The following is a 288,358-nucleotide window of genomic DNA, read 5'->3' on the forward strand; positions in this document are numbered from 1 at the left end:
AAAAGAAGAGGTCAGGAAATAAAAGGAGCAGTCCAGGACGACACAGTTTCTATACCTTTAGTCTGACAAAGCTTGAAATTCAGGTCTGGGGGCTTGTTTTGCAAACGACAACCCTCCACAGTCTCCACGTGACTGAGGTGGGGTGGGGTGTGGGGGGCTGCTGTGCCTGGCTGATGATTTCATGTGACATAATAATTCGTATCCCCAAACCTGCTGTGTGCGATTGTGCTTTAAAGTCAGTCTGCTTAGTCCTCGTGTAATTACGGATTACAATGGCAAACATAATGACTGCTCTCCCTTCGCTCTTTCATTACCCAAACACCGCTGGACCCTCGCTCTGCAGGAGGAGGCAGAGGAAACATTTGCTCTGGTGTTATGGGCTGTAATGATTTTCTGTTTCTGGTTTGTTTGTAAAGGGGAGAAATGAGAGAAATGACCGCTCGTAATTGTCATGTAGGTAAAGAAGATTCAGACGATGGGAGAAGACGAAACCCCTTCCCCCACCACAGGGATCCAACCGTAGCTGAGCAGCAGTGAGAGGTAGAAACACAAGTACCAAGAGTTTCAAAGGATGAAACTCTTCACTCCTGGTTTATTACCTAATGTAAGCATGATTTAAGTAGCATGGTTTCAGTTTGTGGCTTTGTCCCGCTGTTCAAATATCCACTCCAACCAAATCAGCCGTACACAAAGGTGGAGATGACAGATCCCCAAAAACCTGTGGAGCGGGTGAAGCCTCTTTTGTCAGTCGCTGCTTAGAAGTGACAGGCTGTTGTCTGAAATCCAGCGGCAATTGTTTCCCCAAAGAATCGAGAAGCTGCAAACATGCCGTGCAAAGAAAGAAAAGCTTGACGGGAGTAAATGAAGCAACAGAAAGGGCGACAGGTTCAGCAGGCGGTCAATTGTCAGGTTATTGTATAAAAAAATGAAAACGTAAGATAATAAAATTAAGACGTACAGGGAACAACACACAGTCACAGGAAGGGAATCATATTCAGCGGCCTCGTCTCAGCCCAAACAGAAATGTTGCATTTTCAAAATCAAGAGCTTTCGTTGATTCAGGTTCCAGATTGATGGGTGAGGCAGCTTTCTCTTATAAGACTAAATATCAGATTGTATTCAGTTTGGTTTGGGTGCAGAGCTCTGGCATGAGCTGACATTTAATTATGCCACGTTGTATAAGCCATAATTCATGGAAATTACCGGTGTCAGACCTCATTAAGAAATCAGTAATGAAAAGTAGCATGACCCAGAATGAACTGCGAGAACAAACACTGGTAGTTAATATCTCTGGTAATGGACTCGTTTCCATACACGATGCATTTCACCTCGGCACACGTAAAAAATACAGTTTATTGTTCTGTAAAGTTGGTGTTGGTATAGCAGCCTGTTTACAACCCTCCAAAGTGTCTCAGAGTTGAACCTTTGACTCTGGCAGTCTAAGGCACTCTGCCTGTGTCGGTGCCACGCCGGCTCCTCCTCCTCCTCCTCCTGCTCCTCCTCCCCCTCCTCTCAGCATCCGACCGGACGCCACCGCCTTGGATTGCTTTGTTCGTTAAGCAGAGAAACGAGGGGACGCCTCCCTCGCTGAGAGTAGAGTTCTGGTCCGTGTCGTGCTGGTTCTGCTCGTTTAATCGTGGACCAGAATTTCCATCGGCTCAGCTATAAGGTTCTGTTCGCTTAAAGATGATCTTATTTACAAAAATGATCCCACATATTCATATTTATTATAATATATCTATGTCTATAATCGTCTGATAGAGTATTCAAGACAGACCCAGGCCCACACAGTCTCTGTTAAGGCAAAGTTCTGTTGATCATCTCCGCTGTCGCACTTTGTTCCATTCGCTCACGTCAAAAACAGGCAAACCGTCTTCTGCACATTCTGCTTCACAAAATAGACTCCACTGGGAAGATATATAAAAAAAAAATCCAACTTCCTGTCGAGTTGGTTTATATTTGCATGTTTGTCCCCAAGTTACGTTCAGGGAGGAGTTTTTAAAAAAAAGTCTGTACCCCCCCCACCCCCCCGCCACACACATTCTTCTTGCTCTTCCATTTTTTTTTTTTCTTTAAAAAAGTGGATGATTTACCAGTTATTAAGGTGGTGGGTGTAAAATATTTCTCAAAATAATTTAGAGTACAGTATCATAAATAAACTTGGTCCAGATCATCCTGCCTCCCCCCCCCGCCAGCCCCGTGGTTTTGACTCTGGTTCATGGGAGAACAGGAGTAAAGGGGGTGGGGAGATAAAGAAGCACAGGAGGATGGGGGGGGCGATGGTGGGGTCATCCAGATGTTGGTGGTGTAGCTCAGATGAGTGTGGCCACTGTCTTCTGCCCGGAGCCGTGATGTTATCTGCTCAGCGTGGACGTGCCCGTGCGCAGCGTGCTGGGCAGCTTGTCCGACCCGGGGATCTTCCAGGGCCCGGGAGAGACCGTGACCTTCCTCCCTGCTACGCTGCCGCCGCCGCCGCCGCTGCTGGTGGTCTTGATGGGCAGGCTGGGCCGGCTCTCTCCCAGGCTGTGGTCCCTGGGCCTGGGCTTGCACTGCTCCGACTCCACCTGCTGCTGCCACCCGACGCCGTAACGCTCCACGTCCTCTCGGCTGGTCCCGTTGGTGTGTGGGAGCTTGGAGCAGCTGGGAGAGTGGGTGGACTCTCTGGTTTCCCCCGTCTGTCTCTCCTTGGACCTCCCTTTGGTGCTCCTGGAAGCTTTGAGCTCCCCACTCTGCCCCTCTCTGCCCCCTTCCCCCTCAGTAGTGGGCTGCACCCTGTGCACCTTGTGGGAGGACCTGCCACCCTCTTTCTTCGCTCTGCCGCTGCCGCCGGTTGAAGCCGCTCTCCTCCCCTGGCCGATCGGATCTGGGTTTAGCAGCTCGGCCTTCTGGGGGCTCTTTGATCGCTCCGGCCGGCCGTCCCGTGCCCCCGCGTCTCGAGGGACGTCCAGAGGCAGCAGGTGAGGTGGGTCGGGGGCCGGGGCCAGATGAGATGAAGGCGATGACATGGAAAGGCTGTCGATGGGAGGGGCTACTTCCGACAGGCTTGGGGAGGCTGAAGGCCGAGCATCCCATGGGGCAGCATTGTCTGGAACACACACACACACAGTCAATAATACCCAAGCAACGCAAACACACACGCATGCACAAGTCAAAGTTAAAAGCTTGCATGCATGCCACTGCAAAACCAAAACCAAACACTAAATCAAAACAAAAATAATCACCACAGCAATCCTTCCTATTCTACAAGCTAAAAGCATTAAAGCAAATATCAGCGCAGCACGACAACCCACTTCAGAGCGTGTTACAGGGCGACTCTACTTTTAGACAACATCAATCTGCCTCCCGCTGCTCTCCTTAAAGCCTCGGCCAATCTCAAACCTTGGCGGAAAATCGAAAACAGGTTTAATGAAATGGACGATGTGCCCAATAGGGTGGTGCTTTAGTGAGAATGAAAAACCCTCAGGGGCCAAGTGGCCCTCTCTCTCTCTCTCTCTCTCTGAGGCCTGAAGAGGAGTGTATCCAGCTGCAGTGAATCTACAGCTCGCCCCTCCAGTCTCACGGACTGTTAGCTTCCGCTTCTGCACTGATGAGTCCCGGCCATCAGTCACTTTCAGGGCTGGGCAGGGGGCAGAGGCCAGGGCTAACTGCACCGGCGCCGTGAGGCCTAATTATAAAGAGGGAGCAGATGAGATAGAGGACAGAGAGGGACAAACCCGGGAAATTCTGTCCTGCAAGGGGAGGGACATCAGATCCATTGGGGTCCCGTGTGTGTCCCATGCTGGACTTCAGAAAACATTACCAAGAGACACGAGAGGTTTTGGCCATAAGAGCAGATGCTGGTGTCGATGTTTTGTAAATCAAAACACGTGATTTCAGCAGTGGAAATAATACCCGGAAGCCCCTGGACATACTCCCGTTGTTGTGAATCTCTTGCTTTGTTCTTCATATGTGAAAAGAAAAACGCCAGAGAGAGTCTGAACCCAATTGAGCAGCGGCGACACAACGGAGCCCGACCGAATGTATCACCGTGTGCGGCTGTGATTAATTATTTGATGTCACTCTATAGTTTGCTGTCGTGTCAATTTGATGTTGAGTAGAAGGACTTTGATAAATACGGTGCCCTTCAGGTTCAGATCTCACATGAGACAGACACACAAAACCCCACACAATGCAACACAAAGACAAGCAACGCAATCACAGCCATGCACGTGCACACAGCCGCATGCCTTTATGCAAACACTGTTCTTTGTTTTCGCTTTTAGCCGTTTCCTGAAAAGCGCAGCGCGATGAACGTGAAGCAAAAATAACTCGCTCCCTTGAACATTATTATGCTAATGCTTTAAACGGCCTAATTAATCTCCATAGATGATTTGCTTAACCTTCCAGTATGCAAATAAAGTGCCTGTAAACTACGAGTGATGAAATGCTGAATCAAGCCCACGCGGAACGGAGCGTGTGGGTTAAAGAACGCTGCCTGTACTTGGAGAGCTGCCGAAACAGCACGGAAGATTTGTGATGATGGAGCACTGTGTCTCCTGGATGACCACAGTGAGACTCCCCGTGTGCACATCAGGCCTCCTCAAGGCAAATGGTACAAAAACACTTCACGCAGAGAAAATTAAATCTCGGGGCCGGAAGGAGTTTTACAAAAAAAGAAGCAGACGCAGGGAGACGACATCACCAAAGTGCGTTTCCTGTGTTTAAAGACTCCGAAGCCAAATCGCTCATGAACATGTGTCACTTTTGGGCTTTAGTGGCGTCGTGCTCCTGCCTAAAATGGCTTTCCCTCGAGTGGGAGGTTGCAACAGGAGTGAGTGACGCATTAAGAGTTTTATTACCCGCAGTGTCACACAAATAAACGTCCCCTTCCGGGCTCAATTCGAGCTACGCGGAAATTTCGCGGGGGTAAATAATCGGCCGGGATATTTTACGTTCGTCTCCTCCGGCTGACTCAGGGTGAACGCTCGATTTGCTCTATCTGTGGGGCTGCAGGTAGCTGCTGATTTATCTGCCAGTCAAGACGAGGGAGTTTTACAACATCCTGCAGCTTGGAGAGAAATCTGAGAGCGGAAAGGCAAAAGACTCTTCAACCGTCTGAGGCGTTGCAAGGTCATAAAACAAGCAGTTTGGATATGAAAGTGCATCTTGAACAGTTGTTTACACCAACACAGCAAAACACACACACACACACACAAACACAAACCACAGCACAGAACATCCAGGTTAAAGGGAAGAGAGAAACGTCGGGATGGTCACAAACCGTGTCTTTAGAGTGGCCCATTAGGAAGAAATAGGGGGAGCCATGCTTGTCACTTTTCATGCACATGGAGAGACTGGAAGATACCATTCCTATAGAAGGGGAAGTAACAACCTAGACCAATCAATTAGTGATAGATCACTGAAATGGACAGAAGATAAACGAGTGTTAGTCCAGATAGAAAAGACATAGAATTAGACACAGAATACAATGAGTGTATAAAAGAGAAGTTATATCAGGTACATGCTAGAATAATGATATTATAGAGTGATATTAGAAAGACAGTGATTCATCTTAAGAGTTAAAAGACATGATCGTCAGGACAAAGAAAGTTGCGGAAAGTTTCTGGTACTAACCGTACTCTGGGACCTGCCCTGTCCCCCTCTTCAGGAGAAGACGGACACGCCGACCTCCGGACTTGATCAGCTCGATGGCTCGGGCGTGGGTCATGTCCCGGGTGCTCTCGCCATTGATCTCAATGATTTGATCCCCGACCTGGATGTAAAGTAGGCAGGTGACAGTTTTTTAGACCTTTTTAGTTCTTCTAACTTTGTGGAAACTGTTTGATGGAGCTGTTTTTACAGTTTGTGGGAGGAACAGGAGCGTTTCTAGGGATTTTGCAGTCCCCATGCACAAGGGAACCCCACCCCAAGAAACATATTATATATGATGGACGTTCCAGTCTTCAAATCAAATTTCTAAAATAACATTTTGGGACCTCATTAGGGGCATAGCTCAATATAGAATTTTAAGGGGTTCGTAGGGTTTATGGTAGAATTCAGGTAACGTCAAAACAAGTAAAGTGTTTGGTTTGTCCACTCTGGGCTCCTGTAGAAACCTCCCACTCATGATGTAGATATAAATGGCTCATTCTATGGTAACAAAAACAGAGTGACTCTTAATTTCAGGGGATTATAATCTAATAAAAACATCGTAATTAATATTATTTCACTTCTGCTGATGAATCCTCTTAAATCCAAACCACCACTGGTCCTTTAAACTGTCGCCCGGCTTATTTGAGCAAGGTGTGACTGACAGAAACACCCAATTAATAACATTACATCTATATTAGCTGCCATCTTGTCGCACGAGCCTCTTGGGGACGTACACAGGGCCACCAGTGAGATGAGCAAATTAATGAAGCTGTTTAAGGAACCGAGGACCGAGCCAATTACGAGCGAGCAGGTCTGAAGACGAGCGCGGCACGTACCAAATAGAAAATTAACAAGCTTCTTTTATTGCGGACGACAGTGATTTATAAAGATCAATATGGATCCATAATTCATTTGCTTTCCCGTGAGCCTCTGCGAGCATTAATAAGCATTACCCGTCAGGAGCTGGCGTCACTTGTAATTAACTTCACAGCCGTAATTCCGACATGTCATTTGAATGGAATTATGGCGAATCCCTTTCTGTGGAGCTGCTAAGAAATGTATTAAGACGCCCTGATGAATTCTAATAAGCTGAACAGTTAGCTGCAAACGTAAACATCAACTGGAGATTTTCTCTTTTTCCTGAGGACGCTACCGGACGTACAGGAGGACGGGTCAAGTGTCATCCCTCCCTCCAAACACTCTCAAGACGGGGGGGGGGGGGGACAAAACGTTCCGGCCCAATTACGCTTACAAATGAAGAAGTCCTGTGGTAATGTTCGGGCTATTTGAAAGTCATGAGCGGACTCGAGTTGAGACAGGGGGGGTTATTAGGTGTCGTTACAGTGGTCTGGAGTCTGGACAGAGGTGGGAGGGAAGACGGCTCCCTCATTAATCCTCACCTCGTAACAGCCGAGGAGAGCGAGCCTCCGTTTTCATCTTTAATAAAGTTGGATGGACGACGTGTGAATGCGGAGCTGAGAGGAGGTAATTAGATCTACTCAACGATGATGTGCAACAACCAATCACTTCATACAATCTTCTTAAAACGATCCAGTCTGGCACTTGGAGCTTGTTAGAAACTGTAAGTGCTCCTCTGCTGTGATTAGTGTACGGCACCTCGGGACAAATTACATTTCTTTTGAAGATGTGACAAAGAACCTGTTGAGCCGGTTGAGGAGAAACGATTTGGCCTGAACTCAAAATGTCAGAGCGACGGCGGGGAGTCGAGGCACAAGTGGGTTTTTGGCTTTCTGCACCTGAAAACGTGTCACACTGTGCTCAGATCCAAAGTGACAGGTGCTTTCTAACCAGCGTCTCACATGTACTTAAGTTAAATACAGACTGACCCCCCCCCCCCCCCCCCCCCACACACACACAGAGGGATGTCGGAGGAGAGATCAAAGTGTTCACTGCACCTTGTTCTCTGGAATCTGCTCCAGACTCAGTGGAGTTTCTGTATCTGAGCAGCAGTTCATCGAAAGCAGCTACGTACATTTACTCTGGTACAACCTTGTACTTACAAACAATCAAGATTTCTAGGGAAAATAGAGTTCAAGTACTACAGTAAATGAAGTACTTTTAATTTATCACCTCCGCCAAAGAAATTAGAAATTTTTGTTTGCGTTTATCAGTCAGCAGGATTTCGCAAAAGCTACAGGAGGAATTGTTGGTCCTTGGTGGAGTTGTGCGCTTTATCTATTTGAAAGATTTATCTGTGAAATTTTTATTTTTCAAAAGATCATACGAGTGCATATATATGTTATATGTTTTACTCTTACTGCTTTTATTTTGAGTAGGATTTAGGACTTTTTTTTACTGTTTCTTTCTTTCCTGACTTGAAGTGAAGTTGAAGATAGATTCCCACCTCCTCCTCCTCCTCCTCTTCCTCCTCTTCTTCCTCCTGCTTCTGGGCTCATTGTCCTCCATCGACTACACCACTGAGGAGGTGAACTAATATCTCCCCTGGGGGCATTTCCCACGCATTATCTTGTACAGGTTCATTACAGATAAGGACTGTTTAGCAGACTTAAGCTATCGGAGCCGCAGACGTAAAGATCGTGAAACATACAAGTAAGAGAAGAGGAAGCAGAAGGCCCGACAGCGATGTGTTGTTGAATTAAACCGACATCGACAAGTAGAGAAAAGCTACTGTGGAATTATGTTGCTGGCAGCAAAGCACAAGGAGGAAATGAGGGGGATGTAAAAGTGGAGTCTTGTGCTTTGTTTGATTTTCTTTTGCATTTTTAGTAGGTCCTGAGAAAATGTGAAAACATGTGTCTGTTCTTTCACAAAACACAGTTGGAACTTCATCTGGAGAGAGAGAATTGCGCAGATCTGCAAACATCAAAGTAGAATTGAAGTCGTCCCACTTAAACACGTTATCTTTCGTTATCTTTCTGAATATTATCTGTTACTAAACGCACTGAGTTTTAGGAACTTCTGGGAGGAGACAAACTTCTGAAAAACCCCAAAAGGACAAACCCTCTCTGAGCTATTGTGGCAGATTATTTCTTAAGCGGCAGTGAGAAGTTGCTCTCGCAGCTTTGATAACATCAGACAATTACAGGGAGCGTCTGCCATGTAATCCACAAAGATAGAAAGCAGCTTAACCTCTAAAAATGGGGGTGATAGAGGCTTTCTTTAAAATAAATCACGTCATCAAAACTCACCCTCATCCTCCCGTTGCGGATGGCCGGACCGTCCTCCGCCAGTCGTAGGACAAACAGGTCCATCTTGTACTCCCGTCCCCCACGGATGCTGAAACCGAAGCCCTTCACACTTTTGTCCAGCTCCACCGTGAAGAAGTCGAAGTCCTGTGTGAGCTGAGACATGATGAGACAGGATGAGACTCAACAGAACAGAACATAGTCACAGGACTTAGCTGAGAAACATGTTCATACAGTGTGTAAAGTTTTATATTTCACTGCTTGGTTCCTATCCCTGACTTCCAATTGGCTGAGAGACAACTTATAAAAAAAAATATGTGATTGAAGTACGGGAGTATAGTTTGAGCTAAAAAAACTATACAGACATTTGTATATGATTAATCAGAAGGAAGCTGGCAGTCAAAACTTTGAATACATTGAAATAGCAGCAAAAACGATGAGGACATGAATAAAATCAGCCTAAAATAAAAAATAATAATGTTTATAGGAGCACTTGAATTAGCTATGACAATTTATGGCAGATTTTGGAATGCAGCAACTTCATTAGAGGCAGTACATTGAAAAGCCTTGAACTGGGAACAAAGAATAACATTTTAATGCTGTATAAATTATGAGCAGAGCAGAGGCGGACTGATCTCAGCAGATTGTTCACTTTGGCAGATGTCAGTTTAGCTCAGAATCTATTGGCATAAAGGTGGAAATACCACATTGCAGAAAGTACATACAGAAAACAAGTTTGAAACACTATACTGATTACACTGTTTGTCCAGCAGAGAGCGCTGACAAATGTATTTTTAAAAACCCTGAGCAAAGTGAGGCTGAACCAAAATGGTCAAACTAAAACTATGAGCTGAGAACTGATAAAACGCTCCATAGACATTTACCACAACACACTATTGACCAGTGCTCCTTTAAGTATCAATTAATTGGTCTCAGAAATCCAGTCTTCGTTCCTGCTTGTGGAAAAAACTCAGTTACTCTGCTACCCCACTGGAGAACCCGTATACCAGCAGAATGATGGAAAACATCCTCACCTGAACTGGTGGCATTCTGTAATCAGGCATGTACTGCCTGGTGTCTGCGGCGAGCTGTCTGTAGTCCAGCAGCGGCGGGTGTCTGTAGTCCAACGTGGGCGGCTGCCGGTAGTCGGCCACAGGGGGGTGCCGGTAGTCCACCGGCGGCTGTCGGTAATCCGTGAACGGCGGCTGTCGGATGTCCGGTTTGACGTCCTGCCTCGCCTTCACTTCTGACCTGTAACTATCAGAGGATCAGAGGAACGTCTATGAGGATTCCTACACCTGTAATAGTTAACTCTCGTGGTGCTGGGTCACCAGGACAGAGTCGGCTTGTTTTAACAGTCAGATTGAAAACCAACTAGACCTATATTATAAAAACAGACGAAATGACAGCTCTTCAAAACTAAAGCCAAGTCATCTTGATCTCCCCCTGGTGGCTGGCTGTAGTATAGATCATCCACCCTGCCTTCTCCATGTCGGTGGATGGGACATGGACCAAAGTAATAAGTTGTATGTCAAAAGATGGTTTCTGTCTTTTCCAGTCGTCATGATTGACAGCTGAGATAGACTTGTGATTGGTCGAGGGCATGTATCTGCAGGTTATGATACCGTGACCGAATGAAGTCAAAAGCACAACATGGCCTCTTCATGTGTGGGATACAGCAGTCTCTGATTTGCTGCTGATACTGAGCCCAGAGAGACTCCTTCATTGTCTGAGGCAGAGGAAAAAGACAGTGACACTGTGGATTCTGGACACCTGCACTTCTTTGTAAAATATTCAACGGATCTCAATAAAAGAAGCAATTTTGGTAAATAATTTAGCGCCTTGAGAGATAAGTGATGTTATACAACAAACTGGTGGAAGTCAGCGAGAGAGGGAGAATGGAAAAGACATTATAAGTTCCAGAAAGAGGGGAAAGAACCGCAGCAAGAGATTGAAAAGAAGGAAAAAGTGATGAAAGGTGAGAGAGAATGGAGGCAGAGGAAGGAAAGTGACTCCCTCTACTGTGTTCTGCCCCAGAGACAGATAGAGGGCGAGTCTATAAAAAAGCTTCCCTGTGTCAGCAAATCAAAACATGACACTTTAACGCAGCACCGGGATGAGACGGGCTTCTGTGTAACTGTTTGAGGTGTCGCGCTCTGTAACCCGGCCTCCTTGTGAAGCTGCGTCTCACCTGCTCTCGTGGACGTAGGTCGGAGGCGGAGGGGCAGGCAGCTGGGTCACAGGGCTCTGATGGGGCACCGGGTTGGGTTGGCCCACGGAGAGGTTGAGTTCCGTGGCTGCCGGGCTGGGCTCGGAGGCCACGATGCCGGGCTGCGTCTTAGGGCTGTTCTGCTGCGCCATGGGGCTCTGCTTCTCTGAGCTGTGGGCCGAGGGGGGGTTGCTGATCTCTGGGATGAGAATAATGAAAAGAAAAATCATCCTTTTTTCAACCATTTAAAAAAGGTAAAACCTGCGTTATTGGATTTGTTTGCAACCTGGAGAAACAACCAATTAAAATCAAACAAAATACTTACATATGATAAGAACTACCTAATTAAATGTTTACACGGTTTGAGGAAATGTCCCAATTCTGAGAGAGAGAGATTTGTCACCTTTGCAAGACATCAAAGATTCCTTTGAACATTCCTTTGAACAAACAACTCCACTCCACTCCTTTGATCTATGACCACTGTCATATATCAAAGGAGTGGCCACTTTATAGATCAAAGGACCAATGTCATAGATCAAAGGAGTGGAATTGTTTGTTTACGGCCCAGCATCAGAGGATTCATAGTCTGTGGATGTCCGCAATACAGAACCTTATGTTTTAATGGCGTGTAATCAAACTTTGACGCCACGCCACAGTCACATCGTGTGACGAAGAATCGATCTTTGAGTTAGTTTGTATCTCCGTCTTGTTGTGATGACACTCATCTCAATTTGAAGTCGATCTGATGTTAGCCCTGGTACAAGTACCTCAAAGTAAAAATGTTGAATATGGCCAAAATGGCCACTAAATGCAAAATAGCAGGCTTCCTGTCGCGTTTTTCTAATTGCACCTAAGACTTTTTTGTTTGTCTGGTTGTGATACACCTGTGTATCACTTTTTGTGAAGATCGATCAATGTGAACGCGTTCCGGGGGTCTCGGGGGGCACCGTAGAGCCATTTTGCCATTTCACCGATTTCGAATTTTCTGCAAATTTTGGTAAGAATTTGAGCATGTTAAAGCCCTCAAAAAGCCAATTAATTTGGCTGAAAAAATAAATAAATAATACAATTCAATCAATAGCGCCTCACTGTCTGTCAGTGCTCGGGCCCTAATGACACAAACCATCCCTAAGAAAACTTTGTAATTGTGTCCATGTCCCATCAACAAACATGGAGAGGGCAGGATTTATGACCTATACAGCAACCAGCCAGCAGGTAGCGTTTGAGACGGTTTGGCTTCACTTCTGGGAATCTGCCATGTCGTCTATCTTTGTACGAGTCGTGTTGGTGCAACCACCGACCGAGAAATAGTGTGAAACCTGCAACAGGATGTAAATTGAGCTGCTCACAATACAAACAGTGTTGACCTCCCAATAAAAAGCTTTCTTCAATAGTGCCACTAGTCTCCATTGGGTTCCTTTAATGTAGCTCTAAAGACTGAGGTCATAAATGTCACGTAAATATTAAGTTGGCTTTTAATCTTATTTTCCAAAATATGGCAGTGAAAACGAATCATAAAGAACAACTTTAAATCGTTGAATTAGAGATATGAAGAGAAGTTTGAGACCTAAAGAAAACAATGTAAGTGAATATAAGTGACAGTTAATCTTAAAAGAATCCGATTTTGCAAACGTTCTATAACAACTTTGATTTAACCGAGCCAGTTCAAATACTGTGATAAATCCCTGTCAATGCAAAGACCTGCAGTTTCAGACTCTGTGTGTGTGTTTGTGTGTGTGTGTGTGTGCACGTGCTCTCTCACCTTCCTGTGGTATGATCCTCAGGGTGACGCTGAGGCCTGCATCCTTGATGAGCTTGACGATGTCAGCGTGTGGCATGCTGACGATGGACTGGCTGTTCACAGCCAGGATCCTGTCTCCCACCTTCAGCTTCCCGCAGCGGTCGGCCGGGCTTCCCTCGATGATGCGGCCGATTTTGTGGGGCACAGCTGTCGGAGGGGAATCGAACACAACACGGTGCAGGTGAGGACGCGCTCTCTGCAGCAGATTGGCGGATTACACTTGTGTGTGCTCACACAGCGCTCGCTCCCTGACTGACTGAGTGTGTCTCTGTCTCTCTGGTTTTACGATTCACCCCAGGCTTATGTAAGGCATCCAGGTTTTTTCTCTTCCATGTGTGTGGGCGATGCACTGATGCTCGGCAGAGGCAGAGATGTGTGTGACTGACGTGTCGTGGGCGGGTGTGCATAATTCAGGAGATAAAAAGAGAGGTGCTTCACTATTTAATGAGTCGTGACCTCCTCTTATACTGAGGTTTATCTTGACACTAAATAAAGATTACTTGTCATCTTAGATGTGTCTGAGAGGGTTCACGTGAGGTTTAGCCCCCCGAGGTTAAACAGTGTAGAGATGATGACTGATGACGCACGAGAATCTGCTTTCCTCCATCAAACCGCACTGAAACAATCACAGGACTCACTGTTAGCGGCGGGCGCCTCGGGCCTGTTCAGCGAGCTGATGATGACGAAGCCGAAGCCCTCGCTCTCCTTCCTGTTGATGATGACGTCACTGGGTTGAGCGCTGGGAGTCGACGTCCCGTCCGAAGAGGCCGCGTTGCCCATGCAGGCGTTGGGCGGTGGGTTTGTGCCGGTGCTGTTAGCGTACGTGAAGTCGCTGCGAGGGGAGCTGTGCTGCGTGGAGACCGAGCCGGGGCTGCGGCCGTTCTCCGGACAGGGCTCACCTGGGGGGGGGGGGGAGGCGGAATAAGTAACGTGGTCGGATATTATCACTCTTATAACTGTGCAGAAGAGAATGTACAAATATCATTGGTGTATCAAAAGTAAAAGGACTTTTAAGGCAGAAAGAACGACCCTGTGACACGTGTAGGGTTGCAAAGGGGCGGAAACTTTCCATGGGAAGTTTAGCTCGGGAATTTAAAAAAAAAAAAAAAAAAACGTAAATTAAACGCTGAGCAATAAAAACATCATTCAAAACTCTATTTTAAAGATGTATGGAATGCAGCACAGGCTGCATGTTGAATTTCAACCCCCCACTGTTCATTCTTCCATTACATGCACAGATAATTCCCAGCATCCTTCACACTACAGCACTATTGAGGCCTGCTGTAGTGTGCAGGACTAGTCAGGTAAGTTTCGATGATATTACTGGGGAAAATATATTAGCATGCTGATTGAGGATTGTTCATCTGTTCATCTAGCCTATTTCCATTCATTTATCCATCAATTATAAAATATGTTTACACAGGGCCGGCCCTAGCACATTTGGCGCTCTAGGCAAGCTTCACTCCTGGCGCCCCCCCCCCCCAAAAAAAAAAAATAAAAAAACGTTTTTTCATGAAAACGGAATTGCAACTCTCAGACGGTATTTTGCCCTGTAAGACTGCATTTATTTCAAATAAACGCAACAACGATCGCAGCAATGAACAATTTTTAATTAAAGAACAAAATTACCGAGATAATGTTGAACAATATAGAATCCAAACAAACAATAATAATAACAAACAATACAATAATATATGTAAATGTAAGAGTGTTAAATAATCAAAATATAATGTTAAAAATAAACAAATAAATTGTATAATATAAAAAGTGCAAATGAACGTTGTCTAAAGAACTATATACATTTCACTCCCTTCACTTCAAGTGTTACAGTGCAGTCCTTCTGGCTTTCCTTGCTGCGAAGTCATCAATTACATCATTGTATTGAATCTGACCACCAACTTCATGGTTAATGCTGATGACAGCCAGACCACTGAAGGGTTCTTGACACGTTTCTCTTCTTCTTCCTTTCTTTTCTTCTTAAATTGCGCCCCGGATGGCTTTTGCCTCTTCATTTTTTCTTTCCCTGAGCGACGCAACGCTGTGGAGGTGCATTGACGAGCAGACCGTCCCGATCGATGCTCGTAACAATATCAACGTCAAGGGCGGCGGGCGCGCGGCCGCTTGCCACCGCTCATCGTCAAGGCCGGCGGGCGCGCGGGCCCGCGGTACGTGCGCCGAAGCGTCCACGTAACTGCCTCTTGTCCAGTCGTGCGTTCGACCGGTATATATTGGTTGGAGATATAAAAGGGGGCGCAAAAAACTCAGCTCATTTTTTTTTTTTTTTTTTGCTGGGCGCAGTTTTGGCGCCCCCTTCTGAGGGGCGCCCTAGGCAACTGCCTTTGTCGCCTGTAGGAAAGACCGGCCCTGTGTTTACAGACGATTCCAATTGTTTGGCTAACTATTTATATCTCTGGCATTGCATTAGTGTTTTTTTACAAACTTTTCTCTCATCTTATTCTACAGAGCAATGCCACGTGCACTCATGAGTGGAGACATTTCACCCAAGCCAATGTAGAAGGAAAGGCTGTGTACATTTGCAAAAACTGTGCAAAGACCTATGTTAAGAATGACACAAAGATGCAGAAGCATATAGTCAAGTGCCCAAAGTTTCCTCAGGGCTCAAATCAGCCTATGACAAAATGTTTATATTTATGTCTGTATATGACAAGGTAAAAGCAGTTAGTATAAATGACCCACAACATTTCCAGTTTATTCCCGTTAATTCCCGTATATTCCTGTTTATTCCCGTTAATTCCCGTATATTCCCGTTAATTCCCATGGAAAGTTTCCAACTTTGAATATTCCCGGAATTTTGCAACCCTAGACACGTGTATTATTACTTTCAGGGTAACAAAAAAATACTGAACCTATTTCCATGAAAGTTGGCGGAAGAAGAAGCCATTCAATTTTGGAGCAGATCCAGTTTTATGTTCAATCTGAAACTACAGATGTCAAATGAATGTAGTTGAGTAAAAAGCTCAATATTTCCCGTCTGATATGTTGTGAAGTAGAACAATCAAGTAAAGAACCTGTTAGTTGTGCTTTAGTTGAGTAAATGTACTTGGTTGTTTTCCACGTCTCCTAAAAGATCTCACAAACACATTTTCAGAAATCAAATCCCGTCTGTCAGTCACAATGTTTTTCTCTTCTACAGATGAAGGTAATTTAAGATTCCTCCTCTCTGTCTCTCTTGATGTTGTTTCTCCACAAACATTTTTTTTTCTTCAATAGAATCCAAAGCTAATTTTAAATGTGCAAAGAAAACAATTCATTTGACAGGCGAGAGCTGTTTTTCTTCTCCGATCTTTAAAAAATTGGACGAGCTGGAGCTGAGTCTCATCGAGAAGAATCGAGAAGCAAACACACGAAACACCGGAGAGCGCAACAGAAAAAGTAACACATCAGTCGCCATGCAGTAAAGAAACCACATCATTAAAATCCATCACTGTGACAATCCAGGGTGCGAGCAGCTTCTAGATCAAACCTGATGTTGCGGTTTTGAAGGCTCATCGAGTAGCACAGCTGCGATTTGCTGTAGATAACAGTTGGAAATTCAAAATGCAACCGGAATGAAGATTCAGGGAGATTTGTCGCTTTAAACAGCCTCGTACATTCGCGTAGTTTTGCTTCACGCCGCTGACTGACACAAATAGTAATTTTACGATGGGAGAAAATAGTCCAAAGTGGGGAGTTGGGTGCAGGAGGAAGTGTGAGCTCGGAGCAGAGAGTGGAGTCTGACGTCTCGCTAAGTGCCAGTGGGAGCCAGACAATTAGGACGGAAGTAAGGGCCACAGAAGAGGCCGGGCATGAGTCAGACAGTAGCCTTTGGTGAGCAGAAATCGACGGAGAAGGCGAAAGAGAGTGGGAAGAAGTGGATTGGTGAGAACAGTGTGTGTGTGTGTGTGTGTGTGTGAGAGGTAATAATGAGGACGGAGGAGGCCGGAGTTCACAGGAGGACGTGTTGTCCCAGTGTGCAGACCCAAAGGTGAAGGAGCTTGTAGAAGAAACAGTGCGATCTCGAGAGTTTTCAGTGCAATTAATGTGAAATTAGAACTTCAGTTTTCTCACTGATTAAATCCTGCCTTATTAATCATAACAGGACGAGAACTGCGGAGATGTGAGCGGCCTGTGATATCAAGTCACCTCATATCTTAAAGCTGATGAGTGCAGAGTTAACCGTGTCCCTCCGAAGATGTTTACAGTGCCCGAGCTGTCACTACGTCTCAAATTAAAATCTTCATCCATCGTCTATTTTAAGGATGAGACTCTATGTTTCTCGTAAATAAAAACCGGCAGTGTGAGGATTTACAGCAGAGCCCACGTTCATCATGCTGCAGGAACATGTCACCGTGCAGCAGTGTGGGTTGAGCTCCATGAAGAATTAAACTGAGGCTTTTGGCAACACACATTGTTTGTTTTGCTCTTTTCATTGTATTTGTGGACAAACGAAAAAATATGTCCCACCAGTGTTAACACCAGAAGAGAGACGTCCCATGCTGCGACATCCAGCCACTAAAGTCATCACAGATTTATTTTAAATCAGAGTTTTATTTAGGTTGTCATGTTGGAACTCACTGTTCCTTGGGAAGTCGGGTGAGAGGAGGCTCTCGAGCGCAAGCGAGGGAAATCTAAATTTAGAGCTGGTCGCTCGCTGCAGACACCTCTAGGTCTGGGCTGCAGGGGCTTTGCAGGGAAGTCCCTTCACTGAGCAATGTCCGTCCACCACTTAAAAGGTTTGTGGGAGAATCACCTGGTGTGTGGACATTTCTTGTCTTCTGGGTTCATCACTGAGGATGTGTCCCAGTCGCACTACCTGGTGTTTCAAGACACTAATCATCATAAAAAATTAAAAGTATTGATCTCTCCATTACTAACAGCCCATTGGTCAATGGGTAATCCAGGTGGTCAAGCAGTTACTATGCATAATATGCAATTGCAGCCTGACTTGAACCTGTAATACTTGGTCATATCAGCATGTCTTCCCTTGCTCTTGTTTCCCGTCTCTATGATTTGCAAATGCTGAAAAACAATTTTTCTGCTGAAAACACATATTTAAAACTGAAAGTCTTCAGGAAGGTTTGATATACGACCTCAACAACCTTTGAAAGAGTCGATTTGACAGGCAAAGCCATAAAACTGTGAATATTTACAATCATATTCTCTCCAGTAGCAGCTTTGAAACTATATTTATTACTTGACCATAAATTACTCTTAATGGTCAATCAAATCATAGATTAATTTATAAGATTTGATGATAATAACGCTCTTCCATCCCTGATCTCTCACCTGGCGCCTGCACTCTCCTCCTGATGACCAGGCTGACCTGACCGTTCCGTGCCGCCCCGTGCATCAGGTCAATCACGTATCGGTGAGGTTTCCCCACCACCGGGATCCCGTCCACGAACAGGAGCTCGTCACCGGGCCGCAAGCGTCCGTCTAGATCCGCCGGACTCTTCTCGATTATCGCCCCGATCAAGATCTATTCGAAAAAAGGGAAACTGTTATAAAAAGGAAGTGGAGATCCGACAGGTTTAGATGCTGGACTTGTTTAAGTGTCACATGCAGTGGGTGTTAACTTATAAGTGAGTTATAAGTGATAAATAATCAGCTGAACAACACTGTTGAAATATTGTTTTGTTACTTTGACAGACAGACGAGGACACTAAAGCAGCCAGAGCCACCACTCTCTCGGGGGTCGGGTGGGGTGGGGGGGAGGGTCAGAGGTCAGGTGGTTAGGTGAGCACAGTGTGTGTATAATTGGTTAGAGAGGAGGAAATGACAGGGTTCCACGCCCATCGCCATACGAGCCTTCTCACGCGTCTCCGGACTCACAGGCTGCCCGGCCTCATCTCCCCCAAGCACCCGGAACCCGAACCCAGATTTCTGCCTGCGCAGGTGGACCTCGATGTCCTGGTACTCCGCTCCTGAAGAAACACAATCACAGACGACAAAAAATTCTGTTAGTTTACAACAGTAAAAGTTTGTTCATGCAGGGATCAAACTTTTACCTGTCAAGTCCACAGGAAACACAGTCCTCGGTTGGCCGGGTTCTACACAGGAAAAGAAAAATGCACCAATAAACAATAACAGATGCACAAATATTGCTCACACACAGGCAGCACGCTTTCGGAGAGCACAACAGAAAATGCACAAACTTCCACAAAGACTAGAACAAGGCAGAAAAGGCCGTGTCTCAGCACAACTGTCACCGCAGAACTTCAGCATCATCCATAAACGTCAGGAAGTGCTTACGGCGCGTAATATACCGCTTCTTTATTTACAGCGTGAGGTGGGATGCAAGCACTAATCTGCAATCAGGGGCCTCACACAACAACGTGATCTGCAAAGTAGCAAAAGGAAGTCAACCGAAGACAAGTGGCTGCGAATGAAAAATTGATTCCAATTCCGACTGTTTTAATCACAGCGAGCGCTCTGCTGGGACCCAGCAGGGATGATGGGAGAAGATGATATCATGACTACAGACGAGAGCGGTGACGCAGCTGTTACCACAGAAACCACATTCAGTGCTGCAGAGATCCAGCGGGTAAATACAGGATGTTACCCAGCAAATATTTAAAAGTACTTACTTACAGAAAACATCGTAATCGTAGTAAAAAAACACATCAAGGTAATTTTTCGGATGGATTTGTTTTAAAGGAGCAGAAAATGAAGTTTTGACCTCAGATCAAGGTCCAGCTTTCAGTCGGAACAGGAGCAGATCTCTCCAGAAACAGTTTCACTCTGAATTGACATAATCGGAGTAAGTTTGCGTAACATGGAGGCGTCAGGGGTTTATGTCATATACCAGCCAGCCACCAGGGGGCGATCAAGATTTTTTGGGGCGGCTCAGTTAGGGGCGGCTCTCACGTCGTCCATCCTCATATAGTCAATGTTATAGACCAGTAGATAAAAGACTAAAAGATTGTGCTGAGTTTGAGTTATAACCTCAGTGTTTCAAAAATCTTAACAGCCACCCACCTAAACACACACACACACACACACAAACACACACCCACATAAAAACAACCCACTAACATTTCCGCAGCGTTGTGGGAAGAGTAATGATGCGTCCTGATGATAATGTCCTCCCAAGGAAAAAGTACTTTCTTAACAAATGGATGGGGAGGTAACATCGCTGGCACCGAAATAAAACGCTCAGCTGGCGAGCGCAGGGTTTATTCCTCCGGTGTTTATGGTGCGAGGTGCCAGGATGTCACCGCCTCAACGTAAAGATCCGACCGGTCAATAAAGAGGCCGTTAGTGAATATGCTGCTTTGTTTGTGTGCGTTTAATGAACAAGGATCAAAGGAGATAACAGGAGGATAAGTAGCTGCAAAGCTTCTGATGATTATTTTAAGTGTTTGTGCTGAAAATTCGGCGTCAGATCTCTGATAGAAAGAAGGTCAATCATTTCAACAAGCTTTTTAACGTGTGGCTCTCGATGAAGTTTCTTGTGCACCTTGTGAAACCCAAATTGTGATTTGTGAATATGGGCTGTACAAAGACATTTTGATATTTGAACTTTCGCGAATATTCTTCTTCTGTGTGTGTTTGTCGAACAAAGAGAAAAAGTGATGAATCTTCACGGCACCGCCTCCAGGTGACGAGTCGTTACCCACAGTGCTACCTCACCCGCGGTATCAGCTCTGGTACTTACGCCTACTCTCAAAGATAGACCTGGACTTCTCATAAAGGTCATAGGGGTCGGGTTTAGCCAGGGCCTCGGAGGCCGAGTCTGGGACCGAGGCCCTGTGAAGATGGTGTGTCGGGAAGGGGGCGCTGTGGGGGATAACAGGGGCCGACAGGCTGGTCTGAGCTGGGCTGCCCTGGACCTGCTGCGACTCCCACTGCTCCAGCACCTGTAAAGCACAGCGGCATGAGGGGTCAGTACTTCCCAGACCAGATGTTTCGGTTAGCTTGATTAGCATGAAAACAAAGGGAGGGTTTGCTCTAATGATATTTGACCGTTTGCTAAACCCGTAGCCACGGTTGCTATGTCTGTCAAGTTCTCTGTTCTCCAACAGCACGTCGTTAAGGGAACTGTTGACAAGGGTTCTAATGATTTACCACTTGAATTTCATAGTGACTTTTGAAACAATAGGTTCTGGTTTGAGACAATGCTGCTTATTTATAAAATCTTTAGAAACAGAAGCTTCTCACCAGCTAATGATCAGTGTAGGAGCCATTGTTTTTCGTACTTTAGAATAAAGCTAGTTAGCCTTCTTTGGGATTTAAGGATAAGCGGAAATCGATGTGTTTGACTAATGTGAAACCATCTTGCTAATGTTGTTAGAAGATAAAACTTTCCCAAATCCATTAGAAGAACAAAGCTGCTGTTTTTACTCTCTTAATTCTAGCTTGATAACTAATTACGAGGGTCCTGCCTTTGAAACAAAGCTGACGTTTAGCTAATGTTGTTTGGAATGTATAAGTCCCAAATTAAATAAAGAGCAGGGCAGAGCTGTTTTTCCTCTAATCACTTTAATTCTAACTTGTAACTCGAAAGACAATGACGTCCATTTGGTCATTTGCTACTGTCTTGTGTTTTGCCTTTGAATCACTGTTAAATTAACTTTTGCAGCTTATGTTAAAGCAGGTAAATTGTTATATCCAGACTTTACTCTCTTGCCTTTTTTGTTTTTTTGTTCAGATAAGATGCTTAAGAAGAAACAACACCACTTACTGAACTCTTAGAAACTGAGAATTGTCTGTTTTTCGGCCGTGTAGAGAAACCCTAAACTTGACAGGGCCTGTCATGCCTGGTTATTGTTACTGAGCAATAACTGGACAATCACTGTCTGGGACGGAGTTTAGTGAACGGTCAAGTCTAGCTGGACAGACAGGAAGCCAGACAGTGAGTGAGGTTAGTGTTCGAAACAAGCTGAACAAATAAAAGCCTTTATTTCAACATATTATCACGAGGACATGAAGAAGAACACATAGAAGGATGTTGGAGGGGAGTTTTAGATATATGCAAAAAAGGTCTGGCTAGCACATAGGTTACTCCATCTTGATGGGGTGATATATTAAGTATTTTGGCAAATTTTGCTTCCAAAACACAACATGTATGTGTGTGCTGTCAAGTTTTTGTGGTGACAGCGTCAGTGTTGACACCAGTCAGAGTGTCAGCCTTGATGTGTCAGATAAGCCGCGGCGCTCGAGTCACGGCGCCACGAGATGACACAGGGACACGTCAGGAAGTGTGAGAGATGGATCCGGAGGGAGCGATGAGCTGTTTGAAACCGAGTCGGGAGACCGGCTGCATATGGCACACTTTAATATCCAGAATTATGGGGGCATCTGGTTCAAGATGTACTGAGAATAAATATCAGCTCCATAAAAGCTCCGAGCCAGAATCAAAAGTGTTCCCATTCGTTCTGGTTTGAGTCGAGCCATTGATGTGAAGCACGTCTGCACGGGGGCCGGGCTGCAGAGACTGGAGACCTTGTTACGGCTGAGATGAGACGACTGCATCCTCGTCTCTCTTCCACTCTGTCTCTCTCATAATGTCTATTTGTTTTAAGACTTTTAAAGCAAGCACACACTAGAGCTGCTTCCACACATGCACTGAACTCTGGAGGAGGTGAATTCGTGAACATAAATGTCCGAGCGAGAGCCTCCGGATTATCTGAGGACTTTCTCCACCTGTATATAAAAGTATAAAGTCCACATTAAGTACGTCGAGTCCGATGTGGGAACACAGAAGGTACTGAATCTGACAGACAAACTCGATGAGCTCATTTGCAAATGAAGCTCTCAGTGGCTCAGGGCTGCGCTCGGCTGCAGGTCGATATGACAATTACATAAATTCCCTGTTCTTCCCTTATTAGCCGAGTTTCCTCCATATTTCCTTCTCATAGCTGTGGAAGTCGTCCTGTAACAAATGATATCCAATTAAACTGAGGCTGAACTCTGTGTGTGTGTGTGTGTGTGTGTGTGTGTGTGTGTGTGTGTGTGTGTGTGGGGGGGGGGTGTACAGCAGCTAGCAGAGAGGGGCAGGACAGCAACAAATTACCACTAGGGGGTAAAAAGAAGAGTGAGGCTCTGCATACTGGCTGCTGCACTGTGATGTTCAAAGCTTTTCCCTCAGAGCTCAGAATCACAATTATTCTGAGGGAGATGCAGGAGATTGATAAAATAGAGAGGGAGCAGAGATGATGAACAAAGGGCGGATTCCAAGGGACGGGGTGACTTTAAAGCTGCACAATGGAGGTTTGTGTCTGGGCGTTGGTGGTGATCCAGGACGGGGACATCATGATCCGGGGTCAGTGGCTGGTCAGAGCAGCGCTGGCAGGACGTCCAGGCATGAAATGGATTACACACATAGTTGCACAAAGAGAAACAAAGAAAGACGAGCAGAACCAATCATGTGTGGGCATGTGAGGGTGAGAAATGTAAAAGACAGAGGGAACCTGATCTAAGAGGATGTTCGGTGGTTAGAGTTGTTGCTGAGCCTCAGGAGAGCACGATGCTACAGGAATGTGTTTGTAGCAGCACAGGAAGCAGCAAGAGGGGTTTTCACTTTAATGTGATAAAAGGAAATAAAGGTGAAAGGAAAGATAAACGACCGGGAAGGAAGTGTAAGGTATAAAAAAGCTTTCAGAAATCAGGAAGATGTTGTGAAATGAAGGTTAAAAAAGTGACGCAAATGCATCTGGGCCGCGCCAAAGCACTCACATTACAGACGGACAGCAGCACTACAGCTGTGGCGTAATTGAAACATGGATGTGCGGAAAACCCTGAAGGCACCGAGTCGGGCCATGAATCAAGTCTGACGAGCGGGATCAAGAGTCTGGTGGTGTTATGAGTGCGCTACTTGACCTTTTTGCCATTTCACAGCAATAAAGGAGGGACAGCCATCAAGGGCTAGCTGCTATAAAAGCCACGGACATGGAGTGAATCATCAGTAGAGTTAGTACGACGATGGAGGGACAGAAAAGTCATTTCTGGAGAGCAGAAGAGTCGAGGTGATTATAGCACGTATGCAGCCGCTGCAACTAAAATCTATATCGATGCTTCAAAAGCTGGGGACGGTCCAGATTTTGGAAGCTGATGCATGTTACCTGCTTAGGGGTCTTCCAGGGTGAATAGTGACCTGTAATGTCGAGAGAACAAAAATATGATTTAGACCGAAAAAGGAAAAAGTGGCAGAGGCAGATCAGGAAATGTGAGGTTTAATGTGAGCCATGGAACCTTTTTTTTTTTTCGAGGGATTTTTGCAGATAAAAGAATGAAGAAGAGGAAAAAAGCCCATTATTGAATTACAGAGGAAGCTAATAAAAATAAGAAAGTGACATGAAACCAGCGAGAATGGTTGAAATGATAAAGAAAAAGAAGTGCTCACTCAAACAGGATAAAAAGCGGAAGATGGTGAATAAATAAATATGAGGCACAAACTTATTGTGAGGGGAGAGAGGGATTAATTTAAGTCCTCGGAAAAAAAGCTTCTCTAATGTGAAGTATCTTCATATTGAAAAGTGATAACAAATAAACTTATGGTCTTCGAAGCAGCAACAGATTTATCATTCAACAGTGATGAGGATTTTCATAAACCAAAATATAACGATTCCAAGTTTAAAATGCGTTGCAGCTCTTAGTGGGATTTACATCTGATTTTCATTTAAGGTGCTTCAGGATGACTGTGACACATTGAAGTTGTTTCAGTTTGTATAACAAAGCAGCAAAGCAAAGGTCACAAGTTTCCCCATTCATTTATCATCGGACTGTAAACAGGGACGTCACTTCTGCTGTTTACAAGCACAACATTCAGATCTCCATCCTGGACAGAAGCAGCTGACACCAGTTCATTCACAAACCACATGCACATACACACACACACACACTCACAGTAATGAAACATGATCCAGCACTATTTCTGTAGTAAAATTTACAGGAGTGTGTAAAAAAACCCACAAGCATGCTCCATCTTCTTGATTCAATTTCTCCCCTTCTTGATTTCCACGTGCTGCCTTCCTCTCCCCTCTGGGAACAAGCATCTGCATATTGACGGATCAAATCATGGGGTGACTACTTGACTTATGAGCCAGCCTTCCCAGTCTGGGCCTGGCCGGGTTCCAGTCCCACTGCTATAACATACGTCTCGCTGATTCACGAGTCAAACGGTGACAATGCGGAAATTAACACATAAAAAACACACAGTGAAATCTGGCAGCGTTTTTCAGACTGTTAGCGACTCGCGGCCAGAATAAGCCAATTAAAATTTTAAAGATCAAAACAATCGCGACAGCTTATGTAAAAAAAAAAGCCTCAATGCCAATTTCCCTTTTAGTTCACAGGGGAGATATTTTATCAGCTTCAAAACAAGAAAGAAGGAAGTACAATAAGTGGAAGAAGCACAGAAAGGACCTTTTCTTTTATTCCCAAAGACGCCGCTTGAGTGAAAAGCTAAAACACCAACAGTGACAACAGCCCTCGTGCTGAAACCTGAGCTGAGCCGTGTAGACAGAAGGGAGTGGCGCCACCAGGCATCGCTGACCACAGGGATCCTCGGGGTAGAGTCACTGTTAACTCAGGCGGACCAAGCATTTAGTCGGAAGCGGGTGTCACCGTGCCCCACGGCTGCAAGTGGAGGAGGGGCGAGCGACAGAGAGAAAGACTGAGAGGAGGAGACAGAGAGAGAGAGTGAAGGAGCTGTCCGTGGTGCTGAAGGCCCAGAGCCTGAATGCTCATACATGAACCCGGTGGAGTCCAACTCACACTTCATCACATTACGCTAACTGGTTACGTTTTCTCTCCTTAATTTTAAGAGAATGATCTTTGAATTTAGCTGCTTTCAGACATGGACTGAAAGCAGGAAACCCAGAATATACCCTGCTCGTACTTAAGATCCCCTGCACTCCAGCTCCAGCTCTTCTCCTCACTTGAAATGTCTGCTCTCTGATTTTTTTGGTGCAAGTCTGACTAATTTCCCCAAACCAGTAAAATGTCAGTTGCTACCACCACCGCCCCTTGCAACATTTCCTTTGCAAATATTACAAGTAGCCTTGGAAGTTGTTTGGAGTAGGAAGTGCGAAATACCTCCGACTCTTTGGCTCACTCCTCTATGTGTTTGTTGTGAGTCAAGTCCACCGGTATTCGGCACGAAAATAGAATTGAAGTGAATATATCAGCCCCATTGTCAGATACCCGAGTGTGAAATCAAGTGCCACCCTCAAACTGAGAGACATACTGGTTCCCTGCCATGATGTCACAGTTAGTCTTCTTTGTGATACATGCAGGACCAGTAGAACACCAACAATGAGAGCAGATTATCCCAGTTCAAATATCACTTAAAATATCTTCACAGTGATTCACCCTCCGCCCCCCCCCCCAGGCACAGCTTCAGGTAGTGATGAATGAGATTGGCTGCAGTCGAGCCTCGTTTTTCAATTTGAGTTCAGAAAAAGTCCAATTAAAGAGTTGTGAGTCGGGAGTGTTTCTGCTCCGAGGGTGCAGAGTCCTCCAGGTTCTCTGTGGCGATGATGGTGCTGTTGTGATCAGACTCCAGCGACACTCTCTACAATGCTGCTTGCCTAAAGATGCGCACATAGCCCACTTATGTCTCAGGTAATCAGCTTTTGCTTTCACTTCTGAAGGTTATATCACAAAACAGCATAGAAAACATGGTCTTGTCCTCAACAGGAAACATCTACTACAACGTTTATTGGACAACAGGTCAAAGTCAAATGAGGACAATGGTGATTTAGACTCAGTGAAAAGGAAGATAAAGAAGACAGCGCATCAATTTGGTAAAGTGTACAGCTGCCTACAGTGTCCGTGCAGCACCGACATGCTTTATTTACATTATTTGTACATCTTGTAGTGGGAACCTGTGTGATTAGATATGAATCCTCTGAAAAACTCAACATATCTGGCATATTCACTTATACTTAAACCTTAAATGCCATAAAATAAGTATTGTTTACCGTGTGTACAGACAAAAGTACATGAATAAATAAATGCTTGTATGATTCAGCTGCATTAACGTGCACAGACAAGAGTCACTGAGAAAAGTCTGTATTTTAGATTTTCTCAAATGCGTATTTGATCCACTTCAAACTAGGCAGGTGGGCTGCTCATGACTTGACCGTGAAGATTTTTTTATTAGCTGAGTGGTTCTTACAAATCTTAGTAGTTCTAAAAAATGTCATCATCAAATTTCTAAAAGCCAACCGTGACAAAAGATCTGCTCGGCGAGAAGAAAAGAAAAGAAAGCAAATACTGACACGTAAAACTAATGCACACACACACACACATACACGTTTAAAACCGTTTGACACACATCATGCTGCATTTGTTCACAGAGACAAAAAAACACAAATCTATTTAATTTCACAATGAGAGGCTACCTCTGGCCCTTCAATTATTCAAATGAGGCTACGACAACACTAGAATTTGTGGCAGCACACATGAATTTTTCAGACCTTTATGAATATGCATCTGCACCTCACGGGGAAGACTGGCAGCTCCACACAGAATCCACAGCAGAAAACTGTGCAATTCAATTAAAAACGCCTGCTCCACGTTCGCCAGATGTTTAAATAATAAAAAAAGAAGCAGCCTCATTGTAGCTGTTTACAAAACAATTGTTTGCACAGTTTAATATGCATGATATTAAAGCTGAAAACTGAACAATTTGTTTAATCACGCAAATGCAATCACGGCGTAATCACTCCAGACCATTAAAACCCAAATAGGAGCGCTTGATTTGTTTAAGAGGCAACCAAGGTTAGTAATTCTCCTCCTCACACACACGGGGAGGAGATGGGCCCCCAACTTCAGCTCCTGTGATTTCATTTTGACGGCAACGAGACAGAAAAACAAACATTCTTTTTTTCTTAACCGCTCCGAGTGCTGCAAAGATCTGATCTCAGCGTCTGGCCGTTAATGCACGGGACCCCGGATGTCTCCCTGGGGCCGCCCGGGTGGGATATCGATCCCTGGCAGGGAGCTCCTCCACGGCTTGGAGCATCTGGGGACAGAAGTGTGAACATGGCTGACAGTCTGCGTCCACAGGCAGAACGCCAAAGTCATCACTCTTTTGCTTTCCCCTGCATTTTTCTTTCTCTCTTTTGCTTCCAACTATACTATCTCACACACACACACACACACACACACACACACACACACACACACACACACACACACACACACACACACACACACACACACACACACACACACACACACACACACACACACACACACACACACACACACACACACACACACACACACACACACAATGAATCACTGTCTAGTTGCACAGCGATTCCCTGAGAGGCTAAAGGAGGCTCAGTGAGTCAAACTCTTCTTCTTCTTGTCTTTTCTCAACAAAGCTGACCTTCACCTGAGGGCCGCATGTTTTCCAAAGCAGCCTCTGGTCATCTCAGTGCATGAGACCCGTCTCAGGTGAGAAGCCAGAGCCGAGCAGCTGATTCATAATGCGCACGTGACCCATGATAGTACAAGAGAGGGGAGTTTATGTAAGTGTGCGGAGGCTGGTGCACAGAACGCCACCTCAGGGTATGTGCGAATAAGACGAGGCAAGTGTGCCTGGCCGTGGTGTAGGTGTGCGTACAACCTGTGTGAATCAAACCATGTGGCCCGGAGATTCTGTGTGAGTGTGTGGGCGGGCGGCAGCGGCGTGTTAGTGGAAGCTAAATGGGCGAGAGAGCAAGTGAACGAGCGGAAAGTCTCCGGCGCTAATTACGGCGCCGCGTCTCTGCTGGTGTGCTCGGCAACGACACAGACTGTTAATGGTCAGATAGATGCTAATGAGGCACGCACGCACGCACGCACACACACACACACGTACCCACAATAATTACAGATAATGAGAAGCAGGGTCCCCCATTTGCTTGGCTAAAATGACCAGGGAGTCAAAGTCAAATTTAAGGGACGCTTAATAGTATAACTTTGTTACGAGCATGGGGTTGTCAAGGAGACACAACTGAATTGACTGGATGGTTTGATCCTAAATGGCTCCAATTTCGGAGACGGTCAACTTGGCTCTAATGACGTGCGTTTGATGCCGAGCGCTTTACGGAGTCGTGACACAAGCCGAAGAAAAAATGTGTTGAAAAAAGAAAAAGATCTACATCATTACATTAACATCTAAAACTAATTATGTGTAGGACAGTGCAGCCATTTGACCTCGGCTAATAGATTTAGCTCAAGATTAAAAGCGGCCCCTCAAAGAAATAATATCTCGACAGACACAGGCTACTTAGAGTAACCCAGTTAGCTCGGAAAAGACTGGATGATCAAATTATCGTACATTATGAATTATTGATCGTACAGAGGGCACAATTATCGTATCAAATACAATCATCATTGCACATCTGGCAACACTGGTTTAACGGTAACTTTTCTGAGGATTAGCTAGGGTCGGGACAGTGTTGCCTACGAACAACTTTCTTTTGGGTTTAGGCTGCCGATGCATTAGGGACATCTGGTGGCAAATTGTTGTACATACAAGCTTTAAATGCTGCTGGCAACAGAAACAGTAACTTTGACACGGACTGTAAATTACTGACTAAAGATTAAACTACTTAAAAGTAAATGACCCTCACTACCAACCTGATAATGGATGAACTTAACCAAAGTGTAATCGGTTCAGAATATCAGGTTATGTGTCATCATCACAACCATCTTTATTGTGAGAAAATACATTCACTAGCCAGCAGGAGGTGGAACTTTCCAGTTTTAAGAATCCGTCTTCCTGTTTCACTTTGCTGAAGACTATTAAATATCACATTCTGCTAACAGCCTGTAACGGGGCCGGCTAAATGAAAGGCTCCATCTTCTTTTACAACCACCTGTGAAGCCTCTGCTCTCTTTGCACTGAGCAGATCTCCAGATTCCTCTGTGTGGTGCAGAATGGAAAACGCATCGAGGAGCGGCTTCTATCTGACTGCGTGTCTGGTTAATGATGATTATAACAAACCTACAGCAAACTGATGAGAGACGGGTATCGACATTATTCTGGCGATGACGTATTGATGGAAAGAAGCTACGTGCACCCTCTGCTGCAGTAGGGCCTGCTTTCCGTGTCCATGACAACACAGAACCAAGCATGACGGTGGCTTTCTCTGTGTTTAGTTGTCACTCTATACACTTGATTAAATACCACTCTTGAATTTACTTTTGATGTGTTCAACAGTAGTTAGTTAGTCGCCATAGCAACAAATATGTAAAATATCCACGATATGTCGTCGGTCCCGCCTCCTTGAGTGTGTCGTAGCTTCGTCGGAAGGATAAAGGGAAATTATTTTTTAAAAGTGTCAGTCACAGAGAAGTGTGCACACTCACATTCCTCTGACTCCTCTCACTCACTCAGTCCTTCAGAACAGAGCGATGAGCTCGTCCCTGAACTGGCAAATAGTTTTCCTGAGCTCGACAGTGGTTTGACGGATACCAGTCGGTTTCCTCTCGTCCTCTGATGCGGGAGAAGGTTGAACATCGGTCCAGCCGCATGGTGACAGTTCTATAATGATAGCTACTCTGACACATCTCAGACTTTAATCCATAAAGTAAGTTTCCTCGTCCACATACCATGAAAAGAAATTGATTGGAACAGTTTCTACGGTGGATTCGCTGATGGATAATATTGATTTCAAAACACTAATGAAGTTTCACTCTCACATCAGATTTAATTGGAAAAAAACTATAATGAAACTGGATGAACTTTTATCAAAAGGAAAGTGCAGTCGATACTACGCAGTCTAGCGTCATTTAGGCAAATGTTATACCTGCTGCCCACTAGAGGATTATTGGGGCGGTTGCAGGTCGGTAGTGTGAAGAGTTCACAGACCGTTTAATGTAACCGCCTGAATCTTCATGGTGAATATCAAACATGTTGTTTTCTGTCATTACGTTTTTCAGAACAAAACATTACACAAACAAGTCCGCCTCCATGTTTGTTGTGTATCCTGCAGTAATGTTTGATGAGGTGAGTTTCTGTGAGTTCCCAAGTCTCTGGAGTCCTTGAGTGTTTGTACGTTCTCACGATTAAAAGATTAAAACTCTGTCACATCTGTCGCTGTGTCTGTCGTTTCCCACGTTTATGATTCAGTTAAGATGGTAAAATCCTCCAGTTTGCAGCAGACATAAGGTATAAACCTCCTGAGCTCCATATTTCAATGGGATTATTAGTTATCATTAATTATTCAGTCAGTTATTTCACAGAGTAATAGAAAGCTGAGTGTGAGGGGAATTTATGTCGCAATCATGTATCTTATATATTTTTTAATATGATAGATGTTTTGAGGAGATGTATCTTGTACGCTACATCACTTTTTAATTCGATTTTTTACAGATACCCCAGAAGATATTAGTTTCTCCATATACGAAGAAAGTAATTATGTAGAATTACAGCCTGAGGGGAAGTGAAGCCTCCTTCTTGTCCGTGTACGATTTGAGGAGCGTGGAAAACATTTGCCGGTGAGGAGGTTTGAGGGAGGACGTGCGACTCGCGCTGCTGAGAGGAGACGGCGGAGATTTAAACTAAATGAAAGTCATAAACAAGGTGGAGTTGACATCTTGGACGAGAGGCTCTCACTTCCTGTGTTAGTTGCTGCTTCTGTCTGTTGTGTTGTATTGTGTTCGAGTACAAGGAGAACCGACTCTTCCTCTCAATCACCACGTGCTCCTCCGCGGCTTGTGGGCGATAAATATCTACAGAATGTCTGAACACTGTCGACTCTCATCAGCACCAGAGCAGAAACAGGGTTTTCAAGGTTCAAAGTTGAAAAAAAACAGTCGATTCAATGTCTAGAAAAATATTGACAATTGGGTTTGATTTCTTGCAAAATGCTTTTATACTAATTATTTTGGCTTTATGATTAGGGATGGGTATCGTTTGGTTTTTATCCGATACCGGTTCCTAACCGATACTTTTAAAACGATACCGGTGCCTAAACGGTGCCTGAACCGATACTTTTTTCAAAAAAGTGCACAAAACGATGCTTGACTAAGAAAGGCTTTTTTAATTGCCAAATATATTAACTGTTTAAAGCAGATTATACATATAAATAAATACAAAACCCTTTATAACTTAAAACTATGAATAACATACGAACTGTTAACAAAAGTTTACACTATACTTAAATAAATAAAAATAAATACAAAACACACACACTCTGACTCGTGACTCTGACTTCAATGCCTGAGCCAAATGAAGACTGAGGGTCGCTTTTCCATCACTCGGAGACCCCCGTTTCTCCGCGGCTGAGGCTGCCGCAGGGGGGCTTCGGCCCCCCGCCTTCGTCCCCCTAAACTGCGGACGCTTTTGTGAAACCTGTCTCGGCGTGGTCTTCGTTCCTCCCGCCCCGAGCCTTTCCAAGCCGACCCGGAGCCGGTCCCGGAGCACCGCCACGGAGGAAATGCGCCCGGCGGGGGGGAGGGGGGGCCGGCTAGAGCCGGGGAGAGGGCTCACGAGGAGATACTCCCCCCCCACCTGCACGGAAGCCCGGACACACGCGGGAGCCCGGGGACAAGAGTCTGTCCCCGGGCTCCCGCGCCCGGCGGCCCCGCGGGGGCCCGCCGCTTCCCGTGAAGGAAGGAGCGGAAGTGTGAGGAGGCGGGAGGAGCGGAGACCTCATTCTTCGATTGGCTCAGGCACCGAAATGAGGCACCGAAATCTCCGTTGCATTTCGGTCCGGGTAGGTACCGGTTGTATTGGAACCGGTTCCATATTGGAACCGGTTCTCGGTACCCAACCCTATTTATGATACATCTGAAGTGAAGCACTTTAAATCGCTTTAATGTTGAAATTGTAGGGGACAGGCGATAATACAGAATTCACCAAAGACGGTTTGCAATAAAGGGGTTTTCACACTTACACACCCGGTAAGGAGCTGTGGGGTTACCAAGGTAACAAGTTCACTGGGGTTGGTTAAAAGCGGATGTTTTGGTGGCGCCCGGAAGTCTCTGTGGTTGAATTGTTTGTAACAAAACTAGAAGATCTCCGGATTACATTATGACCTTGACTCCTACAAATTGATACTTAAAGATAAACTTGCATTAATAGCTCTTAATATCTCTAACCTGTTGTGAGCATTGATTGATGACACAACAAACAGCCCCCCCTCGTCAACCAGAGGTGAACCTCAACACAACCAACATCACAAGACTTTTAGAAAAAATAACAAAACCATTGGCTTTTTCCACATATATAAATAGATCTGTGGTTTCCTGCTCGGCCCCTCGTCTCATTATTTAAGAGAAAAGAAGAAAACAAAGATTACAAAGGCTTGATTGTGACAGTTTCTCTCCCAGGAGGCTCACGCGTCTCTGATCTTAATGAGCTTAAAGTCTGACACTGGTTAAATCCCCTAAAATACTCTCGAGAGATCCACGGCGTCGGAGTAACGAGCAGGATATGCTGGCACGCTTTTCTCAGCCTTGCTCATTTCTACATATGTTTGCAGCCGTGCCACTGTACGAGCTGCCTTTTCTTTTTCCACCTCTGGCACCCACAGCTTGTCACGTCACAGGAAAATCAACACAAACAGATCCAGGTTTGGAATAATGAGATGAAATACAGCACGTAAATAAGGTTGCTATTTCCTCCGATGGCCAACGGGTGGATTTTTTTCGAAGGGAGCGATTGTTTTCGACCTTCTAAAGCTCCGTGGCGAGTGAAGACCCCGGACAGATGGCGGGAGGCTCCCAGCAGATTGTGTGTTTTATGTGTTGTGTGTGGGGGGTGTGTTGACAGATTGGTTATGGCACACAACTTCTGACCTTTCCCATGTGTGCACGTATGGCTGACGATGTCACAGACGTCCTGGCCACAAAAATATTTATTTTCTCTCGTAGTGGAGCAGGGGAAAAAAATCTACATTTTTTATAAATATGTTCACCCTGTGTGTTCTCTTCTCTTCGGGTCTGTTGGCTCGCTGCTTCATGGATGGAGACACGGGCAGACTAATAAAGAAATAAATGGCAATAAATCCACTCAGAGGACGCCGCTGACCTTTGTGAGCGAGTCTCAGCGGTGTCGCTGGCACCAGGCGGCTTGCATCATGACTGGTATGTGACATTACACGACACAAAGAGGCAAAATGCAGAAGTACAAATTGGTTCCACAAAGAGAAGCACAAGTAGCACCGGTTTCCCAAATCATCCCATGAGTTCACATAGAGAACGACCGAATTAATCGCGGACAGGTCAACTCAACAACAACTGATCCAGAGAAAGACATTAGCTGCGTCTCAATTCAGAGGCTGCACCCTTCCAAGGTCTGGTCTACAGAGGATTCATGTTATTGCAGCTGAAGATAGACACGACACGAAAGTATTAAAGTGCCTTTGTGTTTTGATATTCGTACGATTAGCTGTTTGGTCTCTAAAACGCAAAGGAACCACCTGTTGGAGCCTTTGTTTCTGGGGGACGCATTTGTCTGCCGCACTAGTCGGAGCCTTCGAAACAGGACAGTCTAGTCAGGCCGCTGTGATGTGATCTGTCTTCAGATGCAGCCTCTGAATAAAGACACAGCTCTTATCTGTGCGGCTGACGGAGGCACGCTGATGCTGATTCAAGATTTAATTAAAATCTTAAACGTTTTTCTCTTCAGTGAGTCATCGCCGGCAGATGCACATCCTCCATTCAAAACAGGAGACCACCTTAAGTTTGCAGGCAGATCACAGGAGGCTTACGCACAAACTTATGTTTCGTCAAATCAGTCGTACAAGAGACACTGAACCTCTTTCTTTCAATGTCAAAGTCATCACTTGTCAACTGTGAAAAGGTTTCTGCTTGTTTTAGAGAGCGAATGTAGATACATATACACATAATCTGCCCCAACACACACAAACACACAAACACTCAGAAAACAGTCGTCTACCTGTGGATTCTGCAAATAACAACCCTGTGAGTGACTCATGACAGAGTGCAGCGCATAATTATGATTGTCAGAGGGCCACAGTCTGAAAAACACAGGGATGAAAGCACTTTTGTGCCATTTGCAGTCTGTGCCCGTATTTGGTGTAAAAACTCTGGTGTTTCTGACATGCCCTCATTTCTGGGCTTTCATTCGTAGTGGAAATAAAATGTGAGGTAAAATCCTCCCCCATGCATGAAACTGTCATGATAAAAACATGAAAAAGTGGCTTTGAAAATAGCTCAGTGCTGTAAAAGCATGTTGTCCACCGCGGCTCAGTGAGCGGAGCAGAGCTGGATCTATTCAACTGAGGTGAAGGATGGGGGTTTTTCTCCCTGAGCAGAGGAAAGAGGAGTAGGAAGGACACTTGAGAGGAGCTGTGCATTAGTCAGCCATTGTGGAGCTCTGCAGAACTATAATAGGTTTCTGTGGTCTTTGAGCCGGGTCACACACACACACTCACATACTTAGTAATAATAGCAAAGGATGACATAGGTGAAAAGGCAGAGAGAGCCGCAGCTAGAAAGACAAATAGGAAAAAGATGGGGAGAGAATCAAGCGCTCCTGCTGAGCCAACACTCCTCCACGCCATGTCGACCTGCGGCCGCCGTCTCTTACCTGTTCCCCCTCTCTGCACCACCAGGCTGGTCTCGGTTCCGACGGCACACTCCTTGAGCAGCTCCACCACCTGCGTGTGTGTGAAGCCCTGAACCGGCTGCTTGTTAATCTCCACGATCAGATCTGCCTCGCACAGGCCCGGGCAGCCCTGAGGCTCCAGCAGCTGCTTGACGCGCTGGCCCGTGGCGCTGTCGGCGATAGTGAAGCCAAAGCCGTCCGCCCCCTTCACCATGGTCAGGGTCAGCAGCTCCCCCTGGGTCGCCCCCGACGACGCCATGGAGACGCTGTCGGGAGGCGTGGTGCCAGTGGTGGGAGGGAGGGAGCCGTCCAAGTGGGTGTCGCCAGGATGAGGAGGGAGGAGATGCTGGGCGTTGACCTGGTCCTGACTGGGGTCCGTGACGAAGCGAGCCGTGCGGGAGAGGTAATCCAGGTAGTTGTCGTAGCCCGTCCGGCCGTTCACCATGATGGGCCGCTGCTCCATGATGCCCAGCGGGGAGATGATGGTGGTGGTGGTGGTGGTGTTGTTGTTGGTGTTGGCAGCTTCCTCCGGGTCGTAGGGCAGAGGATAACCACGACACAAGACCAGCGTCACGCTTTGGCCGATCGGCACCGACTGGAAGAGCTTGACCACGTCGGCATGGGTGGTGCCCAGGACGCACACGTCGTTGATGTAGACGATGACATCGCCTGCAGAACAAAGAGAGAAACATGGTGGTCAGGTGTCAATCGTGGAAGGTTTGACAAACTGAAACGATATATTAACAGCCACTAATTACTGAAAGAAATACTGAATCTATTTCCATGAACTTCAGTGGAGGTCTGAGCTATGAACCAAAGAGGACACCATTACATTTTGGGTGAATCTGGATCAAGACCAGGTTCCCAAAAAATCTAATCTGTTAACTCAACTGAATTTTCAATGAATTTCCTGGAGACGTTTCTGATAATTTGCATTCACAAGGCAAAACATTTGTTTTGTGAAGTTGCAGCGACCTTGACCTTTGACCTTCAACCACCAAAATCGAATCAGCTCATCCTTTAGTCAAACTTCAACCAAATCCAGTGTCTGGAGCTGAGATCCGGACTTTTCCACATCTCAATCAGCGTCGTCTCCCTCAGAGACATCGACCACGACCACAGATAAAAACGCCTTATCTGCCTTTCAAATGTGAAAGATGACGAGAGGCTTAAATGTTTGTCTTTCCCGGCACACAGTGTTTCTTTTATTTGCTTACTCCAACACAGTGCACTGTAGATAAAACCTCGCTGACAATTAAATGTTCCCACACAAAGAGGCTCCGCATCCAGATGACTAAATATAGTGTTTTGTGCCGGCACCATGCAGGTTATTAAAACACCCAGCGAGTGGGAACACGAGGCGAGATCCACATTAAAGTCTCACAAACATCATTTACCTGCCTTGATAATGAAAACAATTATTTTCTAATTGCAGGGATAATTGTCGTGCTCTTTATAGAGAGCGGCGGCTGGAGGAGACTGGGAGCGCACTATTGCCGAGGACAACAAAGATCCTTCAGGATTAATAAGCAAAGCGCGTGCTGCAGTGATTGGCTCTCACCTCGCTAACCACCAGCCCCGTCCTGTTCAATTCTCTTAAAACGTGAGTGGGAGACTATTACAGCACTAATGACTGGGTCAGTAAAGGTAATTCACATCGATTCCCTGGATTGACTGTTGAGCGGACGCCGAGCTACCGACCCGGCTGAGCGACGGCAGTAAACCCAAGCTAAGATATCACCGAAATGATCCCTCTCTCTCACTGTAAACTGTGATGCAGACAAACGCCGGCGCTGACAGAGCGAGCTCACATCTCGAGGCAACGTGACGTGACAGAACTTTTAATTAATCCGGGCCGACATTTGCCTTGAGCGCCGATGTCGGAATCAATAGTCGAGCAGCACACTGGCAGAAAACAAACGATGGAGCTGTGACCTCACTGCGCCCGGGCCACGACCATATCTCATTCTTTATGAGCAGGCAGGGAGGACAGAGAAGGAGGCATCGAGCTTTTTGTTTTCACAGAGACAGAAAGCTCTAAGCTCACAGGCGTCCGTGCATGATCGTACCTGACGGATCAGTTCATCATCATCCGCAGCAGCCGTGCTTAAAGTTTTATCAGCCAAGATTTACAGCACTTTCACGCTTATATTGTTTGGTCCCGACCTTCGGACTTTAGAGTTTAGTCGGCACCGAAATAACGGACCAGCGAAAACCAAAAAGAGGTGGTTTCTGTTTATTTGCAGTGTTGAAACATTCATTCTGATAATTGATGCAGATAGTAAAACAACAACGATATAAGAGTGGCAACGAAATTAACGAAGTGAATCAGTCTATTTGTCTTCTTCCCTCAAACAAAGAGAATACTACCCAGAGAAGAGGGAAATGACGACAGGATGTGTTGATACCAAATCATCGAATGTAAACAAAGACACAAACGTTGGTTCAGACCTCAGGTGAGAAAACGCCTCGAAAAAAGAATTCCGACCAGCTCGCATTGTTCAGTTTTCAGTTCTGACTCTTTGATATTTCTCAGAAAAAGCAAAGACAGAAACAAACACCCTGCTGTTCTCCATGTCTGGTTTTAATCCAAACTCCATTGTTTCAAATATTACTGTAGATTTCTTAGAGCTGGGAGAACTTCAAGCAAAGCAATCTCATGTTTGATTCTTCTGAAGAGGAAGAATTCATTTAGCATTTTGCAGAAAAAGGCAGGAAAACTAAATATTAAAGCAAGATAAATTCCCCAGAAAGTAGTAAAAAGAGATCCATCTTGTTACTCCTTGATACTTCTTGACACTTTGTATAATCTGCAATCAGCATGGCTACAGAAGCACTGTGGCTTATGTGAGAGCAGTAAAGATGAGCCTTGATCAGGTCACGAACACCAACTGGTGGATAAAGGTGGAGAGAAATTAACACATCAGAGAGAGCGGAGTGAAAACTTCTCGCTCACGGCCGCCATGCATCCACTCTCCATCTATTAGAACAGCTCCCGCTGGTCCCTTTGTGTATTCTAAATCACACTGACCTTAACGCCACGCTCGCTGGGACCAAGGCCCCAGCAGTTAATTCATCTCTCATTGTCCCATCCTTGCATATTCCTTATGACTCATTCATCTCCAGCTAATGGTGTGTTCAAGAGTCTGCGGACGTAAAGGTCTCGGCGGACCCTGCTGAGGAGACGGGGACACGACAGCAGGGGGCGGGCATTTGTTAAGGACTGATATTTAGGATGTGTAGTAAACTATCTAGTGAAAATCCCGTTGTGTTATTTCTGAAGGCAACGAGTCATTATCTAACAGCATTCACTTGTGTTGTTACAGGTTATTCTATAAATTGCTCATGATAAGAACATACAGAGAAACACACGTTTGTCTACTTCTGTCTGACATCAAGAACCAAACTAATTTACACTTTGGTCTTTTTAACTTTTCAGAATTATATATTGACAAGAAAACCTTTATAACACGTGAGAAAAGGCATCAAATTACTACTTTAAATAGAAAAAGTCAAAGAGAGACAGGAGAGATATGCAGTAAAGAGTCTAAACAGGATCTGCTGTTCAAAGTGTAAACACACAGAAGTTTTAACCAACGCTAAGCTCAAACCATTAACTTCACACATTCTCTTAGTTTCTCTCTCGTCTTATCTGAACCGAACACACACTTTGGTGTCTGAATACAGAACAGCAGAGTGCTGCAGCAGTTCCACTCGTTTCAAACACACTAACCCACTTGATTTTTCATTAACAGCCTCTAGCTTCCAAATTAAACCTCTTCACGTCAAGCTCACAGACCTCAGACATATCACAGATAACCAACCCCTGCACTTCCTATCTGTGGAGAAACATTTGTCCTGCAGTCAATAAATTCTTTGAAAATATTCTGAACGCCTGGACTGTGCTAGAGCTGCAAAATGGAATACATCAGAAACTTCTCTGATGGCGGAGACAGCCCAGAGGTCGTCACACGGGAGAAGGCGACGCAAATTATCTATCTGGAGTCTGGGAAATTTCACACCTTCGCCGGACCAGGTTTCCCTGAGTGTGGGCTTGTGTGATCGTGAAAGTAGGACCCACAGTCTGGGGAGGAGGAGGAGGGAAGGAGGAGGAGGAGGAGGGAGGGAGGGTGAGGCAGAGATGGAGAGGAAGTCGCGGTGAGGAGACAGGAGGTGAGGGATTTCTGAGTTTAGTCTGGGGAGAGTACACAGGGAAATAAGAGAGAGAGGGAGGATGGGATGAGACCCAGAATGTTTTATATGCGGTTTTGTTTATTAGTCTTCACAATCTATTTTAGACTCTCACACAATTATACAACTTCCAGGGGATCATGGGTAATATCCACCAGTTTCAGTTCAGTGAGTCAAAACATTGACAAACTTTGTTTTTCCTCTTTCCATGAAAACCTTACGGACCCAGAGCCCGACAGAATGAATCACCACATGTGGCTGCAGAGGGCGCTGTTGCTCAGTAAAAGTTACATAGTGTCGCTTTAAATTATGTCTGAAAAGGTATTTCTCAGATGCCACAGGGACTTTGACCTTTGACTCTTTGATCACCAAACACTTATCAGTCAATCCTCGAGTCCAAGTAGACGTTAGAGGAAAATTTGAAGAAATTCCCTCGAGGTGTTTGAGAGATATAATGTTCACAAGAACTGGACGTATGTACTAATGGACCTGAAAACGTAATTCCTCCATCTACGACCATCATCCATACGGAGGGATTAATAATTTACAGCATATTTATGACGCAATATTCTAAGAGAAGAGTGTTAACACAACTTCAAGGTCATAGCACGATTCAAGCTTATTTTGGAGGAGAGTTCTATCTTCACTAATGTGTGATAAATGACCAATAAACCCTGTGTGCCTGCTCCAGAGTTTACAGATAGAAACATAATCACATGCTGATAACAGCGAAAAAAACCTGCTCTCTGCTATTCCCCTAACACATGCTGGTGTGTTCCAGTGTGTGTGTGTGTGTGTGTGTGTGTGTGTGTGTGCACATGTGCCGCAGTCCAACCCCATGTGGTCTCAACCAGCAGTGCCCATAAAGTCCCTTTCATGATTAATGGGAGAACAAAAACTCTGCAGTTGGTGCACACGCACAAACACAAATATATGTAGGTATAGTGCAAGCTTGGCAAGATACACGCACACATGCACATGTAATGGGGTGTTATTATATTCCAGCTAACTTTAAGAAACCCTGCAGATGGTATCGTCTCAGGGGGATGTACCAATTGCCGACAATGAGGAGGGGGGGATATGTATTTCTAGTGCTTTCTTATTTTCATTTTATAGCAAATGATTAGGCTAAATCAGTACTTACAAAAGGAGTAATGTTTTATGTACCTTTTATTTTCATGTGTATATGTTGTATATAAGTATTCTGGTCTGTGAACCCCCCTGTCGCGCTGTGGTACGTGCCGCTCAGGAACCTGTCTCTCTGTCTGCATCTGGAGCTGAAAGAGACAGGTACGGTTATGGAGTGTTCCACTTCTAAGTGTCATTGTTACGTTTAATGCATGCTACTGTGACAGCTTTCTTAAAGAGCAATATAAGATGGCTGTAACGTGTTAAGTGCAGAGTTTGAAGAGTTATTTCAGAAGTTAGGTCTGCGGAGTTTTCCCTTTGAAGTGCGCCGATTCGCGCCGCTGCAACCCGCGGCATTATGGGAAACGTAGTCTTCTAGTGGGATTTGTACAGAACGAATGTGAAGTGCCTTGTTTCTTTTTAAATGTTGTTTGTGAACCCACATGAAGGCATTGTGTATACTCTGTAATGGGTTAGACATGTAAGGCAGGGAATATTTATGTTTATTTTGTCCTTTTGGTTATATAATTATTTCATGCATCCTTCACAGCAGTTTAAGGAGATGTGAACTGATGCAGTCCCTGTTACATGTTTCATCATTACAGGTATGATTGTCAAATTAATCACTATACGATCATTGCAATTGACTGGTTTTGTTTATAATGTATATATGTTTTGTTACTCTCTGTCTGCATCTGGAGCTGAAAGAGACAGCAGTTTAAGGAGATGTGAACTGATGCAGTCCCTGTTACATGTTTCATCATTACAGCTGAAAGACCAAGTAAAAAGATATCCAAAGAGAGCTGTGGTGTCGAGGTGATTTTGTGGTGTGTCGCAGAGTCGCTACATATTTGGTGCCGTGACCCGGATCAAGAGATCAGCTGCTGCAGATCGCCGGGAAGCTTCTCTACATTTTCTCGACATCACAGGTGCACAGAACCTGGAAAAACGGACCCTGCACAGTATGTCCTTTTCGAACAGTGATGACCCTGAAGGGGCTGCAGGTGTATCTCCTTCACGATATGTCAGTGTGCCACAGTCAGATGATCTAATGTCAAATAATGGTATTGACTCTGTGAATGTAACTCCCGTTCGCAATGAGGGTAATACATTGAGTACACAGAGGGGGTTCTCCGGGATGGGACGGGGAGCTCAGTTGGCTAATTTGATAGAATCGAGTGTCAGGGCCCCCCCTGTTGGTCTACCACTAAATCAGTTTGAAGGTGTTGCAGACTTGATCAAACAGCTAAGCAGTGAGATAGGGAGTCAGATCTCAGCTAAGTTGTCACAAGCAGGCCAGGCTAGTGCTAATGAAAATGTAAACACTCCCCCAAACACAGCCCAAAACCTTGATTGGTCAAAGATGAACCTAATCCTCAAATCTGACATTAAAGAGCCACCTCACTTCAGAGGTGACGGCTCAGATCGATGCACTGTTAGTGAGTGGCAAGAAATTATGCAAACATACCTGGCAAGGAAGGGCTGTAGTTTGTCAGAGCAAGGCAATGAAGTTATGGACAGGTTGATGGGGCGAGCAAGAGATGTCGTCAAGATTTGCATCCGTAACAACCGGTTCGTAAGCATTAGCAGAGATCCTGATGTTATCTTCACTATTCTCAGAGAGCACTTTGGAGATGCAATCTCGTCAACTACTCCGCTACAGGACTTCTACGAAACTATACCAAAGCGTTCAGAGAGTGGTTTAGATTACTGGATCAGACTCAATAAGGCTATTGATCTTGCTGATGAGTGCCTACGAAGACAGGGAAAGAAAGTGGAGGATCCAGGTCATGAAGTAACCATGATGTTTGTTAAACATTGCCCTGATCCCAGCCTGTACACAGCCCTCAGAAGTAGACCTCTTGAGAAATGGACTGTTGGAGAGGTTCAGGAACTGGTTGACAGCCACCACAGAGACAGGCAATCAGCCAGGGCATGTCAAACACGAAACACAGTCAAAGTTAACGAGGATGTGACCCCCAATGCTTGGTGCATGGCACAGCAGCCAGTTAGTGCTAATCAGTCTACTAACCTTGAGCCAGCCTCTTTGAGTAAAATGATCTCCCTTATGGAAAAGATTCTTGCTAAGCAAGAGCAGAGTCAAAGCCAAGCCTGGGGTAGAGCACAGGTGGGTGAGGCCACCACAAACTTAAGCTCATGTAGAGTCTGTAGAGCCCCAGATCATTCAACCAAGGCCCATTGCTTTAGAGAAGGCCTATGCTTTAAGTGTTATAAAACAGGACACAGAGGATTTGAATGCTCAGAAAAGAGGCAAGCGAACAAAACAAATGTAGCCATGCCCCATGTGCCAGACCCAGCTTTAAACTAAAGGGCCTACGCCAAAAAGGGGGTGGCGTGGGCACAGAATATGACACAACCTCAAAGAACCCTGCAGATTTTGATACTGAAAATGAAACCTATTCAAAGCAGCAAGTGATCCACAGAAAAAGAACCACACCACTAGTGGTGAAACCAGATGGCCTGACACAGGGGATTGGTTACCGGAAAATAGATGACGAAGACGATCTTTTCTATGCCACAGCACTAGTTGAAGGGAAAGTGGAACTCTCAGCTCTTGTAGATAGCGGGTCCACAACCTGCACACTGAGTGAGTCTGCTGAACGCAGCCTCCGGGGTGGCAACATTATCGATGGAGAATCAAGTCATCCAACAGAAAAAATTCTGATAGGTTGTGGGGGTAATGAGGCCAAACCTAAATGTACTTATGAGTTGAACATAGATCTACTTGGTTGCAAAATGGCTGTCTCCTTCCTAGTTGTTCCAGGACAAATAGATGATATGATAGTAGGATCAAATGTGATGAGACACGTAATGAGACAGACAAAGAATAGTGACTGGTTTTGGGATAGTGTTTCACGGCCAGCCAGAGAAGATTCTCGAGAACCCCTACTTGACCTGCTGTCAAATGTTGATCGCTGGCATGGCGAAAGGATACCAAAAAGGGTGGGAGCTGTTGTGCTGAAGCAGTGTGTGACCTTGGAGCCGCGACATGAACATTTACTTTGGGGAAAGCTAAAGGAGAAAGTGCCAGTGTCTGTTGGAAGCACTGTAATGGTCGAACCTAGTGACTCTCGGTCTGCGCCAAGAAACGTGTTAGTAGCACGCACTGTCTTTTCTTTGCGGGGGGATAAGTGGATTCCCATGAAGGTGATTAACCCCCTTGATCGTCCCATAGTCCTCCGCCGTAACACCAAGCTCGCTCAGTTACACCCGTGTCTAGCCCTTGAAGAATTACAACTCGACGGTGTTAGTGAAGGGTCTCCTGGCAAGGCAAAGGCAGTTTTGCAGAATGTTACCCAGGTAGAGTCACCAGACCCCGAGTCCTCTGAGAGAGTAAAAACAGATTACATGTCAAAACTGCAGGAACTAGGTTTAACAGAGATAGATGTAAAGTCTTGTGAAGTGTCTGACTTCTGGAAATCAAAACTCGTTAATCTGGTTTCTCAGTATGAAGGAATCTTCTCCCGTGACAAACTTGATTGTGGAGAGGCCAAGCAAGTTGTCCATAGGATTCGACTGAAGGATGAGCTGCCCTTCCGATTGCCATGTAGGCGGATCCCACCATCTGACTACCAGAAACTGAAGGAGACCTTGGATGCAATGGAGGAGAAGGGCATTATTCGGAAATCCTACAGTGAATGGGCCTCTCCACTTGTGATTGTTTGGAAACCATCAGGAGAACTCCGAATATGTACTGATTTCAGATGGTTAAACCAGAGAACAGAGAAGGACGCGTACCCATTGCCACACCAGGGTGATGCTCTTGCAGCACTGGGTGGGAACTGCTTCTTCAGTACTATGGATTTGACGTCAGGATTCTACAACATCCCAATACATGAAGATGACCGCAAATATACGGCATGCTCAACCCCTGCCGGGTTGTTTGAATACAACCGAATGGCTCAGGGGCTATGTAACAGCCCAGCGACATTTGCCAGAATGATGACATCAATCTTTGGAGATCAGAATTATCTCTCCCTTCTCTGTTACTTGGACGACCTCCTTGTGTTTGGAAAAAGTGAACAGGAGGCACTGGATCGTCTGGAGATGGTATTCTCTCGCCTCAGGGAACATAACCTGAAGTTGGCACAGAAAAAGTGCTATTTCCTTAGAGAGTCAGTCAAGTTTTTAGGTCACATTGTAACTGCAGAGGGCATTGCAACTGACCCATCCAAAGTTTCCGCCATTAACCAGGTGACAGCGGCAGATTTGATGGCAAATGACGGTGAAACCCCCTCACCAACCAAGATAAGATCCTTTCTTGGCATGGCTAACTATTACTCGCACTTCATAGAAGGCCTGTCAGGAATGGCGAAACCATTGTTTGCACTGACTGCAGGACAGAAAAAGAAGAGGAAAGATGGAAAGCCATGGGTCAGCAAGCCAAGACGTTTAAAGCCAGAGGATTGGACTACTGACTGTGAGCTGGCAGTTGAGAAAATCAAGAATGCGGTTACTCAGACTGCTATTCTATCCCATCCAGATTTCAAGAAACCATTTGTCCTTTATATCGACGCTTCGATGGATGGGTTGGGGGCGGTGCTTAGTCAGGTGCCTGACGGTGAAAAGAGACCAAGACCCGTAGCCTTTGCAAATAAGACATTGTCTAAGTCACAGTCCCGCTACCCGGCTCATAGGTTAGAGTTTTTTGCTCTCAAGTGGGCTGTATGTGATAAATATGCACATTGGCTAAAGGGAAACCAATTCACGGTCCTGACTGATAACAACCCCCTGACGTATATCATGACTAAGCCTAAATTAGACGCCTGTGAGCAACGATGGGTGTCAAAACTTGCACCCTTTGATTTTGACTTGAAGTACATACCTGGTACACAGAACATACCTGCTGACCTTTTAAGCCGACGTCCATTTGCCAAAGTCTTGGATGCTAGTGAAGCCCTAGAGAATGGCGCTCAGTGTGTAACCTCGGAGCGAATACAGGAGGCATTTCGGTTGTCAGTCAATGTCCAGACCAGTGACAGTTACCTGGGCCAAAACCAAGTAGGAGGACAGATTGGAATGTCCAGAGAGGGAGTTAAAGCAACCCTGGAATCCTGTTCAGAATGGGAAAGTGGCCGGCTAATACGCAACATCAACTTTGCCCAGTGTCCTGGCAGTCTGCTGAAGGGGGGCGTACCTGCTCTTCCAGCCTTCTCTGCGGATGACATTAAAAGGAGTCAAAAGGAGGACTGTGTTATAGCTCGTGTTAGATTCTTCATTGAGAGGAAGAGGAGACCCTCACGTCGGGAGAAATGCCATGAGCCTGCACAAGTTCTGAGGATGCTAAAACATTGGGAAAAACTTGAGATGACCAATGACATTCTCTACCGGAGATCCAAGGACAGAACTGGTAGGAAAAGGTATCAGCTAGTGCTTCCCAGCTCACTCAAGGCTGTCGCTCTCAAGGGCACTCATGATGATGCAGGCCATCAGGGCCAGAGTAGAACACTTCATCTGATGCGCCAAAGATTTTTCTGGTCAGGAATGGATGGTGAAGTTAAGAAATATGTTTCTCACTGCAAACGTTGTGTAGTTAGCAAGACTCTTGAGCCAGAGGCCAGGGCACCATTAGAATCAATTAAGACTAGTGCACCGCTCGAGCTGGTTTGCATAGATTTCTGGTCAGCTGAAGGGAAGAACGGAGAAAGTGTTGATGTGCTAGTTGTGACAGATCACTTCACGAAGCTAGCCCTTGCATTTCCTTGTCCGAACCAGACCGCCAAGGTAGTGGCACGGAAGTTATGGAATCAGTTCTTCTGTACTTATGGGTTTCCTCTCCGGATCCATTCAGACAAGGGGGCTAATTTTGAGAGTCATTTGATCAAGGAACTGTTACAGGTGTCTGGAGTCAAAAAGTCCCACACCACCCCATATCACCCCATGGGCAATGGGCAGACAGAAAGATTCAATCGTACACTCGGTAACATGATCCGCTCCCTTCCAGCAAGAGACAAAGAGCGGTGGCCACAGATGATACAGACGCTAACATTCTCGTACAACTGTACCACACATGAAACAACGGGTTTCGCACCTTTCTATCTTATGTTTGGTAGGGTACCCAGGCTGCCTGTGGACATCGTGTTTGGCAATACATTGAGGGATGAGGATGTGGTGGCTCATGACACCTACGTTGACTCTTTGCAGAGGGACCTTAGTGAAGCGGTAAAGATTGCCCAGAGAAACACGACAGAAGCACAGAAAAGGCAGGCAAGGCAATATGATAAGAGGGTCAAGGGTGTTCCGCTCACAGTTGGTGATAACGTTCTGCTGGCAAACAGGAAAGACAGAGGAAAAGGTAAATTGGCCGATCTGTGGGACTCAACAGTGCATGTGATTACATGGAAGGATCCATCTGTGCACATTTACAGAGTTGAGGATCCTACCACTAAGAAGAGTAAGGTTGTTCATCGGAACTTCATTCTGCCAGTCAACTTCCTGCCGGTGGTGGAACCAGAGGACATGTCCACGATCTTCTCCACAGTCTCAGAGGAGGTGGCTCGTGATGTTGAAAGTCTCGGCAATGAGCCTTTATTTGATATAGAAAGTGAGTCCGGTGACAGTAGGACAGCTGTCTGGATAATGCATGGCCAATGTCCCAAAACAGTCAGTATTGGGGAGGCCCAAGGAACTCTCGAAGAGCAACCGGCAATTGGGCTTGGTATGGAGCAGCACCAGACTACACCAGTTGGAGAGGAGGATGTGGCCTCTTTACATGAGGGCAGCTCCAGCAGGAATAGCAGTCGAAGCATTACAAGCGAGAGTGATGTCTCTGGGAACGACAGAAGTGACTCTGGTACTGAGGGTGGGGTGAGGGAACAGGAGACACTGCATGATCCTGGGAGCAGTAGGAGTGATTATTCCATGTCAGTGACAACTCGAAGTGGGATTAGTAGTGTGACTAGTCCTGTCGGCTGCTCCAGGTGTAACACTCCAGAATATGACCGAATTCTGCCAAAAGAGAACTTGCTTTGGAGGAATCAAAGACTGGAACCATCAGAGACTGTCCTCAGTGGGGATGCAACGACAACCAGAACAGGAAGAGTAGTAAAACCTGTTAGAAGACTACTGGAATCAATGAGCATGATCATAAGAGAACCTGGAAGTGTAGATTCTTTGTCTGTCTTGTTCGAAGTTCTCTCGACCTTTGTAGATGCGTAAACCACTGAGAGGGTCATTCAGTTCAGCTTTAAGGGCCAGTGTTGTATATAGAAAAATCGGAATGTAGGGTTGAGATGTATCTTATCGGAGGGGGTTCTTGGTTATATGTATAAGGGCATATTTCTACCTGGTAAAGTTGTTTGCTGTCCTATTGGACGACTACGGTCAAGGTTACCCCCATAAGGAAGGAGTTCTCATATAGTCTTAAAGTTTGCTGTAATTGAGGAGGGGTGAATGTAATGGGGTGTTATTATATTCCAGCTAACTTTAAGAAACCCTGCAGATGGTATCGTCTCAGGGGGATGTACCAATTGCCGACAATGAGGAGGGGGGGATATGTATTTCTAGTGCTTTCTTATTTTCATTTTATAGCAAATGATTAGGCTAAATCAGTACTTACAAAAGGAGTAATGTTTTATGTACCTTTTATTTTCATGTGTATATGTTGTATATAAGTATTCTGGTCTGTGAACCCCCCTGTCGCGCTGTGGTACGTGCCGCTCAGGAACCTGTCTCTCTGTCTGCATCTGGAGCTGAAAGAGACAGGTACGGTTATGGAGTGTTCCACTTCTAAGTGTCATTGTTACGTTTAATGCATGCTACTGTGACAGCTTTCTTAAAGAGCAATATAAGATGGCTGTAACGTGTTAAGTGCAGAGTTTGAAGAGTTATTTCAGAAGTTAGGTCTGCGGAGTTTTCCCTTTGAAGTGCGCCGATTCGCGCCGCTGCAACCCGCGGCATTATGGGAAACGTAGTCTTCTAGTGGGATTTGTACAGAACGAATGTGAAGTGCCTTGTTTCTTTTTAAATGTTGTTTGTGAACCCACATGAAGGCATTGTGTATACTCTGTAATGGGTTAGACATGTAAGGCAGGGAATATTTATGTTTATTTTGTCCTTTTGGTTATATAATTATTTCATGCATCCTTCACAGCAGTTTAAGGAGATGTGAACTGATGCAGTCCCTGTTACATGTTTCATCATTACAGGTATGATTGTCAAATTAATCACTATACGATCATTGCAATTGACTGGTTTTGTTTATAATGTATATATGTTTTGTTACTCTCTGTCTGCATCTGGAGCTGAAAGAGACAGCAGTTTAAGGAGATGTGAACTGATGCAGTCCCTGTTACATGTTTCATCATTACAGCTGAAAGACCAAGTAAAAAGATATCCAAAGAGAGCTGTGGTGTCGAGGTGATTTTGTGGTGTGTCGCAGAGTCGCTACACACATACACACATACACATGAACCACATTTGCATTACTGGTATAATTTGTGTGTTTGAATGGGGGACTGCACTTGTAGATATTTCATCTTGAGTAGGAAGCTGCATTCATCTCTGTGTGAGCTGCACTGGTTTGATGAATTGTCGGCTCTTGTGCATTAAAGAAGGTAAATGTGTAAAATGGGAAGTTTGCACACGTGCACTTAACCTCACTTCTGTGGATGTGCACTAATGTACGGACCAGATGCTGCAGGAGTCGAACTTTCAAGGAGAAATCAGCGTATGAATTTTTAATGCCGACATTTACTGCGATAAAACTATGTTTCTGAACTTTCCAGCTGCAGGACGACAGAGGACGTCGCACCTTGATTTGTGAATATGGGCGTTACAAATAAATGATCTTATCTTAAAGTTGTTTTTCGGTTCATGAGCGTACATGCTTTGTGTTTCTGTGTCTCTCACCTGTGGCCATTTTCCCGTCTGCTGCAGCCGGCCCGTCGGGGATGACGCTCTTGACCTGGAGGAATTCATCAGGCTCGTCGCCTCCGATGATCGTGAAGCCGAAGCCCATGTTGCTCTTTAGGAGCGGCGTGGACAAGAAGCTGCCTTTCAGCTGAGTCGGGTCCCGCGTGAACAGCGGCTTCTCTATTAAGGAGACAAGAGAGAAACCCAATAACCACATGGAAACATCAATACTTTACAGGCTTTAAGGCACAGGATGACAGGGCCTCAAGTTTGGTGCAGGGCAGTGGTCACAGGGTGGAGGCATGGGGAAAGCTTATCCAGTAGGTGAAGCCGCAGGAAAACTGGCAGGGTATGATCTTAGCTGCAAAACAAATAACTTTGGACAGAGGTGAGGCTGCGGTGCTGGAAGCTGCATGTGGGCTTCAGCAGATTTGGCTCCCGTGCAGAGTCGAAATTAAAAAAAAGAAGAAAGAAAAATCCCTCCTGGCAAAACCCCAAACAATCGTCTGTTCCTCTGCTCCCATGCTGGGGGTGTGAAGGGGTGCAGAGAGTATCAGAGGGGCAGGTCTTCAGTCCCGTCCAGAGGAAACCACAAGAAGCAACATTGGGCACATGACATGCTGTCAATCAGGGATCGGTTCCAAGAGAAGATGCGTGGGAGGGTTAGGGAGGAACTGGGAGATTACTGGAGGAAGGGAGAGCTTGGGGGGCGGGGGGGACCTTTGGAGGAGAAGCGTCTTGTGCAGAATGAGAGGATCTCAGCCAACAAGCTTAGTCACACTTAAACAAGTCTCCCATCGTTTCACCTCAGAAAAGAGTCGCGGCTAGTGTTCTAGTTAACATCCTTTGTTTGCCGTCGCCGGTCCAGACATCGACTGAGTGATTACACTCTTCTGCCTGCCTCTGCCAGCCGATAAGACATGTCATGGTTCACACAAATCCTTCAGCAGCCTTCGGGGGAAAGCTTGCTTACAAGCTAGCATGCTTACAGTAAGTCAAAGGAGTGCAAGCAGCCATGAGGGCGACAGTCAGCCTCCGTTGCCTCTCTCTTGGCCTACTTACTGATGAAGTGCCACAGGGAGTAGGGGCTACAGACAGGCTGCTCTAGCACCACAGCGCAGGCGGAGGTGTGAAGTGGCTGATGCTGCTGCTGCTGCCGTTGGTGGGGGCACATATTCATCCGCCGAGTCAGAAGGCGCCGGAGTGGTGAGACGTCGGTGGATGAGGAGGTAGCGTATACGGCGGCCCGGCGGCACAGAGCTGGCGAGCGGGAGAGGTCGCCCAGGCTGTGGCAGCGCTCGGGCACCGGGCCGACCTGCGTGAGGGCGGATCTGGGGAGGGTGGCACAGGGTTTGGCATCCTCCACTGGCATCGAGAGAAAAGAAGAGGAGGAGGGAGGAGGGAGGGTGAAGGTGGGGAGAGGGAGGAGAGAGAGCCTCAATGTAACGTACACAGAGTGTAACCACGGAGACAGGCTCTCGACTCTGGACTACTACGTTACTACGGAAACAAACCTCCTCTTCACCAGTCCAGACAGAGTTTTTTCTAGCAGTGCATCCTACTGCTGGTGCAGAGTGAGCACTGGAATCAGGCAGCAACAAACCAGTGATTAAACAAAACAGTGAATCACATTGAATCCCACATGTTCAGTCGGGGAAGAGTTTGATTCACACACAGACGTCTCCTCTGACTCTTCACTCAGATCTGTTTCTGTCAATCAACATAACAATAGTTTCTCTGTAAAGACGGGAAAGTGAATTTGGAAGAAGTCGAAAGTGAAAGTGAGTTATTGAAACAACATTCAGAATTTGTTTTCAATCCATTTTGTAGCCTAACTGATTTATTTCTGGGCAATATGTTATTAAATAATGAATTTAATCAAACGTTAACCTTCACCACAGAGGTCGTATTTTCTCCTTTGTCTGGTCTTTGATTTGTTTGTGAGCAGGATTGTGCAAACGCAGAGTTATAGAGCCTTTATATAAGACCGTATAAGATCTATATCTAAGATCTAGGATTGTTTGGCCTTGCAGAGGCACGCACTCTTCTAAGGGCCATTCCAGTTCTTTATCTATTCTGTATAAGTGTTGCTTAAATCTACATTTGAAGATATAAAACCTTCAGATACAGATACAAGTAGCTTGAGAACCGAACATACACGATACAGACAGATAATGGGTATGACTACACACAGAGAAACTCCGCTCAGACACCAGGGGGGGGGGGCTCTCACCTCTGTAGATGGAGGGGAGGGGCAGTGAGGACAGACCCTGGCTTTGCATCTGCTGCTGCTGCTGGAGTCTCCTCTTGGCCTCCAGGACTGGGTTCTCGAACTGGGTCCTTCTGTTTATATGACTTCAATGACACAACAACAACAACAACAACAGAGGAGATGTTAGATTTCACAGGATCGCGCCGCACTGCACCTCTCGACAGAGATCAGATCTGAAAACACGGGCACTTCAGCCGCTGCCGCTGTGATGACTAATTAAACGGAAGGTCCCCAGATTATGTAACAGAGCTGCAGAAAGACTTTGCTGAGTAAAAAAAAGGAAAAGAGAAAAGAACAAACGACTGATCCAGAGCTTTTCTTCCGTCTTCTGAGCAGAGTTGTGCGAGTCAGTGACTGTGAGGAAACCTGCACATGAAACAGTGATTTCCTTCTGCGTCCCACGACATTCTTTATTTAGTTTGTGAGAGGGGAGATCGTCAACCACTACAAATACTGTAATTTGGCTGCGTGACATAATTAGTCATCATTAAATACTTCCCCCCCACTCTTTAAGACTGCACACACACACACACACACACACACACACACACACACACACAGACACACACCATACCTTTTTAATGAACAACCCCCAGTATCACAAAAAGAATAAAAAAAACAGCTTGAGTATATTTTGACCTATATTTACATCATTTCAGATCTGGATGTTTACGTGACCAAAATGCAACGCAACAAGAGCGTCTTCTGTGTGTGTGTGTGTGTGTATGTGTGTGTTTGTAGTTCATATAGTCATGTGTCTTTCTGGAGGGTTTTTGTCTCAAAATAGTTCCTTGTCCCCGCGCCCCAGAGTTCAGAGCATCCAGCCACAGAAATGACACTTGAGAACACGAGGGGAGTCACGGTTCAATAGAGACGTTGTGACCACGCGTGCAGAATGTTTAAAAAAGAGGCGCTGATGAGCTAATTTGCACTGTGAGTATTTCTGACACAGAAATGTTGGACTACCAGCCCCCCCCCCCCCCTCCCCTCGGCCTGCAAACACACAGTGAGCTGTCAGCAGGTAGACAGAGCGAGCAAACGCTTCCTGGCAGCAGCAGCAGCGCTTGGCTCTTCCTTATAAATATGATTAACACAGCACCAGCGGGCAACATTGAGAAATCAAAAGCAAGCCATTACATATTAAAGATGCACCCGACTCACTCGACATAGTAGCTGCCGTAAATGGGGTCATCGATTTTCTCCCAGCCGTACGGAAGCTCTGCAAGAAAAAGAAACAACAGCAGTGAGACAGCGATAATGAAGGACTTGTTTATTCAGAGCACCTACAGCAGCGTATCGATCCCGCATGAACGTTGAATTAGTTTACAGCATCGCTTCCCTGTCTGTAATTACCGGGGTTTCCATGGAGCACTAACACGCTAACTGGAAGGCTTGTCTCGTTTTCCTTTCCGAGCGCGCCTCATGTTCCCTCTCGTGAATAAATCTTCAATCTCATCTTTTCATGAAAATTTGATGGCGACAGGACACGAGATAAAAAAACACAACGATGTGTTTTCTCAGCAGCGCGTCACTTTGATTGATTTAAAGAGGCTACTGGCTCTTTAAAGCTCCCCCCCACCCCCACCCCCTTCCAAGAAACAAAGTTGAAAAATAATCCCAAATATTGAAAGATCTGGTGGTTGAATTTAAAGCGGTGAAATATTTATGCGCCGCATCTTCTCCTGCGCTGTAAATATTGTGTTTTGATGCAGGAACTTTGCATAGATTAACAGAGCAGGAACTGGAGCGAGCACGAACCCTCGGGGCATCGAACCTTCACAGTGTCGTTCCGTCGACTCAAAACGCTACGAGCTAAAGCGCTAACACAACTACAAGTAACATATGACAGTCAATGAGTGGCAAATGACAGACGGATCAAAGCATCAATATTCGAACTCTGATTTCCATGATCTAATGTGCACAAACACATGAAGCAGGAAGAATCTGTGTGTAGAAAAAAGTAAAATAATAACTGCTGTAATCAAGGTACTTTCTGAGTTCTATTAATACAACAAATACAAATACTTTTACTGTATACATGAGCATCTAAACTTTGACTAAACTGCCATAGGTTCAAAGTACAGTTGTGTAAAGTGATTAAATCGCTGTAAACCCTCAACACAACATCACACAACTCCTCCACTCATCAGACGGTTTGTGGTTTGATTCCCGGCTCCTTCAGTGAAATGATCAAGAGGCAACAAACTGCCACAGATCTGTATTCTCTCTACAGGGCATCGACTAATGAGAGGGTCTGTAGAAATAAACATAGATGTATAAATATTTATCATGAACATTAAAATATGTCTGTTTTCTTTTAACAACTTTATCTGCAACAACCTTCCAACCTTCCAACAGAAGTGCCCAAGTGTTACACCTCCTACATATATAAAGCATCTACACTGCATTCAAAATGAACTAACCAAGTCAATTATATAAAAATGTATTTGTCTGAACACCAGCATGCTAACATGTTCTCTTGGGTTCTATGCTCAGAACCCTGAGCTCAGCTTGTTAGCTTGCTATGAGCAGGCACATTAATTATACAGGACAAAATGAAAATGTCATCGCAGGAAAAGTCACTGAAGAATTTTATAATTCGTCCTGAGAGGAGCAGAAATGTCCAAATCCATCCGGGGCCAGATCCACATCGCTCAGATTAAGAGCTTTAACTTGGTATTTTCAAAGTGGCTTCAAACTTTTTAATATTTCTGCACGGATGCATGAAGTCATATTATTTCTGCCCTCCCAGCCTCTTCCTGCACGTGCACTGTGCTTCAGGACGAGCTTGTGTTCCAGATGATCAAAGCCGATCCGCCGTCAAACCTATCGACACTCGTCAGTCACACTGGACGGCATTTTTCAAAAGTCCCTGTTTCCTCTATTTCCACCTTCCTCTGTCCACAGCTCCCTGACTCTGCAGCGATTCAGAACTCGTCTGTAAGGAGTTCTCATTTGCTTTTCAGAACATTACAATTAGCATTTAAAGCACTTTTCCCCACATGCAGGGTTTAGCCTAATAACATGATCATTCAAAAACCAAGTTGGGTACACAGTGTGAGAGGCTCTCGTTAAAACTGCATCCGAGGTGAGTGCAGCTCGGTGCTCGGGGGACAGTGTGTTCCAGTGCAGCTCAGCGTGGAATCACACCAGCTTTGATTAGCGACGAGGAAAAGGGAATCAGAGAGAGATAAGAGATAAGAGCAGAGGAAACGCTTCCTAATCAGACAAGGAAGCGAGCAGAGGGAGCGATCCAGCACCTCCCGAAAAATCCCCAAGTCTGTTCGAGGCACGGCTGCAGCTCGAGAGAGAGACGAGGAACGAGGAGCTGCACGCCACAGACACTGCTCTGTGTGGTCACTGCATATATTCAATAACACTCCTTGGCCTAGTTAGCTCTGTGCACGCTCCCATCCCTCGCAGTCACGGAGCAGACGTATCAAAACAATGCTGGTGCACGTGCCATATGCTGCTCTGAACCCCTGCCCCCATCCCCTCAAAACAAATGATTAAACTTTCAGTGGGATGAACACAAACACACACAGAGATATCTACTACTACAACACACACAGGGTTGTGAGTGATATAACAGAGCGCTGCGAGCAGGCTGACAGCCCACGGGAATACCTCCTGTGAACACTGCACTGTTCCTTAGCCCCATCTCCACTCATTAAATATGAAAGAGAGTGTTTCATGTTCTCACCTTTACACACACACACACACACACACACACACACACACACACACACACACACACACACACACACACACACACACACACACACACACACACACACACACACACACACACACACACACACACACACACACACAACGTTACTTCACACACACACACACACGCCATCGTTTTGCATATGCCAAAACACGTAGACATACACATGTGTAGAGATCAAAGGGCTGTCATGAATCTTAGCCAAAGCCTTTTCTATTTAAGTGTCCACAAGAAGAAGCCAGAAATGTCTCTGCTCCGAAAAGAGGAACTCAAACAAATCAAGCCGCAAACAACACCCACAGCAGAATTCTGGTTTATTTATAAGAAAGAAAACAGTGTTATTTACGATACAGCTCCGCTACGGTCGGACCAGGGAAGACAGAAGAGACACACGTTGGGAAGAGGGCAACACATAAACCAGATTCTTTAAACAGCTTCAGTTGGAAATAAAACCCAGTAAAAAAAAATGTGGTGATTTTCTCGTCTTTTCCTCTGGAGCAACGATGCCATTTGATTTTTTCTACGTGCTACTTTCTTTGTGAGAAAAGCTATTAACTAAACATTTTCACTCTAATATACAATCAGGAAAATGTGACTCTTAAAAAGACCAAAACATCCAACGATATTCGGAACTTAGTTGTAGTCGATCGAAATTATCTCTCGATGCTTTTTGTGTCTCATGTTAATTAACGTGACCTATCGTTGGATAACCTTCCTAACAGAGAGGCCGCTATTCTGCAGAATTTTGTGTTTTAAGGAGTTCCTGTGGTGTCATGGCTGCAAAAAAACATACAATGAAATGTTTCTTTCACTGAGCAGCCGGCTGATAAATGCTGAACCTGGGAGGATTGTCTCTTTGCTCGCTCTCTGTTGTTTGGCTCCACTGAGCGTCGTTTATAACCTCTCTGTCAGCAGCCTGGAAATGGAGTCCTAGCTCCATGGGACACAGTGTGTGTGTGTGTGTGTGTGCACCACACTGTAAAAAGCCGACACTGCTTATCACTGCCCTGCCGCATGAGTCCAGGAGGAAAATGTCAAGCTGGTGTGAAATGTCCGGGCAGGAGTTCTTATGATGGAGCCTGGAAGCGAGTGGAACAATGTTTGGCATCTCTCGTCCTGCAGTCACAGGTGGAGGACCACTTACTACCAGCAGGAGGCATCCTGACATCTTCCACATATTCTCTCACCCCCATACCTCTCCATAACGTTTCTCTTTCTGGTTCACCTTACTTCCCCTGACTTCTTCCATCTCTGCTCCCTCCATCCTAAGTATCCTCCCGATCTCATGTTCTCCTTTCCGCGTCTCACACAAGCCTCTTTTTGAAGTGAAGTTTCATGCTCACAAGCTTCTGCATCTTTTATTCTGCTCTTTCTAATTTGGTCCGGGTGGCAAACCACACAGCCCTGAGACACCGCAGGGATTTACACATGTCCTGTTTCTTTTTACTCTATTCTTCCTTTTCCTTTGAGGAGAACACCAGCTGAACTGAATCATTTCAAGTGCCTCCAGCCTTCCAGAAATTAAAAAAGTCCTTTTTCCACGGGGTGCTGCTCTGTGCCGGGGTCAAAGTGATTCATGGAAACTTCGACTTGTGAGTACCGACTTTCAGGAATAAGCAGCACAATCCGATGAACAAGTTTGGCTTCTGAACAAATAGTTCTGTTTGCTATTGTCTTGAGCAACGGTTAAGAATCGCCGACGACAATCCAAACTCAAGCCTAAGCTGAAAAGTGGAAATGTCAACAGAGACGAAGAAACTACAACAAAACTACTTATCTGAGTTCATGAAATGTCACACACACACAGACACAAACACACAGACACACAGGTACCAGTACATACATTTAACACAATTTTGATAAGCCATGAGATAAAATGGCCTTAAGTCTAAATCACTGCAACAGACAACATTTAATTTGCTAAACTCTGGATCTGAAAAGCACACACAGAATGTTTGTTTACAGCAGCAACACAAACTGAAATTGTTATAAGACAGCAGTTAGAGTTCGAGGGAGTTTTTCATTATGTTTTGAGCAACCTTGACTTTTAGTTTTGTATCAGGATGGTGTAGTGAATCAGATAAAGCCAGATTTCTCTCATTGTGTAGTGAAAAGCTCCACAACTGGGAGAAGGAAAGCTGGTCATTAATCACCCTGGATTCTGCAATCGATTACTTCCTGTGAAAACTCCACTAAACAATGAAAACCAACTATATACAGAGGCAACTGGGAATTCAGAGCATCTCCACCAAGGCCCAACAGATCCCTTATGAAACCACATTCAAATGTATACAACCAACCAACCCACCAATCCTTGGTGGAGGTAATAACAGTGTTAGTATACTGAGTGGTTAGTGACCATTAATAGTATTAAAACATAGTTTGACTTCATAAAAAAAGACCAGTAACTAAAAAAAAAGGACCTTTTGTCATTTTTGACTGAAATTCAAACAACCTTCATAAGAAGCTGGAAAATAACCAAACAAAATAACAAATCATTTGGAAAATGAGGCCTGGGTTTATATTCCGTGGTCATAATTTATTATATTTAATTCTTTAACTGTTGAGCTGTTATCATGAAACAAGCAGACGTCACTTTGTGAAATAAGGTATTAGATATGGTCATTATGAAGTTGTGTAGCAGGGACAGAACCCGGTGAAAATTAATTCACGCAGACCTCCCATGAATTCAAGTCCCTCCGTGTTTGCATAAAAATAAAGTGATTTATCTGAATTCATCCAGACTTCCAGCTCCTCCGTGAAAATCAGCAGGAACCTCCGCTAACCTCGTCTGAATCTTCCATCTTAAAATCTTTTTATTCTCGGCAGCTCCATTATTTTTTTTCCAGAAACCAACTATATAAACACAGTTAAATCTATTGATTGTGACTGAGGCATTAATATTCTGACGAAGTCCAATTCCTCAACCACTATAAACCAGAATTCACAAACTCCGCGCTCTCTCGAATCAACGGGGGAAAACATCTCATCATGTTTTTCTGACTGATAATCACCGTCTTGTCCGACACAATCAAAAGCACATTAAAGTAAAGATGTGAGGACTGGGACCCTGAGCGCTCTGAGTGGAGCCCGCTGGCCTCGACACACGCACACGCACACGCACACACACACACACACACACACACACACACACAGAGTGTTTCTACGGCCTTGTGGAGTTTGTTGAGGGGTAAACATGACTTGGAAGAGAAAATCTCAATAAGAGCAATTTACCCGCATCGTTCTCTTAAATGAGCAGAGGCTGCGTCGTGTGTGAAAGTCACTGGGCTGCTGCAACATGTTGTGACTCAAACAAGGATGCTTGAGGCAAAATAAAAAGAGAGGGGGAATTCACATAGCTGTTAATTTGCCGAAAGTATAGTCGATCGATAAAGAGGAGAATTTGAGAATTTGCCGACGATGACTTGACTCTGGGCTCCTGAGCAGGATCAGAGAAACGTTAAGTGCACGTCGCACTCAGAGAGACGGGTCGAATAAAATCTATCCCACACAACTGGGATTTGAATTTTGAGGGTGTTAGTTGAATTTAGATCAGACGGATATGGTGTCAATAGAAAACGATACAAAAGCATCACCGTGTTCCATTGCGTGGGTGTGTGGGGGGGTGTGGGTGTGTGTGTGTATTAAAATAACTCAACAATGCATGGACCGATTTTCACCAAACATGGTGGGATTGAAACTCAGTAGCATATCTATAGATTATTAACTTTTGGAACTAATCGGTCAATTTCTGAGTTTGAAACCAAGGATTTAAGACTTGAACCTGACCCAAAATACATAACAACGGCGCTCGTAATACATTTGACATGAAGATTGTGTGAATCGTGTTACTGTACCTGCTGTTAATAACTAGAATATTTAAGATCCCAGAGGACAAACTGCAAGAAGCAGTCTAGACCTACCTGTCGGATCTGGGTCAGGCTCGGTTAGGTTTCTCTCAAGCTCTGACGAGCTCGGACAGGAAGCGGCGGTCAAAGTCTCACTCCAACGCACAAGTTCCGCCACACTAATAGCTGCCGATAAATCATGCAGCCGAATCTGTTTAGACGATGATGAAATCTCAAAAGTTGGGGCAGGTTCTGACGCAGATGGATGAGCTGAGATTGACTGCTACATTCTTACATCACAGGCCCGACACACATTAATCAAGGGGAACATTTTCCCTCCGCTGGGGAAAGATTCTTGATTTAAGTCTTTTAGAAGATGATTAACAAGCCAATACATCTCCACCGTGACAGGGAAAGTCAATGTGACACCCCTGGCTTTCACAACAAATCACTTCATTGTGTCACTCGCCGGCCGAGGCCGAGTTTGACTCGTCTGGTGAATTAGGCTCTGTTTCACCGATGCTGCTGGTTTTTCGTTGTTTTCCTGTTTAATGCTGCCGTGCCGTGTGGAGAATTCCATGTCCTTAGATTCCCCCCCGTCCCACTGGTCTGTGTCTCAGAACGAGCAGACAATAGTTAAGCAGCTGAATACAAATGCAAAATCAAACGGCTTCGCAAGCTCGGAGGAAGATCCGGGGACAGAGACACAGAGACGTACCAAACCGTGACCTGGCACTTATTCTCTCCTCTTTCGCGTAGAAGCTCGGCTTTATTGGGCTAACAATTACAGACACACACACACACACACACACACACACACACACACACACACACACACACACACACACACACACACACACACACACACACACACACACACACACACACACACACACACACACACACACACACACACACACACACACACACACAAATTCTGCTCTTGCTGTAACATGTTAATGAAAAGTATGTAAATGAGCTTGTTTTGTAACAGGTTTTTTTGATGCAATGAATTTGTAATTAACGTTAATTAGATTCAACACATTTTTAACTCAATTAGAATCTAAACTGATGAAAATCTGATTTGCTTACTGGACCAGAGGTGTAAAAAAAAGAAAAATCTTCAATCTCAACATGATAAGCAGAATTATAGACGGTATATGATGATGGATGATCCTGCTGATACATTGGCTCGACCAATCATGACCTTTCACCATGTTTAATAGCATCAAACTACTAATTTGTAAACTCAACACTTGAACATTCATCAGTGTGATAAAAAGTTAAATCAAAGAAACCCTCTTTGAGAAAAGTTCATTAAAAATACACTTTGTAGATGCCAAGTCGTCAATATACAACTAACAACCATAAAACTGTAGCTTTCCTTTTTAAATACAGTCTCATTAATTTCAATAACACAGCCAGACACAGACGTTTGTAGCTCAAACAGGAGTAAATAATGAATCTGCTCAGGGACTATTTTTAGCTGTGTACTGATAAACATTTGGAGCTCTGGTGAGTATTCATAGCAGCAGGATGATGTGCAGGGGATTCATTCAAAAATAAAATACAGCCCCATGTTCATCATAGAACAGTAACAAATCACCAGGAGTTAAGTTATGGTCTTTTAAATGGTTTCTGGAGAACAACAACCAGGAATATTCATGAATATAATCTATTCGTGGGGTTTGCCGATGAAAAGGAAATTATAGAACATCATCAAACTCGTTCTTTAACTTTATCCCAGACGCAGAGACAGAAATATAAATACCAAAATATTGATATTGAGTTCAACTTATAGTATACGAGTTCACTTGGGTGCAGTTAAAAAAACATTGAGGCTGATATAGACGCAAAGTGACAGCTAATACACCAGGTACCGGCCACACACACACAAACATGTGCATCTGCCTCACACCGTCTTTTGAATCCTCCTTCCAATCTCCTGGCCGCAGGCGTGCTCTGCTGGGGATGTTCTCAAAATACACCCATCAATCACGTCGCAGACAGCTACAACCCCCCCCCCCCCCCCCCCCACCTCTGCGAGAGTCTCGAAGTGAAGGAGGGCGTTGCGTCTCCCAGCGTGTAATAACTCACCTGTAGGACTGCGAGCACACGGAGTGCGCGTTCAAATTCAAAAATTTCAAAAAACTTCCCAGCATCACACAGACGTGACAGAGTCTGTGGTGCCACTGAAGCGGCTAAAAGGAAAACAGAGTGAACGCCGACGTGACATTTCTCTTTCTCTCTTTCTTTTCAATTTATTTTTTCAGGCGCCCCGAGGGCTGAAAAATAAAAAGTATTTTCCCTCACAAGAGAGTTGTGAGGTTTGTCTGATAATAACTCAAAGGACACGTATTCTGTTCATATTCAGGTTAAAAACATTAGCGTGTGTTATTACTTGATGAGGTTCAGATGTGCTAATGTTCAGAAAACACATCGCTGTTTTCAGACTGTCCGATAAAAATATATTAAAAGAATATGAGATGATTACAATCCTTCAAACCGGAGCATCACTCTCAAAGTTTTCCATGCTGTGTCATGTGTGCTGCTCTGAATAGAAAAACACTGGTGTCTGATGAAACCTGCTGAAATTGTGGCGAACAACAACTCGCTGTTTTGTCGGGATTTAATTTGCTAGTCAGGGGTGGGGGGGGTTCTTGCTACCTGCGCTGGCAGAGCTGAGGTGAATAACAGGCTCAATAAGCACAGACTCAGGTGAGATGACAGCGGGGGGGGGGGGGGGGGGGGGGGCCCTCAGCTTCTCTTTCTCCCAGCCAACAAACATTTGGCAGGACGGGAAAAAACAAAACAACTTTAAGAGGCTGAGAGAGTTTGAAACAACAGCGAGTTTCTGTAAAGAGCCTGTTTCGCTCTTTTTCGTCTGCCAAAACAAAAAGAGGAGACAGGAAGACAGGAGTGAGGGAGGGGGGGGGGGGGGTGCACAAAGATGGATATGGAGGTAGAGAGAGGAGGTGAGAAACACGAGTTATGTAACGACAAGGCTTCTGTGATGTCTTCACGGGAGCAGGAAGGAGCAGGAACGAGAACGTTAAAGCAAACATACACTTCTCTGACAGCACCCGGTTTTCACCTTCATGATCACAACCGACTGTGAACGTAAGAAAGATTTCACCTTCAGCTGCGGTGTAAACATTTTCTCAAGTATACGGCTCATTTTTATAATATTCTGTAAGTTGGCTCAGCTGTTTTCTCATTTTTACTCCACTATATTTTACATCAGAGCAGGAGTCACTGAAACTAGTCTGCAGCTTGTGGCCGGTGCAGACAACATTTTGGATTTCAGATTCTCCCACATCTTGTTTTTACCTCCAGTTCTAAAGAAGTTAGATAATCTGTATGAAGTGTTGTCTTGTTCAGATCCTCTCTGATCATCTGAGGATTTGAGACCTGTTGAACTACCACAGTAACAAGCATCAGACCTACGTTATAATAAATCTGAGCTATTTAAAAGTATTCCAGTGTTATTTTAATTGTGTTGACGTTGTGGTGTATGACACTGGATCCAAACACTTCCTCTACATCTGTTCCTCTCTGTGTGTGCTTCCCACTTAGTGCTGTCCTCCTCTTCCTCCTCCTCTCAGCCTGTTGTTCCGTCACAGCTCACAGACCCCACCCTGCGATCCTGTTAGCGCTTATCAGAGCATGGTGCAGGTCCAAAAATGAACACAAACACACACTCTCTCACATACACACACACAAAAAACGCACACCTTTTCAACCAATCAATACCGAATTTACGGAGGCAGCTTTTCTCTCCCTAACTGAGCTCAGCTCCCAGGGGCGTCTGGTGCCAACCGGCACCGTTTAAAGTGAACAACACTCCTCTTCTCTGGCGGCTCACACAAACCCCTTCATTCTGAGACCAGCTCAAAGCTTCTGAGAGCTACAAAGACCAGAAAAGACCAAGCCGCTCTGATATCGACTGTTTCCCCCCCGATATTTAAGACCTGGCATTGAGAAAGAAGGTCCTGAGAAACTCAACTAATCAAAGAAGCTAGAAGACAGTGTAATAACCATAGACCGTATGTAAAGATGGACGACGTGACAGCTCCTCTGGTGTGAAGCCAAAGTGCCTTGATCGCTCCCTGGTGGCTGGCTGCAGTATAGGTCATAAAGCCCGTCTCCTCCGTGTTAGTGGATGGTCCAAATTAAAAAGTCAAAGTACACATTCAAAAACTGACGTCAAAATCGGGCCAACTAAATATTGTTCTTCCCCCTCACAAAGCTGCAGCCCCCCCCGTTGCACCATGGTCCCCTCAGACTGAACCAACTAAGTGGATGAGTCGCCCAACGAGATCGATAACAGTCCCACTAACCACCACCAGCACCTCTCCTCTGATGGAGCATCCTCCAGCAGATAAATGGGATTGAACGAGCTGGAGATAAAAGTGCAATCTCATTTGGAACAATTCCTCACAAGTGTCTCCTTCTTTGTCTCCGTGTCATCTCATCGTCTGCGAGCTCTTTCTTCCTTTGATGCACAGACTGAAGGGGGAAAGGGGACGATCAGCGGCGGCACGGGGGGGGGGGAAGTCTTGTGAGACACAATACAAGATCAGGAGGGTAATTCTGTTTGAATGATAAAATGAGCAAAGTGTTAACATGACGAGGGCCCGTTTTTATTAATGCCACCAGTGCAGAACAGTGCAGCTGCTTTCAGACCCGATACCACCTCTGTCACTCTAATGAAATAGTTCAATCCATCCAGCAGCTTTACCGCTTCTCCTCTAGATCTAAGAATAGCTGATATGGGGCAAGAGGCAGGCTACATCCTGGACAGAACGCTCATGTATCGCAGGAATAAATACAAACAAGTATTCATGCTCAGATTCAAACCTACAGGCCGTTTAGAGTCTCCAGCTAACCTAGAGTCAGTTCTTTGGACTGTGGAGGGAAGCAGGAGTACCAAGAAAAAGAAAAGGTGTTTTATCAAATTGAAATTCATTAATAATGCTCTTGGGTCTCTCTCTCATTCACTAGTTGAGACATTTTAATCAAAAGCACAAATGTCAACCTCAAGGAGACGCTGAAGGATAAATCAGAGCATCAGCAGAGTTGTGAGGATTCATCGTCTGGGAACCAGAAATGTCTGAACAGAATTTAATGACAAAACATCGGATAGTTGACGAGATATTTCAGCCTGAACCAAATTGGTGAAGTGACTTTGTTTTATATAGATTTTCCAGCTCACATTTTATAAACCCCACAAGACGATGAAAGAACAAATAGAGAATAAAAGATAATAGAAACAATATGTGTAAAGGCCCTAATGTCCCACGAGGCATGTGTGATGTGAAAACAGAGTTTGACCCAGCACTGCACGGTCTCTCTGTCTGAGTACTTGATGTATTTTAAGAGTAACTCAATCCTTGTTGTGACCCAGGAATACACACGCAACCAGAAGGGCACCCAGAGAGCACCCCCCCATCCCCCTCCCCACCAAGGCTTATGGCCACGTTATCACCATATTGTATATACACGTAATGACTACAAGTTACATCGTACACACAAGTTTTTCGAAACTGCTTTTATCAAATGCAGTAAAATCCATTCTCCGACAGGAATATTTGACTCTATAAATGTTTGATTCACAAATTTCAGATCATAATCTACATCGAAACCAAATTTCACCCGTTCACAGATATCAACACACCTCCTGATTCTGTGGATATGTGGAAAGACGCCTTATCTCACAATGTTAAAGAAATTGAAGTTCCTCTAGTTCTACGAGTTCTTCCTTCGCCCAAGAAAATCTTTGGCTTAATCTTGCGAACAGACTAAAATACAAATAATGAAAATATAATATAAAGCATCCGCCCACCGTGAGCACAAACCACGCACGCAGACTTAAAAAGTAATTTCTCATCTGTTGTCAGTGTCCATCTCTACCTCCGGTTCTCCTCCTCGTCTCCACCACCTCCCCGTCTGTAACTCAGACCATAAATCCTCGTCTCGCTTTGACACGTAAAGAAAAGACGAATGGGGAAGTTAGGAGGAGGGGGGGGGGGGTGAGGCCCGAAAAGATCGATGCGTATATGTACAGCGGCTGCATTAACATTCATCCCTGTTCTTTCTCTTATGTGTGTGTTTGTGAATGTGTGTGCGTTTGTGTGTGTGTGTGTGTGTGTGTGTGTGTGTGTGTGTGTGTGGGCGGGTGAAGGACACTCTCTCTCAGTTGAGAATAAAGAAGTCTTTGTGACTTCCAGTGCCTCTGAACCTGTGCTTTTAAAACACATATCATGAGACTTCCTACTCACAGCGACCGCCGTCGGTTAACACGACCACATAACTCCTCATAAACAGAAACGCTACACTGGCACTAAACGTTCCTCCGATGAGCCGAGGACGAAACCGTCTCGCCGTCTCCTTCGCGCTAGACCAACAGGCGAGCCTCGAAATCTAGTAGAATAAAAGCTGTGGGAGGCTCGAGGAATCAAAAGGAGTGAACGCGAGGAGCAGCGAGGTGCTAGAAGATAGAGACGCGGTACTCACCGTCCTCTTTGCATTCCTCGGGAGGCTTTGCCTTCTTGGCGAGCCTCGGGTCCAGCCACGATGTTGTCTTGGTGTTGTGGCTGTGGAGAGACGACAGAGCCGGAGTGAGAGGGAGTGCGATAGATGGCAAGGGAGAGGAGACTTGGCAGAAAGAGAGAAGGAGGTTGGTGGATTCTTAATTCAGCTGGAGGATGATTTCAGAGAGGAAAGATGAGACTCCCTCGTGTGCCTGCCTCTTAAAAAAAAAGGTGTGGAGATAGAAAAAAAAAAGGGAAAGCTTTGGGTTTACAAAACGGCAATCAATACTTTTAATTTGCTTACTTTCGCTCATTAGCAGGCAGAGGCGGAGGAGGGGAGGGGAAGGGACGGAGAGGGCGAGAGGAGGGGTGGGGTGATGGAGGGGAACAGCTGTGGGTTTGGCAGATTCATCCAGAGCCTCTCTGACACAGAGCTGGATCTAGATCAGATATGAGGAAGTGCCAGAGAAACTCGATGCATCTCTGCAGCTCGTCTGAAGCTCTGGAGCCACAATGGCTTCCCTTCCTCCCTCCACAGAGGAGTGGGAGGGCAGGGGAGCTGTGCAAAATGCTTGCAGTAATAAAAAAAGAAAATAGGTCAGATGAGGAAGAGGATGCAGTGAAGAGGTCTTTGCTTTGTTGAAGAAAAGTTTTTCTGCAACTTGGCTTCAAACACAGCGGATCCGGGGATGCACCGCCGGCCTTAAACACATCAACACACTACAGCTAGGAAAAAAAACATAAAACATACAGATGTCGAAGGGGCACTCATTTATTTTATTGCCACTAGGGGGCAGAAAAACTGAATGGACAACAATCATATTACAAATAAAATGTTACCGACCTACAATAATTTAACACCAAATAACAATGTCAGTGCTAAATACAGGGAAACACTCCAACCCCAAACTCGTCATTAATCGTCTTCCCACCAGGGGGAGCCACACTGCCGGCTGATGTGCTCGGGATGGGATCACGCATGCAGTTAAACACGAAGCATCCCTCTGCTTTCCAACGTACCCCACGTGTCGCTAGGTTCCCCTTTATACACGGAATTGCGAGTTGGAGTTTGACGTCACAGCTAACTTATTGTAGGCTAACGTTACGTGCTGCTGGAGCCATGTAGAGAGTCTGTTGCCACCAGACTTAAGACCATGACTATGGTCAACTATGCCTCTGCAGGGATGTTTATGCTACCTGAAGAAGGGCAACTACTTGAGAACAGAGAGCAGGACATGATATCTGCGTTGTGATTGGATCTGGTAGGTACCGGTCATGTGGGATTTGCAGACACAAAACAACGTTATCCTCCTACCAGAGTCGTGGTTTGGATTAATTTAGCTTCAATATTTGGTACAATTTACAGGGGGGATTCAGGGGAAACACCAAAATCACTAGGATTCCTCCTCTGGGGACCACAAATGTTTGGGAAATGATTTAATGGCAGTCCACAGCTGAGATATTTCAGTCTGGATTCGATTGGTGGCCGATCCAACTCTGTCTCCCCTTGAGCTAAAAACAGAGGACTGAAAAAAGACTGGGAGAGTAGACGTAGATAAAAGTGAGAGATTAGGGCCCATGCCAAAAACTGAGCCAAATAAAGTGCAGTTCAAGGTAAGGTCGAACCTCTTCGGATCTGCTTTCCAACAACCTCTCTGGTCCTGTTCTGTCCTTTTTCTCATCCTCCCTTCATCTCAATCATTCCCATCTCTACCCTTCTTCCCTCTATCGCCATATTTACAGTATCTAAATCCACTTCTCCCTCTTTCTTGTCCCCCCGTCTCACCTTCTCTTATTTCCGTCTCGACTATTTTTAATCACTATCCCTTTTCTTTCTCTCCCACCTCCCACTCTCTTCCTTCTATCCCTCTCCTTAGTCGCCTCACTTCAAGGGGCCGCAGGTAAACAAATTCATCTCGTGTGGAGGCCAATCAAAGACGAGCCTCCTCTTGGCAACGGCGTTCACTTTGGCACGGCATCACTTAGGCTCAGGAAAAAGAGGAATCTCGAAGCTGCAAATTCAGCTAACTGCATTAGCTGCGTATGGCGCTTGATGGATGGGGGGGGAGCGTGAAGGTTCAGCGTTTGAGGGGAGGAGACATATGGTGATTCATCTGCGTCGGGGTGGGGGTGGGGGGGGGGTACAAAGTCTGCCTAGACGTGAAGAGGCAACATGTGTTTGGCGGCATGACAACACCAATCCTCGTCTGCTGCTGCCTAATGACGGCTCTAATCTGGTCACTCAGGTGTTCAGAGAAAGCACAGAAGAACGTTGCAGATAAAATATGACTTCCCACATGTGAAGCAAATACCTTTAACCTTTAACATAACTTTAACCATGGGCTGGGTGATTCAGCAAAAAAGTAATTTCAAGATTAAAATGTTCAAATAAGTCGATATCGATAATTATCACCATAGAAGTCACATTATTGAATCTTGTAAGGTAGAAGTTTTATAAAAATCAATGACGTTATAAATCTGTGTTTGCACAACACATAACAAACATATCGATATACATAACCTTTGTTATATTGCTATTGATAAAATTACATTGTTTTATTACCCAACCCCGTCTTAACCAAACCTTAAGTTATAATGTTGTAAATGTTTTGTTTGTCTGAGGGAGGAGACGATGCATCGTATGACAACTTTCCACTTACTCTATGAAGTAGACTTCTCCTTTCTCTGTGTACGCCATCTCCCAGTTGTCCGGCAGGGGCCCGAGCTCGTCGTTCTCCTCTAGTTTGGGCACCGTGATCTTTGGCGACTGGCCGTCGTCTTTGGGCGGCTCGGTGGAGGCCTCCGCTGGGCTGTTCTGTGGGGCGATGTCCCCTGAGGCGTCTGTGCTCTTGTCCTCATGCTCGCTGGACTCTGAGGTGACAAACAGGACAGGATGAGTCATCATCACTCAGGGAGGAGAGGGGGGGTGAGGGCCGTCAATAGCTGGGGAGGTGAAGCGAGGAAGGATTGACGCAGGACGGTGGGAGAAGAGATTGATTGAAAGTCGGGTTTAGGGAGGAGGCAGGAGGAAAATAAAGGAAAGAGTTTTTGGAATCAGGTGAGGAGAGGTGACGGGAAGAAAGGGAATGATTGAGGGTAACAAGACAGACGGATGAATAAAGAAGAGGAGACAACAGAGATTGAGAGAGAAGCCGGATGCCCTAGTTTGAGTTGCGGCGCAGTGCGAACGCGTTAAAGGGTGAGAAGAATTGGGTGAATGGAAGAAAGAGAAAGAAACGGCAAGTGTGCGCACATCCCAGTGGAGAGAGAGAGTCGGTGGATGGAAAAGAGAGGGGACAAATAAGAGTTGGGGATTGAGAGATAATCTATGAGAGGGAAAGAGTGAGGCAGCAGCTATCTGCTTAGATCACAGAGCCCGCTGTGCTCTATTGATTCCCCTTCAACTCTCCTGGTCAGCGCACACACCGTCCGTCCGTCCCCCCCCCCCGAGCTCAGAGATGCTCTCCAACACCAAACAAGGTTTCCTGAGCTGCCCGGAGCCTGAAGTTATCAAGCATCTGGGGCCGCCGATAGGTATCAGTTCAAAACGTTCAGTCAGGGTCGTCCGCCTCACTTCAGATGACGATCATAAATGTACACGGGGAGGCTCCAGGAGACTTTACAGAACTTTTAACCCTTCATAAAACACTGCACTGCTGTTAAATCCTTAAACGTGCTTGCTAGTTCTTCCTAAATCAATTTTAGTGACTTAAATGGTACAATCTTCGCCTTTAGGTCTGTAAACGCTTCAGAATAAGGAACCAGAGGATGTCTGTTTGGGTTCCTGGAAAGAAGGTTAAGTTAATAAAATGGATTTTCATATGCTCACTAAAAGGTGAAACCTTTAGACGACTTTACCTCTCTAAAAACCCAAAGAGGTCGATTAACATTTAACTTACAATGTTACATGACAGTTTATTCTTTGAGATATAAAGAACCTCTTTTCAGGTCTGAACCCAAACATTTGTTTCATCAAATGCAAAAGTCAAACAATTTCCTAAAACCTAACTTCATAAACTGTATTTTATGCATTTTTGTCATTGCTTGCATTTTATGGCGTCTTTTTCAATCTGATTTCCTCTGATTGAATTAGTATTTTTATAACTCTCGTCCAATAAAACATTCTGTAAACACTAAGAAAGATGCTAAATGATCATTACAATTATATTTTCACCTAAAGCAGTTTCATTTAAAATGTTAGCTTTATGGCATTCCCTCTTTAAAAGATATAAAAAGCTCTTTCATGACTCTTAACACATAAATCACTTTGTAAAACAAGACCAACAATGTTGTCACATGTAGATAATGTTGTTACTGTTAGATTGTTATGTAAACCTAACATTTTGTTTCAGATCTAGACATTTAACATATATATATATTGTAAATTCTTATTTTCACTAATTCAGTCAATTTTTTGCATCTACTTCAGGAATCTGTCTTTTATTTATTTTGTCTTGTGCTGGAATAGAAATCTCGGATATTAAGTTTGAAACTTTAAAACTTCTTTGTAATTATTATTCAGATCCTACCTTGTTTGAGCTCCTTGCGATATGAAAACCAAAACCTCATCTCAAAACGCCACAGTTCCGTTAAAAGAAGAGCGAGGCTGTTTAAAGCAGAAGTGACTGCGGGCACTGATTGGGATCAGCAACTGAACGCTTTGGATTTTCCTGGTGTTGTGACTGTTGCCGTGCTGCGAGAGACTCCACTGTCCTCGGGCCGTAAAACCAGCTTAGAAAGTCACAGGACCGAAGCATGGTTTTGGATTTGGAATCACAGAAATCAAACTCATAATGCCTCTTTTATTATTCTGCTTTCATGTGATCATGGGATGCATTCAAAGGGGTTTCTGTGCGCGTGGGGGGGGGGCTTGTGTATGTGTGTTCAGACATATGTGGACTCAGGAGCTGCATGTTGCTGTTGAACAAACATATATAAAGAAACGTCTTCGTACGCGGTTATACGAGTCGTGTTTAATGTCAGCTCTGCTAATTTCTCAGAATGAACACAGAGGGGAACGCTGGTTTGGAAAAATAAACACAAAAAGGTCTTGGCTGATTGTTAAAGTGGCTGCAGGCTGCTGTTGTGTGTGTGTGCGCCCTCTGGTTATCTGGGTTTAATAATGAAACCCAGGGACTGACCAGGGAGCGACTGCACTGAAGCTTTTAATCATAAACAGTTTGGATCGCAGAGGTAATCACCGACTCTGAGAGTGAATTATAATTTACACTTTACATATCAGCCCATTAAACTGCACATAAAGACATCCTTGTAACCCATTTAAAGTGATTACCTGCCATAAAATTATTTTTCACAGAAATTTGTGTGAAATCAATGTTACTCTCTTTGTTGCTAGGCGACGGATCCAGCCGAGAATGGTGCTGTGAGTTTGGTTATGGCACACGACGCCTGACCCTGACCTCAAACCTAGACGTCCTGACAGCGAGACCTGAGCCTCTGCGTCTGTGGAGGTCGATGTCGGGAGCTGACCTGGGGTGACAGCGATGCCGTTGCCGTTGACAACTGGCCTCTCCTCCTCTTCCTCCTCGGGGGGCTCGATGCTGGCCTTCTCCATGTTGCTGACCGACTTGTTCCGCTTCCTCTTGCCCTCGGAGCTAGGTCTGGCGCCCGGCAGCAGCTGGTCCGTTACATTGAGCAGCAGAGCGCTGGGCTCGGCCGGGGGCTTCGGGGTGCCGTAAAAGTTATCTGGAACAGAGCGAGGGAGACATTTAAAACCAAAGTTATTTTTATGTACTGAATACACATCTTATATTTAATGCTGTGCTCGTGTCAGGGCTGTGGGGGTGGGTGGGGGGGAGATGTCTGTCTGCTGGTCTCTCTCTGAAATTACTGCAAGGATTTTCATGAGACATGCAGATGTTCGTGGTCTCCAGAGGGTTGAACTAAATGACTCAATCCTCTCACGTTTCCTTTAAAGGCCCAGTGAGGTGGAGATTTTTGGCTCCGAGTGAAACATTGACTCAATTAAGGTCACCATAGGATGAACTGAGATCCTTTAGTACATCTTCTTCTACAAACAAATCACATTCTCATTAGCATAAACTGAACTTAGCATTAAGACATCAAACTAAGATGGTGAACAATCATTTGACCATATTAGCATCCAGATGTTAGCATTTAAATCAAAGCAGCACTACAGGCCATAGACTGTATCTAGATGGACGACACGACTGCTCCCCAAAAGTGAAGCCAACTCATCTCAACTGCCCCCTGGTGGCTGACAGCAGGAAAGGTCATAAACCCAAGTTACATGCACATAATAAAAATAAAGAAAAAGAGCAGAGAAGCCGACAGAGCGGGAACAGTCTGGATGAGAGAGGTGAGAGCGGTGGGTCGAAATGAAACCACTGCAGCCTCTGCAGGGAGAACAACATGTTCTGTGCTCCATGTCAGACAGTTGATCCGTGAACACACAGGCTGTGGTCTCCACTTCACATCATGTCTTACAACACTGACAAGTTGGGTGATGCAATAAAAAGTGACACAAACAAGCACGCGCCTCGTCCTCCTGCACTAATTCCATCATGTTCGGGGGATATTTGCTGTTGCCAGACTCGTCCGTCCTCTCATCTGCACTTCAGTCAATGCACTGGATGCGTATTTTTCTGCTCTGATTGGTCTGAACAATCGCTGAATCTCCCTCTAAGATTCGAGTTGTTGGTCAGAGCCAACAAATCTGCAGTTTTTTCCCACTTGGCTTGGAATCAGCAGCCTCTTCCACGGTCTTCTGTGTAGATTTTCATCGTCTCTCAGTTCGTCTTCTGGCAGCGGCCGAGTCCCTCCGACAGACTCCATTAGTCACGGTCACTCCTTTCTTTAAGGGTCACTAAAATCTTTTAGGGAACAAACACAGACTGAAGATAAAGATGGACGACATGACGCCTCCTATAGAGGAAGCCAAAGCATATGTCTAGCTTAAGAAAATGGCATTAACCCCGCCTCCTCCATGAGAGTGGATGGGACATCTAAAGCTAAACCACAGACTGAAAGGAAATATATGGACGTCATCTCGGCTCTCCAAAGTGAAGCCAAAGTGTCTTAATAGCCCCCTGGTGGCTGGCTGCAGTATGGGTCACAAACCCTGCCTCCCCCATGTTAGTGGATGGGACATGGGCCAAACCATAGACTGCCTTTAAAGGTGGAGGACAAGACAGCTCCTGAGAGGCAAGTTACAGCATCTCAAGCACCCCCTGGTGGCTGGCTGCAGTATAAGTTGCCTCCTCCATGTAAGTTGATGGATTAAGGACTAAACAAAAGAAAATCTACAAGAACATTAATAGGTTTTTGTCATGGGTTCTGTCCTTTTATGTAGTTCTCACCACAATTGTTAACGTCCATATACTCAATGTTCTAGTAAGTTTGGTTTTAATTAGTTTTGTGATGCTCTAAAAAACAGGGTGAAACTTCGTACCAGCATTCGTCTTGGCTTCATTTCGGGCTTTTGTGTCTTATAGTCTGTAATGTCGCCAGTGAAATGTGTAATGGAATTAAGTGGGAGTTTGTGATGGGCTGAACCAATCCTTTGAAACGTTACATACTCTGCTTTGATTTTAGGAGGAAAGACAAGGCCTGTAAAGAAAAGAGCGAGTGAAGTAACTGCAGAAGACATTGTCGTCAAAGCCGAACACAAGACTGTGATTCTTGCAGTGCAGGGCTGAGGTGTCGAATCACGTCGGCCCGAAGTCTGAGAGATGTTCTTCTTTAGAAACAGAAAATAGATCTGACTCAACTTGCCTCTGAGCTTTTCTTAAATCCGAGCCCTGAAAGACAGCTGAGGTTCTTTGTGGTCGACACAAAGATTGGCCACGGCACAGGACGGGTTTCCAGGAGGAGGACAACAGCCACAGAGGTCTGGAGGGTCATGTAAGGTTTGCTATTAGATGAGCGTTAAAGCTCCACTCAAGGGGCCGTGACTGAACGATCAGACATTAGAAGATGACGCGTGTGACTGTCCTCAGAGATGATTTCAACCCACTGGGTTTGAGCATTAGAGGGAAACTGCCGCATTAACTGCAGGGGAACAAGAAGAGTTGCCAAGAAGATTTAAAAAAAACATTAGCTGGTGTCTCCCTCTGCGTTGGAAAGACCTCCTGAAACATCGTGTTCACGATCTGGAAAACATGAAGGCTGCAATGAAAAATAGAGGAGAGTAGCTGTAAAAAGATTACGGGGACTGTCGGGATTAGAGCCCCCCCCCCCCCCCCCCCCCCCGACCGCAGACACAAATCCTGGAGCCTTAACGAACCGGAGATTTGCCTCCGAGAAGGAAATTATGCTCCACGAGTGAACTTAAATAACCTGCAGCTTCACAGAAACCTGCACTTTTGAAGTGGCGGCATCGCTGTCGCATCAGAGAGCTGCGCTGATTTCCAGTCTGGAGTCTCGTACACGTGAGGATAAAACTCGTCGTGACAAAGAAAAGACAAGAAATGAAAGTCTCCCGGGACATTGGAGGTGAAGTGGAGGGCAGTACTTCCAGAGTTCATGTGAGAGTGATCCTCATCTTTCTGCAAAATAACACTCTGAGTGAGAGGAGAAAGATGTTCAAGGAAAAAACATCCAATCAACCTTCAAACTGTTTCTGGCACCGCGAGCAGCAGCCACAGATGTTGTCCTTAAGGATTTCGGTGCCACGTGAGCTGAACAACTATCTTGAGTTTCTAATTTACTCTGAGAGTTCAAACAACACGGCCACAAATCACTTTTTCTTAAAAGGTAGTGCAAAAACGTATTGAAACGCAGACTCAGGATCAGCCGGATGTCAGAACATCATTGTCGTTATCAAGGAGACTTGTTGCAGGAAGTGAACCTGAGCTCTTCCTACATTATTCTATGTATTAACTAGGGTTGGGTACCGAGAACCGGTTCCAATACAACCGGTACCTACCCGGACCAAAACGCAACGGAGATTTCGGTGCCTCATTTCGGTGCCTGAGCCAATGGAAAACTGAGGTCTCCGCTCGTCCCGCCTCCTCACACTTCCGCTCCTTCCTTCACGGGAAGCGGCGGCTCCCGCCGGGCCCTGCGGCTGCCGGTGGACAGACTCTTGTCCCCGCGCTGCCCGCACCCCGCGTGCGTCAGGGCTCCCGTGCAGGTGTGGGGGGGGGAAGGATCTCCTCGTGAGACCTCTCCCCGGCGCTGGCTGGCCCCCGCCGGGCGCATTTCCTCCGTGGCGGTGCGCCGCGACCGGGCTCCAGGACCGGGCTCCGGGACCGGGCTCCGGGACCGGGAGGAACGAAGACCACGCCGAGAAATGTTTCATAAAAGTGACCGCATGTTAGGGGGACGAAGGCGGGCCGAAGCCTGCCTGCGACAGCCCCAGCCGCGGAGACACGGGGGGGGGTCTGAGTGTGTGTGTTTTGTATTTATTTTTATTTATTTAAGTATAGTGTAAACTTTTGTTAACAGTTTGTATGTTATTCATAGTTTTGAGTTAAAAAGGGTTTTGTATTTATTTATATTATAATCTACTTTAAACAGTTAATATATTTGGCAATAAAAAAAGCCTTTCTTAGTCAAGCATCGTTTTGTGCACTTTTTTGAAAAAATTATCGGTTCAGGCACCGTTTAAGCACCGGTATCGTTTTAAAAGTATCGGTTAGGAACCGGTATCGGATAAAAACCAAACGATACCCATCCCTAGTAATAACATGTCAAACCTCTAACAGCGGGCTCGTCTTTTTCCTCCACATCTAATTGGCCATTCAATTATCAAAGTATATAAACCACTCAATGATGGCCGAGCGACAGCGCAGAAGATGTCCCCCCCCTCGGGCTGTTGAGAGCGGCTACCATCGGCGAGAGGATCTAACACTGCTCCTGGCAACCGAATGTTAAATCGGCCATCTGCAATTTAGTTCCCTCCTTCCTGCGGTGCTGGCGGGCCGACAGAGACCTGGAGTCAGGTGGGAGAGAGGGAAGTTAGTGGCTCCAGTGTGTGTTATCTGTATAATGGCAGGGGGTCTCCTGAGAGCTGGAGGTGGCCGGGCGAACCGAGAGCTGCAGCTTCCTTTTTTTTTTGGAGTGCTTTAAAATCCGAGCCGCGGGTCTGTCTGACCACGGGAGAGAGAGGATAGCGAGTGTCTGTCTGTTTGTTTTGATTAGACGACTGAAGAGCCACTGCAGCTCAGACTCAAGGACTGAGCCGAGAGAGCGCACATGAAGATACTGAGTGTGTGTGTGTGTGTGTGTGTGTGTGTGTGTGTGTGTGTGTGTGTGTGTGTGTGTGTGCAGGCTTCTTTTCATTCAGAATTTACAGATTCCTTTCAGTCCTTCATGACTGATGATGCTCTTGTCTGCGCAAAGCTGAAAGATGGATGGTATGCGTGTGTGTGTGTGTGTGTGTGTGTGTGTGTGTGTGTGTGTGTGTGTGTGTGTGATGAGCTCTGTCTCAGCACTGATTCACACCACTGTCACACACACACACACACAGAGGAAAATGCCTGGAGTGCCACACTGATGCATAAATTCCACAAGCAAACGCTTTGAAATATCAAAAACGAAAAATTGTGTGAGGACATTGGAGTTCACATGCGAAGAACCCAGCGGGAGATTGTCGGAGTCCGACGTGTTCACGACAGCTGGAAAACCCCCGGAACATTCAAACAAGAAGTGGCGTTTTGGTAGAGAACGTAAGAGGCAGGACATGATGTCTTTCAAAGTTTGTGAGCGTCTTTGTAAGTTCTGGAAAATGTCCGGCGCGACCGACTGACATTTGCCGGAAAAATCTTAGGAAAATGTCCAAAGTTCCGTGGACGTCTGAGAGGAGCTAAAAGAGGAAATGACCACAATCTCTCACACATACGTCGTTAAGCGTGACTTCACTTAATCCTTACCTTCATACGTTCCGCTCTCTAGCAGGGCTCCGCTTTTCTCCAGTTCCATAAACCGGTCAATGGTCACAAAATTATAATCCACCCCCGGGACCTCTCCTTCCTTGGGCTGCCTGGTTGTGCCTGCAGGAGATAAGAGAATAGGAGTTAGAGCAGCTGCTGCAGCCGTGGAAGCCTCCTCATCGCCGTCTGAGACCAAGTCTTCTTGTTTCAGAAGTGATCGGAAAAACATCTACGCAAGGTTGATCCTGCTTGACTCATTAAATGCCCTCATTATTCCTTCTGTCCTTTCCCGTCTATCACATCTGAGAGCAAATATCAGAGTAGCGTAGCTTTCCCGGGAGAAGAGAGGAGGGTGTTTCCATTTCAGGGGCTAAGTGATGCAATTTGGACGCCAACAGGAGAAATCAAGTCCATTTGCATGGAGCTGACGGCCCGATGAGGGCTCCCCGACATCTGACTGCAGCACAAGAGTGAAATGAAAATATTCTCAACTTTAAGAGCAGCATTAAACATCAAGTTCTCCGCCCGCCGCCCTCGTCTGTCCTCCAGTTGGTAGAACAATAAGAGTTTATAGCGTAACACTGAGGTACAGATGACTTCCTAAATACTTCCTCGCCGCTAATTAGACTGTTTCAAAGTGATCCCGGCTGTGACACCACGCAGGCACTGCACCCCCGAGGTTTCCACGTCTGAGCGAGGGGCTGTTCACAGTAAATAGAGGAGCCCCGTGGAACCCACTTGTTAGACCCTCACCGCAGCGTTTAAAGGATCCATCTGTGCGTTTTAAGGTCAGCAGGAGAGCGACTGTGCCGCTGATCCTCCCTGGGAGGCGGCGTGGTGGGATTGGTCTGTTTTAAAGACATCAATCACTGAATGAAGCTGGAAAAATGCCCGTAAAAGTTTCATTACACAATCTGCAAAGAGGCACCGAGTGTAATTTAAGTGTCTCTGCTTGTTTCAGACAGAAACAGTTTTCTTTTTCACGCCCAGAGTCCACGATGTTGGACGTCTGTATCTTGTTTTCTCTTAATTGCCTTAAACCAAATTGCCTTTAGGGTGGATTAAGTTGTAAACATGGCTCTGCATGTTTCACCCACACATCAGCTTCCTCTGCAGAGAAGTCACCTGAAAAATCTGATTTTACCTCTGTCAAACACAACGGTTTGTTTTTGTTTGTTTGTTTGCAGGATTACACAAAAAACTATCAATGGATTACCATGAAACTTGGTGGAAGGATGTGTTATGCGTATTTGTTAAAATTTTGGAGCAGATCTGGATCTTTAAGACTGTGATATTTACAACATTTTCATTGATTTCACAGAGAACAATTCATGGAACTTGATGAAAAACATCTGGCACATTAAGGGGACTGAAGTTTATGAGTGTTCGAAATAAAAATCCACATTTAGTGAAGTTACAAGTGGTTTCATAAAGGGACTTATTGGGCCTTGGGCAAATAAATGAGCAAGTGGCTTTCTAGTTATAATAGCAATTCATCAAGATGCAAGTGCATCTTTCTCCTTGAGCGAATAGAAGATGATGTTCTGATCGGTTTATTGCATGCGAGGCCCAAATACGGTTTCCTTAAATTCAATCAAGCTACATGAAAACACACACATACACACACTCATAGATATCTGTCAAATTCAGGACAGGCTCAACTCTGGGATCGTCCAGATGTGCAGGTGGTAGACGTGGAAGAAGAATATGTCAAATAAACTAGTTAAATCCTCGTAGACCCCAAACTCTACTCTAAACTTTTCTTATATATATCAGTCTTCTATTGGGGCTGCAGAAGGATGAACTGAATTCGGCATCGGTTAGACAGCGCTGCTCTCACCGTCCCAGCAAATGTTTTATCTGAGGTGTTTTTATTTCAATCATCCCCGTAGTTCGACGTCTATATAAAGTTGAAATCACATCACTGGGCCAGAAGGAGTTCATGTTCATTTGAAAAGTTTTTCTTCGCTGCAGAAAACACTTGTTATGGACTTTTTTGGGGATAAACAGCAAATCGTCTTGAATCAGAACTCACTCTAAAGTTTGGGTTTCGAAAGTACTGCAGTTCTTGTTTTAAAAAAAATGTCCTGTTGATTTAAGGCTCAAGCTCCTGACTATGAACTGCAATGCTCTTAGTTTCCATTCGACTGTGATTCTCCATCCTTCCTTTCCCTTATCTTATTCTACTCTAGCTATCAATAAGATATAACGAGTAATAATGTTTTTAAAATCCTATATATATATATAAATGTAACTGGAGTTAAGTGTTTTCGGGTGAACGGCAAAAAAATCCCAAACCTCTTCCAAGTTTATGGTTTCAACTTCCTGCAGACGCCATCAGACAATGTAATGAATAGAAAATGAATCCAAATGAGGGCATTAAGCCGCTTGCCAAGCTCATCCAATGTTGTCTCGTTAATGCGCCGATTAATTGGTCCTTGAGTGGAGAAGCTAAACCCACAAAAGGCCCGATGATCGGCACTTGTGCTCTTTTTGGTTGTTGTTTACAGAACATTTAAACAGGAAACAAATTGTCTTGCTGTGGAAATCAAGTTGTCCAACAATCGCCATCGTATGGAACGAAGTGGAGCTATGTTCGCACAAACCTCAGAACGCAGATTTACTGTTGGCGACCTTCAGAGCTGCAGCACCCAAACTAGCAACCTGCTGTCAGACTCATTTGTACCAGTTTATAAGAGCAAATGAGCAGCATGGAACATTGGGAGGAATACAAAAAAATAAAACTGCACGAGTGGATGTGTCAGTGTGTGTGTGTGTTTGCGTCGCACCTCCACTGGAGAGCTTCTTGATTGTGTGTGTCTGCACAGGGGCTTATGTACCCATCAGATTAGCCTCCCTCACATGCAGAGCTACTGACAGAGCAGCACACACACACACATTTCAAAGAGGACTTTTGATGTTGCAGGACTATATTTAGCATCATCTTCTGGTGGGGACTTCTCTCGGGTGACAATATCGAAAGCAACCACAATGCCGATTCTCCATTTTCCATCCTCTGTATGTGGGTCACGATCCTGTAGAGATTTTCAAAGTGTAGCAACCTTTCCGAGGCACCAGTCTAATGATGTTAGGAGGTTTCAAGTGGGGGTATAATCATCTATATTTACAATTCCTTGATCACTGAGGGTTGGGACACTCATTAAGGTTAAATACTGCAGCCATCATTGTGCCAGTCTTACTGGAGCCGGGATTCTCAAATCCCCTCAGGTGTGTTTCTGGATTTGGGCCCAGTCAGGAGTGTGGGAAGCTCCTCACTAAAAATAGCCACTGTTGTTCTTTGTGAACAGACGTCGTGTCTAAGCCCCTGCTTTAGTCGTGAGACAAAAAGAGAGAGAGAGAGAGACGGATCGCACAAGATGAACTCGATAATATTCATTAAAAAGCTGGATTTGTATGCAAGGAAGTTATGGTGAAGACATGATGCCGTTGCACGCTGGAGACAAAGGAAGTCACATTTTATTCGACATTCGAGCATTAACTGAAACGTAGGGGGAAAGTTCATAATCAAACTTCTGAATATGCAGTCTAGAGGCCCAGTAGACTGTCCTGCAGGGGGCGCTCACTGTCATGTTGACCTGTCAGTAGAGTGAGGAAGTAATGTTAGGCTGTTTTGCTACAAAACTGGAGGACGCTAGCAGGCAAAGCCGTCCTGAGCAGACAATCATGACACAGAAGCCTCTGGGAGGTGGAGAGGGTTGGGTGCCATTAAAGATATAAATCCGACCCCCCAAAAACAGTGAAAACAATAAAGTAAAAGTCCATCATCACTAAGGTAAATCAAAAGTCCTGACAAAAGATGCGGTTGAATAACCAATCAGAGCAAATAAAACGTGTGACAAACTGACTCTACAGATCCCCCCCACACCAGCGGACGCCACCTTGGCCTTCAGCGGCGCAGCCTCCTCTTTCAGTCGTTGCATCAAACTCGCCCTTCTCCAGATAAATGGCAGTGATCGTCCCCGGCTTGTTTCAAAACGGATGAAAATCTGTCCGAACGAGGTGCAATAAACACGGAGCTGTGGTGCTATAAACAGATGAAATCAGACACCGGACAATGAATCAGTTCCTGCACTCGAGGCGTCTGCGGCAGAACCGTCGTGCACCGTCGAACAGAAGAATAAATCCACCTTTACACTTTACTGCAGCTGCTCAGAGTCTCCGAAGACGACGGAGGCAAACAAACAGATCGTGGCAGCGAATAGTGAACAGATGTAGTAACAGGACATTTGTCACCTACTAGGAGCTTTGTGGGAATCAGAGGTTTGGTGTCTGGGATGTGAGATGAGGAACGAGACGGGAAATGGAAAAGAGGGAAAGTTGGAAGTGAGCACAGGATGCATGACAACTAGGCATCACATCTTCTATCCACTAGTTCCACAAACCTCTGTCTATCTGTGTAATTTATTATGTAAATAACAGCCGGTCAGTAAATCATTCAAACTTAACTGTCGAATAGTTTTTGTAGATAAACCTCGTAGGATGAGCACAATATTGGATGTGATACCTTTTCTCCGCTCCACAGCTCTGCACACACAATACAAAGTGACAGCAGGTTGTAGAACTGTTTGAAGATGATGACAAGGAACACTTCTGATCTCCAGCTCCAGAAGCATCACCACAGGCCGGGAGAAGAGCCCATTACAAACAGGTACGTTTAGAACAGGCACTGTAATGGATGAGAGAGCCCGAGCTGCAGCGTGGGCCCAGGCTCTCGTGGCGTGCAGCCTGCTCTCCAGTACGTCCTCGAGCCGCAAATCCCGCGATGCAACTTCACAACCACAGGCCACGAGTACAACTCTCACTTGTGCAGCCGAGCACCACTTGCATCCGCCCCGGTCCCAGCTAACACCTGCAGTGGTTTCATACTCGGGAGTACGTACGGTGCTCCCGCGGATCACATTAACATACGGTCGCTCGAAGCTACGAATGCTAATAGAAGACTCTGTATTAACGCGTGACCTCTGTGTTTGGCTTCAAATTTGCACGATGCACAGTGAATACTACGAGTGTTAATGGAACCTGAGATAACTGCAGGCGGAGAGAGAGATTCCACTGTGCATTCATGACAGAGCCGGAGCGTGTGTGCAGAGCCGGAGGAAACGATTATAGCATGAGCATCCGAGCTAATCAGCTAACACACAGTTACCTCACAGCGTGGAAGAGAAGAAAAAGTATCAGAAAACAAAACCACTTTCACTATTTGTTCGATGTTGAATATGAGTAATTTCCTTTCATTTAAAAAACATCAAGGACAGGATGGTGTGCGTAGACCAGATAGCTGGGGTAAGAAATGGGACAGGAAGTGCCTTGCGTCCCTCAGGTCATTGTGACCTCTCCTGAGGTTTGGTGAGACACAACACTGTCGCTTTCGAGGAGCTCAGAGCAGCTGAATTCGGTCCAAACACGTTCGATTTAAATCAAGTTCTAAAAGATAACACAAGATAAGTTTCCATACGTTTGACTGACGGGTGAATTAATGAGCTTGTTAGAAATGAGAGGGAATCTTGACAAGTCCAATGACACAGAGGAATCTTGACTTGTAAACAACATGTTGGCAACAGGTGAGTGTTCCTCTTCCTGTACTTACATCTGGTGTGTACACTTAAATTAATTAAACAGCCAGAGCATCCCATATATTTTACTGTTATTGCTGTAGCTTTGGGTGGACATAAACATTAGGCAGCTTGTTGGCATCACTGAACGAATGTGTCCATCTTCCTGCCTCTTGTTTAACACACAAACACACACACAAACACACACACACACACACACACACACTAAGATACAGGCCTTGTTATCCATTAATTGAGTGCATGTCTTTTTGTTTTTTTCTCTTATGAGGAGAGTATGTATTCTCAGGTATCATCCACAGTGAGGTGACACACTGCAGGACACAGTCTGTTCATTTGTCTCCTGCATCATCTGGGCTGGAGCCTCTTCTCTTTTCATCTTCCCTCGTTTTCTTTCATGTGGGACTCCAGACAAATGTCACACTCGCAGAGTAACAGCAATTTCATCTGGCTATTGAGTCGCGGTCCCTCCTGCACAAGCTCTGCTGTGCCGTGGGGTTTGGAAATAACAAAACGAGTCTGGGTGGATTTCTGTTTGTCTTTTGAGGAAAGGGACGAAGACAAAATTTGCCTTAAACATATGTTTGATACCCCGTTCAGACGTGGTATTAACATCTGCCCAAGACGATCTACTTACACAAACCACAACTGGAAGTGGTCCAGATATGAAGGACCGCCTACTCAGCTGTCGACCACTTACCCTCTACGGTCTCATGTACTGATTTGTTTGTAGCCACAATAAACACTGACCCCTGTGTAATGATTGATACTTTTCTTAAATAAGTAAAATCATAGCAGAACTGCAGGTCTCTCAGGACAGATGTTAATACCAACAGGGTCTCAGAGCATCAGACCTGGTCATGCACTGTGTTTAAAAGAATATATATTAATACTAATAAGGGTGAACACGGGTCTAAGGTTGGAAACAACTGTAGCCTCCAGCGTCCCTGTTATAATGGCCCAGTGTTGTGAACAAAGGTCCAGGTCAGACGTGTCCCACAGGTCCTGTCTTTTCACCCTAAACCCTCTGTTATGACTGGCCAAGACAGTGTCAGCACGGCCTATTGTAACCACCCTAATCTCGCCATTAGCCAATTAGGAAGTGACGGGCAGCCGTAATGCCCCTGCATTAGCGGGATGGATTAGTTTTCCATTCAGCGCCGGCCTGCCGCCTGTGGGCAAACGGACTGATGGGAGGACAACGAGCGGCTGCAGCTCGTCACCCAAAGCTGCTTTCGCTGCACTTTGCCTCCACAGACAGGCAGCGAGTGTGGGGATGCGCTTATTCACAGTTTTCAGTGATGATCAGGAGCAGCGTCTTAATCAGCGTTGATTACATATCATTTAAACGGTAATAAAGTCTATTGAGCAGGAGAGGAGGAGGGGAGAGAGGAGCCTGCTGTTTTCACTGCACTTACGATGAAACGTTAATTTCAGCGCTTTGCAATTTAATCATATTGACTGGGAATGATTTGCTTCGGCAGCAAAGAACAGATACAAAACCTCAGTGTTAGTTTTTGACCAAAGATCCGTATTTTCTTTGTGCCTACTTTGGAATTGATGAGATTTCAGGTTCATCTGAGTTCAGGCGACTCGTGATTATTGACAGCCAGTAATGGGGCATGGATTGGAGAAAGCCAGGCACTGAACCACACGCTCCCTGCCTGTTGCTCCTCAGCCGTCCTCTCCTGAATTCCATTAATAGCTCTGCCCTCCAGGAGGTGCTGGGTGAAACGCCTGTAACACAGCCAGAGATATTGATGACTGCATCCTCCCCCTTAAACGGGAGACGAGAGGAGGGGAGAACGAGCGGAGGGTGCTGATAAAGAGATAGAGAGGTGGGAAAAAGGAGTGGATGCATGGGGATAACTATCATGGAGGCCGGTATTTTTGAAGGATTTAATCTCCTGGTCTGATCAAAAAAACACATGGGTAGAAGCACACAGGCTGCAGATCGAATACTAATATCCTTTTACACCACAATTGGAGTATGTGCAGGTTTTTTAAAATCTGTGTAAACCAGCTTAAAGAAAGCAATTGAATTCCTTCACATAGGAAGAGTTTGCCTTTCTGTTCGGACGAGTTCGATCTGCACGACTTGTTGTCTCGTTATCAGGAGTCTTGCAGATACTCGACGATGAATTGGCGACAGAGGATCACACAGACCACCGTCTTTCATTAGGAGAAACCCCCGAACGCTATGTCTGGTTTCCAAACCTTCCCTCCGTCCTGCACTCTGATTGGCGATATTTGTCACCCACTCATCTAGATATTTAGCCTGTTAGAAATCTAGTCGGAAAAAGGCGACGTGTCAGCGAGCTTCACGAATCGCTTTCATCACGATCAAACGCTGACAAACATTTCAAGCTTTCTTGTGCTCTTGGAAGCCCTCTAGTGGCCAGAGAAGCCTCGTGCAGCTGCTGAACTTGCTTATAGCTAAAGTCCGCTCTGGTGGAAGACGTCTGGTATTGGGTTGAACCAAATGTCACGTTTACATCACTGCTAATTGGAGCTGTGGCCGATATAAAAAAGAAACCACCCACAACTACCACAGAGTCAATCGACCTGGGAGTCAATCGTCCTCTTCCACACCGAAGACAAAACCCAGATATTATCAGAGGGCTTTTTACGACCAGTGTGAAAGGGTTTTAAGTGTAGTGTACTCTGGTGGGGATCTATCGGCATTTTAAAGCTACAATCTCCACCACCACATCCACAGTGCCCTTTAAATAATTAAATTTAATGGATGTTAAAGAGACAAACAAGCAAAGATAAAGTGGAGATTACAAGAGAACCACTGCTTAGATTTAAGAAATCATTTTTACTCGTGTTCCCTGCGAGAATGGTGTCTCTGGAGTTTTGTTCACTGCAAAACATCTTTGCATATTTTCCTTTGCAACCGTTTCATGCTGCTTGTCAACTCGTAGTATAGCCAACACTTGCTGAGCGTTTGCAAAGCAGAAATTAATTAAATCCATAAAGTAAATTGCAGTTTGCTTCCATAGTGTCACAAACATTCAATTAGCTAAATGAAACACAAACAATAAATACAGACGGTCTAAATAATATCTCAAAAGCAGAGGAAATTAAAGTGAATGCTTATAGTGAAAGAATTGATGTATCGTGTTTAAAATTGTATGAATGTGATATGAATCCAGTCACATTCTCTGTGAACTTGTGAAGAGTTAGCACGAACAAGAGGGAAACGAATCAGCGTTGATTATTGAAATCGATACATTAAGCAGAAAAACACAATATTGACGAATTCAAGCTTCTGGGCTTTCGGGGATTTGCTGCTTTAAAATGTCGTGTAACAGTAAATCCCACATCACAAAGAAATTAGTTCATCTGCAGCTTAATGAAACTGTGACGGATATTTTCATCATTTTTCAACTGAGCAAATATCAGCACATTATTCTGAGTGTAATGAAAATAATCAGGAGGCAGGAGGATAGAAAACATCTCATCCTCCTGTTATTGGTCAGTAATGACACCTTCATCTTCATCTGCTGATGCTGAGTGAATATCAAGCCCCACGGCTCGGTGCACGTGCTCCTCTGAAGCCTGTGCACGGCAGGAAACCACTTAAAGCGCTGATAAAATGACAGTGACAGATCAGCAAAGAGCCCTCCGTATTGATTAAGAGCAGGATCAAACACACTCGGGAACCAGACGTGGTTATGAATCCTAGAAGTTTGGCAGCGTCCAGTTCGGGATGTTACTCAAATCAAGTATTTCTAGGCCGATCCAAAACACACAGCCAAGATAAACATACGTGTAAAAAAAAACGACCTACCCCTACACTGGGATGTCATCATGATATCTGTTATCATTGAGAATCAGAGCGAGCTCCTCTCTCCCGTGGGAAGATGTGAATGGCTCCTTTCATCACATCTCAAGCCTCCCCTCTATTTCTGCTGAAAGAGATCGCCTTTGGCTTTGCTCTGCATCTCGACTTCCACTGGAATCAAAGCCGTTATGTTTGCAGAAGAAGAAGAAGAAGAAAAAGTAGCAGCGGGAGAAGGTTGAGATGAAGCAACCAAAAGAAAAAAGAAAAAGGAGGAGACTCCTGACAGGCAGCAGCAGAGCGAGCGTTTACGCCGAGCAACTTTAATCTAGAGAGGAAATTTCATAGAAAACGCACGATGGCCGTTTCATTTTCTCCGCAGCTCCTCCACTTTTCCTCCTGAATCCACAGAGAAACTTCTCACGGACACGCAGACTCGACGCGGGCAGGTGGGACGAGAGCCGAGGAAGAAGAGGAAAGAGAACGAGAGGGCAGAGACATGGAGAGATTAAGGGAAAGCTGATGTCATCCGTTTGAATGTGTGTCCCTGGTGGGTGTTTTCCAGGATGTGTGTGCGTGTGTGTGTAGTGATCAGGGATGTGAACGTGATGCTGTGTCAGCCTAATCTCCCCCCCCCCCCCAGCCAGGGCCACACTGGCTCCAGCACATTACCGGCCAGTGACACAATCTGTTTGTCAGGACGCCCGGCGCTCATTCAGTTGTAACGCCCCTTCACGACCGCTCAGCCCGAGGGCTCAGACCGCCCCGCCCCGCCAGAACAACAACCCCACACGTATCCCATCAACCCCTCTGTTTCAGCCCTGCTCTCCCGCCACCTCGCCACCCCTCCCCAGGTCATCGGCCACAGACGTCAGGAGATGCAATTTTCCGTGTTTCTAGAAACCTCTCACCACCGAGCGAGGGGATTTGAACCGACAGCCCGGTGGGTCAGAGAGGCTGGAATAATCATCACACTCTGCACGGTGATAATCATCTCATAGCGAGACCTCTTAGCCCTTTAATACCACGAGCTAAGCTATCTCATACTCCCGTCACCTCTGCCCCTTCCCTGTTATTGGACCTCCAGCGCTCAGTGTGTGAGAGATGTGTGTGAAAGTGCTCAGCAGGTCTTTTCCTCTACTGCGTTTTCTATGGTGACCCCATTATACATATACACACTTTCCCACTTTGAGCCACAGGCTGTTTGTGCTCTGTTTTCCTTTATTTACAAGCTTATATGCTATAGTCGCTCGGCTGTATATAAAGATGGACGACGCTCTCAACTTCCTCCCACTATCCAGAAATGAAGCTGAAACATCCTGCATTAAAACTAAAATCTGAGCTGTAGCGAGTCCAGCTCATTACAGATATGTCAAAAATCAACATATACGTTTGCTTAATAGTAAAAATGTAATAATGACTACTGGTTGGTGATGGTATACTGTAGTATTAATGTGATAATAATGCAGTACTCATAGTTTTCATCCCGATATTCAGAAATTAAGCCACGTCCCATCCACTAACATGGAGGAGGTGCAATGTGTGACCTATACTGCAGCCAGCCACCAGGGGGTGTTCAGATGTATTCCTGTCACTCATCTTTACACAGAGTCTATGTTCACCACATGTCTCGTCTTGGATCATGTGTTTTCAGAGTGAATCATTTTAGCATCATATTTAACGTCGGTGCTGCTGTCACAGTTTCATTCTGCTGCGAGAAGCTCATCTGTCATTGTAATAAAATAAACGATTATGATCTCAGTCCCTCGCTTCTTCCCTGAAAGTGTTTGTGTTGATACGTTGCAGCTGAAAAAAGAAAACGTCTGCTGCTGTTTTGATATCATTGTCATCGTTTCATTCGAGTCAATCAGGAGTTTTCATGCTTTAACTAAAACCCACTCAATCGTCGTCTGAAGGATTTTATTTTGAAGTATCCGAGCTGATGCAAAGCAATGAATAATAAAAGGTGGCTTTTTTTTTTTTTTTTAAATGACCTCAAATTATTCATGAATTCTTTCTTTTAGTTGCTCAAGGCAGAGAGAGAAAAGGAAAACGTGTTCCTGGAAGGTTCCAGAGTAACAAGCTAAACTTGGAGTAAATAATGGTTTACATGAAATGTTCCCATAAATAATAATGAAGGTAGTGTTCAGACGGCAGGTGGAGGTTTAAGGTGGTGGTGAGTTCAGCAAACAAAGACGAGGGTTATAAAAGACGTGTCGACAAGAATTACTCTGATACAGAGTTCTCTGTGTTTCTCTGAATTTAAATACGTCCATTACATATGGGGGAGTAGTTTTTTATATCCTCAAACAAATTCAGCCTGTGATCGACTCGCTGAAGGACTCATGTGTTTGTACAACAGCAGACTGTTCATTAAAATCTGATTTAATGATCTGAAACGACCGAGTTTGGCTGATGTGACACGTCATTGTTTTCTGGCTCTTGTGTTTTATTTTGCTCTGAGTGGGAAAAAATCTCCGCTGCCTGTAAAATCTGAGTTTTCTAGTCCTAATGAGGACTTGAATTTTGATGTGAAAGATATTTACAAGTTGTGAACTGACATGAGATGGAAGCAGCATAAAGGTAAAAGCTTCTCCTCCTCAATTTGGAATCAAATGTATACTTCTCACTGTCTCTGGCTCGGATGTTTGAGCTGCTTCTGAAGCTGAAATTGTTCTGGATTTCCACCAAAAACTACAGTTTTCAATTTGACTGCAATCTGTGCTCCGGATTTCAGTCTCATCTGTTCTGTAAATCCTGTTGGAAACAAATAGAACATGACTTCTTCTGCAGCAACAGTTCATCCATCCCTTAGGACAGGTGGCAAAAGCATCTCAGGACCAACGTTTAGAGACAAACAACCGTTTACACTCACTTTCACATATTCAGTCAAGTTAGGCTCCATCAACAATATGTTTACGCTTGGAAGTGGAGTTTGACTGAAACTATTTCTGTCCACACAAGCGTGTCGGCTCCGTATCGGTTTTAATCCCCGTCCATACTTAGAAACCTGCAAATACACCAATGCAAACTCCACACAAATAGACTCCAGCCAAACTGGGATTTGAGCCGTAAACCATCTTGCTGTGAGATCCCAGCGCTAAGCAAGAGTACAGTGTCCCTTAAATAGATTTCAAGCTCTTCCTCTCTTTCCGTTTCTCTCTCAACGTCTCTTTCTTTGACTCTCTCTTAGATTTAAGTGTCCGTTGATTCGGGATCAAATTACTCTGATTGCTCCGATCGCTCCGCCCACCTGCCATCCGCCTGCGGTGGCTTGACCAATGGACGCCTCTTTCCGTGCGACGGATCAAATTCCACCTCCACAAATAATCCCTCGCCAGAATGCTGCTGCCAGCGTCACATAAACTTTAATTGGATCCTTTTAATAGTGCTCACTATGGCCACTTTCAGCCATGTAATTAGGTTTCTCTTCCTATAGGGTTCAATGGTGGAGAGAGAAGGGGGGAGGGGGGGAGAGAGCGAGAGAGACAGAGAGAGAATGTGAGAAAGAAGGGGAGAAAAGGCCACACTCCTCGTTTTACACTAGACTTAATCCAATTTGACCCACAGAGAAATCATCTCGTGCCATATATACTTTTCCAAGGGGGTTTTTATGGGCCACTATAAAAACCATACAGTAGTGTTGAATATCCAGCCTCATTGATTTTTTGGCTGCAAGCAAAGTCGCCCTCCTCTGCTCTCGGGTTTTTCTCCGTTTTGTCCGAACCTTGAAACTGCATCACTCCACATGGAGGAGGAAGAGAAAACTCAAATCCCTAAATGACGCCACTAGAAAAAGAAAAAATACTGAATGCAAATGATGGGATTTCTGGAATGATTAATTTCTGCCACTGGTGAGGCGATTAGAGGGAGTCAATCAAATGAATAATATATGTATAAGCGCTCCATCAGAAGGCAGTGGCACAGTCACGGGGATGAATGGATGACGGCAGAACAGTAAGCAGCTTAATGACAATAAATACAAAGAGACACACCCCCCCTGAGGGATGGAGAGGGGGAGAGAGAGAGACAGAGAGACCATGAACATAGAGTAGAGTTCTGACACTTCATAACTCTGCAGTGAAAAAATAACTATTTGTTAACACCTGAAAATTGAGTCTTTGCCGCATTCCTCATGATGACAGATCATCTTGTTGTTACAAAACACGGCCAGCAGGGGCGCCCCAACAGCTCACCTGTGTGAATAAGAGTCTCATGCACGGAGGGTCGATCTCCTGCAACAGCCGCAGATTTGGTTCCAGCCCTTCACCACAATCTCGACCACTTTAATGTTTGAAATATCTCCAATAAAAAAAAAAGGCTTGGACAGCCCAAAAATATCTGAAAAATATATATAAATCAGCCAGACGGTTTCAGAAGTTTTTTACCCCCTAATATTGGTATCAGGCCCTTAAACATCCATCTGTGTCAGGCTCTAATTTAAGGTGATGGTAATTAACGTGAAAGCCCTCTAGTGTCAAACTCTGCACATACATCATTCTGCACAGTGAAGGTCAAACACTCCTGTGAAGTAACTCAGAGGAGGACTGATAATCACCAGCCATGTCACACACATCAGAAACACTTCAAAGCAGCAGCTGCTGCAGCAGAAACAACCGAGGGAGAGTGAGTCGTGTGTGGCGGCTCGTTGAAAACACACCGCCGGTTCGAGTCTGGATCCTCAGTCACCTGTGTATCAACCGTCACCTCAGGGAACAGACGGGAAGCAAAGGAAACCAGGAACAGCAGGAGAGCAGATGAGAAACAGGAAAAGAGCTGAAAGGAGAAGTTGTTTCCCATGATGCACTTTCCTCAATGACACAAAGCGTTTTACATTCACCCCTATGCCACAACACTGGAATGCATTATAAGGATATAATCTTTACAATAAACCAAACGGAAGCATAAAGCCACCAACAGGACCATCTGGCTGCGGCTTAATTAAATACACTTAATCACATTCAAACATATGCAGAGCTTTCATATGCCACGGCCGTTCAGCGGCGGGGGTGGGGGGGTTAGGGTGGGTGGCGGTTTAGCCAGAAATAAAATCCATTTTGATTAAGAACGAAAGGACAACTTCTGAGTGACGCAAAACATCATTACGCTGACGACGGCGGAGAGTCGTGAAACAAAGGTGCTCAAAGTGATTCATTCCTCACTTGTGTGTTATAACCTTTGTTCCCTGCTGGAAACCCCCCCGCATTAATCTGCCTCCTCGTCTCGGGGCTAATGACGAGTGAATGGAGAGAGTGGGCTGCGGAACAGGTGACAAACACGTATGAGTGGCAGGTAAGTGGGAAAAATACAAGGGCTGTCCAGTTTATGAAGGTTACACTTCAAAGCGTGTGTGTGTGAGAGAGGTAATTGGTCTGCAGTCATGTGTCATAGATTCAATTATGGAAAAATTTAGATTTTTGCCCATTTTCAAGATTGGATTTTCCAAAAATGTACAAAAACTTCAAGAAAACCAAGATTTAGAATTATTGAGAGTGAAGTGACGGGGGAAAAAATAGAAATTTTGTCAATTTCTGATTAACACAAAAAGTGCACAAAATCTTGTGGAGAAATAGAATTGTACAATAAAATGTCTGGATTTCTGTATCAAACTAACTCTCATTAAATATTATGTCAGGGGGAATATGAAGTATGTGTGTGCATTCGAGCGCATTTGTGTGAACTTATGTATGAAAACTAGGCTTCTGTGTGTGTGTGTGTGTGTGTGTGTGTGTGTGTGTGTGTGTATGTGCGTGTGTGCTGGTAGATAACCACGCAGAACGCAGCTTACTGTTCACCTATCTAACCCGCCCCTGAGAGGAGCTGATGGAAGCCCCTTATCACGGACCCTCAGAGCCTGCATCCATCGACTCAAACTGCCTGAAGAGACGTGAGAAACACATTTAATATGCAGGAAAAGGAGAAAGCTGGTATGTTTTTTCCCCCCCCCTGGAGATGTGGAAGGCATCCTCGTGTGTTAATGAGTGTACCTGCGCAGACCTTATTGTCCCGGATGGGTGGAAATGAAAGGGGTTACGGAGCGACTTGAGGGATTAGAGAGGGATGATACTCGAAAGCCGAGGGGGGGAGCGGGAACTGGAAAGATGGATGAATGAAATTAAGTCAAGTTCTCATGGAAGAAATGATGAAACTGAGAGAAAAAAGGGGGACAAGTGTCAGTCGTGGGAAAGTGTCTTTATGAAAGGGAGGGAGGACACAGAGACGTGATTATGACATAAAGAAGGGTCGGTCAGGCGCTTTTTTTATCATCTATTAACCCATCAGAGAGGGGATGGAGGAAGTTAGGCTTCGACCTGATGTCAAAACAGGGAGAGGAGTCCATGATGCAAATGGGAAGAGACGCTGTTTGTGGCATTTCAAAAATGAAAAAGGAGGAGGAAAAGAAGAGCCAAGAAAATAGAAACGACATAAAAAGTTTTTTGATCTTTGAGAATTTGGCTGCAAAAAAGTATAATTTTCCTGTCGTCATCCACAGTGGTCGAATGACAGTGGAGTGAGAATAAATCAGAGTTCTGTCACACCCGTTTTGTTACATCACACCAGTCTTCCTCATTGAGAAGCCAGTAGTGATGAAGAGGTTTTGGGCCGGGGGGGGCGTGAAAATACCACATCCTGCCCACCTGCACTGATTATCCACAGAGTGTAAACCGAGGAGGAGTCTGACACGAGGCATGATGGGTGGTTGTACGTTTGACTGACGGATGGGAATGACCTTAGAAAAAAAGAAAAAACCCTGATGGATGGGTGGGAAAAATAGCTGAGCACTCGTCCCCAGAGGAAACACAGACTGACAGGCTCAGGGAGACGAGTTAAACTGAACGCTCGGAGGTGAGCTACAACACCAGCTACTCTATAATGGAACTGTAGCTCAAAGCTTCTTCTCAGGCGCAGTGTTGTCGAGCTCTTAGGTTTTTTTCTGAAGTATTTGTAATATTTAAAAAAAGTCTGCAGCCTCATAAATGAATGAAAATGTCAGTGTTAATAATTTATCAGCAAAAACACAATGGAACCCAAATCATGTTCCTCTTTGTCTGAGTTTTTTTTAATTATCTGGCATCGTCTCTAGATTTCAAACTGATCGATTTCCAAAACATACTGAACATTCTCTTGTTTTTCAAGCACTAGATGATCAATGAGTCGATGGAAAACCTCAGCAACTCGTATATTTTAGTGCTTTGGAGACAAAAACTAAAACACTCCCTGCGCTCTTAATATGAAGCGGCAGTAGAAAATGTTGGGTTTGTTTTGGCAGGAAGTTAATATGGCTCTGATGTGGCTGCAGCACAGTAAATGGTGAAGCTGATGTCAATGAGATACAATAACAAACAGTATAAATGCATCGTTTCCTCCAAATCCCACATGAAACTGAATTCTGGTGTGGTAACGGTGGACTTTATGCAGTAAAGCCCCTTTCCCACTGGTCCAAAAACCCATGAACACCCAGTAGCATCTGGCTTGTGTCTGCGATGGGAATGAACACAACCAGAATTCTCCTTACGATGCGTGATAAACTGTCCAGCATCGGCGCATTAGCGCTCATAAACATTTACACTCTTATTGTTTTGTTACAACAAAACTAATTGTAGTTTTGTTGTAACAAAACAATAAGAGTGTAAATGTTTATGAACCCACGTTTAAAAAAACTGTTTATACTCGCAAAAAACAATGAAAACCACTATTTACGGAGTAAATGATTGAGAACATGTAAAGTTAACACATTGACTGGCTATTGCAGAAAAGATTTTGGTATCTAAAGTTTATTTGAATTATATTTCTTTGCATATTCTATAACTGTAAAAAACGTGAAAATACCGAACCTGTAGTTTAAGTGAAAGAATTGTTCGTAATTGGTCTTTTTGAGTTAATAAGTATTCAACAATATGTGAGGGCAATTAAAAATTAAAAATTTACAATAATAATTTGAATTATTAGAGACAGAGGGTGCACTCGCTTTGAAATCAAATGGGGGATCTCGTGCACGCTTTGGAAATGTGAAGTGTGCATGTAATTAAAGTGAGTGCACGGTTCTTTAGCCGCATGAGTTCAAGAAAACGAGCAGCTGAGCAAATTAAAAGGGAGACGCAGAATGCTTGATGAACACTCAGATTAATGGAAAGGTGCATGAAGTCTGGTCGTGCTCACGCTGTTAGCATCTCGTGCCCTTAATGCTTCCACGTCTTCGGCCTTGATGTGTGTTGTTTGGTCTTTTCTCTTTTATTTTCTTCCTGTGGCGACTCCTCGTCTCTGGGCCGCACTGATTGCAAAAAGGCCAGATTAACAGTGGAGGCTAATTAGGACAAATTCTGGGATGTTCGTGGGGGAGAGGAAACGAGTGAGCGCCAGAGAGAGAGAGAGCGGGAGAGAGAGAGAGAGAGAAAGAGAGAGAGAGAGAGCGGGAGAGAGAGAGAGAGAGAGAGAGAGAGAGAGAGAGAGAGAGAGAGAGAGAGAGAGAGAGAGAGAGCGGGAGAGAGAGCGAGAGAGAGTCGGCAATCAATTTGAATTCAAGTGGAATAATTGGTGATCGAACCTTCCACCACTGCACAGTGAATCTGAAACTTTGGCCCCAGGTCCTTGCAGCACAGAGATGAAAGAACCTGCTGCGGAATGTGTAACAGTTACTTTCAGGTTTTTGAGCAGCTATTACACTAATAATGAATCAGTCCACCGTGACGTCACTCATTGAGTTTGTATTGAATAAGGCCTGAAACATACATCTACATATAAAATACTCACTGATATCTCAAGTATTTGATTTGGATCCACAAAACTGTTGTGTTCAGGGCATTCGGGAAGCACTTCGGGGAAAGATTGTGGTTTTGGTCAAATCTTCAAGCATGTGACAGGATGAGTTTATATTTTTGACATAAAAAAAACAGAAAAACAACAGAAAACACTTCTATCTTTAATCTTATCGATCCATCTGAGCCAAACATGACCACATGTGAACCTCCGGTCTCAAACCACCGGCCGTATGACTTGTGTGCGTAAACATCTTCATCACATGAACAGTAAACATGATAAAAGAGTTTGTTTTGTTAACCTCTTCCTCACTGTCGATCATCGTCAGTATCAGACATTGCTGTTGATTAATTTCCTGATGATCAACAAAACCCATCAATCAATTTAATGTCTCAGCACCAGTTTTGGGTTTTCATGTCATTACATTAACATATTTATGCCCCCCCCCCCCCTCATTATTTTCCATTAATCTACATCAGACTAAAGGCTTTGTAATAGACGGGAGAAGCTGCACACAAACACAGCCAAGGAGAGATGCACAAATAACCTTGGAGAGAGAGGGAGAGAGAGGGGGAGAGAGGGGGAGAGAGGGGGAGGAGAACCGGTTTAGCGTCGCTTCCCCTCTTTTTGATCTCTTAATTAGCAGAAGATGTGAAGAAGAAGCAGAAGAATTGAGTTTGGAAAATGGGACACGGTGGGCAAGCGAGCGAAGCCACGTGGCGACAAAAATAGAGAGAGGGAGGACGACAAATCCGCTGCAAACGTATCGCACGTCTCACTCCGACCCCATTTCATCACAACATCTACACCCTCCTGCAACCATGAGGAAGCTCCTTCCAGCACCGGAATCAACCCGACGACAGGAGCGTTTCCTGGGCTACACCACGCTGGTCTTCTGCTCCTCCTCTGTTTTAATGTGTCGGAGCGGGCCTGTTATATTTAATGACATGATAATTTAGCGTGTGTGTGTAGATGTGTGTATTCCTTCATGAGCACGACACACTTCTGACATGCTGCTCGACTCTGCGAGCTAAGATAGACACGTGCGACGCTCCAGCTTTGGACAAATATGTTGAAGTGAGCGTGCACGTGTTTCTGTGCACGAGCCGGCAAGGAACAAACAACGCCTTTGGGAAACGTCTTGGCAGTCGGCTCGGCCGCCAAACCAGAGAACAACTGTTAGGGTTAGGGTTAGGGTTAGGGTTACACTTGAACAAACTTAATTTCTCACATTTGGGAGCTCTGAGAAAGAGAAAATGTCTAACATCAAAATGTTCTGCTTTTGAAAAATCAATATATTGTATTTTAGTTTATTTTAAGACAAAAACAAACTGTATTATGGTGCCACACTGAAAAAATCCTCTGGGACCTTGAATATCTCTATAAGATTTCATTGCAATCCATCCAGTACCTGTTTTGACTTTCAATTTAGTAATTTGAGGATAAAAACATGAATTCAAAAGTATAAATTCCCCTTGATACTGCACATGAGCTGACACACAGAGGTACACAGGGTTGTACAAAGGTTTAGCATTACTCCTGATGCACTGAGGGTGGACAGGTGAAGAGATGAAGATGGAGACTTTGTTCTTTGCTCACGACACCGCTGCGCTGCATTAAAGGAGAAACAGGAATCACGGGGGGGGGGGGCTCCTGTTCCTATGGTTGACAAGGCCATTGTTAATTTGTCTGCCTCTCTTTGATGAGGATCTCCTTTCAAAGAAAAGAGAGCAAATTATGCCAAAGCACTCCAAGGAGCTAAGGGGCCGGCATGTCATTTTGCAGAGTGCCTCTGTTCTGAGGAGTATTTCCCCCCCACAACCCGGCGTCACCTTTTGAAACGCGGGTGAAGAGTTCGGCTCAAAGTCACCGAGGGCTGGGAACAACCTCTGGGCAGAATATCTGGACGACTGATTGGGGGGGGGGGGGGGGGTTGTGATCCGTCACAAACGACGGAACATTTCAAAACGTCTCAACCATCTCGGACGCTCCTCTGAGTTGCGATGATGGGGCGCCGTCCCCCATTCAGCCCACATGGGTCAAACTTTACAGACAGTGGGGGGGCAAAGAGGGATCTGTGACATTAGATACTAAAAGAGAGAAATGGACCCTGGAGGCCAATTGACCCGTATGAGCCAATTAGCTTCTGACGGTGGGCTGCAGGGGACGATGAGTTCTGGGGTTATTTTCTAAGGCCTGGTGTTTAACCTAATTACAGTCCTCTGGCTTGTGAGTGGTCATTACCTCCGCGGGGGTGAACGTCTGAGGTAAGTCTGAGGGCAGATGGATGATCGTTATCTGTTATTTGGCTGCATCAGTCAGTGGGGGGGTGATTTCACACGGTTACAGATGTGGCATAAAGTCCCGACACTGGTATGAAGGACGTTTTAAACCAAAGTGGCATAACGGTCATAAAATCGGTCTTGATGAGTCGTCAAATTTAGTTTTCAGGTTTTAAATCTGCGGCTACTCTTCAGACCAAGAATTACGTTGTATTGGATCTGAGAAATAAAATAATAACTGTCGCTTATAAAAAGAATAGTAGAACAATATATTCTGGCTTCTTTTTTGCCCTTTTGGGTGATGTGAATTAATTTATTTCACAAGATGGAGACAAAGCAAGCCGCAGTTTTTTAGCCTTGGCTGTGTTTGTGCTTGGGCTTGATTAACACTGTGTAAATGAGTTAATGCCCAAATGCATTTTCTTTATTTCCATTCATATAAAAAAGAGCCCACAACCATAGGTCAGGGAGAAACTAGCAACAACAGCCACAGGCGCAGTGATTTATTCTTGTTATCTCAGCCCTTCTCAGTTAATCACATTATTCATGTCATCTCTGTCGTAGAGATCTGCCGATCAGGGTGGTACAGGAGGAAAACAAGGCAAGGATTAATGTCTGAAAAACGGCTAATACAGGTATATACATTATTATTTCCTTGTGGCTCCTGTATAAATCTGGTGTTCTAAGTATGTGTAAACTGAATCAACATATCTTTCAAGGCCATGAAATCCCCGGCTTGTTCTAAAGCTACAAGAAAGTCAAGATGACTTCACGTGTTTCCTGTTCGGGTTCATTTTTCATCATCTGCCTCATTCAGAGCAGCATCTGGCTTCGCTTTCACCACGGAATAAAAGACACGTATTTCTGAGATGAAAAAAGTGTCGAGACCAGACTCACAAAGGTGACGTTCCCCCATGGACAGAGACGGAGAGGCACACACGTTATCTTTGCATCCTGCTCAGTGACGCTGTATATTTGCCTCTATCTGGACTTGCAGAGGCTGAAAGGAGCCGGAGATAATGTCCTAGATTTCTCTATGAGCCTGAATTATGCCGAGGAGAGCGACATCAACAAAGCACAAGTGCTGCTCAGCCTGGTTTCACTCGGGCTGCCTCTTCTCCACCACGCTCCTCTTCCTTTCTTTCTTTCACTTTGGTTTGAATAAGCTCAGGGAGAGCTAATGCAAGCCTCAAAGCCGACTGACTACACAAGGGCACAGTTTCTTCTTTGACTCCCCACCAAATGAGCAACTCGGGCTTTGTGAAAGCTGCGAAAAGCAGCGGTGTTGACTGTATTTGCCGTATTTTGGCCTTTGTCTTGCACACCAAGAGGTGAGTCTACTGTCGGCTGTGGAAGTGAAACATCTCGATAGCCTGGGGACCGGTCCTTGAGGGGATGCAAAGGAAGACAGAGAAGTCCCTTTAACTACGCTCATGCCCACACACATACGCACACACACACACACACACACACTCACTGAACAGCATCTCTCTGTCAACAAGAGAGGGTAGAGTAATAGAGCATGAAGAAGAGAGAGATGGAGAACAAGCAACGCTTTGATGTGGAGTGACGGACGGAGCCAAGGCAAGTCTCCACCGGCGTTTAAACATCGCCTTCGAATAGACAGGAAAAGGAAAGGAAAGAAAAACAGGATGAAGGAACCGAGATGAAGAAAATAAATATTTGGGAGGCAATTACGAAAACAGAGGAAGACTTGGAGACACATGCACAGCGGATGAGAAACAGAGGAGATAAGAGGGGACTCATCGGTCGCTTCAAGTATTTCTTGTGTCTCGCTTTCAACCTTTTCACGGCAGAGAGGGATGCAGCACCGGGGAGCCGGTAGCCAGACATTTCATATTTTGGAATCCAACGAGGGATGTGAAAAGATTGAAAGGGAACCATAAGAAATACTTAAAGCAACACATTTTTGCCCCCATGATCCTTTTATTTCTTCGCATCCGCGTCTGAAGCCGTTTTTTTAACATTAACTCCGGAAAATCTCTGCACAATGGGGGGGCAGACTTGAGTTTCTCACATGAAGACCGCAGCATGAATCCTGTTATCCACCTGGTATCTTTCCTCAAGCTGTGGTCAGACACAAACTCAGACATTTTCTGGAGCTGACTTTTTTCTAGCAGAAGGAGACTATCTGGGTCAGATGCATTCACAACAACAGGATCATTTCTGGAACATTCTCACCACTTCGTCAAACTCCAGAAAATTTGGATCTGAAAGCAGCTTGAGTCTTCCTCTGTTTTTTTATTTTCCCGCATTGCTTAATCCTGAAAAGCTTCAGCATTGGGAGCAAGAAGTTAAAGTTTTCTGAATCTAGGATGTGACGAGAAAGGGAAAGAGAGATGAGTAGTAGGATCATAAAACCACGGCAACGTTGAGACAGGTGACGCAAGTACCAGATCAAACGTTGGGCAGCAATTGAGAAAATCTTAGCTTAGCATTTTAATCATTCATTGAAGCAACTGTAAACACAGCACGAGGCTTAAATACCTTCATATGCATATTTCATGGATTACATCCATCCTTCAATCAGGATCATTTGGCAGCTTGAGGCTCGTGACTCACCATCAGAGAAAGCACACAGTCATGTTGAATTAATGAGGAGCCCCGATGGAAGTGACGGAGCGGCAGGGGTTAAAGGGGGGGCTTAGGGTTTCCTGCTGAGGCTTGTCGACACAGTGTTCTCACTGGCTGCCGGGAGCGCTGGATCCTCATCTGCTTTGACAGCGCTCGTATAGAAGCCATTACACAAACATTTCCTATGGGGCTGACCACACAGCGAGTAGATCAATCTGAGCCTCACACAATCCCTGCAGAAGATGTGTCTGGGAGAAGAAGGGGGGGGGGGAATAGCACACAGATAATCTCGGAAATCTGAACGACACTGAAATACAAAATGAGAGAGTGTGGCAACATTTTAAAAGGACAGCAAGTTTTTCCTTTTCATTTCACCAATAGTGCTGCTGCTGTGTAATGAGAGGAGCCTTGGGGTTCAGGTCACAATAAGGTCACTAGTGGTTTAAAAGAGTGGCAACGGTGTGTTACCTCTTACTGGTTTCTTAAAGGGATGCAAATGGAAACTGAAAATACTTCTGATAGCACAATGGGTTTAGCTTATAATCCAATTTATAGACAGTTTGAAATGCAGTTTGAGCCTGAAATGCAGCCAGCATTTTGTGTTGCCGAGAACATTCTCAGTAAGAAAACATATTTCCCACTTAAGAACACATTGTGAGTCATCTCACAGCGGTAAGGATTAACTGTAACGTCTGAAATGTGAGTGGACGACCCCACGGTCTGATGAGATTGTGATCCACATGGGTTCAAAGCCAAAGCAGCCATTGATTTCATTCGGGGAATCTGCCCCCCCCCCCGCTGGACCTGACAGGACTCGATGGTGATTATTGGATTTTGTAAACTTCTGACCTTCTGCTGGAGGGAAGCAGACGCTCTGAAATATCATCAGCTTTGTGCACCTGCTTGTGTCTATGTTCCTTCATTGTTCACTGACACAATATTAACTTTGCTTACGTTAGGAATTTGTAGGAACTATATTCTGCTCATGTTCAGGTTCATGATTTGGGCTCTGGGCTTTTTAACTTTGGAGAAATTGTAAGAAACTGAACAAGCATCTCACTTCTCCTTTGAGACTTTAAAACAAAGTTTAAACTTTTGGAGAGATTTGGAAATTGAAGGTTACTCTGTACAAATGGTCAAACTTTGAGTGAAAATCTCCTTGGCAATGATAAATCTCATCTTGATCTGACGACCCCCCCCCCCCCCCCCCCACGACCTACCGCAGCGGTGTATTTTAAGCTCCATGAGTTATAGACATGACTCGAGGCTAGAACAGAGTACAAGCTTTGTCTGAGGCTCACATTCCCTCATGCATGTTGATCATCCATCAGGTTTGAGTTCAGGCCCAGTTTACAGTGGAAAAACACGGGGGGAAAGATTGGCAGCTTCTACAGTGCGGTTCTGGAGGTGAGCGCGGGAGGTGAGGCGCAGGATCAGAGGGCGAGAATGAAAAGGCGAACGAAAGAAAATGTAATAAGCCTCAGACCCCAGGAAAGAAAAGGCAGCACAGGGGGCAGGGGGCAGCTTGTGAGAGTGCTGCACAGTTGAATAGACCCTGACAGGTCTAAATGAATGTTAGCCTTGGCCGGGTCTCAGAGCTGAAGGTTTACATCTCATCACTTGAATTATTCACCTGCTGGACTCCTGATCCACCCCTCAGATATAACCAGACTCTGCCGCTGCCACTGTAACAGCCTCATCTTTGTCAGGACTTGGGTTGTTGCAGAGAAAGAGTAAAAAAAATATGACTTTTCTCTGACGAAGACCAAACAGGATTTATATTCGACGAGATGAGGGAAAGTAAATCTGTCTGTCGAGCTTCGTCCATGAACAAATAATTACGAGGAAAACAATCTGCAACGTTTGACATTAGGTATAAATTCTCGGAGGAGGTGACTGGGATTTATTAAGAATCCTGATTTATGAGATAAATCCAGCAGCCTTCATCACCACTGCAGAACAGAGCTCCGATGATTGATGACGAGCTTGATCAAAGGGTTCAGTTCATTATTAAACTGTTATTACAAATTTGATATCTTGACATTTTAGTTAGAATACCATGCAAATCATTTTTTTTAAAGACCCTAAAAGAACTCTTCACTTTCTTCGATTTTTAGCCCGATATTACTCCTTGTAGTGCATTTAAGATAAAGTATAAAATCCTTTATCAATATATATCTCTACCAAAGTTGGACACAAAGACAGCTCCCCAAAGGTGAAGCCACAATGTCTTGATCGCCACCTGGTGGCTGGCTGCAGTATTGATGGTGTTTGCAGATGGAATATGGATCAAATTAAAGCCCAAGTTCACGTCAAATACATTGTTTCTGTCACTTTAGGTTGTTTGTGTCACACTGATACAAGTTTTTTCCAGTAAGTTTGGTTTTAATGCTATAAAAACGAGGTGTAACTTCATGATTGTATCTGGACGTCTGCAGTGCAAGATGGCAGCGTTGGTGTTAAGGGTAAATTGGGAGAAAGTGGCACCGTCTATCGTTACATACACACTGTATGGTCACTGCAGTCAATCATTAAAAACCAAGCAAAGACAGGATGCCTGTATAAGTCAATAGTCAGTGGACGACCCGCTCTACCTCCAGAGCCACAGCCGCCCCCAATTGAAGCTGCAGATTCAGATCCGACCCGTTGCTCCACGTCTCTCTCTCCTTCACGCTTAAACTCCAACCCATCAATAAAAGCTTCACGCCCAAAAATATATCCTATTACAAAAGACAGTATTTACTGGTTGTGTTTAAATAACTCAATAGTTTCCTGAGCGCCCACTCACATAAAACTCTTTAAAAACCCTGGACTATTTCAGAGAGAACAAAGGATGAAATGTGTTAAAAGATAAAAACGTTCTTTTCATGAAGTCTCCACACACTGTTTTCCTTTCTGCACTTTCCCATCCGTCAGCTCCCGGGGTTAAAATGGATGAAAGCCAAAAGTTCTTGTTTGGCTAATATCACAATTACTCTTTTGTCAGCCATTTTTCTTCCCCCCGCCTCCTCCACGCAAGCCAATGCTAAAAGCTGCATGAGCTGAGGCAATTAGATTGTTTGTATCGGTTCAGTCATTCCCAGCAGCGCTGATCAAACAGGCCGTGGTTTTATAAGCGTGTTGCGTGACAGTCTGATGAACAAGGCTTTAGATAAAACAGAACTCTTCAGAGAGACGGGGCAGAGTGACAGACGAGGCCGGGGCTCGTTTGATTAAAGGACGAGTTGAGGAAAAAAGTTGCTGCGGCCACATTTATCATAATTATCAAGCAAAAACCAAACAGAAGTGATGTCCATTGCACTTATTTATCCTAATAAGGATTGATTATTGGAAGTAAGTTCACGTAACCTTTCACATCATAAATTGACATCCCGACGGAAACCGACAAACAACAAAACGGCATCAAAAAGCTGAAAAATGTATTTTTTTTCTCTGACATGGCAGAGATGGAGATGAAAAACACACTGATGTGTTATTTAGCAGCCAGCAAACTGGAGGTTCTGCTCTCAAGGATAAAAAAATATTGGACAGACTGACAAAAGCAAAACAGAAATGCTTTGACGTGAAACCTGAAAGGAAAATAAGGGGCGACAGGAAGAGGCTGCAAAACACGAAATCAGAAATCGAGGCTGGGAGACGGTAAAAGCAGCACCGGATACTAGTGATCAACCACAATCAATCATCTAGCCTCGTGGGGAGAGAGAGTAGAGACAAACCTGAAACATTACCATTCTGCTACTTCATCATTTTGACAAATTCTGCTTCATTGTTGTAAATTACATCAAGTGTGTTGTTGTGCTCTTTTTGCCAATTGGTCTTATTTCAAATCGAATTCATTCCCACAAGTCAGACGGTTTAAGATGAGAGAGCAGAGACAATTACGCACTTATTACTATTATTATTTAGATTGTTTGATAAAACAGAAAAAGTACCAAATTGCATTTCAGCTACAGATTCGGTTTTGTTTTCCCAAAGCTGCTGATTATCAACCGGCCAATTACTTTCTACATAATAGGGTTTCGCTAAGAGAAAAATATTTTATTATTTCTCACAGAAAACTTTCTTTATTATACGTGACAAGGTCAAATCATAATCTTGATCAATAACCGAAAGTGCAGCCAATGAATTTTCTTAACGATCTATCGACTCATCGTTTCAGCTCTTTTCTTTGTCCAGAAGCTCTTCAACCAATCCTACTTCTGTTGGCTCACACCTCCCAGTTTTCAGTGCCATCATCCACACCTCTCTACACCGGTCAATCTCTCATTTACACTTTACTCATCTTTCTTTTACGATGCGACCTCCCCTCCACCGTCGTGTTCTACCGATCGGTTCATACAGAAAGTTTACCGGGGCCTGTTCTACTGCTGTCATCGGCAAAGCCGAGAAGAAGAAGACAGCGAGTCTGAGAGCGTTAGCGAGCAGTGAACTCAGTTGTCAAGAGACATAACCGAAACCACTGCCAAGGCTGCATTCAGCGCAGACGAGGTTCGACATGCATTTTTCAGGGAGGCGCAAACTACTTGACATTTGGATGGACCTCGCTTCCTCGCTGCTGCTTTTTCTGTTTCTCGTTTCATCCGACGTGGGCAGGGGAGGATTGGAGGGCGAGGACGGCCCAGTGATCCCATCCCGGCTGGAATCAGAGCGTAGCCGAGGAGATGGAGGCTCCGGCAGCAATGTCACTGAAGGTTTGGCAACGTTTCTCATGAACAAAGCTAATTTGAGGTCAAACATCAAAAGCCCACAACATGTTATTTAGTATTTTAACGCAGGAGTTCAGGCTCCAGTTCCTCTCAGTCCTACTACCTGCTATCAGAAATCTGACTGACTATCTTTAAATGGATTCGGATGGGGCAGGCAGCCAGGTGTAATATAACCTGCCTCTCTATTTTTCATGCTCATTCCGATTCCTCTTTCTCGCTCACTCGCCTTCTCATCTCTCTTTCATACTTTCTCTCCCCTTTTTCCCTCATTCTCACCTCTCTCGCCTCGGCTGATGGGAGATATTCAGATACTGGGTCTTGCAGTTCTTGTAAGAACCTCACAGGCCTTTTTCATCACAATGGATTTTGTTCGGCAAAGCACTGATTTCGAAATGGAAAAAATAAGAAAAACCAGCCGCATCAAATGTGATTCAACCAGCAGATGAACAACACGGTGGTCATTACACAGGCAGAGATCACCGGGGCAGGTGGAGACATAAACATAGTGTCTGCGATGAGATTCTGAAACTTTGAATCATGTAAGACAACCTTTGAAAGAGGAAATTAATTTCTTTCTCTTAAGCTCATAAGCCTGTCTTTTATTAGAGGGTTTTAACCTTTTAAATATAAAAATTTCAAATAAACAGCACGGTCCAAGATAGTTTGAAACACTAGTTGGCGTTATGAGCCATAAATTAATTAATTTGGCAATAAATGTGATATCAAAACCAGCATTAATGTATTAACATATAATTTAGTTTACAGCTCAAAAAAAGCATTTTATTTGTCTGTCATTTTTATTTAATTTAAGAATTTATCAGGTCAGATCCTCTGCTGAAAAACCTGTAACGAAGCAAAGATGTCCCTAAAAGCATATTTCATCTATCCGCTGTAATATCTTCCTACTGGACAGATTATTTTCAAACCTCCTTTTTGTCCCTGGTTCACCTCGAGCCGGGGGGCGTCTGAAAGTCATTACCCATCCCTCTCCCGTTATCTCCCGACTGTTGAGCATCTAATAAAGGCTTAAAATGTTTCTGAGACCAGAACTCTAATCTCTACTGGAGAAAAAATGTCTTGATTTCACAACCTCGAGAGGAATTCTATGCCGAGCTTTGTCTTCCACACGGCCAATTGATCTGGCGCAGTTGGCTGGCGTTAATCTTCTACCTTTTATCTGGGCCAATCAGTGAGCCATGTTCATTTATAGTGTGTCTAGACACCGCTTCACACAGTGCTCCTTAGCTCCCTGGGCTCGCACATAAACAAGGAGGTCCTCTGTCTTTCCGGAACCTTTCCAGCCAGCCCCCAGGTAAACTGTCCAGAGGCAACAAAGAGAGCATGAATATCTGAGGATGAAGAAGAGGAGCCGTACACGACGAAGACGCCAACGAAGACGCCAACTCCCAACAAGGCCCGAGGTCAGTACACCTGACTTCTGAAGCTGTGTTTATACAACACTTCCTGCCTCCTGCTGCTCGGCCCAGGCCCCCCCCCCTCGTATGAATGTCCCTGACATTCTCCTTTTATTGTGAACACGTCTTACCCGGAAGAAATCTCCTGCTGCGTTGTTCATATTTTAAAAGACAAACGAAACAGGAAATCTCTGCACCCAGATTTCTGCAAATTAACTAAAGCTTTACTAACTAGTCTTTTCAGTAAATCTGTATCCAGGTTTTTAATACTAATAAAAGGAATTATTTGAGATCAATTAGTGAGTCTGGGTGATGTGGGACCTCATGCATGCTTTAGAAATGTGGAGAGTGCATGTTATTCACAAAATTAAGAAAATGAGGGGATGAGAAAAATAAAAAGGGTGCTTGATGTTTGAAAACGGCCCAACAGGGAAAGTACATTTCCTTATTTGTATCGCAGACTATTTACAGCCCCGATAAAAGTCTTTACCTCTATAACTGCTGCTCTCGTAGATGCAAATTACAGCGTTTTTCCTGAAGGTGAAAGATCCATAAATAACTAAATATAGAAAAAGGATGAACTTCTAACCGTGGGTCCCCTGTAACCAATACTCAAAATGTTAAGTTGATATTTCTGGCCCCTCGCCGTCTCCTTTTAGCTCCTGAAAGCACCTTCCTCCGCCTTCATCCGCCTTGTCAATGGACGTCCAGCGTTTTATTTCCCCTCTGTGGCCAACTAACCTGCCTCCTCACTCACTTCATTTGCCATCTAGTTCCTCCCTTGTTGCTTTTCCAGCTTGATTCAGCTTTTCTGGCACGTCTCGTTCGGCCTTTTCTCTTCGGTCTGATGCGCACAAACACAAACCCACACACACACACACACACACACACAGACACACACACTCGCGCACCCCTCTCAGCAGAGGAAGCACTTAGAGAGTGGCGAGGAGACTGGGATCCGATCGCTGTGACTGACGCTCTTGTTAAGTTAAGGGGAAACAAGCACGTGTGGGACACAGCTACAGAGGTTTCACAACATTCTGGGCCAAATTACACTGAAGTTACAAATTCACTGTTTCAGACAATTAAAAATAAGCTGTTCTGCAATCGCACAAGTACACAGAATAAAACACACACACATGATTATATTATATAATCATTATATTGTTCTCATGAAGACACAAGTAGAGTTTCTGGAAATTCTCTTGAAAACATTCAAACACACAAAAGCAGGACAGAGACACTGAGCTACACAAATAGAGACACAGTCCTTTGTACAAGTGCAGCCTCAAAGCTAACTTTTACATCTGGAGCAGCAGCTTATTGGCGATGGCGTCCTCGTGTCCGCTCTGTCCCTGAACACAGACAGTGTTGGTTAACGCACTGCAGCGGACGTTGTGGGCACCGACCTGGGCCTTAGGCAAAATGACGCTGCCTGGATTTCTACCGGTAGCTGCGATAAAATGCATCCGTTTAGCAGGTGCTGAGGGTTAGAAACCACTTAAGTGCGTCTGTCTCCGTAGAACGGGACACATGTTCATGTTGTACTTTGTTCAGACAGTCCCTGACGGCTGAGGAGCTCCTTTCGTTTGAATCTCGGGGTGAACGGCGAGGAGGTGAAAAGCAGATTCTACCAAAATCCTACAACAGTGTTAAGGACGGACGTATTTATAGTCCTCGGCGTGTTGTCCCTTTACGTCGCCGCTCCAACCTTGACGGTCATTGAGCAAAGTCTGGATGCCTCTGAGCGGAATATCTAATGACTCGAGGAAGCAAAACAACGGTGAAGCTCAATCTGCCATCACCATTATTACATGCTCCAGCAGCCCACACCGCCGCTGCTGCCGCTCGACTCGCTCCTCAAGTGGATCCAGATCACAAGAGAGACGTGAACTGAGCAGCGACAAGGATTCAACTCCAAAATCTCTTTTTTAGCTTCAGAGCTGCAGCTGCACACAAGAATAAAAACCTAAAGTGTGACCTCTGCTAATTAATGAGGGTTTGAAGATGCTCACTGTTTTCTCTCCTCTTCCAAACACAAAAAGCTCTATGAGGTAAACTAGGTGCACACGTTGACCTATTACGTCTAATTAGTTTACAGTAGGTCACGTTTTTTACTTTTTCAAGGAAAAATGGGGTAAAATGAGCTTTCATTGGTAGTTGTGTTTGTTAAATTAGTTTATAACTTGTCATTTAAATACATTTTGTACAATGAGACTAAAGGATTTTTGCATTTTCCAGCAGGTGAGGATGAGCAGACGTGTTTGTCTTTTGGTTTCCTCAGTTTTTCTGAAAAACACCACGAGACTCTGACACAGCACAGTTCATCACAGTAGCTGCAATGGGACAGTTGTGTTTTCTCCTTCAGCTTGAATATCTGTAAAAAAGCATTTAGAATTAAATATGTATAGCCAATGCATTTTATCCATGCAGGCAGGATGGAATGGTGAAATAACTGATCATACTAGCCTTGGTATTTGCTGGTCATTAGTGTAAAAATGTATTCAACATGTCCCATCAACTCACACGGAGGAGACATGGTTAAATACCATCACTGCAGCCAGCCACCAGGGGGCAATCAGGGCGTTTTGGCTTTGCTTTTTGAGGAGCTGTCATGTCGTCCGTTTTTAAATGCAGTCTGCGGTTGTGCAAACAGCTCGAGGAGAAGCAGCTCAAACAGAATTTCCAATGACGCTTGTATATGTGGAGGAGGGAAGATCTGCAGCGATAACTTGCCGGCTCTCGTTTGCTCTCCTGTGGTCAGTGTTTCCAAACTGGTTTGTTTAGCAGCGCACACGTGCCAAGGCTCATATAGGAAGAAGATAAAAGGGTTCTCTCATGAATATTGGAGTAGGTGGTGCAGGCACAAGAGCTCTGGATGTTTGGTGGACTGACACATCACCGCTGGCACAGATGCTGCGGCTTGGCAGCAGAAGAGGCCACATATCACCGGTCCAACATGCTCTCCCTGGCACCAACACGCATTAGAGATGCAGCTCAGGCTTGACCAACACATGCAACGCAAACTCGCCAGGGCTCGCTCTGTATGACCGAGGTCGCTCTGTATGAGCGAGGCGTCGTGCAGCTGGGAGCTCGTCTCTCTCCCGCGGGCCCTGGGGAGCGGGAGTGGATGGAGGAGTTATGAGGATGGGGGCAGCACTATGGAAGTGGAGCTTCCCTGAAACAAGGACAGCAAACGTGAGCGGAGCCGCTAATGCCGAGATGAAGACATCCTCCTCCTGAAGTCAGTGAAGAGCAGCTGAGAACTGATTATTTCGGCCTTGCTGCCTATTCTCGAGCAGAGATTTGCTTCTCAAAGGCTTTAGGTCAGAAATCATAGTTTCTGGCCAAAATTATATCTTCTAAATGTGATTGTTGAAATATTTGGGACTTTCTAATGAGGATCCACTTTATAAACAACTCTACGACAATTCTGACCTCTAAAAATAAGCAAATTACTCTCAAAGAAGTAGGAAAAAAGGAAAATGCAATTTTTCTTCAAGAGATAATGAAATGATGGATTGTATAAAAGAGTTTAAAGATCAATATGAGAATAAGATCCACAAAATTTTCTTTTTAATTACAAGTTGAAAGATGTTGATACAAAGGGACACGCCATAAAAACAAATACTGGAAAATAATAAATTATATTATGTATAATAATCATTGATGAAGATGAGAAGACAGTGCCGTAGTCTGGGATTCATGACCATGCGTGATGCAGCGCGACATCTGTGCCAGTAATCATATCAAACTGTGGGGCACTGCGTTTCATCTGGATTCTATTACATAATGACGGAGCCGTTATGCAATCTCCGTTACTGTGGAGATAGCCTGGTTTTTTAATTGGAGACTGAATTAAGGACCATCCCGAGCATAAATAGGTTAGACTCTGCAAACGAAAGCAGGCAAGGAGATTGAATAATCTTTAATCGAACGAGGGGGGGGGGGGATTCTTCTGTATGTATTATGGTGATTTCGTAATACGTTGCCTGTGGGGGAGTTTTGGCTGAGTTTTAGTCCTGAGGCACTCTAGGACTGAGGAATTCAGGAACCCTGCCACAAAATGGATATCGTGACAAACTCTTGTTTTAATCTCACAGATAAAATTACAAAGAATCCCTCAAAGTTGAAATTGTTCAGATATTATACGTCCTCCCCAGCGAGAGAGTCACCTTTTCTTGTTTTCTCCCAGATCTGTGCTACTGTGTTCACATTAATACGTCGGTTTGAATGTAGGAAACCAGTTTCCTGTGAAAAGACGGGATTCCACTGCTTTGATGAAATCCAGCAGAGGCTGACGAGAGCAGTGGAAATCACACTCAAGTTTATTTTACAAGATTCCCAGTGTCAAGAAAACAGAGAATTTATTGTTTCTGATGGCGACAACGGCTGCAAGGTCAACGCGGGAGGGAAAAGAAATGGAAATGGCGGACGGCGTTAATATGTTCTGAACAAAAACACTAGCCCTGCTTCCTAGATGTATAGATAATATAAAGATGGATTAACATTTACAATAACAGGTTTCAGACAGTATCTAAAATGTTTTATGATGATCTAGGATGTTGGAGTTTGCAAAACCCTGGTTGGTTTTATATCAGAGTGATCGAATTGCAACAGGTTCCTGTAAAAGATCTGAGGATCACCTGGATCATTTATGTAAGAAAATAACCTGTTCAGCCTAAGTAAACCAGTTATAGATAATGATAAAGATACTGGAGTATTCAGCCATATGTCGGCATTCACCTTTTATTTATGTTTGACCGTGAGACAACGTCTAAGCCTGCAGCGATTGTGTCTAAAACAACATGTGTGTGTGTCTGTGTGTGTGTGTGTGTGTGAGAGACAAATCAATCAAACTGTGTGAGTGTGTGTGGGCTCATCAAAGAACAGCAGCGGGTGAAATCAAGTCGAAAGGCGTGCAGCATGTATTCATCATTAGCTCGTCATCCAGAAAACCACACAGACACACACAGACACACACACACACACCGCCTGCCCTCCCATCCTCCCACCACCACCACCTCTCCTGCTCTCACTGTCATCACTGAAACTGAGATAAAATCCTCACGGACCCGATAGAGTCGCCTTCAGACAGTGAGCGAGCTACGTCACTATGGCAATGCCCTTAATTCCTCAGTGTGTGGCTGTAGAAGCGTGTGTAAGAATATATAACTGTGTAAAGTTTGTCTTTGTCCACACAGAATCAGGTTCTCATGTCTTAACAATAGAAATGATTTTTTTCAGTGAACCAGGGCGTGAATTGGTCAGATTAACATTAAATTCAAATTTGGAGTCAGATAATTTCTCACTTTCCAAAAGAAACAAAGTTTAATTGTTTTGAGAGTTGGGAAATAAAGGGTTGAAACTTCCATTCATCCACTTGCCCCAGACTTTTCTCTGCAGTTATGTAACCAACACATCTCATGTATAACAATTACATCCGAGTCGCCGAGTTTAGCCACTTTTTATCTCGCCTCGCGGATCTTTGAAAAACACAGAAGGTCGTTTAAAATTCACTTTTCTGACGACATTCCCAGAAACAATGAGGATGAAATAATGTTCTGTCTTATGTAGAGATGTTCTGACATCATTTGTCTTTCCTGATACAGATTCAAATATATGTGGACTAGTTTTCTGGGAAAAGAAAACCGCAGTTTTAACCAAGACGTGGTACCGGATCAGTTCATAGATTCGATCTATCAACTCCAGTTTTGTGCAATAAAAGCTCTCTATCCGTGTCTCTTTTATAGATTTGTTTTGCAAAAGTAAAACTTTTTGGATGAATATATGATAAATAGTAATGTGCCAGCAGCGATTTTGACAAAGTTACCTGATATTAAATATTTTGAATCTCACATTCATGCGATTCAAATCCACCAAGGATGATAAAATAAAAGAGATGTGATTTTTCTGTTTCCAAACTTCGCGCAGTAGAATTTCTTTTTCATCTAGATGACAAAGTGGAGTCTTTTGAAAATACCTGGCAAAGCTACGGTCTGTGATTTGAATGCAACAGTAACAGATGAGAGGCCGAGGTTACGCTGCCTCCAGCTTCACCCCCGAACGGCCGTTGAAAGCATTTAAACAAGCTTCCATCAGCAGCTCCGGAGGGAAATGTCTCAGTCCATTATTTATGTGTATTACAAGTTCGTACTCTGTATGAAAAGTGTGTCCCGTCTTGTTTAGTTAACAATGCAGCTGCTGCCTTGAACCTATGATCCCATTAAACAAACCCACCAGCATCTCTGACATTTAACGTATCAATCATGTACGCACATGTTAACAGCATTAATATTGATGGCAACTGCAGACATTATGCAAATGTTCTGCGTGCGTTGGAGGGATATTTACAATTTCAACGTGCATTCCTCAGCAGTGAAAACGCTGCTTGTTGTCTAATTAATTTACCTCAGGAGCGTTTGCAAAGTGCAGTGAAAGGTTGCAGAGAGCTTGATCTAAAAGCTCCCTGACACAAAGCAGACTGAGGGACAACTTCACACAGCGCGCCGGCTTTTATCAGTCTAAACACAGGCGGGTGGGAGGGGAGCAAATTTTATGTTGGAGAGCCGTTCAGAGATCAAAACAAAGTTGTTGAAAAATTGGTCTGTTCGGGTGGCAGACGCATTGAATTCATTAGCAGAACCATTAAACCATTAAATTAAGAACGAAACAAGGGGCGGCTTCTCTGTGCCGTCACGTCTCAGCAGAGACAGCTCTTCTTGTGTGAAGACACTTTTCCTGCATACGGCAGCAAGCTGCTAATTTTGTCTTGAGTGCGTTTGCTTCTGCTTTTTTGATTGAGGCAACATCTTTACCTCTGCACCTGAGTCCCTGCAGCGGAGCGAGCAATTACCTTCTCCGAGGCCGGGGAGACGTTACGTGACATTTCGGCTGATTAGACCAACGATTAGGTCGTGACGGCTAATTTTAGATATTAGGATGAGACAGTGTTTGTTTTGGGGAAGACATACGGGTGAACTCCTCCTCTCAGGGCAAGTTGTGATCTAAAGAATATCTGGACTCTTAATGGGTTGTGTAATTCCTAAATGGATGAGACGCGCTCTGCAACTGGTTGGAGGCTTCAACCAATTTGTGAACTGCATTGTGGTTCAGCTGGTTCACTTTGCAGCCTCTGATGCAAGTAAAGATCCTACCTGAAATCCGAGTAGAGATTAATTATTGATTACTGCGGCAGGTAATCACTCTGGGGACACTAAAGTTAGCGAGGTCCCAAGAGGGAGGCTGTGATTGGTTGATCAAACCAGAACCAAGCGCCAAACACGCCCACTGTCGTGAATTAAAGCAACACTTAAAAAACTTTCCCCACGTACGAGGATAATGAAAAAGAGACAAATCTCACTGCAGATTGTCAGAACTATTAATGAGCTATGATGGTTTTATTCTTATATCATACATCAGAGTCATGAAACAGCAAAGATAAGCTTTCTTCATCATCTGGTTTAAAGTTCATCAAACCCAGTGGTCAAATTTGGTTTTACCATGAAGGAATTTAGCAGTGAGGATTGTACCTTTAAGTAATTCAATGGAAACATGTGGTGTTGTTTCTGTGATCCATTCATTACTGAGTGTGTAACCTCCAAGGGCGAGAGCTCCTGTTGAGGTTTTGCAGTTTTGCAGCCGCGGAATGAAAATGAATGGAAGAACAAAAGAAGCCTGCTCGGTGTCGCTGCGTCTCTCCTGCCTTCTGTTCCTCGGAATCGAACGTAATCACGCTCTGCCACCTGTGCTCGGTGCAAGTCACCCTTTTCCCGCACGTTTCTAAATAACAAGTGACCAATGGCGGGCTCCGTGTGCACGCTGCTAAACGGCAGCCAAATAAGATGTCTTGTTCCATCTGGGAGTTTATCAATAGCGGGTCTGATAGAGAAAAACGTGTGATTCCTCCGCACCAGGTGGCCCAGGAAGGTAATGTGCGTTTTAATAATGTTTGGGCTGATGCTGATTGCAGAGGTGGAATGAGTTTATGGTTTGAAAAAAGGAAAAGAGCTCCGCAGACCAGCACTGACATCACGTCTGTCTCCATGGCGATGTGGAGGAAACGTAGGCTGCTGGTGTCTGGGAGCGGGCCGTGCGAGGAGAGCCAGAGAGACGGAGATAGAGAGAGACAGACCGAGAGAAAGAGAGTGTCGGAAATCCTCTAGGAGAGGCATGAAGGAACATAGTGTCAGGAAGCTACCAGCTCGGAATACTAATATCTGTGGCTGGAGACGGACAGGCGGGCACGTGCACGCACGCACGCACACACACACACGCACGCACACACACACACACACACACACAGCAGTCGGCAGCGTGCTGGCTGCCGCGGTGTCGCTCTCAGTTTTGTCAACAGTCAGTCGGTAGCTAGTGGAAAAAATAGCCTTTGAGCAGAAATGTCACCAGAGCCACCGGTGACATTAAAGCCTATTGGACTGAAGGTTTGGACTGTTCAATCCACAGAGAGGAGAGAGAGGGGGGGGGGGGGGGGGGAAATAGATGAATATGAAAACCTCTTCTCAGAGTTTCAGATGTCTCAGGATCCCTATCAATGTTGAGCGGTATGTAAACATGAACTCAAAGAAGATTGTTTTGTCAGACGTGTTCACGACAACTGGAAAATGTTCAGGCGAGGGGTTTTGCAACGTGTTGAGCAGCAGGAGGCCGGACACGATGTATAAATTCCGCTGTGGAAATCATCGTGGAAACCTGTGGATTCGCACAAATCACCACACGAGGCCGGTCCGAGTTGTGATTGATGACTTATCTGTGATTTCCAGCTCTATTATCAGCCACTAACACAGATGTGATCTGTTTCAGATTTGTCTACACTCGCAAAAAATGTCAATACACTTGCAAATATAATTACACATTTAAAGATTTTGTTACACGTTTGCAAATTGCTCCCTCACGAGTTTAGCTTCGCGCTCATGAATACTGTTCTGTGCACTCGTATCATATGCATGGATTTACGAGTGCAAATTTGGAGACTATACAGACGCCATATTTGGTTCTTAACAAATCCTGCCCCCGGCGTCAGAGTAATTAACGAGACACTTGTCTTTGCATTGAAAAGGTTTAAAACACGTCTTTGTGTAAATGAGCACAATTCAGCCAGTACTTTGCATTTTCTGTGATTTCTATTATAAATTCTCTTTGATTCATCTTCGCAGAGAGAGAAATTAAATCGGCCTCATTTAGTTTCCGAGGGCCATTGGGAGACAATGACCCTGACCCCTGCAAACAGGCTCCTCTGAAGGATGTGTGGGGAGTTGAATGGGAACTGCAGCTGTGGCAGATGGAAGAAAGAAGATGTGGAAACGGTCGAAAACATTAGATCTGACTCTGATCAGATTTTACTATTTCCCTGAGAGTAAGTGTACAATGTTAACTCGGCATAATATTCTCTGAAAACGTCGACACAAGTTTGAATAAAACTCGTGTTTATGAACGTCAACAACTCAAGGTCGGTTTACCGCTGATTTATCCTGCATCTGATTTGTCTGTGCATTTCATCTAAACCTGGAATGTAACAGAAAAATCACTTCAATGTGATGAAGGGTGTCAAGAGATAGAAAAATGTACTAAGTTAAAAACAACGACAAACAAGCGACACAAAGACGTCGCTGCATCACCGACATGTTGTCACGTCAGACTCCCAGCAGCCCCGTGACTGCACATCCGAGTTCACCAGGGATGCGTCCATGTAATTAAATATGAACACAATAACCGGGCATCGGGTTATAATCTGATCTGAAAGCAGCTCAGCCAGAACGCATGAAAACACGTGACGCATGTTTAGATTAACTGCGTAGCATGTACTGTCGCATAGTCAGGAGAGTGATATCTGAACGTGTACAGCTTGTATTTAAGGGTCCTATTGGGCCTTGGCAGAGATATGAACTTTACCATTCTACTTAGATATTGTTGTTTTCCTCCTGGAGTCTTTAACTTCTTGATTGCAGTAGTAGCCGTTTTGTTTTTGTCTCAGCGGTGACGAGGAGCTCGCCACATTGACGTCAATGCGACTCCTTTGTGGAACACACTAAGCTTCTGTTGAGCTACGTGTGTTTGTGCGGATGATGGGAGACTCACACAGTTGATTTGTCCCACACGAAAACAACAACAGAGACATTTTGAAAAGCTCACGGAGGTAAACGCTTCTCAGAGCCGCTCTACACTCAGAGATTTCCCTGCAGGATTAAGGTCTGGGCTCCGACTCGGCCGTTCCAGGATACAGATCTTCCTTTTGTCTGTCATTTCTGCTGGATTTGGCCGAGTGTCATGGCAGCTGTTAATAAACAAGGATTTAATGACAGAGATTAGTTCGGCAATACAGTGAGACTCAAAGAGATTTATCTTTGGATCCAGGATTCAACCTGAGTGTGTCCTCAGCAGAGCCCTGACACATGCTGTAGGAGAGGAGAGGAGGAGGAGGAGAGGAAGAGTAGGAAGAGGAGGAATAGGAGAGGAGAGAAGTGTATGAGGAGGAGGAGGATAAGACAGAGAAGGAGGGGAGGGGACAAGGAGAGGAAGAGGAGGAGAGGCAGCGGATAGGAGAGAATGAGGAGGAAGAGATGAAGGAGGAGGTGGAAGAAGGACGAGAGTATGAGGCGAGCGGGAGCAGAGGAGGAGTGGATGGGGTGAAGAGTGGGGAGGATGAGGAAGAAGGAGAGGAGGAGGTGGAAAAGAAATGAGGGAAAGGACAGGAAGAGGAGAGGAAGAGGGGAGGAAAGTTAAGGATGAGGAAGAACAGAGGAGAGGAGAGGAAAGGAGGTAGAAATCATTGAAGCCTTTTTCATACGAATCCACTTTTTCATATGGAAAAGAAAGAAGGAGAAGAGAGACAAAGGAATGAAGGAGCGCAGTCTTATTAGCCGACACTCGGATCAAACCGAGGAGGCAAAGCAAACAGAAACCCGTGGCCTGCTCCGTGTCATGTTCTGTTTGACTGCAGCACATTCTCCCTGCTTCCAACGCCTTCTCGTTTTTCTTCTTCTACCTGCACTCGCTCGTCTTTTCCACTCGAGAACATCAGCCGTCCTCTAACGGCATCTGAAGTGTGCGCGGCGTTGTGTTTTCCATTTCTCGGAGGGAACGTTGCATCCAGCAGATGGAGGCTGTGTTGTACCTGTTTACCGCACCAAACGCTTTGGTTGGTTCATCAAAGTGTCCTCTGCAGGCCGTCTCCTCCTCGTCTTGTTCACTCGGAGAAGCAGCGAGGTATTGATTCTGCTGCTTTGTTAGCCCCCCCCTTTACAGAAACCACTCCTCCTGCACTCGGAGGAGCTTCGCGCGTTGGTTTTTCTGTTCTTATACATGTGGCTGCATAAATAGTAAATGCCGTGCGTGTGTTTGGAAACATATTTTTGCTGTATTTTTTTGGCGCATGTGTGTGCATCTCCTATCAGCGCGGCTCCTTCCCAGGCACAATGCTTGTCCACCTAATCCAGTCCCAGCGCTCTAATTGGCCGACTGCAGACATTTTCTCTGCTCTGGGGAGCGTGGAGATTAAGTTGAGTGTGTGTGCGCTCTGAGCTGCCCGGCACCAAAATGAGTCACGCTGTGGTTACGTCTCTCGGAGGGATATACAGCGCACGCCCCCACACACACAGAAATCAGACCAGTGAGGTTTTTGCCGTATTATAACATAAACAAGTTCGGGTGAAGATTCTGTGCTTCATCTTTTTTAAAAATCTGTCTGAGGTCAACTCTCCAATCCACCTTTGCAAATCCGTGTGTCTGAGCAGTGGGAGGTCAAACCCGACTCCTGCCGAGAGGTGTCCTGCCCTCGTGTAAGCATCAATAATAAATTAAAGCTGCAGCTAAAAGCCCTGTTACACTCTCCATGATACTTATGGTTAGCGACAGGCTAACTACACACACCAATTCCCACATGCATTACTCTGCTGCAGGCCCCTAATGCAGCATTGATGATGTGTATTAACCAGTGAGCGCCGGTAAAGACGGGCGACACATTTCTTAATGGTACAAAACCATTTTACAGACTTAGAGGAACAGATAAATAACAGAATGAAGGTTTACTGTCCTCACAAGCAGCTGGACCTCCTCAGAGGCTGCAGGCGTGGGCACTCCTGCAGGAACACTGCACTCTTAAGACTCATTTGGGGGAAAGAGAGCGAGTCGTCCTCTAACCAGAACATCTGTGGTTTAATCCCAGTCTTCCCCATTCTGCATGCCGAGGCTTTCTTGGGCAAGATGCTGAGCCCCAAACTGCCCTTGCCCATGAGTCTTTGTCTGTTGCTCTGGCTCTATTGCACATGGGATCGAACTACCGGCCTCTTTTGCGTATATTGTTGGGTTCGATTGCAGTTTTTGCCGATTGTTCGGTTTCTGTTATTCCATAACAATACATATTAGTCAGAATATGAAAAAGCACCTGCTGGTATCCTGATAATGAATTTGTGGCAAACCCCCGACTTTAACCTGCAGCTATGCATAAGTGGCCTCTCTGTATGAGGGAGGTGTCGCACCATCGAGAGCCCACTCCTCTCAAGCAGACCCCGGGGAGAAGGAGTGGATGGAGGAGATGTGAGGAGGGGGTCACACTCTTCAGCTTCACTTCCTCCGAAACCAAGACGACTTTCAAGGTTTCTGAAGCACCCCGAGGTGAGAGGCAAAGCCAAAAGGCTGGCGAGAAAAAACAGCCAGAAGACGGCGACTGATCATTTAAGGCTTCTTGTTCAAAGAAAACCTCTCCACCATGGAAAAGAAACCCCAGAGCGCAAAAAACAGTGAAAATCTTTATTTCATTCACAAAGCACCATTTCTTTATTAGGAGACTGTGCATTGTGGGGTGGGGTGGGGGGGGCGGTGAGTGTAGCTACACTTATCAGCTCCAGTTTGAGACGGAAAGGATCTATTTACAAGAGGGAGGATCTACCAGGAGAGACACGAGCCATAATCCCATTAATCAGCATAATTGGCCCATAATTGGCTCTCATCAAGTCCCCACAGATGCCATCACTCAAACCTCAACGTTATTACCAGACTTTCTCTACCAGTGGCCCACGCTTCCTGCTGAGATGTTGATGCAGGTTTGGTCTGATCCGATATCTACACACATCAAATTACAGACTCTGTGTCGTGGCCGCTGCAGCAGACGTGTTGGTCCACGTAAAACCGGGGGTTGGGATTCTCCAGCAGTTTATCTTAATGTGGTTGGAATCCAATTATATTCTAGCAATTTCAAAAATAACAAAATCCATCAAATCCCTCCTCTAATCTGTGAAGATTTTCCAGATTTGTTAATCGACTTAAGTTAAACTAACTAAGGTTCAACTCTGAAGTGCTGTTAACAGACGAGGCAGAGGTCTGATTGTTTCTCTGCTTCTCTCAGGTTGTTAAGTACAAACTGAGAGAAGCAGCTTAATACTATGAAGGAGTCACGCTCATCAGGAACTGGTGGAGACCAAAGAAAGCTAAGCTAAACTAAGATTCAAAATGTATACGTTTTCTTTTGACTCAAAGGGATAAAAGAGTTTTTATTTGGACAACCAGACAACGAAACATGACCGTGAATAAAGAAGGACAACATGACAATTCATAAACTACACCTTCTCCATGTTAGTGGATAGGACATGGACCAACCGGTAAAAGATCAAAGTTCCTATCGCATTTATGCATGTTCAATAATTCATGTTTCTGTTTTTCTTTCCAATTTTTTTAATTAGTTATTTGGTCCTGTTAAAAACATCCTGATTGACAGCTGAGATCGACTCTTGATTGGTTAAGTGCGTGTTTCAGTGGGACCTCGATTCTGCGGCTCCAAAACCATCATGACCACTGCGCATTCTCTGGATAAACATACTGTCACCACTTCATCACACGATATCCGTCACCGCCAAGAAATAAACATCACCTGAATGTTCTCAGAAAAAATTAAAAAAGACCGAAGATACACAGGGCGGTTTCACCAGGTTTGTTTGTCTCTCTAAGCGAATTTGTGTATTTTGCCAAAGTGCAACCGAATCCAAAACAGAACAGTATGCCAGAATCAAACGCTGGCTCTCGACGGCTCACTCTCTTCACTCCGAGTGTCTCTGCCTCTCGTGCACATTCCACGTGCACGTCTGCGGTTGAGTGTGCTGTACGTTTGTCTGGGGAGGTTTGCTGCTCGTGTCAAACAAAGGGAAACAGGTACTCGCTTTTTGTTGATCGGTACAACAATCTAACCTTTAGCAGCTGAAGCATCGTCCTGTGCAGCGGAGCACGCCGCAAATCAAAGCAAACACGGCCGAGGAGAGAGGAGAAGAAAGGAAGAGGGAGGGAGGTGGAGGAGATCTGGGCTGAATAAACTGCAATGCACTTTTTTTCCCTCTCTGTTAAACTGATAGGTGGGAGCAGAACACTTGAAAAGAGCCTGAAGTTCTCTGTGGTTTGAGTTGTAGCCGAGGAACAAAAAATGACGGTGCAGAAATACCTCTGGTGTGAGCAGGAATCCAACGAACGCCGGCGTGCACTTTGTGGAACTGGGTGATAAGGTGAACAATTTTCTTCTTTTAATACTGTACAGTGGACAGATTGCGGGTCGTGGCAGGATCACGGCAGAGAAAGATGAGATGACGGAGAATTAATTTGCAGTGAGAGAAGCTTTTCGGCTTTTTGCTGCTCGTTTTTGGTTTGGGAGTTTAATTCACCGCTGGCCCGGTGTCGTTTCAACTGTGAAGTAACCACGAGGTATTTGAGGTCTTGAACATCATATATCGCTGAATGAGAACCGTGACTCATGACCCAAGCATTTTGACTCTCTGCTACACGCAGGACTGAAGTGTAACTAAACCCTGTGGAACAGTCGAGTGCTGCTTATTCACTGCACATATCTCTGCAGAGGATTTAAATATGATGTACACTTGAGAACTGGTATTATTACACCACTAATCTGAGATTATTCAAGCGATGTCAGATGGAACTATCGAAACAAAACAATCCTGAGTCCTCATCATCTCGGCTACACGTTGTTTCCAAGTGGATGGAAGCAATCCTCCCTCTCTATGAAACCACAATCACAGATATTATTTGAAATATTACCTGGGGAAATTGGTGAAATGTCAAAAACAATACCTATCTCCTGGATGGTCCCCATGATCGGATTTCCTGACCTCCACCGCATGCTTCCACCAGGTTGTGTGAAAATCTATCCAGCAGTTTTTGAGTGATCCATGAAAATAAGCACAATACAGCCTTTAATAAATAATGAGCAAATAATTAACAACTTTAAAACACCAATGTGAGTGTTTCCAGCTCTTTCTGTCTCTTTATTCATTTGCAGTCTTTAAGGTGATTCGTGGCCTAAGGGAACAATCAAAAATCCTCTTTTCAAAAACTCTTTTTCTCACAGCTCAGAAGTGATAATATACAGTCCATCTGTTCTCCAACACACAACCTCTCAAATCCCCCGAGCAATGTTTCACCCTGATGAATGAATGAATGAAAACACGATCACCTCGGAGCACATTTTTGCAGAAACCCTAATCTCCTTCTTTCAGAACAAAAGTCACATTTAGCAGCCGTGTCGTGGTTTTGATCGACCTGCTGCTCCCGGATCAGCACGTTTAACCATGTGGGAGAACGACTGTATGATGTTGTAATCTGATTTGAAGATGAGATCAAGCTTTAATCAGCCCTGTAGGGCATCGAGGCCACTACAGCGGCAAAAACATGATAGCAGACGCTAAAATGTTAAAAAGGAGCTGAATATAATATCAAAAAAGTGATGTTTGTCATCATGGTCTTGACCAGAACTTGACCATGTGACCACGTACTTGTCCGGGGTGTTTGCTGCATTGCACCATGAACATTGGAATATAAGAAGGTAGCATCTCACATAGAAGACCAGTTCCATTGAATTTTTCACACAGTTTCTTATGAAACACCCTGAAAAAGTTGTCCACCGTTTCACTGGAGACCTTCAACATCAATAAGGTGCAGCCAGTAGCAGCACGTCTGAGTCGCCGCATCATTTCGCCATCGGAGATAAGTTTAAACACGGTCTGGTCTAAAATCATTACCTTCTAAATTGAATACTTGCGGAGTCAAGCTTATTTGCGCTGATTGCGGCAAATAATGATGCAGACAATCGGACCTTCTGATAGCTTTTTCCTCATTTAGCAGGTCACAGCTGGAGAGAGCGGCTTCCGCACGTTCAATTCCCCGTCCCACTGATGTGGGGAAGATGGAATATTTCATTAGGAGCTTGGATAAACAGAATCAGAGCCCTGATATGTCTGTGCGAGCACGCCGACTAAGCAGAGTAAGCAGTTGTCCTGCTATTATCTAAAGCCACAGAGAGCGGCGGCGGTGGTGGCGGCAACACAGATTGGATCTCTTCAGACCTCCCAGACTAAATTATTGGTTGTATATTACAGAGGCACGATGGGCAAAATTGCTCCAGCTCTGAGCACAATCCATCGACAACCCTCTGAGCAGGGCTCACGGCCGGCCCAGGTGACTGAACACCTCGCTGCTGGGACCAGTGCAACCGGCTCATCTGACCAGACATGATGGAAAAACCCCGGAGGAGGGGAGGACAAGAGAGCAAATATCATCTTATCTTCAGAATAGAACAGAAATGATAAACAGGAGAGTAAATCCTTGTGAAGAACAAGCCACGAGTCATAATCTTTATCTCAAACACTCAAGACTTGATTTGTGAGCATCTAAATTAGCTCTGAAGAAGCCTGTGATGTCTGTTACCTTGAACGCTGCTTTGTCTTGTTTGCTCACATCCAAGAGGAGCCAATTACTCATGCAGCCCCGGTAATTAACACGAGGGACGGTGAAGACTACAGGATTGTGACAGCGAGAGAGCGACTCTAATGAGACGGACCTGGGATTCTCTCCTCTCCTCGTCACCGGCATCGCCGGCTGCTCCGGCCCCGGCGATGGATACCGCTAATCGCTACAACTGAAAACTGTGTCATTTGAAAGCCCTTGGGGGAGGCAGGTGGGAGGGAGTGATGGAAGTACCAGATTTTTATGAAGGGATTTTCCACCAAGGAGGATGTTTACAAAGACGTGGTTTAAAGAGGAGGAGAAAAACATTTCAGAACAATCCAGATTATGCAAATATACTGCATCAGAGAGTACACATATACGTATACCATGTTTTAAGGGATATTAGTTCACTCCAGACAAAACTGCAGTTTTCTTCATTGTGCCGTACTGCAACTAGCAAGTATCATTGTTAGAGCTGCTGTTTGCAAGACTGCAGTTTGAAGGTCTGGCGCTTGTGTTGCAAAATACAACACTCACAATAGGCCATGCACCAATGACATCACTTTTCACATCCTGCACCACTATTGGATCGGTACCTCGGGTTTTGGCTGATTTTCAGCGTCCAGGTATCTGAATCAGTATCGGGAAAGAAGAAATGCTATCAGAACATCTCGAGTAAAAACCTTTTTCTAAACTGGATCCAGAGTTTTAAGTGGTTTCCAAGTTTCGCAGGTTCCATTTACCTTCCCAGAGAAAAGGGCCGGCGCACTCGTCTCTGTGCTGAACTACAGTTTATCTAGTGCACTTCTCTTCGCTGCCAATTGGAAACCAAGCACGTAGAGAAACAGTTTGAAAAAAGCACGGTCGGAACTTTTGGACTTTTAGTGCTGGCATTGATAACACAACACTATAGGGACACTGAGACGAATGAGATTTCTCTTCCTGCTGCAGGTCTTCTTTTTAACATGTGCTGTGAGAGTGGGTGGAGGTGTGGCGGCAATTTGTTGAGTAAAGAGCAAAGTTAATGCTGGTCTGTCTGTACCTGCAGATGCATTCAACACAACACGTCCACATACACATGAGAAAATGAGCAAAGTGAAGAAGGAGCCGTTCCCCAGTTGAGCATTAAGTGTCAACACTTGGAGAATAAAAACTGTGTTTCCAAGCACTTCAAGTCATCTTGTCGCGTCCTGTCCTTGGACGTGCAGGGAAGTGCGTGTGCTCACACAAGAGTGTCATGCAAGGACTGTAAAGAATGTCAGGTGTACGCTGGAAAACAGAAGAAGAAATTCAAAATATCAAGCTTGGAAACGAGAATTTCTAATGAGCTGCTTTCGAACATTATCCAAGAGGACTCAACTATAATTACTGCGGTGACGAGAAAGTTTAATTGTCCGACATATGCACCGGTTGTGTTGACATATTATTCCTTCCAAATATGAGATGAGAGTGTGAGAATTTGCAGCTGAAGTGTGAGGATTAACTTCTAGTTGCATTTCACAGTAAAACCCACTAAATAACACCTTTTATTTAAATCAATTCCACGCTGATCAGTTTGCGGTTTGGACAGAACACAAGCTGCCGACTGACAGATGGCGTCCCACCTCTGTGTTCTGCCTGAGCGGAGTTATGTCTCCCCGGTGACAGCCGCGTGTGAACGAGACACTTGCACTGCTCCTTTTGTGGACACAATTAAGCCAAGGTCCATTTCCTACATTCTAAGCCAACACGTCTGATCTCCAGTTTCTGACATTAAAGAAGGTGTCACTTTCCATCACCAACACCTCACAGATGTATTCCTGGATCTACCTGCAGCCTAGCACATGTCATGGGAGCACAAAGGCTCGGTGGAAATGAGCTCCATTAAGTTCCCACCCCTGAGCCCTCACTGCCTCAGTTCTTATTGAAAACCATAAATAAATTGAAGAATTAATTATGTGGCGTGCAGGGAGGCGGCTCAACGATGGTTCAGGAGTCGCAAATGCTTTTAAAAAAGAGAAATTTGGAAATAAAATATTACACGAATTAAGGTTTGTGTCGTGTGAAATTCTAAATTTTGCAGAACTCTCCCGGGAAGGATGAAGGTCTCTCAAAGACGACAAGGGAAGCGCCCGCGACATGAGGTGACCGCAGGCGGGCCACCTGATGGATATGTCTATCCCGCAGAGGGTGGAGTGTAGCAGGGTAGAGGACAGTCTGGTGGTGTGTGTCTGTCTGAGATGCTGTCCAATTAGTTAGAAAATTCCACACCTCTTCTCCGTCACGTCAGACGTTCACATCTGCCGCCAAGCATCTAGTGTTGTGTCACACTTACGACCTGGCACATCCACATCTGTGTCCCGCCTTGTCAGTCACCTCCAGCCCCCCCGCCCACACACACACACGCACACACACCTCCATGACTCCAGACGACATTTAATCGGTACTCATTTACTTACTCTAACCTTAACCATGGTTACTACTCACCTTAACCTAACCGGAACCTAAACTGAGCTTTAAACCTAACCTTACTTTATCCTACAACTAACCCTGACATTAAACTAACCTCTATGATGCTCTTACACTTATGGAGGACGAGTTCCCTTTATGTGTAGTGTTGAGGACAGTGAGGGATCGAAAGAGGAGGAGGAGGCGGAGGGGAAGAAAAAGAAAGCGGGCTGAGAGTTTAAGAGGAGTCGAGCCTTTGACGCAGACGGGGAGTGGAAACAGTTTCCATGGAAACCCCACCCTGCCTCCAATGAGTCAATGAGTAAGTGAGAGGAGGGGGGGGGGGGGGGCGAGAACAGAGAATAAATGGAGGGATGAGAGAGAGAAGGAGCTTTTTGATTGGAGGTAATTGTCTGATCCGTCTAACCTTTTGTCAGACAGAGAAATATAAGCAGGCAAATTAATCCACCGGCAAAACAAACAGCAGGTGACAAGGAAAAAAGCTTCACCTCAAGTCCCCTTGGATCTGAAAGAGCCTCAGTCCACTTCTGACTCGTCTGCATGAGGGCTCCAGCTCAGAGCTCCACAGTGAGGCCCCCTATCTATACCTTTTTCTGCAGGGTCTGCATGTAAGAGCGCAGATGTCCGAGTCAGATGCTCCAGACAATTTCAGGGACTTGTCCACCAAGCGATGGACAAAAAACTGGAAGAATTCAAATATCCCCGGGAGGAAAAGAGGAGCTATATACATAGAAGACACTGACGAAGACGTCAACTTGAAGACGAGGAGATTTGAGAGCTTTTAGCGATAAGGGGAGGAGCTGGGATCGATGCAGCTGCCTCTCTTTTCCGCACGATTTCCGACCTCATGTCTGAAAACTGCTTAAATAAAGATTCCAGGTGAATAACATCATGCAGAATTCTTACCAGACTCCTTATGTTGCATGTTGGCCTTTTCCGATGAGCACCAAATTGAACTAATTGAAATGCATACTCAGTCAGACATCTTGTTAGTACCAACACACGCTTATTCACAATAAAGAAAAAGAGAAGAGGAAGTTGGTTCCGGGGAGATACAACTGATAACAAAGGGAGGAAGCATCAGAAAAGGGAAAGAGCAGCAGGGGAGAAAGAGGGAGACGCACAGAAATTCATATTTCCTGCTTTGCTCCAAGACTCTGGGACGATCAAACCAACAACTGTGGATAGACAGATGGACGTGCAGTCGCTCTCTCATTAGTAAAACACCATCAGCATTGCACACAGTTGCCCGAGCCATTAACACAAACTCGATGCCCCTGTGGGCATCGGAATACCCATTAACTCACAGGCTCAACCACCACTTCCTGCTATTAGGGCATATGTTGTTTGTGCACGCATGTAAAGGCTAGAGCACACAAACACACGCAGACATGCAGTGAGTGCGAGGGGCAGACACGCAGGTTTACAGAGCCGCACGACAGAGCCGCACTTTGGAAAACAGACGTGGGGAACATGCAATCACACCCTTCGTAAACTTTACGTCTCCACTAGTGGATGTTGACGTGGATGTTGTGTTTAAAGGTTCTTCCTCTATTATCAAAGTCTTCTTTCTCTACATGGTAGCCAAGCTTTTAGCAGAAGGGACGACAAAAAACCATGGCAGAGTTTTCGCCCATTCGCCACAGGCTGCATGAGAGCATCGTGGATAATGTTGCAAAGCAAAGAGGAGCTCTGTTTATGGCAACATCTTGGATTTACAGGCTTCAGGTGCAGTGTCAGGTTTATTGTCCTTGTGTTTATCGTCATTGCCAGTTTACTCTATAGTGAGCAGTAAACTTAATGCATCACAACATTTCACCTTACTGTATACATCCAATCCAATGGTATACTGGACTTTATTATAGGCTCTAATATAATGTGCTGTCTTTTGCAAGCACTACTTTATATTTCAATATTAATGGAGAGAATCCAGGTTTAATCTCAATTGTGAATCATTGTCATTTTGCATTTAGACACAAGTAGTGTAGCTGTTAAATGTGATGGATGCTATGTGGTTCATTAATTTAGAAACCTACAAACTGCTAAAAATGAAACACCAATCATGAAGTTCATTATAAATAACTCTAAATAAATAGAAAACACGACAATACAACCAAACAGAGTCTGACTTAAGATATAGGTGCACGTCTTTTCTGCATTGTAAATTATGTAAAATCTAAGTTTGCAAACAAGAATTGAATTGAAGGAAAGAAGAAGAAGGAGAGTAAAGCAGCCGAGCAAATATCGACAAACAAATATAATGAGCCCATGAAAGACTCTGTGGCTTTTGGGAAATTAGTCATATAAACCTGATGACCTTCATATTTCTTATTTATTTGCCCGCGACGGAGGCTCTGCACATATTTATATTTGATTTAGAATTAGGAGGAAAAACCTGAGGCGCTCTCTTTTTAATCTTTCGGTTGATGTGCCCGGCCTTCAAGTTATTTACTCTAACTGACTGAGTTTAAAACACACACTTGCGAAGTCTAACACTCAGATATTAGTTTATATATTTAAAAAGTGTTTTTAAATAGTTTTATGCTCAGCTCTGGGGTCTCCAAAATGAAAAGCACACACACAAACACACACGACCGAAACTGTGCAAAAGTCAGATTAAAGAAAGCCACATAATTAATTACCATGTTTTCCAGTTCAGAAGTCTCTAAATAATTCAGCCATTCTGGATCAAGTGTAGCCCACTTAGGCTTCGTGACTAGTCTACACACACTCACTCCTTTCTGCTTCTCCGTCTCCCGCATCAAATCTATGTGGATTACGATAGGCCTGATTTCACATGGGCTCGGGCTATTAACGCCCTGACCTTGGATTTCAACCAGGCAATTTGTCTAAGAGCCGGCAGAGCCCGAGCTGCCCCGGCCGACTCCGTCCAACCTCTGTGATTGGTATGAGTGGCAGTGGCTCTCCGACTGTCTGCTCCGTCAGCCTCCATCCCCCCCCCCAGAAGAATGGCTCCTCTATACCACTCAGGGGTTATGTTTAAATTGCTGTGATGATCTACTTCAGATCTATCACTTACAATTCTCCTTTCTCTCCCTAGTCCCCTCGTTTCTTATCACTTATCATAAATCTTACCAGGCACTGATGTATCTCTGTTTCTCAACTGTAGATAAGACTTTCTTATTGTCTGGCTTCATCTTCTTGAATCTGCACTTTACCAACGCTTTGAACCAAAGGCGGAAGTTGCACCTGGCATTAACATGTGATCTGTATCTGGGTCCATTATCCTGGTGATGACTGATGACCTTTCTTTGAATAGTGTGAATACTTCATCCTTTTTCTTTGAATTGAATGTCATCGAGGCATATAATGGTTGTGAAGTGTCTTATCAATCAATGTATTATACTGTACAGATTAAAACCAGGACCATCTCCAGAAATGGTCTTGCGTTTTCGATCCCATCAAAAGGTGCAATCCATGAGCAGAATGACTTAGAGACCTGGTGAGGAATTCAGACATCCAGAGGGAGCTTGAAGAATAGAACCGCTGCTCCTTCATGTCAAAACCAGAAAGTTGACGTGGTCGGAGCCTCTAATGAACCGACCCATGGGGAAGACCCAGAACTTACTGGAGGGATTACAGGGGCTATCTGGCCTGGGAATTCTTAGGGATCCCTCTGGAGGAGCTGGGAATTTGAGCTGGGGAGAAGGAGATCATGTTCAGATACCTCTGTGACCTGAGCTTCAACAAGCAAGGCTGAGGTTTTGGACGTGTTTTTGCAGAGTATGAAAGTTATTTTTGACTGTTGCGTGACTGTAATGTCTCCTTGAATGTTGGAGAGGTAGGAAGCAAGACGGGAAAGTCCAGAAACACCTTTCATTACTTATTTCACTTTGACTTTAGTATTTTAACATAATGGACCCAAAAGCATAAAAATCAGTAATAAATGAATGCTGCACACAAGTTGTTGCCACCTCAAGGTTTTCTGTTTGTCCACGGAGAAATATTCAGTTCAGCCATCTCTGATGTGGGGTCATTGTAAAGTACTGACTCCAGGCTGTCTGGCCCGGAAACTACATTAAAACCCTGGTTCCTCAGGTCAGAACACAGGCAGAATGTCTGAGTTCATAAAATGAATCCTGGACACGATTCCTGTGAAGACAAAACAGCTGCCACTAGTGTATTCTTCAGCTTATCTATTTGTCTGTGTGCCCCCCCCCCCCCCCCCCATACGACAGGACACCTCGAATCTATTCTCTCTTATCCGTCCATCAAACCTTCAGCCTGTTTGTCGTTGTACTAACGGATGCTTTATGTCACTTACATTTTTTCAATTGACCTTTTGGTTGAATGGGATCTAGATTTCTTATTTCCAAGAGAGTCGTGGCCGAAATGCCAACAGACGCAGAGGAGGATCCAAAGAGTCTGAGACCACTCGAAGGGGAAATTGGTCTCAGGCTCCTCGGCCCCACTGTGCCGATAATAACAAAAAACACAGATGCTATACACTCGAGGAAAAAAGCACTTTCACAAATGCACATGTATCCCATCCATCCATCCATCCATCCATCCATCAATCCATTATCTATACAGCTTATCCTTTGAGGGTTGCAGGGGATGTGCTGGGTGAGAGGAGAGGACACAACGTATCCCAGGGTCAACGTAAAAGGACAGACAACCAATCAAACCTATGGGCCATTAACCTAAAACAAATCTGCATGTCACGGAAACAGGCCAAGCTGGGATTCAAACCTTCTGCATACCTGAAAGCTCCAGGTGAAGGGTTTGTTTTGCCATATTGCCTTCCAACCATCCATCCATCCATCCAGATATAAAACATCCAGCTCTCTCCCTCTCAGCAGCACTGAGGCCCATTGTTGAGGCTCCATTCATGCACCGGTTAACCTCCCCTTAGCTCTCTTTCTGCAACAGTTTATCTGCCAGTCCATTTAGTTATGTAGTTAGCATGTGTCCTATCATCAGGCCTCATTCCTCAATCCATTTCCCTTTTTTGCGTCTCTCTCCGCATTTGTTCTCACTCTTTTACTGTTGACCTCTTTCTCCCGATCCACCGGCTCTGTGAGTGGTTGTTAGAGGAAAATTGCCACAACACGGTGCTAAGCTAACAAAAACACAAAGAGACAACCATTCACATTGCAACCTTTTTGAATAATGGGATATATATTCAGCAAAAACATGCGAAACAGGAGTCAAAAAGGAATATGGGTTAAACATCTTCAAGTCGGAGCCCACTCAGGCGCTTTGGGCTGAACAGGACTGAATAATACACACACAAACAAACCAGAGAGGAGTTTGAATAGCTGCCCTCAACATAAAAACACCAGTTATCGATATCTTAAATCCCTCCAAATCATATCTGTGATTGTGTCGCTCTCGGCTGCTCGGGGTTGTGTGCTCTTGTGAAGCAGCTAATGGAGCAAATCACAGGCTGAGCGGAGGAGTCAACACTTGATTCTGAAGAGTAAAACTTCCAGACGAGCCCCGATTCCACCGAAACCAACATTCAAGCAGATAATCGATAGACAGACGCCGACTGATAGTTGAGGGATTCAGAGCTGACGGCAAAAGGTCACAGCAGCGGGGGGGGGGGAGCAAGAACCTCATCACAAGCTCTTACTCGGATAGAAACCTAACATGTCTGGAGTATGTTGTCCCCAATGACAGCAATTCATCAAACTGTGTGTGCTTTTATAAACTGGTCTTGACTATACAAAGCATTTTGGAAGTCATTTATTTTGCCGGAGCTCCAGAAACCCAACCAGTGCCGGTCGGCTTGTGTGGTAATAACATACAAATATGATGGTATGTTTTCTTGACCTTGGAAACAGGTGATGACAAAACATTTTCAACTCAAGGTTCACTTATTCAGGAGCTTTCAGCTGCATCAAGCTATTTTCATTAGCAGATTTGCACAGCTGATGATTTAGCAAGTGGGTCTTTTAGAGGGAAAGACTGCTGGATTGAACAAAACAATTAAGTTGCATTATGGGAAATACAGGATCCAGTATATCTGTTCAGGTTTAACCCGTAATCAATCGTGATATCCTGGCATCTGCTGCTGTTTTTAATTTCCCCTTTCTTTCTTTAATCTGTTGATCCCATGTGGCACAGTGTCATGGGAGTGACATAAATCAAGACTTAATCAAATTACAACAAACAAACTGGCACTGAGTGAACCTGGAGCTTATGGGCACCCTGGAGATCTCAGGTCTCATTTCAGTTGCCCACTTCTTCCAGCGAGACAGAGACAAACACCAGAAGCGTCTCACTCAAGGAGACGAGTGGAGGCAGCAAGGGTGCAAAGTGAAGGAAGGGTAAGAGGAGGGTAACTCACAGGGGACGGTGCGGAGGTAGAGGTTGTCCCGGATGATCTGCTGCAGCTCGTGGTCCACGGAGCCTTTCTGGAAGCGCAGGTTGAGGTAGCGGCGCAGGTCCTTGTCTATCACGCCCCCTGGAGGAACGAAAGGGGCAGTAATCAGTAATCAGAGTCAGACCTCTTCCACCGAATCAATCACTCTGACATGTTCGGCTGTACATTTTCATCCCAGCAGAGGTAAAGAAATAAAAAGGGGGGAAACAACTCTAATCATTCTCAAGGAAGCATCGCTTGCCTCTTGAGTGTTTTTCTGTGCAACTTCCAGAAGTTCAAGGAGCGAGCACAGGAAGCTCCAGACTCTGCAGCGACAAATGACCCAGAAATCCATGCACACCACGGTAAACAATTTGAATTTGCTAAATCCCTTCAAACAAACAGAGCCAACACTAATGAACACACTCTGCCCCCTCTCTCAGATCCAGCATCTGTCAAGTGCAGCCACGGATTGGTGGAGGTGTTAAGTGGAGCCGTGGCCAAACACGTGTGGAGAAATGTCTACACATAAATCACCCGGCGAACTCCCCCCCTGGGGGCTGTTTTTCCTTCCATTCTCCTCTCCCTCACCCTCACCTGAGTCACCCGCATCCCCCTTTTCCCTCCCACTTGTGTGAATTGACTCCCCCCCACCCCCCGGCCACCCCCCTTTTTGAAACCAGCACATCTCGCTGGCTCAGCAGGAAAGAAGAGATGGAGAAGCGACAGAGAAATGGAGGTATGGGGGATAAGAGAGATGGAAAGGCAAGGGCAAATCCCATGGGGGAGTGGAAAGGGGACAACGAGCTAAAATAAGCATCTGCTCCACGCCCCCCTCCCCTTCACCCAACAAACACTCCATCTTTCTACTCTGCTATACACACCAACATAATCACATTTCAAATGGGGGCAGGAAAGGACGGATGAGAGGAGAAGGTGGAAGGGTTGGGGGGGGGGGGGGGCTCGGGCTGACGTTACTTATGGGATTCCTCATGATGCCGCTTTAACCAACACACTTCACGAGTGGAAGCAGAGAGACGCACGGACGAGGGGGGGGTGCACAGGCTGAGCAGACATTCGTCTAACCTTCAACATCCTTTTTTACAGCAGCAACTTGGCACGGCGCCACAAAGCATTTAGCTGTGGCCCCTTCCTCTTTCTCCCCTCCTCTTCATCCCGAAGGCAATGACATCCGAGCGTGACACGTCGGGAGAGCAGCACACACACATCAGCCACACACATGAAGACACACACATGAAGACACACACATGAAGACACGGATGCACCCAGACAGAGACAGGAGGTAGGTGACATTGACGAGCGACGGCCGATAACCCAGTTTGGAAGTTTACAGTCATATCTGGGGTTGAGATATTTTATTCATTCATCACGTTGTACCTTCTCAGTCGAAACCCTGTCGCACACACACACACACAGTGACATGCCACTAATCCGTCAGAGCTGAACTAATTCATTGAGCGGTGCATTATAATCATGCAAAAACCTGAATCACTGGCTCCGTCTGCGTCTCTGTCAGAAGACGTGGAGCGGCACGACCAGCCGTCTGCATTTGCATGAGAAAAAGAAGCCAAGCCAATGCATACTGAAAAGGTGAGCAGACTGACAATTGCACACACACACACACAAACACACACAGTGACACACTAAATGGCACCTCTTGCGCGGACAGCGGTTGTGCAGCCGGTGCCAGAGTCTCCCTTCTCCACAGGTTTTTGTGATGCAAATATTCTCCCAGCTGGAGGAAATCTCTGCTCCGGATTGTTCCCACCGGGATCCCCCAAGTACAGTCCTGCTCCCAACTCGGTCAGCCCAGAATCTAGCCCCTCAGCCAGGGCAGCCTGGGAGCCGAATCCCCTCTTCTCTGCACTCCACCATGGAGAGATGAATCAGGAGAGCGCGGCAGGATGAGTGGCACCGAGGCAAAGAGAGTGTGTGTGTGTGTGTGTGTGAGAGAGAGAGAGAGAGGGAGAGAGGGAGATGGAGAGAGCGGGAATGGGAAGGGGAAGGGAAGATGTGTGTGATGCTGCGAGTGAGAGAGAGAGAGCGTTGAAGAGCAGCTCAGCCGGTGGGGACCGATCGCACTGAGATCCCTTTTCCTCCCGGAGCCACTCCAGATTCTCAGGTCCTACAACGCCCCCCATCTGCAGCACAGGGCACTGCATCTGGCTCACATGATGCCACAGCCGCCGTACACATGGCCTGGCTCTGACCTTCTTCTCCCATCGACGACCACACAATGAAACTGAAGACTAGAGAAAGACAGCTTCTCTCTCTAGTCCTACTAATTAGGCTGTAGTTTGATTACTCTGGTTTCTTACTCTTCTGTCATGAAATTCTCCCAATTATCTCCTTTTCTCCTCCTTGTGATAACAGATATCTTCTCTATATTAATGTTCTTTTGAAAAGCAGGATAACAGCCTAAATTAAATGGCGGCTACACCTAAACGGAATTCAACTGCTTCAGGTTTTATGAGCGTGATCTCAGCCACACTCCTCAACAGGGACCAATATTTGGCAGTGGGTCCAGAAATAGATTTTGTGTGCATATGCAAAGAAGGTCAAACTCTAGCTACAGCTCCAACGGTCTGGTGATGGTGTACGAGGGAGGTGCTCGCTTTCTGTCGGTGTTTCTCTGGAGGTGGTTTCTCATCAGCTCCTCCTGCGCCGACAGAGCTGCCATCATGACAGGAGTGATACGTGACGCCGCCGTCGGGGAAAGGTGAATGACAGAGGCAGCGTGGAGAAGGAGAAGATAGAGACAGAGAAGAAGAGAGGAGAGCTTTGGATTGACAGCATGACAGGAAAATCCACTCAGCGGTGCCTGAGCCAATCAGCCGAACACGACTACCGTCCCGATGGCACCAACGCCTCCCGCGTTTATTCACACTATTCACTTAATAATTCTACTTCGACCTTGAGGAGATTTAACGTTGATGTCACTGTAAACACAAGACGTGAGAAAGAATCACGACACAAGATGAAAGCAGGTGAGGTAACAGTTTCCTAAGCAGATGGGTGAATGGAAATTGTTTTTGCCTCTGCCGCAGAAGAGAATCCACCATTTAAGCTCAGCAGGTGCCACGTAACTCCCGTGAGACGCTGGGAGAGAGAGGGAGAGATGGGGGGGGGGGGGGGGAACAGCCTGTGGAGGGTTCAAAAAAACAAGAGAGCAGCTGGTTCTCCGGAGAAAGAGGAGCTACAGCGGCGACTGCCTCAAACCCTGGCACCAACCGGAGAGGCTCACAGAGGAGGGAAGACGACCACTTACACACATCGAGTTCTCAACTCGACTCTCAACCTGTGGTCTGTGTTCTGCAAATTCAATTCTTTACACATATTTAAACTATGTTTGCATTCGTAATTAACCGTTCATGGTTTACCTTATCTCACCATAGCATTGTATACCATGTCATAGCTTATCTCTTTACCATGGTATACCGTAGCACAGCATCTTCCACCATAGCGTAACCTAGCATATGTCCATACCATTGTATACCATAGCATAGCATTCCAATACCATAGCATAGCATAGAACACTATACCACAATACCAAAAGATAGCATAGCATATCATATCTATCCCACTATTATTTCCTATAGTTTTAAAGACTGTTGTTTGTGCCTGAGTGAAGGTTGTGGTTTAAAACTCTTCTTTATTGACGGAGAACAACAAACACTTGGTAATCAGCAACCACACACTGTGCCTTTCACAATCTAAAAGCATTGTATCTTTGTTTTGAACTTTTGTTAAATTGCTGTTGATCAAAATCATTATGCAATAATAGAATGGATACTGCTGTAAATTCCTGGTACAGAACCTGAATCCAAAGCAGAGAATGATTATGTTACTGCAGCTACAGAGTTCGTACAGTAAACAAATATTTTGACACGGTTCAGCGACAGGTACCAAGCGCCCCGGGTCATCATACATGCGGAACTCATGCACATGTAACACACTCGCAGTATGAAACCAAAACCTCAGCAGTTTCATTACAGCCAAGTCTTCAAAGTCTCTCCTGCTGGAGCCTGAAAACCTTCCACTCCATCAAGAGGAATCCAGCATGGAGGATGTGCTGACAGTCAGTCAGAGCTGGGAGCGCCGTCATCAGAGCCGCGCTGACAATATTTATCACGCCGCGCTCCCAGCGCGCCCGGCACATATGTAGCATTATAGCACTATGTGTGCGTGTGTGTGCATTAAAGTCGGAGGGAGCACCAGCAGACAGCTGTTTGGATAATCAGACTAATTAAAAGTTCAGGATGAGCTTCAAACCTCGCCAGCTCGTGCAGACACACGCTGCGCGCTGTTGATTAGTCTTCAATGAACATACATGCCAAGTCTGTGGTGAAATGCGCTGGAAACCATAAACACCAACTGGCTTTCAGATGGAGTCTCACACATCACACATCACACACACACACACACACACACACACACACACACACACACACACACACACACACACACACACACACACACACACACACACACACAAAGAAACACAAATATTTTGCTCCTGCAACATGAGTCGGTGTAAGTGGCAACAGCATGTGTTCACATTTCTTTTGCTCATCATCACAGCATAATTTTGTCTTCAACACTGGGGTTCATGCAAGAACAATATAAACCAAAATTGGGATTATGTTTGGGAGTGAAAGCTAGAGCGAATAATTTTTTGTTTGCTTTTGCTCAACTTAGAGTTTTACATGTATTCCTTTTTAGATTTGTATTAATTAATTTAAAATGTTAGTAACTTAAATCCATTCCATTTAGCTGCAGCTATTGTTTTCCATGTATTTCAGAGAATCAAATAACTTTCTTAAGTTCACTATGAAGGAGTGAAAAAGCATCTGTTCACCTGCATGGAAAAACACGTGTTGCCTTATAAAATGTGAAGTAAAGCTTCAACCTTTTGTTCATGTTTGCTGATGTGAAAACTTAAATTTGACAGCCTACGCAAATAAAGGGAACAATAATTACATTTTCATAGCGAAACAGACTAATCTGATTTGTGTACAGCCCTAAAAGACGTCCCACTCATTTCCTGATATTAAAGGACACCATCCTGAGATGCACACACCCACAATGTCTCCAACTCTCCAGAACCCACAGGTGATTACGTGGCATACCTTCCTTTCTGCAGCTTTATGCTGACCATCCCCGGCTACCCACTCGGCGCACCAGCTGCCGGTTCATGTGTGAGCATGTGTATGATCGTGTTTCTGATGTGCAGCATTTGTCTTCTGGCAGGTGGGAGGCCGGGTCCATTCTAGCCGGGGATTGCGACACTGATAGTGCTGCTGGAGAAGGAAATGAAATATCTCCTTCATGTGCCACAGTGCCGTCCAGATTTTGGCTAAGCAGGGGATTGATGGGGAACAGCCTGCGAGAGCTCCGATCACCGTAACTGCTGTATAATCAGGATCTGTGTATACCTATTAACTGCTTTTTGGAAGTAGAGTTTTGGGGGGAATTTTAGCGATTAGCCTTGGTATCCACAGGAAATCATGTCTTCCATACCGAGCCTACACCCTGACATGGAAAGATGCTGCTGGACCAGAAAGTTGGCCGAACTTCATTTGAACCTGTTCTTACCCTCAAAGCAGGTGGTCTACCTCCGCTGAGTAAACTACTTTGCATGAATTTACACTACTGGGAAAGCAACGGCTGCGATTTCCATGCAGGCCCGGAACTGGGCTAACTGATGATTCACCTACTGTACCGTTTACTGTATGAGTAAATACACACCGCAAGATTCTGCGTGTAGTAGACGATGTTGATGTATGTGTGTCTGAATGCGCCGTGTAGTGTAAAGCACTAAAATTGCTCTCTTACAACATTATTTCTTTCAAATCATTGACTCAAGTGATTCAGACTTTATGGGTCCCTCCTGGAGAGCTGGTCTGCAGAGCTTCAAATCTGTTTTAGATTATCATCCCCAGGAAAGTCTGGAAATTATAGTAATAGAAGAAAGAACATATCAATCAGCTCAGCTGCGTATTCATCCGCACGCAGCGTGATGTGTGCCAAAGGTTGGGTCAGGATTACTGTAAGAGCCGGAGTCCAACGTCAAATGGTGGCTTGACCCGTCATTAGCTTCCACTGCAGATATCAAGCTGTGTCATTATACACTAACCGAACAGTCAGGTAGGTAGAAACCCTCTATCCAAGCAACTCAGCTACACTTGAGCACTTAAATCTTCGAGTCCAAGCAGAGCTAAATCTGGCTGCCCTCACTAGCTTGACTGGCAGTTTTACCTAAAAGCCACTGGCTGTTGCTGAGAACTCCAGCACTCGGTTAAGTCTCCTATTATCACCCCTGAGAACGGCTCCTTTCACCCTCCTGAAGAGAAGCTGTGCCTGAACAGAAAGGGGAGCACACAGGGCAAGTTTTGGAAACGAGGACGTGAACCAGAGGTCGCACTTGAACATGAATCCTGTCGGCCCTCGTACCTCACACTTGACTCCGGCTTGTTTTATACAATTTATCAAATCACCGGCCGACCCTGCTTTGACGGAGAGACTCTCTCTGCTCATCTGGCTGCTTATTCTTCCATCTGAATCTCCTCAACGGGCACCAATTACCTGCCTCTCTGATGCCGACCTATCCAATGAGGATTAGCCTTTGCCTAGTCAAACGTGCCTATTCCACCTTAGCAACATAATTTGAATGTATAAGAGCTGTATGAGCCTCGGAAGCTGCCATGCTTCTTTCCTGATGATGCCAGCTCCAGCCTAACTTAAGAACATATTGGAAAAACAAATTTAAATTCTTCTAAGGCCTCACTTAATGTAGTCAGTTCCGACATTGGTATTTCTGCTGGAGAATCATAAATGTTTCATATCTCAAGACTCTGTACAAGCTCATTTAAAAGGTCAATCAACTATAAAAAAAAATGTGTTCATAAAACTTTGCTACATTAACACACAAAATATATTCATTCAAAAATATTTCTTCATGTAAAAAGATGAATGAATAAAACATTTCTTGACACTCAATTTATCATTTCAACTATGTGCATTTTTTGGTTTTTGAGGCACCAAGAGGTTTCATCAACATGTTTTGCATCGCACATCACAAACCATAGTGACGTCATCACAATAAGATGAGGTGGACGACAGAGGCCGTGGCTTCCTGCTGCTAAAATAATGAAAAGTCAAACTATTCTATTTGTTATATAAGATCGATTTGAACGGGATCATGCAAACAATAATCTCCCGCGGGCAGTTAGCAGCAGGTCTATTTTCAATATGGCCATGCAGGCACAGAAAGACACCAAGGACACAAAGTCCTTATATTACTTATTTCTGGTTCACTGGAAGTTGTCTTTGGAGGATGCATGTGCCGCCGGTGCCCTTGTGGCAAAGTGGCAGAGCAGAAACAACAAATAAGAAGCGTCCACTCAGCCTTAGCTCACTTTACTGAGGACAATCTTTACATCATGTCAAGTCCAAATCTATTCATGTGAGCTAAGTTCCTTGGAGGTTTTATGGTCAAGAACTTGTCCGACTCTTTCGACTACGGTTATCAAATTAGCGGAAGAACACATGTACACGGTAGTTCCCAGAAGTGTTGCATATTTCTTTGTTTTCGGGAAGCCATCCTCCAAACCAGCAAATGGAAATTATAACACTTGAATACAAACAAGGCAATTAACACATTAAGCTTCTAATTCACGATTATTATGTTTACAGCTCCTTTTTAATGTTCCTTGGAAACGTGAATCCTCTACGGTGCTTAATCATTAGCAAACTGTTGTCTCCCAGTTCTGCTCTCCGTCACTTAAAGCTGCCTCAGGCCACCTGCCCAAGCTTTTAACCAGCTTCCCCTCTGCAGCAGCCTAAACATCGCTGCTGTGTGGCCAACCAATAATGCATCAAATGGAATTAAACTTCAGAGCCAGCCCCTGTTTGAACACGGCCGTGTAAAGTCTTATCCCTCTCCCTCCTCTCAGTCATCGCTGCTTATCTCTTTGTCGAGTCATTCTTCCGCCAACCTCTTTTCAGGCTATTTTCCCTCCCTTCTCCCCTTCCTCCTTGTTTCTATATTTGTAGAGGAAACATAATAATCCTGAAATGGGGCTGTTTATTTATTAATTTGAGGCGTCGTCGGCTGCAAAAGGGCAACTGGAAAGGGCTTTGTTTGCCCGATAAAGCCGCTGGAAATGAGTTTAAAATGACTGATGACACAGAAAGTCTCGCCGTTGCACACCATGCATTGCAGCTCGTCCCGGCACAAAGGGGGCGGGCAAACGCTGGGATGCGGATGTGAGAATTAAAGGTCTCATCACATCATAAATCTGCAGTAAACTAAATAAGTAAAGAGTGAAGTAGAACCGTGCAAATCATTTGAATCATGCTCAACTTTTGTGAACTTATTCCATCTCGACAATAAAGCTCTCGTATCTCATCGTCTTTCCAGGTTGGTGTCATCTACATGTACGACACCTATTTACATCCTGAGATACTTATTTTGTTTTCACTTTTGAATACGTGGCTTGTTAGAAGCCTTATCAACACGTCCACTCGCTCGCTGTGATATTTTCCTGATGTTTTCTCACACGGGTTCACTCTGGCAGCGAAAGTTCCAGAACATGTCCGAGCAGCCCAGACGGACATTGGCACTCACACACAGCCCCTCCGGAAACATTTCTGGAAAACGTCCACACCTCACTGCCCGTCTGACAGCAGCGTCAAAGTAAATAAAGACGAAGGGATTTCACATGAAGATGCAGACGGCCAAGAACGTGCCCTTCCAGGGACGAATCAACAGCGAGGCGGGGGGGGGGGGGGGGGACACTGAAAACCAAGCGAGCTCACCAAAGCTGCTCACAAACGTTGGCTTTCAGATCCAGGAGGGTGTGAAATAGCCTCACCTTGGTCGGCTGGTGGTGGAGGGGGGAGTGCACCCAGTGGAACTGTGCCAGCCAGTCAGTCAGGAGGAAAACTCCCCTCGCTTTACATGACGAGGGTCCATCTCCTGTCAAACTGTCGCCTCAACGACACGGATGGTTTGGCCGCGACAGTTTTCACAGTTTGAAGACAAAGAAGAAATCGTCCCCACTGAGAGACTGACGCTTTCAGGCAGTGGACGAAGCAGTAAAAAGGCCAAGCTCGGCGCTTTACAATGTGGTTGCCTTGACAACAACATTACTTCTGTCATAGTTAAGACACTGCTCCGAAGAACCAGAGCAAGTCCATCTCACACAGTGATGTAATTATATTTTATCTGCTCCTGTTTTTTTTTCTGTTTTCTGGTTATGAAAACCCCAGACAGAGAAAGATTTCCAGATTGAAAATAACAAACGCCCTTAAATGTACCACCCCCCCCCTCCCAAGTCACAGGCAGTAACTCATTATATTTATAACAATAAGAGCATCTGAAAGAAAATGTGGATCCCTATGCTGAACATCTGGAGTCAAAGGTGTGATCAGGGCTACCAGGAGGAGAAATAATAAAACCGAAATGAAAACAAAGCAGACAAAAGAGGAGACGTCGTGATCGGCCGGAGGTTTTCTCCTCCTGTGGGGGAACGAAAGAGATGGAGGGAAAGAGGCTCACAAGAATACATTTGAGTCCGGCTTTTGTTTTAAGGCAGGACCCACATCCAGTAAACAGAGATAACCCACGATGAAATTATTTATCCCGAGTTTCATTCCGTAAGAACATTTTTGAATCCCCAGGGATATCCCCCAAAAATGGCTGATGCGTACATCAACAGTGACGAAAACAGTTTATTATCTCTTTTGGCTTATTTGACTCACATTAAATCTGTTGCATACACACAGTGCTGTTCAACCTCTATCTGTGGACATGTTGTCAGTGTTTGTATCTACTCCACCTCCTCCATGTTAGCAGATGGGTCGGGCCCTCGACACTGGCTCCAAATAAGGTCAAAAGAACAAGGTGTAGGAAGAGAGGAGGAAGTTAAAAGTTCTAGTCCATCTTTTTCTACAGTTTATTGTTGACTCAGGTGGAGAGGACGAAATAATATTGTGTTTATCTTGAATCTTTGAAAATTACTTTGGTGAGTTCAGGGTTATCCTCATCGCCAAAACTACGGCGAGATGACCCAAGTTGTAATTGACTGGAATTACCTTAATACTGATGTAAGTTTCAAGTAATTAAAATCATGGCTCTGGGACTTCAAAAGTTGCACTCTCCTCAAAATTGATATGAAAAGAATAAATCGTTTCTGCCCTTGAGACAAAAAACTGATGGAGACAAATCTCACACAAGTGATTGTTGTTCACTTTCAACCCTCGCAGACTTTCATTTCTCCAGAAGAAGTGAAAACACATGGCTTTGTTTACGGTGTGGTGCACATCAGCGTCTCAGTGAAGCTTCGCCGGTGATGTGAGGAGTGTGTGGTTGAGCGAGGGCCGACTCAGGGCAACTCTAACACAGCTGTATGTAGTTTATTGATATTAATAGGTCACAAGCTAATAGCCAAAAAAACTTTCTGGGCACCACAGGGTTTACTCTGACGCATTGTTACTGATACAGCACAGTTTTCATTACACCTTGCTGGAGCCGGTTTAATTGAACTGACCCAATCAGAGCCCCGGAGCGCTCTGGTCTGCTGAACTCGGCAAACGTCGGTAATAGAAGCTGATGGAAGAAAGATTAAAAAACGCTGCTGCTGATTCACGCTTTGCATATCCCCACATTCCCCGCGATGTTTATTTGCGCTGTCAGAGATGAATTATGGGAAACGATAAGGCGGCCATGTAAAGCGGCTCATGTAGCTTTCTGTGAGCAAACACAACGGAGATGATGTTCTGTTCTATGTAAATGTTTTCTTAGCAAGTGTAATGGGGTAAAGTGGCGTATGTGCAAAGTGAGCCGCTGAATATTCCTTTTCAATTATGTTTTAATGAACTGTGACAATGTGAGACTCAGGGGGGAAAGGGTAATGAAATATTTGCCTGAAATTTAATGTCAGAGAGATGCTGGCTTCCTGGTATCACCCACAGAGAGTACCACAAACACACAAGTCTGTCTCTACTCACAAACGGACACAGTACCCCTGAATCTATCCCGAGCTAAAGCTGTTTGCATTTTACAAGAACAGGAAAAAAAGCCGGAACCTTCAGACGAGAAGCGGTGTCTGGGAAGAGCAGCAGGAGGCAGAACATGACGTATGGATTCTGCACTGGAAAGCATATGTACTTGTTTCACCACATTGAAATCTCTCGAATCTTGCCTCTCATTTCAAGGACATTTTAACAGTGGTTCCAGAAGTTCCATAAAATGTTTGGAGCGTTCTCACATATAGCCCCAGAAAAATATCCAGAGTTCTGGAGGCAGATTCAGTAATGACACAAACGTACTCATTACCGAGCCACTGACAATCACAACTAAATGCCTCACTCCAACCTAAACTTTATTTTAACTCAAGCAGCTCGTCGGGAAACCTCAAACAACCTCTTCAAAAACGTGACGACCACCCAAAATGTAATAAATTTCCCAAAGCATCCTCAATCTGTAAAGTCTTTATTCAAAATGGTCGCCACAAAGATACAGGCACAACGGCACAGATACATACTCAGGTTTAAAGTAATTTACTGGAACTTATTTTCCTCACACACACGATTACATCTGAGATATATGGAAACCCAGCCCAGTGTGACCAACAGAGCGACTGGTGCTTCAACAACTGCCTCCTCATCACAACCTGCGCTGTCACAATAGCCGCCACACACAGCCAATCACGGCACATTTCAAAGGCCTCTTCGCCCAATTGCATTTGGCAGCCCCACTCCAGATCACAGCTTCCTGAGCAAAGTGGGGGAAACTGTATCTGAGTCAACGTCCCCCAGCCGCACGCCTTTTATAGAGAAGCCAATGCGTTGAGAGAAAACTGGGATGCACCAGAGAGTTTCACAGACAAGCATACAAACATAAACAGCACACAAACACACACACACAAACACACACACAAACAGCCAACGCACAAGCCTGCAGCCTCTGGATGAGAACGTCTTCAGTGCAGCACCGACTGGAAGCTGCAGTGAGTGTAGATCATCTGAGGTAATCAAACTCCAAGAGGGACCCTTGTCAGGTCAGATCTCAACAGGATTTCAACATGAATCTGTCTACAGCTCTCCACGGTTGTACAGGGACCACTCAACTAGCATCATGTTGGAGTGCGCGGAGGAAGTTCTGGGAGGGAGACGCGTTCCGAAGCCCCGGACGCCTACAGTGAATTATTAAGCATCTGGTGTCTGAAACATCGTCTTTACTAAAAAGGTCATGATGCAAATCAAATGTTCCGCATTTACAAAGCAGTGCATTCTGCATTTTGGTCTCAACCATAGTTTGGATATGGATGGGACATGGACCAAACACAAAAAAGTCATGAATTATAGTTTCTCAAAATTGATGTCTGTCATTTTCAGGTAGTTTATATCACACAGAGTTTGGTTATATTAGTTATTTGATTATTGACAGCTGAGACTGACACACGATTTGGTCGAGTGCATGGATCACTGTCAAAACTACAAAATGGCTCCACCTGTATTCAAGATAGTTTGGCTTTAGCAGCCTGAAGAGCTTTAAGCGGCAATGTTTATAAATGTTTAGATTGAAATGGAAAACATATAAACATTCATAGTGTATTGACATCTTTCAGCCCCTTGTTTTGTTTTTACACCACACAAGTGTCACTGCTTTGAGACACAGCTGTAAAACCCCCGCCCGGCACAGAACGGGGATAAAGTTTGCAGCTACTTGTTGAACTCGGAGTATCACTTAGCAGCTAAAGAGCCAGGCGTTTCTCTCAGGAGTCGCCTGAGGTCGGACCAAAGCTCCAACGGTAATGAATATAGCACTTACATTTGTGAGGTGGCCAGAAGCACGACTCCAAATGAATGCTAATGTGGCCTCGTGTCTGCCAAGTATGTAAAAAGCTTTTGGTAACACGTTCGCTTAGACAAATTTATGACATGATAATATATCAATCTTGTACTTAATTCTGGTACAACTGCTCCCAAAGTATTAATACGATTTATAGGTGCTCTCATTTGGATTGAATTAATTTTTATGAGCTATGGACTAATATTTGTTTTCATAATTTCTTGTAGCATTGTAAATCTTAAAAGTTGATTTAACTTTACCAACAGTCTAAAAGTTAGAAGATATTTGATTTACTATAATAGACAATGAGGGAAACCAGCAAACTTCCATTTGAAAACCCAGAACCGCTATTTTGGTATTTTTTCTTTAAAAATTAAAACTGTAGTTTATTAACAGTAAATCACAAAGAACTTCATGTCTGAACATATTAAAACTGCAAAATGTTTTACACTAAATGCATCTAAAGGGCAATTTCTTTCATTCAAATAAAACATAAAAAATGAAATGCTCATGAATTCTTACTTTTGTATTCCTGCTAACTAGATGACATCTGAAGAGGAGTTCCCTCGGAGTCTGATCAGACTCAGTGAATACTGTTCACTTGCTCCCGCACACTCCCCCTGTGAGCAAAGCTCCGACCGGCCCATTCAGGTCAGCCTTCTCAGCAGCTCAGCCACAACAGTGCAACCGGTCAACCGTCCCAAATTCTCCCTTGTCACCCCCCCTGGAAACATCCCCATCACCGGCTGCCCGTGGCTGTCTGCACTGGGCTCAGAGCCCCGGCGCTGGCACACATGAAAGGCTGCTGAAAAGGCTGCAGCCCATAACACGCAGCCAGAGTCCAGCAGCAGACTCGCTGCTCCCAGAATCTTCTCTCTCGGGGTATTTACAGAGTCTTTCTTCAACTTTTCCCCAACAAACAATCACATAATCTTTTGTTTTCTCAAAGAAAGAAATATGGCATTTGTTTTAATTCAATTTTACTACAAAAGTCAGATTTGCTAAATGTAAAATGTCATTTGAGGATCCAAGTGATAAATAGATGTGACCACAACACTTTAGAAAGCTTTTAAACTCTGAGGGCAAACGATTACCCGTAAGACTCTCAAATAGAGCAAGAGTGACTAAAGAAAATCAACATTTAAGCAGACCTCGGGTTTGCACGGTCTATTTTCCCAATAATGAGAGCGCAAAGCAGCTCATTGATTTCTTTGCTGTGGGTGAGAAGAGGTTAATTACGATCTCGACAGCGGTCAGCAACAGGCATTCTCATCCTGAGGTCAAGACAAAGCACTGAACCCAACTTTGTCTTTGAGTTACGCAACAAAAGGCGAGAGAGAAGTTTTTTCCCCCCAAAAAAACCTGAGGCCAATTTTAGCCCCACTGAAGGTTTATCACTGGAAATTGATATCACTTTGAAACACTACAGCAGAAAAACCGATGAAAAGAGAAACACTGTGTTTTCCCACCATTGATCTATTCTGGCCATTTGCCGTGAAGGGCTCCCTGAAGAGCTTGATTTCTCCTCTAGCAGGAGAGAACGGCGCTCTTGACTCATACTCGAGGAGCAGAGTCGAGGGGACCTCCTTGTTGTTCAAGACTCGAGTCTGATTTGGAGAGCCAGATGTTAATCCATGTTCTCAATTTCCTTTGATGCTCGGGTGATATTACCTAGTGGATCTCAGAGGAAGAACCCACAACAAGAGAGGCCTGGTGGACACTTGTTCTGCTTATTCTCTCTTAAAGTTTACTAAAAATATGTTGTTTTCTGACATAACTTAAATGTAGACAGCTTGGACATGAAGTCATATTTCAGACAATAAATCAAAATCTTAAATAAGGCAATAAAAACGAACTATAGCAACAAATCTAGAGGCTGGCAACGATACAAGAGCCAGAGGATTTTAGTGGTCATTAGCGGCCACAGCTTGAGACTTCTGTTGGCATGCCGCTCAGAATTTAAGTAACTCCCTGCCTCTCAATTTGGGTTTTATCTTACTTGAATCAGTTTTCATTGAACTCAGCGTGAGCAAAGCCAACAATTAAAAAGGTCCTCAAATCCCATTTCATCAAAAAACTGAGAGTGCAGCAGTGCCTTTGTAAGTTGGGGCTTAAAGGTTTGCCTGTGCATTTATCTTAATAAGTCTCCTACATCTGAGGATTTGCAGCTTGTCTCTGTTTCGTATAATTGGAAATTGAAAATCAGTTTGAATATCGACTGTTGGTCAAACGCATTAGACCATTTAAAGATTGTCCTCTCAGAATCGCAAAAACCGTGGGGTCCCTCATTGTCTCTACACAGGTGTAATGAGAAAACACACTTGCATGTTTCAGGCTCACTTTGTTTCTGTTCTTTTCTAGGAACCACGAGGGGAAATGCTGTCAGGTCCCATCACTGTTACTCGCTGGTTCGTATAGTTCGAGTGGCTGAAGGCTGCGGAGGACTCAAACTTCCACGGACGGCTCCATCGACTGGTTCACCGACATCTCCCTCAGCACAAACCATGTTATCCCCTCCCCGTGCAGTCTCGGGCTGGGACACGAATGCATGCACAGGACACCCCATGCTGGCTTTGGACGTGGTCCCAGCCCGACTCGTCCCAGGGCCGGGTGGCAAACACAGAGCATGACATGCGATTGAGTCTCCAACTTAGAGCCCTCTACAGACGTGACTTCTTCCACCATCAGTGTCAAGCCCCCCCCTGTGCTATTACTTCCAGTGTCTGGGCCTGTGAGCTGCCAGGACTTGATCTCTGACCCCGGAGAATTCGTCTCCTCTTACAGAAATCGCTTCAGATGGGCCGCTGCGTTAATTCCAACTGCAGATAAAGTGCAACCTTAAGCTGCCAGAAAGCAAATTGAGAGATCAAAAAAACTGACACATTGAAATCGCTCCCGAATCTTACTAAACCGCAGCTCTCCTCCCGCAGCCCTCACCCCGCCTCACCCCCACGCCTCCCGGTCATAACGAGAGTAGAGTCGTGTTGGCAGAGAGCTCTGGAGAGGGAGCGGTTCATCAGCAAATGGCTCCCGAAAACCCAATCTCATTTATATGCAGATGAAATAAATATTGATGTGCCGCCATGCTCTCGTTGTATTTTGCCTAATTGATGCCAGCGTTCTTGTATCACTCGTGCTAGGTACGACTATTGGCAAGAGGCTCGCTCGGCGATACGACTTGTCGCAGACAAAACCGAGCTGAAGCGAGTGCTTTGAGTGAGCAGACAGGCGGCACTACACAGTCCCCAGAAACAAAGCAAACAAATGAAGTGGAGTGAAATGCAGACGAGAGAGGGAGAGACTGCCTGATATGATTCACTGATGTGTGGGTGTGTGCAGAATACAGATATATTAAGAGATTTAAATATCCCAAAGCCCTGGCATCACGAAAGAATGGAGCAAATAAAGATTACACTTCTTTTTAGGTCTGCTACTGATGGGCTTTTAACTACCACGATTCTGTTGTTGGCTCCAGTCCCGAAAGGATAAATGGTAGGGACGGACGGAGGGACTGATGGACACACAGGTGGGTTAATGGAAGGCTGGACAGACAGGTGGAGGGATGGACAGATAGATGGATGGCAGGATGCATAGATGGACACACAGGTGGAGGGATGCATGGGTGGATGGATGGACAGGCGGATGGATAGGTGGAGGGATGGATGTATAGATGGACAGACAGGTGGAGGAATAGATAGACGCATGGGTTGATAGGTGCATGGACAGACAGGTGGGGGATGGATGGATGGATGAAATGGAGGGAAAAGCTCTCAAATCTCTACAACATGTGGAGATTTGACTCCTCATCTCTGCAGATCGTTTTGATCACAGTCTTTCTCCATTTGAAAAACTCATTTAATCTTCCACCGCCCCACGTCTGCTCGTACATGTGAGTCGCTGACAGGCGTGTGATCAAATCTCTATCGATCTGCAGGTGACGGTCATTAGCTCAAAGACCTGGAGGAGCGTTAACAGGCACACACACAACAATTAAGGCGAAAGCGTTAATCACTTTGAATCTGGCTGGCTGCTGTCTCCGTGCTAATGGAGTAAATACAAGTGGAGGGTGATAAATGGGCCGAACATGGCTGTATGTTTCCGTTTCAACTTGCATTAGGAGGATTTATATCACGCTCGAGTGCCACAGACAGGAGTTACAGGAGAAAAGAGCAAATGAGGAAAGAGAGAGAGTCGTTGGGTTTGGTCGTCTGAGCTGGAACAGAACTGTTGTGTTGGTGCCACAGAACAAACCTGTTTCCCGACGTGAAAACGCTGTAAACAAAACTGTTACAGTGAAAGTCACTGGTGTAATAGAAAACGAGCCACGCGGGCTGAATGCCTGTCTGCTGTAATAAGCTGTTCGCCATCATACTACAGCCTTTAACTATTTATAAAGGCTGTTTTTGAATGTTTTGAAAGCTACAGTTTTTACAGAAGTTAGAAGCTGGATTTCTTTCTCTCTTTTTTAAGATATTTACAGGCATTCAAGCCTTTATTGATACGACATAGAGCTGGGCCGGAAACCAGACCTGCGGCCAGCACAGAGGACAGGGCAACATTTTTTGGCCTGAAACTGTCCATAACTGGCATAACGAGAAACCTCCGACAGGGACCGCCATCATTTCACCGTGTGCTTCTGCCTCGGTTGTGCAGAAAAAAGCTCCTTCTTGGTATGCTGTGCCATAATCAGCGATTGAATTAGCCTTGAGCGTGTTTTGTGGGGTCACGGTGACCTAGCTTGACCTTTGACCTCCATATTCTTATCGGTTCATCTGTGAGTCTAAATGAACATTTGTGCCAAATTTTATAATTATCCCTCAAGGTGCTAGTGAGATATTGCATGGGAGTCGGACAGACGGTCGGGCGGATAACTTGAAAACACAATGCCTCTGGTCACGGCTGTCAATGGTGCAGAAGAATAAAAAACTGCATATTTTGTGACTCAATTTTGTGTAATTTTTTATCATCAATTATTGAGCTGTGGGTCATAACACCACAGCCCAAAATTTGCAGATTTGCAGCGATTCTTGTATTTTGATTTAACGAATCATAATCCGCCTAAATAAAAGAGCATGAAGTGAGTTGCACTTGGATCGGTGCCCTGAACATTTAATCAGATCACTCGTCGTCAGTGCGTCCATCACTTCTCATATCAATGTGCACGTCCAGCAGAGAGTGTGCTGCGATGTTGTGAATCCAAAGTGCTCCAGTGCTGCGCTTCAGCAGTGAGCTGTGCAGAGGGAGAGAGCCCGAAGCCCCAGTCCTATTTTCAGCTTCAGTGGGCAGAGGAGAGGAGCGAGCCAGGCCAAGCCAGGGCAGACAGGATCAACCCTAGCCCTGTTTAACCCCTCACACTCCACTTCACTCACACACACACACACACGCACACACATACACACATAATGGCTCATTTGAAACCAGCAGTGCTCAAACAGAAGTTGAAGCACATTATGGTGACAGAGGTGACGTGGCATAAATAACCAACAGTTGTTTTCCTGTCAAGCGCTTCATGTGGTGCACTGGAGCCCATGGACGCTCGGTCAGGTGCATTGTGGGCACTTTGCTGTCTGAAAGCAGCGAAACAGCGATCATGCGACTGACAGAAAGTGATTTGCAGAAGGACGAGAGGTAGGCGCGATCCCCTTTCAACCCAAATGACCAAAAGTCGGTGCTGCTAACAAATTCATGGGATCCGAACTTCCCCTGGTAAAAATGTATGAACTGTCAATTACCAACAAAAGCCTGGTGTGAGGTTAATAGTGCCACATTTCCCCGTTATTTTAAAGGTCCATTATCAAGATGTTGATGGAGCAAGATAGGCAGGTGTCCCACATGCATATACTGTGGTTGTGAGACAGAGACTTGCAGTAGTATATTTAAAAAAACAACAAATTCATGAGATGATTGCAGGTAACAAGTTGGGGTAGTGTTAACACGACTTTATTACACTATAGGAACATTTCCACAGAAAAGGTTTCTGGTTCGTCTCTGGTTCGACTCCATGGAGAAACAACAAAAAGACGAACCTGGATTGATCTGTCCAAAAATCCAAGAGGATTCTCCCTACCCTGTCTAGTGCCCCTGAGCAAGGCACCTTACTCCCCCAACATCTGCTCCCCGGGCGCCATACATGGCTGCCCACTGCTCTGTGTGTCCTGCACCAGATGGGTTAAAAGCAGAGGTTAAATTTCCCTCCTTGCATGAGTGTGCTTGTGCATGTCTGTGCATGTGTTTGGGACAAATAAATGAATCTTAATGATACAGGAGTTTACAGAATTCCTGAGGGTGAAATCAGATACTATCTGACACATAGAGGTCTCCTGGGACGCCACTGAACATCCTCATCATTTCTAATAACTAATTAAATCAATTAACGAGTCGTCACAGATGCAGGTGTGAGGTCAGATCCAAACTGCTGCCTTATCTGTGAGTAAAAACAAATCCCATTAAACAACATTAAAAAGAAGTTAAGAAAATAAAACGAGTGTAAAACTGAATCAGGTATTTATTTTGAATGCAGTGGCTGTGAAGTCATATGAAAACCTTGTGAATGAGTGGACTCTTCCTGCTGCATCATTAACTACCGGCCTGTTGTTCCTCATCGACACGCTGACGTCTGGACGCTCTGACCGACGGGGATTTGGCTCCTGATTGATTGTCAATTGAAATGTCATCTCATTTCACCTCATTACAAGGAACCGATCACATTACATTAATGTCATAGCCGCTGACACACGCCTGCAACTAGGGATGCACCGATCCGCTTTTTTCACCTCCGATACCGATATCTGAGGTTTAGTATCGGCCGATACCGATCCGATACCGATACTAATTAAACAGTCGGATTCCCCTGGTCCGCACCAGTTCTAAGTCACGCGGGCGAGTTCACCAACTTTGCAGCTCCGCCGGTTCCGTTCAAACTGAGCAGGGCGGGAGATCCGGACCGGGACCCGTCCGGCACCGGGCCGGCGGAGGGACTGGGAGCCGGGAGCGGGAGCCGGACCGGGAGCCGGACCGGGAGCTGGACCGGGAGCCGGACCCGGACTGGGGTTCACAGCCGCCCGGGGGAAGCTAGCGGCGGCGGCGTGTGGAGTGGGCAAAGTTCCAGGTCTCGGTCCGGCTCCCGGTCCGGGTCCCGGTACCGGGGCAGCAGCACCAGCAGCCGGCAGCCCGGCTCCGGGGAGCACCGCGGCCCCGGTGGAGGCGGCTCGGCTCGCACCAGGAACCGGGGGAGAGGCGCCGGGCACTGTCGGCTCCGCACGGCGTGTTGCTTGCGTATGACGTCACTCACAGCGCACAGCATAGAATTACACTGAATAGATCAGCCGATATGGATCGGCCCATTGTCACCGATACCCGATCTAGAAATTTCTTCAATATCGGTACCGATACCGATACAAATATCGGATCGGTGCATCCCTACCTGCAACGCGGCGGCGGCTGGAATTAAAGGGTCCAACCCCCCCTCCGGCCGGCTGCAGTGTCAACAGCTGAAACTGAGGAGGGAGGAAAACGCCGGCTGCCATTTGTAGAGCGGTGGCGATATCTCACTGGCTGCAAAGTGACTAATGGAGAAATGACTTGAACAAGAATCAACAATAAAGCTGAATATATCAATTTGTCCTTTAAACAAGTGGTTTTCATTTATTTAGATACTTTACCTTTTGATATCTTTACGCTTCTGAGACAAGACATTCTGCTGCTGCTCTGTGCAGTTTGTAAACAGCAGGTCACTAAAGCAATATAAGCAGTAGAAACCAACATTAACAGTTTGTATTGATATATAAATACATATATAAATAGCTATTTACAGCTGACAGCGCTTGATATTAAAGAGTAAGAAATATATCATGATAACTAATATTTTTGTGGGATTTGATGTTTGTTTTTCGTTGGGTTATATATGTTGAGAATTGTATCCATCCATCATATCGATATCTTTATGGCAGTAGTGATGTAGTGATCGTATTTCGCAGCAGAGATATCGAGGTCCTGCCTCTACATGCTCTCAGCTGTCAATCTCGTTTCACCCCATTTTTATAGCATTGTGGCAGGACAAGGAAAGGCAGAGACGCAGGTACTGCTTACTGTTGTTTAATCAGTAGTCAGGAAGAACAGGCACATGTTCCCCATACGGGAAGTATATATAGCTACAGACTTTACATTTCCCATCGACCCACTGGGTGAGAGGACACACCCATGAGTGCACGCCACACAGCCCCCCCCCGAACACCCAGAGGGAAAAATACAAAATGGGACAAAAGTCAGTACCTCTCAGGGGGTTTAACGAGGCGACCATAACGGCTACGCCGATCCCCGTCCGCAAACGCAGGGGTGAAACAAGCAGAAGGGACATCATTTACAACAGACACAGGATCAGGAGGCACAACTGGAGAAAACAACACAGGGGTCTTAGAAGGGGGGCGACCACGACGGGGAACCCGGGCCGGTAGCACCTCTTCGCCGGCCAACAGATGAGCTGGCTTAAGTCTGTCTAACGAAACACGCTCCCTGCGCCCGCCCATGTCCAGAATGAAACTTTTAGAACCCGCCTCTAACACCCTAAACGGGCCGTCATACGGGGGCTGGAGGGGAAACCGGTGAGCATCGTGACGCACGAAAACAAACCGAGCGGTCGCGAGATCCGTTGGCACGAAAGACCGAGGAGAAAAATGATGCACGGGCACCGGTGCACAAGCGGACTGTGACGCAGGACGCGGAAAGGGGGCCGAGCTGTGAGGCAGAAACTCCCCTGGGATGCGGAGCGGCTGACCGAGCACCAACTCTGCAGGCGAGGCATCCAGGTCAGCCTTAGGAGCCGAGCGCAACCCGAGCATCACCCACGGCAACCGATCCAACCAGTTTGCATCTGAGAGCGCAGCCCGCAATGACGCCTTAAGCGACCGGTGAAAACGTTCACACAAACCGTTAGCCTGGGGGTGGTAGGCAGTGGTACGGTGAACCTGTGTGCCCAAAGACTTTGCTAGCGCCGACCAGAGCTCCGAAATGAACTGCGGGCCTCTGTCAGAGGTGATATCAGACGGTGCACCAAAACGTGAGACCCAAGCTGAAAGAAAAGCGCGTGCCACGTCCGCAGATGTCGTGGAAGACAGAGGAACCGCCTCTGGCCACCTAGTGGTCCGATCTACCATGGTAAGGAGATGTGTAAAACCCTGGGAAGGGGGAAGAGGCCCCACAAGGTCGATATGCACATGATCAAAACGCCTGGCTGGAATCAAAAATGGCTCGAGGGGCGCCCTAGTGTGCTGGTGAACTTTAGCTCGCTGACACGCCACACATGTGGCCGCCCACTCCTTGACCTCTTTGCAAAGGCCAGGCCACACAAACTTCGAAGACACCAACTTCACCGACGCCCGGACACCCGGATGAGAAAGAGAGTGCACCATATCAAAGACCCGACGGCGCCAAGCAACCGGCACCACCGGGCGGGGGCGGCCCGTGGAGACGTCGCAAAGGAGGGCAGGCCCACCATTTTGCACAACTGCCTCCTCCAGCTTCAGACCGGTACTCGCAGCTCTCAGTGCAACGATACCCGGGTCCCCAGGTTGATCGGCAGCCAGAGCGGAAAAATCAACCCCAAGATGCACAGGGCACACCAACACCCGCGACAGGCAGTCTGCAACCGGGTTCGCTTTACCCGCCACATGTTGGATGTCCGTTGTGAATTCGGAGATCGCCGCTAGATGGCGCTGCTGGCGAGCAGACCATGGCTCTGTCACCTTTGCCATAGCAAACGTCAATGGTTTGTGGTCAACAAAGGCTGTGAAAGGGCGGCCTTCCAGCAGGAAACGGAAATGACGCGTAGCCAGGTACAACGCTAACAGTTCCCGGTCAAACACACTGTATTTTCGCTCACTGTCTCGCAAACCGCGGCTAAAAAATGCAAGGGGCTGCCACGCACCCGCAACCCGCTGTTCAACAACTGCACCAACAGCCACATCTGAAGCATCGGTCGTGAGGGCGATGGGCGCCCGAGACGCGGGGTGCGCCAGAAGCGCCGCGTTAGCCAGGGCAGCCTTAGCCCCCTCAAAAGCCTGGATCCTCACAGGGGTCCAATCAACCTGGTCCTTGGCTTTCTTAAGCTTCAAAGCACCATACAATGGTTGCAGGAGTTGGGCCGCACGCGGCAAGAAACGATTGTAAAAGTTTACCATGCCCAAAAACTCCTGTAGCGACCTGACCGAGACCGGACGGGGAAAATCCGCAACTGCACGCACCTTCGAGGGCAAAGGAACCGCACCCTGCGACGAAATGCGATGGCCCAAAAAGTCTATGACAGACAGCCCAAACTGGCACTTGGCTGTGTTGACAATGAGACCATGCCCATCAAGGCGCTGGAAAACCTGCCTAAGGTGCGACAAATGTTCATCAGCCGACGAGCTGGCCACCAAGATGTCGTCCAAATAGACGAAAACAAACGCGAGGTCACGTAGCACCGAGTCCATCAATCGCTGAAACGTCTGCGCTGCGCCTTTAAGGCCGAACGGCATCCGCAGGAACTCGAAAAGCCCAAACGGCGTAATGACAGCAGTCTTGGGCACGTCCTCTGCCCGCACAGGCACCTGATGATAACCTCGCACCAAATCGATTTTAGAAAAAATTGTCATGCCCGCCAGACGAATCGAAAAATCCTGAACATGCGGAATTGGGTAACGGTCATGGGCCGTAATGTTATTTAAACGGCGGAAGTCGCCGCACGGCCGCCAAGAACCATCCGCCTTGGGCACCATGTGGAGCGGTGAAGCCCACGGGCTGTTGGACCGCCTAACGATCCCCAAACGCTCCATGGTAGCAAACTCCTCCTTCGCAGTGGCTAACTTCACGGTGTCGAGGCGACGCGAACGTGCGAAAACGGGCGTACCCGCAGTGGGAATGAAATGTTCCACGCCGTGTTTAGTAACCGCGGCAGAAAATGCGGGCGTTGTCAGCGAAGGAAATTCCGCCAGTAAGCGCTGGAAGACATCCTTTGACGCCGCAAAATTAGCGTGTGTTAACGGCCCGGGTCCCCCTGACTGACACGGAAAAGACGCAAAAGACACAGCATCAATGAGCCTGCGATTAGTTACATCCACTAATAACCCATTAGTGCACAGAAAATCTGCTCCGATAATAGGAACCGTAATGGAGGCTACAACAAAATCACACAGAAATTTGCGTCCATTGAAACACACAGTCACAGACTTGGTACCAAACGTCTCTATAGCCGAGCCGTTAGCCGCTGTCAGACGCGGACCACTGCCACGGGCCGAGAGGTCCGTAGCTGCAGGAGGGAGAAGGCTCTTCTGCGAGCCGGAGTCCACCAAGAACTGATTACCTGATATGGAGTCATGAACGAACAGCAGCTCCTCTTGATCACCAGCGCCCACGGCTGCTACCGAGCGCCGGCTCTTCCGTTTCCCGGTGCCTGGAACGCGCACGGAGGAACGCAGCGGCGCGCCTTGCTGCCGAAGCGCTGATGGAAGAAACACAGCTGGCCGCGCTGTGTGCGGGTGGAGACTGCAGCCGTCACTGCCGGAACCTCGTTCTCCAACGTCGACTGCGAGGACTCCACGGCCACACTCTGCACGGAGACGTTCCTCGAAGTCAGCAGGATCCGGTCCGCCTCCTCAGCTAATCCACGGAAGTCGCCGGCCGCCAAACAGGAAGAGTTGGCGAGGGCTGCGCGCACCTGCAGCGGGAGCTGGCGCAGGAAGATGTGCGGGAACAGGAAACCCTCATCCTCGGAGCCCAGCAACGACAGCATCTCGTCCATCAGGTCCACTGCCGAACCATCACCCAAACCGGGAAGCGACAGTAGCTTGTCCGCTCTCTCCGCGGCTGACAAGCTGTAGCGCCGGAGGAGAAGCTGCTTGATGGCGGTGTACTTTCCCCACAGCAGCGGGGCTCGCAGGAGCTGCATCACGCGCCGGGTGGATTGCTGGTCCAAAGCCGCGACCACCAAAAAATACCTGGAGTCGTCTGCCGTTACTCCTCGCAGATGGAAGAGAGCCTCGATGTGCTGAAACCACGGCGCGGGGTCGTTCTGCCAAAACTCCGGGAGCTTAACGTGCTCCGCGGAGCTGTTCGATCCTGGAAGCTGCTGCGCCATGGTCGTCGTGGAGACACGGTCCACGGGAGCCGGGGAAGAAAAAACGTCTTCCCCCGATGAGGAAGGGACACTATCCTCCTTCACCTCGAACATGTTCAAAAAAACGGGGTCACCAATGTGGCAGGACAAGGAAAGGCAGAGACGCAGGTACTGCTTACTGTTGTTTAATCAGTAGTCAGGAAGAACAGGCACATGTTCCCCATACGGGAAGTATATATAGCTACAGACTTTACATTTCCCATCGACCCACTGGGTGAGAGGACACACCCATGAGTGCACGCCACAGCATCAATTATCTAATTAAAACCAAACTTACTGGAGATATGAACACTTGAACATACATCATTGTTATAAGTGACAGTTTAACTACATGTCCCACCCACTAACATGGAGGCTTTGATTTTTTGTCCAGCTTAATATAAAGCCTATTAGTCTTGACGTGATGTAACTACTGCACCACTGCGCCACTTGTCTGGGTAATATATATTTTTAAATAATGCCAAAAAGATTTCATCCGATCAAACGTGTCCAAATACTGTATTTATTATTTATTTTACTCCTCACTCTAAAAGGATCAGAACACTTACACCTCACTTACTATGTGTAGATATTTAATTACAACTCTTCTCCGCGTTCTCGAACCGTGTCCGCCTGTGATGCACGTGCACAGTTTGACAAGCAAAGCTCCGCCTTGTTCTGTGGAGCTAAAAAACCCTTTTCCTCCCTCTTAGCATTGAATTACCGAGCGGCTTCACACACTTTAACTAAGGTCAGGGAATAATAAAGGCCTTTTTGTACATGTACATATGAAATGCCGTCCTTCACTGCACATCCATATTTTATGAGATTCTGCTTTTAACCCAAACCCAATTGTACCATCGAAGCTCATAGTGCCAGGTATCAAAAGGCTCTGAAATACTTTTCTCCTCTTAACGTTCTATTGATTTCTCTGCAAGAGAGATTTGTCTTTTCTGTTTTTTGCCTATATCTCGAGGGAAAGAAAAAGAGAAAGAGCAGCACACCAGAGTAAGTATTAAGGCTTCATTTTCAAGGGCACATGAGCAGGGTGCAGATGTTTGCTGGGTCATTCGAGGGGGGTGCCATGATTTCTTATGCAACCCCGTGCTCGTAAAATCTACATGCACAGGCCGGAGGAGCTTTTTATTTTCTGTAAAATGCAAAAGTATGTTGGGAAGCCGGACCCACTTTCTTTACGCAGGGATTGATTGTGGCCGTTACCGTTGTTTCCTTTTATAGAAACCAATCGCCTCCGAACACAAGATGTTAGCGCCTGCAGGATTAAACATTTATGCGAAGGCTGAGTAAGACCCGAGCCACGTCTCCCGACTTTTTGCTCCGGCCACCGAACTGCGGCTCCTCCGCCTCGTGTTTCACGTCCCACTTCTTTCCAGTTTTTAGGTGAATGCTATTTTTGCAAGCAGGTGTGTGTTAGAGAAGGCTGTGTAAGCATGAGAGGAAAGTGTGTGTGTGCATGTGTGAGTGTGTGCATGTGTCTACATCAAGTCTGAGGCTCTCTGTAATAGGGAGAGGGGGGGGTGCACAGCTGACTGCAGCTCGAGTCTGCCATCTATAGGGACTGAGGAGCTCAGAAACACACAGATCACTGGGAGATAAAACAGAGCTTGAATGGGTTTTCTTCCACTTTCATTCACCTGAGTAAGACGAGAGTGTCTCATGACTAAAAACCTTAAACGACCTGAAAACTCCAACAAACTGGATTTTATCAACGATCCTCCATAGACTTTTTATCGACAGATGTCAATATGCCGTCATGTGGACAGGCAGGTGACTCCCACCAAGGAAAATCAAATCCTGCTAACTGACAGCAGGTCAGGCTAAATGTCATCGAGCCTAAATGTGAGTATATTTATCTTCTGTTGTCATGGAGACTTGTCAAGACTGTAACTCCATCTTATATGTTGTGTATATTGATTGACAGGCGGTAACGAGGCATCTTGTGCTGCAGTAATTGTAACAAACTATGCTAATAAAGCTCAAACCACACTGGTTTTCATGAGGTTGACTGAGGTCGAAACAAACCGGAATCATCTTGATCGCCCCCTAGTGGCTAACTGCCATATAGTTTGTAAACCCGGCCTCCACCATGTTAACAGATGGGACATGGACCAAACTAACCAAGTATCCTGTTCCGTCAGATCCATTTTTCTCTTGTCGTTTCAGGTGGTTCTTGTCGAACTGTTAGTTCAACTCTTAATTAAGTTTATTAAGTTATATGATGCTGTAAAGACAAGGTGAAACATCCCAAACAAAACAAATCATCGATGAGAAAATAATCCAATTCAGAGAATATACCATATAGCATTTTGGGAGCGCAGCCAATGACTGAAGATCATTTTTATTCACTAAGGTCAGAAATTAATGTCAGGTGAAAACCGAGTGTGTCTCGGATTTTTTTATTTCAGAGTAGTTCAGACATAAAACATTCAACAGAGAACGTCTTCACATCCTTAAACGCACCGAATCAATGGAAATGACTTGGCTGGCAATACATAACCACTGCAGGCGGAGGTGTTCAACAGACACTCATGAAATGAAATGCAATTTTTTCGTGCAAATTGATGCGTTTTCACGATGGAGGAATAAACAGGTTTTTTTTCGACAAAGGCAAACTTGAAAGTCCAGAAGTCACACGTCTCACAGCAGGAGGTCGCTGGGGAGGAAAACAAACCCGTGATTTTTAACTGGAAAAACTCAAAGCTTGTTTAGTCTTTTTTTCTTCTCCCCCCCTAGAATCCATGAGCAAGCAAATCACAACTGTGACTCGATTTTAGATGAGTACATTTGTGCGAGTGCATTGCCTGGGAAGGCCATTTCATTTAGCCAGCCTGTGTCTATTTCTCATTAGTTGCGGATTACCTCTCGAGTCCGTTATAATAAGGCCAGCGCTGAAGACAGTAATCACAGTCTGTCGAATGCAGCGGGGGGAACAATGGCTCATACACCATAAACACAGCAATTTTCCCCCCAACTCATGCCGCAACACAATTTGACGCCGCCGCCGACACTGGAAATAGCAAATGACGGCTGGATTGTACGACTCAACAAAAGGCTGAACACGTCCATTAGTCTTGCTAAGACAGAAGTTGAGGACAGTGTACAGGGGGAAGTTGAGAGAGTGCGGTGGTATCCACTCACACACAGACTTCTACCTTTTAGAAGAGAGCTACTCTTAGATATCTTTAATTATGCAGCGGCTCTGAAAGCGGCGTCTTTACAGAGTAAAACAGAGTGGACGTGATAACGCAAAGCTCCTGTCTCCATCCCCAAAAAACACTTTGATGTTGTTTCTCTCCCACCCAACTCGGTTTCATAATGATGTCTGTGAGAAGAAGTGAGTTTCTAATAGTGAAATAATCACTTCAGATAAAAATAAGACTCAATCTTCTCGCTGGCCTCTTGTTGACTTTCCCTCTGCAGCTTTATAATCACTTTCCATGCTTATTTTGGCCGCTACATCACAGACTTGCACATGCATGAGTGATCCAACCCAGAAAGTACTGAGGCAACTCCCCGCTTGTAGATCTCTGCAACACATCTACCTTCAAAGTCAGTGGGCTGGGTGGTAAATCTAATATAAAAACCTCTCTATTGGAGAAAGACAGATTCCTATAAAACAGTCAGTTATTTCCCAGGCTCTATACATCTCAATCTGACTCCTGCGTCCCAGAAACAGGCTTCATTTCTTTTTGTGTCAAACTTGTCAGGTTCCATTACCTGAAGCAAGAGATTTTTTGCTCCTCGTGCAACATCTGTATTCTAATTGCTCATAAACAGTCAGCGCGGTGCTCCCGGGCTCGCTTTGCAGCGGTGACGGCGCAATTAGTTCACAAATGAGCAGCTTATATTCGTAGCCTTGCAACATATTATTCATCACCCAGCGGTAGCGGGGGAAAAGCTGCGAGACACTAGCTCGGCTCTCGTCACCTTCCACCAGATACTCTCCTTAATCCCTGAACTCAGAGGAAATCATACCCTCATCATCAATGCCATATTTCACACATGTGCACGTACGGCTCGGGACATATGTGTGTTTAACCAAGTGGAAAACATGAAACGTTAACTACACTCTTTAATAAAAAAAGCACACCCTGATGAATATGACAGTAGAGATCTTTATACACACACACAGACACACACACAATACTCATACTGGCACATGTACAGAAACAAGTATAAAGCGGTACACCAGCAGCCAGGATGGTACCAGAGCAGATTTCTCTGCCAAGGCACAACAGTCCCAAGAAATTCAATCAAGCAGCCTCAAATTGCACAAACTAAAATATGCCCTCCATTAATTACTGCCCATGAAAATCTGTGAAAAAGTCAACAATGTATAACAATGTATAAAATAAATATTCATGGTTCCTCTGGACAGGTCGCGAATCACAAAATCGATTCAGACTCTTCTGTTGTGAATGTTTTTGAACTGTGGGAGGAAGCTGGAGAAACAAACACGGGGAGAACATGCAAACTCCACAGAAAAAGACCGCGAAAACTGGGATTTCAACCTCCAACCTTCATGCTAAGCACTGTACCAGCGTGCATGATGCAGCTACTCACATACACACCAATACTTTGTATGTTTTACGACATAAACCCGTGGGCTGAGACGCTTTGGCTTTGCTCCATCACACGGCAGCAGTTTCCGGTCACCATCGGTAGTGAAGCACCGCGGGGCTTCACTCGCACACCGGCCCAGCGTCTACAACACGGAGCCTCAGAGGACCCATGATCCTCCACCTGAGGGAGCGGCAGCAGCCTGGATCTTCTCCGCCGACCCGGGAGGGGCCACGGCTGCGTTGTTTATCGGTCCTCAGGCAGGCAGGAGTGTGTGCACTCAAGACAAACGACACTTGACACCGTCCTTGACAGCGTTTCATATCTGGATTGTCGTTAGGCTCAAAGTGAGCTCCGCGTTTTTCCTCTATGAAAACAAAGCAGCTTTATTTTCAGTAAGATGGATGCTCGAGGGAATCACAGCCCGCGGATATAAAATAAACATCATCACAATAATAATATATTCACCTGATTATTATGACACATTGATGTGCCTCTTCTTCAGTCTCAGGCAGTTTTCCATATTGTCACAGTTTTCAATTTCGGCATCGCAGCCCTAATGACATCTATTTTTCATTTAGATTTGCCGGGACAGAGAAGTCAGATGTTGCAGAGCGAGAATAATTATCTGTTTGGATAAAGGAAGCGCCGCTCGCCGCACCACACCGGAGGAACGGAGGTGAATCAATTACACGATGCCGCTTCAATTTAAACCGTTCAAACACGCGTCTCTGTTTGCTTATGTTGATGAAACACCGTCAGAAACTCAGGTGGTGTCTTCGTTTTACCTTGATCCTCTTAGTAACAGAGTTAAGGTGAAAATGATGTAGAGAGTTTTTGTTGTTGTGATTGAAACTAGAGAATATAAATGGCCTTGTAGACATTTATTTCTCAGAGTTTATGACCGTGAGCAGCAACATTCACCTTTGCACTGCTATGATTTCTACAAGTACAGTTGGCGGGTGCACAGAATCACGTACTTTTCGAATTAAATGTTTTTTAAATTCTGACATAAATATATATTTGTGTTCACTATGACTACAAACATTTTATTGTTTTCTTCTTATTTTTTGCTCAATCGCAGAGACTCGTGAGGCATCAATATTAGATTATTTCTTCACATTTTTATCCTTCTAGTTCTACGATCATGATCATTGTAAAATTAAACTAACATTGACACTGTACTGTTGCATCCTCACAACCAGACAAATGCAGCAGCAGCTCCTCCAGATGCAAAACCAACAAGTTTAATTTCCTGTCTGCTCTGAGAAACAACTGTTCGATGAATGTATGGTACATCACCGAGACGGCAAACTATTCTTAGTGCGGCACTGGGCGTCTTGCCCTGTTTCTGCAGGGTTTTCATTGTGGGATGAGCATTGCAGAGTGTCTGGCACGTTAAGTACAAACAAAAGCTCAGCAAATCACATGTATTCACACACACACACAATTGTTTTCCCTCCATCTCCAACTCACACAAATTCTCCATCAGGATCTGCTGTAATTGTAGGGCTCTTTGCCACAGCAGCTGAACCTTTGACTCTTATTAAAGGGTCAGCGTGTAGAATTTAGTGACATCTAGTGGTGAAGTTACATGTAGCAGCTGAATATCCCTCCCCTCACCCTTTATTTTGTCCAGTCTGGGCTACTGTAAAAAACATGGCAGACTCGGTAGAGAGGACCCGCTCCCGATGTAAATATAAAGTATTTAAATATAAAGAGCTTGTTTTAGGGGAAAGAAAACAGACATTTATATAATTTAGATGAAACAGACTAGTGAAAACATCACTAGGATGATTTTATATTCAACTTCTGCCAATGGATTCCTTTCTCCTGAATCTTTAAACACTAACAGCAGACAAATCCCCAGGAAAAGGAATCGAGATGAGCTGAAAGGCATGAAGAGCTACCACACAAATGTGCAGGTAGGAGCATTTGGGAATCGATTATGAATCAGTGGGAGCGAGGTAGAGAAACGCAGCAGAGCGCACACACACACACACACACACACACTCACACACACTTGGCGTCTCAACTTATTTCACTTACTTCAACAGTGTTTCCACCAAACTGTCAAACACATTTTCAAGCCAACTTCAGAACAGGCACGAAAAAGAAAAGTGACATAAAGTAGGAAACGCAGCCATAAGGAAAATTGAGGAAGTTGTGTAAGAATAAATTTGTAACGGGTGAAGTTGTTTTAGTTATTTTCTGTTTAATGTGTGCCATGTACTGTCCATGTCTTTCTGTGTGGAGATAAAAACAAACAAGCAGTCGGCCGTGACCTTTCTGTGGATGTTGTGGTGGGCAGATATTTCCCAGATGGTCCAAAACCACTAAAGCCATTAACTGGTGCAATAATACCATAATTCCGAAATCATTTCAACTGATCCTTTCACCCTGAGATAAGATAACTTTTCAGGAGACCTTGACGTTTGACCTCCAAATTCTAATCAGTTCACCTTTGACTCAAACTGAACATTTGTTCCAAATTTGAAGACATCTTCTCTTGGTATTCTTGATACATCGAGTTCACAATTGTGTCCGAGTGAATGATTGTGCCAAACATAATGAAATCCTCAAATATATCATTCAGAAGAACATGGGGTCACCATGATCTTGATCTTTGACCTTCAACCTCCAAAACCTTATCAGTTTATCCATGAGTCTAAGTTTATTTTTGTACCAAATCTGAAGAAATTCCTTGAAGGTGTTCTTAAGAAATAGTGTTCACAAGAACATGATGGATTAACGGACAACCCCAAAACCATGTATTTTTCTTCCCATTTCCCTAAATGTCCCAGATGTTAACTGGTAAAATAACACTTATGAGTATTAAGCAGCTGTAACATTGAACCTGTTTTCACAGGATGGAAACAGGCAGCAGAGACTGAGACAAGAACTGACGGTGGCAGCCTCCCGAACCCCTTTGAGGCATCACTTCCGTGTAATTTCTTGGTAAATAGATGACCAAGATTCATCCTACTGGGTGATTAATTACTCACAAGGATGATGAGCTCCCCATCCCTCCCCCAGCCCCCTTCTATCGCCCCCAGGTAGTAACCATGGCGATGGGAGTGGTGCAAGTCTGATGGAGGACATGTTGGGGCGACATGAGCAAACACACCAATGTAAACATGCCTGGTGGGCAGATAACTTTACAAATATCAAATATTTGGGTTAATATAATAGAGTTTGAAAATATTGATAAAATCTTCAATCACACATTTTAAATATATATAGAGATAAAGAAAATATGTGTTTCAATATGTGGATATGTTTTTAATCCTGGTTCTCTTCATCCTCTGCGTAAAGTTAATTAAAAACAATATGATGATACCATCTCAGGCTCTGGAAAATAAATGATGTCCAGTCTCTCCCCCCCCCCCACAGTTTAATAACCTAAACAACAAATGAATAAATAACCTGGAGCTTTAATCAATAGAAAAACATATAAATCATAAACTACTTTACCGCAGTAATTCAAAAGAATTAAATTTCTTATTATAATTCAAGAGTTAAGGCTTAACGACCCTTGAAAACTCGACCGCTCCACCAACAACAGAAATCTATGATCTGTGGCACAGAGGGAAACTTGTTGGACGGTTACCAGGATGAGTTATTCACTGAGATGCTGCCAACTGGATGTTGTTTACTACAGTTCACAGTTTAGTCGGTATCATCTGTTTAGATTTGGGAATTTATAGAGCTCTTCATTTTGGTGCCAATGCCGGTTCTGAGAGAATTATACAAATCCTATATCTATATATCTGCCGGTACTTTTACTATATCACATTTAAACCATGGGTTGGGAGGTTATTGGTGCTTTTGTAGTAATGATAGGTTTTGCTGTAATATTTTACAAGGGACGACAAATTGAAATTGCAATTGGTACATTTGGTTACAAAGCGTATATTTTGTGATAATTTTCATATCAACTGTTATAGTACACTATGCCGAACTATATTATATGCTATAGTATATTATACTATACTATTCTATTCTATACTATACTCGAGGCTACTATACTACACTATGCTATACTGTACTATCATAATAAACGATTATATACTACATAATACAATGCTATACTACACTGTTTTCTACTACACTATTAGTAGTATACTAAACGATACTGTGCTATAAAATACTTTAAAGTTATACTAGTATATCTCTTAAATGAAAAGGTTTAGCTCTCCAACTTCTCAATGACTTCATAGATTTTCTGACAGGTGAATCTCTGATGCCGGATTTCACCGACATTAACGAACGATGAAGTCCAAATGCAGAAAACACATGGACACAGTTGTAGTGATTTTAGCTCTGTACCGGCCACTGTGCCTAACACACACACGCACACAGGCAAACACACACAGGCACACACACGCAAACCTGTGCCCACTGTACAGTGCCATTATCAGTGCGTATAAAACGCCCGTCTCACTTCATTAACCGTAACCATCTAAAAGCCTCCTGATGTTTCCCGAGCATGGAGCCACAACAGTCACAACGATGCAAATGGAAACATCTGGGGCATGTCGGCATCCATCAGACATACACACACTCTCATCGATAAACACACGCTTACACACACATGAAGAACAGCTGGATACGTTTGAGTGGCATCACATCCGCTCTGCAGGAAAGGACTTATGGAGTCAGAACGCAACGAGAGCCTCCTATCGCCTCTAACCCCCACAGCTCGAACAGATGATGCGGTGATATATGTGCAAACATGCTGACACACAATGGCTGGAGATTATGGAAATAAAATGGAGATGGCTGACCACGCTGTATGCAAGAGGCGGCGTAGGAGGGTGAGACATTATACATTCAGATACCAATGCCGCGGGGGGTCTCGAGGGAGCAGTTAGGGTTGGAGCGCAAAGCAAATATTGAAGAGTTTGGTTTGCAAGGGGAAAAAACATTGGCACTGAAGGCTTATAGATAAGTGTGTGTGTGTGTGTGTGTGTGTGTGTGTGTGTGTGTGTGTGTGTGTGTGTGTGTGTGTGTGTGTGTTTGCAATACACCAGATGACGGAGCTTTGGGGTGTGTGGACGTAAAATGAATTCTGAGCAGCTTACTGCAAAATCTGAATACAATTTGTTTGCAAAGGCAGATTTTTGACTTTTTTCCCCTTGTCTTGTTTGTTTGTTCGTATATTTTAACAGATTAATTTTCATTTGCACTAAAAAAAGGTGATGCATGTAGAATTTTAACCGTAAATAACGATGGAATATAAGCTGGCTCCCGAAAAGTTAAGCCAATGGGTCTTGATCGCCCTCTGGTGGCAGGCTATAGTATATGTTATGAACCCCATTTAGTCTAAGTAAGTGGAAGAGACACGGACCAAACTTAAGTCAAAATTATAAATTTTTAAAAAGGCTGCTTTTCGTGAAGCAGAAGCTGACACTTTCAGAGCGAATGGGAGGATTGGAGGAAATCTCTGCCAACGTTTTCCAATCTTTTCCACAAAGTGAAAGAATCTTTAATCCTTCCGTTTAAGAGAAGATCTGCTGGTGCCCGGTAAAGTCGAGAGGAGGTCAAGCTGAGGTTTGTGATTCCCCAGGTCGGCCGGGCTGATTCCCCAGAGAGAAGGTGAGTGTGAGCTTGCATCATCTGTGTGGCTTAGGTACAGTGTGTTTCTGTGTGTGTGTCTGTGTGTATGTGTGTGTGTGTGTGTGTGCGTGCGTTCCCCACCCATCTGTTTCTGCGGCTCTGAAGAAGCACTTCCACCAGCGAGTTAAAACGATTTGCCGTGCTGTTGACATGGGCCAGAAGCAGCTGAGTAATGGTGCCAGCTGCTTGGTGAGTCAGAAAGTGGATTTTGTAGAACTTGCAGATTCCTCACGTTTCAAAAATAAATGTTCCGACTCTCTCAGTGTTAAATCCAAACATTTCCAGAGCACTGGAAAAAAATTTCCAGGTCATGTACGGGTCAAATTTTTTAACCTGTGGGTTAAAGGTCAATCTTCGCAACATGAGTATTTACTCTCAAAGCTTCAACGATGAATATCAAGCAGCGTCTGACTGGGGGCAGATGATGAAACCGATATTAGAGAGTAAAACTTTTCTAATACATCTACTTTATCATTTGATATGAATAAAAAACTTGCACAACTCCCAAGATGTCGTTATCAAACCCACACCATTGTTAATATCTAAAATAACTCAAACTAAAAGATTGCACATTGGTGCATGTCTGCAACCCATTGTCCTGAAACCTTGTGAGACCCTGCTAATTCATGCATTAACAAGAACTTTTTGGATAAGGACTCGCAACGACCCTGAATTCTGTTCCTCAACCAATACAAGTAACAAGGGAGGCAGATAAAAGGAAACTTAAATTCAGAGACAAAGTTTCCAAACTCCTAATCGAGCCGCCAAACACTGACTCCAGGTCGAGGTCGTTTATTCACATTTGTTAGAATAGAGTCGGGATTGATGAATTGTGAGACTTCATAAGGAAAGAGGAGAAGAAGTAGAACGGAAAAGAGATGCAAATCCACCTGGAAGGCCTCAGGTGTGTACTGGCCACTTCACTGGATTTCAAAATCAAGAGACGGAAGTGTTCTTCACTCTGTGTGAGTGTGTGTGTGTGTGTGTGAGTGTGAATGTGAGTGTGTGTGTGCGTGTGTGTTGCGTCCACACAAAGGCAGCTTTAGAGCGTGACCTTCCTGCAGCCCTGCAAAACAGTAGCCACAGCAAAGGTTACAAAGATGCAGTATTCATGCAGAGATAACAGCCTGCAGCCATTTGACATTATTCAGAGAACTTGATTCTTCTCTGTGAACTTCTGAGAAAAGCTCAACCTCCATTTTCACTTTCCTTACAGCCTGTTTTTTTTCTCCGTCTCTTACTCTGTGTCAGAGGGAATTTGGAATGCGCTGCTCCGGCCAAATCAGATCTGCTGAGAACAGCACCTCCACTTGATTGAATCCAAACCCAAATTTCACTTCCAAAGGACACAACTGTGGCACAGAGTCGGGATTGGCCGGCAGCGGCACGACTGCACAGGACGAGTCGAAAGTGTAAATGTGAAACTTAGGAAAAGGGGGAAGCCAGCTCGTGTGACATTGGTTGAACAAACAGAGGTGAAACAAGGGTGAAGAAAAAGCAGCCGTAGTGGAGGCAAGTGAGGTCAACTAATGACGGGACTAAAAGAAACTTAAGTCTTTGCAAATCCTCCTGCAGGTGAATGGCAATTTCTTGGCAATACAACAAGAAAACAAAATATGTGAACCTCATGGTGGCGCTAAAGGAAAATTCAGAGGATCCAGAGAAGACATCAAGGCCCAGTTCAGACCTTTAGCATTCTGAGGTGGTCTGAGATCAGTGGTGGGATGTAGCAAAGAACATTTACGTCAAAACTGTACTAAAATTGAAGTTTCATTTATTTGGAATTTACTCAAGCAGATTCAAGTAGGTACATTTAAATCTTCCTCCACCACATAAGTCAGCAAATATCTGCACTTTCAACTCTACCACATTTTTTCTAAGCCACAGTGGAATTGTTCCACTGATCTAATCGGAGCATTAGACTCGGCCTCCTTCGACGAGAGCAGAACACATCTGCAGCAGCGGCGCTAAGTCCAACGTGCTGCGGTCAAAAAGTCAAAATAATCTCCCCTTCCTTAACGACTACTCTTTGTCCCTGATGGAAAACAACACAAGGTCAAGACAAGATGTGAAGGAGAAGAAAATCCAACTCTAATTATTTTATGTTTTTTTATAAACTACAGTTATAGTTCAGTTTCTTGTCAAAAACACAATGACCCATCCTGAGAGAAGATGATTTTAGTTCATACATGTTGGATTTCTAAGGGTTTCTGGAATACCAATACATTTTTATTGCCATCCATCTGGTAGTTATTGAGATATTTCAGCCAACAGAGGCCCTGTCCACAGTTACTGGAGCTGCAACAGATCTTTGTGGATTTTATTCTGCAGCTTCCAATCAGCTTTAATCACAAACAAGTGGCTGATGCGGAGAAGAGCATCTCCTCCTCCCCACAGATTTGCTCCATTTGCATTCTTGTCATATTAGCTGCAGTGGAGGTGGGCAGAGGGTGATTACTGTAGGAAACCTGAGAGTCCTTACCGCAGAGAGGGGAGTAATCTTTAGAACAACAACAATAAGCATGTAGTGTAACTTCAGAGCTCGATGATGAACTCAAAGCCTCAGGAAACGGACTGGATCTCGGAGCCGTAACGAGCCGCAGCAGACAATCTGCTCCTCGCACTGTTTGGCAGCGTGATAATTGCCTCTCGTCACCGCGCTGTCAGGTGAACAGCAACCGAAGGTCGTCTGCCGTGAGTAATAACCACTGAACCGGGATTACAACACGCACATTTTAATTTTCTTTGATTGTGTAACAGCCTCTGGGATGTTGTTGTGTTTTCAGCTGCCAGATTAGACAGAAACCTGAAACCTGACCGGTGGATGTATGAAGCTGGACACAGAGAGGAAACACACAAATAAAAAGATGACTATTTCAAACTTGAACATGATAAAATATCCATATCATTTTAAAACATCACAAACAGACTCAAGCTCTACAAACATCACTGTATGTTATTTCTAGGTATAGAAAATCTTGGTGACATTTAAAAAACGATGCACAAAAACAAATACAATCAACCCACAACCCTTTGTATCTCTGTGTGGTTTCTGTCTGCACTACCCCCCCTCGGCAGGAAAGGCAAAAGCCCACAATACAAACCCATTGTGACAGACTGCTGTCATCCCACTGTGAAGCATATTCGTTTTGAAGGGGAACCGTCTGCTTTGCTCAAAGATTAAAAGATCCGATCTGCAGGGCACGCTAATGATTTAATGAGAGCACAAGAATAATGATACAACGTGATGGAAACCATGTGCCGGGGCGACTTCAGTCGACGGGCACGCCACGGCACGCTCAATCACCGTCAACCGCACACAACTCAGAGGATATTTAGAGGCGAGGAGTTGCGCTGCATCCTTGATAGATTGCCAGGTATGTTTGAGGTGGATGAAGGTTTGTTTAAGTTCAACAAGTAGCCCGTGGAGTCGTTCACGGCTGTATATTGATAGAAGTACTGAGAAGCTCTGAAGGGAAATGTCGTCTAACTGCACCGTGCTCCGAAGGTAAGTCTTCTTATTTACCACCAGGCAGCAGGGCACGGTCCTTTGTCTCCATTCTCTCTGACTTGAATCTGGGGGAGAGCTGTGTCTGCTGCAAAGAGATTTTAATTGCTTTAAGCCAATAAGAAAAAGCAAGGCGGGTGGAAATGAATGGCTTATCTGCCGCTTCCCGGGCAAAACAGCAAAAACAAACCCTCCTGCTCGCACAGATTCCCTGCGAGCCAAATCCCGCAGACCGGCTCATTGTTGCTCTCCCTGGTGAGGACGGGAGAGACGGGTGGGAAGTTGGGGCGCAAAGAAATAAGACGGGAGGAAAGTTGAGGCAGCAGGTTCTTTATTTTGACACGGCCGGCTCCCAGGATGCCGGTCGCTGACTCTGAATCAACGCAGTCATCCTTGAAAGTTTTCAGAGCTCTGAGACTCCGGGAACAGAGTCAACGATGGCAGAAGTTAAATGACGTACAAATAAGTTGACAAACGAGGGTTTGACAATAATTAAGGCGACTGTTTTATTGTTATCGGCTCGTCTTTGCAGCGGAACTCTTATTAATAGCTACAGCCTGTGGATGTGACTTCCAGGTCTGGTGATTAATCCGCCCGTCTGGGGGGTGCTGCAGACCGAATGGATCATTCTCACGTCTCCGGGCGTCTTTTGTTGCCCTGGTGAGGCCAGCAGGGCCAGACGAGCTCTAATCAGTCAGGAGGAGGCTGCGAGCTTGACCCCATGTGGCCACCTGATCACCCATCGGCAGCCAGAGAACTTTCATCATCCGGATGAGTTCAAAAGTTTAGTTCTTTTTTACTTCTGTCAGATTTATCTGATGCGCTTTGAGCAGGGATTTCTGCAGCCTGCTGAGGTCCAATTCATATAGTAGATACGGTAAATACTAGGATTACACTTACAAGGGAAATGTACTTAAACTGTACCTGTGACAAGAGGGGGAGGGAGGGTCACAAGCAAATAAGAGTTGGCAAAACTGCTCTTGTTGTTTGAGCAGCTTAGAAACAACAGGACCCCAACTTCCACTGTGAAAACTGCTTCAGATCATCTGACAAAAGTTTAACTTCATTCAAAGTTTCCACAAATCAAACAATGGCAATTATCCTAAGGAAAATTAATATAGAGCCGGCCCTCTCGCCCAATCAGAGATGCACTCAAGTCATCGGTGTAAACACAGATTGCATGAGAGGCCTGAGGCAGCATCTTTGTATCACAGCTGATTCTAAACATCAGCTCTGACAGGTGAGGATGTTCTGGGTCAGATATAAAGTCTGAACATCGACATGAAAGATGCAGCAAAGTTAAAAAAAAAACAGTCCAATCTGTTAAGCCTCATTAAAGTTTTAACATTGTGTTTAAAAATGACTCATCACCCGCTCCTGGCTCAGAGACGGGATTTTAGAGATTCATTACTGGAAGACTTAAGATATGAGGAAGCGGGGAGAAAAAACTAAAAACTTGAAAAACTGCACAAGAAGCAGAAAGATTTTCTCTAACTTCCGACAACAGAGGTTCTGTTCTCAGACCTCGCAGAGCAATTGTTGTTTAACCTCAAGATATCTTTGCTGCAGGCGCCGGCGCTGCTGCTGTCATGTAATTTCTCCCCCGGTCCTGCTCCTTGGAAAGAGAAGGCAAACAACGCGCCGCCTGAACGGTTCGCTCTCGCACTCAGATGAGGTTGCACATCTGTCACGAGCACTTACCCTCCGCTGTTCTTGCTCCAGCTCACATTCCAGTGGCTGTGACTCAGCGGAGGAGTAGGAGGAGGGACGAGGGGACGAGACTCGACAGACTCTGATGCTCAGGTGTCGTTCAGCCACATCTGGAAATGTCCTCGCTGTGGCAGAAACTGCTGGTTTGATGTTTGAATTCTCAGGGCTCAGATGTGGTGCAGTCAGAGTCCACCTGACCACCGCGTCGCAGGCTTTGCAGATTCAGCCTTCACTTTACATCTGGCTTCGTCTGTAATGGGAATGGATCCAATCAGCATCCACTCCCAAGTCAAACGACTCTGCAGTGGACACGGGTTTCTAATCGGCTCTGTCTCGGATCGGCAGTGATGGAAATACGACACTTGGGTGAACACGCTAATTTGGCAAGATAGCGAGGTGAGCTGAGGGAAAACGCAGGGAAAAAACAGAAAGGCCAACTCTGTTTACGTAACATTTAAAAACCTGCGTACACTTGCTAATTTCGGTGTAAAAGAGGTATACTTCCGCTAAAGCCCAACGCTCATCGAGTCGAACCACATTTAAATCTACGAGACCCAGATCTCGAACCCTATTTCATACTCATAAGTATCAGTCCCCTAAATTTGCCTCATTATTTGCTTAAACATCCATTATTCCCTGGGAAATATGTAAAAATCTCTTCAAAAGGTTTGTTGTAATCAGCAGTTTTTGTTATTGTGTGTAATCCTGCTGACAAATAGACAAACCAACCATGAAGCAAAACCTTCTCTCGTTCTACAAACACGTCTCAGAGTTTCCACAAGTCTGAAAAATATTCAACTCGAATCACAACAAACATTCTCTCAAAGCACTTCAGGTCAAAACTTTATAATATTAAAAGGAAACCCACGATGAGCAGGCGCTTGGCAACAGCGGAGAGAAAAGGAAAATTCCCTTTCAACAGGAAAAAACCTCAGACACAATCCAACAACAACACGCTAGTAAATTGATACTTCAGATCATTTAAACTGCGTTAATGTCACTTATATTAATCAAACACAATTAGCCTTAATTAAAGCACTTAAGAGATTGTCCATCATTGAAAAACACTGACAATATTGTAAATATGTTGATACTTGTGTGTTTTACTCCTTTGACATACAGAATTAAAGTATATATCCAACTTCCCTGGAAAATAATCTCAATAAGTGCCAAGACAAACATTTAAGACATTTTATTATTCTTAGAGCATCCACAGTAGGTATGTGGTTCAAAACCCCTTAAACCTCCCTGTGAGTTATTTAAGTATTTGGTCATTTAATTCAACTAATGCAAAAGTAAAGCCGAGTAGGATTGATTATTCAAATTTGACCGAGTGACATATCTGCCAGTAACAGCTGCAAACACCCTCCAGTGTTAAAGAGTGTGTGTCTCGGTGTTTTCCCCGTGAATGACCGGGAGCTGTGAGAGTTTGGCTGTAAACAGTTTAGCACGGATCCTGAATAAAGAGTTTTTCCGTGCATGAAGAGGTTGTTTCTCCTCCCTGTGGCTGCTGCAGCAGGAGGAGGAGGAGGAGGAGGAGGCTACTGATAAATTACAGGATGACACTAAATTCTCATCTTTCCCAACAGTGTTAGGACATGAATCTCAACATGCCCCGGGCCAAGCTGCTGTGATAATTCGCCAGGCCGCAGTAAACAAGGCCTTACTCCGGCGAGCATAGACGCCTCCGGGCCACGGGCCGGCTGAGCTGGAATGTCTTGGCCGGAGCCGTTTAGGGAACTGTGAATATCAGTTTGACCTAATTAATACCGCGGGCCAGGGCCGTACGGTCCGTGTGCCAAGTCTGAACTTTTACTCAACACACACACATCACTGGAAGAAAGGTCGCTGGCCAGAATGAATTGGGGAGGGAGGGAGGGATAGATGGAGAAAGAGTGTTTGGGTTTATTTTCACAGGGTATTACTCACACTGTTGATAAGGGCACCAGAGTTGCTAGATGAAAGGATTTGGATGTTAGCGCGGGAGTAAATACCAAAACACAACTCACAGCTTCCTTGGCATACTAATAATAATAATTATATTAACCTCAAGCAAAGTGTGAAATATGAGCAAGACACACGGAATGAGAAGAATATTCTAGAGGCTTAATTTTCTCTTTCTTTCCACTAACTGCTCTCTGTGCCTGCAGACCCACACATCTCCCAAACAAACCAGTGTACAAACTGTTAAGGTGCACAGGGCAATTTAAAAAAAAATCTACGCTAGACCATAATGTGCGATGACAAGAAGCCAGGGCTGCTATTCATCCTCCGGCGCTCGTGAACGGCGCCCTGCGGAGAGAAGAGAGCATTCTGTTTGGCAGCGTTTAGAAATGTCTCAATGCCTCAGTGTGAGTCAGCGACTTAACTGGAGAGGGCACATCCAGTGTGCAGCAGTCAGGCAGATACAGGAAGGTGTGAGAGAGGAGGTCCAATCTGCTGTGACAGTAGACAGGAGGTGGAGATCTAGGTACAGTATACTCCACCGTATTGTTGGACATACCCCGAATATGTGTGGATCAGTTCCAGTGATTTTTGTGTAATCCTGCAGACAAACAAACTAACTGTCAGAGGGAGAAAACAGAAAAATCGTCAACGCAAACTGAGGCAACATTTTGTGATGACCACCTAATTGCAGAGCCCTTTAATTCTAGCGTTAAAAAAGGAAAATTCTCCACTTTCAGAACCTGCACAGAGTTATGGAAGGTAAACATCATCACCAAGCCAGATGTGTTTCCTTTACCACGCATGGAAGGCTGTGTAGTCTATGTCAGCTCAGCCAAGTATGTAAGAAAGTTTGACTTGCCGAAGGGTTACTGGCAGGTTTCACCGTCTCAAAGGGCCCCGGAGATCAGTGCGTTTAAAACTCCATCTGGACTTTATTCGTACACCGTGTCTGTTTGCGAAAAGGCTCCAGCTACCTGTCAAAGGCTCGTGAAAGATTGGTCTCCGCTCCGTCGGCTTGTGCTGTCTATTTGGATGATGTTGTCAACTTTGCTGAAACTCGGGAAGAATGTCTACAGCGTCCATGTGCCCGGTTCAGGAAGAAGACGAAGAAGAAGAAGAAGAAGGAACTGAAGAAGGAACTGGAGCTTTTGACGTAAACTTCGAGCCGTTATAGCTCCACTGTCAGAACTTCTCACAGAACTACTATGACGTATAGATGTATATAAAGGATTTTGGATTCATTTCCGGTCCACGTAGTCCATCATATCCCTCAAACCAGCACCGGGTAGAAATCAACCCATTCTTTGCCTTTGGAAAAGAGGAAAAACTTAATTTGCACACAGCTGGGCTACTTTGCTCTTGTTTAGCCAGGTGTCTTTTCAGCGGTGGTGAGGCTGCGGCTGGCACTGCTCTCCCATCAGGGACCAACTCTGTCACGAGGCTTTGCCTGCAGCGCTCCGTCGCAGATATGAGAAAAACACCATACAACTCCTCTCTGCAGGAGGTCCCGGTGTTGCAGGGACCGGATGACAACACCCACAATGCACGCTGGCACAGGAAGAGAGAGAAAGGGAAGGGAAATGAGGGAAGGTCGGGAAGCAGTGGAGAGAGTTGATGTAGAAAATCGTGATAGAAAGGAAGCTAAGCTATGCAACCCTCATTTGCCATGCCTTATTAGCATAACAACGGGTGCTTTCAAGTTAGAATAATAGAGGGCCATCACTCATCATAATGGCTAGAAGCAAGGCCGGGGCTAAACCCCATACAATCTGCCACAGGAACCAGGGGAGGCTCATAGAGTAGTCAGACTGCGGATTGAAGGAGCGGCTAATAGAGGCGTTGGTCTGGGCTGGTGGACTGAAGCCAGGGGCTACTGGACAGTTTAACGAGCTTAGAGAAGCCGGTGTTACAAGGGAGCAGCATTCAATTCCAGCGCAGCTCTCACAATTGACTTTTTGAGAAAGCGCTTAAACAGCGAGTCACGGCCCAGAGTGACACCCTTCACAACGTAGCAGCTCTTCAGCCATGGCATCTCCACCAAGGACGTTATGCTCTTACCTTCTTCTGTTGGTTTGCTGGTTTGTTTTTAAGTATTGTGCAAAAACTTCTGGATGGATTTCCACGAATACTTGGTGGAGCCGTGTTGGATTTGGTGGTTAATTGGGGGGGGGGTGGACTATTTCAGCCAATGAATGGTAAAAAATAAGTACACCATTGTTTTTAAATTACTGTTTTTGTATTTTCTCTTTCCAAGGGTACCCCTAACCCTTCAAAATGAAATAAGAAAGAATCAATTCACCTTTAATTCCCACCTTCAATGCGAATCCATGTTTTTGGGAGCTAAGAGGTTACACTACTTAAATTATCCAGAGAAAATGAAGTCTGGATACAAAGTATGCAATGAGCGACGCGCACCCTTGAGGTAAAGGAATCAAAAAGAAATTGAGAGTCCTGAGAACGTGTTCAAAAGGCTCATTAAATTAAGTAGGTGGAATAATCTTTCCGGGGGAGACAATGAAAAAAAGCTTGTTATTCAGGGCATGAACTTAAGCTACATTTGGGGTTCGTGCACAAAGTCATATTCAAATGTATTTGATAGGATTAATTCTGCAGGAGCCAGAGAGTTGTAAGTGGTGACCTTTCAAAAGTAGTTCCACCGAGGAGACTAAAAAGAACAAATCACATTTTAATGCCCGAGGACTGAGTCTCAAGTCAGAGAGCGAAGGAGATGCCGAGATGACAGCGTCCCCAATTTTCTTTTCATATTCTTTGTTTCATTAGTCAGTTCTTTCTGTGACATCTTTACACCGAAGAGTTGTAAAGGCGTTGGAGTGTTGGATGAGAGAACAGGAGTGAGGGGAGAGAGGGATATTAATGAAGTTGGTGCGCAAACAGCAGGGCAGGAGGGAGGTCAGTGAAGGGCCGGGCGTTGTGTTAATTGTTGTAGGAAGTCACACAACACTCGCCGCCCCTCTTCTTGAACGATGTTGCGTTGGGGCGGGAGGCAGAGAGGCCACACACTCCCCTGACCTCGGTCTAATTACTGCATACCTAGTGGTGAATAACAGGGATTCTGCAGGGACACGTGGACGAGGGAAAGACGGTGCGATGCCAGACGGCTGCCTCGTCCCCTTTGTCCCTCCCCCAGGTCCAAAAAGCTGCACAGCATGGCTGGGCTGCCTCAGGGCGACGGGAACTTGTGGGGAAAGCACGTGTATCTGTCTGCTCTACATTCTGCAGCCTCTTCATCATGAGTTGCAAATGCGCTCTTCCCTGGCATTTAAATATAGAGATACAGAAGAAGTGTTTTCTGAATTCGATAGAGATCTACACCGAATGCAGATCTCGCAGTAGCCCCGAGCAGGATGAGTTCTCAATCAGCAGTCGAGTCTGAGCTACGGTTTCTACTACAATCGCAGTGTCAAACTCAAACTGCACTTGGAGGACAGAGTGAAAGAGGCCAGGTTTTGGACACAATATTTATTTAGCTAGCAAGAAGCTCCTGAAGCATAAAATCAATGTTTAAAGAAACTGAGCACAAGGGGGGGAAACAACAGCCGAGAGCCGCAGGTTTCAGAGAACAGTGCATGGCCACAGTGAGGCCGACAACCCAGACTGTCTTCTGCATTTTACAGAACATCAAAACAAGCAAGTTGGCAGGAAACACAGAAGATCGATATTAACCTCCAACTTTGTTCTCAACTCAAAAAATAGTGTAAAAACATATATAAAAATGATTTAATTTGTAATACAAGGCAATATATCCAAGGTGTAGATCTTTAAAATATAAATAAGAAATGAAGATTAAACCTTAAACTTCCATGAACTGAATCATCCAAGTTTTTCTTTCAGTAACGTTATACTTTGTTATACCAATATGTTGTTTATCTCTAACTAATAATTAATTAATGAGCTTGTCCAAAGAGGGCCTGAGGTATCGAGTTCAAACAGTAAAAAATCAAAGACGATCAATTTGTCTTCGATGCTCTCGAAAAACGTTTTCTCAACCAAACCCACTGCATCACACTGAGCTATGTAATTATACTATGAGAATGAAGTAGAAAGGCACAGGGATGTAGCATCTAAGACACAAATGCTGCCTTCAATCAGTGAATCAAATAATCAATCCTCAATTCCCTCCATGCTTGTCGACTATTTGCATGGAAACGCACGATCCTGTCACACTGCATCAAGCCTTCACACCGTCATCCTCCACAGGACAGGGACCTGCGACACTTTGCAGTCGTGAATGTGTCAACTCAGTCGAGACGGAAATGTTGAAAGAGCAGAGAGAACTGGGTTCGGATCAGATTTGGAATGAAACGCTCCGACACATTTGAAAGATTAGTCGTCCAACTGCTCGCCAAATTAAAAAAACACAATCTCTCTGAGGCTGTGCCAAGTCACAAAGCTCCGTCTTTGAATTTAAAAAATAATGAATTGACAAGAAGATCTGATCTAAATCAAAGAGTCTGATTATGCAGAAAATATAGATTTAATTACATATGAGCAGGATGTCTTCTGACTAACGCACGTGTTTTATCTGCTTCATGTAGGTCAGGAGATTTATAGTCAAAAATGCAGTTTCTATTCAGAGTTTGAGATACTTCATTATTTACATACATGTAAGCATTGTTTGACTACATATCCAAATTGCATTTTTCCAATTCCCTGAAGAATGTCATGATACTTTAGACTGTGACAGGTTTAAATCTATGGAATTTTTGTCTTGAGTGAAATCTGAATTTACAAAAATCAAGTTTCAACATTACTTCTTCCTGTTTTGCTCATGCCATTAGATTATTGCCATTTTTGGGATACATTTAAATTTAATTGGATTTCATTTCTATATCAATCAAAGCACAGTCTGACTATGAACTCTGAAAGTAAAATATCTGATTTAATCTCTGCTGTGTTATTTCATTAGTATATTTATTTACTAAAAATGAAAAATGATATTTTAGGGATTTGTGCTTAGTACTCAATAAACATAAAAATAACTGTTGGCTTCCTCTCCACTCATCTGAATATCAGACAATAACACTGAGGTGACGACTTAATCTCGTTGCAACTTTATGTGAAACACTAAAATTTCATCATTATTTTTCAAGCACATTAAATCAGGCCTCATTTGTCAAACAGCAAATCTTATTACTGTATTCTCTGTCACTTCATTTCAATAATAAAGCAGCTATGAAAGTGATTTCACTCTAAATATCGCACGACTGGAAACAAAACAAGACGTGTCGGAGGAGAATGAGCTGATGTGTCCCACGGACGAGCGACAGAACTGCTGCGGTTGTCAGTTGAATTTAAAGCAGAACAGCACCTGTCAATGCTCTTTCCTTCCCTCTCCTCCTCCTTCCTTCCCTTCCTCTCTCTGCATCTGCCAAGCATCAGGGCTGTCTCTCTCTCTCTCTCTCTCTCTCTGTCTCTCTCATGGCCAGCCTGTCTTTCACTGAAAGAAAAGGCATGAATAATGTCTGCCAGCTCAGGGACAGACAGACGGAGTCGGTTTCCTCATCTCCCGAACCTACGTGAACACGCCGCTCTCGCTTCCCACAGGGGAAAACGGGATGAAATGGGCGCGAGTGTTAGCGAGACGGAGAGAAACGGCGAGAGAAAGGCAAGGCGAGAGGCAGCGCTGCATATGTAAAAAAAAAAAATAATGAAAAAAAAAAAAGACTCCCAGGAGGTGAGGATGTGAGTTGGCTTGAAGCGGCTGGAGGTGACCTCGCTGCAGGCACAGCCGGCAGGGCAGGGTGGGCGGAGGGAGGCCGCCAAAGGGAAGCTAACGGCTAGTAGAGACTTGACAGGAATCCCAAAAGAAGACAGAACCATCCACTTGTGTGAGGGACATACGTGGTCAATGCATGGACGCTTCAACACGCAGCGGCCGTGGCAGGTTTTATTGAATGGTCACGATGCTAATAGGTGTCATCGTTCCGTGTAGGGTCCGTCCTGCCCGGCGGTTAATCAATGTCTGGTTCCCAGTGTTATTGCAGACGCTTCATCTTGTCAGTAACTGCTGCTCGGTCACTTCTGGGCTGCACATCTTGCTTCTAACAGTGTAGAATAATACATCAGCCGCACATTGTGTTTTTTTTTAACATGTACTCAATGGTTGGCTACAGTGTAATGTGAATAATAATAGAAACTCTTGACACCTACAGGATTTTGAACAGTTTCAGCTCTTTGCAAAAGCAGCTGTAGTATCATCCAAGGTTTTTACTGGACATTTTAAAGAGCTAATTCAACATTTTGGGACCTTCTCGCCTGGAATAAAACAGGTTCCTGCTTTAGGTGTTAAACTCAAACCAGAACATGAACATTAAGGCCAGAACAGGATCATACACTGAAGTCCAACTTGATTTCCAGACAACTAGATCTCCAGCAACAACTCCAGCCAATCAGAGCAAAGGACAGGGTGGAGGTGGTGAAGATGACCCCTGATTTTGTTCACTGCAGAAGTCCTGAATCAGGGAAATCAAGCAATAACAAAAAATAAGAACCTATTGGGTTTGAGTCGGGCTTGTGTAGTTTCCTCCACGGGATTTGACAGTTTGGATTGGATGCTCGTTGAGCGTGATTTTCACAAATACTTACAGAAAGGTATTTCACGATGATTGAAAAGGCAGAAATCTAATGGAACTACATCTATTCTTGTTCCTCCATATGTCAAAAACCATGACAAATGACATGGATACATTTTTCAACCCCATAATCACATTTTTAGGGCTAGAGCTCTACTCTGAACGACCTCACCAGCGCCCCCTACCTAACGTGGAAGCTGTGAGAGTCCTATCTATATTAGATATTCTCCTTAAGCAGCATGTTTAGTAATTTATTCTTCAGCCTTTGTGGCTCGATTAGCCGTAAAAAAAAAGAAATCCATCTTGGTCCAACCCCTAATCCACTCAGAAACACCCAAATGGATACAAATGCTCCTCTTCATACACCCACACTCGACCATGTAGAAGAAGACAAGACTATTTGATCCTTGCCAAGAGACGGGGCGGCGAAGGACAGGCCGACCAGCGCGGCTCTCAGAAAAGCTTTAATCGCCCCGTATTGATCGCTCTACTTTTTTTGGTGAATCAGCAACAACTTGTGTGGGCCGAGGAGGTTTCTTAATATTCCCATCTCTCCGTGAGCAGGTCAGACAATTTCACCCTCCCCGGTGCCTTCGCTCAAAAACACCTCATTTAGAGCTCATTTATATTCATACAGTTTGAAGGTAGAAGAAGAAATATTAACTTTGCTCTGCACGAAATGTGAAATCGTTCAGAATCACCCTCCACAAAAATCTCACAGCGTCCAGGGGCTGCACCAATAAAAATTTGCAGGTTGCACAACAGCAGTCCATCGGTGTTTTTTCTGATTCATCACAGCTTCAAAACCACAATCCCATGTATACACTGGTTCATCATCAGCCTACAGGGCTGCTGGGTCGACAACACCTCTATTTGTGGTTTGTTTTTCTAAAATAAAAAAAGGCCCAAAGGAGGTTGGGAAAAACACGGCTCTCCTTGCTAGAAACATAAACCTTAACCAAAGGTGACAGCACTGGTTTGTTGCAGAGATCAGAATAATCAGCTGCTTTGGGAAGAAAGAGCCGTCATCGAGTCTTGACAACGTAAATCACAGTTGTCATTTTATGATAAATGAGCTTTCCTGTTAAACTAAAGAACACGACTCCGGTGTCACTCAGTTAAAACTGTGGACGTGTACAGTATGATGTAAATAAATCATCCAGTATGCTACGATGTGTTTATGTCCAGAAAACACCAGCTGAGACAATTCAACTTTGACTTTGTCTCGTTTCATTACAGATTCTGAAAGTAAAACAAACTGTCTCGTTAATTGTTGGCTTCCCAAAATCGTCCATCAGTTGTCAAGATGTCTCTCCCACCACATCTGCACATGTAAACAGACCAATGCAAGTGTTACACAAGAGCGAGAATTTTAGACCCTGTCTCATTTAGCACAAGAACAAAAACATTTTTATTTTGGCTGAAATTTGTTTGACTATCAAGATTTTCCTTTAGCAAAGTATTACAGTTGTTCATAATCCTAATTAAGCTTTTTGCAAAAGGTACAAAAACATACATTAACTCAGGAAAACCTAGAGACACACAAAGACCACAGATATAAAAGGAGCTTTCAAATTTGCCACTTCGTGGGACAGACAGTGACAACAACACAGTCTCATTCATCTATAGTTTGGTATAATGAAAAGGTAAAGGGCTCCTTTCTATTCACAGTTTCTTTATGCTCCAAATACCATTTATTTATAGAAGTTAGATAATGGAGAAGAAGGTCATAAATATTTCCTCCACCTCCTTTCACCGTTAAAAAGAAGGAAAACAGCCGTGGAGAGACACTCACCGATGCATTCAGCTAATGTTTTCTTCACTGCTACGAATACAAACACACAGCAGTGTATAGTCTGGTATCCATGTTCATGTTCACGCAACACAACTCGACACACATGTAAGGGCACAGGCAAGAGTTTGCAGCTTTCCCGCTGCTTCCACTTGGCACAACAGATGGCTGATGTTGACAAGGAGAGGACGACGTGTGTGTCTCTGTGTGTGTGTGTGTGTGTGTGTGTGTGTCTTATCATTACCTGTCCCCAGAGGTGAGCCTGGCAGTCAGACAGTGTAACAGAGGCAACGACAACAGGTTCTCTCCACCAAACCTCTGTCAAGTATGATTGGACAGCATGTGGTAAGTGGTGCTACGGCTCCAGGGATACACTCATACTGTAAACACACGTACACATACTGGCTGATAGCTGCTTTTTTTATGCACGTGTGTGTGTGTGTGCGTGTCTCACACTCTCCGTGTTGCACTTGCTGTTGCAGTTTAACACTCTCAATGGGGCCCTGACAAGAAGACGGATGAGACTGACTGCACAGAGAATCGTTACCAGACTCCCACGCAACAGTGTGCGTCTGACTCAACACAACTTCACCGGGATCGCCCCGTCCCATCTTTCAAACCCCCAACAGACCAGTGACCAGTCCAGACTCATCATCACTCACATCAGTCATTCCATTACTTGGGCATGCGCCATTGACTTGATGGTGTCATAACACACCGCTTTCCCCTTGAGCTGCGCCGGAGAGCGTGTGTGGTGTCGTTTTACGATTCCTTTATTTGCTGTGTGGATTGTATTTTGTGCCCAGGACTCGCGTCAGCCAGACGCTTTGATCCCTGGGTCCAACACGGTCGACCTTAACCTTCAGCTTCAGCAAACACAAGCTGATGGCGGATACATTATTTCATCCTACATATTTTCTCTGAAACACAGCTTCCAGCTCCAAAATATAAATGCACATTGTTCAACATGAACAAATAGATACACAAACTAACCCAGAAGTTATAAAGATAACGACAGGAACTCAAAGCACAAGAACAATACGTGAAAACCTAAATGAATTAAGCCTCAACTTTTAATCCAACACGGATGAGAAGTCCTGCAAGTGCTCAGGAGAAAAGAGCAAATTATAATATTTCCATGACAACTGGCAAACTCCATTAGCAGAGGATGATCATGTGATATTAGAGAGAAGCTGCAGCCCAGCTCCTCCTCTGGGAACAATTAACGGCTCTGCCAATTCCAGGGCCGCCCGTACAACTCTTGAGATATTTCACCCTTGAGAGAAGCCTCCTGTCAGTCGGGGCTGACGGGTCATCTGTCGAGTCGCGGTGTCAGCGAGAAACAACCTTTAAACTCTGGCATTGGCAGCCATTCCTGTGTCCCCGTGCCCACACGGCCGCTGCCACTACTCCCCCAACACCAGCTTACACTAAGTGGGCACCCGGCGAGCACACTGATTGCCTTCGGCTGACCTGGAAACGTCTGCTCTTACCTGCACCCGACGCCACTCGACGAGGCTTAATCAGAAGACGCTGCTCAGCCGCACACGCAGCTGCTGCGAGAGCTTCGCACTACACCGGCATTGAAAGATGCGGTGACAGCCTCGGTAGCCGGCTGCATTAATCCTTCACTGGAGCTGAAATATAAAAAACTGAACTGGGGCATTTCACTGTGTGCGTGAGAGAGGGAGCGGTGCAGGCGAAAGAGCAGGGAGTGAGATGTAAAGCTATTTTATCTGGATGTTTTGGCAGCAGCGTTTATGAATTACAGAAAAAAAGATTAGAATTTCAGCTCCTCGTGCAGATTATCCAAAGGTACGGCTGAGTGACAAGAGAATGGATTTGTAACACTGGTGATGCTTTTTTACCATTTTGCGAGCGGCTTCTTATTGTTCACATACTATCTCGCAGCTTTATGTACACCTGAGGGATTAAATGATATCCACTCAGAGGCAGATAACTGTTGCATCATCCTTCTCTGGCACCAGAATCTTTGTTGAAAACATTTAATTTGTACCTCCAACACACTGTCTATTAAAAACACTATTTCATTATTCCATTCTTTTATATGATATTATTATTATGCATTATTCAGTCGGGTGTTGGAGAAACATGAGGGTGTCTTACTTCATGAGATTACCCAGCGCTGCCCTCTCTGTCATGTCAATGGAGCCTGGAAACCAAATACACACAAACACAACACTCTGCTCACAACAGAAGGTAAAACAATTGCCACCAGAGCTGTAAAAATCCTGCTTGCGAGTTCCACATAACTCCTGTGCAGTGTTTTGGCCTTGATAGGACGTTGTGGATCATATTTCATCACATCACCAGTATCTGAAACCACAAGCCGCCAAACCAGCGCAGCTCTCTCCATCATTTCTGGTTTGAATTCATGATTCGCTTCCTTTTTGGGGACCAATGCTGTTATGTTAATATTACAAACAGGAGAAAAAGGATTCCTGGCCTCTCTAATGATTTCCCGCCCTTGTTTTGTCACTCGCCCAGAATTTGCTGCCGACCTTGCTTTGCAGTCTGAAATACTGCCCCGCTGTTCATGGGCTTAATTGTGATCTTGCGGATACACTGGAGGACGGACACAAGCAAAACTCCAAGGGAACACATGAAAATGTCATCAAGTAAAAGTCTATTTCCAAGCATATATCAAATTTCGCAAAAAAATGACAACTTTGACCTTCGCTGCCATCAACACTACAGGAGCCACAGGAGCTGGTCTCATTTCCATCCTTACATTATCCTCTATGTCTTAATCTAATGAGAACTCTCTGTGTCACTGCGCCCTATGTTCTCCTACACACCCATCATTGTTTTGTGGCGATCCTAATTACATCCTGCAGGGCCGGCCTGATTGCTGCTGGCAATCTAATCCTCACTTCGGAGACTCGTAAAAATCCTAATATTGTGTACGTGCATGTGTGTGCACATAAAAGTGGGGATGGTGCCCAAGGTTTTCAGATGACATGAGGAATGAAAGTCATATTACCTCACATGGGGAAATGAAGTGCATGCATGAATAAAGATGAGTCCTGATGACTTTAATAGAAAAGAAAGTGTAAATCATGTTCTTGTTTTGTTTTTTTATTGCAGAGAAGACCATCATGAAAGTTGGCAGAGCAAGTGACAGCTCTTTTAAAAAGATGTGACATTAGTGAAGCAGCAGACCAATGCAGACTTGATGCATTATTCAGTAATGCCATGAGCAACCTTTGGAGATCAACCATGCACGTACAATGGTCAGTGACCCCCTCCCTTGGGAAACGAAGCCACTTTTTATGACGTCTTATTGGAGCGCAGCTGTTCCATTGCTACCCAGTATCGTGCCTCATATTCCTGAAATGGGTTTTTGGATGACGTCGTCGAATGGAAAATCTACCGTGGCAGAGTTGAACACATTTTCTTCAAGAAACCGTGGATCGAATTGAAGCTCACCGAGCAGCTATTCACTGAGAACAAAAACTTTTGTTTACAGCCGGGTTTGAACAGAACCTTCACCTCATCTCAAGTACACCGCCAACGTAAAACGCCAACAAACAGCTCACAGAACTGAAAACCCTTTTACCCCATCATTATCAATGGTTATTCACTCCTGAATCATAATTTAGACTATAAATGCTGCAAATCTTCAAGGTTCATCCAATATTGCGAGAGAAAATGAAAATGTTCTGCTTACAGGAGTGAACAGTTCTAGCAAGAGACTGTGGTTGTTTACATTTGAAGCCTCCTCCCTAAGTGATATGTTTACCATCTAAAAGACTGAGTGGGAAATCAATGTCAAACACAAGGACAATAAGGAAAAGATGAGGAAATTGATTAAAAAGGTTCATTCAAGTTTCCCAACAGCAAAATACTTTCTATAGCTTTTAATGTAAGCATTACAGGAAGTCTGCACCCAGCTATGATATGGTCCTCCAGCAAGTATGAATATTTGATGTTTCTATGTCATCTAGTCAGTCCCACTAGGTCGTTGTTTTGTCTTTTAGAGTAACAACCATACATGTGTGTCGTTTGTCCCGAACCTCTGTTATGACCCAGAGGAGCGGCTCATGATGTGGTGCCCCTGCAGAGGCACACACTGTAAATCATTAGCCAATTTCAGATGTGTATTAACTCTTGTTGTTGACTACGCCTTTAACAATTTTAGAGCGTGACGGAAACAGACATTTTACCGACATTTTCCGGTGGTTTGGGTTCATACTTTGTCAGGTGAAAGTTGTCGAATGGTCGCAGATAAAAGAAACAATACTGTCTGATAAATTCAAATGGGACAAAGCAGAGTCTGTGAAAGACTTTTGTTTTGTCCATACAACCCCAGCCTTGTCCTAACAAGGACGTTGTCACTCTTTGTGCCGCCTCACTCGACTTTCTCCTTCACTCCCGTCATAATTACTACAGCTGCTAGAGGTCACCTCACAATAAAACCTAACTGAGGGCTGTAATAAGCTGCTGGCGCAGACAACCTATGGTGCCCAGGATTTTAATGTGCCTTCCCTGAGAGGAGAAAAATATCTGATATTGAACTTGCTGCTGTAAGGACACTGCGAATGTGGGTTTCTGCTTCATAATATTTACTTAATATAAACATCAATCATATCAAAAACAACTCGACACTGTAAACAGCCAATCAAACAAACAAGCAAAGCAACAGGAGAATATCAATCACCGTGGGTTATAAATATTTCATGAAAATATCGTAACACATTGGATTGATAGAGGCTTGGCCGCCGATTTGCATAAATCCCTGGTGTGGCGCTGGATCGCACCGCCACACCGTCACACACGTACAAACACACGGGCTAAGACTTTGATCCAAAGCCTCTTACAGGCTGATTTTTCACCCCCCAAACGAGGGGCCGCAGATCCTCCGCTCGGCTCACAATGCAAGACGCCGAGTGTCATTAGCCGGGAGGATCAGACCCCCGGACGACCAGAGGAGTGTGTCCGTGACTTAAGAGATTTACCACCACTGGACAGAGTTGACATGCATTAGATGGAGTTTGAGGTTGGTGCAAGTTAGAGCTGATTTACATGACTTCTGCTCATTTTAAATGGAAGCGGCATCAAAGGTGTTCCCGTTTCAGCGTCCGCTCCAGCACTGTACTCCCCCCCCCCCGTAATACTCCTGAAGGGACTTCTGCTGCGGCATTCAGTGGTGTGTTAAAATGACCTTATCCTAATTTATGGTATTTTTCATTTCCTGTGACACCACTATAATGTTGAAATAGGGAGTCTGGGATTTTGCTCTAATATTTATACAATATCCTTTCCAAATCCAATTTAGTCCACTCAATGTAGCACAAATTGGATAATAAATATTACGGACGTAAATGCCCGCTTTAAAAAATTGTATGTACACAAGGGTAAGTGTGTGTGTTTGTGTGTGTGTGTGTGTGGTTCAAAGGTGAAACTGAAAATGTAAAACAATTTTCTACTTCAAAAAAAACAACTTGTTACCTCAAGTAACCCAGAGGATGCAACATTGCAACATATTAAACATCAGATCTATAATAGAACTTCGCAATTATGAAACTTGTCATTTTTTACTTTAAGTCAATCACTGAACTTTCAATTGCTTTGCTATAGATGTCGATGAAATATATCAAACATGCACATTTTACAGTTTTTTGTGAGTGCGTGTGAGACGGACTTGGTACATTTTCAGAGGAGCTTCACAATAAAGCGCAATCCCATCTAATCCAGTAATCTAATCCAATGTTTCTGTCAGTGGTATTAAAGGCAATCGGGAATTCTGTAATCTTGACATCAAGAAACAGGATTTTCTTTAGTACTATAAATTATATTATTGGTTATGTGGGAGTCTGAGAGTATTGAAGCAATATTTATACACAGAAATGTGTATTTTCTGACTCGCTCAAATGTAACACACGTCTTTAAAAGCCAAAACTACACAACATAGCAACAGGATTAAGAAACTAAGGACTAATAAACCTTCTCCAACACTAAATAATGTGAATACTGTGGATGTCTGACCAAAGATTATTTGAAACACTAAGAAGAGTTAAATTAATGTACGTGGTCCCTGCATTGACTTTTATTTTCTAAGTTAATCACTGGGTCTAAAATTTACTATGATAGAAACTCTTTGAAAATGTTAAAAAGTTCAGAATTTAAAAAACCTTGTATCTTTTTACTTTAAAAAAACTCAAAATTGATCAATTGCTTTGGGAATATAGAACATGCTTGTTTTACTGTGCATATACTACTGATCTGGTTTGTGTGTTATAAGTCATATTATTGTGGGGATATGGGGAGTATTGCATTCCTCACACTGGAATGTGTATTTTCTGACTGTCTGAAATGTAACACACCCCCTCAAAAGCCCCAAACTACACAACACAGACACAACACGAGCAGAGAATGTGCATCTGCGTTAATAAACTTTAAACACCAACGATGAAAATGATGGAGACGATAACAAAACAAGGAGAAAAGTTAAGTGCGTGTGTGGGTTTCTCGGGACAATAGCTCGGCTGTCAAAACACCAAGAAGCTCGGACCCTTTCCCCAGAAACCAGTGAAACCAGCCGGCCAGTGGGAGCGGGACCCGCGGGGGCAGTTGCTCTCACCTTGTCTCACGCACTTGAGTCTCACCGGGTCCTTGCTGTGCTGGACCACAGCGTGCACGTCCCGGGTGGTGAGCCCTGCCACCGGGGTGTCGTTGACCTCCAGCAGCAGCTCGTCCTGGACCAGTCTGCCGCTGTGGACCGGGCTCTTCCCCGCCGGGAGGGCTCCCACCACGGGGAAGAGCCCGTGCTCCGCGCCGCCCTGCAGCTGCAGCTCCACCCGGCCATGCTCGTCCCTGCACAGGACAGATTCGTGCACTTTGCAGGTCCAGTGGCTCTTCTTCCTCTTCAGGCTCCGGGACATGGCTCCGATCACATGAGAAGTTTTCTTCGGTCGCTCCGTTGCACTGTCCCCCCCCCCTCCTCCTCCTCCTCCTCCTCCTCCTCCCAGTGCCGCCGCCGTGGAACACTGGAATGTGTCCGGTTTCAACTGGGAACCACAGATGTTTCCATGTCAGCGTGCACACACACTCTCACACGCACACTTCTGTATCTATAGACATGTATTTACACACACGCGCGCGCACAGCAGCTGGATCATCAGTCCGCGAGAACTGAGAGCTGCTCAACTTGTGGTGCCTTCACGGGCCACCTCTCATGTGGGAATTCACACTGTCAAAAGTAAGATACCCTGAGCTGACTCTGAACTCCGGAGGTCAACAGCAGTTTCTCTCGAGGAGGTGCATGAGTGAATGCAGAGGAAGGACCCTAAGGCTGCTTTCAGACACGACCTCCGGGTGAAATCAGGTGAATTGGCTACAGAATTCACCCAGGGTTTTCCTTTCACACATGCACAACGCAGCATGAGGTGGAGCAGCCAGGTGGAGTTTTATGGACAGTAAACCAGGAGGTAAGGAGAAAACTGGGGAGCGTCCCACTCCTCTGGATAAAATGCTCCTGAGGATCTCCTGCTGTGTTCTCACGTCGGCTCATGCAGACATTCTCGGGATTCCTACCAGGGGCCTGACCAGAGATAAACCAAATTGTGCGAACATCCACCAAAGTTTATGTCTTAAAATGAAATAGGGCTGCTTTCTAACATGCACTAAACCCCCCATAGTCTCCTGACATTCTCCTGAAGGGCTGTATGTAAGAATGCAACTGTCAATATCTTGCAACGTTAAAGAAATGTGAAGAAAACCCAAAGATCCGAGTTCTCCCTCGGGTTAGACTAGTAAAAACAAAAAAACAAATATGAACATGACGTCCTTGGTGGAAGTAAACATATCAGCTGGTTTTCAGATACTTAAAAGTGTCATTTGGATTTAAGCATAAACATATGTCTGATAATTAGTTGATCAAATCAATGTTTGGCTGCAACACACAGTGATTTTCTAAGATGCAAAAATGTTTCAATCCATCAAGCATTAGTTTGTAAGGCATCATTAGAATAAATCAATAAAAGCTCATATGAAAAAGTTTTAAAACTCATCTGGGCACATGAACTTAGAAACTGGGTTCAAATGCCTCAAGGAGAAGTTCTCAAATCCCAAACTTTACAAAGTACACAACTTTACGAGAAGTACCTAAAGGCAGCATCCAGCTCCAACCAACCCAACTGACCCGGATGTGAAGGCTAGATGAAGAGAAGGAGGAGGAGGAGAGAGAGGAGGAGGAGGAAGAGGAGGAGGAGAAGAGAGGCAAGGTTTTCCCCAAATCCAGCTTTCCATGGAAGAAAGGAAGAGGGACGGTCTTTCCACAGAAATGGCAGCAGAGAAGAAATAACGAGAGTTTAAATATCAGAAACTATTTCTCTTCTTTGTGACTTTTGCCTCCAGACACTTCACATGATAAAAGCTGTGATGCCAGTAAATAGTTATCAAACCATAACTTGTAATCACTTGTTTTCAGACTCCTCCATCATTCACTTCTCCTTGAACGTGGACCAACATCAGCGTAATTGATGTTGTCCACTTTTCTCTGGGTGGTCAAGGACCCGCAAAGGTTAAGTCCAAGAGCTCGGAAAACATATTAATATTATTGTAAAATCTTTGGATGAACTTGAAGATTTTATTTCTTTCAACACCCTCAAGGTCTTTGCTAAATGGATTGTTGTGTTTTATGAAACACTTTCAAGGGCCGGCGAGCGTTTCTCCGTCTCCTCACTGACGACGTGGAGATTTCAAGGTGTATTTTTCATTCCACTGAGACGGTGTTTATGCTCAGTCAGTCGCCTGCAAGAGTTTTGTCATGTGCAAGAAGAAAGGGCTCCAGAAAGGAAAATCCCCTTGTGTTTATCTCAAACTGGAGGAACAGGGAACAAATGGCGAGCGAGTGTAATCCAACTTCAAACAAAAAGGGGTTGTTTTTTTTCTTTCCCAGGGTCGACATGTTTCAAACTTTCAATCGGCTTTGTGATGTCACTCAGTTGCCGAAGCTCGTTTCCCAGTAATGATAGTTTGCTGCTTTACCTCCATGATGTTATAGATCATGCACGACGATAACAGCAATTCCTCGAGTTATCTGTCAGAGCACGTTAATCCTCCTGCAGCCGTTAAATCGTGTTTTCTCATAACAAACGAATAATGAGTTGAGATAAGTGCGCTTGTTGCCCACACAGAGGAACGATCAGTGTGTCATTACCAGCGGGTCTCATTTATTCTGGCTCTTTTTTCTGTTTTGAGTTTGTTTTTCTGCCCTGAAGGATGGGACAAGGACCAAGAAACAAGTCATTCAACTTTGGACAAATAGGCGCAGTAACAAACTTAAAGGACAGTTTGAGACATAGTTTTCACTTCCTTCTTGCTGAGAGTTAGATAAGAAGTTTGATTATAACTCTCAAGCCTGAACCTTAAACATGAGGCTGGAGAAGACAATCTGTTTCACCCCATTTCTCATATTAATCAGTAAATGCCAAGTGAATTAATATATTTCCCAAAAACGACAAGCTATTTATTTAAAAATGGAAATAATATCATTTTAAGTCTAACTTCCCAGATTCCCAGAGAAATACCACACACATGACCTCCGTGTCCTCGGTGGTGGCTGCTCCAGGCCTGCAACTCAGCCTATTGAATCTTTAATGCTTCTTATAAAACAGAAAAATCAGTAATCAAGACGACAGAAGCCACTTCAACTCTGTGTTACAATCAATTTCTCCTCAGAAAAGCAATTTTGCCGCCCTCAAGTCATGAAGACAACAAAGCTCCAGACAAGGCATCGCTCTCTCCTCCTCAGCGACATTTGGAGGAGTGCATTCCAGAGGTGGCAGCTCCACGGAGGGCAAATTAACAAAAAGAAAACAGGAGAAAGAAAAAGAAAGAATCGGGGAGTATTTTAACAAGGGCAGGAATTCTGGAGGCAGTGTTTAAACAAGGCGAGGAATGCTCTGCGCGTGGCAGAATGAGTGCCGGGGAGGAGAGGAGCATATCAACAGCTGAGGGAATGAAAGGACTGGAAAAACAGAGCGGGATTAAACGGTGTAAAATATGCTGGGTCGGCTCGGGCCTGGCACAATGAGCCGGCGAGCGTGGGCCGATGAGAATTCACTCCGCGACTATTAAACATCAAGTACGTGTTAAGAGATTTTCAACCTTCCTGTTCGTGTAGCCGTCACTTTCCCTCAAAGTGTGACACGCGGCACAATGCAGCAGCAGCAGATTTCATATGGCAGGAAATGACTCCTCAGCCCATCAGTCACTTCCACGCGACCAGAGTGATGCCAGTGATGATTGCCCTGGGATTGCCACACTCACCCCACTACATGATGTAATGGTTCCGATAGGCCCCATTGCAGGATCATTAAAGCTGGTCAAGAATAAAGCAGCCGACGATGGTTTCCACTGCGGACGACAGAGGAAGTTTATCATCCACTTTGTTTTAGAGCTAACGCTGCCGCTCCGGCTCCAACAAGCCATTGTTTGCGATAAAGCTGCTCATTTTTATATCGTCACGCTCGATGCAGAGCGATTGAACAGAAGCGGCTCTTTCCAAACTCTCCGTGTGGTCACTTCGTGTTATTTACGTGTTTATTCTGCTGCCATCTGCTCGACCTTGCAGCCCAGGACAGGACGGGTCCTTCACTCTTGTCTCCTCTACAGCTTGACCCCCGAGGGAATGAAGGGGCTGCCAGGAGATGAGAAACTCAAACTGATGGACTGCCAACAACTTCTCTGGCTTTACTGGAGCTGGCAGAGGAAAGAGGAGAAGCTGGGGACATCGTACAAGGTTAGAAAACGTGGAGGCAGAAGAGAGAAGGCGGCAAAGAACCTATATGTTCATGCTCTATTCCTTCATTGCTGAACTTCATGGTTTGGACCATTGATTGTAGATAAAGAGGGACGACGTGTCTCCGCTTAATTCCATTAAGCTTTCACTTTTGCATGATGCGTAACTAGCGGCTAGTCTGACACCCTCCCTCCAACAAAGTCAAGTAGAGTGAGAGCGGAGTCCGACATTTCCGACATGTTCTGGAAGCAACTGGCCAATCCGAGCAGACTGGGCTTTATCGGGAGGGGGTCCTTAAAGGGACAGGAGCTGAAAACAAGTGTTTCAGACAGAGGCTGAAAAGAGGAGCTGCAGCAATCAGACAATCCGAGGAAAGTGACGTGTTTCCTGAACTTTAGAGCATGTGAACATTAAAATGATCGACCTAAATATGAGCAGAACATGTCTCTTTTATGAAGAGCCAGGAGTATAGGGTACATATTGTACAGTGAGCAGTAGCCTCCTGCTGCTTCCTGTCCGTTGATGAATTGGTCTCGATGCTCTTAACAACGCAACCAATAAATCACAGCTCAGGGTGAGATCCGGCGCCTCTTTGCACCAGGTTTGATTTGATTGTCCTCTGTTTGATTGTGACTGTGTTTTACCTTCAGTTGTGACCACTCTCCTGATTGTCTCCTCCCTGCTCTGCTTTCTGATTTGTAATTATTCATGTCCTTCCTGTGGCTTTCACCCGGGGCAGATTCAGGCAGGATTCTGGTGTCGTCTGGCTCCCAGCGGGACGCCACTTCACAAGTCACTTCCCCGACATCCAGTGTCCTCACCTCACCTCTCCACCGCCATTCTCCTCGTCCTATCAGCTCAGGCAGATAAGTACCCTTTCCCACAGCATGTGCTTTTAACTGCCTCAGTGTCCCCGAGCTCTGCTCCGGCAAAAACACCCACTCGACTTTCCTCTCGCTGGGGGAAAGTTACATTCGCACTATCACAGTCCGTCATCTGTTTTCACCTCGTCGCTCTTCACATCGTCCATCATCCATCAGAGGGGGACGGGGGACGGGGACGGGGGGGACGGGGGTAACACCATTGCCGTGCAATCAACAGGATGACGGCTTGATAAGACTTCCACAAGCTGCCTCTCAAATCCCATCACAAAAAGATGGGTCAGACCAGAAGACAGCGGCTCGCCGTCTGTTCGAGATTGCGTCTGATATTTCCTGGGAAGAAAAGCGATTAGATCAGTATCCACATTCTGTCGCCATAACCCTTTTACTCGCTCATGAAAGTGTTGGATTTGTTTAATAATATTTTGTCTGCATGTCGTATTTCGGACGAATGGGAGAATAAAGCCGTTGACAAGTTTGGAGAGATATTAATTCTTATGTTGCTCAAAAGCAGGAGCGTGTTGTAGATCTCGCTCTGAACGAGTCAAGGGGTTCGGTTTTAAGGCTCAATAAAAAACACACACAAACAAACACACATTCCTCTGCATATTGACAAAGAGACTGTTATATATCATCTTTGAGAAAAATATATATGACTCATATTTAGACCTTTTAGTTTGGTTCTTATCCCACAGCTATACAGCAGCCAGGCACCAGGGGGCGATCAATACCCTTTTGGTTTCACTTTTGTGCATCTGTTCATACACTGTATTCTTCAAGATTTGCATATTTTTGTATATGCACCTCTTCTTTAACAGAGATGCTTGACTGTTTCATCACACTCTTGCATAATCCCAAATTTAAATCGGGCAACTGGCAGCATCCTTTTTTTAATCCAGCATTCAAACACCAGAGCAGCTTGATTTAAACAACCCCGACAACAGCTGAGACAGAAGGGGCATCCAGGGTTCGTGCAGGGGGGGGCCTGAGAGGTCAGCGGCATCGGAGACACACCGACTGACACCTCTGTGAAGGCTTCATACAGAAAGTTGGTCTTTATGTTTAAGAAATGCCAGCATAGCAGAGTTGAAGAGTTGAGCTGGGCTTTCAGTTTCCTTCACATTAATATTCAGACCTCGCAGCGATACAAGCATCGTGCCCCTTTGCCCTCCCCGGACCCTGTTTTGCCCACAGTGGAGGAGTTTGTGTTTTAAAGACAGACCTCTTCGCCTCCAGCTAATGGACGCCGCTGAGCCTCGCTCCGGCGCTCGGTGATTGGCCGACCCCAGGCGAGCTTCTCCCAGAGGCCTTTTTGGGTATTCTGCTCACAAAGCCCGGTCTGAAGACCCCCATTGATCAGCGGCTCCTTAAGATCCTCTCTCCTCGTTTAGTGAGGAGTCACTGTTACATCACTGCCACAGCAAAATGGATAAATGCTCATCTGATTTATGAGGCACTGGCCGGCTGAGGGCAGAAGTGACTTCCTCATCTTACAAATGTACGTCTTTATATCTTATATTTGAAGCGCAGCTGCAATAAAAGTTATTACATGTGGCCATGGAGCATTTTGGAAATTGGTGGAACGTTTCCAGCTACAATAAATGTATGTATATATATTTTATGCTTTGTATATAAAAATGTGTATACAAGGTGTAAAAAGATGGACACCGTGGCAGGAGAGGAGACACATTGGCGGAGCTACTTGATTTTCTACTCTGCACAAGTCTGTAATCTGGGAAAACATTGAGCTCCGGTCGGGTTCGGACGCAAAAAACTGAATCCCTGTCGTGTTCTGTGGTCGTTCGGCTAGAAAAAGCTCACTTTAATGGCAGCTCACCAAAAGCGAAGCCTAACCACCTTGAGCCCCCCCTGGTGGCTGGCTGCAGCATATGTCATAAACCCTGCCTCCACCATGTTAGAGGATGGGACATGGACCAAACTTAAAATTTAAGATATTTAATGATTTAACAACGGGGTGAAACATCATGATTGGCAGCTGAGACTCGCTTGTGATTCGTCAGGACCTTGATGTCAGGGCTCCACCCCCTGATCACGACTCAAATTACGTTTGAGGACATCTGTGATATTTTGGCTTTATTTTTAACAGGAGGAAGTGTAGAGGCGTCGTCAATCTTTATATACAGCCTATGTTTTATACAAACTGTATATATCTATATATATATATATTGGTGCCTTCTCTGCTTCATTAACTCACCTGAAGGTTGTGTTCTCAGCACAAATGAGAATTTCAACCTCTGACATCACCTCAGGCCCTCACATCCCCTTTTTACTGCCGCGGCCTAAAAAACTGAAAAACACCACCTCTCCAAAAACCTGCCACATTAATCACACGCCTAATTTCTATTCCTCACCCTGCTCCCTTTCTCCCTCGAGCCGTTTTGACGAGGTAGCACCCTCCTCACCGCACCTCCTCTGTCATGCAGATGCAACCCACAACCTAATTATTCAGCCCCGATATACGTGTTAACAGCAGCCGACACAGCAAGTCACTCACCCCCAGTCAATAAATATTCTCTTTGCTAAGATTAGAAGATTTCGCATGACCTAGATATTAAATCAAGTTATTGTTCCAGCTCTGTCATGCAACATTTTCTCCACCAGTGAAGGGAGAGAAGAGAGAGAGAGGTGAGGAGGAGGGATGCAGAATCAAACTGAGGATTTGGTGCAGCAGTGACCCCTGGTGGACGATGAGGGCTCAGCTTTGTCACCATTGAAGCATCTTCTCCACATTCAAAGGTTCATCAAAGGACAAACTGCAGCTTCTCCTGCACAATGAACATCATTATAGAACTGATTTAGAATATTACACTAATGTTTTCTTACTTTTTATGCAGATTATTATTATTATGATTTGGCTGTTTCATAATGAAGACCATGAGATTTCTTTTTGATCAATTTCCTTTTCCAAAAATCAAGAATAAACGTTGACACTAAAGAGTTACAGGGTGAATAATTAAATGTGTATTTGAAAAAGGTATTAAAAAGTAAATATTGTTAATATTCAAAAGATAATAATTGAATTCTACTGTGTTTTCTCATCCAGTGTATGAGAAGGTCAGCAGCGCAGTGCGCCCTCGCTCACCCAGCACATGTAATCCCGCCCCTCACCTTGACCATGTGTTTGAGTGACAGGTGGGGTTAAGGGGGTGGGGTTAAGGGGGTTCTGGCAGGTCTTCATGCCATGATGCCACTGAGGCCGTGTTCCCCTAAATCCTGCCCAGCTGCAGCTGTGCAGGAAGCGTCCTTTATGCTCCCAGCGCTGCATGGAAGAGTAACGGCTGGTTGTGCAGCAGAGGAGGAGATTTAACCGTCCTGTTACCTTCAGGCCGGGCCGTCAGTCACTCAGAGCAGAGCAGCTGCCTGGAGGCCGCCGCTGGAGGTGTACATCAGCCGCAGATCACATCCAGCTGCCAACCACTGGCCATGAATCGGCGAGTCATGGGGGGAAATATTCATGAAAAGCAATTAAAACAACAGATTTGGAGTCGATAAGATCTTGATGAATGTTAATCACAGGAGTTTTTTCCTCTGTTGAAACACAGGACGACCTGCTGTTACAGAGCAAACGCAGAACCAGCAGTGTTGGCTCAGAGCGGATCGGGGGTTTGTACTCACAGCAGGGGCTTGTGGGTAGACATGGCTGCAGGTGGAGGGGGGGGGGTTGAGGCATTTACAGCAGATTTGAATAACTCCCGCAGGAATATGTCGGAGTAAAGCCCTGCAGGTGAAGAGGATTTCCTAAAGTCTATGTCAGACAGATAAAACAGAGCCAACTGAGTTTCAAGTACTTAACTCTGGGTACGAGTCAGAGCCCAGAAATCCATGATCACTAAAAGAAATGTTTCTTTCTGGTGTTTGTTTTCCTGCAGTTTAGCAAATGCAATTTTTTTTACAGTTTTTCACATTTGTTAACACACGTTTTTCAAAAAAATAACGGCTTTCTCAAAACTGCACACAGAAAACTGAAAACCTCACACACAAAATGCTAAACCTGACACTCCCTTTGCAAGATGACTCATTGCTATCAAAATGGAACTCGTGTTTTCATTTGGTACACACAGCCATGTTTTCAAATGACACACACATACCATTTATTGAGAACACACAACTAAGCATTTGCTTACACACTTCCAAGCATTTACAGCACACTGAAGTGCAAAATTGAAAACACAATCATCAAAATGGAACACACCATATGAATGACTGACTCTGGAGAATTAGCCATTTCTCCTTTTGTAAACTGTCTCAGTGTAGGCCTACTTTTTTCATAGTCAAACATAAAACAGCACACAAAAAGGTTTATTTCAGTACACACAGAGAACAGTACAGTACTGACACAGACAGCATGATAATGCAAGTTACAGTATGGACACAGAGAGGTCAACACAGTGGGCTACAGTGAGACACTGTAGAAAAGGAACAATATTGGATTACAGGTACAATACATGCATGTGTCAGTGCTAAATGTTTGGTACTAACAAGCACAAACTCTCTCCGTAACTCCTCGATGCGTCTGGGTTCTGTTTGAATGGGACCCTGTTCACTTGTTTCCTCCGCATGGCATTCCTATGAAGAATACCGTCCAATGTAGAGAGGCTGACGGTCTGGACGTTTCTAAATGTAGCATGGTCAGCCAGGATCCTAGTTTTTATTTGTCTGAGTGTGATAGCGTTGTTCTCATGAACCATATCTACAATTTCAGTCTCCTGTTCGGCTGTGAACATGCGTGTTCTTCCTCCACGGTGTGGTTCTCTTTCAGTCCTGCAAAATATAAATACTGTGAGCACACTGTATTCTATTCTATTCTATTGTTCATCAAACAAAACAGAGGCTGAAGGCACTTTTATGCTGCAATCCTGATTGCAAATTGCTCAACAGACCTGAATGTTTAGAGATTTGAGTATTTGTGTGTTGTAGGTTGATGCTTTGATATTTTAGGGTGAGAAGTGTGTGCAACAACTGAACATTGTGTGTAGTGTTTTGACAACAAGCTGATGTGTAATTGAAATCAGAGTGTAAAGAAGGAAAGTCAGAGTCTAATGAGATAAGGGAGTGTGAAGTAGTGCCAAATTGGGTCAAGCTATTGGTACATTAAGTGAATGTTGTGCAAATTGTGCCGAATTTTTGCTTTTTGTGTGTTAACAACTGTGAAAAACTGTAATGCCTATTTTTGATGCTTTTAAGATCTAAGGAAGAATGAATTTGTTTTTATTTACATAGAAATGTGAGACTATTAATCTTATTCGGCAATAGCAGATTCTGTGGTTGAAAATGAATTTATATTTTACAGTGAAGCAAAAAGCTGGAGCTATGCTAGTTATTTCATCTTGTAAACAAGCAGGAGCCTCCGCCCTGAGCCGAGGCAGAGAGGTGGAGGACGCGGAGGTGGAGGACGTGGAGGCGGCTGCGTGTGAAACAACTGGCGTATGTTAAACGAGTAAAGATACTGACACAGAAAGGAAATGGAGTGAGACGTGTCAGACTTTAACAAAGTCCATTAAAAGTGTCATTAAATCTGCATATGACCCGGGATGGAAAAGGTCGTTAAAAGCTTAGCGGATAATTTGAGCGGCGGCGGAGTTTGAACCCCGGTGTTTTTCATTCAAGGCTAAACTCTGCCATCAGCATTCAGACAGGATGAGTTATGGCCTTGTCGTGCCCGAGCCGCGAGTGTCGAGCAGATTAAAATTCTGCTCAGAGCCGAGGACGTGCAACGGGAGGAACTTTTCCTGCAGAGTCGGTAAGGAAGGAAAAGTTAAAGAACAAAAGAAAAAGCAGCAAACATTGCAGACCCCTGCCTGATGACTTCCACAGGGTGGGAAACAACGTCTGGGGTCAGGGGTGAAGCTTTGAGGGGGATTCACCGAGCGAGGAAAATGGAATAACGCTAGGTGAAGTGAGGACAAAGCCGATGAGAGCCCTCATCACTCCCCCCCCCGCTGAAACAGGCTCCTGAGCTGGATCCTCTCTCATCCAGTCGAGCTGATGTGGGAGTGAGAGCGAGACGACGCCACGACGGGGGGGGGGGGGGGGGGGGGGCGGCGGGACAGGTGAGGGTGATGTGAGACCACAAGCTTGTTTCAGCAGAGGAGGGCTCAAACAAAGATGGCTCCTGTTCTGCCTGACCTGTCATGTTAGTGCGGCTTCATGAGCTGCTGCTCTCGTGTTGTGCGTCGCTCTCACATCTGGATCCACAGAAGATGAGAGGCTCGGCTCCTTTTTAGTTTCTCTACAGATGATGTCTTACAATAGGTACATTGTTCTTTGTTCCACACACGGAACATGTGTGTCTCTGCCCCCTTCTCTGCTACGCTACAACTCCTTTGTTTTTGCTATGATACAAACATACGATATTAGCTTTTAAATGAAATATCAGTTAGTATGTTAAGTTGATTCCTTTAATTCTGGATCCAGCCTCACTTCACCTGAGCCGGCCCTACGGCCGCTGGCGCCTCGGATCCTTGGCTCCTCCCCAGCGCTGATTAATCTCTGATCCAGCTCATCACCACCCAGCCTAATTCCAGGAGCTCAAATATGACACCTCGGGGGGTCTTTGTGTCTTATCTCAGAGGCGAGGTCCGACCGTTTAGCCAAACACAACCGAATCGTTAAAAAAGACAAGTATTACGGGCTGAATGGCGTCGATCCAGGGAACAATGGCGCCTTATCGGAGCCACGCAGGGAACTGGTTGTGAAGCACAGTGAGGGGAGGGAGCAAACACAGATGTCTGGTATGTGTCAAAAGAAATTATGATTACAAAAGAAATTCATTAGATTGATAAAGGTTTTGTTTTCGGTGGAATGAAAAGTGAATCTGATACAGATATAAAACATCTCCCTCTCTTTCTCTCGTTGTCTCTTGCTCTTTTCTTCGGTCCCAATAAAAGTCAACCAATCGTGCAACAGCTTCAGGAAACGTCTTCTCCTAATGTCACACTGACAAATCGCTTTCTGCATCAGCAGCGACCGTCCCTAAAAGGACTCCATCGCTAATTCTGTCAGACACGTGGTGACAAGTCGCCCTCTTCCTCGCTTCTCCTCCTCCTCCCTCCTCGTCAAAAAGACATGAAAAGCCTCAGAGTCTGACAGAGCAGCTGAAAGTGATGCCTGTCAAAAGCCAAACACTCTCACACACGGCCGGCGCCTGTCGTGAGAGTCTCGCACTACGCCCACAGAATCCAGTGCGATCGTGACACCACGGAGTTCGAGGCTGCATGCCACTGACTGACACGGCAGGACTCGAGCGCGATACATAAATTGACAGAAACCATCTTGAAGATGATTTTTTTTACCATGTACTTGACGTGACTTTTTAGTTTGGTCCATGTCCCATCCACCGACACAGAGGAGGTGGGTTTCAAGAATACTGCAGGCAGCCACTAGGGGGCGATCCCGACTGTTTGGCTTCACTTTTGCGTAGCCGTCAGCCATCTTTATTTTAAGTCTATGTTTACGGCACGTCTTAACTACAATGCCACCAGGGGGCTCTTCAGAAACAGTTAAGAAACACGTTTTCCAACTGAATAACTGGGACCAGAGTTAATTTTGAGGCTGCAGACGAGAGTAAAGTGATTCAGAGCAGGGGAAGTGTAGGGAGCATGTTCTCCCCCCCAAACAGATGAGAGGGATTCTGGATGGATTATGAGCTTGAGCTCCCCCCCGGTGGACCTTATTATTAGCCTGCTGAATATATCATTATGAAAACGTCTTTGTCTGACTGTGTGCTGCGCAGAGTTGCATCTTTAATCAAATCGCATCTCGAGTGATGACAGGTTGGATCCTCGTGGAGCGAGGAGAACAGAGGCTGGGAACCGTTGTTTTTTTTTTTGGTTGTAGCGCATGATGCAACGAGATTAGCAAATCCAATGCAATCTGACTTTGTGCAATATGAGCCAATCAGAACGTAACCAGAACAAAAGAAACCGAAGAGAAGCTCTGGAAAATCCAGAGCTTGTAATGTCTCGTTCTGAGCAGGAAAAGTGGTGATATTGTTCCAAGATATTATGTTACCAAACTTAATAAAAAGGATGTGACATGGGCCAAAGAATATATATATAATCAGGGTCTCCTCCATCTTGGCTCACAAGGAAAACTCCGTCCGATGGCCTCCAAGTTGGGTCAATCAGGCTGTAACTCCGTACAAAGCCATGTCACGGATTTGTGCAAGCAACCCCTGACTGTGACATGTGTATAAGCTCATGTCCAAATACGTCCTCTGAACATTTTTGTCATTCGAAGACAAGAAATGTGACAAGACACAATAAAACTGCACCTCTCTCATTAGAGCCACAGCTTTTTTAAAGTGACCTACTTGCACGGAGACGGGAAAACGCATGAATGACGTCTCGTGTAAAGACGAGTGACGGAGGCAGTGAGATCAAATCTTCCTCTCTTATCTCAGGGTGTACTGAGATGAGAGTACTGCTTCATATAATGTACATTTTCGGTCTGGATTCTGCAGCTGCTCCCCACAACCTTTTATACCTTTTCTTCCAATCTTTCTGTTTCGGTTCAACGCTCCCTCCTCCTCCTCCTCCTCCTCCTCCTCCTCCTCCTCCTCCTCCTCCTCCTCCTCCTCCTTATCCTTCTTCTTTCCCCAGAGGCAAGACTCAGGCATCTAAAATCCGCTTTATTGATCTAATTTCTGAGACTTCTGCTGCCATCACTGACAAATGGAACTCTGGGAGATTCAACAGCTCACAACACGTCTCTCACACCAAACCACCACAGACACAGAGATGGGCGGCTGCCTCAGCTCCTGCCTCCTGCGTCGTCGGCGTCTCCACGGCAGAGCAAACATGATGAATAATTGAATTGGCTCTGGACAAACACAACTCATGATTAAAAACAGACTGTGACAACATTAAGTGCTCGACTAACACAAATCAGGAGCGGTGGTGGAGAACGTGGGGCGCAGACAGGAAACTGCAGGGGTCCAACCATCGCGCCCTGGGGGACAACCTCGCTTGTCCGAGCTGATTTAAAACAGAATAAAAAAATAAATGGAGGAATTGTTGCCGCGTCTAATAGAGATGAGCTCCCTGGCTGTTTGTTGTGAGTGCCGTGGCAATGGCTCTTTACTTTTACTTCAGAGTCTCCAGAAGGAATAACAATGAGATATTCAGAACTAGGACTGCACCCAAATCAGGCTCCTCAAAGCCTCATTCCCAGACCGGCTCTGATACGTCTCTGTCCGTCTCGCCCTCCGCCTGCAGGTGGGGGTATAAGTGGGAATATTAGGCGCGGATCAAACAGATGATTTGATGTGCTGTGAAGTTGCACTCGGGTCTAAAGACTCTCCTCGGCGATGTGTCGTTACCCGGAACACGCGGCTGCACACGGTGGACGGAGATGTTTTAAGCACTCCAGTAAAAAAACCTGTTATTAACAGATAAATCTCGGCAAAGAGTCAGTTTCTCTGTCGGTGGTGGGAAGTGATAATGTGGCGACAAAACATTCATAGAATCAAGAATTAATGAGGTATGAATGAAAATGTTTTCAGAATGACGTATTTTTAGATTACTATAGGAATGAGACTTGTTATTAAGAATTTTCTTACAAAAATAAGTGAATTCATGTTTTGAGCTGTGACAAAATCTGCCCATAGATTTGTAGAAGTTCAGTTTTTGGTTAATTTAATTATTTTTTGACAGATATGAGTGTGTTTATGTTTTTCGTTACATATTCAATTTGCATATGTTTCTTGTGGGATTTCTTTTGATAAACCACAAGTTCACTTGAAGAGCACTGGAACTGCAGTAAACTTTGTCAGTTTGTTTTCATCCCAACTTTCAAACCTTTATTGAAATAACTACTCCAAAGAAAAAACATTTCAATACATATTTAGCAGGAAAGTAAATAGTGCAAAGGTGTCGACAAGGGTCATGACCCCTGAAGGTCGACCCTGCTCTCCTGAACTTGTCTCTACAACTGTTCCCTCTTTTCCTTTTTGCACATTATGTCACTTTGTTCTGGAAGCAGTGAAATGCACTGTGCTGCTCCGGCAGAGGCGTTTCCCGGCTAATGGCGCTGTGATTAGGCGGTTGCAGAGGGCCGGAGAGGCACAGCCAGAAACAGTCTGAGTGACTGGGAGCACTGGTTCATTTACAGGCGAGTGTTGAAGGGCTTTGTTTGTCTATTCACCTGCGTCTCACTCGAACGGAGCAACATGGCCTCCTGCAGTATCTGGACTGCTCCCACTTCCCATCACACCTCGCTTGACCGCTCCTGCCCCCCCCCCCCCCGGTCTCTCTCACCTCTTCACATTTCTATTCTGGACTCTTATCTCCTCGTGTCACAGTGAGCGGGGGGGGAGATAAGACCTGAGCAGCAGCAGCAGCAGTAGAAGTGTGGATGTTTTTTTTACTCATCAGATATCTGAGGGGATCTGGACGCTGCAGCTCTGAAACTGTAACTTTCTATTGGGCTTTACAACAAATCAGGACTGAATATTACACATATATTTAATTATATCATAAACCGATTGCAGGGAAACTTTGTGGAGGGGTGGGGCATGATCCAAAGATGAAGTAATTCAAATTTGGGTCAGGGACATTGAATTAACTTGTGCAAATAAAAATAAACTTGCTCAATGTTATTCTTTGTAAAGATTCTTTTCTTTATTTCTGCTTGATTAAATGATCGGTACTTTTAAATAATAATTTTGAATGTTGGTCAGTATTATTTGAAACTATTATATTATTTCACAAGTTAAATGCAGAGACCTGTTGAATGAATGCGAATGAACACGAGCAGTTGGATGATTTAACAGTTAAAAGTTGTTAATAAGCTTCCAGGTTAATTGTTGGTACTTAGGTTATATTAAGTATTTAGTAAATATTATTTTAAATGGTTGAGATAATCTGGATTAACTCTGCAGTTGTGTACAATTGGTTTTAGTAATCATGTGGTTTAGAATGTGTGTAGAAAGAAGGGATTTCCTTTTTCTCTTCGTATGCAAATGGTCATGTTGGTAGTCAAGTGGATTTTACTTTAACAGATAAAAATTGAGATCAAAATAAAACCCAGGTTGTGATAAAATGTAATCGTCCTTTAACGTTAAAGACCATAGAGGACGTTAAGTATTTATGAGGCTGTTTCCATCTCCGTCCTTTCAGGTTCCTCGTTGGACCCGTCACCAGAGAGCTGATTGTTGTGTCCCAGCGAGAAACATCGTCCCAGTGTTCGTCGTCCTGCTCCGTCTGCAGCAGAGTGGACGGCGATACTGGGAGAGGGTCGTGCATAAGAGATGAGTCGTGAAATAATGTGAAAGTGCATATGAATGAGTGTGTGTCTGTGTGTGTGTGTGTGTGTGTGTGTGTGTGTGTGTGTGTGTGCAAAGGACAGGAAAGAAACACTTGACTGAACTTTGACTTTTCTAGTTTGGTCTATGTCTCATCTGCTTAAGAATGTAAATAAGCAGACTGGCCCTCAGCTGTAATTCCCCTCTACAGCCATTAATGAAAACTGAATTTGAGTGTTTAACGTGAAGCCAAAGGCCTGAAAGTTAATTTAGATTCGGAAAGTTAAAATAATCCAGTGTTGTTATCCTCCAGAGGTTTTAAAGGTCACAGATGCTTCTATCTCGTCTTTAAACTGCAGCTCTACAACACGTCCTCACAGCTCCGCTTCATTAAAAATGCAGCAGTTGAAGGTTTTTAATTGCTGCCATTTGTCCTCGGGTTTTATTGTCTTTTTTTTTCACACTGCAGACCAGGTGGAGTTAAGATTTTACTCATGTTGAAGGGTCAGGTGGAGTTTTTTTTACAAAAGTTGGGCCCCTGTGGGTGTTTTTAACATCACGGTTGTTAGACTACCACTGAAAAAATACAACTTTAAAAGATGTTGTGTTGTTTGGGCTTTTCAGAATTAAATCCATATTTCCAAAACTCTGCTCCTTCCAGGTGCGAGAACGATGCAGCTGAAAGTTTGCAGTCAAAGATGGATGAAACACTTGAAGCCGGGCTGTCGGTCCGGAGGTTGAAAAGTAGCGTAGCGTCCCACAGAGGCCGCCGGTCCCTCTCTGTAGTGGTCTGCTTATGTCACATTAATTATAACGTGGAAGCAGAAGAGCAGCACAGAAACCTCTTATGACACGATTCTCAAATCAGCCTTTTCGCTTTAATCTTTCTCTTGGAGACTATAAGGGTCTGAAATTCAAAGAGCCTTCATATAGGGTTTGTTTTGTTTATGTTAATTGCAGCTTTTCCTCACAATGACATTTTTAGACTATGGACTATTTTTCTACTTAGTTTTTTACTTTTCTTGACACTATAGACCCTTTTCACAGTTGAAAGCTAATAAAGCAGAAGTGTAAATGTCAACGGATATTTTCCAGAGGGTCTGTCTGTGGACAAAAATATCCAACTGAGACCCTCCGGCTGTCCCTCTCGTGTAAAGTCCGCAGAAAGTCCGGAGGAGCTGATGCAAGAACACAGCAGGAAATTGCCCTATTTTAAAAACTCTTGTAGACACGTAGGAAACTTGTAGTGTCCAAAACGGCCAAAACAGTCAATCTGACCATCACCGACCATCTGTGTTTAAAGAGCCTGCCTCCTCCATGTTAGAAGATGGGACACGAATGCCTTGATACTCTCTCAGCTGGTTCATCTCTGTGAGTTAATTCCTCTCACAGTGAACGTTCTCTTTCGACCTATTGTTGGCATAAAAGATCCCGAAGGCCGCAGATGTTGGAATGTTTCAAACGCCCACCCTTAACGATAACTGCATCAGTGGGTGATTAATTAGGAGGCGTCTGTGTTATCGGCCCACACAGAGACTAGAAGCGCTGACACTCGATGGGAGAGAAATCCGTCATCCTCTCCCCTCCTGTGTGCAGCTCAGGGAGACTCACAATCATCTGCACACACAGACACACACACACACACACACAAACAGAGGGTGTGTGTGTGTGCATTTCAGAAATGGCGATATTGAGAGAGGAAGTCGTCGGATGCGTTTTTGTTAGTTTATACCATAGACTAAATAAAGATGGCGACACAACAGCTCCTCAGAAGTGAAGCCAAATCCTCCTAATCTCCCTCTGGTGGCTGGCTGCAGTATTGCCTCCTCCGTGTTAACAGTTAAGAAATGGAACAAACTAAAAAATCGAAAACAACAAATCAAATCAAATGGTTTCTGTCGGTTTAGGTCGTTCTTATCACACTGATGTTTGTTGGTGAGAGTTTTGTTATAATTCGTAATTTGATGATATAGAAATGATGCAAAACATATGATGTTCCAAATGATGTCAAGTGCACAAGATGGTGTCTTACATCTTTGTTTACAGTCTCTGTTACAAACCTTTACCTCTAGACACGGATAATAATTAATTCCTAATCTTAGTCTTGGGATTTAAACTGGCAGCTGCTGCTGTAGTTGGCACAGAAGTGGCATTGTGGTGTCTGAATCGCTTCCACTGGGATTGTTGTTTCACAGAAATGAAACTCCTGCTCATCACAGAGTCAGATTCTAAAAAAATTGAACACAACAGAGTGCGTTGAGTGTGTCGAGCAACGAACTTGACTCTGTGTGTTTGAGTGTGACTAGGCAAAGACTTCTTCTGAGTGTGTGTGTGTGTGTGTGTGTGTTTGTGTGTGTGAGCTCGTCCAATGGGAAGGAAGCGTGTTCTGCTCACGCTCCGCTGAAGCATGAAAAACACTGTGGCCAAGCGGGCCGGCCTCCACATCAACACACACTGTTGGTCAGAGTAGATTTTATCCTCTGGTTCCCCTCAGATCTGAGGACTGGAGAGAAGTCAGCAGAGGAAAATCACTTCATTATAATCTCCTATCATCATGTGCTGGGAGATGGAAGCTGCATTTTATATGAGTTGATATGAGTATTGCTTCAATTTCTGATGTTCTTTAGATAAATTATATCTCAAGGGGATTTAACAGACAGTACATGCAAGTAGCAGATATGTTCTATTATCAGGGTTAGAGGGTGATAGCCTTTCATAAAATAAATGACTACTATCTGCACAGGTTCTAAAGTTGATCTCTGCAAAGAGAGAAAAGAAGAGAGAGACTCGTCAAGATGAATGATCCAAAGACGAAGAAGAAGTTTGAGTGACATGTTTTCTGGTTTGGCACAAACATGTCTCCGCTGCAGCAGAGTGAAGCTGCCATGCTGCCATCTGCTGGTGGAGAAGACCAGTTAATGGAGACTGGACTGGTCTTAATGGGACGCTCACAAATAAGATGACAATCCAGTCAAGATTGTGTAAAAAATCACATCATCATCATAAAATGAATTTAGAAAGAAAGAAGTGCCAGCCACCAAAGTTCCACCACACACACACACACACACACACACACACACACACACACACATACACACACACACACACACACACACACACACACACACACACACACACACACACACACACACACACACACACACACAAACATAGAAAAACACAAGCACACACACACACACACACAGTATCACAGCTGTCATATCGATTCAGAAGCTTCTCCTCGCTCCTGCAGCGATATAGGCCTCAGTCAGTTCCTCTTATTGATCTCAGTCCGCTCACAGTGGCGGCCGCTGATCGACCAATCAGACGCCTGCCTGAAGATACATCTCAGCTTAATCCACTTATCCTCTAATTGCTGGAGTGTGTGAGGAGGGAATGTAACGCACCCTCTTTTTCCTTTTCCCTTATCTTATCTGAAGCACACTGAGCCATACAGGTGAGTCACCACGCCACATACTGCCCTACATCAGCCCTGTGACACGAGGAGGAGGATTGTGGGTAGTAGGTTTTGAGCTGTGTCTCAATTCAGGGTCGGCATCCTTCAGAGGACACGTCCTACAGTTCGTCACAGAAGCACAATGAACCCTGGGATTCATCAAGTTGCGTTGCTGTGACGTGAGCGGTCTTCAAACGCAGCCTTCGAAGGATGCGGCCTCCGAAATGAGACACAGGTTCGATCCCCTGCATGTGCAAGTAATGGGATGTTATTTGTGCCCCATCAGATACCTGAGACGCGACATATTGATTTCTTGAATCGTGACTTTGTGATTTAGCGTTATGGATACCACTGCTTCTCATCTCTTCGCTCTGCATCCTCCATTAAACTTGATCCAAACCGTAGAGAAGAGTAAAAAAACAGGAAGTGAGCGATAGACGCACTTCAAGGGGACATCTGCTCATTTCCCCCCCAAAAAACCAACTGTGATCGCCCGGATGTTTGTGTTCCTGCTGTGATGACATTGTGGTGAGGCATGTGGGGGTGTGCTCGACAACACACACACAACAACAAACAACACACACACACATACACACACAAAGCCTCTGATGGATGCCAACCACGACTGTCCTCGGTTGATGTGCTGTTGCCACAGCAACACGGGGGTCCTCGTCGTCATCACATGGAGATCTGGGTTATGCCGGTGCAGGAGTTCTTTAAATAGCTCTCGAAGGTTCACATGATGAGGACAAACTTTACGAAGCATGAAATGTCCTCTTCGTCACCGCAGAGATTATAACCTCTAATTAGAGCAGGCTTTTCACCATAAAGGAAGAGAAATAGTGAAGCAGAGTGATGGTGCAAGAAGTAAATAGATGCAACAAATAACAGACGAAGCAAATTAAATCTAGATAGGAGAAAGTTAGCTCGAGTTAAGGCTCATTTACAGAAATGATTGGAGCCGTCTGTCCGTATCCTGCGTTAATTACACTCTTGGGGGGGCAGTGTATGCGGTAGTTGAAATTAAATGATGTAAGACACAAGGAGGAAAGTTCAACAGTGCAGAACTTTTTGAGGAGAAACTTAGTTTTATTGATCATTTTCTATATGAATGTTTTCATGTCATTATTAGCTCTGTACAGAAAAGTGGCATGTATTATTATTAATATATATTAGACAACTTTATTAATTTCAAATTAGGAAACCCATTTGCCACCAATTACACACACACACTTAATTATCAACCTGTTGTTGAGGTGTCAGCGACATCAGCTGGAAACATCCGGTCTGATCCAATCAGATCCGAGCGCCTCCGAACGAGGTCACATCTCAGGAAATGTGCACTAATTGGTGCGAGACAGATGCAGTGTGGGACATATTTCTCTAGAGGGAGCTCTGAGGAAGGAAGCTGACTATGTGCCATGTGCAGGGAAGGGGGGGAGTCTCAAGCTGTGAATGTGACACAACGACTCATATTTAATCATTATATCTTTATACAGAACAATGATTGAATTATTTTAACACATTTCACAAACGTCCCACGTAAAGAAAATGTCTTACTTTGCATTAAATATCCTGACATAAGAGGAACATGTGAGAAAAAAGTGTCAATATGCAAAAACAAGATAAATGGATTTTTAACGATTGAAACAAAAGTACGTTTTAAAATAAAAATATCTCGCGTCAGAAACTGCCTCACGGAGCCTTTCGGGCCTTTTAGGGAAAAAGTGAGATTAGAGGAGTGGATGGAGCGGTTGTTTTAATGAGATAATGTTGCAGTGCTAATGTGCAGCGACACCACATAAAGCCATTAAGTGAACGACGGCTGTGGTGAATCCACTCTGACACGGTTTACTGTCGACAGTCAGCTCCTCCTTCTCTTCCTCTCTCCCCCTCAGTAAATCACAAACTGCTTTGTCTGACAGCAATTTCCGGACACAGAGACAAGTGTCTGTGTGTGTGTGTGTGTGTGTGTGTGTGTGTGTGTGTGTGTGTGTGTGTGTGTGTTTGTGGGGTGAGGGGAGGTGAGCACATGCAGGTGAGCAATCACAGGCCGATAAATAATTTAAGCGAGTTCTCTGGCCTAAAAGAAGGAGAAGTGATTTGGACGGACACAGACGCAGAGAGGCCAATGATTCTGGTTCCTATCGATTATGTGCTTTGCTTTTCGGAGAAGTTTCTTCCTTTCGTAATTAGGAATCGGATTCCACTGGAAGTGCCTCTAAATGACCATTTACAGGATTAAATATAGATGAGTGTCGGTCTGCAGCCTGCAAGGCCCCACTCCCTGTTCCATTAACAACCGCTGCACCGCTCCTCATGCTTGGCTTCATCAGCTGATGAATACAGATGATATAACATGCCTCCAGCTGAAAGACGCCCGTTTGACATATTTGCTCGGAACATTTGCACTCTTCCTCTTCCTCATCTTCTTCTGACTCAGAGCAGGTGCTGCGGTTGGGAAATGACGCCAAGCTGGGAAAACCTACGAGCGCCTGGAAGTGGATTCGTCTCGTTTGCAAAACAAAAGAGGGACATACAGTATTTTCATGCAACATTTTTATGAATAAGAAGTGATTAATTTGCATTGGGAGCGGCAGGAGAGGGTCAGTTTACGATTCTTTCATCCAAAATCAAACGCACAAAATCCCCCCCACATCTGACCCTGTTAGATGCTAAAGTCCACGTGAACCGCTCAATGTCCACTACCCGTGTTTTCTTTGGCTTTTGTTTGAATTCCGGATCCTACGTCAGCCAAAAACATCTACGATGTTTTTACACTTCACATTGTTCTAAACATTTTAACACACAATACCTAACGTAAGCCACTAGGGGTCTCCCAGTCAAAACATTAACAGAAGACCTAATTTGATGATTACTGTGGGATTATGGGAGTTGGTGTCTTCACCGTCATTACAAACGAAAATCTGCTCAGGTGCAAATCATGTTCACGCATGAGGTTATGTTGTAAAGTTAAATCGGGATCATTACGAGTGACCAATAAATACAGAAGGAAAAAAAATGATATCTTCAAAACGATTTAATGGAATATTCCTGTAAGTGCCAACTGAGGAAAGTTTATTTGCTGATGTCGTCTGTTTGACGTGGTCTGAAGTGACAGAACAAGCAAAGTCAGTCGACCTTAAATGTTCCTTGTTTGATCAACAGCTTGTTACAAGCTCGACTGAACTGTATTTCTTGCAGTACTTCCTGGTGTACACGTATAAATATGTTTACATTTGGTTGGTGTGTTCTTCATTTATTGTTCTAATATTTGACCCTTTTTTAATGCCATTTTTCAACTCCCCCCCCAAACACATCCCCTCTGACCTCCAGGAAGCAGGGGAAACCAGACGGCTGTTGACCACACTCTCCTCATTAGACATGGATAACTAACTAAAGCATGTGTAGATATGAGACAGTGTTTGCACGGAACACAATCGTCCCCTTGTTCCCCGTGAAACTACCGATTAATGTTTGGATAGTTCAGACTCAGTGTGATCTACGTTCAGAGCGTGACCACAGCGACATGTTATTCTTGGGACGGGGTGACATGTGTGTTTGTGTCTGTGGGGGGGGAGTTTTGCTGCTTCAACACGTTGGCGTGTGAAATCTGGCTTCGGTTAAAAAGCCCATGTGACTGGCAGTGGACCTTTAGTGTTCCGTCCGCAGTGGGCATGATGGAATGTTAAGAGGGTGAAAACGCTGCGTTTAATCCCAAACATCCTCATCAAAAGAGAGAGAGAGAGAGAGAGAGAGAGAGAGAGCTTTCATTCATTCATTCTCTCAGCTGAACATACGCTAAAGTGCATGTGTCAATTGTCCATTTACGTTTCCGTTTAACATCCTAATAACAGTTTTTCCAGCTGCTGTCTGTGAACACAACAGCAAAGCTACACAAAGAGAGCTGTACAGCACAACATGCATTTTCTTTGATGACCTTGTAAATCATCCCGTGACCCCTCCGTTTTATCTTGTGACCTCTTGAATAACTCCCCCCCCCCCCGCCCCTTCAGGGCTAACAAACAACTGGTATCGACAACAAGATGCACATTCACACATTTAACTGACGGAGGATCAGAGAAACCACTGATGTGGCGGAAGAGCGCTCAGAGGGCTGCAGGGAATTCTCAGACATCACATGGAGACAGAGGAGGGAATGATTGAGGACAGACGAGAATAAGAAAGTTATTCCGCGTCCGTGCCAGCTGTGAGTCCGTTTCAGGCCGTTCCGAGTTCTGCTCCTCTTTGAAACGCTCTTAATATAACTCGACTATGAGGAAGTTTCTCCTGCAGGCCGAAGGACGAGGGCTGTCACTCTTCTTTGGCGTCTGAGATCGCCGCCTGATGACGACAGAACGTTCTGAGTGAAACACCTCAGCTCTGACGCAGACCCCCCCGCCCCTGCGTCCGACTCCCAGGAACATCAGGAGCTATTTATAACAACTTCATCCTCTCACTGTGGAGGAATATCGCTCCATTCTCCCTCCCTCTCTCCTCTCGCTTCCTCGCTCACTGTTGCCATGGAGCGCGGAATCAGTGACATCACGGTGAAGTGTGTGTTTGTGTGTGTGTGTGTGTATGTGTGTGGAGATGAAAGCTGGAATCTGCGGACTGAATGAACATGGCCAGTGAATATCAGGTGACAAGCAGAAGCACAGACTGCAGACAAACACACACACACACACACACACAAACAGAGCATCCTGGACGACGCACAAATGCACACGTACAAACACCCAAACATTCCACCCACCCACACACAGACACTCAATCTGTCACACTCTCAGCTACACAAATACATGAAGATGAAGGAAAAAAAAGAATCTAATTGGGTTTGATGACGGTGACGGAAGTTGTCGTCTCTAAGATGTCATGACACACAACTTCAAACAGGATTCTGATTGGTAATTGCACAAGCACACACACACAAACACCTACACGCACACACACACACACACAGGTTATTTGTCACATTTTTATATTTTTCTCTGATGAGAGAAAATGCCAAAGATTTCTGAAGTTATTTCACCTAAATCACAAAACATAACAATTTGAATGATTATACTATAAAATTTAATTATCATTCACAAGGGGTGTGTGTAGGTAAACAGTGAAAATACTGAATACAATTTGTTAACAATAACAAAACAGAAAGAAAATAACGTGATTTTTAAAATATCTTGTTGGTTTTATTTTCTGCCGATCATCTTGTTATAATACATAAAGGAGACATTTAGTTCATTTTCAGAATCATTGTTTTAATTTGTGTAACTACTTGAAAAGGGTATAAATGCTCTGATGTTCAGACCTTGACCTTTGACCTTGCACAGACAAAATCTAATCAGTTAATTTGCGAATCCGAGGGAACGATTGAACCAAATTTGAAAAGATTCCCGAGAGTATTTTTTTTTTAAATGTCACGTTCACAGGGCAAAACACATATTTTGTGGGATCACAGCAGCCTTGACCTTTGAACTTGGACCACTACAATCCGAAAAGAGGGACCCTGATGTAGAAATCAAAGCCCCTTGTCGTGAGAATGAGTTTGTGCACATACTGGAGTCTCTGTAGTGTCTCCTAATCCAATGTGAGACCAGACAAATACTTGGCATGATGACAGAAATACAAAAAATGTGCTACACAAGTAGAGTTGTTGTTTAATTTTAGTGTGGCCCTCTAAATAGCTCTGTGAACAGCCGTGACCCGGGTGGTGAGAGGTCACTTCAGAGTGTGTGGCTTCAGTGGCAGAAAATAGAAATCAATCTGTAGATAGAAGAGTTATGTGATAAAATCGACTGCAGTGAACGCTTGGGCCCCAGAAACCTGCTCGACGACATGACGTCTGCAGACGATCCAGCGAGCGGGAGAATGTGCAGATTGAAACGTGCGTCTCGCTCGCTGTGACCACGCTTCCTGTCCGACACGGCGCCGGAGCTGATAAGCGTCTTATCTCTGTTGCCAAACGCTGGCTCCAGAGAAAGTGATCGAGGAGAGAGACAGTAAACACGGCGATGGAACAACGGAGGGAAAATGCCTCCATTGTTCCATCTATTCACACACACGCACGCACGCAAGCACGCACGCACGCACGCACGCACGCACGCACTTCAGACATCTCCACCCTCTCGTTATTGCGAAGTGACGCCTCGACTGTGTCACCCCTGTTGCTCTTACACTGATACATCATGGCCGCCCCCTCGTTCGCTCCGTCTTCTCCTCGCTCGATCCGCTTTAAAGGTGCTATAAATACAGCATATGCACCCCCCCCCACACCTTCCTCACCCTCCTCACCCTCATTCACACACTTCAACTTCCCCAACTGGCAGCACCCATGGGAACCGGTATCGCACAGATGCATCTCTCATTTATCTCCCTCAGACCCGCTCCACCTTTCAAGTGTCAACCTGTAACGCGCGGATGCCGGAGGCGGACGAAGTACTCAAGTAGGAGTAAAAGTACCACATTCACTTAACTGTTGATAGTTTGAAAGTTAAAGTACCAGCCTATTCTGTTAAATACAAGATGTGCGTCATATTAATGCTGCAGATGATGCTCCTGCAAACACTGTAATATTCACTTCCAAACTTCCAAAACCGTTTTTTAAAAACCTCTCTCATTATTGATTACTTCAAAAAAATTTATAAATATCAATGTATGTATGTATGTCAATGTGATATTTGCTGATATGTGTAGTGCAGTCAAATTGGAAAAGCACTTAAAAATAAATCTATCTCAGTCAAGTACAGACACATGAACGCCTCCTCAAGTCAAAACAATTCTGAGAAAAACAGCTACAATTTTTGAGTTGCTGACGTCAGCAACTATAAACCAATTAACACAATTTTACAGTCAACACTAAAGCAGCAGCCGTTGATGTCAACTTGTCAAATGTTGAACTTTTGCTCACCACCACACAGACGTTACTTCTGATTTTAAATTATTTACACGTCAGTCAAACCTGAAACGTATTCTTTGTTCTTCGTTGTTTTGTGATAACTATTGTAAAGGGGTGTCAGAGTTGTTTAAACACATAAATACAACACATTCTGTTCACAGCCTCTTTGTCTGTTCAATCTTCTGACTCACACCAAGGTCGGAACGATGGCTAGACAACTTTCAGGTGAATACACAATTAATACAGTAATACAATAAATGTACTTTGATCCATTCCACCGCTGCACAGGCGAGCGTCAGCACACATGCAAATCACCAGGGTGCATGTGTGTGTGTAAACGTCCCTGTTTTGTTCAAATGGCAACAGGCCCAAATATATTATTTTTTTAAATACAATATTCTGAAACTTCCTTTATGACAAGACTATGTAACTTAGGGGAAAATAAATCGAGGTTCTGCTGCTGTGGCCTCAATTAACCTGGTGTGAACAGCAGCTAATGGGTGTTTGCAAACTGGGGACTCACACACACACACACACACACTTTATGTAGCTTCTCCACCCGGTGCTACTGTATGTGAGCTGCATGCTGAAGTGTAGTGTTGTATTCAGGGTCATATCGATTCCTATTTGCAGCGGGTTCACGCAAATTGAACAAAATGCCCCAAAACTGCATCATGTGTTGATGAAATTGAGCAAGAATCACAGAAACAGCAGATTTTCCTTAGTACACAGCCTGTTAACACAATGAGCTGACACAGGGAGCACAGCAGGGAGAAAGAATGTAAATAACTTACCTGTAGAGACTCGTCTTAGTTCAGTTTCTAACCTGGGCCTGCAGGACATTACTGGGCCACATGGAGCTGAATTATTGTCAATATCTCTTCCTCCACTGGGGAAACTGGTGCATCGCTTTCAGCTAACGTCAAGTTAATAGCAGCTCGCTCTGTGGAATCTAGATTCTTTGTTCTACTAACGTTGATTTTAAGGGGTGTAAACAAACATGGACGACATGACAGCTCCACCAAAATGAGGCCAAAACAATGTAGAGTGCCCCCTGATGGATGGCTGAGGTATAGGTCATCAGTAGGCTGCATGTTAAAGTACACGTCAAATCAGGTAGTTCTCATGGGCGAATTTTACCATCTTTTAACTCATTTCGTTGTGTTTTCAGGGATTGTGACTTAAATAATTTGGTTGATTGTAGATGATATTTATAGTTGGTTGACCATATTTCTTGAATTAAATGTCGTAGCAACAAGCAGGTGAACACAGGGGAATATTTAGCAGAAAGAACCAGATATTTCCCTCAGGGGATTGGTGGAGACCAAAACGGAGGAAAAAGGAGAGTGAATATCGGATGTATATTTAGCATGGGGTCATTTACACAACTCCTAATGAATTGGAGGCTGTGACGTAAAAAATCAGCTGTTTTTCCATCGGTATTTATACAAGTCAGACATCAGCCTGTGGAGACAACCTTATCAGTGCTTTACATTAGTCACGAGCCAATAGGAAAACAGGATTAAGGCGGCTTCTATGCATCAGTGAACACGTCGGTCTTTTAGCTGCGGCCAGAGTTCAGGCTGATCAATGTTCATCTGAACAAACGTCTGCATCGAGCGCGACAGCAGGTAACGCAGCCTGTAAAAGGCCACACAGGAATATCAATGTGATGGAGGCGGTGTGACGAACTCACGGCACCGTGTGTGTAACTGCTGACATGGAGATAACAAGGCCTCTCCATTCATAACAGATGCACACGATGTATAGGGCGCACGCTGAGGGGATGGGAAGCAGGTGATGGGCGGCGGCGTCCGACCACGTCAACACAAAGGCCATTAACGGATTCACTTACAGTTTGATATATTAATGCTTCAGTGGAGCAGGACATTTAGAAGCAACAGTCAACAGATTGAATATATCCATCATACCAGCTCGTTTGAAATGCTTCAGCAGCCGTTGATACATGTGTGAAAGGACAGAGCAACTCCACGTGGTTTGTAATTGGTTTTTATTAGCAAAATAAGGGAGATGAGTCTACAAAGATCCTCCTTCTGCGGAGAACATACACATACATCGACAGTTGTGGCAGTTTCTTTATATGAACAGATCCAGGACCGTGTCACACCTCTTGGCAAAGTAGTGCTGATCTAAAAATCACAGACCAGCTTTCCCTTGACCTTCTTTATTCCCGTCACCTCATAATTAATCATCGCCTTCTTCACGGATCCTCAAACAGCGACCCCCCCCGCCCTCTACTCACTGCAGCTGGATGAGATCCAAGAACGGCGTCCGACCGCGTCCTCACCTTTACAACAATCTTTCCGGTGGTTCAGTTTTTTCCCCCCTCCTCACCACCAGAGACCTCCTCTGAATACATTAAAATATACAGTAAAATGTGCCAACTCTGGTCTTTGTACTTTAAAACACGTGAGCGTATTATAAGCCCAGCGCCTCGACGAGCCGTTTTCTGAATGGTTGGGAAGAAGGGATGTTTTTATACACCGTTTAAAAACCTGAACCCCAAATCTGTGGGGTCACAATGTACATCTCAGTATTGTACTGTGTGGATCGGCCAGTGAGGCCTGGGGGGGCGTGGGGGTTAGTGGATTGTGGAGGCTACATGTTGGTCACTATGACGACCCATGTACCTGTTTAGACCAGAGGGAAATCCTCCTCCTCCTCCTGATAGCTCAGTGGTGTGCACATAGAAGATAGCAGGGACACTAACGTATGAAAACAGTTTACCTCTTTATGTTCAGAACAAGTCAGCAGGCAACAGAACAAGCATTAGGATTACGACCGCAGTGAAAAGCATGCGAAGGCACAGGTACCAACAAACTGGACTCAAAGTTGTACCTCTTCTCTTCCCTTTCGGTTGAAGGTAAGGAAGAAAAGAAGAATGTCCACCAATAGCAAAGTTTCCTTTTCCAGAGACAGCGGCAGAAGAAACAAAAAAAAACGAGTGGAAATTGTGCGAGAATCTGCCGTGACGCTTTTACAAAGATACAAACATCCTACACAAATTTCAATGGCTAGTTCAAAAATGTTCCAAGACAAAAACATAAATAAAGCTGTTAAAAGTGGCGTATAGTACAGCACTGGTCCGTGACTGATCCTCCCGACTCGTCTCATCTTCCCCACCAAAGATGCACAATAAGCTGGCTCCACCGCCTGAGGACACAGAGAGAGACGTGAAGGGAGGGGGGGGAAAGAGGAGGGAGGGCTTGCTCTGCAGAGCTCAACCTCGTCGCTAACATTTCACAAACATCTAAATGAGGCATAACATCTATTTAGGCCCCTAATAAAAGATGGCACTGTTTCCAACGATTCAGTGATTAAGTTATGAGTTTTGATTAGGACCGATTAGCCTGCATGTCCGTGGTCAACTCCAGCTCCTCTGTGATTCTGAAGGATTCAACACTAGCTTGTTAAACACATTTTGACAAGAGGAAACGCCAGATTGGAGGCAGACATTTAAAACCGGGTTCCCTCTGTTTCCTTAGCAACTCCCACCGCATCCCGATGCTACAGGGAACACGCCTTCAGTCATTTTCCTGACGTGTGTTCTCATCCGTGACGCTGAGCCACACACGTCCGCAGCATGTGAGCCAGTCGCAAAGGGCGTGGCGGGGGGGGGATGAAGAAGAAGAAGATGAGGAGGAGGAGAGTTCCTTACCAAGAAAAAAAGGGTCTTTGTGGTCATTGTCCTCAGAAGAGACCACAGTCTTTCAGGTTGTTCTTGATGATCACGTCGGTGACGGCGTCAAAGACAAACTGCACATTCTTGGTGTCTGTGGCGCAGGTGAAGTGGGTGTAAATCTCCTTGGTGTCCTTCCGCTTGTTCAGGTCCTCGAACTGGCACTGGATGTAGGCGGCGGCTTCCTCATACGTGTTGGAGCCTGGAAAAGACGAATAGCGGGAGGTCAAAATCATAAGATTGTATTTAAAGTTGAGCCAAATCATCTTGAACACGCCCCCTGGTGGCATTTTGATAAGCTTTTTTCAAGACATTCAAATGCTGCCAGTCTCACCTGCATACTCTGGGTAGCAGATGGTGAGAGGACTCTTCTTGATCTTCTCCTCGAACAGGTCCTTCTTGTTGAGGAAGAGGATGATGGAGGTGTCTGTGAACCACTTGTTGTTGCAGATGCTGTCGAACAGCTTCATACTCTCGTGCATTCGGTTCTGAGGGAAGAAGGAAGACGACGTCGGTCATTGTGCTGCACGCTGATTCACGAACACTGAGAAGACTCCATCTATGACCAATCAAGCAGATACTATCTTTCCTCCAGGTCTGACTCACCATCTCCTCGTCCTCGGCCAGCACCAGGTCGTAGTCGCTGAGGGCCACGCAGAAGATGATGGCGGTCACGCCCTCGAAGCAGTGGATCCACTTCTTCCTCTCCGATCGCTGACCGCCAACGTCAAACATTCTGGGCGACAGAGAGAAAAACTGTGTCACCGCTTGAGTGAATCCCACAGAACATACAAGACAATATGAGCAGTGTTTGTGGAAACCAAAGGCAAAAACTAATGTGTGGAAGAGTCACTGGTCTCACTGATGACGAGACGTGATGAAGGGGAAAGAAAACAACAAAGCTTTGTCTTTGCGATGGAGAGAATATTGATCTGTCCAGTTAATGTCCAAGACCACAATGACTGTAACCGTTGAAGAGGAAGAGGAGCAAACTTTGAGCTTTTACACTGTATTTCCTCTTTGCTCCACTAAGAGGAACAGATGTGGGCGATTTGCTGATCCTCACACAACCTCGCAATTCAAGAATTTAAGCTCAGATAACAAGAGCATAAAGGAAGATTGTCAAGGAAAATAAATCATTTATTATTTTGTCACTCAAAAGCGGCTCGAAACAAAATCAATCATCTGACTCATTTAAAAGATCAACATCCTGGCTGAGAAGATCAGTTCTCTTTGATTACCCTCACAGCTGGAGAGTTAGTGAGTTGAAAGCTGAAATACACAGTGACAATAATTGTGCATTATTATGACTGTGTAAGTCAAAACCCGGGTCCTTGGGTCCGTTCCCCGGAGCCGCGGACTTTGCCCCGGGGCAGCAGAGCAGTGTCTGCCCCCCCGGGTGTCTGCCCCGGGCTCAGAACCACGCCCACCTGAGTTTCGGCCAGGAGAAACCCCTTGCTGTGATTATGTAACCAACAAACAGTGGGATTCTGTCTTCCGGCCGTGAATGAATTTCAATGTCGATGTGACAAACATGACATCATGGAGCCTCCTGCCCCCACGTTGTGTCTGAACGGCCTGAGTCATCGCTGCTGCTGCTCACGACACCATCACACACTGTGTCGCAACCCACAGCTGCACATGCAACAAAGGGAATTACAATTGGAGCCGGTGAGTCAGTAACAGGAAGGAAACTTAATTAAGCCATCGTGTAAAAAAAACCCCACAGTTTGATGTGATTGTTCAAGTGAAGTAAATTCTCACTTGAAGTGCAGGTCCTTGAACGTGAAGTGCGTCTCCACAATGCCTGTGGTTTTGACTCGGGTCCTCAGGACATCCTGCTGGGTTGGGATGTAGGTGGCCTGGGATATCCTGTCCAGATCGTTCAAGTAGCTGCGAGGAGGAGGAGGAGATGGACAAGGAGGAAGAGGAGGGAAAAGAAAGGAAGAGAGAGAAGAATGGAGAAGAGAATCAAAGGAGGTGAGAGGGAGCAGGAGGGAAACGAGTGGGAGAAACTGTGTCAGAAGCATCGAGGGCAAGTGCGTTCAACCTACTCAGGTTAGATCCTTTCAGATTGGAAACAAGTCGTGATTCAAACTTTCCTGTTGGAACAATATTTGAGTGGAAAATGACTTCATGTTGTGAAATTAGAGGATTTCTTTCAACGTTATTTTGCAATATTTTGGGATTGAGCCGTGACAGCAAGTTCCCATCAACACAGCTAATCACGAGTCAGTCACAGCTCTCAATCATGACGTTTCACCTTGTATTGATTGCATTGAATAATGAACATCAGTGGGATGATAGAAAACATCTTTCTTTGACTTTGACTTTTTAGTCGTTCATCTTTAGATACAGTCTATAACCTGGAAACACATTTAAGACATAAAATACAGGACTGTTCCTAGTTAAATTTAGACGTGATGGCACCGAGCAAACAGCTCCTGCTCTTTTCACTGAGATGGGACTGAACTGTTGTTTTGTCTGCGTACAGTGGATTCCCTTCAGGTTCCTTCCTGGGTTCGAAGGAAACGCAGCTGAAGTGGAAACTTCCTACGTGAAAGTGTGAATGTGTTTGCAGTTTAATGGATAAACCGTCTGTCCAGGGTGCTGTTCCACATTGTTCTGCTCGTGAATGGGAATAAAGAGGAATAGGAGGGATGGTGTTTGTCAGCAGGATTACTCAAAGGAGCAGATTCAGGATTTGTTTTTAAACTTTCTTTAACATTCTGAGAGAGGGCGTTCTTTTGACCTTTGAAACTGATTTCATCTTTTTGAAAAAAGCCATTAGTCGTGGACAATTTGTTGGGCCTTGGCACTTAAAGTGGATTCTAGGCTTTCTTCTATTCCTCCTACTGAAACCACTGTTCCATGAAAGTCCCCTAAACTTCCACACAGCAAAACAACATTTACTCTTTTTTGCTCATGGTGGTGCTATTACAAAAATCTAAGAAAAATGTTTTTTCTGAACGGACTTTCACTGGAAAACTACAATCACCTGATGAGCATAGTTTGTTCTTCAATTATCAAACTGATAATGTGACTTGAAACATTTTTCTTAAAATCGCTTTAAAGTGAATTGAATGACATTAGGCAACTGAATCAACTAAATTCTAGCAATTACATTTTTGGGAATTCCTCTTGACGTCACACTTTCATTTATTTTTTAATCCAATGTGAAAAACAAACTGGTTCTAGCTTCTTAAATGAATAGTTTCACCTTATTCGTCTTTTTATGATATGAAACTAAACTTTCTTTGGGTTTGGATCTGATGAACCGACAATTTGAATATGTCAGAATGAGTTCTGATTTTTATTCCATGAGTATTTTTGTATATCTGGGTCCAGATTTACCTAATATTTAGTGATTATACATAAACACAGGATCACACATGAGCCTTCACACTCCCGCGACCCGACCTCAAGTTTACTTCTGAGGAAGGGAGAAAGATTAGTGACCTCTACTTTCTACCAGACAAACACCAGTAATCTCTCCTTCCAGCAAACAAGCCTGTTGTTTGTCTTCCAGGGTATTAAGTGAAGAAAGAAAAAAAAAAAAAAAAGCTTTAACAATAGTGTTTTTTGTTCATGAAAAGCCTCTGGACAGCAGGATTAGAGGAACCAATTAGAAAAATGACCAACAACTGCGGTTCTCTCGGCGCGTGTCGTCAGCGCTGATGTTTGTTCTTCTGTAACAGAACAGACGAAAAGGCTTTTCTCCCCATGGAGCTCAGGAGCTGCCTTGTGATGATATCACTCATTTTGATGCCAAGGGCTCTTGCACAATATACACGGTATAAGCCGGGCGAGAAAAGTAACAGTGTGGAGGATCTTGTTTCTGTGATTGGGGGATTTCTCTTTCACTTTTTAAGCAAATGTTCCTGCGCTGAGGTGCGAGGTCAAAGATTCTTTATTCTCTCCGGCCGCCGCCGCTCTTCAGGGCTGGCAGAGGAGGACAAATATTGACAGTCTGAAAGTCCAGACAGAAGCATGACGCTGCAGCTCTCTGTTTTCTGAGCACGGCCAGAGGCTGGGACGTGTGGCGGGCGGAGGTCCCACCGATACGCCTGCTCAAATAACTAATTAAAACCAAACTCACTGGAAACATGAACACTTAAACTAAAATGACAGAAAAGTGTATTTTGAATTTTTTGTTTGGTCCATGTCACATCCACTAACATAGAGGAGGCAGGGTTAATGACCTATACTGCAGCTTGCCACCAGGGGAGGAGCTGTCATGTCTTCCACCTTTATTTACAATCCACAATTAAAAGTAATTGACAGAATTTACAAAGTGTGTAGGTGTTAAAATCCCGATGCACCCGTGTCCTTAGATGTCTGTGTGTGTGTCTGTGTGTGACTCACTATGCTGCCGAGTCGTTGAGCTGATATTCGCGGGAGCGGCTGAAGCAGGCCTGAACGCCTCCGTCCTTCCAGAGACGTTTGATGACGCCAGCGAGCTCTGCCGTCATGAAGCCTTCCTCGGCCGAGCCAGCGAGCACAAACAGCTGCCGGGCATCGTCCTGGCAATGGTGAAAAAAAGGTGGAGTCAATATCAACATGAGTGACAATCTAAGTAATTACACCACCCTTATCGTTCATCCTAATCCGCTTCAGAGCTAAAATACCAGTCGCAGGGTTGTCAGATCCTTTCAGAGACAAGACTTATTTGTTCTTGTGCATATGCGAGGGCAAGTCGGGACCTTTCTCAATAACAACAAGGCGTCAAAGCATTTCCTTGGAATTGAACACAATAAAAATACACTTTAAATGACTTATCAACAACCTCTGAATTCGTGACTACAATCAAACCTAAGATTTACTTTCCCCATGAGCCTTTTTCCTGAGAATCAAGTGTTTGCAAACACTTGTTTTTTCAACGCCACAAATTGACTTTAAACTGAATTACATCCCTCGCTCTGTCACTCACAGCTCTCGCCACGTCGCCAAAGTCGATCTTGAGGCGGCCCATGGCTCTGATGATGGCGATGATGGACTGGATTGTGTTGCTGTAAACCACGGCCTTGTACTGCTTACACTCCTCTTCTGAGTAGCCCGCCTCGTGGATGATCCTGCAGAAAGAGAGGGTGGAAAAAAACAGGGTCAGGAATCTATTACTTTTTCTGCACTGTACAATAAAACGTCTTCTTCCGTGACTTCCTTTTCTCCACGGCTCTTATTTTAATATCTCTTTCAGTACTCTGACCTGACATGCTCAATGGAACGTCTGCAGAATTATTGTCAGGCCACAGTGTCTCTAATCTCCGTGCACTTGGTTTCTGGACGCTTTAGAATGTGGTCATCCAGAGAAAAGAAGCTCCTTTCACACAGAGCGTCAAGGGCCTCAATCATCTGTGTTAAAGACAAGAGAGTCTTCTTCACAGTAATGAAGCAAGACTTACGTGTAGGAGGATTCATTTTGTTTCTCAGAAGAAAAACATCAGCTGAATGCACACAATCTAAAATAATGTCGGATTCCAGCCATTTAGCAAATTTACTTGGAGAATGACAAAGAAGTGAGGAGAAAGAAGTGGGAAGTGCTCTTATTTGTGTTTCTTTTCATTTATAGTTATTTATAATAAAGTTTATGGTTAAGCTGTATAATATAAAGCCTCAATTAAATTTCTTGTTCATAGGGGTTTGAAAACGTCATCGATTTACTCCCTATTATCCTTACTGGTCCCTAACAATCCCCATCAGCCAAGTTCTGTATTATGTGTCAATAAGTATGAACTCTAAAGTAAATAATTCCCTTAAAAGGAGGCAGATTTGAAATATTTCTTCTGATTTATAAAAGAAAAACAGGTTAAGAGGAGGAAAATAACATTCCTAGATGTGCTGCCTTCAGCTCTTTCACAACAGGTGAAGAACAAAAAGGAGAATAATATCACAGAAGAGCAGCTGCTTAAAAAAAGCCATGTCTCCAACATGTGTGTGTCTACTGGTATATGTAGCACACACACTTTGTATGTATGATGGGATGGAGTCATGTATTCTGCTTCTGTCTTCTTCATGGTCCATTAACATTAGGCACCTGTTTGTGCTGTGTTTCACGGAGCATATCATTATCCAGAGGGAGATGCTACGAGAGCACGAGTGGTGTTTTGACACTGTTTGTGTTGTGGATAATAAAAAAACGCTCTGTGAAAACAATATCTGATTGCAAAAGTCATTGACACGCTGGAAGAAGACAGAAATAAACAAGGTTTGTTCTGATTGTTTTTCTGTGTGACAAAGAATTAGACGCGACTCACTTCATCTGCTTGACAATTGTACTTTTCCCCGATTCACCAGCACCTGGAAAAGACAAAGGAAAAAAGGCAATTATTAGACTGTAAATACTTCAAATTCATTTACTCCTGCAACAGGCAAAATGTTTTAACCCATAAGTCAACAAGAACAGAAGTGTGGCCGAAAGTATAGGACGAGGAACCATGACAATGAAACCACTTCATCTCAGCAGAACTGAGAAACGTGCGTGTGTGTGAGTGTGCGAGTGTGTTTTAAAGTTAAAAGGAGTTATTACAGTTCTGGTGAGGCCGGTGCTCCAGGGATTTCTAGTCTAATATACTGATTAGTAGTAATACCAGCTCGGTCAGCTGACTGCTCTGTGACCGTGCCTGCTTCACTCCTCTGTGTCTCAATCTCACGTTATATAAGCAGAAAACCGTGTGTGGAATGTTATCAGCAGCGGCTTCGCATCACGCTGTCTCTGGTCGAGGCTCCTGGCCGTAGCGCGGCATGTGACTTAGCAGTAAAACGGATTATTATCATCGGAGGTGGAGGGGGGGGGGCTGTTAAAGTGCCGAGAAACGCGGCGGTGTCACCTCAGGATGGCGAAGGCTCTCGGAGCGCCGGCGACTGATCAGATTGACGGCCGAGGAGTCGACCAACGAGACGGTGCTTTGATGAAAAGAGCAGGAGGAGAGGACGGGTCGGGGGGGAAGGAGAGCATGAAGGGAATCATGACCGTCGGCTCGGCTTTTTGCTTTCGCGGATCTCTCAAACGTCACCGCACCATGGCAACGGCTCTCGTTATATCCAGGACATCTCTAGTGTGAGGCCACAGTCACCTGAGGAGGCTTTGTGGTTGCGTGTGTGTGTGTGTGTGTGTGTGTGTGTGTGTGTGTGTGTGTGTGTGTGTGTGTGTGTGTGTGACATGCTGGCTTCCACAGAGAGCACTATGTATTATGCATCTGCTGCTCTTTTTCCTCGACTGTATTTGATGCCCTCGTAGCCGCTCACTAGGAAGTTGCCCTTTCACTTAAATCGTCACTCCCCCCCTTCCCGACCACGGCACCCTGTGATGTCCTTATAAAGCACATTGATCCGACTGTGACGTGCCCGACAATAAACACCACATCTACTAATGTGCACCCAGCGCCCTCACATCAGAGGCGACTTATAAGGGAGGCAACCAGCCGGCTGTCAGTGGCGTGACGTTGCCACTAGGGACGATTTACCAAACCCCTTCAGAGTGGTCATTCCCCCAGTAAACACCCCCCCGGCCCCTAGCCGCAGAATACGGGGAAACTGGAATCACATCATGACACCAAACGGAATCTTTTACCCTGTGACACTGTCAGCAGAGACAAGATGGCTTGTTCTTGCATAATAAATCCCCACCACCCCCCGTTTCTTGATGCTGCAAAAACTAAAAGAACATGGCAACGCTGCATTTCTGTTACAGGGCAACTCATGCTGAAAGTAACTATAAATACAAATTTAACCCAGAAAGATTGAATAAATAAATATATCTATGCATTCCACAGCTGTGTGCACGTCTGGATTCCCACAAACTTGCCCTGCATGCTGATAGTGCAGCGCTGGCACTTCACCTTCAGTATAATTGGATGAGATCCACCTGAGGACACATTATTTTAATTACGTGTCACCACTCGGGTGCTGGAGTGGCCTGGAGGGAGGGGATGTTGTGTGTGTGTGTGTGTGTGACTGTGTGTGTGTGTGTGTGTGTGTGTGTGTGTGTGTGTGTGTGTGTGTGTGTGTGTGTGTGTGTGTGTGTGTGTGACTGTGTGTGTGTGTGTGTGTGTAGAGTGGCAGCTCCCTGGGCTCCCAGGCTAAACACTCAGCTGTGCAAATCCCTGTGGAACTCGCCACACAGACAGTGGCAGATGTAGCTCGCTGGGTACAGCCGGGGGGTGGGGGGGGGCGAGCTGCCACAGACGCAGCCCTCGGCCCAATTCAAGACGCCAGAGACGCTTCGCATTCTGACACAGTGCGTCTCGAAGTGGGACTCAGGAAAACCAACTTTGAGACTATGAGCTCACGTCCAATCCAAAGTAACCTCCTTTAAAAATGATAGGAGAAACTTTTATCTGACTTCTAATAATGTGACTTCTCCTTTGTCTCTGAGGGGTTTCTACCACTTTTTTTGAGAGACAATTTTGGTTTTGTCTGAATAATCTCTGAGCAGCAAAAAATAAATGCTATTATTTTAATAAGTCTTGTTTTGATTGCTGATCATTTAGCTTTTATCAGATGGAGAAAACAAAACATCTGTATGTGAATATCTGCAGCCCCATCTTCATAAATCAGATAATAGTTTTTTTTACTTTTTTAATAGTTATTTTTATTGTATTTTTCTATATTTGGCCGTCAAACACAACTTCCCTAAAATGCCAGTGTCCGGATCTTTATCATTCGCACAGAATCAGAAATGGAAGTTCCTCATATTTAACCAAACGGATGATTCAGATGAGTTTGAGCTGTTGAGAAATACTTTTGAGCAATTTGCGTCAAGAAGCGAAAATCCACAGTGATGTCTGATGAATCATAACACTAACATATAATTGCGAAAAACATCAAAACCAAATTGTGTCAGAGACAGGTTTTTGCCACATCTGTTCACAGACACAGTTTATAAAAACCAAAAACATCCACGAGAGCGTGTTTACTCATTCTGAGCATTTCAGTGGTTATGGCTGGACAGATATTATGAATTCAAGGCCTGACCCTCATCATAATCAATGAGATGTGAGCTACGTGTTTATGTAAGCGTCCTCTTAACACCAGGTATATCTTCAGGGTGTGGCTCCTGTCAAAGCCTCGAGGCCTGAGGAATACAAAACAGGGTCGGACGGAGCCGATGGGCCGGCGGCTCAGGGCCAGAAGGTCTCTCTTCTCGAGGAGCAGAGCAGACGAGGATTCACAATACATCATCGGAGTGATATGTTGACGATAAATTAAAGTTCAGAACAATCACAACTCTGCTGATCTGCCAAAGTTTCCTGAGATTTCCAGCAGGTTTTTACACCTCAAAACAGGAATTCAACATAAAAGGGTCCTCGCCATAACAATAATGATGATGACATCCTAACGATGTACAGTAATGTACTCTGCTCTCTGATTATGTAAAATTATTCCTAATGTCCCATAGCGTAAGGAAATGACTGAAATGTATTTTGACCGCAAGTGTTGCAAGATGCGGCCCCTATAATTATTAAATTATGGTGAAAAAGGTTATTTTCATTCTTGGGCTGCCGAGCTAGTGAAAACACGCAGGGGGCCGGTTAAACTCTGCTCTTCTAGCCAAGTGGGCCAGTGGGGAAAAACTGTAAGTGTTGGACGCTGCAAAAACACAAGAGGTGTCTTGATTTTGACTTTCACACACACACACGTACACACACGTACACACACGTACACACACGTACACACACGTACACACACGTAGAGCTTTCAGGGAGACATGGAAACACAGGCCTAACCTATTGCTCCTCATGCAGAGTCATGTTACACGCCCTAAGCTTTGATACGCCCACCCCAGGACAGCTCCACAGCTTCCAAACCACTGGAACAGCTGGTTTCTGTTTCTGGTGGTTCAAACTATTTTAGGAATATCTCAGCAAACCATTGCAGTGAAAATGGAGGTTCATTCTTCTCCTCCTTCTCCTCCTCCCCACTGATTACAGCGCATTTTCCATCTGCAAACCGCAAACGCATCTTCCCTCTCGGAACTCCCTCTGGTTGATCTTCCTCTGGGTACGAAGGCAGCGAGGAATGATTTAAACCAGCAGCAGTGAATATCTAATGTGATAAATGGATACCAATCTTCCTTTCATAGATTAACAATACAGCTCTGCTAATTCACCTGGAAAATCTGAAATAGATCCCTGCATAGCAACCACAATTTCACTTTCTCTTTTTTTCCTTCAGTAGGTTGTACGTCATGTCGGCTTTGAGGTCAAATCCCTGGCATGGAGAGAACTTTGCATGTGTTGGGGGTTTGTGTGGGGGACATGCTGCTGGCCCAGCCCGTCCACAGTTTGCAGAGAACTCCAAGGACTGAAGGAGGACTTATGAAGTTTGGCACAATGTGCTAACCACATTAGTGATGCCACATGACGCCAACACCATTCCCCTTATCTTAAGTCTTTCACTCTCAGTCACATACGTCCCTCTTCCTCTTTTGCATTCTCTGCAAGTCATTCTTTCTTTTATGAATAAAAGCCCCTCTCACAGATTAATTCCTCTTTTCTTTTCCCTCGTCCTCTTGCAGGATTTTAGTATGAGTCACTCATGAAGAACTCCAGGATACGCCGAGCGGTTTCTGCCCAGCAGGGGAAACGACCGTGTGAAATCACAGCGATCAATCTGCTAGCTGGCAGATCTGTGGGAGATTGTTTTTTCACACATGTAATGGCTCAGACTTGACTTTACTAATAATGCATCCAGCGACAATTAAAGTACTTTTTATTGTCAGGGTCTTCTAGAACTGGAACACCGTCGTTCTGGTCACATAATTTCTTAAATATGGGAAATGTTCGAGAGAGAACAATGACAAAAGTTAGACAAAGGCTGGAACATTATTAATAGAATCTTCCCACTGTTACACGACAGCTATAGAAGGAGTAATTGGGCTGAGGAAATTGTAATCTATTTTAGCATGTAGATATGAATAGTAGGATAATTGGGTCCAGGAGATGAAAGGGAAAAAGGAGAGCCAAATAAAGATGGAGCGCTAAATGAGAAACGAGTTCGGTTCTTCTACAGAAAGACAAAAGGAACCTGAGGCTGCCGGCAGGTTTGGACTTGACTCACAGAGATCCTTATCTTCTTTCCAGGCAAAATCGTTTTTTGAAGCAAGATGAATGATTTCATTCAACTTGTCCCTCACGATCGAATGAATGTTCAAACTTTGATTAAACATGACAGCCCTAATCGGTGCAAATTTTCTGTATCAATACAAATTTGGTAGATACACAAGAGACTCTGTTCAGCAGCTTACAACACACTTCTACAGGACTGCCAGCGCCGTCCTATCAAGACACACTTTGTTGACTTTTTAATCTTTAGAGGAGAGTCTACTGTACTCCAGAAGTGCACCGTGAATCAACAACTCTGAAACAGTATCTTCCCAGCGACCAATCAGCAGGATAAACAACTCAAGCCGCTGTAACAAAGGCCCCTCGGCTCTCTGCTGTGGAGCCGTTTCATTTTTAATGCTGCACTCGTCGGGAGTGTCATCTTACAGGGCCCTCTTCTCCTTTCTCCTGGCGTCTCTGGCCCGTCTGTGTGTCACTTGTGGCGGTAACCTGAAGAGCGACCACACTGAATGGATCGTACCCAAGTGGCATGTTGTTGTGCCAGGAACAGCCACGTGTGGGGGGGGGCCCACACGGCCTGGCACGCGGCTTTCACAACAAAAAACAGCTTTCCGACCAGAAACAGCACGGGTGAACTACTGCTACGTGCCTGCTGATAAAAACTCTTATTCCAGCCTGCAGCAGCAGAGCAGAAACTTGACCCAACACGCTCGCTTTCAATCAACAAGCCCGACCTGGCCTCCCAAGCACCTGTGGAATGTAGTCTACCTTTAACAAGAAAATATGCACGTTCATGTTGAAACAAGGCAATACTGACGTCTCAAAAATGCCATTTTACGCCCTTGAAATGCAACGATTGTGCCATTTTCCGAGAACAATAACACCAAGAGAAGCAAATGTGGAGCTGGGTTGTTTTAAATAAGTAAGGACATCTTGTTTATCTTGCTCGGGCTTACAAGTCTGTCCACAAAAGGCCTCTAGCAGCTCCTCCACTGGGCCTTCTGTCGGGTGTTTGCCTGCTATTGATATTGGCTTCAGCGTTTGTGTCCTGGTAACCCACATACTGTGTGTGTGTGCATGTCAACATTTCCCCAAAGCACAGCCACCTGAAGGGCTGATGGAAAAGTTCTTCACCTATGGTCTCTATTTACAAGGATAACAGTGTTTCTCCACATGCACAAGTAAACCGTCAATTTTGCACATTAGCTGGATTCTGAAGGCGAGAGATTGACGCGACAGCACGTACAGATACGTCACAGTGTGCCGGGAACATGACTAAATATTCTAATAAAGACGTGATGTGTCCTCAAGGTAGATTTGTGATTCATCAATGCACAAATAGCCTTTGTTCAGCGGATTCTGACGCTACCGCCGGGATTTAAAGAGGATCTGAAAGTTACAGATAAAAGGTCAGGCAAAATTGGCAATTGCCGGGAGGGTCATGACGCATCCATATCCACATCAGTGTATAACGTCAGACAGCTGCTTGGCTATTTGTTTTGGTGCCAATTTGGTTTAAACGGCTGCTATTTCCTGCTCATGCACACCACACTCCATCATTTAACCACCACATTACTGTCATTTCCTGTCATTCCAGCCCCTTTTCAGAACAACATGAATCAGTTGTTGAGCAAGATTCTACTTAACATAACATACAAGGAGACGGGCCGGGCGATAAAACAAGTTTAAAACCACAACATTAACTCAACTAAGAAGTCTCTGAACGCACATTGTGTAACTTTGGCAGCTAGGGGGTCTCTCAATCACAACGATGACCTGAGACCTGGTTTGATGACGTTATGAATCAGCGTGGGGTCGTGGGAGTTGTAGACTTCCCTACCACGGACGATAAAAATCTACTGGACTCAGATGCAGATTGTGTTCATGGAAGCGGGAATTAAACGTATTTACGTTTTTGTTCATTTTACCCAACAAACAGCAACGATTAGTCGTGATCCAAACTGCTGACTGGCTTAATGGCTAGTGTTTCGGAGCGTAAGTTATCAATTCTGTGGACGTCAGAAAATCACGTAACAAACTACGGCCAAACTTCCAACTAGAGATGGTCTTCAGAATTCAGAAAACCAATTTACCATTGACCATTAACCGACGGTAACACGGGGGCTTCTCCTCCCGTGTGTCACATTTAAATCGAGGAATCGTCACCTCATCGTTGTTTCACGATAATTATCGACATATCGGCTGTTGTGAAAAGTTGAGCCTGAGAGAATTCTTGGTCTCAACATTTTAAAAAACAGTGATTGAACCTTTAAATACCTCTGAAAATGCCTGGACTCAGCAAAAGTTGGGGCCCCTGATGAACTGGGAGGGAGGGGGGGGGTGCTGTTTTCACTGCCTCCACACAGAGGAAAGGTGCCATTGTGTTGAGGGACTTAGTGAAACAAAAGGCTGAATGGCTGAATGGACGTGATGCCCACCGCAGAGAAGAGGAGCAAGCAAAACGAGAAATGAACTTGCCATGTGTGTGAATCCCAGTGAAACGGATTAATGTTAAGTTAAGGGTTTTAGGGAGGGGGGGGGGGACAGTTAAAGGCTGTTGACAGATGGACCTAGCACGAAGTGTGTGTGTGTGTGTGTGTGTGTGTGTGTGTGTGTGTGTGTGTGTGTGTGTGTGTGTGTGTGCTAGAGATGCGGAATTGAAACTCAAGGCGTCGATTAACCGATAGTACCACGGGGCTTGGAGGAGGAGGAGGAGGAGGAGGAGGAGGGGGTAACTTCTCCTCCCTGTGTGTCCGCTCAGCTCGCACCTCCGCCGGGGAGAAGTTCTCCTCCTGCCCCGGTCACCTCCACCAGCATCATCAGTACCACCAGCACCGACACCTCCTCCACCACCACCCCTTCCCTCCCTCTTCTCACCCAGCAGCAGCAGCTTGACCTCCCGGGCCCCTCCACCACCTCCACCCCCAGCACCAGCACCTCCACCTCCACCCCTTCCCTCCAGCACCTCCTCACCCAGCAGCAGCAGCTTGACCTCCCGGGCCCCTCCACCACCAGTACCAGCACCTCCACCCCTTCCCTCCTCCACCTCCACCCCTTCCCTCCAGCACCTCCTCACCCAGCAGCAGCAGCTTGACCTCCCGGGCCGCCTTCTCCCCGTCGTCCCGCAGGTTCCGGTCGATCATCTTGCTCCTCTCCACCGCCGCCTTGTCCTCGGTGCTCAGCGTGCAGCCCATCCTCGACACCGTTCGATTCCAGGTGGTGGTGAATTCAAACACTAACACACACGGACTCGGGGGTTACACCGACATCTGCGGGAAACGGGTTCGAAATCTGCTTCACCCGCTCCACACGCCCTGTTCGTCAGGAGGAGGAGAAAAAATAAAAAAAATAGAAAAAGGGGAAGCGATGCGACTTTTATTTTTCTTTAAAAAAAAAAATTTAAAAAATTATAAGTATGCGTTGTTTCTTCCTCACGATGGAAAATGTCGGGTTTCTTAATAATAATAAAAAAAGGCGTAAAATCCTGGTTCGGTCCGAGTGTGTGTCCGCGGGGATGTGTCTCTCTCGCGCCCGGTCGCCTCCATTCGCTGCGGCGGTGACTGCTGCTCGTGCCCGCTGCTCGTGCCCGGGGCTGGAGAGAAGCTGAGCTCCGAGGGGCGCCCACTTCCGGAGCCATCCTTCAAAACAAAAGTCTCTACTTCCTCAAGTCTAATACTAACAGTCAACACGTCTGTGATTGTAGAGTCCTCAGCGCTTGGCAACATTATCAAATCAAATGCTTTTTATTGGAACAATTTGAATTGTTTTTGTATGGCCCATATTCACAAATTACAGTTTGTGTCCTTCCTCCTCCAAAAAGGGCAATTCTCTCATTATCTACTAAAGTGTTTGAGTCCACAAAACACCTTGTGGAGTTTCAGGGCTAAACAGTGTTGCAGCCAACTCCAGAATAATTTAAGTGAATGGTGACCACTTGTTCAAACGTACACAAACAACATGCAAAAAGCATTAAAATGCCTCCATACTGCTCCTGTGGCATCATCAAAGTGTTCATAAACCCAGACATTCAAATTTGCATCAATACACCAAGTTTTTAGCCTAAATGTTCTCTGTGATCCTCCTCCAGAGCTGAGTTCACCGATACACAATTGACCAGAATGCTGGATCCTACACTTCCCATAATGCAGCTGAAGAGGGCATTTCCTTGGATCCACCCTTCAAATCACACACCATTGTCCGTATATAAAGATGGACGACATGACCGCGCCTCGAAAGTGAAGCCAAATCCTCTCGATTGCCCCCTCGATAAACCCTGCCTCCCTCATCTTAGCGAGGGAGACATGGTCTAAACTAAAAAGTCAGCTACACGTCAAATAAATGTTCTACTGTTTTCTGTATCATGATTGATTGACTAACGATTGGTCGAGCGTGTGAATCTGTCTTGTCAAATCAAACATGAAGCTCAGCTTTAATTTGGTGTGTGTTGCAATTGAACACAAAATATATATTTTGTAAGTATTCTGATGCTTTTATTTTGAATGTAGACGCCCTAACCGGAAGCTTTTTAACTGCAGAAACCATTTCATACGTGCAAACCCACAGCTTGACGATAACAGCTCATCATTTTTACATTATAGGTTGAATATGTGACTTTTATTATTATTTACGATCAACATATTATTGATTAAATTGTGGGTAACAGAAACAGGAGTTTTTACAAAAAAACAACTAAAAACACATTGCATATATTCACAGTTGTAATACTTGCCTGTTCATATTAAGAACATTACCTTTTAGGGATATACGATAAGTGTACCCTACATTTACATGTATTGTTCCCATGGTAACTAACCCTGTAACTTTCACGCTGTCAGTCCTGTCACCTTCTCAATCAACGCTACACAACCATTGTTTGTGGTTTAAATAATTTAACCTGTTGGACAAAGTCAAGTGTGAGTCAACAGACACCGGGCGAATGCTGCTGGTGTTCAAACATGTCCACGGTTCACACATTATCTCACCAACAGTCGTCACATTTTCATTTCAAATTTGGCTTTTTTTGGGGGAGCACATGCAAATGTGAGGCTTTGACCTTTCTTTTCTAATCCTGCGCCGGCTGGAGGTTTCCCTCTGTGTCAGCCGGGCCCTCTAACGATTTCAGATAACAAGACACAGAGGGTGAATCCCTGACACACAAAAAAAGGTTATGTCGTCTTATCTTTTACAGAAAATACCACAGACAATGAACACATTCATTTTCCTTGAAAAGGACAGTGTCTCCCATTGTAAAAGATCTATGAGGCTATACTCCTGCTTACATTTGTGAGTTTTCAGTATTTTAATCACAAGTTTACTGCTGATCCAAAACTCTGCTGTCTTTTATTTGATCTACTCTTGTACTTCTCTCTATGTTTTTATCGCGGAGCAAGAGAGTCAACTCCGGGTGATTTAAATGACTTCACTGGACTCGGAACCAGAGACTGTAAATAAAGATGGAGGAGGCGTCTCCACATCCTCCCTTTATTCAGGAATGAAGCCAAAATATCCTGGATCAGTAGGATAAGAGCAACTTAAAATGACAGAAAGCATCTTATTTTATAGCTATTGGTTGGTAGACATTTTAGTTTGGTCCATGTCCCATCTGCTGACATGGAGGAGCTGGGATTTATGATCTATACTAAGCCAAACACCAGGGGGGGGTTCATGATGCATTGGCTTCACGTTTAGGGATCCACCATGTTGCCCGTCTTTTTATAAAGTGTATGCTTTTAGCCATTAACTTATATACCATACACAATTTCTCTATTGTAACTGCAAATATGTGTGTATATGTACGTTTTGCATGAATCCAGTTAATCAATACTTATGTAAGTATTTTGGCACAGTTTTAAATGTGATTAAAAAATACATTTTTATATTTTTAATCTATAAAGATAGTCTCCTGAAAATCAATCTCTTGTTGGGAAGCCAGAGTGGCCCAGTGGGATCCTCCTGAAAAGTATATTTCCATTTTTATTTCCCGAATTCTTGAACTTTTTAATTTTCAGAAATTGAGACCCAACAATATGTGAGCTTTTATCTGACAAGACGCTGCTTAAAGGTACAGTTTGTTTTAAAAGCAGGTAAAAAATATGAATCAAGAAAAACACACGAATATGAATCCTCTTATGAATAGCTGTGTTTCCACTGTTGGAGCAGCTGGTGGAGAAGCAGGAAGTCTCTCACAAAAATGAAATTCATTCCTGAATGTTGACAGTGAAGGTGAAAGACAAACACTGGAGTTGTAAATCGTCCCAGTGAGGTTGAGACTGGTTGACAGGTCTGTTTGTTTTAATGAACAGAGACGAGGGAAAGAAATGAATTGGAGCAAGAGCTGGTGCTGCCCTCCAGTGGTCACAGCTTGTACCTTCACAGGGCTGCAGGGACCTAAATGCTGTGCAGAGTCCAGGCTGATAACACTGAATGTTCTACTGTACTGATCTGCATGGATTTACAAAGCTAGGCATTTAAAATTACACATCAGGAGTTAGGTCTAAAACACTATTATTATTGTTATTATAAATATCACATGAAGTAGATAGATAGATGGATAGATGGATAGATGGATAGATGGATAGATGGATAGATGGATAGATGGATAGAATGATTGATTGATATATGGATAGATAGATAGAACAGACAAGAGGGAAAACAATGATAATGAAATTCCCCTGGTCTGTTACATAATATTATATTGTTGCTGATCAGAAACCATGTATACCGTGATTAGGAAAAAAGATAACCATAACCTTAAGAGATAGAGAGCTATTCACTTTATTGTCCCTTTAAAAGACACAACCACAACACAGATAAGCCTTTATCACACACACGCACACACACACACACACACACACACACACACACACACACACACACACACACACACACACACACACACAAGGCCTGTATGTTCAGTCAGTGCTAAATCTGCTTTGTCACTGGGATCCTTCATAGATCCTAAAAAAGTTTCTAGGCGTGCAGATGTTTCCAAACTGCCTGGTATATGTCTGTGTTGGGGATTTCTTGACTTTTGCAATTTAGCAGCTGTCGACTATTCCCAAAAAGTAGTCGAGTAGTCGATTAATCGCAGGTGATTAAGTGTTTACGCCTAACATTGCAACTATAACTATCCACTCTGATGAAGCGTACAGGCTACAGGCTATGGGGGAAATCACCAGTGACCCTGAGATACATGCCGACGATGCAGAAGGGTTCCCGACCAACAACTGCTCCAACTATGCCACCTTAACGGAGGGTAACAAATCACTTGCAATGTGCAATTCACCTGTCGATAAGATCAGCTCCCCTAGCTGCGTATCTGCTGTAGATGCCGCTGCTGCTGATAAACCCACAGACAGACAACTAGTCCACAACGGAATATGTAAGTGTGTTCCTTGTTTTCTGCTTTATCCACCAAGGCAGCGGCCGTGAATAGAGATAGTGAGGAAAGATACGGGAGAGGAGATCACAGCTGCCGAGAACTTATGTCTGGTAAATCCTCTTGAATGTGGATGCTGGATTATACCTTGATTCCAAAGTCGACCTCTAATTCAACCTTTCTCCCCAGACTGTTGCAGCCGTTATCAGTCGGGTCAGATATGATGTACCTGCTTGGTGGGGTGATACTCTCTCTTTCTCTCAGGTGAACTTTAAACCTCCCTTTTCACTATATAACTTCATTTATATGACAGGTGCAGCAGCGTCTGTCTGCCTCTGCCTGGCCTCTGCAGCTCTGTCAGCTCCTCTGATGCTACAGACGCCTGCCTCTGCTGCCGGGACACGAACGCTGACAAGCTGCACACACACACCCAGACGACACAGAGACAGACGGGGAACCGGCTGCCAGGCAGACAAAACATTCGCACAGTCGCAGGGAGGGAAAAACGCACAGCACCATGGGCTGCTGCAACAAGGAGCGAGGACTCATAGCCGGAGCCGTGGTTGGGGCTGTGGTAGCCATCCTGGGAGGGATCCTCTTCCCAGTGGGGGACAGCATTATCAATGAAACAGTGGAGAAGGTATGGTGCTTGGTTTCGCCCCGGGCAGAGAGTGACTGGGAGTGTGAGTGTGCACGCAGAGATCAAGGTGAATCAGGAGAAACGGGAGGAGAGAGGCGTGTGTGTGTTTCTGAGCGCCGCTTCAACTGGTAAACAAGAAGCTTTGCACAAATCAGCATCTGTGATTTTTGGCTAGAGAAACTGTGAGAGAAGAATGTTTTAACGATGTACAGATCATTGACAGAGCATCCACCTTGTGCATGGATCAGCTGGGCAGCCGGCCTGCTGGCAGTCCTGAGGAATGTTAAAAATAGACCGTCTGTGTGTCTGTGGTTTAGGAGTCCGTCATTGAGCCTGGGACGACAGCTTATGACACCTGGGTGTCGACAGGACCACCGGTGTACAGGCAGTTCTGGTTTTATGACCTGACAAACCCACTGGAGGTTTTGGAGCACGGTGCGAAACCAGCGGTCTTGGAAAAAGGACCTTACACTTACAGGTAATGTCGGCTCGTTCACCTCTTGTGTTTCCTGTTGTGCCAGCGTCACACTCATCTGATGACAAGAATCTTCTCTAACGAATGTAAACCAAACCCCCCCCCCCTGTCCAGGACGAGGATCCTGCCCAGAGCAAATGTCATGTTCAACCCCAACGATACCGTTTCCTTCCGGCTGCCTCTCAATGCCATCTTTGAGCCGTCCCTGTCGGTGGGACCAGAGGAGGACAACATCACCTCCCTCAACTTGGGTGTGGCTGTAAGTGAGTGTCACCCACTTGGCGGTGAAACCTGCAGTGACTCAGCCTTTTTTTTCCCATTAGGCTGTTAAGTTGTTTTGCTTTGGTCTGCAACTATTCATTTTAGTGATGGTGGCCAAAACAGTTTGTCCTTTGACCCTTGTTTGTGAGCAGTGAGGTTATTAACCACTCAGGCTGTTTCTAAATCCTTTTAGGGGCTTTAAACCACCCCAGTCATTATAGAGATGAAAGACTATAAATATGGATAAAATGATAGCTCACCAAAAGTGAAGCCAAATCATTTATCCCCACCTGGTGGCTGGCAGCAGCATAAGTCATGAACTCCAAACTAAAGCCAAAATATACATAAAATAAACTTCTCTTAAAGAGGATTTCTGTCATTTTTTGGTTGTGATTTACAGTTAATTCTGCAGGTTTAGTTTAAATATTTGAATCTATAAAAATAGTTGTGCGTTTCGTTGATGTGTGTTTTATTGTTGGTTTGTTGGGTTTTGTAGCTGTTTTTTGTGATTCGTTGTTGTTTTTCTTTAACTTGTTGTTGTGTTGTGGGTTTAGTTTTTGCATTTTGTTGTTGTATTCTGTGGTATGCTGATATGTTTTGTGAATTGCACTTCAGGGCCACCGTAAATTAGGCTACTGAGAAGTAAAAAATAACAAAATTGATATAAATGTGATCACAAAGAAAGAGTGACGAGTACAAAACAAGTATTAAGTGGTAGTCTGAAACTATGTTAGCAACTTAAGTCCTAAATTCACATGTACAGTCGTAGTGTATGTGCTTTCTCTCCACACTCAAACGACCAGTGCAAGCAATCCCAACAAGATCCTCTACAATTTATGTTGTATCCTGTTTCATAAATTAGGATTTTTATTTCCTTATCTCCTGAAGCAGCAGCAGCCGTTGTGTGCACAGAAGTTTTTTTGTTGTTTTTGTTTTTGCATTGTTATTGAACCAAACAGTTTAACTTACACCACCACAACAATGGCTAAATTATCCATTTGCTCTTTTTCAGGGAGCTTATTCACTGTTTCCCAAAGGCCTTCATTTTGTCCTGAATAATCTGATAAAGCGGAGCAACTCCTCTCTGTTCCAGTACCGCACAGTCAAGGAATTGCTGTGGGGTTACCACGACGCCATGCTGAATAAAACCCTGGGTGCATTTGTACCCGTAAGTGATCCGATATTTTCACTCTCATATATATAGACGAGACAAGACCTACACAGCGACGCCTTTAAAATTGACATGCATTAATCGTTTCCTAAAGTTCAATGGCACCTTTGATGGCTACTACACTGTTTACTCTGGAAAGGAGGACATCTCACGAGTGGGGATTATTGACATGTGGAAGGGAAAGACGTGAGTCGTACAGTTGACCAGGTTCTTAAAGTGAGGAGGCTGTTTTTCTAGACTGTAAATTGTTATTTATCTGTGTCTGATTTTTCCTAACAGGAGCTTGCCTTTCTGGAAGGACACATACTGTGACATGATCAATGGAACAGGTACAACTCATGCAGCGATATGAAGCTGAAAAAACAAACAAACAACATTCGTCTATAAATCATGATTATAACTTTACTTCCCCTCGTTTCCTCAGATGCGTCCGCCTTCCCTCCGTTTTTGGACAAAAAGAAGCCTCTCTACTTCTTCTCATCAGACATCTGCAGGTGATTAAAAGGATTTATCGTCCTATTCTGAGGGCCTGCTACCTTTTAACTTGTTTCCTCTCAGCGACCACTAGAGGTCAGAGCTTTCCAGTAACAAAACCACTGCTCTCCAGCCGTTCTGATTCATGACATGTGTTTTGTTTTGTCTTCAGGTCCGTGTCAGCCAGCTATGAGAAGAGCATAGATCTGTTAGGGATTGAGCTTTACCGTTACACCCTCCTGTCGTCCACCCTGGCCTCCCCTACAGTCAACCCAGACAACCATTGCTTTTGCACGGACCCAACGACCACCAGGAACTGCACCTTGGCCGGAGTTCTGGATATCGGCCCCTGTAAAGATTGTGAGTTTGCATTTTGGGATCTGAACGGTAGAATTCGGGCATCACCAGAATATCCCTGTGCTCACGGTTTCCTCCCCCATTCCAAACAGTAACACCTATCTTCATCTCTCTGCCGCACTTCCTTCATGGCAGTCCATACCTGCGAGAGGCCGTACTGGGTATGAATCCCAGCGAGGAGCACCATCAGACCTATTTAGACGTGGAACCTGTAAGTCACTGTCTTCTAAATGATTTTTGACTTAAAGAGTCGGCAGCTCTGACGCAATTCTTTGTTGTTCTTTTTTTTCACCAGACAACCGGGTTTACTATGAGATTCGCTAAAAGAATTCAAGTGAATATGATGTACGGGCCATCGAAAGTCATCACGTAAGTTTTACCTTTAAAAGAAATTCATATTGGGAAATACACTTTTCTTTCTTGACATGAGATAGACAAGAACATTTAAGATTGACGCAATTTACTGTTGCTGGCTAACTAAGCTTAGCATAAAGACTGAGAGCAGGTGGAGATAACCTGGCTTAGTCCAAAAGTAACAATATCTGACAAGCAAATCATAAACACCATATTGTGTTGTTGTTTGTACAAAACCTGTGTATGTTTCAAAGTTAATCAATTTGTAGTTTCACAAGTTTTGTTATGAACTCTTTCCCTGCAGGGTGCTTAACAAAGTCAAGGATTACACTATATTCCCAATCCTCTGGATGAACGAGGTAAGATAAACCCCGAGCCTTGCTGTCGTGAAGTGTCATAGCTCGGGATGCATGTTGATCAGTCTTCCTCCCTCTCCCCTGTGTAACCAGATGGGCGAGTTGGATCAGGCAACGGCCGACATGTTCAAGAAGGAGCTCATCTCCCGTATCAACATGCTGGAGACGATAAAGCAGGTGCTGCTTGGCCTCGGTTTGTCCGTCTTCGCCGTGTGTCTCGGCTGCTACCTTGCGGTGAGGAAGCGACGCTGCATGTCCAAGTTGGGATGAATCAGGCGGACGTGTCTGTTGTGGAGCAAAGTGCATTTAAGCTGCTATGGCACATCATCTGTTTTTGATATAGACTTGCACTTTTTTGTAATTGTAGTGTTATTTATGATGTTTTTTCCTTTGATACCAGGAGAAGGAATACTGTGATTTCTTAAAAGCTAATGAGCTAAATTCCTTTGCCAAGTATAATTTCAAGTGCAAACACTGTAACATTAACTCAATCAGGGATTTCTGGAAGCAGGTGTACTCATTTTAACCGTCAGGCTCATAATCTCTTCTGATGTTCTATTAAACAGAAACGCACATGAATCTAATCAAATGTTCAAGTCCTTCGCTGAAGTAGAGTCTTCAAAAATGAATAAAAAGCTAAGAAGTGAGTTTTTCATTGGCTGTCATGTTCCTAGTGTTGGATTGTTCTGACCCCGCCTCACGCTCTCCACCCCTCGCAGCCCAGAATACAGCGAGGCTGAAACAATCCTTTGCATTGTGCACGCTCAAGCAAAAGTAATTCTGTTCCCTCTTTACCTTGAGCGGTCAATAAATCAAAAAGAGCAATAAAAACCAGGCTGGTGGCACGATTATACTCTGCTTATGAATGGTACTTGGGTTTGTTTGGTGAGAAAACGGTATTTCTGCCCAGCTGGAGACCTCTTTTCACTTTTATTGGTTTTAAGTTACCGTCAGCAGCCTCCTGGGTGTCTTTGATTCTTCTGTTTGGTCTGAATCTTACATTTCACACATATGAGGGAGTGTTTCATTCAAATTAAAAAAGACAGGTCTAACCCCGCCCCCCCCCCCCCCCCCTTCTGCAGACATGCAGTTTGCAGCCTGTGGGGTATCCCAGGTACTATGCACCATCGTCTGAATTGTTAATGTTGTATTATCAGACCCATACATTTTCCAATATAAATACTCTTGCTTTCTTTGTTAGATGAACTTGAAGGCCTGCTCATGTCTGTAGGATAAAGTTAAAGCTACTTTCTGAAGCATGCTAGCTTAGCTTAGCCAAATGAAACAGCTAGCAAGAAATCTACAATATTTTGCTATGCTACGCTGAACAGCTGCAAGCAGCATTTGGTAGGAACCCAAATAAGTGCATTTCACAAAATTTGGAAATATTTATTTAAGATAGAATAGGACACGTAATATTATACTTGGACAGATGGGTGATGTTACGCAAAAATATAAAATTCACATTTTGAGCAAAAAGAATCTGAACATTAAATTTATGGACTTTCCTTAAAATTGAGATTCATTTGAACATGTTTATTCAGGCTATCAGGACATTAATAAATAGAAACACATAACATGGACAATATACTGAGCGGAAGTTGACATGTCGGTGGGGACGCGGGTTTATTTTACGCGGAGCAGAGATCTGAATGAGGGGCGGCACAGCTGGAGTGAAAGTCTTTTCTCAGAATGAAAACAATGTTGTATTTCTCCACAATTTGCAGATACAGTCAGAGTTAGTGGGTGAAACATGTTGAATTTATATACACAGTGAAAGCAAAGATTTTCACAGCACATTAAATTAAAAGGATGAATGAAACAAACAAAAAAAACCTCTGTACACAAGCGACCATTAATCTACTGTACATTAGCTACGCTCCTAAAAAGGTGTATTCACATATGTCAAACTGTCAATCTCACTGACAATTACTACTTCTGAATTAAACCTATGTCCACTTTGCTGCAGTCGGGAGAAAACGTGGATCCAAAGAAGGAAACTGTCATTGTAGTCTATATTTCCGGGTGTTACACTAAGTTACATTATTTACCTGAAGGCTAAAACAAATAAATGTGCAAACCTCTTAAATGCTTAAATCTAATCCAGGCAAGGGTTTAAGCAATAATTTGACATTTGGGGGAAATATACTTTCTTGTGTGTATAGTATAAAGCTACAGCTGCTAGCACTTTAGCTTAGCATAAAGACTGACAATATCCAAAAAGCTGTTGGTCTGACTTTGGTAAAGGAAAAAAAATCTGGAACAAAAAACAGAAAGTGGTTTCATGGGAGTCATGTGGTGGGTTCGGCCATTTCCAGTCTGGTAAGTCGCTGTATTCACTTCAATCAGGAGTAAAACCTTAAAATGTTGTTTGCTAGTCAGAGGATTTCTTAACCGAGTAACTTAACTTAACTTATCTAACTCTGTGCGAAGAAATAAGCATATTCCCCTGAAATGTCCAACTATCCCTTTGTAAGACTTCAACATTATTGTTGAATTTCTATAAACATGCTTGAAAAAGAGAAAGTACGATACAAATACATTACGCAGCCGAATTACATTGAGGCACATTCTTGTAAATGTACGTTTTTACATTACAGGACGGATCGTGTGAGACGTGTGCAACCACTCACACTGTATTTCATACAATCTCGCCACCATTTCTTTTTGGTCTTTGTACCATAGTGTGTATATAAAGATGGACAACATGGCAGCTCCCCCAAAAGTGAAGCCAAATATTTTTGTATCGCCCCCTAGTGGCCTCTCGCATGTTTGCAGATGGGACTGAATTAAATTGAATTTAGAATTTTCCAACGAGAGGAATTAGAGACACGTCCTCCATCTTTATTCACAGTCTATGATTTAAACTAATATATTCTTGACTTGCACTGTTTGCATTCTTGTCACCTGTGCTCAGAGTGTTATTGAAGATGTCAACACAAACACACAGCCCCGAGGTTGTAACTGAATAGAGAATTTAGTTAGTTCAAAACATTCAAATGTGAGTAGAATCTAGTACAACGCTACTGTAACGAGAAAGACAGCTCACTGTCCAACATGCATCTGACTCACTTAAGTCCCTTTTTCAATTTTCCTCCATAATAATCAGCAGATTCTGATTCCCCCTCCTAAATGTACGATATTTGACAAGATCACTGACCATTGTTGTGTCTCAAGTTGCATTATCCCAAGAAATATCAGCCTTAAATATCAGAGTTTATTGGTGGCGTGTGCCTGTGCATGTGTGGTGGTGTGTGTCCCTGCCACCTGGTAACAGCACCTCGAGCAACAGCAGGAGATACCGTCCAATGAGAGCTCCCCACACCCACCTCCTCGTCCGCCCGTACATCCGCAGTGCAGCTCTGCAGTTTGAGATGAGCGTTGGCAAATGGGGATTTTGTAACCGCCTGGTGTGAGACAGGATTGGAGGAAAGGTTTCGCCCGTCAGTCTGTGTTGCTGCCAGCTCTGGGTGTCAGACGTCCGGGTAGTGGTTCCGCCGGTTGCGGCTCTTCCTGCGGTCCAGCAGGGGCTTCAGTTTGGCCAGGTCCCCCCTGAGAGGCCCGGGCGGCTGTGGCTGCTGCTGCTGCTGCTGCTGCCTCTGCTGCAGGCTCTGGAGCTCCCTCCTCTCTTTGCAGTACTGCTGCACAGCCAGGCTCTCTGCAGGACTGAAGGCCGACAGCAGGACCTTGGGGTGCAGGGCGGTGGCCCACGCCCACGGGGACTGCTGCTTGTCCGTCAGAACGCTCACCATGGCCTCGCTCAGCACGCGCAGGCGAATCTTAGCGACCGTGCGTTTGAAGCCGTTCTCGGTGGTCAGGCAGAAGTAGAGCCCCTGGTCCGACAGCTGGATGGAGCGGATCAGGAGGCCGTGATCCGTGGAGAGGACGCGGTCGCTCAGCTTCACCTGCAGCGGGAAGAGGTGACAAATTATAAAAGGCAAAACCAGAACAAATTCACGATGAAACTAAATGAATAAAGGGTTCTATTCCACCTATCTGATCATTTAATGAGGGAATATTCTTTGGAAGAATGATTTGTCCCTCCAGTAGAGTTTCATGTCCGTTTACATAATCCAGTTACTTTTATAATCTCATTATGTGTCAGATGTAGTTGTAGCCATGACAGAGTAAATAGAAAGCACTTGGCGTCATCATTCATTCAGTGAAGGGACAGATTTTTATGGTTTACATTAATCTTGTATTTAAAAATAGATTTACAATCAAGCAACACACTGATCTGATGCTTTGATCCAAAACACAACGCCGTTTAATCCTCCCTCCCACTGACTGAAACCAGGCAGGCTTTAGTTTGGAGGAGACTAATGACTCCACACACCGTAAAACTAAAGTGATTTATTTTAAAGGCCAACTTCTATTCTCATGAGGAAATGGCTGTAAAACGGCCGTTACTCTGAGCTCGCTCGGCGGAGGCGGGAGCTAAATCTATAAAAGATGTGTCTTCATCACGCAGGCCTCTCTCTCGCCCGGCTTTATTTAATCTTTCACAGCCTCTCAAAGGGCTCTCGCTGTTTAAGTGATGTCAGATATTCGACAGAATGTATCCCCACTGAGAGATCCAGTCATTGGTCAAAGTCCATGTCGTGTTTGATCAGTGTCACTGCTCATAAGGACGATAACAGCGTGTCCATCCTCAGGCGATTCAGTCCTGATTGAGCTCCATTGATTGCTGCGACATGTTTGTTGGATGTAATATTTAACGATGTGAGCAGTTTCCTATAGATCAAGACTTTTTAAACCGTCATATCATCTCCAGGGATTTGTGTAATTTTAATTTGTTACGTATGAGCAGCAGCGGGCTGTTTTGTTGACCTATGACCTCTCTGAAATGGTTTTGGGACATGAACTCTTTGTTTGGAAAATTGGGGACAGATTTTTTGCACAGAACGTCCGACTGACCTCTTTCCTCCGGTCGTTGTCCCTCTGAATGAGCCACCGGATCGAGGCCTGGGGAGACTTGGGGAGACACTCGAGGAAGGTGGTGTTGTTCTTCACGCCGTATTGCGTCAGCTCCACTGCGTTTCTGTAGGCTGTCAGACACACACATACACACACACACACACACGTCACTTGCTGATGTACACAAAGCCTCACAGATGGACTCAAATCTGTCTTATGTCCCACCAGTGAGAGTCGACTGTTGACTCAGAGCTCAGTCTGCACCTGCAGCTCAACCAATCACCGCCCACGCTCCCTCGGTTCCTCCGCCGGCAGAACGACCTCCAGAGCGTCGGACTAACTCGGTTTCGTCTCATTTACCGTGTCGTCTTTGATGCGGCTAAATGGTTCATCACTCAGCCGCAGCAATGACAGGGCTGTGACTAATTAGTGGGAACGGCCATATGGTTCTATTCCCCGAGCTCGTGTTCATTTGGAGACGGGAAGTGTTTGTGGAAGTGAAGCAGTCGGGGGAGCAAAAACCCTCTGCTGCCATTAGACTGCATTACGCCAGTCGACTGGGGGGTTTTTGAAGGACGCTCTGCTGGACTAAACCACCATGAATGCTTTGGTTCACAGCAGGTATTTCTGATATTTCTGTGTGTGAACAGTTGGGTGCAGATCCAATTAAAAATCCGGATCTGGTGAATGTATATGTGGTTTCATTAGGGGACGGTTGGGCCTTGGCAGATGGAGAAGCTCTACTGTGAGGACATCTCGTTTGTTTGTTTGTTTTTCATCAGGATTACGCAAAACCCACAGCATTAATTTCCACCAAACTTGGAGGCCTAGAATCTGGGGGGGGGGGGGGGGGGGGGGGGTACGGGAAGATCCAATTTAAACTTCGATGCAGATACAGATTATCGGGAGGATCCAGGAATTTTCGTTCAATTTTCAGGGAAGATCTGAATTTAACGCAATTGGGCGTATTTGTTCCACACACATATTTATTCTAGTTCTGCTGCTCTATAAAGCTGTGCTCGTTTTATTTCCCTTGACCGGATACACATAGTCATTCTAGTTCTTTCCTTTTTTCACTGAAAACAACACTTTTCGATTGCACCCATTGTTATTATAAAACATGAGATTAGCACATTTTTTGTTACCTTTCAGATTGAATCCTCTGCACTGAGTGAGTGGATTTCCATGAATAATGTCCTGTCTTCTGCTCCTCCTGAAAACAAATTACAATGAGTAAGAATACACTGTGGCTCAATTCAGAAAAATACATATAACTTCCTCCTCCCATTGAACCGTGGAGGGATCAGTCGCTGCCAAAAACCATATGAGGAAAGTCTGACAGTGTTATTCCACTCGGCGCTGCACGCTCATGAGCAACAGCTTGAGGAAAAGAGCATGTAAGCAGCTGGCACGTTTTCCACCGGAGACCTGCGGCTGCGCTTTTTGTTCTGGGACCAAACTAAACTCGACCTGCGACTGACTGGGACGTCAGGAGACACAGCTGGTCCTGGAAGAAGAGACCTGAGTGCCGTCGGCTCCGAGCCGAGGTGTCGCTTGCACACATCCTCCTCTGTGTGTTGTCTAGACGGAAGGAGGTCGACAACAAAACGCAGAATCACTGACACGGATCACGCTGAGCTGCTCCCTGAGGGATTCCGGTCACGTTCATCCTCACAAGTTGAGCTGCTCTCTTCTTCTGGAACATCTTGTTTGACATAAGCCCTCGCCCACATTCATCACGACTCTGTGATGCAATGATTGATTTCATATTTTTGCACAAGACCTGAGACATTGTATACAAAGCCGGATGCTAGGATAGCTCCCAAGGGATCTTATCTTTCCCCTGGTGGCTAACTATAGTATAGGTCATTAATCCCACCGCCTCCATGTAAGCAGATGGGACATGGACCAAACGATTCAAATGATTTAGAATGATTTAGAATTTAGAATTTTCTGTTTCTAGTAAGACTCTAGCTCCAAATGCATTTGATTTAATTCAACCAAACAATTCTTGATTTAACAAGTTTTGTTTTGAACAACAGTTTGGTTTTCATCCTCCGATCGTGCCGACGCTGTTTCCAGATGACGTCATCGGCACAACATGGCGGCGTCTCAGGGCTCACTCAGGGATTCTCGTCACGTTTCTCCTCTCGAGCTGTGAGCTGCTTCTCTTCTGTGACACAACGTTTGACATCAGCTGTCAACCACATTCACTGTGACTGGGTGTCATACGCAGAATGATTTCCTTTTTCTGAGGTAATTTGGCAAACTTGAATGCTGTAGAGCAGAAATACTGCAAAGCTTTTTAAAATATCTGCACTTCGCTCGTGTTTATTTTAGACTTTAAAGCTTTGATTCGCTGCGTCTGTGAATGAGTTCCCTGATCCACACGTGTCAGCACTTACTCACCCTGAAAAATGAGCTTTTGGGCCTTGAAGCTCATGCATAGTTTTTCAAGAGAACAATCCTTAGGTGGACACTAAATACCTAAAGATTATGATTAGTGAAATTTTAACACTGTAAAAACCTTTGTGTACCTTTTGCTGGTGGGATAGAAGCGTGAGCAGCTGAGTCCGTCCCAGGCGCAGTAGGGATCTCTGGCGAGGCAGCAGTCAGCGCAGGCCGAGCCGTAAGCGGGACACCGGTGCAGGGAGACCTGGGAGACCCCGAACTCCGAGCTGACGTACAGCTGTTGCTGCAAAAGTAAACAGTTCAAATGTCAGCCGCCCTGTTTGTCTTAATAAGTGGCCCCGGCCGACAGGAAAATGAGGCAGAGCGCCGAGACAATTATGGATTATTATCTCCTGGCCTTCAGGAGGCTTATTGTGCTCGGGCGGCTTTTCTGTTCCGTGCAGAACGTAGCAGCCACAGACACGGAATGACATATTAAAGCAATAAAACTGCACTAAACGTGTCAGGAAACCAAAGCTGACATATACTTACTTTCTTAGAGGAGATTCTCAAGTTGGTCACAGGAGCTTGGTTCTGAAAAATGGGAAATAGAAGGAGCAAGTTCAGACCTTTCAAACATAATATTTATTAAATTTTGCATTAGCGGGAATCTGAGGAAAAGATTCTCATTCCTGTTTGGTGAATATGAAACTAAAGTGAACAGCTAGCTGAGGTTTCAGAGGCGCAACATCTGCCTGCCAGCAACTTGAAAGCATTGACTGTAAATATCCTGCCACTTCTTATTTGTTCAGGAGAGTACGAACAAATTGTTGTGCTGATAGTTTCTGCAAAGACGAAAGGGATATTGACATCTTCTAAATCTTGGCAGGAAGGATTTTTAAAAGAATCCCTTTTATATTGCAGAGAGAAGCTTATCAGACTTCTCCTGAATAATAAATAGTCATAACACAGACGGTCAGTTTCTCGCCAGATGTCTTTAACCTTCCTGACAGAAACACATTCAGTAAATCGAGAGTCAATCATTTCAGAATCACGTTGCTTCATGAAGGTCTTGGCCTTTACAAGCGATCGCAGGTTGATCAGTTTTTAGCGACGCGAGCAAAGATAAAACGACATGTGCGAGGATTCGCTCGGGGCAGCGAACAGCCTCCTGCAGCATGTGGGTATGTTTCCCATCATTTCTACTCCGCACTTCTGCAGAACATCCATCTCCCGAACATCACCCTGCCCCTCGCTTGGCTGCCCCCAGGCCTTTGTGTTGTGGCCAAGTGTGCCCTCCGCCTCCACTCCTTTGATTTTTTTGGCAGAGGGAAAAAACGGGATGAAAGTGAAAGAGTGAGAGAGAAAAGAAAGAAGGAGGGGAGGAAGACAGACAGCCAACCTTAAACACTTCCAGCTCCTCCAGGATCAGGTCTTCATGCAGGGATTGGTTGCTGGGCAGCACGATCACCTTCTGTACCGTCCCTTTGTCTGGGGGCAGAGTGGAGACATGGTATGAGCTGTTAATACCAGACACACACACACACACACAAGCACAGACACACACACAAACACACACACATGCAGAGACACACACACACTTACTCTGCCTGTCTGTCTTTCTGTGGAAAGTATATATCTCGAGAACCGTTCATCTTATCGCCGTCAAACTTGGTGTTAATATTGTTAAAAGCCCAAGACAGTTCAGTGATTAATTTGATGTGATTTGGACCCAGTGTCAAAAACAGAATCCCCATTTCAGAGTTTTGTGTACTAAGTTTGTCACAGCCACTGCACAAGTTCCCATACATTCAATCAGGCTACACCAAATTGCACATAGTCATAGATACTCAAGTTATTTGGCTCAGGGGGTATTCTCAGTTTTCTCAGTCATCAAGACTAGAAAAGTGCTTTGTTAATACCGACCATTTACCATTTATTCCCTGGAAAATAGGTGAAAATATTATCTCATAATAACGAAGAACTTGAAAACAGAATCCTGGATCCGCACCAGAATGGAATGGGTTCTTCCCTGACTCCTTCCACAGAGTTTCATGATAATGTGTTCAGTAAACACACACAAACACTCAATCCCCAGTGATGTGCTCCGTCACTGGAGCGAGAGCTAGAAAATAAACTCGGAGTTTATTTTCCTTTGCCCATGTTTGCTTTCGAATTAGTCCTGAGAGCCAGGGTTAGCTTCCACAGCAAAATCTACTGTGGCAGGAGTGGGAATGAAAACTATTAAAGTCTCAGACCAGAGGACGAAATGCAATGACCACGATTAATAAGTCTGCTCGGTCCTGGGAGTTGGAGCAGCAGAGTTTCAGTAAGCGCTACTGGAAGTGCCCGATAAGAGCGTCTTCCTCGTCCTTGAGACAAAAGCCTCATTTCTGGCCCAGATGTGGAAACGCAGCACTGGCTTCGCGTCAAGAATCCGGGGCAGCAGAAGAACGGAGGAGCTGCCTGATAAACACAAGCAGCTGCGTGAGTCCCAGAGCGGCTCGCTGAACGCAAACATGTGCACACGTGGACATGCACGAGCACGACTGGATGCATTATAAGTACACGCACACATATTATTACACTTATTACACATTAACCAGTGTTGTAAACAGGTGCAGGTCGGGTGGAAACGTCTCAGGGGGCAACATTTATTCCCATAATCGATCTTTAAAAATCTTCGAGGAGGGATAATGTTTTCCCAAAACACATGTAAGTTACTGGAACATCTAGTATCAACATTACGTTGTTATTTAAACAAACAACAGACACATTGAAAAATTATCTCGATTCACTTTCACCTGATTTGATCAAATTAGACCGTAAAAGGGTCAAAGTTCTCTCCTTGTGTTGTCGCCCTGTCTATGACCCAATTGCGGCATCATTTCTGCTTCATGTCCTCTCACCTGTTTTCAATGTGTCTGCCACACCCACTGTGTACCATTCCCTCTGTTATCTGTTTATCTCTCAGCCGACTGTGGCGAGGAGGAGACGCCTCAACAATCATTTACCTCTGAAACGCCTCAGTGAGAAGGATCAGGTTGTTGTGTTTGTCTTCAGTTTACTGATGCCTCCCCTGCCTTGTTATGGGAAAAACTGTGACCTCGGTGGACTATGATTACTCCAGCGTGCTGTTGCCATGATGCATTTTTTAACATAAGAATCTAATGTTCTTCTGAGAAGGACCAAAACAAGTCAAACAACAGCTGGATTCTGGGTGGAGGGAGATCATATCACCCGCTTTCCAGCTATCAGCGTATTTCAATTTTCAAAAGAATGAAAATATCTTCCAAAAACAAATCTAACTACGAAGATCTATAAGTAGAGAGTGTATTTTTCCGATAAGGAAAACGCCCTATGTCGTCATGTTAAAGATGGAGAAAAAACAAAATCCTATATGTTTATTAATTCCGAACAAAAATGCTAATTGAAAATCAGCAAGACATCCTCCTTGGTATAGTTAATCATCAAAACACATGTATCTGACTGGTTTGTATTCATTTTAACACACACACACACAAGTTCCTGACTGTGCATCCTTCTTACCTGTGCCCAGGAAGAGCACGTGGTAGTTGCCGTCGGCAGCCATAACCTGGTCCACAGCCACTGACGTGTATTTGTAGTCAGCGTTGGTGCGAACCACCAGGGGTCTCCTCCCCACCGGGTAGATGGCGTTGAACATAACTGGATGGTTTCGCACGAAGGTCACCACGTCGTCCGGGAACTCCTTGGTTGTGTGAATGTCGGGTGTGAAAGCTCCACCAGGGCACTGGTGAAACAGAGAGTTTATATTTAAGCCTTTATCAAACCAACAATCTAAAAAATTACGTTTTATCACAGATAAAGACGTGATGATGTAAAAAGCAAACTCACAGTTCCAGGCCGGGGGTAAGGGATGCGTCCCTGGAACGCCACCCACTGGAAGTTGGGCCCCTCTCTGTGGGCGAAGGGCCCGTTGAAGACGGTGAGGATGTCAGCCATGTTGTACACACACACTGCCGAGCCTTTGAACACCGAGCTGAGGGAAACGAGATTCAAAATGTGAACGAAACACAACAGTGGAAACCTGAAGGGTGGAACCGGGGGACAGCTCATCTGCTTCCCCCTCAACGATCTGATGTGGTTTGGCCGAGTCGTTTAAATCCACATGAAAGAGGCTTTGAGGAAACACAGGGATATTGTGAGAGGTGGAGGAGGAAGACACACAGCGATGAGATAAAGAGAAATCAAGGAACTCGCTGTTTGGTTTGGTTTGGTTTTTGATCTTTGAGGTTTTCTGTGATCCTGAGGCAACAAGTGGATTGGGGAACAATCTTCTCCTGAACTCTATATTTTATTTAACTACTAATTTGACCTTTTGTGTGAATATTGTCCACTTGGGTGGCTCAGATCTTTCGGTTAACAATCTTTATATAGTCCAAATATAAGGAAATGGCACGAAGGCATTAACCAGTCTCATAGGGAGGGTTTATATGGATTGGAAAAATAAATATATGGAAAACAACATTTAAAACATTTCCCAATCCAAATTATATCCACATTTTTACATGATTTTATATAACTACAAGTGATATTTTCTTTAAATTTAAGTGATCAGTACAAAAGTTTTAGTTTTTCACTGACTATCCTCTTTCAATTATACAAATCATTTGGTCTCCATATGTGTATTTTTTTTATTTTAAAGATTAAATGCATGTGCCTCAGGTTTCAGCTTTTTAAGAAATGCAGCTATAAAGTTCCTTCTGCTCTTAAAAACCCTTTTGGCTCACGTTAGCCAGACGTTACACACGTTCTGTATCGATGTGCAGACGATCAGCAAATGTGATCCTTGTGAACACAATGATACAGTGAAGCCAGGGTGTGAGCGATAGTCGATCATCTGAAGAAGAAGCTGTTTCTGAAACATGACACATGACGTCTCTATGTGTCGGGCCCATTGACAGGCACAGCCCCTCCCTGCTGGTATCCAGTCAGTGATTAACATAACCACAGAGGCCTGCAGGAATGTTACAGTTGGCCTCGCTGCCGTGGCTCCTACCTCGTGGACGTGAAGACCCCGAACACCAGCAGGCTCTTGGGCTGATCACTTTCCAGCAAAAACACGTTCTCTGCAAATGGGAGAAAGAGGAGTGAGTAATACTTTCAACAAACTCCCTCTGCCGACACCGGGAGGCTGAGACAGGTGAGAAGTGAGCGCAGGAGTTAATAAGTGCACGCGCTGACAGATGGAGCCTGATTGGAAAAGAAAGTCTAAAGATCTGTGAGCTGATGTTTTAAAGGCTAAAAGAGGAACAGGAGGAAACCAAAAGCAACAGAGCGGTGGTTATTAAAATCCTCCGAATCCAGACCAAACAGAGGAAGCGTTGTGGATCTTTTGCGGAGAAATAAATCACTGGAATCCGAGGAACATAAATAATAAGATTTAAAGGTCTTGGCTCGGCGTCTGGTTCTTGTCTGCATGTTTTTTTTTGTTTTAACTTTGTTTTGTAGAGCTTGGAACTCGCACAACAACCGGAGGAAACGCAATAAATATAAATGTGTTCTGCTTCCCTCACCGAGCTCATCGAAGTGGGTTTCGGTGCCGTCCTCCTCCAGGACCGAACACACCATCCGGGCCTTGAGGAATGTCGTCCATTTGTTCACCAGACTCCGCTGTCCTCCGATGTCGCTCTGCAGACACAGAGCAGTGCATTGGAAACTCTAGGCCGCAAAAATCAACCAGCGCTGATTCATCTGGGCAGCAGGCGAGCGGCACTTACCGGACACACTCTGGCCACCATCGTGTGGATGTTCTTGGTGTTTCCGTTATTGTCCGTCAGCCTCTCGCGGAAGAAGAAGTACAATTTGGCGTCGTTGGGGTCGGTTCCGTCCGGGATCAGGTGGGCGTCGATGAAGATGGGCTCTGAGTGAAAGACATCGGTTTACAAGCTGATATAAATCAATTAATGGAGACATATTGTGCTAAATTACATAATCTTAATTTGGGTTATTACTTGAAAAGGTTTACATGCTTGAAGTTGTGTGTGTGTGTGTGAAGGTGTAGGTGTGTGTGTGTGTGTGTGTGTGTGTGTGTGTGTGTGTGCGTGGGTGTGTGTGTGTGTGTGTGTGTGTGTGTGTGTGTGTATGTGTGTGTGTGTGTGTGTGTGTGTGTGTGTGTGTGTATGTGTGTGTGTGTGTGTTTGTGTGTGTGTGCTCACCACTAAGCCACTTGGAGTTGTGCTGGTCTGTCCGCACTGCATTGCGCCTGGTCAGGCTCCTGAAGATGGCAGCATCTGTCCCCATGAAGTCAATGTACATGCCTGAGAACAGCTCCTGGTCTGGAGGAATGCAGACACACACAGACACACACACATACACACGCACACACACACCGACAAACACACGCCAACAAAATCAACAATATTCTCCAAGAAACCCGATTAAGGGATCTAAGATAAAATACAGGAACACTCTGCCATGAATGTTTAAGTCGGGGTTCACGACAGGTTTGCGTCTGCTCCTAAAAACGCTTCATGCTTTCAATCATTCCTTTACTTTCACTTCTCACACCATCCATGTGTTCCACACCATGTGTTCGGGGAGGATGTGGGTTAAGTTAGGAGAGGATTTGAGGAATGTGACCCTCATCCAACCTGGCTCGCTAAGGAGTGAGTGTCGACAGAACTCAGGCGGCCGCAGAGGCTCCACAACATGGGGGAAGATGAAGCACAGATATTCATCGGTAGGAGACCCTGCCTGTGATTGTGCTCGGGAGGCGTAAAGTGTTGCGTCGCTAACTCCTGAGCACCTTCCTTCATTCCTCCGCCCTTCAGGTTCATCCACCGCCCTCCCCCAGCTCTCGCCCCCTGCTGGGCACCTCCGAGGTCGCTCTCGCTCGCTGGCAGAGCTGCTGCTGCCGCTGCTGCTGACACGGCAGCGCTCGGGTTCAGGTGTTGGAAAGCGGAGCTGAGGGGGCAATGTGTCACCTTTTGGACGTGTCGACGGCAACCCAACACTCCTCCGCCAATCAGAGATCAGAACGATGGAGAATAAGGGAGGGTGGAGGGGTTGAGCTTGACACTGAAAGAGGTTTCAGCTTAAATGTTCCAGAATACGAAAGAATTGAGCCAATGACGTAATTTTGGGTCAGAGTCTGTGCAGTAGTGTTTTTTGGGGGATGGAGCTTTAATAACAATGTGCCATTGAAACAAAAGCTCAACCAATCACGAGTCAGTTTAAAGCTGTCAATCAAGATGTTTCACCTCGTTTCTATAGCATCAATCAGCCAATTAAAAAACAAACTTTGCAGAAAAACACAAACATTTTATGTCCCATCTGCTGACATGGAGGAGACTTGGCTTATTCTGCAGCCAGCCACCAGAGGGCTATCGAGACACTCAGACTCAACTTCTAGGGAGAATCCACCTTTATATACAGACAATGGTATAAACAGACAACTGTCAAATACGTATATTCATAAATCACAGTGAGGAATTCACGCCCCCTGGAGACCACGTTTGGTACTGTCACTGCAGAAGATGACATCACAGCGTCTCCCTTTTGAAGATGAGATTTATTTGATGAAGTATTCGGGGGATTTTAAGAGGAAGAGGAAGGAGGCACCTACTGAGCATGACGGAGACCGTGTTCACTTGAGGGTTGAAGGAGCATCTCCCTTTTCCAGATTCGGTCCTGGAGTCGATGTGAAAGACTTGTTCCTGTTACAGAGAGAAGAGGAAGTCAGAGGCTTCGAGGACAGTTTTATGTGATTCGTTAGTGCGTCTAGTGGCCTCTGCTACAATAAAACCGCATGTTATGAGCGCAGCAAACGTCCCATAGCTTGGCCCGGCTCGACTTTCCATCCCTTTCGGTTTTAGGGAGGAACAAAGGCGGTTGCAGGTCTGGTGTACGGTAACTGGCCCATGTGGGACGGTAAAAAAGAATATTCCTTGAGGGAGGAGAGGAGGAATTTTCCCCGCTAATGTGTTGGATAGTCGTTCCTCCATCTCAGGTGGAAATGTACTGCCAAGTTTCAATCATCCCCCCTCCCCCCACCCTTTCCTCCTGTCCTCATGGTGGCGAGCTGGACAGTCCGAGCTCCTCTGAGAATAAACTGGGTAAATTAGAAATCCTCCTGATCTAGGATGGTGCTGCTGCTGCTTCTCTTCAACAGAAGCAGCCGGTGTCGTGAGGCGAGTAGAATTTCTACCAGGAAAATGTTGCCGTTTGCCAACAGGTTCTGGAAATGGACCGACTCCCTCTGGTAGCTTCTGTCATTAAGTTATTTAACGTTGCAATTAATCTTAAAGACCTTTTCTTATTATGACTTCACTTGGACGTTTCCCTGTGCAGAATCATTTATGTTCAGAGGTGAAAGTATTAGGCCTGTTTCACATTTCTTTTTTTGAGTCTAAAGTTAAAACAGTTGAGAATAAAGTCAAATTAATTCAAAGGAAGATTATTGTTGTATGTTTTATTGAAGTGCACATGTTTGCTCACTTTGCATCCGAGCAGCAAAAGTCAGACACAACATCACAACACAAAGACACCGACACATGCGAATGAAGGTGTGGGTGCGTCCTATCAGGTTCCACAACAACACAAGAGTCTGGGGCACGTTCTCGGGGGCAAAGGTGCAAACTGTGAGCTCAGAGTCAACTTCTCGCTGCGGCAGCTTGTTACACTTAACAGATCCCTTCTCTTCAGACGCTGACATGTTTGAGCTCAGAAATTGCAAACAGAGCAGTCTGCCTTTCAAACAAAACCCCCAAATGACAAAAGGCACCGCGGTGCGGAAAGAGCCTGGTTGGGAGCTCTCCCACTCGGCTTATTAGTGTCTGGCAGCAGTCGGCCGTCTGCGGCTAAACGCTGTTCACTGGGTGAGCACTTTCCTCCTGGAGGGTTTCCCTGCTCTCGCTTCCAGAGCCGAGAACCTGCCGTCCATCGCTGACACGGGAGCTTTTACTCATCCTGAGCCTCTCCTCTCACTGATCACAGCAACTAAACTTTGCTCATATAAAGTTAAACAGTCTTTTAGTTTGTCCTTTTCATATCATAGTAAAAGAACATGTTTAATTTAAGATGTTTATAGTTTGAGATAAGATGTACTGGTTGTCATCCAGTTCATACGCGTCCAGTATTTTGTGATTCTGAACAATGGAGATGTTTTATCCTCCCATCAACAAATCCCCCTGAGTATTTTTACATTTTAATACCACCACATTCTTAGATCATGTATAAATTCGTATACTGTAGCAATAGAGGGGCTAAATATTCGTATTAATCAAAATGATATTCATGCTTGTGTTAAGTATTTAAGCAGATAAGAAGAAGGTGTTCCCACATCCTGCTTCCCCCCCTCTGGAGTGTGTGTCCTTAGTGAGTCCAGGACAGTGACTGTGTCCTCGTGTGCTCACCTCAGGTCTCCGTCCCCTGTTGATGTAAACGCAGACGGGACTGTATGCTCCGCTGCCGCACATGAACAGATGGGTTCTGTTGTAAGGTTGCACCACTCGGATGAAGTTCCCACAGCCGTGCTGGAAAACAGGAATGAGTACAGAGAATACAAATTAAATTACAGATAAAATGTTTATTATAAGGTAAAGGCCGGTCGCAGCTCCGTCCGTTAATCAGAACGACTCTGCCAGCAAATATAGTCAAAAGCTCATATCCGATATATTTCACAGGAATGTTGCTTTATAACGTTCATCAGTGTCTTAGTTTGCTGACTCATCATCGTTTGAGGTGCAGCTACAACCCTTTAAACACTTTATCCAGATGTTTCTCATCATCTTCACTTGTGGCCACTGTTCAGCAAACACGCTTGTCGCTTTAATGTTATCGCAACTTAAAAAAGGAAAATATATGAATAACACATGCTCCCATCCATTCTGCTGGAGCCGTTATAGCACCGTATAAAAATAAAACGACTGTTTTCGTATTATCTACATCTCAGCAATCACAATGGATGTGGCAGAGGATAAAGTCTCTTTCCTGGTTCGCAGCCAAGGTGAGATCCAGAAATCCAGAGCCTGTTTATCTCTCTTGCAGTATCGTATGTCATGTGACGAAGTAATTCAAACCTCTCACTTGTTATGACGGTCACACAATCGCACATGTTCCGAGATCTCACTGGTCTGGAATCAAAGGCCAGTGGAAAAACAGTGTCGGTGTTTTACTGAATGTGACGTGGAGGTGAGACAGATTCCTGATGTGCTGCTTCCACTTCCCCCCCACCCCGCAGCAGCAGCAGAAGAAGAAGCAGTGCAGGGCTTAAAGGAGCTAATTAGGCCCTGAGCGTACAGAAAACGAGTGGATAGAGGAAGAGAAAGCGAGGGATGAGGCGGGGAGGAGAGGAAGACGTGTCCGGGGAGCCGTGAGGAACTTGGCCGCGGCTGCTGGAATGGCAGCTGCTGCAGCTCACGGTCGGACGTGCTGCTCCGCTGGGAGCCGTGGAGGAAAAACAAGAGAACTTTAACTGTCACACACCCCTGCGTTATTTATCCTGCTCTTCTTTATCTCCCTCCATCCGTCTTGCTGTCTCCTCACTTTTAATCACTGATCGATCTTGTCACGTCTCTCGGGCCTTCGCTACGTATCCAATGTTAGCCTCACAGATACCTACGTAGCTCATCCTGCTTTCTTTTCCTCTCACGTTTCTTATCCCCACACACACGACTGCGCCGGATAAACAGCATCCAGACTCGTGGCCTCGAGTTCAAGCGGCGATCGTGCCGACTTTAAAGCGGAAGCTTTTGAGCGAGCAGCAAACACACTTGATCAACCTTTTTCTTACCCTGGCTTGGCACAGATTGTATCGGAGAAGAGGAACTTTACATAAACAGACAGGGAGGGTAAGAATAACAGAAGGATGGAGGGCTGGGATTAGAATGAAGAAACTTGCATAATGGAGGAGAGACAATAAAAGACGATTGCGGGCATAAAATCTGAGAAAAGATCAGAACAATTGGATCCGGAAAATATCTGAAGTTTGTCAGGTACAAATAAAGAACACAGCTGGAGATTGTGCGGGTCGGACGTGTTCACAACATCAGAAAAATAATCCTACGATATTTGCAACTTAAACATCGTCAATTACATTTTCCAAGGGGGCTGGCGTAAAAAGTTCCCAGAGAATGTCCAGAGCAACAGACATGTGCGTTCGCAGATGCAGCCGCTCTGGAGTTCAGTGCTGAGTCTGAAAGCAGCTTGAGAAAACTGAAAGAAGTGTCCAAGAAAAGTTTTAAGACCAAAAAGTGGAATCTTTAGACACGGCTCTGACGGAGCGGCATGCAGGAGACGGGATGACCGAAGAGGAAGGGGGTCATTGAGCGGCTCCACACGGAGATGGCTCACCCAAATATTTGTGGGAGCCTGTCTGCAGCAGGCGGACGGTGACTCAGAGCAGCACAAATCACTCATTGACTGGAAACAGCTTCTTCTCTATTTCCGCAACAGTGTGGCTCTATTACCACAGCTGCTGTCACGGGGCGGAGGACACACGAGCAGCGCCTGTTTCGTAGAGTGAGAAACTTGTTATTGTTAACTTGGGCTTTAGAAATCAGGCGGTCGATGCACGTGAAGATGCTCCTCTAAAAATAAAACCCCTTATTTGATCCTGCTATTCCCCCGTCCTCTGCGCTGCAGCGTCTATAGGCAGCTGTGCATGTTTCAGAACAAGCCAATTAGAGGCAAACAGAGGACGGAGGAGGAATCGGAATCCCGCTGTGGAGCTTCGTGAAATCTCGCTGCAGCTAACAAGTGCTTCTCAGAATTAGGCCCTGGTGTCCCATCTGCAGGCTTTAATTCTGGTTTGTTTTTTCTACTCCGGCCCTCGATCCTCCCACGCCACACACTCGGGTCCTGACCAGCCGTGGCGATGCCAGGAGGAACCCGGCCTGTGGACATCTGCAGCCTGCCGCACATGTGGCTGCAGTGGACACAGGCCCACAGATGGGAAGAGGGAAATCCCAGGAGGTGCACGCATAATGCCTCCCCATGGCGGACCCACTTGGAGGAACGGATCTGGGAACAATCGGCAAAACCTTTCGTCTGCATCCGGACCACGGTGGCAAAAAAACAATAAAAAGCAACACGAGCCCTGGTTTTCTTACCGCTCGGGATGTTATGAAATCAGTTTTTCATTTGTGAGAGGAAGAATCTGTTATTTCTTCTCAATGTAACATAGTCTTGGGTTAAAGAGAGGAAATCCAACAAATCAGAAAACATAAAAACATGAATAAGTATGCAGAGTACAGTATTTCAGTTTCAGAAATGTTTTTTTTTGTCTTTTACTGAGACCATATTGTTTGATGTATTTATATTCATGCATATTAGTAAAACGTTTTCCTTTGGGACGATAAAGTATCGCTTTACCTTTCAGAAAAGTAAGAAAAAACACTAATAGTGAAGTAGATGGTGGTTTATTAAAAACACATTTCCATTTACTAGATTCGATATTTAAAGTTTCCGATCCCGATATCGGCCGATGTATATAGCAATCATTCCTAAAATGTCAAACCCTTCCAACAAAGAAATGTATCTGAGGCAAATGGGATTAGCTCAAGCTTTCCGTGCAACCCCTTAAAGAATAAGTGGTGTAATGAATTGGAAAGAATGGAAACATAATGGATGGAGGGATGATTATTTATTGTTTGAATCCAGTCGGAGGGTTTTGGAAAGTCTGTCCTTACCGTTGGGTCTTTTCCTGCCATTTGACACTCCTCTATCTTGCTGGTGGACGCCGGCCAGAACACCTGGTGGCAAAAGAACAAAACCTTGTAAACAAGCTCGGACGTTTACTAGCAGCATATTGAGGTTGATCGTAAAATCTGTTGTAAGCGAATATTAAAAACGTTGTGAAAGTTTCTGTTTCGATAGAAGCCGACTGTTGGCTGCTGTATATGCATTGTATTATTTTTTTTTCAACCCCGTAGAGGTGCTGGAAGGTCCAGCTCGATGAACATATGAAGCAATTTACTCAGGGAAATGGATGCGGTGAAGCGCTCCCCCGGGGAAACCTAAATGCTTTTCCATCTGTTTATGCATTTCATTGCTGTCAATTACTCTGCAGATAACTGCTTCACTGCAAACGCAACCAGGCACCAGACAGCTCCAGCTTTTACATGGCTCTTCTGAATACACCCCAAATGGTTCTGATGATGGAAAACGCAAGATAATTTGCATATGATCGCTCAGATTATAATAATGTGTACTCTGGCTGTGTGATAATGGGCCGCACGTGTTGCTAGATTTTAAAACCAGGGTGCCAGCGATGCATTAGAATACAACAATAAGCGCCCGCTGACCTTAAGGTAGCCATGGGTGATGTTGTTGATGTCCATGGAGAGGACGTGGTCCTTACAGCCCACGTACATCCTGTCCTGGTCCTCGTCCATCTGCAGGATCCGGTAGTCCATGGCCTTGTCCGATATGCTGTAGTGTTCAAAGGACTGAGAGGCCTGCAGGTCTGAGAGAAAAAACACACAATAAGCTTTTATCCACACCGAGGACGAGAGGCATTCTCCTCTCGGTTCCTGCGAAATTAAAGAAGAATCCCCCCCACAGGCCGGCATTAATCTCACCAAGATCAAAATAAGAGATCGCCAAATTGTGCCCGGGGTTGAGCCCAAGAGATCTGAAAAGAAAACTCAGAGGGAACCGTTTCATGACTTTAAGGATTTGGAGGCTGGTTTTGAAAACATGGCTTGGTTCTTACACGGGAGGTCGACTGCTGCAAATATACATTAAGGGTGCAAGGCAGCAGGAGTTACAAGTATAATACAGATCATTATCATTATTATATACCGTTTATATATTATTGTATAAGCACATTTTCTAGACAGTTAAGTTCAAATAACAACTTTTATCCTTCTTGACCGATTAGGAAAATATTTGTTATTCAGACAAATTTGGAAATCAAGCTCAGTTACAGCCACACTCAGAAAAATAAACTAGGGCATGTGTTTGATTAGTTAACTACAATTATGTTTAAATTAAATGAATTACTCGGGTTTATGTTCATTAAATTATTCGTTCTTGTTTGATGTACAAGACTCAAATACATTTCTGATGAATATAATTCAATCATGTCAACCTAATGAGAATGAGGTCCTTCAAAACAATGAATCCGAAATAAGTTCAGCTATTGCGCATGCGCCGTGCCCACCGGATACAGACACATTTCGAATAGGCGGAAGTGGAACGTTACATGGATGTTTACCAACTGACCAGCCCCTGCAACTCTCACCTGCTCGTTTGGCATCGTTGATATTAAGGTGAGTAATTCAGATATATTAATTTATTTAGTTAAACAGGGTAAGTAATACATCGTAGTTAATCGACATGAGTGAGACATATCTCAGTTAGTCCCTCGTGTTCCTCACCGTTAGCGCTAGCTTAACTTTGCCATGGCTAGGTTTTATTTAAGTGTGTGTGTGTGTGTGTGTTTCTGTGTTCAACACGAGCGAGTCCGGGGGGTGACATGATGTAGTCACGGTAAACGGTAGTGTCCAGAGATGCTTAAGTTATTGCGCAACACTTATGGGCGGAGCTGTGTAATGTGGACGGATGACTGGGACGACACGGAGCTGAAATGAACTGAGTTCACGTACATTAGGGCAATAACATATAGAGGCTCGACTGTGTGATGTATGGTCGCTTTAGTTTCTTGTCTCCTCTCCTCTGCACTAAGTGTCATCGCGGTTGGGGCTCAGCCCCCCCCCCCCACACACGGAGCGGCGGAGAGGAGACAGCGCTGGAGAGTTGATGACTGACAACTACACTATTTATATGTTACTGTAAGTTACTGTAAAAGCCGTCACGATTAAACAACCAATAAGAGTAATAAACAATGGCACGTCATATGAAAAACCTTAAGTAACATTCTTCACATTTCAGTGTATGTTACTATATCTATTGTAATACTTAGCCCATTTACAATAGAAATATTACTGATGTTTTAACTTTTTTAAACGATTTCTCTTTTTACCAGAAATACATCAAAACATAAAGCAGTGTCCCCATGCCTTGAGATGTGTATGGTCCTCCTCAACAATACATGGTAAGTTAATATTTGTACACATTATTGTTTATCTGTTCACTATTTGGCATGCAGCATGGTCCAGGAGTTTATCCACCCTTGTTTGTCCCCCTAGCCTGTAGTTGGATATTTTGTATTTGAGAAATATGGTATATTTATTTGTATCATTTGCTAATACATTTGTTTTTCTTCTTTCAGTGACCTGTATGTGGCAGTGCAAACATTGTGTTGCTAAGAGAGAAGAAGGTACAAATTACTAAAACATTATAATTAGTGCTGTCAAACGATTAAAATATTTAATCGCGATTAATCGCATTTATGTCATAGTTAACTCGCGATTAATCGCAAATTTGTATCTATTCTAAATGTCCCTTCATTTATTTTTTTTCCATCATTTTCTTTTCGTTTTAATGCTCTTATCAACATGGAAAAGTGGATTGGCTTGCTTTACGCAAATGTTTTATTTTATTGAAAAACAACATTGCCAAACAGGGCGGTACAAAAGAAAATGATAAAGTGCACATTTCAGGTAAACAAGGACTCAGCCTATAGTGCAGTGTAACCATGGCTTATTAAAAAAAATTCAAGTTTGCTGTGAACATAGCAGTCAGGCCTCTTATTTCAGAAACAATGAACCATAACAGTTAGGTTACCAATAAAAGGTAGGCTTACTACTTCTTTGCTTTTAGCCAGCTACTCAAACAGACAAGCAACAAAATAACAAATAAACAAAATACACAGGCAAGTGTCGGCCTACTTTGAAATAAATTAAACACAGAACTTTGTAGGGCTATTTGAATCCTCCCCATGTTTGTGGAAAATGTATGAAATAAGAAGTACCCTATTTTTAAATAAATAAAACCATATAGCTGCAGCCTAATAGTGTAACGTATTGGGTTTATGTTTATGTTTGGTTTTGACGTATGTTCAGTTAAACACTGTGTTGAAGGAGCGTTCTGATGTCTGAGGGTCAGTGAAGGGGTCGGGGTGGAACATGTGACTGTTTGGACCAATAGGATGGGGTTGTTCTGGGATCGGGGCTCAATGAGGAAGTGAAGTGCTGTTGATGTGTGCGAGTGAGAAGTGCACATGTCCGTGTAGAGGATTATAAAAGCTACTAAACCACGAAGAAGTTCCGTGTCCTGTGGAAGCAGGGACGCTACAATAGCTTAAAAATATATATTTTAGTTGGCGAAATATTAAAACAAAAAGCGAGAGCAGGTCAGACTGGATCCGAACACAGATACTGAAGCTGCAGCTGCATCTCTGCTTTAACTTGCGTTAAAAAAATTACAATGGGTTTGCGTTAACGCCGTTAATAACGCGTTAAACTGACAGCTCTAATTATAATGTACATCATCATTATGGAAGAGGCCAACATTATCTGTGCATATGTTGAGTATTTGCCTTTGGGGCTCCTGAGACCAAAGTATTATCAACCACACAAATACCATGCTCAAAACTTGCAGATGGCTGCAGAATTGTTTTTTTAGTACTTCTGCCTAAAATTCAGAATATTTTCAGAATTGGTTCCCTATTTTTCCACAGGATGATGCAATACATACAAGACGAGCATGCATCCTGAAGTCCTTGTGCATCTACCTGAACGAAGACCATGGACACTCAAGGAATATATGGTGAGTTGCCTATAGTAGGTGTTACAAAGTAGCCATAGACCAGTCTGAGAGGGCACATATTTACTTACTTCATTACATTTTAAAGGACCTAAAACAATATTATTAACCATTTTAATTTATATTGTACTGAGTCAGGCAGGTATCATTCATGCACACTCATAAATTAAAACACAAATGAACAGAACGCAGCATTAAGATAAAGGAAGTCTTCATTGATCACCAGATGGGTTCAGTTCAAATCAAAAATGTATCCACGTATTTATCTCTGTCCAAAAGGCATCACATTTTATTCAAGCAGCTCCTTTTGATCATATTGGCAATGGTTGATAATCTAATGATTCTGCATCTCACACCATAACCAGTCTCTGGTTACTGTAGCAGCAGTACTGTGTGTATGTGTTAGCAGCAGACTAGCAGCTGTGTTTGGGTATAGAAGTGCCTACAAAATATAATTATCATATATATATATTTAAATAAACAGCTGTAATGCTGCATTGAACGCTAATGGTCAGCTTTGTGTTACCTAATGCAGTGCAAAATAAACTGCAGGTTGATATGGTTCTTAGGAAATGGCCGCCCAGTTTTATGCAGTGCTCTTGATGTAGTTGATCCATATTCTCTCATAGCGGCTGAAGTCTGTAGCTCTTTTATAGTGATTGTTGGTCTCTGTCTTACTCTTTCCCTAGTTTTCAAATGAATGCTTTCAGTGCTCACTGGGGTGTCCAACCTTAGATTTCATTTTGTACCATTTTTTTAATGTATGCATCTGAATCACTTCTGTACCTCATCCTCATAAAACTTCTAATGTTTGTTTTACAATTGACAATTTTATGATCAGCAACTAGCATAATTAACTTTGTCTAGACTCAGATCAAATGTATTTATTGTGATATTTTACTTCACAGAACATAGACACTGAAGCCAACACTTCCATTGGGAAAACTGTGATGGGAGTGCACGTCATAAAGGAGGTGGGTGCGGAGCCTGAAGATGAGCCAGAGGACATTGGTGTCCTGATTGAGGGTATGGATTGCCTGTGCTCTGCTCTTTGAAGAAGACTGATAGAAGCCCGGTGGACTAGTGGCAGAAACTTGGACTATGGGCAGAAAAGGTCTCTGGTTCGACTCCACGGAGAAACAACAAAAAGACGAAGCTGGATTGGTCTGTCCAAAAATCCAAGAGGATTCTCCCTACCCTGTCTAGTGCCCCTGAGCAAGGCACCTTACTCCCCTAACATCTGCTCCCCGGGCGCCGTACATGGCTGCTCACTGCTCTGTGTGTCCTGCACCAGATGGGTTAAAAGCAGGGGTTAAATTTCCCTACAATTGCATGAGTGTGCTTGTGCATGTGTTTGGGACAAATAAATGTATCTTAATCTGTATCTTAATGTTAATATATATGATTTCTTTGTTTTTCGTTTTGAAATTTCAAAATTTGAGGTACATTTTTTTTCAAAGAGACTATTTAATTTAGTTTGCGCAATGGACTGAGACTGTTGTTGAAGATTGTTGTCTCAGGTTGAAAGGTCTCCTACCTTTGTGTGTGGATGGAGCAGACACAGAGCATTGTTTTTGAACACACATCTACACAGATGTTACTACATGGACAATTGTGGCTTTTCTGTGAGTGGAGCAGTTTTACTAGCTTACGAACACACAATGAATGCCTTCTCTTAAATGTTCAATAGAATAAATACACCAGTACTGTTTATAGACTCCTTTAAAATGTATTATTTGTATTTTTTTTTTTTTTTGGCAGTGAACGACACGTGTTAATTCAGTGTTTAAAATGGTGTTAAAATGCAAATTGTTGTTGTCATGCACACATAATTGTATTATGGGCCAAGAATATTTGGTGGTTTTCAATGTCATTTTATTGCATTTTTATAAATGGGTTCAAAAAGTTGAATTGTTGCATAATAAAAAAAATAAATAAAATGTAAAATGGTTATGTATGTTGTCCTGTTTTATGTATGTTAGTGAATATTTGGTAATTTAATTCAAATGAATGCAACACTAATTAAAACAACAAGATTGACATTAGTATAGCAGACAAAACCTACATTAGTTCATTCAACAAGACTGAATTGTGTTGCACTAAAGTGTTTGACCAATGTAAACTAAACTTAAATGAATTAAACTAGACTAAGTAGCTACGAACATTTTAATTCAATTAAAAGCACATTAGTTGAATGAACATATTCAAATGACATTCAACCCACACATCTATGTGATGTTCAAGTAACACAATCAAGATAGACTGATATAACTTGATTTGTTTAGATGGAATATAAGTGGCAAGATAAAATTACGTTCACCCAATGAATTATTTTTTTGAGTGCACACTGTTATTCTTTTAAAACACATGACTGTTCCTGAGCTGAACTGAGTGACGATCCAGGATTTCTTTCCACTTTTTTAACATTGCGATAGAGGGCTTTTTGAAGTCTGATGGATAAAATCAGGAATATTTATGGTACTGATATTTATGACTGTGTGCAATTTGGTGCGGAACCAAATATAAGACCGGATCTAGTGGATTTAAATGTATGACAGGGATATGATGGGTCTTGACAGAGGTATTTGAGTGCAATTCAAGTTTGACATATGACAGGAACAGAATACGAGTGGTGTGATCATTCCAACTAAACATTGTGTGTGCCAGAAGGTGAGCTGGACATCATTAATAGAAATACAGAAATATAACATGAAACTGAATACTTGCAAAGTAAAATAGTGATAGATCTGTGAAAAGATATATGCGGACGAAAAAGGATTAAGTCAATGCATCCAGATAAGTCTGAAGACAGCATCTCCAGACTGGACTACAGTAGAAGGAATTATTTTCTCAATAGGTGTTTATGTTTTCCGGTTCAGAATGAAAATGACACCAGCAGCCAGGTCGAAAAATTGTGGACTGACACATCGTGAACACAAAATAAATGGCCCCTGACATTGACCTCACGATGATTTATTGGTTTATATATTCCTGTCCTGTGGCTGCAGAGAACTGGTTGGGAAAAAGGGAACTGTGAAGTGTAAAAGAGTCTCTTCTACTCATTAAAAGCGGAACATTGTTCGCACACACACACAAGTAAACATTCTCAGACAGTTATTTTCAGCCTATTTGCTCCAGAGGTAGAGAACTCTCCACCGTGCCATCAAAGAACTTCACTGTCGAAGTCAAACTCATGCATATTTATCACTTTTCCAATCTGCGCTGAGAGCAGGGGGTGTCAGGGGGTGTCGGGGGGGGGGGGGGGGCGTGGATCCACACCCTCCGCTTCCTCCCCTCCGCTGATCCTCTCTGAGCTCTCTTTGTGTTCCCTCCTCTAATCAACAAACAGGTTGCTTTGCTTCAGTGCCTAGGGCTGAAGTCACATTTTCATTATTGTGCGACGTACGCTTTTGAGGCTGGGGCCTATTATCTCGAAAGGAAAGTGGCTTTTCCTAAGCCCCCCCCCCCCAACTCGCTCTGATCACAGGCCGCTGTCCGGCGCATTCGCCACATTAAAGCCTGGAGTGTTTAACTTTGAATAAAGAGAAGTTAACCACTTCAGGCACAGGGCGAGTTTCCCACGACTCTTCGCTCTCTGTTTGCCATCTTTAGGCAATAATATGGTTAATGTCTTCAAGTGAGAGCGCCGAGGGTGTTTTGGAAAGTTTGTATCATCAGAGGCAAGAGCGTCATGTGCGGAGAACGCTCGCTCGCACGGACACTCGACTCTGCTCTACCTGACCTGCCAGAAAATAAATTAAAAGTTAAGGTCACTGAAAAGGCTGCAGACACTAAAGGCCTCTGCAAACCATCAACAGGTCAAATCCTCGTTTACAGCTAATCCAAAACACGCATACTTCCAATTCCAATCCAATCCATTTGAATCCATCTTCCCCCAGAATAAGTCCATGAAGACAGTGTCAGAAACCTTCTCCGACCACAATACCCCGCCTCAGTTCTACACTATAACATACCAGCTGTCGTTTAACAACATTAATTGAATGCTCCGAGCATGACTCGAGTTTTACAACCCAACTTTATAGCTCGTACAGGCAGAAGGAATCTCGAGCGGTTGAGTCAAAACCACGGAGGTCAGCGAAACGGGCCATCGAGGGAACCGCAGCTTTTTAAGTTATCTGACATAAGTCTGTGAGAACGGCGAGAGGTGAGAGAGGAAGTGGCCATTATGAAGTTTAAGTATTTATCCAAACTACATGATGGGAAACAGTCACAGAGGGTTTTCTAGCTGCCGTTAGCCTAGCTGAGTCACGGTTACCACAAGAGAAAGGTACGTTTTTTAACGCCTCTAACGTTTAGCTTAGCTGTGGCTATTTGAGCTAATGATGTTAAATATTTTTACGACGTTAGTTTGCTAAGCTTCTCATCTTCCAAATATCAACAAAATAATAACATTTCTAAAAGATTATCAATTTAGCTATACAGCAAATTTAGCTAGCTAGCATGAAGTGATACTTGACTCATACGTAATGAATCCTCCAATGTCAAATAACTTAATAATTCAAGACCAAAAGGTGAATATATAGATGCTACAGTCTCTACCAATGTAATTGTTACTAATTTCAATTTCTCTAAACTTAAAATGCAGTTGGAGTGATTTATTTTTGCTGTATTGTTTAATGACAAACGTTACTTTTTCACAAACTGGTCAGTTTAACTTCTCGTGAGGTTCACCGACTTCTAACAACCCCCCCCCCCACTGTTAACTGACTGTGCCATGACTGTTCACTCCTGACTCCTCAGATCGGTATCTGACAGCATTTATCCAGAACATTCCACGAGGGGAACACATTGTCGAGAGGGGTGTGGTGTTAGGTGAAATAACGTGGTTTAATATCGTGGTGAACTTGGTATTGTTTTGTCAGTGGGAGGGGAACAGGAGACTTTCATGTTCCCTCCTGAGGGCGGAAGGCCGGCTGCAGCAGGGTCGTGTCGAGTTTTAAGACAAACGAAAGAATCCTCGGGACACCACATGCCTTTGGAAACACTATCTCATCTGTGCTCTGCTTTCAATCTTTGACTCGTGGATTCCGCAGCATCGTACACAAAGTTCACATCTCCCGTGCACCTGCTCGATCACGGGCAGAGGAGCTGCTCTGAGCAATCATCAACATTTTTCAGGGTCATTAAATAAATGCTCCGAGACAAAGTGTTTACAGACTCATAACTTTCTTATGACGTCTAACTTTTATCAGGTTTTCAAACAACTGTCCAAACTGGATATCGTGAAAGGGCGATTTATCAAACCAGAAAACAAAAGCAGGAGCACAACTGATTTGGTTGTTGTGTGTGTGTGTGTGATGAAGAAATCATTTGGACCACATGAGGCTTGTTAGTCATGAGTTCATATGCATTCTTCAACGCTGACATCCCGCCTCTCTCGAGACAGAAGTGTGTGTGGACATCATCACTTTGGCTCCGGCATCTTGTTTATAGATTTACAGTATTTAAGCTGTTTATGCTGAGGGAGGAAATAAAGATAGTGGAGTAATAAAACTGCCCTCCTCAGTGCAAAGACGGCCTACACTCTTATCTTGTGTGGTTGTGTCCGTCTTGTTGTTGTCTTCGTTGCAGGCAGAGAGGCAGAAAGAAACTGAATGAAGGTACAAAGGTGGCAGGGTTTGTGGGGTTGGCGACAGTTGGGCTTTTCTATTATGTATGGGCGCAGGTGGGCCTTACACCACCCTGCCGACCCCCCAGCAGTCCCCAGTGCCGGGCCTTTGACTTTGAGCTTTGACCCATGGTGCCCTATCGGTCGGCTGGCAGACCAGTGGTGATCCGATCCACCCTGATCCACGCGATGGACGGCAGGCTCAGCCACAAAGGTCAAGGTGGCGTCTGGGGCGCCGAGGCTTTCCCTCTCTTTGATGCTGTGTGAAGCGGTCGAGCGGAAGCAGCACAAAAGCCTTTTGTTGCCCTGAAATCACGGAAGTCATTCAAAATTAAACAGCACGTTGCTTCCTTTGCTGAAGAAAGGCGGAAAACATTACTCGCATATTGGTGAATGAGCTGGGAAGTAAATAAATGAAAACAGAGCAAGTTGATCAACATTTTTCTTTACTAAAAGTGTTGATTAAAGAATAAAAATAACTAAAATAGAATGGTGTGCCCTCGCCAAGGCCCAACCGCCTCCTTTAAATTCAATCAAGCTGCACCAAATTGCAAACAGTGTAATCAGTCCTCTATATAAGACAAATGAATAATTCAATGAAATCAGTGATAAAGTCAAAAATCTCACGTCAGAAAATTGCTGGAGCCGACCTTTTGTCAGGATCTGTGCCAAAAATCTGCTGGGGTCTCTCTTGGCCCATGTCCCATCATTCCCCTTTCATTAAAGTCTGTCCTGTTGTATTTGTGTAATCTTGCTGGAAAAAAACCAACAACCATTAAACAAACTGCACTTCAGTGTTAAAGATAAAGCAGCTGAAACATCCTCCTGGGAGACAGAAGACTGAATACAACTTTCTTTTACTGCTTAAACTGATCCTTTTGTGTATAACTGGCGGAATGCCCCTTTACAAATTTATGCTGCATTTCTTTGTTTTAAACTACAATAAATATGTGTTTGACATTCAATATCCCATTAAAGTCCAATAATAGCTAATCTGGAGCGTACATTCAGTTCATTGACTTTCCTCAACAGATGATGTTCGAAGTTTGGAAAAAAGTATTTTCTTTTCTACGTTTCTGACATTTTAATATTAAGTGATCAATCAATAATAAAAATAAGCAGAAGTTGCAGCCATAGATTAGAGTGAAATTGTAAGAGGCCGTCTGGTGTTGTCACAGTTGGCATGATGACTGCACATCCATCTTTTAAACATGTGCCGTTTGTAAAATGAAATGATCCGTGGCTGATTGCAGGTTGGACTTTAAAAAATTGAATGCAGCCTTTGTTTCACGACAGCAGAGTGAACTTCACGTTCTTTGCGCTGTCACGACAACCTCGAAGAAAAGATATCTGTTGAAAGCTGCACGCTGTGATCACTATGGCAGGTAGTTCCACATCCTGTAAACCATGAGAGAGTGGATTGGTCACGGACACGGACGCTGGGTGTGATAATCCAGAGAGGCGGCGCGCTATCGCATCCCACAGAGTTAAAGAACATCCTCTTTTATGTGTCTGTGGTGAGAAGCCAAGTAGAAATAGAAAGAAAATCCGGCAACAGGAAGGGACTTGTCATTGTGGCGCTGTTTGTGTGGGAGCAATTAAAGCACAGGGGAGACTGCAGTGCTCTGGTGTGATTATGCAGCCATGAGAGGAAAGGCAACAACCACACGGAAGCGTTCCTCAGGTTTCCAACCCACAGGACTTTGTGACAGTCTAGACCTCTAAACCTGTTTGCATGATCCGATAACCAGGTTTTGCAATAAATCCTCTCGCAGTAAACAACGCCTCCGTGGTTCTGATTCGGGATGTCCATACAAGGAATGTTTTGTCGTAATGCCACATCATAAAACGAGGATTTGCAGCGGGTGGAAAGTATGCTGGATCTTTTATGAGAGAGGCAACTGTAGTTTTGGACGCGCCTGGGTTTGACATTTAAGAAGCATGCGCCGACTCACTGAGCTGGTGTCACTGGAACAGCCCATGTGTCTTCTTCTAGTTTCTTAAGCAACAGCTAGATGTGGTCGAACGCGGAAGGAAACAGTGTGGCACGATGGTTTATTCTGAAGGGAAATGCGGTGGCAGAAGAAAGGTTGACGCTGAAAAACAGCTGCAGTTTGTAAGTTTCCCTTCAACCGGTTGCCAGTTTGGGGAGTAACCTCGTGAAATTCCATCTGTGGAGACTTTTCCCTGACAAGAGAAGGTGATAAAATCAGCGTGGTGTAACAGTGTCTCTGTCAGAACAGTAGCTTAGCCTCTGTGAAGCAGGGATGAACAGCTCTGACTGGGAATCTGGAGTATTGGTTTTATGATTAACACCAATGCCTGAACACGAGCCAAAAAGGTCCTTGTACCTTATTAACACTTCAGGGTCGGACAGAGCGGCCAATTACAAACCGACCTCCAATGCAAATCAGACCCTCATCAATTGGCTTTCTACCTGAAAGGCCGGCATGAATAAATTAACTCCATGCTAATGAGGTTTGATTTCTATTCAGCTCAAGGAGAACCTCTTCTGTGGTTGTCAGGGGCAGCTGGTGGGAGGACCTCCAATCCCCCTGTCTTGATAAATATTGAGGCTGGGGCTTATAACTCCCCCCCGCTCCCCCCTGCAATTAATCCATCCTCACAAGATGGAGTGGGTTTCATCGTGGAGGCCTGACTTCGAACCCGGTGCCAAATGCCATTGCTCTTTGTCCGGACAATGCTAAGAGCTCTTGGGTTCAGTTCTAGATGGCTGCACTTAGGAGACACAGCTCTGGCCCACTCATGCATGCTGCACCAGTAAAAGACCCGATCCCAGCAACTGACGGGCGCCTCTCCAGATAAAAAATGACCGAATGGTGCAGCCAATGTATTTTCCTTGGGGGGAACTCAGCCAAAGGGTATACAGTAATAACTGGTGGCATATACGCATTTGGCAGAAAGGGAAGTTAAGGTGCCGGTTCAGTGTGAGCAGACCACCCAGGACGTCCGGCGCTGGTTGACAGAGTCGTCCGATTGTCTGTCCAACAGACATACTCCACATTCCCTGGCAGGCAGCAGGCAAAATGCAAACAGCATGTTCGAAGGAACTGTACTGACACAACTTGTCGTGGACAGACGCCAGAACTAGCTTAAAAAAGGAAAACTATATATTCTGCGTTCGTGTCCCAATTGTTGTCATCAGCAATCATCTATATCCAGACGTTCATAATGAGAATCATATGATACCGAATGCCAAAGCACTTATGCACGCTCTCTCTCATACTGGTTTCCCTGATGCAGACGACGTATCTAAATATGACATGTGAGCCCCGGGTGTATTCTCCCCCTCGGTTCTGTGTATATGTCTGGGCAGAGTGATGTTATCCAGCACCAATGTCAACTCCTGGTCTCCGTGCATGGCTGACCTGCTAAGGTGTTGGATAATATTCCCTGTAGGGAGCTGAAACTCGAGATGACAACCGGTTCATCATGCTGCCCGACAGCCAGCTAGTTCTCATTCCTGATGCCCCAATTAGCACCTGGCCTCCCCTTCACATGTCACCAGCCGCTGGTCTTTGACACGGAATCAAACTGTCCCGTTCAGCCGCTGGCTTTTAGCCTTGACCCCTCACCTGGCCTCACCAGGAGCCTCCAGTTACCTCTCACAGTAAATCTGTGACTCCACTGTCTCATAGAGTCTTTCAGTGCGAGGGGATTCAGCACCAGTTCCACCAGGTGGGACGCGTCTGGCGTCTTCAAGGCTGAAACTGTGTCATATATTAAAATAAGCTGCACTTCCCATGTGTCGTGATGTCGCTGAGGTCATGGGTTTGTTTCTGTTGCTGTTGAGTGAAGGTTAAGATTTGCTGCGAGTGCAACAATTACAAACGCACCTGTTAGAAACGTTCGCAGTTGGGAAAAGGATTGTTTCCTTTCGCTTTTGATCTAGCTGCTTAAGTGTATTCAGGTCTTAAGACTGCTTGGAATAATGGAAATGGAATCAATGCCTTTCAGAAATAGCAGAGTTTCAGTATGAGAGTACAATGGACAGTTCAATAACCTCAGTTTAGAATATATGCACTCTACAACAGAGGTAGGAATACAAACAAACTTGCATAAATGGTTTCAAGGATCAGTTTATTGATTTGAGATAATGCCGACCTCCAGCCCGAGGATTTTCTCCAGTTGACCTTGGCTAAGAGTTTCTGTCTTTTGTTCGTATTGATGACCATTGATTACCTTTCAACATGTTGCCGAGAAGGAATATATGAAACCTTCAACAGGGGGAGCGAGGTCAGACGCAGGAATGGCTTAACACAGAGGCAGGAGGACGACAGGCTGACAGAGAGCAGGCTGTCAAACAACTCATACGCTGTCAGCCCGAGGCGGTGCAAGCTGGAGCTCATCACATTCACCAACCCTCCCGCAGAAAACCCTCCATGCTGCGACTCAGGTAATTAGATAGAGATCCCAGGACATGAGTCTGGGGGGAAAATGCAAACTCATTCACTCAAGAACTAGCTCTCCTCATGCCGTGGACAGAGCAGTATTCAGGCTCAGAAGACACACATGCATCGCTAACCTACAGCTATTTGCAGCATGTCTCTGTATGCCCTCGCTGACAGCTTTGACAGGCCCATGCTTCTGCCCTCCCGGGAATTCTCCATAACCACAGAGCATCACTAATTCTACTTCAGAGGCTCTATTATGTTTACCACTGGAAGAATAGAGATGCTAATGTTCAGGTCTAATGTAAGAAAGAGGTAGAAAATAATTAACCTGAAGGTAGAGACTAAAGACCTTCTCATCGGCCTTTGACAGCATTGATCTTTGACTCTCTGACCTTTGTCTTGACCCCAAAAGACCACGGCATACCGTTAACCATCCACGTCTGATGCCTGTTACACTGGATGCATTAAGCAGCCCATTTAAAGAATCCTTTAAAGGGCTAGGAAGCGATATGAATCATTCCATTAGGAAAAGAAAACCTGAGCATCACATTATTCTGTCTCGGTCTTGACATTACATCACCTATGGTTGATGTAAAATCAGCAAAGACACCCTTTTTTTAAATAGTAAAAGATACTGATACCTCAGGGTTTCTGTGGGGTCTTAAAAATCCGATTGTTTACTATAATAAAGACCTATAGTTTGTCTTAAATCTATTTAGGTAGGTCTTAATTATTTTTAAATGATGTAACTTTATTTCTGCTGTGCTTTAAATCTTGCAAGAGAAATCTTTTTTCTTAACGATACAGATTATTATCAACTGTCTCTACTTTCTTCTGTCTCTGCCTGTAGCTGAAATCTGTGGAAACCTTGTATTTAACATAACTGCTGCACCAGCTTGTAGATTTTGTTTCAGAACTGTGCGTAGCTTGCAAAGCTAAAAACCACATAGTTTCAACAATGACTCGGGAGAAAGTTAAACAAGCGAAATTCAATAAAGTCAAGGAATGCTCATTGAGGCTCTTAGTACGAGCAAATACACACAATCTCTCTCAGACTATACGGACACACACTCGCTGCTAAAAACCCTCACCACCGAGTAAACATGCTTAAAAGACTGACGTCCAACTGCAGCGTCTGAACTCCCTTTTGAATAATGGGGAGCGAGTGGAGTATCAGTAGTAATGAGGCATGATGAAAGTGCCCAGGGATCCGGTGTATCTGCTCTCTGAAGCCTGGTTCTGTTCAGGTTGCTATCGAGCCCATGTGGCTGGTGCCGTTGCGAGCGAGCGCTAATTGAACCGCACACATCGTCTTAATCAATGTTTCCTGCGTGTCCAGAAAATCTACATTATCCACACGAAAGCCCATGAATGGCCCCGTTCACTCTCAAATAAACATCTTTAAGGGCTCGTCACACGTACTGTATGTATTTCTGTATTGAATCCTGGAGGTTTGCCAGAGCAGGGTGAGACCGCTGATGAGATTAAATGATCCTGATCCTGAACGCAGACCACTGCACCCAGCTGCCAACTCTACGGGAAAAAATGAGGCCCCGGATTGTTGATCCACATTTTCTAGAAAGGAATTTTTGGCATCAGTGGGGCCGACTGCGGATACAGTAGCAAAACTAATAAGCAGCGTATTGCTTTACAGTATTAGACCAGCAGGAGGTAATATGGTAGTGTTAATACGATACCAAAACAGAACAGTAGCTCAATGTCTTAGGTGAAGCTGTACGTTGTCTGAGCAAACATTATAGGTATTGAAACATATTAAAGTTAAAATCAACAGCATGTTAACACTATCATCATAGACACAACTCACTATTAGTGTTGTTAGTTTTGAGCTGCGGATGCACAAGGTGGAAAATCTATATTCAGATTTCAGGACAGATATATTTTCTTAAAAAAGGAATATAAACTTTTACATTTAACAAAATAAGCCAAATGTTCAAGCACTATCGTAATGTAAGCAGCTTCACCCTCAACTTTAGCCTGAATTAAATTGTCTACCATTGGAAGTGTATTTACTAAAACCAATGACGTTTTCGATAATTGACAATTTCTGATACAACACAGATTTTGAATGGTACTAAACAGGCATCAAGTTAAATTTCAAGTCCCCACAGTCCAATAGAATATGACAAGTAAGTACAGAGGGCTACACCTTCTTGTAGCCGACCCCAAACCATTGGAAAACTCTTGATTGCTAATTGCTAACAGCTTTCGGTGGGCTAGTTATTGACGAGGCTCCGTGAGACCGTGAGCCCTCTATGCCGACGCTGATCATCTAAGAAGAAACATGTGGAAGCATCATTTCAATTGTCAGATTAGTGTAATTGAGTCAAGTTTCTGTCGGAGTCTAATCCGTATAAAACGTTAAAAAGCTTCTGCATTTCTAAAACAAGCCAGACTGTTGACAATTTCATCAAGATGAAACCACTTCTGTTATAATCAATCAATATTAAGAGCTTTTAAAAGGCTTTACACAATCTCTCAAATTAATCTGAATGTTTGTGCACACGATCACATTTCGGCCTCGTTCTTGAAAAGTAAATACATCAAACATACCATGAAACGGGCCAAAGCAAATGTTGAGGAGTTATTATCTTTTATCAGAACAGTACTGCTGCTGTGAGCCTGTGTTTATTATCCGAGGCACGGAAGAGAAAGGCACCGCTTGAGAGTTCATTATTTGGGTTAGTTGCATTTTTCCCTGTTTATTATGCGGGTTTTAATTGTGGCCTGGCTGCGTTCGCCCCCAGAACCCACGAGTAAGCAGAGCGAGGCCGAGAGGAATGTCAGTGACAGCAACTTCTCCGCAGGTCGGGGGGCTTTGCGCCGGGAGTCCCATGAACCTGCCTTACCCCTGGTTTGGATTTCAGCAGCAACACAAGAAGGAAAAAGGGTGAGGATATCCAAGCGTCCAGATCTATGTACAACACAAGCGTCTGACTCGACAGTTTATTTTCTTGGTTTAGTTAGTTCCAGCTCGGGTTTTCACATCTGGCGGCAGAAGAATTCACACTCCGGGACGACATTTTTGGCCACCCGGCAGGTGCCAAAACACCTGCGCTCTCTCCCCCCACAGGGACACCGCCCACGTCCTCCACTATGACTCACCGTCCATCTTTCTGGCTGCTTAGTTTGGACGGAGCCCAGACTCCCTGAATTCTTCCCTCCGTAAAGAGTCCGGTGTTTAAGCGAGAAACGAACATCCACCTCAGGCCTTAAGAGTCTCCATACATCTGGTGCTTACCCATGCTGAACTCTCCCCTGCAGACAGCGGGAGTTATGACCCTCATCCTCCTCAACTCGAAAATGGGTATCGACTCATATGTCGCATTTTTTTAAGCTCAAGTGCTCGATCCTGAGCTGCAGCACAATATAAATTTACAGGGAAGTCGGCTGTTTATAGCTTTGGATATACACCCTGCTACTTTACAGCCCATCGTCTGCTGGGTCTTGACTCATGAATACAGCTAAATGCATTCTTCTAATTACAGCTCAATAAAAACAAACACACATCCAAACTCTCATTAAGACTGAAACTAAGAGTCTGTAAAAGAAATGGTGCTCTGCAGTCTAACTCTCCTTTTAAGGTGCTCCCCGAGGAGATGCACGCTTACAGTAAATACATGAATCAAATCTAATCTGCACTCAGAGGTAATAACGTGCTGCAGGATTACAGAGATTGCATTCTCAGCATTGTGACCTTTGACCTTTCAGGATGGCTATTTGGAAACTGACGAGTGAGTGGATAACGTGACTCGAGTCCTTAAAACCAGAGACAGTGATGGTTTCCTTTTAGGCAGTCAGTGGTTTGGGCTTTTATTTTCCCCTCGCGGTTATTTAATGACTCACACAGCGTGGAGAGCTGAGACAGAGTGGACCGTGAGGACAGGCTGGTTCAGACATTCAGAGTGAAACAAAAAACAATAATCCAAGAAAAGAACAAAAGAGAAATATGCAGGAATGACAGTATAAGCGTGCGAGGAAAGAACGAGCCGAATTTGGGAAATACGTGGCACATGGGGCATATTGAGTCTCAGTCTGAGGATGGAAAATCCCACCCTTGTTTGACTTCTCTATCTCTCTGACTGAGCGATGGATGAGTGACAGTCTCATCTGCTCCGTGAGGCCTAATTAGAGATGTTTAGATACCATTTTCTCCGGATTCCAATTTGGATACCTGGAATTTGCGTAGCGCCGCGATCCGATAAGAATAACAACTAAATACAGCTGTATCTACTAACCCTGCATGTAAGTGATGATTGCTGTTATTGTACGGCCTATTGCTGGAGTTGTAATTGACCACACGAGCGCTCCCCCTCAAAATGGAAGCCTTGCATACGTCACAAATCTGGCTAGCGCTACTCCACCGTAAATCAATTCCTGAAGTAGAAGGGATTTCCAGGAAAATAAGATTGCAGTGTTATCTGGGTGAAACTAATATACTCCAAAGATGTGGCATTTGCTCGGTACATAGATTTGCATTCTCGCCAAAGCCTGATCCGTAATCTTCGGCATTACCGGTTATCAGAACATCTCCAGGCCTAATCAACAGCAAGAGGTAGTGGGAGAGGATCAAATGTCTCCGTCAGCCCCTGCACACCAACACTCTGCACATGGGCACATGTGATCGGACGGCTCATCCACACTAAACCTTAACCTGCTCACCACCAAAGTACACTCTCAGTTCAAGGGATCATCAAAAATTCATAAAATAATCCACGTCAAAGAAATTAAATAAAACAGTAGATTCCGAACCAGAGGCAGCAACAATACCCATAGGCCCGTAGCACAGAGTGCTGTGATTAAAGTTTAACTAGGAACAGATCCAGGGACGGTCTGATGAGCAGTTCCACCTCCTGCTGAGCTTTGACTCTTTGCTTACACACAACGAATGGATGAGGTCCGAAAACAAAGCGTCAAGGCCTGAGGTGTGTTTGAGTTGGAAAAGTTAAACTATTTATTATCCAAAAAACCAGCATCGTTACACAAGATCTGCAAAGTCCGAGTAAGCCGTTATTCCATTATCACGTAGCCGCTGGCTAACCTTGATTATCGACCATTTGTTTAGCATTAGCGCTAAACACATGGCTCCAGTGCAATCTCCTTCCATCTGCGGCGAGTCACAACAAGAGGACAGAGGCCGTGTGGAGAGTTTCCAATCATCTTCATGTGTTTCTTCTTACCTTCGAATGTGAGGAAGACTCTCGGCAGAGGCTGAGGGAGGCAGGAGACCTCGGTGGGGAGGAGAGAGAGAGCCAGGAGGGAGAGAACCACAGCTGACACCAGAGGTGGCCTGGCCTTCACCTCCGGCCCGCCCATGACTGCGCCGCCGCTCAGGAACTACGAACGCTCACCGCTGCCTGTTGGAGAGAAAGACACGGACCTAGTTTGAAAGTTGTTCCAAACTTGTTGAAATCATACTGTTGCAAATTGTGTTTCTGCGAATGGAAAAGTAAAACACAACTATCCTTGTACCAGAAGAGCTTTGATGATTGAAATCTACTGGAACGAAACCTGAGGAAATATAGTTGTTAAATTTTGTCCTGCATGACAGGGTCGTACTCCACGTTGAAATATTATCATGTTGTCATTTATCGACTTTCCAGCAGAGAAACAAGCTATAAACACACGGTCAGTGACTTTTCATCACCTTATACCTTCTGCAAAGGCACTTTAGCAGATGGCGTCAGAAATAAAGCAAAAGTAAAAAAATAGGCTGCAACAGAATTAACACACAGGATACAACATAGCTTTTTACAGCCTTAAAAATGAATGTGTTGCCCAAACGTCATTGAATGAAGACGCCCTGTCGACCGGAGCACAACATGTCGGTTGAATCGCATCTCTTACGATATCCTTGCTGATGCACCCCTCTTAAAAAATGGATGAGTTAAATCTGCACAAAAGAGCTGCCGGAGAAAGTCTCCACCTCGGCCTTCTCTTGTTCCTTTTCTATATCAGGACAGGAGGAGCTCAATAATTGATGTTGGCAGGTAGTGTTCTGCCCGCTGGGCGCTGTACCTCCTGCGATCCAGAAGTCCACCGCTGGAGGAACGCTCGGCTGCTTCCACCCAAACGAGTGCTACAACAATGAAATCTGCACTGTAGAGATGAAAATTACCCTTTTGTTTTTTAACTTTTAATGCCTACAAGAAAAAAAAATATTTTTCAACAAGAGGGTGGATCCCGGCTCTCATGGCTTATTGATGTGCACTGAAAAATTGATGGGGCACCGGAGATAAGAAAGCTGCACGTTTGCATGAACATTTCAGTCTCGGGGTGTAGCGTACAAATAGGTTGAGATATGGGGCGTTGTGTGGTGAAGTGCAGCGTGAGTGATTTACAGCAGGGGCCGGACTTCCTCTGTTCAGGTGCATGAGGACAACATGTGGAGGAGTGCAGAGGAAAGGAATCTCTCTCTGGCTGCATGAGGAGGAATGAAGCAGCATGGGGTTTAAACCAGCCGGCTGCTGTACTGCAGCCCCCGTCTTACTGCATCTCTCTCACACACACACAGACACACACAGACACACACACACACCCTCCCCCAGAGCCTCCCTCAGCTCGGGCGTCTGCAGCTTCAGCCCGAGGCTCAGGACAGCCTTCGTCCTGTTCTGGCTTCTGTCCCTAATTCTGACAGGGTTGGTTTGCCAAAAATTACAAAAAAACTATGTCTCCGATGTCCTCACTTGCCTCTCGTGGTGTCGCGTCATTGCACAAAGCTTGTTGGTTATTTTTGATGTTTGTTAGCGAGATAACAGAAAAATAAGTAGATATCCACAGAACTTGGAAGGCTGCAGCATGAGTGAGGGAGGAACTCAATACATTTTGGTGCAGATGCAGGATTTTTCTGTTTTCCACTTTCTTTGCCATTGCAGCATTTTATAATTTACAGATTGTGAATAATCAGCGTATTTAGAGAACTGATATCCATGAGTTTGTGTAATTTGTTGCAGCTTGATTGAATTAAAGGGGACTGGTGCTTGAGGTTCGGGCTCCACTGATTCTAATGTGATAAGAGTTTGAAGAATCCCTTGCTGAGGTTTTTCCAAAAAGATGCAGCAGTTGTGGATAAGCACCCGAGCTGTGCGGCCTTACAAGACCTCTTACCAAGTCTTAAGTTAATCATTTTCACTACTCAACTTAACAGAGTCCAAGTTTCAAAATCCGCATTTAAGAAAAAGGGTCATTTAAAGTTTGACGAGGGTTTTAACTCTGCAGTTTTTGGGAGAAATACCAATTTCTCTGGTGCACGTTAGTTCCAGTTTAAAACGCTGTGGTCTGTGAATTATCCACAGTAGTTATCGAAGGGCAACACGTCAGTGTATGGAACTGGGGGGGGGGGGCTGAAGTTGGCTGGCTGCTCACCCTTTTGTCCTTCATGGCACGTCGCATTGTTTACTTTAACCACAAGCTTTTCTCCTAATCCTAACCAAGTGTTCTGGAGGATTTTAGAAATTGGACGTCGTAAAAATATAAATGAGTCCAATGTGGGGATTTGCAGAACGGTCCAGTGTTGACATGCTCGTCCGGTGACAGGGTCGAGATACCACAAATTTGGAAAAATGGCATCATTTTAATAATTGAAGTGGATTGCCCCCCCCCTTCAGGCTGGGAGAGGTGGGTGATCTCCCCGGCAGAAGCTCTGGCACGGAAGCGTCGGTCCCACAGCTGCTAAACTCATCATCTGGGGAGTTAGTCACCTTCTGAGCGTCTTGTGACATCCCCACCAGATCAGGTTCAGACACTTCCTCAGTTTCACAAACGCCTCGATTTCTTTGATGATCGTCACACGAGGACGCTAGCGTGCTCGCCACCCCTCTCTGGAAGCCCCCTGTGTAATGGTCTCCCATTAAGAGATGCTTCCCAGTTTGTTGCCAAGGAATGAAAAAGATAATGAATACTTTAAATAATCGTCTGGAGTTCATCAAAATCCAGAAATTCCAGCAGCGACTCTAAGCATCTCTGGAAAGGTAATTAAATGCTTTTCCTCAAGGGAGGTCAGAGAGTCAGAGATGTATTTCCAGTGTAATGATAATTGTGTTTATTGTGCATTCCCTTGGTCGACAGCCTAATGAATTTTCCATCGCACTTTCTCTTCCAGCAGCGCTGCTCAAAAACTAATATTGATTGATATTGATAGCAGAAAACTGGAGCGCTGTACAAACAAATACTCCTTTTTTCCCCTTCCCTTCATTTTTCCAAACTGGCTCAGTAATTGTTTGGCTCGTGTTAATGCTTTAAACACATGAACACAATTTGGGGACAGGAAATTGAAAGAGAAAGTTCTCTAATTTTGGTTTTGAGGGATTCAATTATTCTGTAATGTCCCTCTATTTTTTGCCCACGAGAATTAAAACTGAAATCGTAAACAAGCTGCTCCCTGTCCCGCCTGTGAGAGGACGATGTGTGTTCATTCCACACCCTGTCATTCAGATGTCAGTGGATCTGTTACAGTCACACACACACACACACACACACACACACACACACACACACACACACACACACACACACACACACACACACAAACACACACACACACGCACACACATACGCCTACCGGGCACAGCAAAGAGAGAGAGTGTGTGTTAGTGAGAATGTTTCAAGTATCAAAACTTCAAAACCAGCATGTGGATCTTGTGATGGCAGCATTCAAACCCTGTGATCTAAGACAATCCTCTTTCACATTCACAAATAAAAGCGTTTTTTATAGAAGACAAAGGTTGACACATTTTTCAGCTTTCACCAGACAGCTGCAACAAAGTCATGACTCATTTTCTGGACATTTATAGACAGTGCATCCAATGAGGGAAATCAAGCCGTGTAGCAAGTAGACGATTGTAATAACACACAAGATCTTTGAGGTGAAGATTGAGTCAGTTTATCCTCAGTGGGAGTGGGAGTGGGACCCTGCACCTGTTAAGCCTGAAGCCCACCAGCCTCTCTCTGCATCAGAGCAGCAGATAGACCCTGTTCTGACAGAGACGGGATATAGGATCAGTCCTCGGACCAGGACTCACCTTCCAGGAGCTCGCTCCAGTGTGGATCAGATGTGAAGAAAGCCAGGCATCAAACCAGACCCGGGTCCTTATTTATCCCTTCCTTTTCCAACCACCTTGTTTCCAGTCTCCTCCAGTGACACCACAGAAGAAAAATGCAGCTATTCCATCTAAGTGCTCACACAGCAGGCTTGACTGAGAGAGAGAGGGAGAGAGGAGGAGAGGAGAGCGAGAAGACAGAGAGAGAGAGGGCTGGTGTCCTATTACACACTTTCCAACTCAAGCCCCCGTCCTCCCTCTTCTCCTCCCACCTACCCCTCCCTGACAAGATCACCCCCCCTCCCCTCCCCTCCCTCCTGTTAACGATATGTACAGCTCAGAACATGAGGTGGACGACACGTACCTCACACACACACACACACACAGAAAGAGAGAGAGAGAGAGAGAGAGGGAAGGTAGGCCTGAGAGTTCAAACACAGTCAGGCCAAATTTAGCAACATCTAATTTTCACTCCATGATATAAATTAATCAAATTTTCCATAAAATTCCATCCCCAAATAAAAATTCTGATCATATTCTTGTTAAAAAAACGATTTACTTGTTCTAATGTTCAGCAAACACGTCACTCTCCTCCGACTGTCCTTTTCTGCAGCTCCTCTTTTCAGCCTCTGTCTGAAACACTTGGTTTCAGCTCCTGTTTTCTTTAAGACTGACCCCCTTCCTCAAAAAGGCAAAATGCTGATAGGGTCTTGAATGTGAAAGTCAGTCGGGTCTATCCTCTGGGCACAAGGAATATTCAATACTTCTGTGAGTAGTTGTTGAAATGTTTCACCCCTGACCAGTGTGGTGGACTTACCACCAGAAACCACACAGCCTTACCGAGAACCACACAGCTAGCATGGCTAAAAAAGTGCTGATCTGTCCCCGTATTACCGAGATTCCCTCTCAAACCCCTTCAACCATTTAGTACGTTCAATAGCATCCTCGTAAAGTAATAACAATCCTCATCCGATGTGGTCAACCGGGAAAAACAGAAGATTTGGATTTGGTTTTGTCGACTGAAGCACAAACCAGAAGCATGCAAAACCCAACTTGTACATATAATCTTCAGCCCCCTTTGAAAAAAATAAAATAATAACCCATTAAATGGGCTCATTGGAGTTTAGAATGAAATCCTGGACCGAGCCAAACCTGCATCAACACGATCCCTGGTTCCAAAACAGACGCAGCTTCCACACGAGCCCAAACCAGAGGAGTCAGGAGTCTCGGCCGACTTGGCTCGGCTGGATGAACGAGCGCCACAGATTAACTGTGTTTCCACGCTGAGCTCCGCAGAGAGACATTATGCTCCGCTTGCATTTTCATGAATGGGTGCGTTTGTGTTTCTCCTCGAGCCTGAGTGTCACATGTCAGTCGGCTGCAGGTAGGAGCCCGGACGGGAAGGGATTTTTACACTTTTAGCACTTTGGCCTTAAAGCTGACAAGTGGAGCTCATTGTTAAATCAGAACGTGTGAAACAGAGGACGAGGGGAAAACAGGGGGATCGCTGGTGTCTCAGCCAGAGGGAAATAATTACCTCCATCCCTGACAATGCAGCGTGATTTACGCCTCTTCAATTAAAATGTCAGCCCACCGGAGCGGTGCTGGGTATTCATTGGCCCCGTTGGCATGCCCATCACTGTTGGGAGGAGAAGAAGAATGGAAAGGAGGTGGGTGAGCGCTAAATGGAGATGAGGCGCATCCTTTACTATCCCCGCGACGGAGCCTCGGCTGTAAATCCACTTAATGAGTGTGGTGAGCCGCAAAGAGGGTCTCGCAAACAGGTGGGACGTCTGACAGGAGACATGATTGCGGAGGATTGTGTCTTCCAGCGAGTTAAATTAAACTGTTTTTCCATTTCATTCTGAAAAATGACGCTGCATGGTCTCTTGTCATTGAACATCTGTGCTGCGGCGCCTTGTTAGCGCTGCAGATGTTGCACGTTTGTCACAGTGATGTTAAACGCGCATTCAAAGGTCAGGGGAGGCCCCCCCGTGATGCTCGCCACATCACGTACACATGTATGCACTTTGTAGGATGTTGTTTAGTCGCCGGGTAACCGTGACACACTAATACACATCCACCGCCGCGGTAATATTTCACTACTGGTCACTCCTCACATTTCTGTTTTTTACGGTTCTGCTCTTTCCTCGCTGTGAGAAACATGATCAACCAAACACAGGAAGTCCGTTTATTTCCTGTGAGATTCAAGAAGCAGGGGCTGGTGCCACGAAGCGGGTTGAACACAGACAGGATATGTTTTCATTATCCGGTTTCTCTTTACCTAACATCGGTCGTCCTGGGAAACCTGAACGACGAAGAGATGTTAGGAAACGAACGCTGACATTTCAAGCTTTGGTTGATCACAAGTTATGACAAGGAGGTTATGTTTTCACCCCTGTCAGATTTGTTTGTTAGTGAGATTACACAAAGTCAGTTTAACAGATTACCATGAAACTTGGTGAATGAATGCAGTATGAGTCAGGGAAGAACCCATTCAATTTTAATGTGAATGCTATTGTTCTCTTGGTCTACGAATGTCAGAAAATTGCCCAAACTAAGCTCGATAAATAACCGGAGCACAAGGCTCGGTCCTTAAAGGGTATAGGGGAAAATTAGAAGTCGTAAAATGTATATTTAAGAGGTAGGAACCAGTATTTGTTCTAGATTTACTCGATAAATGACTTTCAAAAATATCCTCTCAAGACATAAAAATACTTTAGGGGTTCCTAAAACCCTGCACTGCCCTTACAAACAAAAAGAAAAGAGTCCATATCTATGAACACAAATCTGTTTTTATTTCCAAAAACTGCTGTTTCCTCTCCTGCTTCGATCCAAACCCCAGTCTCAGTGTTGACAGGTTTATTCAGTTGCACTTAAATGGATTTTCCATCTCGTCCCCGAAGATCCATCGGAGCGGTTATCTTGTACAGTAGTAAAGTGTTGCTCCATTTAATCCATAAGTGAGCGATGATACAGATTCCAGTCAACGCGATGCAGGGAGACATGTGACTTGATGTGTTGACGATATTCATTGATAATGATTTCCAATGTTTTCCAGCCTGGTGTGAGATTAAACCCCCAATTTAACGTTCTGTGTGCTTCCCATAATGCTTCTGGAAGAAAAAACCCCATAACAGATTATATTTTCCCATCATGGCAGCTGCTGGGATTTTTTACGTATGTTCATTCCATCTGTGCAGCTGGTGTGTTCTTGTGGCCGACACTTGTGCGAGCCTGTGAGAAGGAGGGAAGACAAAAAAAAAGGGGGCACAGACGTGAATAATGGCACCGCTAATTGGATGCCAGGCACCAGAGGGCAAAATCTGATGAATGCTAAACAGGAACAGGCAGCGTCCTTCACTTTCAACAGGCTCACTCCCCGAGATTAATCAGAGAGGTTTCGCCGCCTCTGCAGCCAGAGGTGAGGAATCCTGCCAAAGTCACGCTCTGCGTCAAAGCAGCTCCGGAGACATTTCCCTGCAACTCGTTCTCGGTGTCGAAGCATCAGCTGGAATTCATACATCACTGTAACAGCACAGTGATGGAGTCCGGGCTCAGGGTAATGTGGACTGACTCAGGCTGGAGAAGTGAGACGGAGTGTGGCCTCGTCCAGAGACGCTCATC

General features: G+C 44.8%; 4 protein-coding genes across 4 annotated transcripts; 1 reads left to right on the forward strand and 3 right to left on the reverse strand.

Annotated features, from left to right (window-relative positions):
- Positions 1-2,058: 2,058 nt before the first annotated feature.
- On the reverse strand, positions 2,059-189,077 carry magi2a (membrane associated guanylate kinase, WW and PDZ domain containing 2a). Its single transcript, XM_061076314.1, has 22 exons — positions 188,776-189,077; positions 131,400-131,516; positions 76,766-76,885; positions 71,400-71,615; positions 68,570-68,780; positions 65,893-65,972; positions 52,957-53,014; positions 51,757-51,878; positions 49,521-49,703; positions 35,313-35,999; positions 23,872-23,903; positions 20,466-20,667; positions 18,817-18,858; positions 18,617-18,732; positions 18,095-18,287; positions 13,447-13,707; positions 12,770-12,955; positions 10,990-11,206; positions 9,833-10,055; positions 8,802-8,954; positions 5,614-5,752; positions 2,059-3,085 (listed from the first exon to the last, which is right to left on the reverse strand). Exons 1-22 carry the CDS (start codon positions 189,074-189,076, stop codon positions 2,355-2,357), a joined length of 4,590 nt encoding a protein of 1,529 aa, XP_060932297.1. The 5' UTR covers position 189,077; the 3' UTR covers positions 2,059-2,354.
- A 28,355-nt stretch (positions 189,078-217,432) lies between these two features.
- Positions 217,433-233,774, reverse strand: gnai1 (guanine nucleotide binding protein (G protein), alpha inhibiting activity polypeptide 1). The gene is made up of 9 exons (XM_061076379.1): positions 233,278-233,774; positions 225,393-225,435; positions 224,069-224,210; positions 223,504-223,661; positions 220,903-221,031; positions 219,745-219,874; positions 219,473-219,626; positions 219,118-219,340; positions 217,433-218,612 (listed from the first exon to the last, which is right to left on the reverse strand). The coding sequence occupies exons 1-8, from the start codon at positions 233,393-233,395 to the stop codon at positions 219,150-219,152; spliced, it is 1,065 nt and encodes a 354-aa protein (XP_060932362.1). The 5' UTR covers positions 233,396-233,774; the 3' UTR covers positions 217,433-218,612; positions 219,118-219,149.
- Positions 233,775-238,096: 4,322 nt separating this feature from the next.
- Positions 238,097-245,083, forward strand: cd36 (CD36 molecule (thrombospondin receptor)). Its single transcript, XM_061067416.1, has 13 exons — positions 238,097-238,219; positions 238,537-238,697; positions 238,809-238,953; positions 239,968-240,123; positions 240,221-240,312; positions 240,406-240,455; positions 240,551-240,620; positions 240,773-240,960; positions 241,050-241,168; positions 241,253-241,326; positions 241,616-241,670; positions 241,761-241,927; positions 244,945-245,083. The coding sequence occupies exons 1-13, from the start codon at positions 238,097-238,099 to the stop codon at positions 245,081-245,083; spliced, it is 1,539 nt and encodes a 512-aa protein (XP_060923399.1).
- A 57-nt stretch (positions 245,084-245,140) lies between these two features.
- On the reverse strand, positions 245,141-280,994 carry sema3c (sema domain, immunoglobulin domain (Ig), short basic domain, secreted, (semaphorin) 3C). The gene is made up of 17 exons (XM_061076366.1): positions 280,874-280,994; positions 262,265-262,425; positions 261,650-261,712; positions 258,374-258,493; positions 256,585-256,675; positions 255,176-255,295; positions 254,738-254,880; positions 254,534-254,648; positions 254,017-254,086; positions 252,852-252,996; positions 252,525-252,747; positions 250,378-250,466; positions 249,528-249,569; positions 249,122-249,279; positions 247,730-247,797; positions 246,585-246,715; positions 245,141-245,572 (listed from the first exon to the last, which is right to left on the reverse strand). The coding sequence occupies exons 2-17, from the start codon at positions 262,373-262,375 to the stop codon at positions 245,141-245,143; spliced, it is 2,121 nt and encodes a 706-aa protein (XP_060932349.1). The 5' UTR covers positions 262,376-262,425; positions 280,874-280,994.
- Between the last annotated feature and the right edge of the window lie 7,364 nt (positions 280,995-288,358).

This window comes from Limanda limanda, chromosome 1, assembly GCF_963576545.1.
Source record: "Limanda limanda chromosome 1, fLimLim1.1, whole genome shotgun sequence".
Lineage (NCBI taxonomy): Eukaryota > Metazoa > Chordata > Actinopteri > Pleuronectiformes > Pleuronectidae > Limanda > Limanda limanda.

Bases quoted from the DNA above. Each gene is read 5' to 3' on its own strand.
- magi2a (XM_061076314.1), bottom strand. From the start codon at position 189,076: ATGTCCCGGAGCCTGAAGAGGAAGAAGAGCCACTGGACCTGCAAAGTG. The intron at 23,904-35,312 runs GTAAGAGACGGC...TCGACATTACAG, and splicing joins GGTGCAGAGAGGGGGAACAG to GTCACTATTCACCCTGGAAG. The intron at 11,207-12,769 runs GTGAGAGAGCAC...TTCTCATCCCAG, and splicing joins GAGGATCATACCACAGGAAG to AGATCAGCAACCCCCCCTCG.
- gnai1 (XM_061076379.1), bottom strand. From the start codon at position 233,395: ATGGGCTGCACGCTGAGCACCGAGGACAAGGCGGCGGTGGAGAGGAGC. The intron at 223,662-224,068 runs GTGAGTGACAGA...CACCATTGCCAG, and splicing joins TTGGCGACGTGGCGAGAGCT to GACGATGCCCGGCAGCTGTT. The intron at 219,875-220,902 runs GTGAGAATTTAC...TCTGTCGCCCAG, and splicing joins TTCAAGGACCTGCACTTCAA to AATGTTTGACGTTGGCGGTC.
- cd36 (XM_061067416.1), top strand. From the start codon at position 238,097: ATGGGCTGCTGCAACAAGGAGCGAGGACTCATAGCCGGAGCCGTGGTT. The intron at 240,621-240,772 runs GTGATTAAAAGG...TTTTGTCTTCAG, and splicing joins TTCTCATCAGACATCTGCAG to GTCCGTGTCAGCCAGCTATG. The intron at 241,671-241,760 runs GTAAGATAAACC...CTGTGTAACCAG, and splicing joins CAATCCTCTGGATGAACGAG to ATGGGCGAGTTGGATCAGGC.
- sema3c (XM_061076366.1), bottom strand. From the start codon at position 262,375: ATGGACTACCGGATCCTGCAGATGGACGAGGACCAGGACAGGATGTAC. The intron at 255,296-256,584 runs GTAGGTGCCTCC...GCATTCCTCCAG, and splicing joins CACGGTCTCCGTCATGCTCA to ACCAGGAGCTGTTCTCAGGC. The intron at 250,467-252,524 runs GTAAGAAGGATG...CTCTGCCCCCAG, and splicing joins CGTGCTCTTCCTGGGCACAG to ACAAAGGGACGGTACAGAAG.